This window comes from Elgaria multicarinata, chromosome 21 (genome assembly GCF_023053635.1).
Source record: "Elgaria multicarinata webbii isolate HBS135686 ecotype San Diego chromosome 21, rElgMul1.1.pri, whole genome shotgun sequence".
Classification (NCBI taxonomy): domain Eukaryota; kingdom Metazoa; phylum Chordata; class Lepidosauria; order Squamata; family Anguidae; genus Elgaria; species Elgaria multicarinata.
Genome location: NC_086191.1, coordinates 2,728,388 through 2,955,315, shown reverse-complemented (window position 1 = coordinate 2,955,315; position 226,928 = coordinate 2,728,388). Strand labels below are relative to the sequence as shown.

Genomic DNA, 226,928 nt, shown 5'->3' with positions numbered 1-226,928 from the left:
GGTGATGTACATGTTCTTTTCCCCTTCCCATTTCTCCTTAATGACAACAACCCTGCGGCTCGGGCCACGAGGGAGAGGCGGGGCAATGCCTCCCACCTCCTCCATTTTAACCTTCACAACAACCCTGTGAGATAGGCTAGAAGCCCAAAGTCTGCCATTTTGGGCTTCTTGGAGGAAAGTTGGGACAGAAATATGTAATTGCTGTTGTTCGATTTTATTGTGGTTTTAATTTTTGTGAACCGCCCAGAGAGCTTCGGCTATTGGGCGGTATAAAAATGTAATAAATAAATAAATTCTTGATGATGGTGACATCCTTTCTTTCCTCCAAGTTCATGTACATGTTCCTCCTCGCCCCCCCCCCATTTTCCCTCAGTGGGTCAGGCCAAGAGAGAGAGAGGCCAATGCCCCCCCTCCATTTTATCTCACCACAACCCTGTGAGGTAGGCTAGGCTGAGAAATGGTGCCTGGCTCAAAGTACCCAGCAATCGTCACAACTCAGTGGGGATGTTGAAAATTGGCTTCCCTGACCAGAAGAGAAAAACCCCTCGCTTAGATTTCTCCCTGAAGTCCTTAGAAGAATCAAACAGCCACGGGTCCCTTTCCGACGAGGACCAGAGGACCGCACCAGAGGACAAAACACAAGCTTGCATAAAATATGCATGTGCTAATTTATATGTATAAGTGGAAATGTAGCGACGATTACTATGATTTAATCAGAAATATACACCTTGCTCCTAGTGGGGAAGACTAGCAGGACAACCCTCTGTCAGGGATGCTTTAGGGTGGATTCCTGCATTGAGCAGGGGGTTGGACTAGATGGCCTTGTAGGACCCTTCCAACTCTGCTATTCTATGATTCTATGATTCCCCTATATACACCCAGTTGACCTGAAAGATCTTCAAGGGAGGCCTTTTGGGCCATTCTGCGACCAACAAATTGTCACTGTATAACCATGTACATTGATGGTGCTATATAAATAAATTATAATAATAATAATTGAAAGTGGCCCTTTTTAGTAGCAGCACCAAACCCGGGAACGTCCCTTTGCGGTTTAGGAGGCAGAAAATGTGGGAGGTTATAAATGCCTCCCCAAAACATACTACTTTCTGCAGGATTTTAATTTCCCGTGGCTTATAAAGATCATGAATGAATGAAATCTTTTTTGCCAAAAGAGATAAGCCATCACAATTTGACATAGTTTGAAAAATCAAATGCAAGTAAAAAGATGAGCTAAAGTAAATGGAATAAAAATAGTTTAAAATAAAATAAAAATAGTAGACAAAAATACAAGAATATAAACATACGATGCTCCACTTTGCTGTTCTTTTTATTGTGCCTCTTGAGCTTACGCTTGTTGAAAAGTGAAATGTTTTGGACACTGAACTCTATACTGTATTTCTTCGATTCTAAGACGCACTTCCCCCCCCATATAAACATCTCTAAAAACGGGGTGCATCTTAGAATCGCGGGTGCGTTTATTATTTCTTAGAATCAAAGCTTTTTTCCTGTTGGTGGTACTGAAATTAGTGTGTGTCTCACAATCGATGGCGTCTTAGAATCGAAGAAATACGGTATTTGTTTTTGTCGTTTTTAATTTTTGTATGTAAACTGCTTAGAATAGACATTTCAAGGCCTGGCTTCTGATGGTTATCTCTTACCGGGTTTCGGAGTGGGCAGTCCTTCATGGACAAGAATTCTGTCTCTAAAATAAGGCACATGGGCTTGTGATAAGTTTCTCTAAAGAAAACAGTGGAATAGTAACAAAGGCAAGGGAGGAAACAGGCCCAAAGTGCTCAAATAAACCCCACATTAAGTTGACCAAAGGGCCTCATTGAACGAATGCCCGAGATCTGTCTTTGATGCATATCTCAGCATAAAATCTTCCTTGACTGGAATGCTGTTTTTATGCTCATTCGGACCTATTTTTCAGTGCCAACGGACACCTATTTGGCAGTAGCCCCTCACACCAAGCTGGTTTACTGGAGCGTGTTCAGAGGAGGGCAACCAGGATGATCAGGGGGTCTGGAAACAAAGCCCTACGAGGAGAGACTGAAAGAGATGGGCACGTTTAGCCTGGAAGAGGAGATTGAGGGGAGACATGAGAGCACTCTTCAAGTACTTCAAAGGTTGTCACACAGAGGAGGGCCAGGATCTCTTCTCAATCATCCCAGAGCACAGGACACAGAATAATGGGCTCAAGTTACAGGAAAAACTTGACATCAGGAAAAACATCCTAATGGTTAGAGCAGCACGACAATGGAACCCATGACCTAGGGAGGTTGTGGGCTCTCCCACACTAGAGGCCTTCAAGAGGCAGCTGGACAACCCTCTATCAGGGATGCTTCAAGGTGGATTCCTGCACTGAGCAGGGGGTTGGACTTGATGGCCTCAGAGGGCCCTTCCAGCTCTGCGATTCTATGATTCTATGCTCTTCTTTGGCCCCTCCCCAGCCTTCTTTAAAACCTGCTCCAGCTCACCAGGCAGAAGTGACAGAAGTCCTTTTCTTCTTCTTTCCCTTTGTTTTTGTGCTTGGGCGCAAAGCACCTGCCATCTTCAATTCCGAAAAGTATCACTGAGCCCCACGTGTAGCCTGTTCTTGTGTGTGGCCAGGACCCCCACCCCGTGGTGGGGCTCAGGACAGTTTCTCACATGGTCAAATGGCCCCCAAAGCATCGGCCAGTGATATCTTGCCCCAGGACCCCTCAGATTCCCACGATTCAACTGTGCACCTGTCCCAGGTAATCCAGACCAATATTGGCAGGTGATCTTGAGCTAAACACGGGATTGCTCCATCTGCACACCTGGGGGCCTGAGATGTGCTGGTGGTGGAGCTCTTTCCTCCCCAAGACATGTCACTCATCTCTCCAAAACCTTTTGGGCTTCTCTCAGAATTCTTCAGATGTTGCAGCCAAGGACATTTCCAAAATATCTTTGGCTGTCGCTTAAACGCTGCTCCCAGATCTTCAGGCCTTCCTTAGAGAACCAGCGCGCCCAAGTGAAACCATCCACCTGTCCCTAGTGGGGCTACTTCATTCTTTGGAAACATCCCCGGAAGCAGCTGTAATTTCCGTGCACCAAGTTTATCCCGGGCCTGGGTCAGAGGGTGGCTTCTGGAGTGACGTTTTGGCTTCCCAGCCAAAGAAGCTAGAGCCACGGCAAGAAGAGTGCGTAGGATGCGTTCGGAAGCTCCCAGTTCAAACCTGAGCACAGACAAGAACTTCCTTCAGCCACGAGTGGCAGCCATTTCATCAAGCTACCTCAGGGATGGGGAACCGGCCACTCCCCCTGGCCCTACCCACGGGGAAGGCTGAAACAGAGCATGTAAGGGGGGTTGGCCCGCAACCTGAGGTTGTTGGACTACAGCCACCATCATTCCTGATCATTCTCTACACTGGCTGGGGTGGATGACAGCTGGGAGTCCAACAACATTCTGGAGCTCCAGGGAGCACAACCGTCCGTGCGTTACACACACAGAGACATAAGAACGTAAGAGGAGCCCTGAGGCTGGAGCAGACCAAGGGTCCATCTAGTCCAGCACTCTGTTCACGCAGGGGCCGACCAGCCATCGGCCAGGGATGAACAAGCAGGACATGGTGCAACAGCACCCTCCCGCCCATGTTCCCCAGCAACTGGTGCACACAGGCTTACTGCCTCGGATACTGGAGATAGCACACAACCATCAGGGCTAGGAGCCATGGATAGCCTCCTTCTCCAGGAATTTATCCACCCCCTTTTCAAGCCATCCAAATCGGTGGCCATCGCTACATCCTGTGGTAGTGAGTTCCATAGTTTAACTCTGTGCTGTGTGAAGAAGTCCTTCCTTTTATTTGTCCTGAATCTCCCACCCGTCAGCTTCATGGGAATGACCCCATGGGGTTCTAGTATTTTGAGATGGGTTCTTTTGAGACCCACATTGTGGACTTAACAATTTTATGGTGGGGCCACCCTAGAGCGCGACAGGAAGCGGTGTCAGCACATCCTGACAAGTCTATATTCACTACTCTATGACCCATTGGGGGTCAGAAAGTAGTCTCAGGTTTGTGAAGAGTTCTGATTCGGAAGAAGGTGGGACAAGATGCCGTGCATTTTAGGACAACCCCTTCACACACACACACACACACACACACACACTCCTTTCCGTAAAGACTCCCACTAGACCAAGTCAATCAGCATCCTTTTATTTGCTGTGAAAGTATGAAAATCAGACAAAAATAGAGTTGCAAATACTGACTGAAATGCTCTTCCCCAGATGGAGAGACGGAGCCTGGGAGGGAAGAGAGAGAGAGAGAGGGAGGGGAGGGAGACCCCGGAGGCTACGAAGGCAGGAAGACGGTCAATACTTGATGGTGCTGTTGATGTAGGATTCCAAAATGAAGATGGTTTCATCAACCTGGATTTCGGTGGCATCAATCCTTGGATAAGGGAGGAGGGGGGTGAAGGGGAATATAACGTTAGATCAGGGCTGCATTATTTAGCTGACTGATTGGATTGGTCGATCACCTGAGACGTTTTTAAGTAGACTCAAAACGGCTCCCAATTCAACTTAATCAAACAACTACAACCTTTAGAAATACAGGTTCTTTGAAAAGGACACCTTAGAAGAGGTTTACCATCCCGTGGGAGAGAGACGGGGGAAGGCGCCCCGATTCCAAGCCCTCCTACCAAAATGTGAGGCCACAAGGATATTTGTTGTACAATCCACAGGGCCTCCATTGAGTAAAAAGAACAATAGCCCACCTCTCCACACCTGAAGCGACCGTAATGGCTAAGGAGTGATCCTCTAAGCCGGTGGTTCCCAAGGTGGGCGGTGGGATTGCATAGGGGGGCGGCTAAGAGGCGAAGGGGCGGCAGGGGGGCGCCCCAGGTGGTCTTTTCCGAGAAGCGCCTCTCCAGAAGGTCTTAAAACCCAGGGACATTTTTATGGGAGAAGGTCGTTTGGTCCCAAGCCGTATAGGGGAAGAACCCACACATGTATTAATACCGTTTGAGAAGTGTCCTTTTAACGGTGAATTGAAATGTTTCAAAAGCACCAAAACGCTAATGAAGAGACATACCCTGCGTGGTGTGCCCCGCTATCCTGCACTATGGAGAGTGGTTCAGAAACTCCTGGTTGCATTTCCAACATCATATTTCATAGAATAGCAGAGTTGGAAGGGGCCTACAAGGCCATCTAGTCCAACCCCCTGCTCAATGCAGGAATCCACCCTAAAGCATCCCTGACAGGTGGTTGTCCAGCTGCCTCTTTGGTGGAATATGGTGTTAGTGTGGTTTGCCTACTTCTTTCAAGCAAAGAAATCCACTCCAGATTACTAAACGTGGTGATTCAAGACTCATGTTAAATGACTTTAAACCAGACGTTGGGAAATGAGTATCACTTCATCAAGCCCAGTTTCTGCAGCTGAAACTCTCCCCACGGCCTGAGTTCGATCCCAGCGGAAGCTGGTTTCAGGCAGCCGGCTCGGGTCGACTCAGCCTTCCATCCTCCCGAGGTCGGTAAAATGAGTACCCAGTTAGCTGGGGGAAAGGGAATAATGGCCGGGGAAGGCAACAGCAAACCACCCCGCTATAAGGCCTGCCAAGAAAACGTCAGCGAAAGCTGGTGTCCCTCCACGAGTCAGTAATGACTCGGTGCTTACACAAGAGGAGGTACTCTACCCTAGTTACTAAATGTGGTATCTAATATTCTTGCTAAATGACTATCAGACTTTGAAAACATGATATCACTGGATCAAGTTTAATTGAATAAACTAAACAAAATGAAATTGGATTTTGAATAAATATTCCATTAATTGCTACTGTTTTGAATGTTATTGTGATTATCTTCCTTAGCGAGTCGTTGAAAACCGCTATTCTGAATAATGATTTTTATAGGGTAGGGTCGGGGGCACTGGGCATGAGTTTGTGGAACCAAGGGGGCGGTGACCTGAAAAAGTTTGGGAACCACTGCTCTAAGCTTAAATAGCCAAACAAAACATCATCTAAACCATGAGAGGGTCCCACGTTGCTGGTTGGGAATCCAAGGTGGGCCTCAGTCCTGGACCAGTTGAAGACCACTGATTTAAATGGTTGATTTCAGGCCATGATTGTTGCTGTTATTATTTACATTTGTATACCGCCCCATAGCCAAGGCTCTCTGGGCGGTTTACATAGGTTGAAAACACTTAAAAACAATATCCAAAAATGTTAAATCAGAAAACCATACAATTCAAAATCACAAAACCATACAAAAACAAACCCAGACTAATGACATATTGGTAAATGCCTGGGAGAAAAGAAAAGTCTTGACCTGGTGCCAAAACGAGAACAATGTCGGGGCCTGGCGGGCCTCGTCGGAGGGATTGTTACACAATTGGGGGGCCACTACAGAAAAGGCCCTCTCTCGTGTTGCCGGACTCCTCCTTCAGGGAGGGTCCTTTTGACCCAACTTCTGATGTACAGCTAGTCTGGCGGACCGCCTTCCTCCCCCTCTTGACTTCGCCTGCTTGAGCGGTCAGTTCTAATGCTCCCTCCTCCTCTGACAAAGGCTAAGTTCCCAGGGGTGGGGGGAGACGATCGCTGAGCCTGAGCCTCCTGTTGGAAAAGCTCCTGGGAAGACGCCTCCTTGACTCCTGGAGAGTCTTGGGGAATCTCCTCCCGTGCTTCCTGTCTTGGCCATCCTTCTTCTCGTTCTACCTCCGAGTCTGACTCAACATCTGAAACCCGACCGGGGAGCCCGTGCCCCATCCTGACAGGAGGCCTCCTCCATGGGCATGCCTGCAGTGACCCATGCTTCTACCATATATTAAGGTTAAAGTCATCCCTCCATATCAGCCTTCTAGAGCCTGATACCCTCGAGCACCGCGTTTTGGTGCTTTTGAAACATTTCAATTCGCCGTTAAAAGGACTCTTCTCAAACGGTATTAATACCTGTGTGGATTCTTCCCCTCTATGGCTTGGGACCAAACTACCTTCTCCCATAGAAATGTCCCTGGGTTTTAAGACCTTCTGGAGAGGCGCTTCTCGGAAAAGACCACCTGGAGCGCCCCCCTGCCTCTTAGTGCCCCCCTATGCAATCCCACCCGCCCCACCCCAAGCTTGGGAACCACTGGTTTAGAAGGCAAGGGCTTGGGGAGGGCCTCACCCTGATCCCTCCCTCCCTCCGAGCATCATCCCTGCTCACTTGTTGACGTTGTGCTTGAGGCTCTCCAGCTGCTGCCGTTCAGGGGCGGTGATCATTTCCTCAACCTCCTGCAGCTGCGCCTCCTCTGCGCCCGTGGCCTGCATCGATGCGAGGATGGCTTCCACCCGCTGGGACTTCTCCAGCAAACGCCTGGGGCAGGAGAAAGGCCGCAGGTCACACGGACCCCTGACTTCAGGGTAAGGACCAGGGCTGGCCGAAGACACTGCCAGGCCTGAGCTGGAAAGAGCAGGCTCCCTCAGGGGAAAGCCACGGGGAAGTTCTCCTGCACCTCGCTGGAATTAATTCACACAGGAGAGCCCCTTGGGGACGGACCTCGCCACATCCCATTTTGAGTTAGCGCCGTGCCGAATCCTGGCCCCTATTTTCGGGATTTTATTGCTCTCTTTGCAAAAGAGGCTTTGGTGGGGTGGGGTAGGGTGGGCTCTTTTGCGGGGGGGGGGGGGGAGAGAATTGTCTCCTTGAGGAGATGGAGAGGGTTTCCACAGGCCTTTTTAAGGTTGGGAGGTGGCTGAAGGATCTTGGTTCTATTTTATTTTTCTTGAAAAATGCCCCCCCCCCCCTTTTGCAGGAGACTCTTTACTGAGAGGCTTCAGCAGCCCAGCAGCAGTTCTTGAACTCCCATGAGAACATGTGACCTCGGCCCTCTCCTACAGGCGTTGAGGAAGAATTCCTGGGCTGCAGAAGCTTTGCAAAGAGTGCAAAGCAAGAACAAATGGGAATTTCTGACCTTTAAAAAAAACCACCCTCTTGTGAAGGACAAGGGGTCTGAAATGGTTTCTGTTCTGATTTAATGCTGCTTTTTGTGTCTGCCAGAATGTGTATTTCATTGTGCTTCAAGCTTTGCTGTCCCAGGCTCGGGTGGGAGGGAAGGAAGGAGTTGGGAGTGCCTGCCAAGGTCATCTCTGCCTGGCACCTTCCACCTCCCACCGTAGCACCCGGGGGTTATCAGAGGTGCTTAGAAGTCAACTCGTTTCAGCTGTGGGAAAGAATGTTGCCGAGATGGGGGTCTCGCTCCTGTTGGGAGGGGTCGCCAGAAGCCCGGGAAGGGTTGGGGTGGATCATGGGGCCAGGTGGCCGAAAAGGGATAAAGTGTTCAGTGTTGAGGAGTCTCCATCTTCCTTTGCAGGACGACACGCGTGTCAAGCGGAAGATCAGCACGTTAGAGCAGTACGACAATGGAACCAGTGACTTAGGGAGGTGGTGGGCTCTCCCACCCTAGAGGCCTTCAAGAGGCAGCTGGACAACCCTCTGTCAGGGATGCTTTAGGGTGGATTCCTGCACTGAGCAGGGGGTTGGACTCGATGGCCTTGTAGGCCCCTTCCAACTCTGCTATTCTATGATTCTATGATCAGGTCTGGGCAGTCAAAGGGGGCTGCTTGGAGTTAGATAGGCTTTTCTTACGTTTTAATGTGTTGCGCTGCGGCTGGGTGGTGGAATGACTGATGGTTTTATTGGGGCCATTGCTAGCTTTTCCCCTCAATCTCTTTCCTCACTCCTTTCCCCTCCCCTCCTCCCCCATCCCTTCCCTTTCCCTAACGCTTAGTTTTTACCGACCACGGCCTGACGTGTTAGTCTTAGTGGTGTTAATAAACCTGCTTTGGTCCCTAATGCGTGTTTGTGCTTTGTTCTTGGAAGGTCTGGCTCGTCCCGGTTGTGGACAGGGCTAGGGAGGCGGGCTGCCTGGGAGTCTAGGACGTTTGGTCCAGGAGCCTCCCTTGCAAGGACGTACCCTGACTTCCATTACACCTCTTATCTTGCTTGCTCTGTGTTGCTGCAGGGAGGAAGAAACTGTTTCCAACGCTCTAAAATCCTGTTTGTTCTTGCTTTCCAGAGCTTCCGAAGCCTGGGAGACCTTCCTCAATGCCCAAATGCAGAGGGCGCGGGGCCTCCGGGGAATTCAGATAGAGCTGCTGGACTGGGGAAGGGTCTTGGGCTCCTCCAAGTGGGGGGGGAGGGGGTTAAAGTAAATAAAAACAACAAGAGAAAGACTCTTAGCCACCATCTACACTTAAAAAGGTACGGGGGAATCCTGTCTTCTTCCCCAAGGAGAAAAATTACTCTGAATTCTCACTTCCCCAGCCTCTTTCGCCAGAGTTTTCGTTTTGATCCCACTCGCCAGGAAATGCCAAAAATGGAAGAAGCAACGTTTTCAGCACAGTGCAACTTTTAAAGCACTTGTGAAACTTCCAGACTGAAAACTTGCAAGGGTTTTTAGCCTCACACAAATCTGTGACATTGGCACTACCTGCACGGTGACCGATCCCGTGACCCATCCTGCGAAGGTGAACCTGGGCCACTGCCAGTTTCGTCCTTGCCACCGCCCCCGCCCCCGGCCTGCCCCACTCACCGATTCTCCTTGGTCTCGTGCTGCCTCCTTTCCATCAGATTGGCCACGCTCTGGAACGGAGGGGGAAGAAGAGTTCTCGCAACCGTATTACCACAGGCAGGAGGCGGATTAAAAGGGGAGGCAAGGAAGGGGCAGCCTGGCTACGGGGGCAAAGACGCGGGACGTGGGACACACCTTGTAGCAGCGGTGGAGCACCATCCGAGCGGACGAGAGGGTGTTGACGGCGTACAGGTAGAAGGTACGGGAAGGAGCATGATCAGGGGTCTTTGGGATTTCCTATTTTTGCAAGAGAGCACAGGAGAATATCCACAATGTTAATTAGCTTAAATAATAATAATAATAATAATAATAATAATAATAATAATAGCTGCAAAGTTGGTTAGATAATAGTCCTCTTTATTCTCTATATACAGTGGTGGCCAAAATTGTGGACACTTTTTGAAATTTTCATGTTTTGCAGCTCTGCACGCTTATAGAAAATAATTTAACTTGAGCCCGTTATTCCGTGTCCTGCACTCTGGGAGGATCGAGAAGAGATCCTGGCCTTCCTCTGTGTGACAACCTTTTAAGTATTTGAAGAGTGCTCTCATGTCTCCCCTCAGTCTTCTCTTCTCCAGGCTAAACATGCCCAGTTCTTTCAGTCTCTCTTCTAAGGGCTTTGTTTCCAGACCCCTGATCATTCTGGATGCCCTCCTCTGAACACGCTCCAGCTTGTCTGCCTCCTTCTTGAATTGTGGAGCCCAGAACTAGAAGCAGAACTAGACGCAATACTCTAGAGGCAGCCTAACCAGGGCCGAATAGAGAGGAACCAGTACCTCCCGTGATTTGGAAGCTATACTTCCAAAACCCCACTCAACAAACTTCCATCCTATTCAGTTTTGCTCAGATGGAAGTCGTACTGTCCACATGGAATCATAGAATAGCAGAGTTGGAAGGGGCCTCTAAGGCCATCGAGTCCAACCCCCTGCTCAATGCAGGAATCCACCCTAAAGCATCCCTGACAGGTGGTTGTCCAGCTGCCTCTTGAAGGCCTCTAGTGTGGGAGAGCCCACAACCTCCCTAGGTAACTGGTTCCATTGTCGTACTGCTCTAACAGTCAGGAAGTTTTTCCTGATGTCCTGCCGGAATCTGGCTTCCTGTCACTTGAGCCCGTTATTCCGTGTCCTGCACTCTGGGAGGATCGAGAAGAGATCCTGGCCCTCCTCTGTGTGACAACCTTTTAAGTCTTTGAAGAGTGCTCTCATGTCTCCCCTCAATCTTCTCTTCTCCGGGCTAAACAGGCCCAGTTCTTTCAGTCTCTCTTCATAGGGCTTTGTTTCCAGACCCCTGATCCTCCTGGTTGCCCTACGACCATGTCCGCTATGACACGTGGGTAAGCTCAGGTCTTGCAAGGAGGCCTACTTTGCTGTAACAGCTCAGGTTTTGCACAATGCACTTGGGATACTCACGACAGCAGGAATAAAGGCCGTACCTGCAGGGCTACAAAGTTAGTTGACAACATCTTGTACATCATTTCCTTCGCTTCTTTGGCGGGGATCATGGCGAAGTCTTCGATTTGCTTTTGTTCCAGATGCTTCTTCCTCAGAAGCAGGCGGAAAATCCGGGCACAACGGGATCCGAACCTAGACAAGGAGGGAAAATAAAGCGGTGAAACACATCCCCCCAAACATGCATGTCCCCCACATTACTTTATTTCCCTCTCTGTAAGCGCCAAGTCGTGCAACAATAAGCCCTACGAATACAGAATTTGCCAAAGAGGGAGTCTCAGCTTCGATTTCAGTTTCTGGATCCATAGTGATGATGGAAAAATATATCCCAAAACGTTCAGCAAAGCTAGACCTAGAGATGTGAGGGCCCAGGAAAAAACTGGAAAAATTGGGGGGGGAACCCCGTTTTTCCCCCCAAAGCCTCTTTTGTTTTCCCCCCGAAAAATTTGAAAAATTGAAAAAAAATTAAGCTTTTTGAGCTTTTATATTGTATTTTATATTATGGTTTTATACTGTTGTTTTATACTTTGAATGGTTTTAATTTTTGTGAACCGCCCAGAGAGCTCCGGCTATTGAGCGGTATAGAAATGTAATAAATAAATAAATAAATAATAAAAAAAATGAAGAAAAAACGGATTATGGGATGTTTTATTTTAGCATGATGAATAAAATGTTTAAGACAAGGTGTTCAGATATTTACTTCTCCAAATGATGTCTAAAAACTGTACAGTATCAGATTATTACAACGTCTGTGCACCAAGGACAAGCAAGTCCTAGGTTGCAAACTGAGACTACAATGCTCAACTGCAAGAGCAAGATGCATTTCTGCCTCTAGGGGGCAGCACTGCCACGGAAGCAGAGACTGAAACTAATACTGATAGCTATAGGTCAGAAAATGAGTCTGATTAAATTCCATGCATATTCATTGAATCTCGGTTCCCCCCCCTTTTTTTTCTCAGTTCTTTTTATGGGAATGAGGGCTTTATGTCTTGACACTGGAGGACTAGCGGAGACATAAATAATTTTCTTTGTTACGAATGTTGGTGGTTTCTTCTGTTGTTTTTGTTACCAAAAAAGGGGGGGAAGGAAAAAAGTTAATTAAATATGTAATAATTGTTTGAATACACTGTACTTTTAAAATGCCAAATGTAATAATTTTATGCCAAACCAACTTGTACATAATTATATTTTATGTTACTAAAGTAACAAAGTGACTTTCAATCTGTAAAAAGTGCGAATATTGCATTATTTCAATTTTTCCGAAAGTTTCACTTTCTTTCCCATGGCTCCAAAATTTCCAGAAATTTTACATCTCTAGCTCTACCTAGGGAAGGATTCAGAAATGAATAGGAGGTGCTTCGGCAGGGTGGTGTGCCTTCTGTCTAAACAGCGCAGGGCGGCGGAGAGGCAAAAAGGAGTCATGACATGTATTTTTCTATTAACTTTGTCCAGCTTGTTCTGTTGCACAGCATAATAGGAAGTACTTACAAGGTATTGTTGAGATGCCAAGGGCTCAAACAGTATGTCTTAACGAGAAAACAACTGAGTAGCTTATTTATTGATTTACAATATTTAGATATCGCTCCATAACTAAAATACATTCCAGAACAGTGAACGTAGGAATAAAACAGTAAAAACATTAAAACAGCAAATTAAACAGAATACCAATGAAACTGATGGCTGGGCAGTTGAGGAAGGCTTCCCGGAATAGAGTTGTTTTCACAGGTGCAGGAAGCAGCCTAATGTTGGTGCCTGCCTGACCTCCAAGGGCAAGGAGTTCCACAGAGAAAGGGCCACCACACTCAAGGCTCTGCTCTTGGTGGACTCCAACCAGGCCACAGGTCCACATGGAACCACCAGAAGCATGTCCTCCAAAAACCTCAGTGACTGGGCAGGTTGGTAAGGGAGAAGACGTTCCCTCTCTCAGGTATCCTGGTCTCAAGTTGTTTAGGGCTTTGTACACTAATAGCAAAACCTTAAATCTGGCCTGGTAGCCAATAGGTAGCTTGTGCAATTCCCTCAGCAAAGGAGTTATATGCTGAAAAGAGGCAGCTCCTGACAACAGCCCAGCTGCTGCGTTCTGCTCTAGCTCCAGCTTCTGGTGCAGTCTTAAGGGCAGCCCCACGTAGAGCGCATTGCAGTAATCCAGCCTTGAGGTTGCTAATGCCTGTACCACCATGGCCAAGCTGTCCCCGGTTCAGAACAGGCTGTAGTTGGCAATATTTAAAGATTATGTTCCCCCTATATGCATGTGTTTGTTTCCCCAATTGCTTCATATTGGCTTGCTGTTTAATTTGCACCTTGCAGAGCTACCGTTTACTAACAGGGACTGGCCGGTAAGACCACATCACGCCAGTCCTTTTACAACTTCATTGGCTGCCAGTCCAGGTCCGGGCCCAATTCAAAGTGCTGGTATTGACATTTAAAGCCCTAAACGGTTTGGGGCCAGGTTATTTGAAGGAACGCCTCCTCCCATATGTACCTGCCCGGACCTTAAGATCATCCACAGGGGCCCTTCTCCGTGAGCCCCTGCCAAAGGAAGTGAGGCAGGTGGCTACTAGGAGGAGGGCTTTCTCCGCTGTGGCACCCCGGCTGTGGAATGAGCTCCCCAGAGAGGTCCGCCTGGCGCCTACACTGTACTCCTTTCGTCGCCAGCTGAAGACCTTTTTATTCTCTCAATATTTTAACACTTAGTTTTAACTTAAATTTAAATTTTACTGTTTTAACTCTGTATTTTAATTTTATATCAATTTTCCTGCGTGGTTTTTATCCTGGTTGCGCTTTTTATACTGTATTTTGTATTTGTGCTTTTAACCTGTTGGTTGTTTTTATTATGGTTTAATTTTTGTGAACCGCCCAGAGAGCTTCAGCTATTGGGCGGTATAAAAATGAAATAAATAAATAAATAAATAAACCAAAAACAAATACTGGTGAAGAGTTTGCACCCTGAAGAATCATTGGAGAAGACAACCTTTTGTTTGCATCCCACTGAATGCACGGTGCTCAAGATGGACTAGGAGTTTTTGAAAAGAAAAGCTAAAATGAACCCCTCCGCGGGCGGCTCAGAATTTAAATGGGCAAAAAACAGCCTTTGGGAAGGGGAGAAAAATAAGGAGCAGAAGAGTATCCCAAGCGTATCGGGAAGAACGGAAAGGCACAAGGAATCTAAGACCTAAGGAAAAAAGAAGAAAAGCAAAGTGCACCAGCTGAAACACGGCGAGAGATCAGCAAGCACAGAGCGGACGGGGCAATGTTCTGGTTGCATCCTGGTGATGGGACGAAATAGCAGGCCAGAGGGGCTGAAAAGGTCTTTTGACTCCAGTAAGTACTAGAAGCAGGGAATACGCACGGTTCCGTAAGGTCTTTTCCACCTGGAGGCAAATTAATTCTCTTTGATGGAGGTGGGGCTTGATCACTGCGATCACATTAAACCCATCAGGCGTTGACACGGCTGCCCTGTAACACGGGAGCAAAAATTCCAGAGCCCAGCGGGACACGAATCCAGTTCAGCAAGGAAAATAAAGAAGTGAGCCCTGTACGTCCACAATACAACATGATCAGTTAGGGAGGGTTTTTACCTTTCCTGAACTATCGATTCCAGCGTCGCGGTAGCCTGAGAAGCCAGGGCCTTGTGAAGATCTGTCAAGGGGGGGGAAGTTAGGGAAAAACGGAAGAAAAGGCTGGCGGAGGATTGAAGGTTTGTGAATTCAGGCCTCATGTTAAACCACAGCCCAGCTTCATAGAATCATAGAATAGCAGAGTTGGAAGGGGCCTGCAAGGCCATCAAGTCCAACCCCCTGCTCAGTGCAGGAATCCACCCTAAAGCATCCCTGACAGATGGCTGTCCAGCTGCCTCTTGAAGGCCTCTAGTGTGGGAGAGCCCACAACCTCCCTAGGTCACTGGTTCCATTGTTGTACTTCTTGAAGCTTGCTTTGGGAGGGGCATCTAAACGGAGCTGAAGAGTCCCACGCCTGCTTCTAGTTTAATGATCGGCGCGTGAGATGGGCTGGAGAACCCGGAGAGCTCCTTTGCTCTTTCTGATGCTGTGAAGACGTGCCAGGACCTCTTGCAAACCTGCCCTCAGGGTGTAAGTCATTGGTGGGCAACACATGGCCTCCGCAGCCAATTCTGCAAGCCCCACTGAAATTCAGCAGCACAGTGGTACGTGTGTGCGGAGGAAAGGCTGAAAATCAGACTCCCAGAAGTATTCAAGAAGCACAGCACAGCATTAGAACGGGGTGGGCACTCCCTGCACGCCTGGTTTTAAAGGAACGTTGGTCTTTTCTCCTGCGCTGCCGGATTCCAGCAGGACGTACAGTGGGATGGCGGCAATTCCGAGGAGTGCTGGCCACACTGGCTTCTCACGGGGCGGTGTGTGCGCGCATGCGTGGATTCACAGTGCGACTTTCCAGTTATGTTCACACAACACGTCATTCTAGTGGAACCCAGGCTACACCTGCAGCCACTTGCTTGATCTCCTGGGGCAACTCAAACCGTCTCTAGGGGACCAGGCAAGGAAACGTTGGTAAAGGGGAAGAGAATCGCGTGCGTGTGGTTCTTTTACGCTAGTCGGTTTCAACTTTTTCAAACTCTGGACCTGTCATGTCTAGCTCTGCTCCCCCTGGGTTGGAAGAAGGTGCCAGAATCAGACTCTGAAGTAGAGAAGCCGGCGCCAGACACAGGCCAGCCTGTACCAGTGGGGGAGAGAGCTCTCACGGGCTCTTCACTAGCTGGGAGTGAACCCTCTCCAGAGCTTATCTCCTCAAGGGCAAACAATACACATTCAGTGGGAAGCCAACATTCCTCTGAATGAGAGAGCAACGACAGGTTAGACGATCCTAGAGTATGCTGCAGACTAAAATGGGCGGAGCTAAAGGAAGGTGAGAGAAAGTCAGCCCAGCTGGCGTCCCGTCAGAAGCCACCTCAGAACTAGTCTCTCTGATGCTAACACATCTTGGGAAAGGGCTTTCCGTTCTCCTTGAGCGGACAATTGTCTCACTTAGTTTGCATAGTTTTGCCATGGGGAAAGTTCCAAGAGATTAGACTCTCTTCAGGTGGGAAGAGACGTTTATTGCTTGAATAAAGTTTTGCGGATGACTTAGCAGGTCTCATTGTCTCCCAAGAAGGCGGGAGGTTTTTTGAGAAACACGACAGGACCCGCCTTCAACTACAACCCGCAACGTGGGATCCAGTTTTAATTTTTTTTTGACCCCACAGAGCTACCGTCCTGCTTTTCTCTCTAAACTGACCATGGGACAGTAGGAAACCCTCTACTGGATGAGACCCAGGAGCTATTTGGTCTTGCACTGCTTCCCACCGTGGCTGGCCAAATGCTTCTGGCAAATGTGCAAGCGGGGCAGGAAGAAGGAAGCCCCCCCTCCCCTGTCCGTTCGTTGGCTGCATCCGAAGATCCACTGCCTCTGAATGTGGAGGCTCCATTTAGCTATCTGAAGCCAGGAGTCCACTGTGACCTTCAATCTGTCTCCTTCCCTTTTAAAGCCATCTAAGGCAGCGGCCGCCACCCGCCCTCCAGCTGCGTCGTACTATGAAGACCAAATGAAAGCGACGACGGGGCTCCTGTGCCTTTAAACGCTGCACAGAGGAGGGAATTTTGGTAGGCACAGCTTCTCATGTAGGAGCGAGAGAAGTGTTGCCTGCTGAACTTCCTTTCCACAGCTGTGAAGTATACAGGGGTTCGCTTCTGCCACGGGCCACCTTCTCTCAATCTCTTCCCAGGAAAACCGAAGCCCAAACCGGTGGTGATGAGACTGCTTCGACTCTCCAGTCAAGATCAATGTTTCAGGTCTTAACATTCACGAGATGTGAATAGAAATGCCCCACTTTAAGCGGCAGCGCCTTACAGCTGTGGGGACGGGGATGGAGGGCGGCTATGCGGGACCCCAGGACTGCTGTTCTCCCATGGGTGCTGCAGCTCCCTGGCCTTTCCGCTACAATGAAAGTGACGGCACACCTTTGGGAATAACCAACGCGGCTTGCTTTTAAGAGACCGGTCCTCATCGTAGAGTGGAACCGAAAAGGATACTGATAACGTACATTCCTCCGCCACTGTCGCCTGATTTCCCAACGAACTCCAGCTATTGGGGGGGGGGGAAATGGGGGGGGGTACAACATACAATGTCTATTAGGTCTGAGAGAAAGGGAATTAAAAGGACATAATGTTCAAGAGACATTTTTCAAAATAATAATAATAATAATAATAATAATAATAATAATAATTCATAAAGTTAATTTCATACCGGATCATCTGCTAATAGAGTAAGATACTGATCAAGAATCTGCTTGGAGATGTTGTAACCAGCTGGAAGTGACCGGAATATCTGTGTGTGGTTTTTTTTAAAAGACAAATGATAGATTATAGATTTCCTGTAAAGCAAAATAGTTATAACACAAAATTTAAGACTAAAAAATTTCTGCATCTAGATACTAACTTCAGGAGGAGGAACATAGAAACTGCAAAGTTGAAATTCACTGGTAAAAAAGAATTTTTTATCAGCATACATCTTATTTTAACAAGCAAACATCACACCAGGTATTTTTAACACTATGCATTTTTTGCTTTGCAGATTCCATTCTGAAAAATCTAAACTCATGTATTGTTTGTTGTACTGAGGGCTATGATTACGGGTTATATATTATTTTTCCCTACTGATGAAGACCAAACGTGTTTGGGTTTGGGATATTATACATTCGTATAACTTTTTTTTTGAAACCAGTATTGTTACTCTGCGTGAAAACGGTTGGACTGCTAATTCATTGTCTTTAATATTCTTTTTAAATTTTGTAAGATAGCTATTTCATTAAAATTTGTAATGCCGTTGTTATATATTCTTCCTCTGTTAAGTATATAGACATAAATTTTCCTTATGCCTGTTTTGCTTCACTGCTTTGAGTGTAGTTAAGGACAGAAGAACTATTGGAAATTATAGATTTCTTGTGACTATCTACAGCCTTTCTTTAAGCACTACTAAAGATAATCAGAGAGTAGGTGGCTGACAAGAGATTCTTTGCACAGCAAATACAAAATACATAAATTTAGTTATTCATGTATTATGTGAACTATTCTAATTACAGCTAGTAATAAGTTATCACTTATATTGGATAATGACACAAAATTGGGTGGGATAGCTAATACCCTGGAAGACAGAAACAAACTTCAAAGTGATCCTGATAGGCTGGAGTGCTGGGCTGAAAACAACAGGATGAAATTTAATAGGGATAAATGCCAAGTTCTACATCTAGGAAATAGAAACCAAAGGCACAGTTACAAGATGGGGGATACTTGGCTCAGCAATACTACAAACGAGAAGGATCTTGGAACTGTTGTAGATCACAAGCTGAATATGAGCCAACAGTGCGATACGGCTGCAAGAAAGGCAAATGCTATTTTGGGCTGCATTAATAGAAGTAGAGCTTCCAAATCACGTGAGGTACTGGTTCCTCTCTATTCGGCCCGTATTGCATCCAGTTCTGGGCTCCACAATTCAAGAAGGACGCAGACAAGCTGGAGCGTGTTCAGAGGAGGGCAACCAGGATGATCAGGGGTCTGGAAACAAAGCCCTATGAAGAGAGACTGAAAGAACTGGGCATGTTTAGCCTGGAGAAGAGAAGATTGAGGGGAGACATGATAGCACTCTTCAAATACTTGAAAGGTTGTCACACAGAGGAGGGCCAGGATCTCTTCTCGATCCTCCCAGAGTGCAGGACACGGAATAACGGGCTCAAGTTAAAGGAAGCCAGATTCCAGCTGGACATCAGGAAAAACTTCCTGACTGTTAGAGCAGTACGACAATGGGACCAGCGACCTAGGGAGGTTGTGGGCTCTCCCACACTAGAGGCCTTCAAGAGGCAGCTGGACAACCATCTGTCAGGGATGCTTGAAGGTGGATTCCTGTATTGAGCAGGGGGTTGGACTGGATGGCCTTGTAGGCCCCTTCCAACTCTGCTATTCTACGAGTCTATGAAAAGAAGAAATTCCAAAGGACAAGCAAATGTCTCAGGCGAAGACCGCCCCTCACTCTTGCATCCCCCCACAGGACCCTTTCTGAACCCTCAGACTTGGTAGACAAACGGACCCTGAGAATGAGCCCATTTGCTGGATTCAGGCCAGTGAGAACTGGGTTCATTGTTCAGCCATGAAGCCACCTGGGTGCTGTTCAGTTTCCTTCTCACCCTGATCTTGGTCACAGGGTCGTTCTGAAGATAAAAATGGGATGCCCTCCCTGCCCTGAGCTCCTCGGAGCAAGAGACGTGTGGGGTGGAGAAATGCACGGACAAGTCACCCTGATTGAAATTAAAAAAGCAACAGGCAAAAGTCCTAGCCAGGATTCAAAACGGTACTAGAAAGGGACGGGAGTCCTGGACGTGCCCAATACATTTTTAAACTTTTCTCTGTTAAACAAGACGGCAGTCCTTCTCCACGCCACAAACTGCGTTAAGACCAATTTCAAAAGTGGTTTGTCACATATCTGCCTGCCCGAGACCTGCGCTCTGTTGGAGGAGCCCTTCTCTGTGCCCCACCAACGCGAGAGATACGTCATGATGGGACATGGGAGAGGGCTTTCTCTGTGGTGACACCCCGGCTGTGGAACGCCCTCCCCCTAGAGGCCCAACTGGCGCCGACACTGGATTCGTTTCGGCGCCAGGTTAAGACATGGCTTTTCAACAGAGCCTTTGATGGCTAAATCCACCAGCCTGCACACTGTCTTGGATTTTTTGTTTTAAAAATTCATATTGGTTTTAACACAGTTTCATTTGTTTTAGGATTATATATTCTATTTTACATAAGAACATCAGAAGTGCCCTGATGCTGGATCAGACCCAGAAGTGCCCTGATGCTGGATCAGACCCAGGGTCCATCTTGTCCAGGACTCTGTTCACACAACCAGCCATCGGCCAGGGAGGAACAAGCAGGACATGGTGCAACAGCACCCTCCCACCCATGTTCCCCAGCAATGGGTGCACACAGGCTTACTGCCTCGGATACTGGAGGGAGCAGACAACCATCAGGGCTAATAGCCATGGATATAGCCTTTGCCTCCAGGAATTTATCCAACCCCCTTTTCAAGCCATCCAGACTGGTGCCCATCACTACATCTTGTGGCAGTGAGTTTCATAATTTAACTCTGCGCTGTGTGAAGAAGCCCTTCCTTTTGTGATTTTATCTGTATGCCGCCCTGAGATCCTTGTGATATAGGGCGGGACATAAATGTTTTAATAAATAAATAAATAGCATACGAGGGGAGGGGGCAGAGTTGACGCTGATGGAGCAAACCCCTGTCCAAAGCCCTCTGTTAAACCTGAGCTGCTCAAACACTCTGATTAACGCCTCTCTGGCCACATGGGTTTCACAGAAACATTTCTCAACTGACGCGTTTGCTTTTGGACCTCTTTTGTCAACAAGGCGATCTGGAAGTGACTAGGCTACGCAGAACTCGTCACCTGGCTCCAGCCGGGATCCAGACTAGCCGCAGCCCTGGCTTCGTCTGCCTGCTCCCGACCCTGGACACAGACCTGAAACCAGCCACCAGACGTCCACAACTGGAAGCTCACCTCATTGGACGACAGCGGCTGGGTGTAGGGCGCGTTGGAAGAGGTGGTGACTTCGCTCATTCGCAGCATTGTCCGCACAATTTCACTGCTGGTCTGCCGGAGCGGGAAGAAGGGAAATGTACTTATTCATGTATAATTAACCTTTATATGTCACCTTATCTGCTCAGTATTTGCCTCTTGAAGGCATAGTTGTTTTCGCAGGTTTTCTATGACTTGCGATGGATTATGACGCGGCTTTGCTTTAGAATTTTCCCGTAGTAACATTTAATGGTATTTATTATTTTTATTGTTCTTTCACTGTTTTTGTATTGGTTTTAGAGGGAGCAAAACTATTATATGACCGTGAGACACTGACTTTGGAGGATTATGGTCGTCCTACGCAGAGCGGGTAGCCTGGCCTCTCTCACCGACCTCGCATCTGGGAATCCAAACTATTCTGTGTCTCCTCAGATGCTGTCTAAGGGCCACAAGATTACTCCCATGCTGTATTTTACATTTATTTATTATTGCATTTATATCCTGCCTTTTTTTTCCTCCCAAGGAACCCAAGGCAGCATACATAATCCTCTTCCTCTCCATTTTATTCTCACAACAATCCTGTGAGGTAGGCTGGACTGAGCGACTGTGACGGGCCCAAAGTCACTAAGAGGGTTTCCATGGCTGAGTGGGGACTAGAACTCGGATCTCCCGACTCCCAGTCCAACGCTCTAACCACTACACCACACTGGCTCACCACACTACAATATATGTATTGGAAATCACTTAGAGATCTTAGAATATTAAGCGGCAGAAAAGTAGTATAAAGAAAGTAAATAAACACTAAAAAGCCGCCCATGTGGCACACAGCATTTTAACATAATAAAACCGTGAAAGAATAAAAATAAGATCGTTGGAAACATTATAATGTAAACACTGTATAATTTAAAAGGCCAGATCGAATGCGTCTTCACACTTTTTCTAAAAGCCAAGTGAGTAAGGCCCAATTGTAGTTCTTGTGGGAGCACATTCCAGTTTTGGAGTGATGCAGGAGAAAGCTGTTCTATGTGTGTCTGACAAATAAGCCCCTGGGGGTAACAGTGACCTCAAAAGGGCCTCCCCTGAAGATCCTAATAAACAGACAAGTTTATAACAGGAGAAGTGGTCCCTTAGCGAAGTCCTAAGCCAAATTACGGCACAATCCTTTGCATGCTGAGACGGAAAAACAACCCAACAACTCTCAGCGTTCCACTGCTGGGAATGCTGGGAGTTGTAGGACTTTTTTTTCCTGTCAAAACATGTATAGGGTTACATCTTTAGGATTTTAAAGGTTAAGCCGCCTTGAATTGAGCTTGGAAAGCAACTGGCAACCAGTGCAGGTCTTTCAGGACAGATGTACGAGGGTCTCAACACTGTGCCCTGCTTAGCCGCCTTTCCGCTGCTTTTCGCACCAACTGTAGCTTCCAGACACTCTTCAAGGGCAGCTCCACATAGAGAGCGTTGCAGTAGTCTAAATGTGAAGCAACCAAAGCATGGGTCACCGTTGTGACGTCAGACCCGGCTCAGGAATGGCTGCAGCTGGCGTGCAAAGCATAATTGTGCAAACGCACTCCCTGCCCTCACCGCTACCTGAAGACGCACGGACTGCAGATGAATGAAGTGCACTCCTGAGCTACGAACCCACTCCTTTGGTGGGAGTTCAGCCCCTTCCGGAATGGGATGAATCCTGACCCCCAAGTTAGCAACAACGAAGGCATAGTTTTCTCAGATGTCATCAGCCTGTGCCTGGGCTGTACTGCATTCAAGTGTGTGTGTGTGTGTGTGTGTGTCACATGACTGAGCGCCCTTCCATACAAAAAACAGCATGTCAGGGAAAGAGCTCGGCTAAAACGCTTCTAGGAAAAAGTGGCAGCCAGCCTTCAACGGCACGGGTCCCGGGGCAAATCGACGCACCTGGTCCATTCTGTTGGCGACGGCGCTGACGATCGCTTGATCCCGGAAGTGCTGGTGGAAACGGTCAATGTTGACCTGCCAGTAGATTCCGTCATCCGGTGGAGGCTGAAGAGCCGCGGACAGGAGGAAATGGAAGGCAAAGGGTCAGGTTGTGTGCCAAAGTGCACACGGCAGGGGAATGCGGATACCCCAAGACACCCCCAAATCAAAATTCTACGAGAACTGAATTCTGCAATTCACATACAGTACACTAATAGAGCGAGTCTGCAGGAAGTGGACCTGCAACGTTTGCTCTGCCATTTTTGTTTTCGCATTCGTTTTGCGCCGTTCCGTTCGCTTCTGCTTGTCATGGGACGGGAAAGGCGGCTCTGTCCACATCCCCCTCTGCCTTCAGGAGCAGAAGCCTCCAAACCCTCAAGCTGATCTGTGCAGCTCTGTGGGCTGCCGAGACACAGCTGGGAAAGGGAAATAAAAGCAAGCAAAGCAGCTCAGATCCTTCTAAGGCAGCCTTGCTCAACCTGGGGCGCTCCAGATGTGTTGGACTACAACTCCCAGAATGCCCAGTCCAACACATCTGGAGCGCCCCAGGTTGAGGAAGGCTGTTCTAAGGCGTTTGGGGGCCTGGGGTAGAAAAACTAAATGACGTAACAGCACAATCCTAGACATCTCTACTCAGACATTTATTTATTTAGTTTGTTTGTTATTGCATTTATATCCCACCTTTTTTCCTCCAAGGAACCCAAGGCGGCGTACATAACCCCCCCTCCTCTCCATTTTATCCTCCCAACAACAACCCTGCGAGGTAGGCTGGGCTGAGAGTCCGTGACTGGCCCAAAGTCACCCAGTGAGCTTCTATGGCTGAGTGGGGACAAGAACCCGGATCTCCTGACTCACAGTCCAACACTTTAGCCACTACGCCTCACTGGGTTCCAGGGGACTTACTCCCCGGTAAGCGGATATAGGATTGCAGGCTGAATTAATATGGGGCAACAGCTAACATGCAACCAAGACTTCTCACACCCTAACCCTGCGTCAGATCCATCCAGCCCCTGCTCTGGCACCCCAAATCCACCCCCGCCCCCCTGTTTTGCCTCATGGCAAGAGTTGTTTCTGAGAAACAAGTTGACTAACGCACCCCTTACAGCTCAGTCATTCTAAGGCATTACAGCACCTGGGATCTCTGCTATTCCTTTCAGGCCTAGAGAGGGATTGCATTTATCCTGTCCGTCCACGGAGGGGGGGCACACCCTCCCCAACTCAATGGCTTCAGTACCTCCTTGCTGTCCACGTCCTGCTTCTGCCGTTTCGCTTTACGCTCCCCATCTTCGTCAGGGTTATCCGAGTGCCTCCTCTTCCCCTTCCCTGTTGGCCAAAAGACAGAGGTCGCCTTTCGGGGAGCAAGAGGGATGTGGTCCTACGCCCAGCTTGTGACAGGCGCGCATGCGCTCTACCCACCCGAAAGCTTTGTCGGTACAGCACATGCCACCCGTTCCTCCCAGGGCCAATCCACGCAACAGGTTTGACAGGTCGGGGTGGGAACATTCCAAGCTTGTGGGTTCTACTTGTTTTTTGTACCAGAGCTCCAAGATGTACCAACCACAGCCAGGTGCAGAAGATAAGCCCTAAGAATTAACCAAGCAGCCCGCTGCCTAGTACCCAGCTCCAAACTATTTTTTTAAAAAAAGAATTTCATTTGTTAACACTTGTGACACAGGAGAGTGACATAAACTACCAATCCATTTTTTTTAAAAAAAAATATCCTGTAGAATTCCAATTTTTTCCAAGGGCACAAACATAAACTGCTGATATTTCTTCGATTCTAAGACGCACTTTTTCCCATATAAACATCCCTAAAAATGGGGTGTGTCTTAGAATTGTGGGCGTGTCTTAGGGTTTTTTTTTCTGTTGGTGGTACTGAAATTAGTGCGCGTCTTACAATCGAAGAAATATGGTAATGCGCCAATGGCTCTCTCCGCGTCAAGTAAAACAATCCCTGCCAAATCTGTACTTTTGGATTCCAAAGCAATCCGATTTACTGCAAACCTGAAAGCATCTGCTCCGTCCCTCGCGAATAAATCCCACTTGAACAAACGCATGCAATCTATTAGCCGAAGCTGCCGTTAATATTTTAGCATCCACGTTAATTAAGGAAATTGGCCTCCCGTTTGCAGAACCGGTATGGTCTTTGCCAGGTTTAGGGATAACCGATATATAAGTTTTAAGAAACTGCTTGCCAGCTGCCAGGCACAGCTGTATGTTGACGACCCCGGTTTGACTTCATTGGGTTTAATGAAACCACCGAGGGATGCCTGTCTCCTCACCTATGAGATTCAGCTTTGGAACTGTGTACATGTCGTTCTCGTTAAACACCAACACGGGTGCGGGCGGAGTTGTGGCGTCCGAAGGTTCCGGACCTTCAGGGGCCGCTGGGCATCTCTGAACAAAGTGCGTGTCCGCCAGGCGTACAAAGGTGTTGGAGACTTCGCCGTAATCCATCGTTTTACCATCTGAAGAAAAGGAAATAAACTCTGGCCCGCTTGCATTGGCTGCCTGTACGTTTCCGAGCCCAATTCAAGGTGCTGGTTTTAAACTATAAAGGCTTACATGGCTTGGGACCACAATACCTGACGGAACGCCTCTCCCGACATGAACCTACCCGTACACTGCGCTCAACATCTAAGGTCCTCCTCCGAGTGCCTACTCCGAGGGAAGCTCGGAAGGTGGCGACAAGGGAGACGGGGCCTTTTCAGTGGTGGCCCCTAAATTATGGAATGATCTCCCCGACGAGGCTCGCCTGGTGCCAACTTTGTTATCTTTTCGGCGCCCGGTCAAGACTTTTCTCTTTTCCCGGGCAGTTAACACCATATACTGAGTTTGTTTTGTTTTTTAATTGACCCCAGAATCATTGCTTTAAAAGGATATTGTTGTTTTTATGTCCTTGATGGTTTTAAATTTTGTATTCTTGTTTTTAATGTTCACTGTTTTTAAATTCTGTAAACCGCCCAGAGAGCTTCGGCTATGGGGCGGTATATAAATGTAATAAAATGTGTAAATAAATAAAACTCTTCAGGGCCTGAATTTTGGGATACCCGGAGGGGTTCTCTGCCAAGGCTGAACGCCACGGGAGCAGCTCACCTTCCATTGTCTCCGTCAGCCGGTCGGCCACTTTCTTCACGGCAGCGCTCATGGTCATCTTCCCGTTCAGCAGCAGCTCTTCCACAATCAGCTCACCTGTGTCGCTGTAGAGGGTCTTGGCGGTGTAGATGTACCTGGGGAAGCGGAGGACCCGCAACACTCGGCTGCACTGGGCTTCGTACTCCACCAGCCCGCGCTTCTGCAGCTGGTACGTCACCAGGTTGTGCTGGATGAGGACGCAGAGGGCCTTCCGGACCTGCAGGAGCAGGAGGAAAGTGTGGATGGCGTACGGATCGTCTACAGGCTCCACCCCTGACCAGCACAGTATTCGGTTCCGAGCAAACGGGTTTAAGGAGGGAAGACCGGAATTGTTAGGATGAACCTCACAGATCATTAAGAACGACTGACGGCCTGTGGTAACAGTATTTCCATTGCATTCCCCCACCCACCCACCCAAAGAGCTTTTGGTCTATCATGACTGTACCTCATAGAATCATAGAACAGTAAAGTTGGAAGTAAATTGCAACATATCGAGTCCAACCCCCAGCTCAATACAGGAATCCACCCTAAAGCATCCCTAACAGATGGCTGTCCAGCTGCCTCTTGAAGGCCTCTAGTGTGGGAGAGCCCACCACCTCCCTAGGTAACTGATTCCATTGTCGTACTGCTCTAACAGTCAGGAAGTTTTTCCTGATGTCCAGCTGGAATCTGGCCTCCTGTAACTTGAGCCCGTTATTCTGTGTCCTGCACTCTGGGAGGATTGAGAAGAGATCCTGGCCCTCCTGTGTGTGACAACCTTTTAAGTATTTGAAGAGTGCTATCATGTCTCCCCTCCATCTTCTCTTCTCCAGGCTAAACAGGCCCAGTTCTTTCAGTCTCTCTTCACAGGGCTTTGTTTCCAGACCCCAGATCATCCTGGTTGCCCTCCTCTGAACACGCTCCAGCTTGTCTGCATCCTTCTTTATGTGTGGTGCCCAGAACTGGACGCAATACTCTGTACACAGTAGACTAAAAGGATTTTGTGTACATTATCTCAGTGATCCTTAAGGTAGGCTGGTATTATGACCATACTGAATGGGTGAGAGAAGCTATGGCCCTGTTCGGACGACACTCTAAACCACGGTGGTTAAGCATTTTGAGCTGAACATGATGGCTTAGCGTGTCATGTGAAACATGACTTTTGTGAACCGCCCAGAGAGCTCCGGCTATTGGGCGGTATAGAAATGTAATAAATAAATAAATAAATAAATGACTTAGCACGTCATGTGAACCATCCCTAGCCATGGTGGCGACATAACACAGTTTAATCACGCTCACTCACTATTTGCTGCAAAAGGGTTAGTGGCTTAACCATGGCTTAATGTGTTGTTTGAACACGCCCAGTGACTTACGTAAGCTGCGTTGCCTGCATGCATCCAGACGTTGTCTCTCCTAAGCATTCACTTTCAATGAACTTTGACTTACGTCACTCAGGTCTGGGCTGCTGGGGATTTCAGGGCTGAATGTCATGTCTAGTCCTGTTCCCCTAGGTTGGAAGAAGGCGTTTCAGGGGATCAATCAGAATCAGACTCTGAAGTAGAGGAGTCGGCCCCAGACACAGGCCAGCCTGTACCAGTGGGGGAGAGAGCTCTCACGGACTCTTCACCAGCTGGGAGTGAACCCTCTCCAAAGCTTATCTCCTCAAGGCCAAACAATACACAGTCAGTGGGAAGCCAACATTCCTCTGAGGAGGAGAGCATGGAGAGGTTAGCTGATCCTAGAGTACACCGCAGACTAAAAGGGGTGGAGCTAAAGGAAGGTGAGAGGAAGTCTGCCCGGCTGGCATCCCACCAGAAGCCGCCTCAGAACGAGAAGCTGCATCACAACCAGTCTCTCTAAAGTTAACACGTCTTGGGAAAGGGCTTTCCATTCTTCTTGAAAGGACAATTGTCTCGTTTAGTTTGCATAATTTTGCCTAGAGGAAAGTTCCTAGAGATTAGATTCCCTTCAGGTGGGAAGAGACGTTTATTGCTTGAATAAAGCTTTGTGGATTACTTAGCAGGCCTCGTTATTGTCTCCAGAGAAGGCAGGAGGGTTTTGAGAAACACAACAGCGAGGACCAATTTCAGTCAGGGATTTCCTCACTCGTCTCTCACACTTGCAGGCATTTCTATCACCACACTTTTGTCTTCCAATGAACAGGAAAGGCTACAGCAGCCTTCTCCAACATGGAGCCCTCTAGATATGTTCTGGTCGCCAGGCTGGAAAAGGCCTCCAAGGGAATCCTGCCCTGCCCTATTTTTGTTGCAAGCGCCCCAAGCTGCAGTTTGGGGTGGGGTACGAAGAGACAAGGCCATTTATTTATTCTCCTGCCCTTCACTCCCCCCCCCCCCCACAACTTCTTGTGAGGAGGATGAGGTCGACAGGCCCGAATTTATCTAGTGATCTTCATGGCCCAATGGGGATTTGAACCCGGATCTCCTGCTCCAAAACTAACATTCTCAGCACTGCAACACTGGCCTCTCCCACACTAGAGGCCTTTAAGAGGCATCTGTCAGGGATGCTTTAGGGTGGATTCCTGCATTGAGCAGGGAGTTGGACTCAATGGCCTTCCAGCTCTACTATTCTAGGACTCTAGGATTCTAGCCCATCAGTGCAGAGCCATCATTAATAGATTGGTCCCGATCCGCATTCCCACCCATAGCCTCTGTTTAATGTAAGATAGGATACCCTGGAGAAGAGGCTGATGCTAGGGAAAGTGGAAGGCAAAAGGAAGAGGGCAAGATGGATGGAGGATATTCTGGAGGGGACAGACTTGACCTTGGGGATGCTGGGGGTGGCAACGGCCGACAGAAAGCTCTGGCGTGGGCTGGTCCACGAAGTCACGAAGAGTCGGAAGCGACTGAACGAATAAACAACAAAATTCAGCGTACCTGGTCGAGTGACATCCCCGTGTCGTGGGCAATCATGCGCAACGGCTGTCCCCCCATACGGATGAGGTGTGTCCCAATCTTTTCCACAATCTCTCCGAAATGTTCATGGAGCAGGAGGGAAGAGAGCTTGATCTCTGCCTGGGTCATCTTGCTGGGGAACGTATCGTGGTTACAGGCGACTGCAACGGAGGGTCACATACATACAGGTCAGCTGCACCGAGAAGGAGAACTCATCAGGATCGGAGTCTAGACAAATTTGCTTTGGATGCCCCAATTGTAAATTGCAATGTATCATAGAATCATAGAACAGCAGAGTTAGAACAAGGCCATCGAGTCCAACTCCCTGCTCACTGCAGGAATCCACCTAAAAGCATCCGTGACAGATGGTTGTCCAGCTGCCTCTTGAAGGCCTCTAGCGTGGGAGAGCCCACAACCTCCCTAGGTCACTGGTTCCATTGTCGTACTGCATCTGCCAGGAACTTTTTCCTGATGTCCAGTTGGAATCTGGCTTCTTGTCACTTGACCCCATTATTCCGTGTCACTCTGTGAGGATCGAGAAGAGATCCTGGCCCTCCTCTGTGTGACAACCTTTTAAGTATTTGAAGAGGGCTATCATGTCTCCCCTCAATCTTCTCTTCTCCAGGCTAAACAGGCCCAGTTCTTTCAGTCTCTCCTCCCAGGGCTTTGTTCCCAGACCCCTGATCATCCTCGTTGCCCTCCTCTGCACACGGAGTCTTGATTTGGAGAGAGCATGCTTATTATTATTATTAGTAGTAGTACTTTAGAAGACAGAAACAAACTTCAAAGTGATCTTGATAGGCTGGAGTGCTGGGCTGAAAACAACAGAATGAAATTCAATAGGGATAAATGCCAAGTTCTACATTTAGGAAATAGAAACCAAATGCACAGTTACAAGATGGGAGATACTTGGCTCAGCAATACTACAAACGAGAAGGATCTTGGAATTGTTGTAGATCGCAAGCTGAATATGAGCCAACAGTGAGATACGGCTGCAAGAAAGGCCAATGCTATTTTGGGCTGCATTAATGGAAGTATAGTTTCCAAATCACGTGAGGTACTGGTTCTTCTCTATTCGGCCCTGGTTAGGCCTCATCTAGAGTATTGCGTCCTGTTTTGGGCACCACACTTCAAGAAGGACGCAGACAAGCTGGAGCGTGTTCAGAGGAGGGCAACCAGGATGATCAGAGGTCTGGGCATGTTTAGCCTGGAGAAGAGAAGATTGAGGGGAGACATGATAGCACTCTTCAAAGACTTAAAAGGTCATCACACAGAGGAGGGCCAGGATCTCTTCTCGATCCTCCCAGAGTGCAGGACACGGAATAATGGGCTCAAGTTAAAGGAAGCCAGATTCCGGCTGGACATCAGGAAAAACTTCCTGACTGTTAGAGCAGTACGACAATGGAACCAGTTACCTAGGGAGGTTGTGGGCTCTCCCACACTAGAGGCCTTCAAGAGGCAGCTGGACAACCATCTGTCAGGGATGCTTTAGGGTGGATTCCTGCAATGAGCAGGAGGTTGAACTTGATGGCCTTGTAGGCCCCTTCCATTATTCTATGATTCTGTGCCTTGCATTTCCCAGAGTAGCCACAAATGCCAGTCCTGAGAAATCTACAATAAGACATTTGACAGGAGACAGAAATCAACGACATGCATTCAGCTCAATTTCAAATAATGACTTAATTTCTAATTATAACAATATCTAATATGATTTCTCCCGTTATCAAAAATATGACCCTGGAGTTGTAGCCTACCCTGATGAACTCAGGAGTCCTGGCTCCGAGCAATCCCATATATTGTCTTCCCCGCTAACAAGCCTCCCCTTTCCTGGAAGGGAAAAAGGATCCAGGAGTCCTGCCTGCCTCTCTCCCCTCCCAATAACAACAATCCTGGGTCATCCAGCGGCCAGAGAAGGAACAGCTACAGTGAGCTCACATCCCATTCCAGCCAGAAAGTGTACAGGGTGCCAACTGACGGATGCCCTGCTGGGACTGCAAATAAAGGGGCAAGAATGCTCTGGACGAGGGGGACCTGAGTTCGAGTCCCCACTCGGCCATGAAGCTCATTGGGTGACTTTGGGCCAGTTGCTGACTCTCAGCCTCACGTACCTCACAGGGTTGTTGTGAGGATAAAACGGAGAGGAGGATCATGCGCTCCGCCTTGGACTCCTTGGAGAAAAGGTGGGATATAAACATTTTATTATCATTATTAAGATTAATGATACTAATAATATTTAACTTTCCCTCCAAGTTAGGGTGACCCTATGGAAAGGAGGACAGGGCTCCTGTGTCTTTAACAGCTGCATAGAAAAGGGAATATCAGCAAGTGTCATTTGTAGGCATGCAGAACCTGGTGAAATTCCCTCTTCTTCATCACAACAGTTGAAGCTGCAGGAGCCCTGCCCTCTTTTGTATCGGGTGGCTCTAGTATAGCTCCTGCAGCTTTAACTGTTGTGATGAAGAGTTTCGCACATCAATGACACCTGCTGAAATTCCCTTTTCTGTGCCGCGGTTAAAGATGCAGGAGCCCTGTCCTGCTTTCCACAGGGTCCTCCTACTCCAACTGATCTGTTCCTTTTTATTCACCATTTTTTCCTTAGTGACAACAACAACCCTGTGGCTCAGGCCAAGAGAGAGAAAGAGAGAGACAGGCCAATGCCTCCCCCCCCCCCACATTTTAACCTTCACAACAACCCTGTGAGGTAGGACGGGAGCCCAAAGTATGCCACCTTGGGCTCCTTGGAGGAAAGAAGGTGGGCTACAAATGTAAGAAGCAAGTAAAAAGGAGCCACTAATTGCCTTTCAAGCAAGGGGAGACCAGTCTTGCCTGGGGTGCATTTAAATGCTCGTCCCCCCCCTCCCCATTTTCCTGGTGTCTCTTGTCATTTTAGTCTGTCAACTAAATGGCAACAGGACGCGTGTCTCTCTCTCTCTCTCTCTCTCTTTTAAATTATATATTGATAGGAACCGATTTGGGAGACAACCATTGCCTGAAAGGCATGACAACAACGCAGTAAATAATAATAATAATAATAATAATAATAATAATAATAATAATAAACACAACCAAATCATTCCTCGCCCCGAGGCCATTTCACCCACCTACCCCAGTTCACTCTCCTGGCGCTCCTAAGCCGCGGCCCCCTTGTTTTTCCTCCCCACACATGTCCTACGAGTAGGCCTCAAGCCTGGCAACCATAGCAACCGCGCTCCGCCGGAAGTCTCGCTCGGCTCAGGAACCACTTCCGGTCGCCTCCTTCTTGGCCGCTAAAGAGAGGAGGAGGAGGAAGAGGAAAAAAAACAGAGAGTAGAGCGGAAGTAGCGCGGCTAGAAGGTCCTCCCTCGGTGTCACTTCCGGCTCTCCGCTCTAGGCCTGAGTCTGTGGCCGGTGTCGGCTCAGCGTCGTTGTCACTTCCAGCCCGGAGGACTGACGGCGGCAACCGGCAGCAGCGGCGGCGGCGACAAGATGGCGGAGGCCTCGGCGGCAGCGGCGGCCACCGTCTCCCAGCACCGCTTCTTCTGCCACAGCTGCAAGGGGGAGGTCAACCCCAAGCTGCCGGTAAGAAGGGGGGGGGAAGGTTGTCGTCTCACTGTGTCCCCTCACCTATTAAAAGGAAGGGCCTGGGGCGAAGGTAGCTTAATTAGACAGGGGGGGAGGCATATAGGCAGTAGAGTGGGGAGCCAGGACTCCTGGGTTCATGTAGGGGGGAGGGAGGGGGGAGACAAGGGGAGCAGGACTCCTGGGTTCATCTAGGAGGAGGGGGGGAGAGAGGGGGGAGCAGGACTCCTGGGTTCATAGAGGGGGAGGGAGAGAGAGGGGGAAGCAGGACTCCTGGGTTTATAGAGGGAGGGGGAGAGAAGGGGGAGCAGGACTCCTGGGTTCATACAGGGGGAGGGGGAGAAAGGGGGAGCAGGACTCCTGGGTTTGGGGAGGGGGAGAGAGGGGGGAGCAGGACTCCTGGGTTCATCTAGGAGGAGGGGGGGAGAGAGGGGGGAGCAGGACTCCTGGGTTCATAGAGGGGGAGGGAGAGAGAGGGGGAAGCAGGACTCCTGGGTTTATAGAGGGAGGGGGAGAGAAGGGGGAGCAGGACTCCTGGGTTCATACAGGGGGAGGGGGAGAAAGGGGGAGCAGGACTCCTGGGTTTGGGGAGGGGGAGAGAGGGGGGAGCAGGACTCCTGGGTTCATCTAGGAGGAGGGGGGGAGAGAGGGGGGAGCAGGACTCCTGGGTTCATAGAGGGGGAGGGAGAGAGAGGGGGAAGCAGGACTCCTGGGTTTATAGAGGGAGGGGGAGAGAAGGGGGAGCAGGACTCCTGGGTTCATACAGGGGGAGGGGGAGAAAGGGGGAGCAGGACTCCTGGGTTTGGGGAGGGGGAGAGAGGGGGGAGCAGGACTCCTGGGTTCATCTAGGAGGAGGGGGGAGAGAGGGGGGGAGCAGGACTCCTGGGTTCATAGAGGGGGAGGGAGAGAGAGGGGGAAGCAGGACTCCTGGGTTTATAGAGGGAGGGGGAGAAAGGGGGAGCAGGACTCCTGGGTTTGGGGAGGGGGAGAGAGGGGGGGAGCAGGACTCCTGGGTTCATCTAGGAGGAGGGGGGAGAGAGGGGGGAGCAGGACTCCTGGGTTCATAGAGGGGGAGGGAGAGAGAGGGGGAAGCAGGACTCCTGGGTTTATAGAGGGAGGGGGAGAGAAGGGGGAGCAGGACTCCTGGGTTCATACAGGGGGAGGGGGAGAAAGGGGGAGCAGGACTCCTGGGTTTGGGGAGGGGGAGAGAGGGGGGAGCAGGACTCCTGGGTTCATCTAGGAGGAGGGGGGAGAGAGGGGGGGAGCAGGACTCCTGGGTTCATAGAGGGGGAGGGAGAGAGAGGGGGAAGCAGGACTCCTGGGTTTATAGAGGGAGGGGGAGAGAAGGGGGAGCAGGACTCCTGGGTTCATACAGGGGGAGGGGGAGAAAGGGGGAGCAGGACTCCTGGGTTTGGGGAGGGGGAGAGAGGGGGGAGCAGGACTCCTGGGTTCATCTAGGAGGAGGGGGGAGAGAGGGGGGAGCAGGACTCCTGGGTTCATAGAGGGGGAGGGAGAGAGAGGGGGAAGCAGGACTCCTGGGTTTATAGAGGGAGGGGGAGAAAGGGGGAGCAGGACTCCTGGGTTTGGGGAGGGGGAGAGAGGGGGGAGCAGGACTCCTGGGTTCATCTAGGAGGAGGGGGGAGAGAGGGGGGAGCAGGACTCCTGGGTTCATAGAGGGGGAGGGAGAGAGAGGGGGAAGCAGGACTCCTGGGTTTATAGAGGGAGGGGGAGAGAAGGGGGAGCAGGACTCCTGGGTTCATACAGGGGGAGGGGGAGAAAGGGGGAGCAGGACTCCTGGGTTTGGGGAGGGGGAGAGAGGGGGGAGCAGGACTCCTGGGTTCATCTAGGGGGAGCGGGGAGAGAGGGGGGAGCAGGACTCCTGGGCTCATGTAGGGGGAGGGAGGGGGGAGACAAGGGGAGCAGGACTCCTGGGTTCATCTAGGGGGAGCGGGGAGAGGGGGAGCGGGGAGAGAGGGGGAGCAGGGCTCCTGGGTTCATAGAAGGGGGGGAGAAAGGGGGGAGCAGGACTCCTGGGTTCATCTGGGGGGAGGGGGAGAGAGGGGGGAGCAGGACTCCTGGGTTCATAGAGGAGGAGGGGGAGAAAGGGGGGAGCAGGACTCCTGGGTTCATCTAGGGGGAAGGGGGAGAGAGGGTGGGTGCAGGACTCCTGGGTTCATCTAGGGGGAGGGGGGGAGAGAGGGGGGAGCAGGACTCCTGGGTTCATAGAGGAGGAGGGGGAGAAAGGGGGGAGCAGGACTCCTGGGTTCATCTAGGGGGAAGGGGGAGAGAGGGTGGGTGCAGGACTCCTGGGTTCATCTAGGGGGAGGGGGGAGCAGGACTCCTGGGTTCATCTAGGGGGAGGGGGGAGAGAGGGGGAGCAGGACTCCTGGGTTCATCTAGGGGAAGGTGGGGAAAGAGAGTTTCTTGTGTGGGGGGAGATTGGGAGCAGGACTCTTGGGTTCATCTTGTGATAGGAGAGGGGCTGAGAAAGGATCTTTAATTCTGGGAGCCCAAGGAGTGAGCAGTGACACCTTAGACAGGCTTGCTCAGAAGTCAGTTCCCATGAAGAGCCGCCATGGGACTTGCTCTCAGGTAAGGTATGTCTAGGACTGCAGCTCCAGTGTATTCTGCCTCCCACCAAATTGTGGTCGGGCAGGGGCTGTCTTGGGAGGAGGAGGGGGCAGGAGAGAAGAAGGGGCTCTTACCCCCTTTCACACACCATCAAAATATGGGGAGAAGAATAGTACGGGTTGAGCCTGGCATAAAACTTCCTTCCCTTGCCATGTAATGTCTAAACATTGTTTTTAACTGTTGATATTGTTTTAATTTTCTATGTTAATTTTTTTAGTCTGTTTTCATTATGCCTTATTTTGTATTTTTATTGATTGTTGCAAACTACCCTGAGAGCATGGGCTGTGAGGTGGTAGAGAAATGAAATGGAATAATAATAATGATGATGATGATGATGATGACATGGATATGACCATGTTTGTGATGATACTTGGTTGGGTATCAGGTGTTCCCCCAATATCCTTCTCTCCTCCAATATATTGGGGTTGGTTTTCGTTATTATTCCTACCAGAACTTGCTTCTCTAAAGTCAGGGGGTTAAGGAGGAAGGTGGTCCTGTTTTCCTTCTCAACCTTTTTAGCAATGTAAGAGTCTGGAAGAGGGGAAAGCTTATTTGGGGAAGTTAAACCCCATGCTGTGGTGGCGGGAAGAAGGGGTTAGACCAGGGGTTGACCAACTTGGAGCTCCTCCAATGTTTTGGCCTACAACTCCCATGAACCCTCACCATTGCCTGTGCTGCCCAGGGCTGATGGGAGTTGTAGGCCCAAATATCTGGAAGGTTACAAGTTGCCTCTACGTGCACTAGACCGTCCATATAAAAGACAAAGGTAAGTGTTCAAGCAACTGGAAGGGGTCTTGAGCCCCCAACCATCTTTCCCCAGGGTGATGAGATGGGTGGGGCTGGACAGCCTTCTCCCTTTTAAAGGACGTTTACTTTGGGTTGAAAGGAGAATGGGATTACATACCCCGCACACATTTTCATCCTATTGAAAGAGTGGTTGGGAAAGGTGGCAGGAAGGGTGGATGAAACAAGGCAAGAGAAAAAACCCTTTTGTGAATGTAGAGTGGGATCTGGTAGAATATAGTAAAGTGGGCTTGGCTAGGATCCACCCTAGTCAAGAAAAGGTAGGAAAGCAACCAACGTATGAAAGAGTAGAGGACAGTGGAAGGTAAATATAATTGAATCCCAGTATCCTAATCCCCTTTAAAAGACAGGTGAAGGGGTTGGGGGAGGGAAGGGAACAGAAAATTGGAATTACACCCCAGAAGAGAAAGCAAGAGAAGATTTTTATTCTCACGCATCACAAAGGCAAAAGAGAGGCAGGGCTTGAAAATCCATAGTGTCCTAAAGACGTGCGGACGTTTAGAACATTGAATTATTTTCCTCTCTTCTTCCGAGGCAGGTGCCTGGACTTAAAAGGTGTACATTTCATATAACATCCTGCAAGCTTGCTCTCCAGGCCTGAGGAGGAGGCCTTAAGGGTTCCGCTGCGATTTGCTTGGACTTCGAGGGGTGAATTTCTTAGGGTGTTTTTTGCATCCAGCAAAAACTTGATCCGTTTTGCTTGTGGTTAGTGAGGGTTGCATTCTGGCCTGGAAGTGCTACTGATGTTCTAAGGTTAGATGGAAGGCGAGGAAACCAAGCGTGCAACCATGGTTAATCTAGGATTGAAGACTGCTCGCTAGTGGTCTTCCTTCCTTCCTTCCTGGAAGAGGGAAGGTAACACTGTCATGTATTCCACCTTCAGGATGCAGTGCTGTCTAGACCGACATGGGGCTGCTTCCCTTTCACCTGGAAATTTGCAAACTCCAACCTGGAGTCAAGAGGTCCTCGCTTTCTAGGTGTAACGTAGAGAACAGCTGCCATGTGGTAATGGTGGTTGCTTATCCTGGCTTATTGGGAGGTGATGGAACTGGACATGCTTGTGCATCTCTGCACAGTTGAGACGTTTTGCTTGAGAGTGTACCAAGAGCTCCTCTTTCCACATTGAGATGGTGCTACGGGTGCGTTGGAGGTGAGGAAAGGGAGTCTAACTTCAATCTTTACGGCTAAACCTGAAAGAAGTTGGACTTCTGCTTGTTTGCACATATTTGTTTGCTTCATATTTCTTGCACCTGCCTAGGACAGTAATAAAATAAAATAATAATAATGGGGGATGGTCAACCTACATTGTGTTTGGCTTGGTGAGTCATGAGTTGTGAAGTCCTGCTGTTATGCTGTCAATAAGCTCATCATGTTGTCTAAATTGCAGAGGGCAATGGAGAATGTGAGATGTTTGTGTGAGATACAGGACACCTGAGAGAGTGCCTTCTCCCTTACCAATCTGCCCGGTCACTGAGGTTATCAGAGGCCAGGCTCCTGGTGGTTCCACATGGACCTTTGGCCTGTTTGGAGTCCACCAGGAGAAGAGCCTTGAGTGTGGTGGCCCCTTCACTTTGCAACTCCCTGCCCCTGGAGGTCAGGCAGGCACCAACACTAGGCTGCTTTCCGGCGCCTCCTAAAAACAACTCAGTAGCTTTCCTCAACAGACCAGCCATTGTTTTTATTGGTCCTTGAACCATTTCAATTTGCAGTTTTTAAATCTTCTGTCTTTTTATTGTTTTATTTCTGTGTGCACTGCTCTGAAATCTATTCTAGATGCAGAGTGGTATTGTAAATAAACAACAGCTTCGGCTGTTGGGCGGTATAAAAATGCAATAAATAAATAAATAAAATAAGATGAATATGGTGCTGATGGATACAAGCCTCTATGGATGCATTGTAAGCAGGGTGGGTGGGTAAGAAACACCCTTCTTGCTCAGCGCCTTGATCATAGAATCATAGAATAGCAGAGTTGGAAGGGGCCTACAAGGCCATCGAGTCCAACCCCCTGCTCAATGCAGGAATCCACCCTAAAGCATCCCTGACAGGTGGTTGTCCAGCTGCCTCTTGAAGGCCTCTAGTGTGGGAGAGCCCACCACCTCCCTAGGTCTAACAGTCATAGAATCATAGAACAGTAGAGATGGAAGGGGCCTACAAGGCCATCAAGTCCAACCCCCTGCTCAATGCAGGAATCCACCCTAAAGCATCCCTGACAGATGGTTGTCTAGTTACCTTCCTTGCTTTGATGGGCTTGGCAGGGGAGTCTCCTCTGTCTTCTACTGCTAGGATGTGCTATTTGCAAAATGGAATGAGTGACCAGACCTGGAAAAGAAGCTTTGGTGCCCACATATTTGCTGCTTGGGTTTGAAAGATGAAATGTCTTCTTTTTTTCCTTCCCAAGTATGGCTGGCTCCTGAAAACTTGGTTGTTTAGCGCCTGCCCCAATGGGCTGCTGAAATGCGGCGTATGACCTCTTCTCTGTGGATCTCCTGAGTGGATACCTTGCAAAATTGCACCCATGTTTCTCACTAAAAACTCCACACTGACTCCCAGAAAGTGGGTGCGTTTTTAGAAAACTAGGCACCCCAGAACTTGATCCTGGCTCCTAATAGAATAGCAGAGTTGGAAGGGGCCTTTAAGGCCATCGAGTCCAACCCCCTGCTCAATGCAGGAATCCACCCTAAAGCATCCCTGACAGATGGTTGTCCATCTGCCTCTTGAAGGCCTCCAGTGTGGGAGAGCCCACAACCTCCCTAGGTCACTGGTTCCATTGTCATACTGCTCTAACAATCAGGAAGTAGTGATTGCTGGTGACTTAGATTGGGAACGGTTTTGTAGCCCAGCGTGATGTGGGTAGTCATTTTCTTTTTCTCTAGCTAGCTGTTCTTTTGACACCTGGGAAATGATGGCCTTGTGTCTCCGGAAATTTCTTGGCGGGGTTCTTTTGCGTTTCCAGAAGGTGTTTCAATTTGCTGAAATTATGTTGGTGTAGTGGGTTTAATACTGTACTTGCTGCTTTCTGGATCTCTATGCAGTCAAGGGAGATGAGGCTTTAAGGGTTTCTTTAAAAGACTAGCGTAGGTGTTTCCTCCGTCCACTTGCTCTTGTCGCAAATCTTGGCGCCGAAAGACTCTTATCTGTAAACGAAAAGCTGACTGCATGAATAGTTCCCTGCTTGCATTTCTGGCGACACTTCAGACGATAGTGCTTATGGCAATTAAAGACCAGAGCTGGGCAGAAGGTAGATCTGGATCTGCTGGTAGATCTCTGAGTCATTTGCAGTAGATCAGTAAGGATTTCTGACTCCCAGCTGTTTCACAGAAGCCACGAAATGACTCCATCCTCCCCTAAATTAAACTGCCAAAATGAAAGGGGGCGGGGGAGATGTTATAGAGCTAGAAAAGGTGGAGCATCACCCCTGTGAGGGAAGGTTACAACAGCTAGGATTGTTTAGCTTGGAGAAAAGGAGGCTGAGAGGAGACAGGATAGAGATGCAAATATACAAATCTATGGTGCAACCACACTTAGAATACTGTGTACAGTTCTGGTCATCACACCTAAAAAGGATATTATAGAGCTTGGAGAAGTGCAGAAAAAGGCAACTCAAATGATCCAGGGTCTGGAGCATCTCCCTGTGAGGGAAGGTGACAACAGCTGGGATTGTTCAGCTTGGAGAAAAGGAGGCTGAGAGGAGACAGGATAGAGATGTGCAAAATTATTGCTGGTGTGGAGAATGTGGAAGGGGAGATATTTTTCTCTCCTCTCTCAAAATACTAGAACCGAATGGGGTCACCCCATGAAGCTGATGGGTGCAAGATTCATCGGGCAATCCTGAACTGATCCAGCAGGGCTCTTCTGATGTTCTTGCATGTAGAAAATCTATGCGCTCCAGTCCCTTCTGGTACTCAAAACAAATTCCTCCGTTCAGAAATCTTTAATTCCAAGCGTCGTTTTTCGCACCAGGCTGCCGTTGATGGATTTTGACATTCTCATTAAAAAACCCAAAGTATTATCCTGCAAGTCTTAATTTCTTTCCACCTCATTCTAGCATTTTTGTCTGGCTTCCCCCCCACCTCCTAGCAGTACATTCTCTCTTCTATTTGTGCTTAGCTCCCTTTTCTACTGCTGACCTCGGCAGTTTTCCTGTGCTGTGTTTCGGCTGTCTTTTTGTTTCAGCAAATACGCCACCCCAAACCCCCTCACGGCCTTTCGCTTCCCGTAGCTGCAGTTCAGGATTGCCCGATGTCGCTGATGCTTTTTCTGTAGTAGGCCAAGAATCTAAGCTAGTCATATACAAACGCCGATCCGGTATGCGCGCAATGCCAGCCGAAAAATGTGGCGTCGGGTGCATCGCTGAACATCTTAATGTTCATTCTTTTCCTTTAAAGAAAAATAAAGTTGCGAGCCTTTAAGGTCGTCATGTTATGGGACGTGGCCGATGTTTTTGTAATGACTTGGAAGTTGTCCGGTACAGCCAAGCAGTATTTCCAGGTGGAGATTTGAGGGGTTTTTTGCTTCCTTTAATGATGTTGAATAAACTGTGCCAGTAAATAAATACATGAAATCCTGCATAATTGATGCAGATTTCATAATATGCGTAAGCTTCCCCAAGAACTTTGTCCTGTAGTTGATCTGTTGGCCTACACATGCACTGAGCTGAAACTAGCCACATACTTTTGCTTTCTGTTTGTTGTTTCTGAGAAGTGCTTACGCTTCTTGACAACTCTCTCTGCCTTATCACCAGTGGGGTAATGTTTGTATCCACAATCAAAACGGTTCAGAATTCTGTATAATCCTCCTCCTTTCGCTTCCTGTACCCAAATGCCAGCCATTGTTTCAGGACGGGGCTCGTCAAACTGCAAAAGCTACTGCTAATTTAGGAATAAAAGAACAATAGATGCTGGAATCCAGGACTGTGAAGTACTTATATTTTGGAAGCCAGGAGTGTGAGAAAGCGAGGTCTGCCTCTCTGGGGCGATTCCTTCAACCGCCTTAGGCAAATTCCTCTTGGTGTGAATGTGTTTGACCAAATGAGATAATCACTTCCTCCATCTGGTTTTGTTACAGGCTCCCATCTAGCACTTGGGTGAGTCGCTTTGCTTCCGGGGCCTCTGTTTCCTTATCTGTTGCAATGGGAATAATCCCAAATTTATCATTCGGGTGAAGGGCCAGATTGCTTCGGGCACTGCGTAGCAACTGCACGTTCAAACGGAGCTAGAAAACATGTTGAGCTGCCGGCACAGAGCATGGGACAAGGCGGCGTCGGGGGCAGCATTGCACTTGCGGCTGGGGAGAGACCTGGGTTCAAATCCTGACAGTATAAGCCTTGCACACTGGGTGACTTTGGGCTAGGCACTGTCTCCCAGCCTATAATCTATAATCATGTATGGGTTTCTGAGCTCTTTGGAAGAAAGGCCGGAATAAAAGTAATACTTTTTGAGTGTCTGGAGGGCTTTGCGCGCAATAATCCTATTGAAAGATTTACAACGATCCTGCGAGGTAGGTAAGCCCATTGTAGAAAGAAAGGCTGACGGGGAAGGGGGGGAGCGTTGCCTATGGCAGTGTCACAGAACCACTTTCAGCCTGAGTCTGGTTTTAGAGAAACTCTCTGGCTCCGTTTAAGGCTCTCACTGATATTAAGCATTTGCAGAGGCGTTTCACCCTTTCAGAATGGGAGGAACTGTGCACGAAAGGGAAGGACCGCTAAATGATCCCTGGCTGGGCGCAAAGGGGCTGGAGCAAATTTGACTCAGAGGCCTGAGTTTCTACACACAGGAATAAATGGCAGCGGTGAGATTTGAGTTGTGACTTTTTGATCCCTAAGAACATCAGAAGTGCCCTGATGCTGGATCAGACCAAGGGTCCATCTTGCCCAGCACTCTGCTCACACAGTGGCCAACCAGCCATTGGCCAGGGATGAACAAGCAGGACATGGTGCAACAGCACCCTCCCACCCATGTTCCCCTAGTTTCATGTGCAATCCTATACATGTTTACACAGAAAGAAGGCCTAGGCCTCTCAGCGGGCCCCAGCTGGGAGTTCTAGGCCGTTTTCCTCTCTAAACCTGCATAGGATTGTGTCTTTAGTCTCTTAATCTCTCTGCTACATCAGCTGAGGCAGGATAGGGGACTGATGCAGGGTACTATGACTGAGGAAGTTCTCCCGCACAAAGCCCTTTGAGGTCGAGAGGAGGGCATCCCAGTGTTGTCAAGGAGGGGTGACATTTGGGCTTTCTGCTTGGGGAGGAGTTTCAGATCCATCCCTGACTCCAGCTCCGAACCCCTAGGCATTACGCTAACCGGGTGCCGGGGATTTTCCAGCCCTTCGCTGAAGCCTGCCCAACGCCTTCTCTCCCTGTGGAAGAGAAATCGGAGCAAGCCGTCATTTTAAAGAGAGGGGAAACGCCGCTGCGGCGCCCGCTTCAGCCCTCCGCTGTCCGGAGGCTTTTCACTTGCTTGTTTCATCAAGAGCCGCTTCTTCCACGGCTCTGCTGTGCGGAAGGGCTGGCCATGGGGCAGCGGGATCGTGGCGCTCACGCAGCAGGGGGGCTGCATCGCGGCATTCTCTCCGGCGTCTGTTTTGGACGTCCGTAGGTTGCAGGTGTATGCCGCCATGCCAAGGAAGAGGGGGCACTTTTGGAGGGCTTGCGTCCGTTCTGTTAAAAGATGTAGACGACGTAAGGCTGAATTTGGCCCATCCTGTCCTAGAATACGTCTCACAGTCCCCTGAGGAAAGTAGAAGCCCCCCATGGCAGATGCGTGTAGGGGTTTCTCATCAGAAAGTGGGGAGAAGGTTTTCCTCGAGAGTCGGGACATTTTCAGAACACCTGCCCTCGAATGAAGTCTATTTTCTGCAAGGCAGTAAAAGACCCAGTTTAGTTTGGCTTTTAGTGACTGCTATTTCTGCAGCGCTTTTGAATGAACGTGGTACTTTACAGAGAGAGCGAAGCAACGTGCAGTTGCAGTTTGGCTGCGCAGGAAGCAACGAATGGGAGAGAGGCGAAGGTGTCAAGGGATGGCCAGGAAGCACGCGGTTTTTAACTACCTTCCCCTACCTTGTGTCTTCCAGATATATTGGACTACAGAGACCACCATTCCCATGCTGGCTGGGGATATTGGGAGTTGTAATTCAATATCTCAATGACACCAGGCTGGGGAAGGCTGTTCTGTGTTGAGGGATTTTTCTGTTGTTGCTTTCACTTTTGCTGACAAAGATACAGGTCAAGACGCGAAACTGGAAGTAAAAGTTTCTTTGGAAGGGAAACTCCAGTGGCGTGGCCCTGTTAACCTGTTGCTGCAAAAAGGTGGGTTGTGTCAATGTTTAAGAACTATGGGATTGCAGCGTAAGTACTTATAAAACTAACAGAGCAGTTGAGAATAATTTAGGGCACAATCCTATGCCTGTTAAGACGATCTGGAATTAGGAGTGAGCAGTGAAGTGGCCAAGTTTGCCGATGACACCAGAATAGTTAAGGTTGTTAAAACACAAAGGGATTGTGAGGAGCTCCAAAGGGATCTCTCCAAGCTGGGAGGGCAGGCGTCCAAATGGCAGATGCGGTTCAATGGAAGCGAGTGTAAGGTGATGCACGTTGGGGCAATAAAACCACCCAACTTCAAGTATAAACTGATGGGATCTGAGCTGGCGGTGACCAAACAAGAAAGAGATCTTGGGGTTGTGGTGAACAGCTCGGTGAAAATGTCCACCCACTGTGCGGCTGCTGTAACGAAGGCAAACTCCATGTTAGGCATTATAAGAAAAAGAACTGAAAATAAAACGGCCAGTATCGTACTGCCCTTATACAAATCTGTGGTGCGACCACACTTAGAATACTGTGTACAGTTCTGGTCACCACACCTAAAAAGGATATTATAGAGCTGGAAAGAGTGCAGAAAAGGGCAACTCAAAGGATTAAGGGGCTGAAGCATCTCCCCTATGAGGGAAGGTTGCAAGAGCTGGGATTGTTTAGCTTGGAAAAATGGTGGCTAAGGGGAGACATGATAGAGGTGGACAAAATGATGCCTGGCGTGGAGGATGTGGCTAGGGAGACATTTTTCTCCTCTCCCATAATACTAGAACCCAAAGGGCTCATCCTATGAAGCTGATTGGTGGGACTGATCAAAGGAAGGACTTCTTCACACAACACATAATTAAACTATGGAATTCACTACCACAGGATGTGGTGATGGTCCCTAATTTGGATGGCTTTACAAGCGGGTTGGACAAATTCCAGGAGGAGAAGGCTATCCATGGCTACTAGCCCTGATAGCTATGTGCTACAACATGTGAGGCAGTAAGTGTTGAGTTATGGCTTTAGAAGCTGATTAGTTATGGCACAGACTGGGTTTCTGGCACATAACCTTTTGTGTTAAGTCTCTGTCTGGGCCTTCCAGAGACTAGCAGAGATTGCAGCGGTTCTCAGCCAAGCCAGCAAAGACGTGAATTAAGACAGAGATTTTTGTAGGTTAAAATAAACCTTTTACTGGCAAATAAATATATAATTTAGTTATGGCAGTACAGATACAAATACTTACAAAACGGTCAGTCAATACAGCTCACATCAAGTTGGGTAAGGGACATGGAAGTTATGCCTTCACATGAAAATACATTTACTTTTAAAGACAACCTGTACAATGATGCAACTCCTTGCAACCCTTAATTGAAGACAGTTAAACAATTATTCAATTATGACACTCAATGTCCAGGTGTAGAGTTGACCTTTAAGTTTCTGCTGAGTCTTCTGTTCCTCCAGATCCTCCGCAATTAACAAATCAATGGAAAACATAACCAGGATCCATTCCAGGATCCAACAGTAAGCTGGGGAACATGGGTGGGAGGGTGCTGTTGCACCATGTCCTGCTTGTGGGTCCCTGGTCGACAGCTGGTTGGCCCCTGTGTGAACAGAGTGCTGGACGAGATGGACCCTCGGTCTGATCCAGCAGGGCACTTACATTAGATAAAAGTCCTACATCTCCCAGCATGCATCAGCCAGCTTGGGCATGCTGGGAGTTGTAGGACTTTTTTCTGTCTAAGCAGGCGTAGGATTGCACCCTGAAGTTCATTTTCTAGGACACTGATCTTTTATACAAGTTTGTCAGGTATCTCAAATGGACGGAGGGGCGATGCAACGTAGGCTTCCATAATGCGTTTGACGCTTCTTATGTTTATAAAGAATTAAATGTGTGAGAGCGGGAGTTCCTTTTTTGCAAGTCAGGCCTAAACATACATCTGAAAGGGCTGGAGACTAACATTCATAGAACTCCCTGTCAATTCATGTAGGGTCAGACCAACCTCTCTTACAAACAGAGTGTGTAGACCACTTCCCTGTGGTCCTTCGGCAGAGGGGAAAGATAGACAGTTAGAGAACGACTGCCATAAAGCGTTGGCGTATTATGGGATGGGCCCAAAGTGGTGGCGGTTTTCCATCCCTTTTGGCCGCTGAGAGTCACCAGGCGCCATTGAAACAGGTGTTGCGTGTCTCTGAGAAGTTGGCTGGGTTTTGGTAAGAGAATAGGCGATCTCCATGTATTATGTATGTCAGTGTTGCTGGCGTTGTGCAGCCTGAACAGTGGTGTGCATCGAGAGGTGTGAATAAAACTGACTAAGCGGCATAACAGCTGGCGGGTTGAGGCTGCGATGCAATCGCTTTGATGCAATTGAAATGTATGAAGGGGATAGAGCACGTATTGAAGTTTAAACGTTGGTGCTCATGCTACTTTTTTATGGGATTCAGATTATTGAGTATTGCGTCCAGTTCTGGGCACCGCACTTCAAGAAGGATGCAGACAAGCTGGAGCGTGTTCAGAGGAGGGCAACGAGGATGATCAGGGATCTGGAAACAAAGCCCTATGAGGAGAGACTGAAAGAACTGGGTATGTTTAGCCTGGAGAAGAGAAGATTGAAGGGAGACATGATAGCACTCTTCAAGTCCTTGAAAGGTGGTCACACAGAGGAGGGCCAGGATCTCTTCTCGATCCTCCCAGAGCGCAGGACACGGAATAACGGGCTCAAGTTACAGGAAGCCAGATTCCAGCAGGACATCAGGAAAAACTTCCTGATTGTTCGAGCAGTACGACAATGGAACCAATTGCCTAGGGAGATCGTGGGCTCTCCCACACTAGAGGCATTTGAGAGGCAGCTGGACAGCCATCTGTCTGGGATGCTTTAAAGTAGATTCCTGCAATGAGCAGGGAGTTGGACTCGATGGCCTTATAGGCCCCTTCCAACTCAGCTATACTATGATTGTACTTGTAGAATGCAAAAAAGCACATCACTATTAGCAGATGGTAGTTTTGAACAAGCTACCCGCAACTAGGCATTCAGGGAGTTCCATGTTTACTTGGCACTTCATGGATCAAATGTTTGTTTCCGTGATTGCTTCAAGCTTGCAAGCACTCGGGTTCTGGCTGTGGCGGTTCTGCTGCACCTGGCTGGGTAACTGTTAGAAGGGAAGCCTACTGTTAATTTTATTTGCTCCCTCATTCTGGAGCAAACATCACAAAAACAGCCCAGCAAATACGCCTAGAGGACGTTCTCGATTTAGTCTCTTCTCCTTCTACCAGTGACAGCTTTAATTGATCAATCTGCTCATTAAAGCTGGCAACTGCACTTTGCAACGTCTCTGCTGAGTTGCCTGGGCAGATCTCCACCACAAAGGCAGTTGTGCCATTAGCTCGGTTCAAACAACACGCTAACCCACATGGACTGGGTTCAGACAACACGATAACTAATGGCGGTTTAAAGAGTTGATGGTTGGTTATTTAACCCACCGTGGGTTATCGTCTTGTGTGAAGGGAGTTTTTTAACCAATGGCTGGCTATTTGGCCACCAACGCAAATAGCCAACACTGTGCAGACTTGGCTATTTGAACCACCATTGGTTATCGTGTTGTCTGAAGGGCACCGTTGGTTATTTCCTTGGCCACTGTTGGTTATTCTGTTAGCCACAGAGTCACAAGGTAAGAGCAGTCGAAGCGGTGGCTGCCGCTCTAGTCTAGCTGGCAGGATAGATTTTTGGCAGCAGTGGCTGATGGGATACTAGAGGGAGGACTGAGGGGGAGAACAAGCGTGGGGGATGAGTGAGTCAACTCAGCATGGACTAATAGTCAACGCTGATCCTAATCCACACCACAATTGATTATTACCATGTGTGGGGACTCCCCCCTAGATAAACAACTGTTGAGTTGATTATTACCCCACTGTTGACTATCGTGTTGTCTGAATGCAGCCGTTCAGTGGTTGAGTGTGGGTTGTTGAAGTATAGGTTAGTGTGTTGTCCAAACCTAGGAGATGTTTAGCAGGGTGGCTTGTTAACCATGCAGGGTGGCTTATTTTTCTTGAACAAGCCACCTTGAGGACCTTGTTGTTGTGTTGTTTGGGGAGGGTAACAAGCCACCCTGCAGAAAATGTCCTCAGTTTGGACAACACGCCAACCCACAGTTCAGTAAACAACCTGCACTTCAACAACGACCCACACTCAACCACTGAGTGTGGGTTAGCCGGTTGTGTGAACCCAGCCGCTGTGTTTCTGCCTCCCCAAATGTTAATATAAATATGATAAATAAATAAAAATAAATAAAATAAAAATTTGGCTTGTGGCTGTTGAATTCAGAAGAGCACCCTCAGTTCAACAGATCATGATGGGACCAGTGTAGCGATGGACCATTTTCTCTCCAGAGTAGAAGGAACCAGTAAGAACTCAGTCTTCTAAAACACGAAGGAACTCCCATCATCTCCAACGATTCCCCGTTGTAGTCCAAAACATCGGGAAGGCTTTGTGGATGGCTTTCCGTTGGGCGTGTCGGGGGAGAAAATCTGGTCTGGTGTGGGGAAACCGGACAGAGAATACTGTTTCTCCCTGCCTTAATTCTAGATCCCAGTTCACACGTCGCAACAACCCCTGGTTTGTTAAACCGTGGGTTGTTGTGAATGAAGCATACTGACTCCCAACCACCTGCCCAAGGGACTCAGCCTCTGGGATGCTGTCCGTAATGTCCAGACCTGGAATTGTAGGTTGTTGGGGGAGGAACAACTCACAACTTTAGCCCAAGAACAAACCTGCAATTCCAGGTTCTGACATCATAGACAACCATTCTAGGATGGAGCGTCCCTGTGCTGTTTAGTTGAGCGAGAGTTGGCGGGTGGCCAGAAGCCAGCGTGCTCGCTCACTCCACGATTACCCAGGGTTTGTTCAAACTCTGGGTAGCTGGGATGTGTAAGCCAGGTCTAGAATTTGGCAGTTGTCCAATGAAACAAATAGGCACAGAAAAAATGGGACCACCAGCAGCTATTTGTCATAATTGCGATCTGGAATTTCCCAGTTCAGAGAATAGAAAGTGTTTTGATTCCCAGTGGCTGAGGACAAAAAGAAGGGAGGGCTCTTTCCTTCATGCATCCCTTGTGGGTTTCCTGGAGAGATCTGGTTGGCCACCATGTAAAACAGGATGTTGGACTAGAATGACCCTTGATCTGATTCAGCAGGGCTTTTCCTAGTGTGGTTTTTTACACTCTTAGAACTTGCCCCTGCGTACTTAAAACCTGCCAATTAGTTCTTTAAACTTGCCCATGTGATCATGGGGGCCACAGGGCTCAGTCCTGGGCCCAGTGCTCTTCAACATTTTTATGAATGATTTGGACGAGGAGGTGCAGGGAACGCTGATCAAATTTGCAGATGACACCAAATTGGGTGGGATAGCTAATACCCTGGGAGACAGAAACAAACTTCAAAGTGATCTTGATAGGCTGGAGTGCTGGGCTGAAAACAACAGAATGAAATTGAATAGGGATAAATGCCCAAGTTCTACATCTAGGGAAAAAAAACATGCGGGCAGGTTCAGTGATAAGGAGTTTCTGGGAAAGTTTGAATTGATTCCCCCCCCCCCCCCCACTGCTCATAATCAATGGAGATTTGGTTGTTTGATTGGGGCTGTTCACACAACACATTAACCCACACTCAGTGGTTGAGAGTGGGTTGTTTTGAATCGTGAGTGGCTTGTTGATCCATGGATTAGCCTGTTGTCTGAACACAGCACACTTTCCGTAGGGTAGGTTATCGTGTTGTCTGAACGCAGTCAGCATGGCCTGATAACTATGCAGTGTGGCTTGTTAACCACCCAGAACAACCCAGCAACAAACCGTGGGTTATCAACATGGCTTGTTTGAGAAAAATAAGCCACACTGCATGGTTAACAAGCCACCCTGGCTGTGTTCAGACAACACACTCACCCGTGGTTCAACAAACAACCTACAATTTATTCATTTTATTTATTATTGGATTTATATCCCGCCTTTTTTCCTCCAAGGAACCCAAGGCGGTGTACATAATTCTCCTCCTCCTCTCCATTTTATCATCACAACAGCAACCCTGTGTGGTGGGCTGGGCTGAGAGCCTGTGACTGGCCCAAAGTCACCCAGTGGGTTTTCATTGCCGAGTGGGGACTCGAACCCAGATCTCCCGGCTCCCAGTCTGACACTTTAGCCACTACACCACACTGGCTAAACAACCTACAATGTGTTGTCTGAACACAGGATATTTTCCACAGGGTGGCTTGTTAACCATGAATGGTAGAGAGCATCCTTCTGGGTGTGTTGGACTAGAACCCAAAGCCCCAGGCTGGGAAAGTCTGCTATAGAGGAGGCAGAGAGAGAAAGGCAAGGAGACAATGGCGTTCTCTCTCTGCCCCCCACCCAAGCAGCTTTCGCCAGCCTGGGGCTTTGGGTTCTAGTCCAATACAGGCAGAAGGCTGCTCTATACCATTCATGGTTTTTAGAGTCGGAGCTGTTCACCGCAAGGTTTCCATGTCAGAGGAGAGGATGAAGGCCATTTAAGGAAGCCGTGTGCCATGAGTTTTGATGGTGTGGTAAATGACTCCCCAAGTGATAGAGGTGTACACATGCATGGTGTAGAGCAGCCTTCCTCAACCTGGGGCGCTCCAGATGTGTTGGACTGCATCTCCCAGAATGCCCCAGCCAGCTGGCTGCGGCATTCTGGGAGTTGTAGTCCAACACATCTGGAGCGCCCCAGGTTGAGGAAGGCTGCTCTACACTATGCATGTGTACACCTCTATCACTTGGGGAATACTAGAACCCAACTGGGTCGTCTCATGAAGCTGATTGGTGGGAGATTCAGGATGAAAGGAAGGACTTCTTCACCCAGGACAGAGTCAAACTATGGAATTCGCTACTGCAAGTCGTGGGGATGGCCCCCAATTTGGATGGCTTCAAAAGAGGGTTGGATAAAGAATTCCTCTAAGAGAATGCCATCCATGGCTACTAGCCCTGATGGCTAGGTGCTACCTCCAGTATCTGAGCCAGTAAGCCTATATATACACCAGTTGCTGGGGAACATGGGTGCTGCACCATGTCCTGCTTTGTTGGTCCCTGGTCTACAGCTGCTTGGCCCCCGTGTGAACAGAACGCTGGACTAGATGGACCCTGGTCTGATCCAGCCTCAGGGCTCTTCTGATGTTATGTTCTTCCTTCTCTGTTTCTTGCACTTGGGAAGATGGCTTGAACGCACAGTGGCCCTTCATGTGCCGCGGTCTGTCGATTTCCGCCCTGCGGCTTGCCTGTGGTGCCCTCCGAGGCGATGCCCGCCTGCTCTCCAGGGCTAATTCCCCCGGGGCTCTGTTGGCGCTGAGAAGCATCGCACCCCTTAATTGGCACTGAAGTAATTGGGAAGGCTTTTTGCGTCTCCCCGGGGCTGCTCTCCAGCAGTTACGAAGCCGTTATCTGAAGGCTTATTGAGAAGAGATAAAGGCTATCTTTAGACCGGGAAGTATGCCTCCGAACTTGGCAGAATTCCTGTGTTGTGGCTCCCTGGATCTCTGTCTAGCTCCTCACCTTGGCGTGCAACCCCAGGACGTCTCAGCTCGGCAAACAAGGCTCCCCAACACTGCCCTAAGAGTTGCCCTCCTGCTAGGGTGGTTGTAACATGAATGGATCATGGAGGGGCACTGTGCAAGGACCTCCTCTCTCATCTCACACTATTGCCCCGCTCGTGCTCTTCGCTCCTCTGATGCCATGTTTCTCGCCTGCCCAAGGGCCTCTACTTCCCTTGCTCGGCTTCGTCCATTTTCTTCTGCTGCCCCTTACGCCTGGAACGCTCTTCCAGAACATTTGAGAACTACAAGTTCAACCGCAGCTTTTAAAGCTCAACTAAAAACTTTTCTTTTTCCTAAAGCTTTTAAAACTTGATGTTGTGCGGACTTTCTACTGTTAGTTTTTCCCTACCCTGTGCCTGCTTACCCTACCCTGTGCCTGTTGGCATTCTCTTCCCCTCCTTATTGTTTTACTATGATTTTATTAGATTGTAAGCCTATGCGGCAGGGCCTTGCTATTTACTGTTTTACTCTGTACAGCACCATGTACATTGATGGTGCTATATAAATAAATAATAATAATAATAATAATTGGAACTCTATAGAAAAGCAGAGCTGGGGTTCGTGGTACGGGTTCTCAAGCCAAGCTCACCGGCGCGCTTGAATTCTATGTATTTCAGACATCAGCGTTGCTTGACTGGGTCAGACCTGCGTTCCATTCCCGCATGTGTCCAGAAAGCCTGCAAGCGGGACGTGAGCCCCGTGGTGCCGCTCAGAGCAGGGAAGGGTGGAATTCTAGGGCTGGAATCTTAACTTTTAATAGTAGGCGTGATACTTCTAACCCTCGGCCGGGGGTGGTGGTGGGGGTGTTTCATTGAGAGGGAATTCCAGCTTTCACTGGGTGCATCCAACCGTTTTGAGAACCCTGAGCTTTCTCAAAGAATTCAGAGGGTTGTAGTTTTCACACATGCTGAGAATTCTCTGACTGGGTTCAGAGGAGACGATAACCAATCGTGGGTTAAATAGTCAATGGTTAGTTATTGTGTCGTCTGTCGGGATCTTTTCACACCACGGTTGTTTCTTCGGCTGAAATAACACAACTCACCAACGCTGTGCAGAGTTGATTATTTGAGCCGCCGTTAGTGACCGTGTCGTAAGTTCGGGCACCGTTGACTATTTCGCCGCACACAGTTGGTTATTTTGGCGTCTGCAGAATCTCCTGGCGAGAGCGGCCTAAGTGGAGGCTGCTGTTCTCGTCCAGCCAGCGGAACTCGCAATGGCTGATGGGATACCGGCGGGAAGACTGAGGGAAGGGGAGAGAGGGCAGGGGCTGTATCAGTCAAACACACGATTGATTAATAGTCAGCTCGACGCGGGCCTGAATCCACACCACGGTTGATTATGATCACGTTTCCTCAATAATCAACTGTGGCGTTGACTATTAACCCACCATTGACCGTTGTGTTGTCCGAACGCAGCCTTTGTCAGTGGTCCTCTGCAATGTGCACACACAGGGTTGTTCGGAAGATGAGCCAACACAGCCCGTCGCACAAATGGAATTAACCTACTTACCCGCACTGTGTAGTCTGAACCTGGCACCCGGTGCGGGAGTAGTGCATTTTCACTCACCCTACCACCTCTACCGCAAGCTGTGGTTTGTAGGGTGGGTGAAAATGCACTACACCCATGTCATGCACTGGGCTCAGACGACGGAGCGGCCTGTGATGTGGTGCAAGTATAGAATCATAGAATAGCTGAGCTGGAAGGCGGCCTCTAAGGCCATTGAGTCCAACCCCCTGCTCAGTGCAGGGATCCACCTTACCCAATGCAGGGTAATTAGGGCAATCCTGGCCATGCGACCGGTCAGTGCAGGTGAAACAACATGGTGTTTTCCCCCCCAGTTGATCATCCGGACCCGGACACAGTCTCCGAACTACATTTTCCAGGATTGCCTGGGAATTGGGGATGGCTGTGAAGCTGTTAGCTGCACCGTTGGATAGTGGTGGGCAGAGAGAACATCTCCAGTTGTTTTGGACGAACTCCCATTCCTGGCCTGTTGGTGCAGGGGCTTCTGGGAGTTGAAGTCCAAACCATCTGGAGGTTTACCTTCTGACCACCCCTGACTTAAAGCTCCTGGCATCTTTCCTCCCTCTGGGGCCTCTCTTGACGCTTCGGGGCCGTCGATGGTTTTAAAGATTGAGTAAACAGCACAGAACACGTGAAACCAGAAGAGTTGCCGGTGCTCCTGTCTCTCTTCCCCAAGCTAGGAAATTCTTCAGGGGGGGGGGGAAGAAAAGGGGTCCCTTAATAAGAAGAAATTATGTGAAGCCTTTCTGTGGAGGAGGGATAAGCTTCCCTTTGGGGTGGGGTGTTGAAGGGGTCCCAGGCCGGGTCCCAGGCCTTCACCTGCCTGTTGCGGCTTGCTTTTGTGTGGCATAGTTTCCATCTGAGATTATTCCCGGCCTAAAACTACCCTCTCTCTCTCTCTCTCTCTCTCTCTCTCTCTCTCTCTCTCTCCTTTTTGCAGGAGTACACCTGTCCCAGATGTGATTCCGGCTTTATTGAAGAAGTGACAGATGATTCCAGGTATCTTTCATCGTCCAAAATGCTTCGGTAGATTGTCATGCTGCTTTTTTTTTAAAAAAAAAAATCTGAAAACTGGCCGCCGTTGTATGCAGTAGACGCCAGGCGTCGAGGCAGTAAGCCTGTGTGCACCAGTTGCTGGGGAACATGGGTAGGGAGGTGCTGTTGCACCATGTCCTGCTTGTGGGTCCCTGGTCGACAGCTGGTCGTCCGCTGTGTGAACCGAGTGCTGGACTAGATGGACCCTCGGTCTGATCCAGGATCAGGGCTATTCTGATGTTCTTATGCATGTAGTTGCACCTGTAACTACCCCCACAGGCCGGCAGCTGTGTTTGGCTAGGGAGCACGTCCATTCTCTGGGTTTTCTGCGCTTCCACAAAACGGTCCAGACGCAGAGCCCTGGCTCCAGCACAAGCCAATGGGAGAGAGCATCTGGGCTGTGTAAATGGAGGACTTTGCTGTTCACAAAGTGAGCCCTGTGCTTTAACCCGGGCAGAAGGAAGTGTCATCGGGGAGGGCTGGGGATCCTTTCAGCAGGGTGGGGGAAGCAGTGACGTTAGGAAGGAGGTGCTCATTTCTCTCTCTCTCCAAGGTCCGATCCTGCACTTGCTGCCTTTTGACTGTGACCAGAGAGGGAGGGAGCTGGCGGTTAGGAATGGAAAATTATGCCAGCAAAATACCTGGGATATATTTTGTCCTGAGCAATTGGTGACTTGCATGCTAGATTTAAAAAAACAACAACGAAGAAACTACTAGATCTGGCTGCCAAATTTGGAAACAGTCCTTGAGAGGTCTGACTCAGTGTCACCTTCTGGCTGGAAAAACTGCCACACTCCTCGCTCTTCCCCCCCCCCCCCCCCGACACCTCGTCGCTTTGGAATTTGGAAGTGTCAGTTCAGCCTTGCGCAGATTCAGTGCTGTGCGTGGGAATCTGTGGTACTGTGGTCGTCGTCGTCGTCCCCCCAGCTCTGGTCATAAGAATACCAGAGTCCTGCTAGATTGGACCAAGGTTCCCCGAGTCCAGCATTCTGTTTCCAAGAGAGGACAGCCAGATGCGTCTGGGAATCTCACAAACAAAGGACAAAGGGTAACAGCCCTTCTGGGTTTGTCCCCGGTGTCTGGTACTCGGAGGTGGACTGCTGATAGATGTAGAAAGTCCACTTTTCCATCACGGCTATTTATTTCCTCCGTTAACGTGTCGAATTTGCCTGTGTATCTGCCTTTCCTGCCACAGTGGAGGGAAGGGTGTTTGCTGTTGCGAAAGACACACATTTCGTTCTCTGAGAACGTTCTACCGAGAGCCAGGGTGTTGCGGTACTCAGGATTTGGGCCTTAAAAGGCGCAGGTTCAAATGCAACCTTTACTATGAATGTGGCAGTCATTTTCAGCCTCATTCCCTTCATCTGTGAAATGGGAATATTAAGCTGTCTTGTGTGTGTGAGTAAAGACTACTTTTTCGCCCAAAGGCCCTCCTTCACTCCTGATATAAACTGGTATCATCTTGGAACTCAATTAAGAACCTGTTGTTCTTTAGCGTGAAAGAACTATGCAAGGCATCCCTGTAGAGACTTGCATTAACATATATAACACCCTCATCAAAAACTGCAGGAGCTTGGGCCGAGGTAAATTGGCTTACATTTCTTTCTTTACATTATTTTTTTACCTGCTCTTCAGCCAATAAAGGCACACAAGAGCGCCTTGCAAAGATTAATAATGAGTCCCTGCCTGCAAGCCTACAATTTAAAAGACTCAAAAGGAAAAGACGGACCTTGCCTCAGTTATCCACGTACTAGTCACATCCAGGCTGGACTACTGTAATGCTCAGTACGTGGGGCTGCCTTTGAAGACAGTTCAGAAACTTCAGCTGGTGCAGAATGCGGCCACCCGAGTATCGGTGGGTGCATTGTGATTTGATCATATAATGCCTATACTGCACCAGCTGCACTGGTTACTGGTGTGTTTCCAAGCCCAATTCAAAGTGCTGGTTTTTTGACCTTTAAAGCTCTAAACGGTTTGGGACCAAGCTACTTGAAGGACCGCCTTCACCCATATCAGCCTGCCCTCACTTTAAGATCAGAAAGAGAGGCCCTTTTCACCTGCCCACCCATGAGAGCAATTAGGTGGGTGGCCACACATGAGAGGGCCTTCTCCATGGTGGCCCAACACCTTTGGAACAAGTTGCCATCAGAGGTCCACCATGCTCTGTCACTGCAGTCTGTTTAAGAAGGCCTTGAAAACGTTTTATTTTACCATGGTCATCTTGCTGTTGCTGTCCTTGTTATTGCTGGTTTTATTGTTGGATTTTATTGCTGTTGTATCGTGTTTATGTTTTTATTGCTTTTAATATTTATTTTATTTATTCATTTATTTATTGCATTTGTAGACCGCCCCATAGCTGAAGCTCTCTGGGCGGTTCACATAAGATAAAAACACTTAAAAGCAATATACAAAAACAATGTTTCAAGTGTTTTCATGTATTTTAATATTTCAAGTGTTTTCACGTAATCCCCTGGGAGGGGATTCGGCACTGAAAGGTGACCAAGAAATATTGTAAATAAATAAAATCAGTAAAAATGACTGGCACGCAATCAGCATTCCACATGATGGTTCCAATTGCTTGTGAATCTACGCTTTTTAACGCCCTGATTGCTGCCTGGCCAATACAGGCAGTAGAAGCCCTCAGCACAACCAGCACAGGTAATATGGAGCCTCACTAAATGAGATACTTCCTGTTTGCCGCCTGTAACATCTGGGAATCCGTGTGGGGCAGTGACTCGCTCAGCTGTCCCCAACCTGCTGTCCTCTAGCTGTCTTGGACTCCAGCATCCAGCAACCTCAGTCAGTATGCTGAGTGGGGCTGATGGGAGTTGTAGTCCAACACACCTGAAGTATGACCCTACCCAGACATTATGATCGTCATCTGAGGCCATTCTCCAAGTGCCTCCTCCGAGGGAGGTTCAGAGGAGAGGGAGAGGGCCTTCTGGAACACTCTCCCTGGTGAAGTCTGCCTGGAGCTGGCACTGCCCTCTTTCCAGTGCCAGGTTGAATTCTTATTGTTTAAATTCCTCTCTTTACGGGCATTTGACAACATATTTTAGGGATTTTATTGGGTCATGGGATTTTTTAATTGTTTGTTCTAATTATTTATATGTCTTTTTTAATATTATGCTACTATACTGTACATTTAAGGTTTTAATCTTGGTAAACCACCCAAGAGTTTTGTCTGGCGGTATACAAATGAAATGAAGGTCACCAGGTTGGAAACGGACAGGCTAGGAACTCCCAAGCTCAGCTTCCTTCTTGACTAAAAATAAGTAGTTGGTGCCATGGTCCACCTAAGCTGCTCTCAGCCTAACCTACTTCGCAGGGTTGTTGTACGGCTCTGCTGAAATCAAGCTTCTTTCGGGAAGAACTAGGATCATATGTTAATAGACAATATTGATATCACACAATTTCTTTAGCCCATGTATTTTGTGTGTGTGTGTGTGCACACACATACAGAGGTTTCATCTTGCTCCCTCCCTGAGAATGTTGCTTACGTAGCCTTCAGCCTATGTTTAGTCCCCCCTGCCCCACCCCTGCAAGGCGGGCTTTGGCTGTTATATTTCTGGAATCACACCGGTGCTCTCAAATGATTTCTCTGCTTAGTTTTCTAGAAGGCGGTGGCAGCGGAATCGACGACAGCCCGTCCACCCCGTTTGCAGAGGTGAGACCTTTTCTATGAATAATTTGACTGGGGGTTTCGGTAACAGTTGTACAATGAAGGCAAAATGAGTCAGAGGCTTTGCTTTTGCCGTCTCGCCCATTCCCACCGCTGCGCTTTCCTTGGGGACTCAATGGGAGACCATCGTGGGGCAGGGCGTACCGTGGAAGGAGAAATGTAAGAAAAAGCACGGGGTACAGAGGAAGCAAAGGCATGGGCCCTTCTGCATTAATGGAGGTTTTGTTTGGGTTACCAGGAACCAGGGGGCTAAATCGCCCAGAGAGCTTCGCCTATGGGGCGGTGTATAAATTTAATAAATAAATAAACAAATCATTTCAAGGGGAAGTTGATAACGAAAGGGGCAGTCATGGTTTAAAAGTACAGACTGGAAGCTTCAAGTTTGAGATGATTTTGTGCAAGACCTGAAGCCCCTGCTGAACTAGCAAGACACTTGGGGGGAACCTGATAGAATCATAGAATAATAGAGCTGGAAGGGGCCTACAAGGCCATCAAGTGCTCTGTTTTAAAACTCCGTAGATGAAAGGGAAGCGAGTTCTACGGGGTCCTTTCCTTTTTGTTTTGAACGACTGACCCACTGGATTTTGCAAATGCATCACAAGCAAGGTTAATTATAGCACTGGGCCGAAGCGATTATATATTTAGGCGGATGACTGTTGTGAATTCCCCTGAGATGCGGTTTTGGAGTCTGACACGGGCCCCCATGAAGGAGTGGGTGAGGTGCTAGCAGAAGGGAGGGGCAGCCAGCACCGGGAACCACCTTTGGGCCTAGACGTGCTTGTGGTGAACGCAGAGCCTGGTCTGGTTCTTGTTTCAGTGGAAGGCCTTAGAGGCCTGCCATGCTCTTACTGTCCTCTGCCCCAGCCGTAATATGGGCCAATAAGACTGACCTACCTTACAGGGTTGTTATGTGGGTTACTGATAAAATTGGAAGCACTGCACAGAACCCGATTGCCCAGAATTTGGGCCTTTGCATGACTTTGAGCGTTTGTTAGTGGGTGAACTCATTCGCTGATACGATTTGAATTCTTATTGTTGAAAATGCCCAGGGTGGCATGAATGTCACACCTGTCTACTCTGACGAGGCAGGTAGGTTATACAGAGAGCGACCAGCTGCCCGCTCAGTCAGCTGGTGGGAATTTCAACCCCGCGTTGTCAGGGCCTAGTGCAGCCCTCTTTCTGTGGTGCCATAGTGACTTGGAGCTGAAGTTGTGGGGCGGGAAAAGGAACGGGAAGTTTGAGGGCTGGCGGTTAGATGGGGAGATGCTGAGGGCGGGCTTCTTTGGGCTTCCTCTGCAATCCTTCCTCTTAAATGTATGAGTTTTTATCCCCTTTTGGTTGGAACCATTTTTATATTCCTTTCAGTCATGTCATATACCTAATGGTTATGACGACTAGCAATATGTTAAGACAGGAGACCATCAGAACATCAGAAGTGCCCTGATGCTGGATCAGACCAGGGGTCCATCTAGTCCAGCACTACATTCACACAGTGGCCAACCAGCCATCGGCCAGGGAGGAACAAGCAGGACATGGTGCAACAGCACCCTCCCACCCATGTTCCACAGCACCCTCCCACCCATGTTCCCCAGCAACTGGTGCACACAGGCTTACAGGAGATAGCACACAACCATCAGGGCTAGTAGCCATGGATGGCCTTCGCCTCCATGAATTTATCCAACCCCCTTTTAAAACCATCCAAGTTGGTGGCCATCACTACATCTTGTACCCAGTAGCTGGGAGCCAGAGAACCGCACAGTCAGCGCATGGACCCGAAGAGGATTTGGGAGCTGTGCTGCTCCCATTGCAGCCTGTCATGCCAGATGGCGCACTGCCGTTGCAGGAAGAACACCTGTCCTGTAAGGAGAAACAAACGCAGCAGTGTTGGTTGAAAGAAAAAAATCTTAAATCTGTCCGCTGTAAAAAAATAAAATAAAATTATTAAGCCTGCTCAAGGTTCAAATGTGCAAGGTTTCAGGTTCTCCAGAACTCTTCATCAGGCAAGATGGTTCAAAAAGCAGGTGGTGATGGTGGGGGAGACTAACTAGATGTTGAAGCCTGGATGCCTGCATGGTCAGAGTCTTAAGATGAGGAGGAGGAAGAGCTGCAGACATTCAACCTTGGCTCTGCCAGGTGACCTGAAAGCATAGAATCATAGAATCATAGAATAGCAGAGTTGGAAGGGGCCTACAAGGCCATCGAGTCCAACCCCCTGCTCAATGCATCCCTAAAGCATCCCTGACAGATGGTTGTCCAGCTGCCTCTTGAATGCCTCTAGCGTGGGAGAGCCCACAACCTCCCTAGGTAGCTGATTCCATTGTCGCACTGCTCTAACAGTCAGGAAGTTTTTCCTGATGTCCAGCCGGAATCTGGCTTCCTTTAACTTGAGCCCGTTATTCCGTGTCCTGCACTCTGGGAGGATCAAGAAGAGATCCTGGCCCTGTGACCTGGCATTATGTCACCTGGCTGAACCCAATTTGCATGTCCGTCCTCTTCCATATCATCTTAATATTCTGACTATGCAGACGTCCTGACTATAAGATCTGGTCAGTTTCACACACACACACCCTTCTCCAATCTGCTTTTGTAACTCGCTTGATGAAGAGATTTGGAGATCTCGAAAGCTTGCAGATTTCTTTGTGATCTTTGAGTTGGCCCAATGAAGGAGCTACACTACATGGATTTTGGAATCTTCTACAGCAGCTCTAGGTCCTAGCAAAATACCCATGGAAGCCAAACTGTGTTTAAAAAGCTTAAAATAAAAAGTTTAAAATTAGCTCCGGCTATTGGGTGTCATAGAAATGTAATAAATAAAAAAAAAAAAACTGTACAAATATCCTGTGCCGTCTTTGAGCCATCATCAAAAAGCAGCCCAGACCAGAATTTGTATAGAGTTTGTGGGAAATGCTTAAGCCTGAATTCTGACAACTATTCCAAGGAGTTAAGGGTCATAAAAAGTACAAAATTTAATACAAAGCAGTCAGCCCCACTTGATAAATGTTCTTTGCACATACAAGCCTAGATTTTGGGCCACTGAAGAGGACCTTCTGGTCAAAACATGTCTGACTATTAGAAAAAGAGCACTTTTTATCAAATCATTGGATGTTCAATTTAGAAATACAAGTGCTCTTATGCGAAAATATTGTCAATTTTAATTCATTTGCTTTGAATTAAATTTTGTACTTTTTTATGGTCCTTAACTTTGTTCGTATCAGCCGTTCACATTCTGTTAAAGCTAGTACCTTTTTGTGCATGTGTTTAAGTCCTCCAAGGAACTTAGACCATGAGGGCCAGAAACTTGACTTTTAAAAAGAAAAGAAAGTCAGATTGAGATGCCCAAGCAGTAAAGGTTTAAAAAGTCCACCTCTTTCTCAACTCATCCGAGCTTGTTCCAGAGCCTCAGTGCCACAGGAAGCTATCTTAAAAATAAAACTCCCTTCAAAATAAAGTTCCCCATCGGGCAGCTGGGATGGCTACTGGACGCCTGCTTGTTCTGGATTTAGCGTCTCTGCTCAGCGTGTCACAACCCACTGCCTTTTCAGATGGCGTCATCCTGGTTTCCCTCTCTGAGCTCAGATTCAGCTGTCATAGCCTTATTGCTGCTGCTGCTTCTGGCAGGGACACGCAAGGCTGAGGGGACCGTTTGGTCTTTCTGTTTTGAGGATCTGTGAGTTGATGTGTCGTGGAGCTGCCTATTTTTACAGAATGGCATCATCATCATCATCATGAATCATCTATTTATTTCTTACCCACCTCTCCCTCTGGATCGAGGCGGGCTACAACGCAAATACGAAACACCATAAAATACATGTAATTGATTAAAAACTTCTAAAACTGAATACATTATTAAAAGGCAGCACATTATTAAAAGGCATCTGAAAGTTCGACAGATCAGTCTTTATGGCTTTCTTAAATTCTGGAAGACTATTAACTTGACAAATCTCCCCTGGCAGGCCACTCCAGAGTCTGGAGGCAGCGGAAGAGAAGGTCCTCTGGGTAACAGTTGTCAGCCTAGTTTTGGCTGACTGGAATAAACCCTTCCCAGAGTGCAGGACACGGAATAACGGGCTCAAGTTAAAGGAAGCCAGATTCCGGCTGGACATCAGGAAAAACTTCCTGATTGTTAGAGCAGTGCGACGGTGGAATCAGTTAACTAGGGAGGTTGTGGTCTCTCCCACACTAGAGGCCCTTCAAGAGGCAGCTGGACAACCATCTGTCAGGTGTGCTTTAGGGTGGATTCCTGCATTGAGCAGGGGGTTGGACTAGATGGCCTTGGAGGCCCCTTCCAACTCTGCTATTCTATGATTCTATGACCTGAGTGTGCGGGGCGGATTGTATGGGAGAAGGTGATCCCGCAGGTAACTTGAACCCAAACCGTGTAGGGCTTTAAAGGTAATAACCAACACTTTATACTTTGCCCGGAAACTAATTGGCAGCCAGTGTAGCGATTTTAAAATTGGTGTAAAATGGATGTGATAATTTAGCATTTACTTGCTTCTGGTTTTTAAGACTGGGGCTGAATTACAAGCAGGGCCTAACTGGTTGCATAGCATACCAGCACTAAGCCCAGTTTTAGCGTCCAGTGTAGTTCTTGAAAGAAAACTTAGCAAATAGTTTCCAAAATTGCTAAATCTAAAAGAAGGATAAAGATTCCAGCTCTCTTCCTGTATGCAATTCCATCGCTTCTCTGCCTGCATGCTTCTGAAATGCATTCCCGCAATTTCTCTGCTAGAAGAATCCTGGTTTTGTGGTGGATATCCCAGAGTCTGGGAGAAGGGAGGGGGCCATTGACTTGTGCAGCAGTCCTATGATCAAGCTGAACACTTGCTGAATTCAGGCCTTCCCTTCTTCTGGTAATTTCCAGATGTTTGTGAGGCTGGTTTTAGAAGGCGCCCCAAAAGCTGGTTGTGTTTATGTTCCGGAGTTGGACTGCCGACACATTTACTGGATTTACCTCATGGTGGAACTCACAGAAACGGGCCTGGTTTGGAAGTAACAAAATCTCTTAAATCCAGAGTTCAAACTATGGTTGGTTGAAACAAACCAGGATCACAAACCACAGTTTGATCCTGGCTTGTTTCAATAACCACAGTTTAAACTAACCAGAGTTAGTTTAAAAATGGAAGCAGATACTTCCAGTTTCCTTCTCACACCTGTGCCAGGAGAGGGCAGGGCTCCCTCAGGCTTATAATTAGTGCTCAATTGTGGCTTAGCATTGCCTCTGATCCAGGACCCAGGGATCTTAGCTCTAGAATGGCCCCCACTGCTGAAATATGGTGGCAATGTAAGCAATAGAATTGGTAGTTCGTCGTCCAATTTCAGTGGCAAACTTATTATTATTATTATTTATTTATATAGCACCATCAATGTACATGGTGCTGTACAGAGTAAAACAGTAAATAGCAAGGCCCTGCCGCATAGGCTTACAATCTAAGATTACAATCTTGTTCCCCGCCTCGATCGGAATGGAGAGGCAGGTAAGAAATATTATTTTTATTTTTATTTTTAATATTATTCACACCACCTGACGTTCCACAGCATCCAAACGGTCTCTCACCTGTATGTATCCTTCGGTGCTGAACGAGTCTCACCTGCTGAGAAAAGTTCTCCCCACATTCAGTGCACGTGAACGGCTTCTCCCCAGTGTGAATCCTTTGATGGTAACTGAGCTCCGATTTCCGGATGAACCCTTTCCCGCACTGCACACATTTAAACGGTTTCTCCCCCGAGTGAGGAGGGGCAAATTTAGCTCAATTTCTGCAGCAGCTTTCCTCAACCTGATGCCCTCCAGATGTGCAACTCCCATAATTCCAATGTCCATGGTGGCTAGGAATTATGGGAGTTGTTGTCCGACACATCTGGAGACCCCCAAGCTGGGGAAGACAGTCTTACCGGCGCGTGCATCCCACAGAAACGAAGCAAGCTTTTCAAATGACACAGCCTCTTTGCCCTACGAGGGTTACAGTGCCGTCGTTTGATCCCGTGTGGGTCGCAAAGCGTCTGGCAGACTGCTGACTTGGGGAATCCTTGCAGCAGGGGCGCGTCGGGCCCAGTGAGTCACGCTCAGGATTTCTTTGAAGGGGTTGCTTTTCATGTTGGCAATAAGAGAGGCGATTTACGCGATACGAAAGGCCAGTATTAAACACAGGTACGTAGCTGGCAACTTCCAAACTGCTAGCGGCCCCCTTTCCGCCCCCAGAAAAAAAGCTTTTAAGGATTTGGTTAAAAAAAGAAAACAGTCAGCAGACTTTCAACCTTTCTCTGCACTAGTGAGGACTAGAATCTTGCTTCTAAAAACAAACAAATGTTCTCGTGCATTTTGAGCGGCCTACTGGTTTTTTCCAGCCCTATTCCCATAGCCTTTTAAGACAATCATGTTGGGGAGGAGGTACGTGGGCCGTGCTCCACATTTAAGCCCACGAAACCTGCCACGCCACACTGGGCCTTGTTTTGATAGAGCTGCCCAACCCTGGGTCTGGGCTGTACCACTTCACGCTTTCAGCCTGGGATGCTCCTTCACACACGCACCAGATAAAATCCCCTAAACAGAGGAATCAGGCATGTCGGGGCGATGAGTTCTAGCGGAGAGGTTGTAGCCCAGAGGCACAAGCACTCGCTTTGCATGGAGAAGGTCCCAGGTTCGAACCCTGCCATCTCCAGGTAGGGCTGGGGAAATTCCTTCCGCACTAGTGAGGGCTAGAACGTTGCGTCCAAAAAAAAAGCAAACGCAAATGTTCTAATGTGGAGAGCCGCTGCTGACAGCCCGTGTCGACAATACTGGGCTAGATGGGCCGAGGGGTCTGACCTAGTATACAGCAGCCTTTTATGTTCCTATTTTAAAGACAGCCCTGTATTTAGAACCATGAGGACTAGAATCTTTATTTTCAGGGAAAGGGCCATTGCTACCAATGAGAGTTGACCCAACTGGGCTACTGAATCTTTATTTTATTTTTTTAAGGGGAAAGGCTTTAAGTGAGTGCTAGAAGGTCCCCATTTTGATCCTCAGGTAGCCATCTCCAGGTAGGGCTAGGAAAAAACCCTGCCTGAAACCCTGGAGAACTGTTGCTGCCAGTCCGTGTCGACAACACTGGGTTAGATGGACCAAGGCTCTGACTCCATCCAGGGCAGCTTCCTCTGTTCCTGTGACTTGCTAGTTTCCTACGTGGAGGGCGATCACGAGGCTCCAAGCCGCGAACGGCTTAAATTTCGCCTCGCTTGCCTGAAAGCTGCTCCGGTCCATCTCTCTGTGTCAACTGATCTCGGAGGCTCTGCTTACCTGCAGATGCTCAGTGTCTGGCTGGCAGGTGGGTTTCAGGATGCCCAGGCCCCAGGTGGGGGCATCAAAGTCTCTCTAGCAACAGCAGGCAGACCCCAGGCTGGTGGGCGAGTCTCTTCCAAATGCCAGCCCCACGTGAACACCCTGATCTCCGGGGCTTGGAAGCAGGCCACTGCATGTATTTTGGCAAGGAGGCATTTTTTTTTAAAAAAAATATATATGACTGCACTCATGCATCATATTATTGTTATTATATATTTATTTATTTATATCCTGCCTTTTTCCTGATACTGGGACCCAAGACAGCTTTACAATTTAATAGACGTACAGTTAAAACATATAAATAGAGATATACAAAAATTAAAAATATAATTAAACATGCCACAATATTAAAACATTTAAAATACAAATACTGTATTTCTTCGATTGTAAGACGCCATCAATTCTAAGACGCACTCTAATTTCAGTACCACCAACAGAAAAAAAGCTTTGATTCTAAGAATAATAATTGTACCTGCGACTCTTAAGACGCACCCCGTTTTTAGAGATGTTTATATGGGGGGGAAAGTGCGCCTTAGAATCGAAGAAATACGGTAATACCTTTTTTAAAAGTTCTAGTACATAAACAACGCATAAGCAGAAGTCCAGATTATTGGCCAAAGGGCTGTCAGAACAGACGACATTTCAGAACGTGGCAAACCAGCCATGCTGCTTTTCGGGGGCCTTCTGCTCGTTCCCCTGAGTGGGGGCCCCGACCTCTGCCCCAAAGTCCTACCCCGACAGCACCACCGGTCCTGTGTTTTCCGTCCTGTGCTTCGCTCACCACTGATCCTTCATTCAGCACTGATCCTGCGCGTCATTGATCCGTCGTTGATCACTGATCAGAAGAATATCAGAAGTGCCCTGCTGGATCAGACCAAGGGTCCATCCAGTCCAGCACTCTGGCCGGCCCGCTGCCTGTAGGAAACGCGCAAGCAGGACCGGAGTGCAACAGCACCCTCCCGCCCATGTTCCCCAGCAACTCGTGTACACAGGCTTACTGCCTCTGAGACTGGAGGTGGCCCATAGCCATCAGGGCTAGTAGCCATGGATAGCCTTCTCCTCCAGGAGTCCATCCAACCCACCTTTCAAAGCCATCCAAATCCGTGCCTGTCACTGCATCTTGTGGTAGTGAATTCCTTTCATTGATCATTGATCCTTCATTCACTATTGATCCTTCATGGACCAATGGCCCTGGCGTTTCTGAGCTGCACTTTCTTCCAGCCTGTCTTGTGAGGGAGCCCAGGTGGACAGGTCTCCTTGCTAAGACGGCATGTCAGCGACGTCCCCCCCCTCACAGAGAAACCACAGTTGTAGGGTTGCCCTGCAAAGAAGCCCACCCCACTTAGGGTCCTATAAAGGGTCCTCTTGCACAATTGCTGGTTTTGTGGCACGTCGCGGGCTTGGAAGAAGTAAAAGAGCCCTTGCTTTCCCAGTATATCCACAACTTCCCTGTCTTGGCAACCTGGATGGGATTTCTCTCTGCCTGGGCTGAGTGGCTTATTTGAGAAGCCTGCTCTATGGAGGATTTGATCGCTAATGGCAGAGGCAGTGTGGTGTAGTGGTTAGAGCGCTGGATTGCGACTGGGAGGTGGGGCAGGTTCTAGTTCCCACTCGGCCATGGAAGCACACTGGGTGACTTTAGGCCGGTCACTGCCTCTACGCCTCGCCTACCTCACAGGGTTGTTGTCAAGTTAAAAACAGAGTGGAGGCGGCTCATGTATGCCTCCTTTGGTTCCTTGGAAGAGGAGAAAAGGGCAGGATACAAGTGGAATAATGAATGAATAAAATAAACTCAGTACCTCGTGCCGTGTGTGTGTGTGTGTGTGCGTGTGTGTTTCCTGTACCCTACTAAAATTGGAATTGCACAGAAGATATCCCAGAGGCCTCCAGTGCTGTTGGCTCCCATCATTCCTTGCGCCACCCTTTCCACCTCCTGCACCCTGGGAACTGTGGGTTGTTGTGTGGTTTTTGTAGTTTTTTTTAGCGCCGCTTGTGTCGGACCGCCACGTTCTTTGCCTTCACCACCGCTTTTTACACGTTGCTTCATCTCTCGCACACTTTGGCGGCTGCAGAGAGAAATTACCCGGGGTGGGGTGGGGTGGGGGACAAACTCAGCGAATGCATTTCTTCCTGGACCGTCTCCGCCACCCCCGCCTGGAGAGGGCTAAATTGAGCCAGTTGCTATGGTGGCATGGAGCAGACGTCTAGCAGGCAGTATGGCTATGATATCACACACACCCCTCTCTCTTGGGGAAGTTTGCATTCCCCTCTTCACGGCTTAGATTTGGACAACAGCTTTAAAAGCGGCTTAAAGGAGAAGGCTACTAGCCCTGATGGCTATGGGCTACCTCCAGTAAGCCTGTGTGCACCAGTTGCTGGGGAACATGGGCGGGAGGGTGCTGTTGCACCATGTCCTGCCTTATTGGTTCCTGGCCGACGGCTGGTCGGCCACTATGTGAACAGAGCTCTGGGCTAGATGGACCCTTGGTCTGATCCGGCCTCAGGGCTCTGCTCTTCTTAGAGTAAGTGTCAGAATGATTTGGCTTGTTGTTGCTGTTGTAGTAGTATTTAGGGTTCCGCTTCCTGCCACAACAGTTCCCAAAGCAGTTTAAGCTAAAGAATGGAAATTTGGAATCTTTTGGTTTTCACCCGGAGACGTATGCCCTGCCCGCTGTGTCTTGCACATCCTTTTTCAGAGTGCAAAACGAGTGTTGTGCGGCTTGATCCAGTGATGCAGCTAGGATCAAGCGGCTCCACACTTCAAGAAGGACGCAGATAAGCTGGAGGGGGTTCAGAGGAGGGCAACCAGGAGGATCAGGGGTCTGGAAACAAAGCCCTATTTATTTATTTATTTATTTATTCTATTTTTATACCGCCCAATAGCCGGAGCTCTCTGGGCAGTTCACAAAAATGAAGAGAGACTGAAAGAGCTGGGCCTGTTTAGCCTGGAGAAGAGAAGATTGAGGGGAGACATGATAGCACTCTTCACGTCCTTGAAAGGTTGTCACACAGAAGAGGGCCAGGATCTCTTCTCGATCCTCCCAGAGTGCAGGACACAGAATAACGGGCTCAAGTTACAGGAAGCCAGATTCCAGCTGGACATCAGGAAAAACTTCCTGACTGTTAGAGCAGTACGACAATGGAACCAATGACCTAGGGAGATTGTGGGCTCTCCCACGCTAGAGGCCTTCAAGAGGCAGCTGGACAACCATCTGTCAGGGATGCTTTAGGGCGGATTCCTGCATTGAGCAGGGGGTTGGACCCAATGGCCTTGTAGGCCCCTTCCAACTCTGCGATTCTATGATTCTAGGTCATTGTAGACACTGGACTTAACAAACATATGGGATACCAAGAAAGCACACAACTCCAGTTTGCCTTCTCCCTCCACAGCTGCCATTCCACGGTGTGCCATTGCGTCCACATTCCAATGGTAGTAGACTGGGGACGCTGGAAGTCATAGAAACCATGGGTGGAACACCGACTGTGAGTTATGAGGTCCGGACAGACAAGGCTATGTCAATTCCTTTTACTGCGCTGGGATTATTTTATCTGTCAGTATCCTGAGGTTCTCAACTTCCCCCTCAATACGTTTCGAGTCCCTAAGACTGTAAAAGCGGGCCCCGAAGTGCCTGGGTAAAATTCCAGAGGCCTTTGAGAGTGAGCGACTGGACATTGCTCACGGCTAGGAGCCGAGTTTCAGAGCTCTGCACCACTGTATGACAAGCTGAGGCAGAATTCGCTGCGTTACAGGTTCATGCAAAAAGAATCCCTCTCTCATGTTTTGGTGTGTTTCTAAGCGCCTGAGTTGTGCACAGCTCTGAGTGCGTTTTCAGTGCGTTTCCATTGTCATTCCTCCAGTTTTGGGACCAGCTGGACCGCTCAATGGTTTTCCCGTTCCTGAGCAGCTCTCTGGACCACGACGGCAGAGACAATGAAAGGGGCCACCAAGCCCACGCGGACCTTTGGGGGCCAAGCCGACCCCCGCGGCTGCCCATGACGCGGAGGAACAGACCCCGGTTCACCACGCGGACCGATAGATCGCCTGCCATCGAAGGGTAAGGGCGCGCCGGGGAGCAGGGAGGCTGCTGGGATCCCACATCTCCTCCGGCTAGGAAGAGTGTGTGCGGGGAAGGGGCCCCACGGCGGATGTCAAAAACGGCAGCACTTAAAACGCATAAGAACATCAGAAGAGCCCTGAGGCTGGATCAGACCCAGGCTCCATCTAGTCCAGCACTCTGTCCACACAGGGGCCCACCAGCCATTGGCCAGGGACCCACAAGCAGGACACGATGCAACGGCACCCTCCCACCCATGTTCCCCAGCAACTGGTGCACACAGGCTTACTGCCTCGGATACCGGAGGCAGCACATAGCCATGAGGCTATGAACCGCCCAGAGAGCTTTGGCTATTGGGCGGTATAAAAATGTAATATTTTATTTATTTATTTATTTATTTAAGGATTTTTATGCCGCCATTCAGCCAAAAAAGGCTCTCACGGCGGCTTACAAAAGTATTTCTTGACAGTCCCTGCCCACAGGCTTACAATCTAAAAGACATGACACAAAAGGAAAGGGGATTGGGAGGGAGGAGGAGGAAAAGGAAAGCAAATTCAGGCACTACAATCTTAGTTGCAAAGTTCGGCAGTTACAGTTGACAGCAGGAGGGAAATAAATAAATAAGTTTGAGGACTATATATTCTCCTCCAGGAATTTATCCAGCCCCCTTTTAAAGCCATCCCAACGGGTGTCCATCACTACAATCTTGTGGCGGTGAGTTCCATAGTTTCACTCTGCGCTGGGTGAAGAAGTCCTTCCTTTGATCTGTCCTGAATCTCCCCACCCGTCAGCTTCATGGGATGAGCCCCTTTTGGGTTCTAGTATTTTGAGAGAAGGAGAAACACGTCTCCCTGTCCATTTTTTCCACATTTTTTTGTACATGGAAGCACTCTCCCCATCTCCCAGGATGCCCTGCTGTTGACCTTCAGGGACTAGAGTTCATCAACAGATTTGGTTCTGTTCCGTTCGGGCTAAAGCAGAATTCTGTTTATTTTTCCCGCACAGCAGGAGTTAAATGAGCAGAGCTAGCAAAAAATAGTCTTCTCGCCATTGTGAGCTGGTCGCTTTTCTTACTTTGCTTGGGCTTTGTAGGCCTGCATCTTACATGTCATGTCTGACTGGCCCTGATGTTTACTTGTATTTTACCAACCGAGGAAAATGCTTTCAGTTTGCTGCCAGAATCAATCTGTTACCATAAGGTGTTTCTCTTTTGTTTTTGCTTCAACAGCCGAACTGCGGCTGCTGCTCTGGGTTCTGGCTCTTTCTTACATGTGGCTTCTTTCTCTCTCTCTCCCCCTCATTCCCAAATCTTCTATCTTGAACAGGATAATACAACAGTTCTTTGCGGGCTTGTTAGCGAATTCGGCGATTCCTGGTTCCCCGCCTCCCCCTTTCTCCTGGTGAGTAAGGTGTGCTCCTGGCGAGCACGTTTTGCCTTTACCTTATTGACGTAAAGAGTGGGCAAGGAGCGTGCTAAAACGTGAGCAAACGGCTGTCTGTGTTTGGGGAAGGGGAGGGGCAGGGAGAGAGGTTTTCTGCCATCCGGGCGCCATCTTACTTGAAAACCTTTTCAAATAGCTTTTTGGTTTCAGTCTACGGTGTGGAGGGGGCAGAGGTCCCTTCAAGGGGGGCCCCTGAGCCTCGAAGCTAGTTTCCACCTCTAAGCAACTTGACTGGGCTCTTTAAGGGGTTAAAGAGCACTCTTTGAATACCTGAAAGGTTGTCACGCAGAGGAGGGCCAGGATGTCTTCTCGGTCCTCCCAGAACGCAGGACACGGAATCAGGGGCTCAAGTTACAAGAAGCTGGACATCAGGAAAAATGTCCTGACTGTTAGAACAGGACCACAAAACATCAGGAAAAACTTCCTGATGGTTAGAGCAGTATGACAATGGTACCAGTTCCCTAGGGAGGTTGTGGGCTCTCCCACCCTAGAGGCCTTCAAGAGGCAGCTGGACAGCCATCTGTCAGGGATGCTTTAGGGTGGATTCCAGCATTGAGCAGGGGGTTGGACTAGATGGCCTTGTAGGCCCCTTCCAACTCTGCTACCGTATTCTATGATTCTAGGATAAGCAGACTGCCTCTGATGCTGGAGGTTGCACTTAGCCATCAGGGCTAGTAGCCGTGGATCGTCTTCTCCTCCAGGAATTGGAGAGAGTCCTAAAAGACTCTGGCAATCTCTGCTCTTCTATGATTCTGTGACTGTGTTCTGCTGCAATTCCTTCTTCTGTTCTCCCACTGCCCGCAGTTTCCCTCCCTTCCCGCGGGAAACTTTCAGGTTGGAAAACTAGTTTGGAGATGCGAACAGCTAGCAAAGGCCGTGAGTTAGGCATGGAAGGACGTAGTCCTTGCTAAAGAGGGCCTTCATAAAAACCGGAGCAGCTAAAGAGAGCGCGGGAACCCTCGGACGGCCAGCCGGACTCCCCCCTGAATCCACCCCTGACCTCCTTGGCGTCTTTGGTTAACCCTTCCTTGAGCGTCTCTCCCCTTTCCCCACCTCCAGGGGCGGCATGTTGCACTCGAGTCCCGGGGACTACGCCTGGGGACAGAGCGGCCTGGATGCTGTTGTCACACAGGTAAAGAAGAGGCCGGCGGGTGGCAGGTGCCCAGGGATGCCCCCACCCCCCACTTCCCCCCAAGTGCTGGCTGCGTCAGCATCTTCATCCTGATGCCGTCTTGCTCCACCTTCCGCTCCACGGTCTTCCCTGTTCTGGCTGGGCAGAGAAGGGGACGTCCGCGGTTTCTCTGGAGCGACAGTCGCTCTCTGCAGGCAGCGGAGGGGGAGCTAAAAGGACGCCGTCGCTCACCCAAAATAAGCTGGTTTGCTTGATATCGCACTGTAAAGTGTTCCATGGCCTTTGCCTACATCACCTTCTTGTAATTTTTACCACGACCCTATAAGGTAGGCCAGTGTTTTTAACCCCACCCCCCATTGCTGCTGTTGGAGCTGAGGCTGAGAGAGCGGCTTGCCTAAGGCCCCCTAGGGAGTTCAGGTAAAACTCGTCGGCTGCTGCTTCATCTTTCGGCTGCTGCGTTACGCTCGTTCCCAGCGGATGCGCAGAAGGTAGAGGGTTCAATTCGCCCTTGCAAAAGCTGCGGCATGAGGATGAGGATGAGGATGAGGATGAGGATTTGTATCCCACCTTTTGCCCAATGCTGGGCCTCAAGGCGGCCTTACAAAGTTTATAATATACATGGGGGGAGGGAAACAAAACCATAAACGTTTAAAATACACAACAAAATTATAAGTCATTAACATAGATGGAGGGCCGGATTATTCTCCAAAGGCCTGCTGGAAGAAAAAAGTTTTCGCCTGCTTCCGAAAGCCCATCAAGGAGGGAGCCGGCCTAGCTTCCCCGGGAAGAGAGTTCCAGAGCACCGGAGCAGCCACCGAGAAGGCCCTGTCCCATGTTCCCACCAAGCGCGCCTGTGAAGATGGTGGGACTGAAAGGAGGGCTTCCCCAGAAGATCTCAAAGCACAGGCAGGCTCATAAGGGAGAAGACGGTCTTTCAGATAACCTGGACCCAAACCATATAGGGCTTTATAGGTCATAACCAGCACTTTGAATTGTGCCCGGAAACAGACTGGAAGCCAGTGGAGCTGTTTTAACAGGGAGCTTTGAACGCAGCTAGCTGAGCAGAAGGCCAGGCCAGTTACTATAGGACCGGGGGGGGGGGGGCGGAAATTGGCTCCCCAGTGGTCCTGATCCAGTCTTCTGGGGTTTCTCCAGGTGGTCCCAACTCCCTTCCCCCAAACTGCTGATTGTCCGTTGAATATTTGGTGGTTTTCCAGATTTTTCCATTGTCCCCCCCCCCATTCTAGAAAGTTAAAATTATTATTATTATTATTATTATTATTTATTTATTTATTTATTTATTTATTTATTTATATAGCACCATCAATGCACATGGTGCTGTACAGAGTAAAACAGTAAATAGCAAGACTCTGCCGCATAGGCTTACAATCTAATAAAATCATAGTAAAACAATAAGGAGGGGAAGAGAATGCAAACAGGCACAGGGTAGGGTAAGCAGGCACAGGGTAGGGTAAAACTAACAGTATAAAGTCTGCGCAACATCAAGTTTTAAAAGCTTTAGGAAAAAGAAAAGTTTTTAGTTGAGCTTTAAAAGCTGTGATTGAGTTTGTAGTTCTCAAGTGTTCTGGAAGAGCGTTCCAGGCGTAAGGGGCAGCAGAAGAAAATGGACGAAGCCGAGCAAGGGAAGTAGAGGCCCTTGGGCAGGCGAGAAACATGGCATCAGAGGAGCGAAGAGCACAAGCGGGGCAATAGTGTGAGATGAGAGAGGAAAGATAGGAAGGAGCTAGACCGTGAAAAGCTTTGAAGGTCAACAGGAGAAGTTTATAGTGGATTCTGAAGTGAATTGGAAGCCAATGAAGAGATTTCAGAAGTGGAGTAACATGGTCAGAGCAGCGAGCCAAGAAGATGATCTTAGCAGCAGAGCGGTGAACAGAAACCAACGGACTGATGTGAGAAGAAGGAAGGCCAGAGAGAAGAAGGTTGCAGTGGTCCAACCGAGAAATAACCAATGCATGAACAAGCGTCTTGGCGGAAGAGACAGACAAAAATGATCGAATCCTGGCAATATTATAGTTACTGGCTGTAAGAGCTGTCAGTGGAAAAAATGCTTGGGGGACGTTTTATGGTTTTGGCCCCATCCTTTTTCACACACACACACACACACACACACACACAGATGGACTTCTGAAATTGAATTGGACCCTTTGGCTGGAAGAAGCTGGCCCATCCCTGCTATGGGTTCTAGTCTTCAACCAAGGGGTCCAAGCATCTCAACCGTTTTTCTTTGAGATTGGGGAGAGTCCTAAAAGTTAGAAGGGACCTCGGGCACCATCTAGTCCAGCCTCCTGCTCAAGGCAGGATGCAACTCTGGCAGAGGGCTGGACGGCGCCGTGAGGACGGAGCGCGAGACGTACGCGCGGAATTCAGTCCCAACAACCAGGGGTCATCCAACTCCGAGACTAAGAAAAGCTGAACCCTACAGCCCGTATAAACTCCAGAAATTAAGAGAAATTAGGGGGCATTTGCTGACTTGCATAATTTACTCTTGCATAAATCTTATGCGGGCACAGAGCTCCGGAGGCCACCCTCCACCCCTATTCTCACCCCTCCTCCCAATTCCGGAAGAACGGCCACATTCCTCAGCCTCTCGCTGGGTTTAAAGAAAAGGCCACGGCTACGAAGCCGGTGTGGCTTTTGAACCACGTTCCGGGGGACCCCATTGGGTTCTTTGAGATGTGTATTGGGGGGGTTTCTAATAAGAAGATGAATAATGATCCCTAAGGACAGCTTTGGGCACTGCACAGCTGCAAGGGGATGCAGGCAGATCCTGAGTCCCTGTGAGATGACGCTGAGGCCCAGCAGGCCTGGTCAGTGAACTGCATGGCTGTCTTACAACACACCCGGAACCCTGTGCTGTTGGGGAGGTGTCCGCGGCAGACCGGTTGTGGCAGACAGAGGCTTCCCCAGAAGGCAACGGCCCTGCCGACGGCCGCCTGGCCCTCTCTCCGCGGGACGAACCTTTGCGCTTTGAATCTCCTCTTTCGCCCGATGTCCGTGCCGTTCAGCGCAGCAGCGCTTTTTACGCTTGTTCCTCTCTGGTGTCCCTCCCCGCCCCAAATGTTTTGATAGCAAATACCTCTGCAGGGAAACCAACCCTCTGGCGTCACCTTTGCCTTCTCTCCCAATGTCTCTCTTTTGGCAGCTTCTGGGACAGCTGGAAAGCACGGGACCTCCCCCGGCAGACAAGGAGAAGATTTCGGCTCTCCCGACAGTGACGGTCACTCAGGATCAAGTGGGTAAGTTCCTGCCCCCTCCGGATGGTTCCGTAACCTTGGCTAGCCTGGCCTTCCCCAACCTGGCGTTCTTCGGATGCGTTGGCCAACAACTCCCATCACTTATACACAACTCCTTTGCTGAAGGAACTGCACTGGCTGCCTATTGTCTACCAGGCCAGGTTTAAGGCTTTGGTGCTAGTGTACAAAGCCCTAAAGAACTTGGGACCATGATACCTCAGAGATACAGAGAGAGAGAGAGAGCCTTCTTCCTTCCCAACCTGCCCGGTCACTGAGGTCATTGGAGGACATACTCCTGGACGTTCCATGTGGACCTGTGGCCCGATTGGAGTCCACCAGGAGCAGAGCCTTGAGCGTGGTGGCCCCTTCTCTGTGGAACTCCCTGCCCCTGGAGGTCAGGCAGGCGCCACCCCCAGGCTGCTTCCGGCACCTCCTGAAAACCACTCCATTCCACGAAGCCTTCCTCAATTGCCCAGTCACTGTTTTGATTGGTATTCTGTTTTAAATTGAACCATTTTCATTTGCTGTTTTGAATCTTCTTTCTTTTTATGGTTTATGCCTACGTTCACCGCTCTGGAATCTTATTTAGATATCGAGTGGTATAGAAATATTGTAAATAAAACTATGTCAATGGATAAACTGGATGGGGATGATGGGTGTTGCACTCTAACACAGCTGGGGGACACCAGGCTGGGGAAGGCCGAGCTTCCTTTGTATTTATCCCTTTGCCTTTCTAGCCCCCTTTTTCAGACGAAGTGGCTCCCATCGATTAAAAAGCAAAAACGCAGGTCCACCAGGGGCTTGCAAACTAAAATGACAAAATACGCCAAACGGGAAGCGGAGGGAAAAGGAGGCGGAACGAGGACATGCTCTAAGCGGGCGTTTGGATGCAGCTCAGGCTGGGCGGATCTGCCCTCGCCGTTGCGTTCCCGCGTGAGGAGCCTCCTCTGGCCGGCGGAGGGGCCCAAGGGTTCTCCCCACCCCCCCTTCCTTCTGCAGTCCCAGCAGGGCGTCTGTCCGTTGAGCCGAGGGCCCTTTCTGGCCAGGCGGGGTGAAGGGAGCGCCCTGCAGCCGCGCCCGCTCTGGAGGCTGGCGCCTCCGATGCCGGTGGGGCAGGGAATCTGCTCCGGGTTTCGGCCAGAACTCCGAAGGAGCCCTCCTAAGGGTGGAGCTGTCCGTTCCGCCGTGTCTCTCCTCTCATCGAGCAGCGAGCCTAAGGGCAGGGCCGGCACCTCTGGACGGGGCCCGGCTACTGCTAACAAGCCGGGTGTTGGCCGCCGCTGCCCTCACCGGCGTGTCTTGCAGATACAGGTTTGGAGTGCCCTGTGTGCAAAGAAGACTACACCGCCGCGGAACAGGTCCGGCAGCTCCCGTGCAATCACTACTTCCACAGCAGCTGCATCGTGCCGTGGTTAGAGCTGGTAGGTCCGCTCTTCGGCTGGCGGGGGTGGGGGGGAAGGAAGGAAGGAAGGAAAGAAGGAATCGCCCCAGCCTCCTGGCCGGTGGAACAGCCCCTCCTGCGAGGCGAGGCCTTGGCTGTCCCAGGGAGGAGACGGAGCTGCCCCATGGGACACGATCCCCGGAGAAGCTCGCTTCCGCCAGAGAACCTGGATTGCTGGAAAAGCTGCCTTGTGGATTCACGTGGGTTTACTGGGTGGGGGGCTGTTTGGGTGCTTGACGTCAGAGGGTGCTGAGCCCTCGCGTGCTTGGTCCAGAGAGTCCCTTGGCTGGCCCGGTTTACCTAGCAGAGCTGTCGACCGGCCGCCGATCCGCACGGCAAACCACGCGTGAAATCCAGGGGCGTCTCCATCGCAGCTTTGGCTCCGCGTTGGAGGGTTGGGTGGGCCGAGTCGGCTGGCAGTTCTCAGGGAGAAATTCCAGCATCCAAAGTAGCTTTCCAGATTGTGCCTCGTATTGAATTTACAATCCAGCGGAAAGGAGAACGTTGCAGCGAGGCGTCGACCGTGCTTCCCTGCAGGGGTGGGCGCCGTGGAGCCCACGGCCCCAAGCCTGGACCTCGGAGGTCTTTCCTGGCACCCACCGGGGTGCCCGCCCCCCCCCCCCCTTCCGCTTTTTCCTTTCAATAAATGCCGTCGTTCCTGACTGGGATGGCTTTAAAGCACAAAAGGCTTCCCTGCCTCTGCTTTTGGGATTGCAAATGGGTGTGGGGGGGGGGCGCGTGTGTAGTCCTTGAAGATTTATTCATCAACACAAGAGCGTGATCCCACGCTTGCAGGGCCTGCCTAGAAAACGCCGGGGTGGGAGGAGCCGGGCTTCTCCCGTGTCCAGAATACCTGCTTCCCCTGAAGGATAGAAAAGGGTCGGCTTGCTGATTTGGGGCCTTTTCAAACGGCCGTCTCCATAAGTAGAAGCCGCGTGTTGTGGGGAAGGCAGATTCCTTTCCCAGCCCTGGGCCTGCTGGACGTCCAGCTGTGGGCAGAAGGTTTGCACGAGGCTTTCCTGGCAAGAGAGGGGCCCATACGCAAGGGCGTGCCGATTCCCCGAGCGTGCGTGGGGGGGGGGGATCGAGTGCCTTTGCGTGTTAAACGTACGTTTCCTTTGCAACGTTTGCTCCTCGGCCAGCACGCCCAGCGCTCCAAAGCCCATGTGCCACGTCCAGATGGCCAGCAGGCCCAGAGGCAGGCGAGCCGGCCCGTCTGAGGGCGTGACGGGAGGGCCCAATCCCCCACCCCGACGTCCCTCCGACCCAGATCTGCAATAGGCGCTCTTTTCTACACCTGGCCTCCGCCCGAAGTATTAACTCTGGCAGGAGCGGCCGATTGGCGTTTAGCCTCCTACTCTCCGTTCACCCACGCGTGTGTTCTTTCCCTTGTCAGCACGACACGTGTCCCGTCTGCCGGAAGAGCCTAAGTGGCGAAGACTCCACTCGACAAGCAGCCAACTCGGAGGCGTCCACGAGTAACTCCTTTAGCAGCGCCGGCCTACAGGACCGATGGACATTCTGAAGCCTCTCCGGAGCAGCTGGGGCGAGGGAGGGGGCGGTTCAGGCCTGTAGTATTCCTTACTACAGTTGTAAATTGTACAATAACGAAACGACAAAACCAAGTAGCAAGAAGAAAGAGAGAGAACTGACACGGAAATGTGGAACCACATTTCCAGCCCGCCACCACGGCGAGGGTGGGTCACCTTTCCGAAACTGCTAGCATCTCCGGCTGAGTCTCCGCGGCCTCCAAACAATCTCTTTCATCCTTAAATTTCCAGTGCGACCCGTTTAGAGTTTGGGAAGGGGGTGGAGAGGGAGCGCGAGGTGGTTCCTAAACATTTGTGGGTTCTTTTTCCGAGAGCAAGCAGGGGGCCTCTGTCTGCCGACTCCTTCCTCTTCTGGGAGGGGACAAGAAAGAGGACGCCCCAAATCAACGCCTCCCGGGAAAGGGGGGTGTCTGTTTGGAACAAGGGAAGGAGCTGAGAGGGTTGGCAGCCGGGGCACAGACCTTCCCGTCATCCCACAACATGGAACCGGTTGAATGGACATTCGCCATCTTTTTTGCAGCCTAACCCCTCCCATGGCATTCTGGCTGAATTTTGGGGGGATTAGGTTGAAAGACACCCTGGCTGCCTTCCTTTCCGTTCTATTTTCCTGGAAAGGGGAGGGTGGTCAGAGAGAGAGAAAGAGGAGGAGGAGGAGGAGGAGGAGGAGGAGCAGCCCTGGAGTCGAAGCCTCTAGTGAAATGTATTTTCCCTGCTCTCATCCCATCGACTTTGGGTTTGAAACCGAATTCTATCCATTTGCTACTTAAGACCCATTTTTGCTGCCTTGTTTTTTTTCAAATGGACCATGTTTAATTTATCTTCCAGAGCAAGGACTGTGTATTCCCCACCCCGTTTTGTTCTTTTTCTTCCGTATTTAAAATGAAAATGCCATCTTTCGCTACCATAAACAATCGCTTTTTCGTTTCTGTTTTTTCCATGGAAGTGTTTCTCTTCCCCCCCCCCCTTGCAACTTTTCTACATCTGCATTATTTTCCCCCCTTGGCTTTTAACTTCTGAATCATGTCTGAGCTCAGAACATCTGTGATGCGCACGCCGGGCCCCGAAACGCCTCTCATCTGGAAATAGAAGGGTATTTGACTTCGATGGTAAAAATAAAAGAAGCCCGGGGGGGGGGGTGGAAAGAGAGAGAGAGATGTGGGCGTGTGGGAAATGGCGGAGTCATATTCCCAGGAAAAACTCAAAACACCACGCAGGGAGAAGAGAAATCCGTTGCCACTTCATCGCTGTAACGGTGTACCAGGTACACTCGATTTCAAACTTAGTGTCTTCTGTTTGCTATATATATAAAAAAATTGAATAAAAGTCTTTAATAAGAAGCTGAGCGACCCAGAGAATTCTTGACTGGGTGAGTGTGGGGAGTGGGTGGGGTGGGGTGGGGAGGAGAGACCATTTGGACACTCAGATTGCAGGCCGTACTAAGCCCTTTCGGGGTGGGAGGGTGAAACATCCAAAAGCAACAGGAGGGTAAAATATTAGGACCACTTAAAACCTGTCAAAGAACCAAATTGGGTAGTGGTCACCAGTGGCTGGAGCTATATGACACACACACACACACACAGCAAAGTTCTGTAACTAAGCAGTCGAAGGTCCCTTTCTAGGATCGTACAACTGAATTTATTATTCCCGCAACACAGAAGGAAGGAAAAATGCAAGCTAGGTGTCCATGTAAAGCTCACGGGAGGGAGGGTCCTTTTTGAAGTCCCTGGACTGTTTCCTCGGATGCTGAGGCCTCTCTTGCCTTGGCACGGACAACCCCAGCGCCAGGCAGCATTTTGTCCACCTCTGTCCTGTCTGCCCTCAGCCTCCTCTTCTCCAAGCTAAACAAGCCCAGCTCTTGTAACCTTCCCTCGCAGCGGAGGTGCTCCAGCCCCCTGAATCATTTGAGTTTCCCTTTTCTGCACTTTTCCCAGCTCCATAATATCCTTTTTTAGGTGTGACGAGAACGGTATACAATATTCTAAGTGCGGTCACACCACAGATTTGTATAACGGCAGTGTATGATACTGGCAGTTTTATTCTCAATTCTTTTTCTTATAATGCCTAACATGGGAGTTTGCCTTCTTTACAGCGTCCGCACACGGGGCGGACATTTTCATCCATCTGTCCACCACAACCCCAAGATCTCTTTCTTGTTCGGTCACCTCCAGCTCAGCTACCATCAAGGTATACTTGAAGTTGGGGTTTTTTGCCCCAACGTGCATCACCTTACACTCGCTTCCATTGAACCGCATCTGCCATTTGGACGCCCGCTCTCCCAGCTTGGAGAGATCCCTTTGGAGCTCTTCACAACCCCTTTGCATTTTAACCACCTTAAATAATTTGGTGCCGTCGGCAAACTTGACCACTTCACTGCTCACTCCTAATTCCAGATCATTTATGAACAAGTTTTTACCTGTTTGTGCCTCTTTCGCACTCCTCCTGACCATTAAAAAAAAAAAAAGACACGGGGTGGGGGGACGCCTATTGAGGTGCTGGGACTACAACTCCCATCATCCTGGCTAGGGACAATGGGCGCTGGAGTCCCAACAACATCTGGAGCTTCCCTCTCTCATCCTAATTTATATCGTAAGCCCCTTGGGGCAAAAACCCTTCTCTTTTCCATCTGTTAATCAATAGCGCTTTGTACATTGATGACTTCGTATAAATCCCATTTCCCCAAAGTACACCGAGGACGAGACCCGTCATCAAGGGCTATCGGTGGGGTACCCGGAAGACCAGGGGAGGGTGGTGGTGAGCGAACGCCTCCGTGCTGCGCTCTCCGTGAACTTCCCTGGGGGGGCATTTCGCAAGACGGGGACTTTGCCACCGTTGGACAAGCAAATTCTTATCGAGAGCTGTTGGGAGAGAATCACATATGTCAACTTTATTAATCCCTCCCCTCGGCCGCCCGGTTTTTTTACAATCCTTGTTCTGGGTGGTGTGAGCTCATTTGTGACAAAGCAGGTGCTATGGGGCAATTTGTGGAATCGGGGGGCGGAGGGGGGGCGAAGCCCCCTGTGACCTTCAACTGCATACAGTAAAGTTTCCACTGTCCTGGTGCAGTGCGGCGGTGTTCACGGTCACAGCCGGAAAACCCAACAGCCCCCTACACACCTGCATGGGGAGCGACCGAAGCGGCCCGAATCGTGGGATAGAGCTACGGAGTTAGAGCGACTCCCCTTCTTTGAGGAGGATGCCGTCAGTTCGATAGCAGGTGTCCAGGGCCATGCAAAATGGTGGTCTTGGTCCAACCCCAAAACCAGCTTTTCTGTTCAGTTAGCAGGGCTTAAAACTGCTGCATTGCAAATCATTGATTGAAACCACGTCTCTTTCTCCAGAGAAGACGGGACCTGGAACAGAGATGGGAAGCTACTTCGATTGCTTAGAAGTGCCAGATTTGGGGAAGGAGGATGGGCTTGAAAGCCATGTCCTTTGTCTGTCTGTGTTTTTGAGGGGTAACAGCTGTTGGGTTCCTCTACTGCTTCTCCTCCTCTTCTCCAACTCCTGAACCTTGCGGGCAAAGTCGGAGGTTCACCCATCAAAATCAGATTTGGTACCCGCAGGGTGGGCGTCTAGAATTGTGGCTCCAGCAGAGGGGAGGTGGCATTTTCCAGCTTTCCAAAAGAAAACGAAGATGACGGAAGTCCTCAGGAAATTGTCTTTGGGCTTCCATAGATTCAAAAGGAGTCGGAGGAGGACGGGACCAGAGCCCGTTCCGGATTTCCCCCCCCGTAGCTGCTCGTTTCTAACGAGTGAAGAGTCCTCTCTCAAAGCCCCGTAGTTATTGGTCCTCTTTCTCTTCTTCCCCAGGCTTTTTGTGGGTGAAAAATCCAAGCTGGAGCAGGATGGAAGAGGAGAGCAAGAGCTGTTATAGAGATTAATACGAGAAAAGCAACGTTTCGTTTTACAGCCGCAGAACACCTGGTCTTTTACATACCAGTTCGGGATCTAAAGTTTCAGAATCCCATTTCAACGGAAGCAAGGACTCGTTAAATGTTCTAGCGCAGCCTTCCTCAACCTGGGGCGCTCCAGATGTGTTGGACTGCATCTCCCAGAATGCCCCAGCCAGCTGGCTGGGGCATTCTGGGAAATGCAGTCCAACACATCTGGAACACCCCAGGTTGAGGAAGGCTGTTCTAGCGGCTAACTTATTAGCTGGCATGAGTTGGGTCCTTGGGCTGATTTGTACATAGAGAAAAATCAAGTGGTGCAGACTTCCTAGGACTGTACCATTTGAGAACAGGGTGGGTGGGTGGGCACTGCGTGTTCCCTTGTGTTAAAATCTCCTGGGCTTTGAGTGTGTCAGGTAGATAGAATCAGAATAGCAGAGTTGGAAGGGGCCTCTAAGGCCATCGAGTCCAACCCCCTACTCAATGCAGGAATCCCCCTTCAAGCATCCCTGACAGATGGCTGTCCAGCTGCCTCTTGAAGGCCTCTAGCATGGGAGAGGCCACCACTTCCCTAGGTCATTGATCCCATTGTTGTACTGCTCTAACCATCAGGAAGCTTTTCCTGATGTCCAGCTGGAATCTGGCTTCCTGTCACTTGAGCCCGTTATTCCGTGTCCTGCACTCTGGGAGGACCGAGAAGAGATCCTGGCCCTCCTCTGTGTGACAACCTTTCAAGTATTTGAAGAGTGCTATCATGTCTCCCCTCAGTCTTCTCCAGGCTAAACATGTTCTTTCAGTCTCTCTTCATAGGGCTTTGTTTCCAGACCCCTGATCATCCTGGTTGCCCTCCTCTGAACCCCTCCAGCTTGTCTGCATCCTATCCTATCCTTGAAGTGTCGTGCCCAGAACTGGATGCAATACTCCAGACAAGGCCTAACCAGTGCTGAATAGAGGGGAACCAGTTTCCTTGCGCGATTTGGAAGCTATACTTCTATTCATGCAGCCCCAAACGGCAAAGTTCAAACCCTCTCTCTGGCACAGGGGAGCCCTTTATCCCCCTCACCACCCATGCCACGGGGAAGTCTTTGGAAATCCTGTGATTTTTCTGCATCTGTCTCTAACGCTTTAGGAACCACCAGAAAGACGGCATAAGGTGGGAGTGGAAAGAAGACCAAATTCGGTTCTGGGGAATGTCTCGGGCCCTGCGTTCAAGTGGTGAGCAGACCCCAAAGCAAAAAGGTCAGGTCACATTGTAGCTGAAAGCCTGGAACTTGGCCTTTGTAGAGACATTTCAGCGTTTGAGATTGGGGAGAGGGGACGTACAAAAGCCAGGAACCCCCAAAAGATCAGGGGAAGGAAGGGCTCCCAGCCATCTCGGGAAACTGGAAGCCCGTATTTGGCTTCCTCTGGTTCTGAGGTTCCCGGCCCCCGGCGTGAGCTGTCCAGGGCTCTTACCTTCCACAAAAAGATGATGATCAAGGCCAGCAACAAGAGTCCGCCAATGATGCTGCCAATCAGGATCCAGAGTGAAACGGGGACCAGCGTTGACTGGATCACTTCCAAGATGGTCTGCAACAGTCGTGAGAGGAGGAACGCTGAGCATCCGGAGGCATCCGGAGGGTTAATTTTAGAGAGTCCAAAGTCCTGCACAACTACCCCCCCCCTGTAATCTGTACATCACCCCTCTAAGGTAGGCCAGTGTTCAACCAGACTGAGAGGGTTTCATTTAAGGCCGCCACCACCCCGCGAGGGCTGTTTTAGCTGAGCAGGGTTGTCCTACAACACCGGTGCTCCTCCCACTCTGGCTGGGATTGATGGAAGTTGTAGTCCAGCACATTGGAAGGAACCAGGGTGGGGAAGGATGCCCTGTATCCAATCCTGCCACTGTCGTTGGAGCCTTTTCTGCCGTGTGAATCCACCCAGCCATGGAGACAGATCTCCATCCTAGGCCTTTCACCAGGTGGTCCCTGCCCTCTGCAGTGAGGGGCTTTTCAGTGGTGGCTCCCTGGCTTTGGAATGGCCTCTCCCGTTATTTACTAATGTTATCTTACTAACGTGTTGGCTGTCTTGGAAGCGTACATTGATGCTGAAGATGCGGGTTGTAATTACATCAATAACTCCGAAGCGCAGAGTTAAACTCTGGAACTCACTTCCACAAGATGTCGTGAGATGGCCACCCATTTGGATGGCTTCAAAAGGGGGTTAGATAAATTCCTGGAGGAGAAGGCTATCCATGGCTACTAGCCCTGATGGCTATGTGCTACCTCCAGGATCAGAGGCATGAGTTGCTGGGGAACATGGGTGGGAGGGTGCTGTTGCACCGTGTCCTGCTTGTGGGTTTCTGGTTGGCCACTGTATGAACAGAGTGCTGGACTAGATGGAGCCTTAGCCTGATCCAGCAGGGCTCTTATGTTGTTGTTATTATTATTTCTTACCCGCCTCTCCCTCAAGATTGAAAATGTTCTTATGTTCCTGACTGTTAGAGCAGTATGACAATGGAACCAGTGACCTAGGGAGGTGGTGGGCTCTCCCACACTAGAGGCCTTCAAGAGGCAGCTGGACAGCCATCTGTCAAGGATGCTTTTAGGTGGATTCCTGCATTGAGCAGGGGGTTGGACTCGATGGCCTTCGAGGCCCCTTCCAACTCTACTGTTCTGTGATTCTATGCTCTGCTGCTCCTCCATCTCACCACCACCAGAGCGAGGGGCATGCAGAGAGGATGAGCAGATCGGGGGGGGGGGGTGTCTTGTCAGTGGGGACCCCATCGCGCTAAGAGGTCTCAGCACGTGCCCGACCGCACTCCCCTTGACAAAACATCAGGAAAAACGTCCTGACTGTTAGAGAAATATGACAATGGAACCAGTGACCTAGGGAGGTTGTGGGCTCTCCCACAGTAGAGGCCTTCAAGAGGCAGCTGGACAACCTCTGTCAGGGATGCTTTAGGGTGGATTCCTGCATTGAGCAGGGGGTTGGACTCGATGGCCTTGTAGGCCCCTTCCAACTCTGCGATTCTATGATTCTTTGATTCTATGTTCTTGTTTTTTTAACCAAATTATGATTGCGTTTACTTAAAAGTGTGTCGCCTGCCCTGACTTGGGGTTATGTCTGTCAAACTGAGCAGTCCTTATGGAAGAGAACAAAAGGAGGCAGAGCAGGTTTTGAAATCCGAATAAAATAAATCGTCGGCCCGTTTTCTGTGATGCGAATTCTGCAAGGTCGGGGTGGGCCGTGAAGCCACGGAACGTGGCGTCTGGTGCCGAGCTCAGCCTGCTGAAGGTTTCAGCTTTCATTTAAGAATACAGGTTTCTACAGCGGTAAACAAATATTCAGAAGAGGATGAGCAATGGACGGTGAGATTGCAGTAGCCAGACAGGGCGACGTAAGGACAAGCCGGCCATGCTGTTACACTTGATTTTTCTTTCCTGAATAGCAGCTGGAAGGGTCTGAAACCCTCTTGGAGGGGAGAGGCTTTATTGCTCTGCCTCTGTTGCAGTCCGGACCCGATTTCTCCCCCCTCCCATGACTATTTAGTGAAGGAAAAACGAGGACCAGGTTCAGTCATGCAATTGATATCATATCTAGTTTGGTATGTTTAGGAACAGGGACTCCTGTTCCCTGTTCCCATTTCCTTGCTCTCTCTCCGTCAAGCAAAACCAGGGCAAACAGCAGAAAATGCAAAATAAGAGAGTTTGCACAGTTGTTGAAGCTTTGCATAAGAGGATGCTGTCCTGTGTGTGTTTAGAGAGAAGGTAAAAAAAGAAAGGAAAACCGTTCCCAGCATATCCCAGCCAGCATGCTGCGAACCGCAGGGCTTTTCTCTCTCTCTCTAAACATGCATAGGATCTTGCCTCCTTAGGCAGACAGCAGGCTAGAGTTTTTCCGGGTGACTTAGCCCCAAAACACCAGGACACGAAGAGGCAACCCGTCCCTCTTACCTCCCGCTGATGGCCGGCCCGTGGCAGGAGAAGGAGGCTGTCGTCTTCGTGAGTGCTCAGCGTGAACCGGCTGACCACCTTCACGGTCTTGAAGTTGGCCTTTGCCCATGAAATGGAGAAAAAGGGGGAAATGAGAACGAAGGGATGCAAAGACTGTTAGAACAGGACGACAATGGAACCAGTGACCTAGGGAGGTGGTGGGCTCTCCCACCCTAGAGGCCTTCAAGAGGCAGCTGGACAGCCATCTGTCAGGGATGCTTTAGGGTGGATTCCTGCACTGAGCAGGGGGTTGGACTCAATGGCCTTGCAGGCCCCTTCCAACTCTGCTATTCTCTGATTCTAAGAGATCTCAACACTTCCCAGGGCACGTTTCCAGAGGAGCCCAGCAGGGCGGACCTGCAAGGCTGGAGAAGTTACTAACAGCTAGTAAGTTACGTTCTCTTGCTGCAGCCGTATCCTCTGGTCCCAGGTTCGATCTGCAGCAGCTTCAGCTGGGGCTGGAAATATTCCTGCCTGAAACCCTGGAGAGCAGTTGCTGCCAGCCTGTGTCGACAATACTGGGCCAGATGGACCGAAGGTCTGACTCTGTATAAGGCAGATTCTGATGTTACTTTGATCTTTTCTGGCCTGTCCCAATTTTTTCTTCCACTGGCTTACTCTGCCCCTTAGAATCATAGAGCTGCCTCTTGAAGGCCTCTAGTGTGGGAGAGCCCACAACCTCCCTAGGTCACTGGTTCCATTGTCGTACTGCTCTAACAGTCATGAACTTTTTCCTGATGTCCAGCTGGAATCTGGCTTCCTTTAACTTGAGCCCATTACTCCGTGTCCTGCACTTTGGGAGGATCGAGAAGAGATCCTGGCCCTCCTCTGTGTGACAACCTTTTAAGTCTTTGAAGAGTGCTCTCATGTCTCCCCTCAATCTTTTCTTCTCCAGGCTAAACATGCCCAGTTCTTTCAGTCTCTCCTCATAGGGCTTTGTTTCCAGACCCCTGATAATCCTGGTTGCCTCCTCTGAACACGCTCCAGCTTGTCTGCATCCTTCTTGAATTGTGGAGCCCAGAACTGGATGCAATACTCTAGATGAGACCTAACCAGGGCCGAATAGAGGGGAACCAGGACCTCACGTGATTTGGAAGCTCTACTTCTATTAATGCAGCCCCAAATAGCATTTGCCTTTCTTGCAGCCATATCGCACTGTTGGCTCATATTCAGCTTGTGATCTACAACAATTCCAAGATCCTTCTCATTTGTAGTATTGCTGAGCCAAGTATCCCCCATCTTGTAACTGTGCATTTGGTTTCTATTCCCTTGAGAAATCCTTTAGCAAAATACTTCAACAGGAAGACTATAAATTAAAGTAAATTAAACAAAATGTTAATGATTGTGCATGGTGAGGATAGGGAGACACTTTTCTCCCTCTCTCATAATACTAGAACCCAATGCAGTCATCCCATGTAGCTGAATGGTGGGCGATTCGGGACAGATAAAAGGAAGGACTTCTTCATACAGCGCAGTGTAAACTATGGAACTCACTGCCACAAGGTGTGGTGGGGGCCACCAATTTGGATGGCTTTCAAAGGGGGTTGGATAAATTCCTGCAGGAGAAGGCCATCCATGGCTACTAGACCTGATGGCTGTGTGTTACCTCCAGGATCAGAGGCAGAAAGCCTGTGTGCCCCAGTTGCTGGGGAACATGGGCGGGAGGGTGCTGTTGCACTGTGTCCTGCTTTGTTGGTCCCTGGTCGACAGCTGCCTGGCCCCCGTGTGAACAGAGTGCTGGACTAGATGGACCCTTGGTCTGTTCCAGCCTCAGGGCTCTTCTGATGTCCTGACGTTCTTGTTCCACTGCCCGCCATGCAGCCTGACTCCACCACCGTCAAGGGCGATGGTTCTCAGCTGCAGATGTAAAATGTCCGGAAGTTCTGAAGCCCCGGCGACTCTAGTCACGTATTGGGAAACTGAGCACGACTTGAAGCACCCTTAAATGCCTACCAGTAAAAGATCAATACTTCAAATAAGGAATGGAAGAAGCAACTATGCCGGGAACCTCACGGAGAAGCTTTGAAACACCCACCCACTTTTTCCCCTCCATGCTTTCAAGATTTCCACAAATTGGCCCTCTTGACTCTTACGTAAACGTCTTCCCTATTGCATGGTTTTTAGAAATCGTTTTGCGGGGGGAGTAAAGTCCAGGTAGCGATATATCAACACCGTGTGTTAAACGTTTTATTCATAATTCTAAAAGAAAAGACATTATATTGTTCTGTATAAAATATTGTATAATCTAAACTTGGCAGGGGGGAAATGGAACCCCCCCCCCATTTTTCCATTTTTCCTGTCCTTCACTGAGCCCCCACTGCTTTCATAATTCAGTCTGCCCCCTCCCCTCAAGAGGGAGGTGGGGCTATGGCTCAGTGGCAGAGAACCTGCTTCGTATGCAGAAGGTCTCAGGTCCGAGACATGAGAGCACTCTTCAAATACTTAAAAGGTTGTCACGCAGAGGAGGGCCAGGATCTCTTCTTGATCCTCCCAGAGTGCAGAACACGAATAATGGGCTCAATTTACAGGAAGCCAGATTCCAGCTGGACATCAGGAAAAACTTCCTGACTGTTAGAGCAGTACGACAATGGAACCACCAACCTAGGGAGGTGGTGGGCTCTCCCACACTAGAAGCATTCAAGAGGCAGCTGGACAACCGTCTGTCAGGGATGCTTTAGGGTGGATTCCTGCATTCGATGGCCTTGTAGGCCCCTTCCAACTCTGCTATTCTATGATTCCAGGTATCTCCAGGTAGGACAGGAAAAACACCTGCCTGGAACCCTGGAGGTAGAGGAGTTGCTGCTGCCAGTCCGAGTCAACAATATTGGGTGAGATGGACCAAGACTCAGTGTCCCTGTTCTGACGACACGCTAAGCCACAGTGGTTAAGGATTTGAGCTAAACATTATGGCTTAGCGTGTCATGTGAACCATGACTTAGTGTGTCGTGTGAACCCTCCCTAACCATGGTGGCTACATAACCAGGGTTTAAACACCCTCACGGACCATTCACTGCAAAAGGGTTAGCGGCCTCACCGTGGCTTAGTGGTGTCACCTGGGCAGGCCCAGAAGAAGGCCGCTTCCTCTGTCCCCCAATTCCTCCCCTTCCCTTTTCTCGACCGTGACGGTCCCGCTCCGTTTGGAGAGACAGACCTCTCCGCTGCAGCGACGGACACCGCGAGAGGAAGGGAAAGCCGCCCCCTTTCCCAGGCCAAGGAAGGCGGGGCGATGCCCAAACTCACCCTCCTGAAGAACTCGTTGCGGACGGCTCTCAGCAGGTGGATGGAGACTTCAGAGTTCCTCTCGAGGTGTGACAGTTCGCACCTCACCGCTTGGCACCCGGCATTGGTGCAGTTCTGCCGGGGAAGACAGAAGTTGGCCTTTTACCCGCGGGCCAGGAAAACGGGCTGCCCATCCCACCGAATCAAGGTGTGGCCAGGGTTCTGGGTGTCTGCTATCCCTCGCCCAATGTGGCTTTTTTTTTGGCTCAAAGTGTCTCCCCTGCCTCCCCCCCCCCCAGTGTCTGCCACCTGAAACATCTGCCCCAGGTTCTACGCCATCAGCAGGCGTTGCTGCCTCCACTTCCGAGCCTATGATCACAGCCATAAGACCAGTTCTTCCCAAAAACGGTCCAAGAAGGGACTTCTGCACTAGGCATTGAGTTGACAGCACCTCATCACATTTCTCTTTTAAACAGATATTTTCATGTGCGGTCAAAGTCTTGCAGTGGAAAACCAGCCAAACGCGAAGCATCCTGAACCATGGAGGGGGGAGGAGGAGGAGGAGGAGGAGGAGAAAGAGACAGGAATGGGGAAGGCCCTTGTCTGCCTCACCAATTTCTCTGTGTGTCCGAGATCTTCTGGGTGAACATGGATCTCGCCCCCAGCTGTCCTTTGCGTCGGCTCGGTCAGATTTTGCAAGCTGCAGGTCACCTGGGTATTGCAAAAAGAAGACCCCAATAACCAGGGTATCAGCAGACACACGGGCCGGCAAAAGTTTCCACTTGGAACAGGAGCCGCTTTCTCTCTGTCCCCGTATTCCTACGCAGCCTCCCGGTTTGGCACCTGCTCCTGGGTCTTTCGTCCTTAAGTCTTGCTAAACCTTTGGCTATATTGGCGGAGGATGAAGGAAGCTGTAATCCCACACGCCTGGAGGGCACCAGGTTGGGGACAGCTCAGGGCTTACCGGGGCTTCCTTTAACCACTCAAGAGTATCATCACACGGGGGGGGGGGGGGGAAATCGCGTTTGCTTACCGTCGCTTCTCCGCCCGTGCTTTTATCCCTCATTACTCCCTCTTTCGAAAGAGGAAGTAAACAATGTGCTTGTGGGCCGTTTTGATCCCGCTGTTTCTCCTGCACACAGCAGGAGTTAGCGGCAACTTCCGTCTTTGAAAATAAGTCTGACTTCCCGGGGTGGGTTTTTTGTGGCGCGAAGAAGGCTAGAAGGGGTGGGAGGAGGAGGACGACGTCGTGGGAGGGACCCGCGAAAAACCGTGAGTGCCCAGCAACGAGCGTGCAATAATACGCTCATCTGAGGGAGCTCTTATCCTAAATTAATTGCACTGCTGCTGGCATTAATTTCATAGCCCCACTACGCCTGCCTAAAAATAACCAAGATTCCAACATGCCATGAAATTAGGCAACAACAGTGAACCACACTGCAGGGTTGTCATACGCTGCTCTAATTCACACACACACACACACACACACGGGTGGGAAAGCACTCTGCAGGGCTGGGATGGCATGTACTCTCTGCCCCACCTGCACCCCGTGTAATCATGGAATAATAGAGTTGGAAGGGGCCCATAAGGCCATCTGGCTTCCTGTAACTTGAGCCCGTTATTCCGTGTCCTGCACTCTGGGAGGCTCGAGAAGAGATCCTGGCCCTCCTCTGTGGGACAACCTTTTAAGTATTTGAAGAGTGCTATCATGTCTCCCCTCAATCTTCTCTTCTCCAGGCTAAACCTGCCCAGTTCTTTCAGTCTCTCTTCATTGGGCTTTGTTTCCAGAGCCCTGATCATCCTGCTTGCCCTCCTCTGAACACGCTCCAGCTTGTCTGCGTCCTTCTTGAATTGTGGAGCCCAGAACTTGATGCAATACTCTAGGTGAGGCCTAACCAGGGCTGAATAGAGAGGAACCAGGACCTCATGTGATTTGGAAGCTCTACTTCTATTAATGCAGCCCAAAATAGCATTTGCCTTTCTTGCAGCCACATCACACTGTTGGCTCATATTCAGCTTGTGATCTATAACAACTTCAAGATCCTTCTCATTTGTAGTAAGAGCATAACAATATTGATCAGTTTTTACTTTTAATAAACCCCTAAGGTAATTATTCCCTCGACCCCAAATCTCTGTTAGAAAGCTCAAGGACTCCTATCTTTGCTGCTCCCTTCCGTTTTTAGCTCAATACAGTCCTGCCCAATCACAGCCGCATTAAAATCCTAGATTTCTGGATTGATTTCTACGGGGCAGCAATGATTTCTCAGTCAGGGCCAGGCTCTCTTCTCTATCCTCCCAGAGTGCAGGACACGGAATAACGGGCTCAAGTTACAGGAAGCCAGATTCCAGCTGGACATCAGGAAAAACTTCCTGACTGTTAGAGCAGTACAACAATGGAATCAGTTACCTAGGGAGGTGGTGGGCTCTCCCACACTCAAGGCCTTCAAGAGGCAGCTGGGGAGCCATCTGTCAGGGATGCTTTAGGGTGTGGATTCCTGCACTGAGCAGGGGGTTGGACTGGATGGCCTTATGGGCCCCTTCCAACTCTGCTATTCTAAGATTCTATGAAAAACAAATGGCCTAAACATAAGCCAAAGACGTTCCTTCTCCAGACAAAGGGGTATGTCAGTCATAGTCTGTGACTTCATCCATTGGCTGAGAACAGTGGAAGGTGTGGACATGCTGGTTTCTCACAAAACAATTGGGCAGAAGAGAGCCTGCACATTTCGCCTTGTATCGCAGACTTTTATTTTTTTAAATGAAAGATAGGAGTCTGGGGGCTGTGGCTCGTCTTGGGGACGGGACGGGTCAAGACACTCGTGTGGAAGACGGCTGAGCCACTCACGTTCTCTGCAATGATGCGTGTGACCTTGAGGAATTCACTGTTCTGATAGGCTGTGGCAGGCAGATCCATGAGGACGGAGAGGTTCCCCACTGTGAAGCAGCCGAGGTTTTGCACCTAAAAGATGAAGGGCCATGGGCAAAATAAATTATTATTATTATTATTATTATTATTATTATTATTTATTTATTTATTTATTTATTTATATAGCACCATCAATGCACATGGTGCTGTACAGAGTAAAACAGTAAATAGCAAGACCCTGCCGCATAGGCTTACATTCTAATAAAATCATAATAAAACAATAAGGAGGGGAAGAGAATGCAAACAGGCACAGGGTAGGGTAAACAGGCACTGGGTAGGGTAAAACTAACAGTATAAAGTCAGAACAAAATCAATCAATAAATAAATGGGGTAGAAACCTGGAAAATCATGCAGGAGCACCAATATTTGTATTGTTATTTTGGAAATCTGATTTTGCAGGAGATATACACCGAATTCGTCAAGCCTGCAAGAACGGTTTGCCTTATTCGTTCATTTACAGCATTTTTTGTGTCGCCCTTCAGCCAAAACGGCCTCCGAAAGCAGCTTCAAGAAATGCAAGACAGACCTAGAAAGTCTAGAAAGACATGATGCAAGAGGAAAAGGGCATGAGGAGGGAAGAGGAAAGACAAACACAGGAAACAATTCTTGGCGAATTAACTTTTTAATTAACTTAGTTAATTAACCAAGTTAAAATAGTGGTTCTTATAACGACCAGCTTGAAACAGTTCAGGGAGAGGAGACATCTGATGGAGCTGTTTTTTCAGCAGGGGATGAGATTTTTGAAGCTGTTATTTACGTTACCCCCATTTCCAAACTTTTGATGTGTATATAGGAACTGTGTAACCTCAACTGGGGATGGGGATGATGATGATATTTACAATATTTATATACCGCTCAATTATCTAACACAGATTCCAGAGCAGTGAAGATAAACAGTAAAAGAAAGAAGATTAAAAACAGCGAAATTAAAATTGTTCAGTTTAGAAACAAAGGAACCAGAAAAACAATGGCTAGTCAGTTGAGGAAGGCTTCTTGAAACAGAGTTTTTTCAACACTAAGCAACCTAGTAGTGGCGCCTGCCTGACCTCCAGGGGCAGGGAGTTCCACAGAGAAGGGGCCACCACACTCAAGGCTCTGCTCCTGGTGGACTCCAATCGGGCCAAAGGTCCACATGGAACGACCAGGAGTATGTCCTCCAATGACCTCAGTGACCGGGCAGGGTGATAAGGGAGAACTAACACTCTCTCTCTCTCTCTCTCTCTCTCTCTCTCTCTCAGGTATCCTGGTCCCAAGTTCTTTAGGGCTTTGTACACTAATAGCAAAACCTTAAACCTGACCCGGTAGCCAATAGGCAGCCAGTGCAGTTCCTTCAGCAAAGGAGTAACAGTTGTATCACTGTTGCATCACTTTTGCTGTAACCGTTGTATCACTCCAGTTATTAGGCATAGGGTGTAAACCGATGCATGTTTAGAAAGAAAAAAAGTCCTGGGAGTTGTAGGACTTTTTTCCTGCATGGGAATGTGCCCTTTGTGTCCTCAATAATATCCTCATCAGTCTGCAGGAGGGACCTTATGTGATGGAATTCTCCTTGTTAAAAAGCAATTTTAAAACTCCCTGCATATAGAAGACTAGCATGTCAGGGTGCCAGCCTTCTTTTCAGAAATGTTAGCTTTCTGTCTGTGGGGATTGTTTTTATTAATGTTTTTGGCATGGAGAAGCATGCAATCATATGAACCCCCACCTGCCCTCTGAAAGAAGGCTAGGCTAGAACTTTCTTCCTGACATCCTAGTGATGAGGGATTTGGGGGGGGGGGTATGAAGGCGTATTCCCCCACCTGAAATTTGAAATGGTACAGATGAAGGTTTATCATTAGGCATAACATGAAAGATGAGAGTCCTTCCCTGGGCGACCACTTCCCCTCCACGCCAATTACCTTGATGGTGGTCTTGAACTCAGGGCTCATGCCATCTGGAAATGTCCCAATGGGATGTACTTCGTAGCGGTTCAGTGTAGACTCACTGGGGGAGAGAAACGACAGGAGATAAGCCAAGTCAGCACTAGGGATCCTACTGGGCAGGCCATTTTTTCTATTCCTCCAAGGCAACCCTTGCCAAAAGACTAGCTGCTTGCTCAACGGAGATAGTGAAAGAGTCCAAGATATTTCATCATCTGAGGAAGACAATCCAGACATCAGACATCATCCTGTCCCCTTTCTCCCAGAGCTTCTTTGCATTAAGCCAAAAAACGCTTTCTTACCACGGCTTTCTCGTTTCTGTTTCTTTGCGGGATTACAATGAGCCCCTTTACATGGTGGATGTGTGGTTTGAATCGAGAAAGTTCCTTCCTTAGTAAGTTCTACATATTTCTGCGGTTTTCAGTTTACAGACACTAGATGGCAGCATCATTGTAGCACGTTGCCGGCGTTTCACACAGCCGGTAGATCAGAATAACATCCTTTCTTTGCGTTATCACCAATCTTTTCAAAAGCGGAATAAAGGGGTAGAACTGCAGGGGATGTCCTGGAGGTTGATAACGTCGTGTAAAGGACCAGCTAAATTCCACGAGCGTGCAATCATGAGCGTGCAATAAATCCCATGTAGAAAAGCCCAGTATAATTCCCCAGTGATGGAATTATAATGGCCATTTGTGGGCCTTTAATGGCCACTACCTCACCCTGCCAACAGACCTCTCTGTTTCTCTCTGAGCTCCTGTGTCCATTCCAAAAACAAATCAGATTGAATTAGCAAAGTGATCATATTTTATTCACCCCTCGCTTCCCATTTTCTGTATCCTTTTCCCCTGGAATGGACCCCTGTCTTTGAATCCTTGGTTCAGGGTGGGGCATGCTCTCCCCCCACAAGGAAGCCTGCTGCCAGCTACCTGGGCCAGCACACAAGGTGTTGAGCAGTTCCCGCTGCACGTTCAACCTCACCTGGTCAAGAAAAGGTCAGGCTCATAACGGACATGGGCCAGCGGTTGCACAGTGTTGTCGCTCAGCGTCTCATTCAATTCGCGGCTATCGCTGCAGGAAAGCAAAGGAATGGGTTGCTTAGATGACGTGGAGGAGAGGGTTTATTCATTTATTGCATCTCATTAATGGGGCAGGGTCATTTTTATTTGTAAAAAGTATGTTTACGGCCCCAAGTCAAGACAGAGTTGGATCTTGGAATTGTTGTAGATCACAAGCTGAATATGAGCCAACAGTGCGATATGGCTGCAAGAAAGGCCAATGCTATTTTGGGCTGCATTAATAGAACTATAGCTTCCAAATCACGTGAGGTACTGGTTCCCCTCTATTCGGCCCTGGTTAGGACTCATCTAGAGTATTGCGTCCAGTTCTGGGCTCCACAATTCAAGAAGGACGCAGACAAGCTGGAGCGTGTTCAGAGGAGGGCAACCAGGACAATCAGGGGTCTGGAAACAAAGCCCTATGAAGAGAGACTGAAAGAACTGGGCATGTTTAGCCTGGAGAAGAGAAGATTGAAGGGAGACATGATAGCCCTCTTCAAATACTTAAAAGGTTGTCACACAGAGGAGGGCCAGGATCTCTTCTCGATCCTCCCAGAGTGCAGGACATGGAATAACAGGATCAAGTTAAAGGAAGCCAGATTCCAGCTGGACATCAGGAAAATCTTCCTGACTGTTAGAGAAGCACGACAATGGAATCAGTTACCTAGGGAGGCTGTGGGCTGTCCCACACTAGAGGCATTCAAGAGGCAGCTGGACAACCATCTGTCAGGGAGGCTTTAGGGTGGATTCCTGCATTGAGCGGCGGGTTGGACTCGATGGCCTTGTAGGCCCCTTCCATCTCTGTTATTCTATGATTCTACACACAGGAAAAACCCTGCAACCTTAACAGGGCTTTTATCTTGGCAGGCTTCCCACCGCCATGATGCGCTCCTTCACACGCGACTGTGTGATTTTGAATTGAAAACTTCCCTTCTTAGAAAGCTCCATTGTGTTTAACAAGACTCCATTGTGTTTAACAAGATATCTCAGATAATACCACATTATCTTTATTTTATTTTTTTAAAAGTGAGATTCCCCAGGAATAGCACGGGAGACATCCTGGAGGTTGATAGAGTCATGTAAAGGACCCACAAACTTCCGCGAGTGGCCAATCACAACTGTGCAATAAATCGCTCGTTTAGAGAAGCTCTCTAAGTTTCCATGGCTTGTATCTATTGGTCCCACGGTCAGGAATCTGGCACCCCTGGGATCCCAATCCGGCCCTTTGGAGTTCTCCAGATGGTCACACCCCCTTCCCCTTTCCTCTACCCATTATTTGGTGCTCTCCCAGCTTTTGTGCATTTTTTACCCCATTGTAAGAGGCTGAAACTCCTCCCTGAGGCTTTGTTCCTGGCTTTAATTTAAAATAGGCTGGCATTTTTGCTGCACCCCTGTGGCCGTCGACCCTTTTAGCACTTCGTAGCAGCTACGGAGTGTTAAAAGATTGCAAATAAGCTAAATTTAACACCTTGAAGAGCTGCTTAGTGCTATAGAATTTCGACAGCAAACCAGGGGTTTTTTCATTTCATTTTATTTATTTCTAGCCCCCCACTGCAGTCCCTGGACCTCCTGCAATTGCTCACCCCTAGTTTATAGAGTACCATCAGCGTACAAGGTGCTTTATATATCACAAACCAGAATGGGGCAGGGGAGATGGAGCACTTCCCCCAAGGAGCTTTTCACTCTGAAGTTTCACAGACCAGAGAGAAGGGACAAGAGAGGCAAAGGCAACCAGGCAGGCGCACGAGTGAATGAGTTACGTCCGTGTGTTGACGCCATGCCCCCTCCTGTGCCCTGCGTTCTTTTTGCAAACTGATTAATGTGGATTGCCAAAGGCGTGCTCTCTCAGCATGCAAGTAACACAGCTGTGTATGTTTCCTGGGGGGAGAGAGAGAGAGCAGAGGCCACCAGTGAGGGAGGAAGCAGCAGCCAGGCACCTCTCCACCGTGCCTGGGTCCAGCTCCAGCTGAGAGCCCCCTCCCTCCTGCTGTCAACTGTCTCTGCAGAGGCCACCAGTGAGGGAGGAAGCAGCAGCCAGGCACCTCTCCACCGTGCCTGGGTCCAGCTCCAGCTCAGAGCCCCCTCCCTCCTGCTGTCAACTGTCTCTGCAGAGGCCACCAGTGAGGGAGGAAGTAGCAGCCAGGCACCTCTCCGTCGTGCCTGGGTCCAGCTCCAGCTGAGAGCCCCCTCCCTCCTGCTACCAACTGTCTCTGCAGAGGCCACCAGTGAGGGAGGAAGCAGCAGCCAGGCCCCTCTCCACCGTGCCTGGGTCCAGCTCCAGCTGAGAGCCCCCTCCCTCCTGCTACCTACTGTCTCTGGAGAGGCCACCAGTGAGGGAGGAAGCAGCAGCCAGGCCCCTCTCCACCGTGACTGGGTCCAGCTCCAGCTGAGAGCCCCCTCCCTCCTGCTGTCAACTGTCTCTGCAGAGGCCACCAGTGAGGGAGGAAGCAGCAGCCAGGCACCTCTCCACCGTGCCTGGGTCCAGCTCCAGCTCAGAGCCCCCTCCCTCCTGCTGTCAACTGTCTCTGCAGAGGCCACCAGGGAGGGAGGAAGTAGCAGCCAGGCACCTCTCCGTCGTGCCTGGGTCCAGCTCCAGCTGAGAGCCCCCTCCCTCCTGCTACCTACTGTCTCTGGAGAGGCCACCAGTGAGGGAGGAAGCAGCAGCCAGGCCCCTCTCCACCGTGCCTGGGTCCAGCTCCAGCTGAGAGCCCCCTCCCTCCTGCTACCTACTGTCTCTGGAGAGGCCACCAGTGAGGGAGGAAGCAGCAGCCAGGCCCCTCTCCACCGTGACTGGGTCCAGCTCCAGCTGAGAGCCCCCTCCCTCCTGCTGTCAACTGTCTCTGCAGAGGCCACCAGTGAGGGAGGAAGCAGCAGCCAGGCACCTCTCCACCGTGCCTGGGTCCAGCTCCAGCTCAGAGCCCCCTCCCTCCTGCTGTCAACTGTCTCTGCAGAGGCCACCAGGGAGGGAGGAAGTAGCAGCCAGGCACCTCTCCGTCGTGCCTGGGTCCAGCTCCAGCTGAGAGCCCCCTCCCTCCTGCTACCTACTGTCTCTGGAGAGGCCACCAGTGAGGGAGGAAGCAGCAGCCAGGCCCCTCTCCACCGTGACTGGGTCCAGCTCCAGCTGAGAGCCCCCTCCCTCCTGCTGTCACATGTCGTCTGTTCAGACGACACGCTAAGCCACGCTAACCCTTTTGTAGCAAATGGTGAGTGAGTGTGTTTAAACCGTGGTTATGCAGCCACCATGGTTAGGAATGGTTCACAGGGCACGCTAAGCTAGGGTGACCCTATGAAAAGGAGAACAGGGCTCCTGTAGCTCTAACAGTTGCATAGAAAAGGGAATTTCAGCAGGTGTCCTTTGTATATATGGGGAACCTGGTGAAATCCCCTCTTCATCACCACAGTTAAAGCTGCAGGAGCTATACAGAGTGCCCAGATTTAAAAGAGGGCAGCTTTAACTGTGGTGATGAAGAGGGAATTTCACCAGGTTCCCCATATATACAAATGACACCTGCTGAAATTCCCTTTTCAATGCAACCGTTAAAGATACAGGAGCCCTGTTCTCTTTTTCATAGGGTCACCCTAGCTAAGCCATAATGTTTAGCTCAAAATGCTTGGCCACTGTGGATTAGCGTGTCGCCTGAACAGGGACTGCCAGCCATAGTGGACAATGCTGTACTAATCTAACCGGGTATAAAGCAGCCTCTGATGTTCCTGAAGTGGAACGAGGGCCTCATGGATCTTATCCTGAGTACCTGTATTGTCTGGGACATCTTCTTCTCCCACAGCGAAGGCAGATCGCTGCCTGCTCTTTGGGGTATTCATTTCTCCTAGAACAGCTTGTCCTCCATTCGCTTCCCTTAGACGTTAGTAAGGAAAGGAAAGGAAAGGAACCTCTCGTGCAAGCACTGAGTCATTACTAACTCTTGGAGGGACGCCAGCTTTCGCTGACGTTTTCTCGGCAGGCCTTATAGCGGGGTGGTTTGCCGTTGCCTTCCCCGGCCGTTATTACCTTTCCCCCAGCGAACTGGGTACTCATTTTACCGACCTTGGGAGGATGGAAGGCTGAGTCGACCTGAGTCGGCTGCCTGAAACCAGCTTCCGCTGGGATCGAACTCAGGCCGTGGGGAGAGTTTCGGCTGCAGAAACTGCTGCTTTACTGCTCTGCGCCACACGAGGCTATATAGACGTTAGTAACCTAACCACCAAAAACTTCCAGAGGGGCTTTGTTGTGCTACAGCAAAACCAAGGGTGAGTCGTGTATCACCTTTAGAGAGGTGCAAGATGTTGCAGCTGGCCAAGACCACCAAGGTTTGCTTCAAGGGCTCTCCCACCCAACTCCAGTTCTCACCTGCTGGCTGTGAGTTTCACCTGGGCTCTATTCAGAAGGGAAGAGCAACTGAATTCAAACTCAAGGACAAAGGCCACCTGGCAAAGAAAAGAAAAAAAGGGTGGGGAGGTCTTATTTATTCGTGGAGTAAATTGCCACCCCCCTTTCCACCAACAATAGGGTGACCCTATGGAAAAGAGGACTGGGCTCCTGTATCATTAACAGTTGTATTGAAAAGGGAATTTCAGCAGGTGTCATTTGTATGCATGCAGCACCTGGTGAAGTTCCCTCTTCATCACAACCGTTAAAACTGCCCTGCCCTCTTTGGAGTGACCAGATACAAATGAGGGCAGAGCTTCTGCAGGCTTGCCTTCTTTTTGCAGCCCTGCCCTCTTTTTGATGAAGAAGGAATTTCAACCGGGGGCTGCAGGCATGCCAAGGACCCCTGCTATAATTTAAGCCTATGCGGCAGGGTCTTGCTATTTCCTGTTTTACTCTGTACAGCACCATGTACATTGATGGTGCTATATAAATAAATAAATAAATAAATAAATAAATAAAAATAATAATTCCCTTTTCAATACAACTGTCAAAGATGCAGGAGCCCGGTCCTCCTTTCCGTAGGGTCACCCTAACCAACAGTGGCATTCAATGAGGCTAAAAAGAAAAGAAAACAGAGTTGGACATAGCCAACGTTGGTCATGGATGACAGCGTCTTAATATATCCCACGCTGGGGTGTTGAGAAGACCACATTGGGGGGGGGGGGATGCTGAGGGGGGGATCCCGAAGAAGAACCACAAGCTGATATAGAGAGGCAGGAAAGGAACCATCGGGGCTGGAGAAAGTCACGTTTTCCACAAATCCTACATTAGGACTGCCTTGTCTACCAAGACCCAGCCCATCCAGAACCCTGTTTCTTCATAAGAAGTGACCTGATGCTGAATCGTAGAATCATAGAATAGCAGAGTTGGAAGGGGCCTACAAGGCCATCCAGTCCAACCCCCTGCTCAGTGGCAAAGAGCACCTTTTATCAGCTCAGGCTGATATACCAGCTGCGCCCTTATCTGGACAGAGATAGCTTAGCTACAGTGATCCATGCTCTGATAACCTCTCGTTTGGATTACTGCAATGCGTTATACGTGGGGCTGCCTTTGAAAACGCTCCGGAAACTTCAACTGGTGCAAAACTGGGCAGCACGCTTACTAACAGGGACTGGCCGACGAGACCACATTACGCCAGTCCTTTTCCAGCTTCATTGGCTGCCAGTCCAGGTCCGGGCCCAATTCAAAGTGCTGGTATTGACATTTAAAGCCCTAAATGGCTTGGGGCCAGGCTATCTGAAGGAACGCCTCCTCCCATATGTGCCTGCCTGGACCCTAAGGTCATCCTCAGGGGTCCTTCTCCGTGAGCCCCTGCCAAAGGAAGTGAGGCAGGTGGCTACCAGGAGCAGGGCCTTCTCTGCTGTGGCACCCCGGCTGTGGAATGAGCTCTCTAAGGAGGTTCGCTTGGCACCTACATTATATGCTTTTAGACACCAGGTGAAGACCTTTTTATTCTCCCAACATTTTAACAATATATAAATTTTAAATAACATGGTTTTAAATTTGTAATTTTGCATTGCTGCTGTTTTTATCTGGTTGAGCTTTTATATTGTATTTTATATTATGGTTTTATACTGTTGTTTTATACGTTGAATGGTTTTAATTTTTGTGAACCGCCCAGAGAGCTCCGGCTATTGGGCGGTATAGAAATGTAATAAATAAATAAATAAATAAATAAATAAATGCAGGAATCCACCCTAAAGCATCCCTGACAGAGGGTTGTCCAGCTGCCTCTTGAATGCCTCTAGTGTGGGAGAGCCCACAACCTCCCTAGGTCACTGGTTCCATTGTCGTACTGCTCTAACAGTCCGGAAGTTTTTCCTGATGTCCAGCCTGAATCTGGCTTCCTGTAACTTGAGCCCGTTATTCCGTGTCCTGCACTCTGGGAGGATCGAGAAGAGATCCTGGCCCTCCTCTGAGTGACAACCTTTCAAGTATTTGAAGAGTGCTATCCTGTCTCCCCTCACCCTTCTCTTCTCCAGGCTAAACATGCCCAGTTCTTTCAGTCTCTCTTCGTAGGGCTTTGTTTCCAGACCCCTGATCCTCCTGGTTGCCCTCCTCAGACTGAGGGTCTATCTAGTCCAGCACTGTGTTCACACAGTGGCCGACCAGCCATCGACCAGGGACCAACAAAGCAGGACACAAATGCAACAGCACCCTCCTGCCCATGTTCCCCAGCAACTGGTGCACTCAGGCTTACTGCCTCGAATACTGGAGATAGCACACAACCATCAGAGCTAGTAGTCACCAATAGTCTTTGCCTCGAGGAATTTATAAAAAAACCCTTTTAAAGCCATCCAAATTGGTGGCCATCACTACAACATCAGCCAACCTGTGCAGGGTTCCCCTTCTTCACCCCAAGGATCTGGTTTGGTGCCTTTGGACATGAAGGTTGGGCACCGAACTGATAGCTGTATTTCCCATGGATTGGCTTGATGGCTTTAAAGCATCGCAGGAGGGTGGCCATTGTTTGCCACGTCTCGTGGCAATGACTCCCACCAGTTACTAACATGGGTGCACACCTGTCCTGAACTAGGGTGACCATATGGGAAGGAGGACCGGGCTCCTGTATCTTTAAAAGTTACATAGAAAAGGGAATTTCAGCAGGTGTCTTTTCTATGCATGTGCACCTGGTGAAATTCCCTCTTCATCGCCACAGTTAAAGCTGCAGGAGCTATACTAGAGTGACCAGATTAATAGAGGGCAGGGCACCTGCAGCTTTAACTGCTGTGATGAAGAGGGAATTTCACCAGATTCCCCATATATACAAATGGCACCTGCTGAAATTCCCTTTTCAATACAACCGTTAAAGATACAGGAGCCCGGTCCTCCTTTTCATATGGTCACCCTACCTGAACCCAAGGACTCCATTGGGTAACGCTAAATTCCAGTATTATAGCAGAAGACAGAAACAGACCTCTGTATCTTCTTCCTCCACACCTTTCACAATTTTAGGAATTTCAACTATATCTCAATTATAGGTATTTTTTTCTAAACTAAAAAGCCCCATAGAACTAAACTACGTTCAAAGCGCAGTGTGCAGCTGAATCGCTTTTTTATTTACTTTTGTGTAAGGACTTGGGGCCCCAATCTTGATTGGAACAATGGCATGTGGACATGGGAGCTTTAGGATAACCATATGGAAATGAGGGCAGGGCTCCTGCATCTTTAACAGTTGTGTAGAAAAGGGGATTTGAGCAAATGTCCTTGGTATGCATGCAATACCTGGTGAAATTCCCTCTTCATCCCAACCTTTAAAGCTGCAGGAGCTCTGCTTATCGTGACCAGATACAAAAGAGGGCAGGGCTCCTGCAGCTTTTGGCTGTGATGAAGAGGGGATCTCACTGGGTGCTGCACGCATACAAATGACACCTGCTGGAATTCCCTTTTCACTACAACTGTTAAAGATGCAGGAGCCCTGCCCTCCTTTTCATAGGGTCACCCTAGGGAGGTTTAAACCTTCCCACCAAATGCTTCCGTTCTTTAACACACACACACACACACACACACACACACACACACACACACACACACACCCCGGGTACAGAAGCTAAAAAAAAAGAGGGGGGAAACTTTATTGGCACCAATATTCACCTTGAAAGTTTTTCAACCAACCCACCTCATTGTAAGAGAGTCTCTCTCACCTTTGCCAAGGACTTGAAGACAGGGTAGCCCACACTGCACGCACGCGTTTGAGCGCTCGGGGTGGTGCATTCTACTTTCACCGGGTTTTCTCCCTGCGGAAGAATGAAAAGACCAGAGAAAGAGCTCTCCTGATGTGATGCAAATCTCTGCCAATCATCTACACTTGCGATTGTGAAAGAATCATGGGGAAAGAGGAAAACGACAGAGTTTGGTTGGTGTCATTGTTGGGAACGTTGCGACTTAAACAGAACTTAAATATACACCTATCGTGCAGAATTATTGGGCAGAGAACCTTCCAGCTTCTAGGAGACACTCAAAGAAGAGCCATAAAATGTAGGGCCTGTTCAGATGACACGCGAAGCCATGGTTAGGCTTCTAACTCCTTTGCAGCGAATGGTTAGTGAATGTGTTTGAACCATGGTCATGTAGCCACCATGGTTAAAAACTTGCAGAATTTGGTATTGGTCACAGAAGTTTAGCATTCGCTGGCACCATTCAGTAGACAATTTCAACCACGGCTTTAACCATGGTGGTTAAGCCAGAAAGCCAGGCTGTGTTCAGAAGACACCTTAAACCATGGCTTTAACCACGGTGAATAAGGCTTTTTGCTTTAGTCACCGTAGATAAAGCCATGGTTTAAGGTGTCTTCTGAACACAGCCCAGCTTTCTGACTTAACCACCGTGGTTAAAGCCATGGTTTAAGGTGCCTTCTGAACACAGCCCGGCTTTCTGGCTTAACCACTGTGGTTAAAGCCATGGTTTAAGGTGCCTTCTGAACACAGCCCAGCTTTCTGGCTTAACCACCGTGGTTAAAGCCGTGGTTTAAGGTGCCTTCTGAACACAGCCCGGCTTTCTGGCTTAACCACTGTGGTTAAAGCCATGGTTTAAGGTGCCTTCTGAACACAGCCCGGCTTTCTGGCTTAACCACCGTGGTTAAAGCCATGGTTTAAGGTGTCTTCTGAACACAGCCCGGCTTTCTGGCTTAACCACTGTGGTTAAAGCCATGGTTTAAGGTGCCTTCTGAACACAGCCCGGCTTTCTGGCTTAACCACCGTGGTTAAAGCCATGGTTTAAGGTGTCTTCTGAACACAGCCCGGCTTTCTGGCTTAACCACCGTGGTTAAAGCCATGGTTTAAGGTGTCTTCTGAACACAGCCCGGCTTTCTGGCTTAACCACTGTGGTTAAAGCCATGGTTTAAGGTGCCTTCTGAACACAGCCCGGCTTTCTGGCTTAACCACCGTGGTTAAAGCCATGGTTTAAGGTGCCTTCTGAACACAGCCCGGCTTTCTGGCTTAACCACCGTGGTTAAAGCCATGGTTTAAGGTGTCTTCTGAACACAGCCCGGCTTTCTGGCTTAACCACTGTGGTTAAAGCCATGGTTTAAGGTGCCTTCTGAACACAGCCCGGCTTTCTGGCTTAACCACCGTGGTTAAAGCCATGGTTTAAGGTGTCTTCTGAACACAGCCTGGCTTTCTGGCTTAACCACCGTGGTTAAAGCCATGGTTTAAGGTGTCTTCTGAACACAGCCTGGCTTTCTGGCTTAACCACCGTGGTTAAAGCTGTTGTTTAAGGTGCCTTCTGAACACAGCCCGGCTTTCTGGCTTAACCACCTTGGTTAAAGCCATGGTTTAAGGTGTCTTCTGAACACAGCCTGGCTTTCTGGCTTAACCACCGTGGTTAAAGCCGTGGTTTAAGGTGTCTTCTGAACAGGGCCATTAAAAAACAAGACACCATGTGATGATGGAAAGATCCTTGCGGCAGCAAAACAGACGCTTTAATTACTGGTGAAATCTCATAGGTGCCCATTTCTGGTGTGGTGTGTGTCTCATTTTCTCTCCCCAGAATGAGAAGGAACAGAATAAAATCTGCAAAAATATGCAAATTTGTACGATTTGTACAGGACCACAGGATTTAGTTTATAGCTGGTGGCATTACAACATTTAATCCTTGGAGGGGTGACAGTGTTCTTCTGAGCCCCGCATGGTCTTCGGCCAACAGATATGAGGCCTCCTGCACCCCCCCACCATTATCCTCATTCCGCTCCAGCTCATTCCTCTGAACCACAGCAAAATCTCCGGCCCTACCTTGAGCACCAGGCTGGAGAAGTGGAGGTTCTTGGAAAACCAGAGCCCAAGGCTGGCATTGTAGGCATTCTCATTCTTGTTCTCCAGGAGGACGTCCACCACGACCTTCCGCTTCCCTTTACGGATCACGTGAGGCTTCTGCCTGGAACGAGGAGAAAAGATGAGGGAGCTTGGCTTGCAGAAAAAGGAGTTCACCTTCCTGGCAAGGTCCCGACCTGACTCAATTGCCCATATGTTTCCCAGCTAACTGCACAACCTCTGGGCGTTGTTATTATTATAGAATCATAGGGAGCTCGGAGATCAACTAGTCCACCCCCCTTGCTCAATGCAGGCAGAGCTATAGCATCCCTGACAGGTGGCCATCCAGCAAGGGAGATCCCCTCCCCTCATGAGGCAGTCTGTTCTACTGCTGAACAGCCCTCACTGTTAGAAAATTTCTCCTAAAGTTTAGCCGACATCTGCTTCCCTGCAATTTCCACCCGTTGGTTCTTGCCTTGCTCTCAGGAGCAACAGAGAACACGTCTGCTCCATCTTTAGCATCACAGCCTTCTTTTGTATCTGATCACTCTAGGCAGGGCTGCTGCAGCTTGAACTGTTGTGAGGAAGAGGGCATTTCACCAGGTGCTGCATGTATGCGGTCATTAGGGGATTTGGAGCTAAATGCCATCAATACGCTGACGACACGCAGCTCTATCTCCCTGTGACAACTGAATCAGGTGAGGCTGTGCAGGTCCTGGACCAGTGCCTAGACTCAGTAATGGGCTGGATGAGGGCCAATAAACTGAGACTGAATCCTGGCAAGACGGAAGCCCTGTGGGTGAGTGGTTCCCGAGTCCGGGAGACAGGCTCATGGGGTTGCCCTGCCTCTGAAAGAACAGGTTCGTAGTTTAGGGGTACTCTTAGACCCATCTCTGTTGCTGGAGGCTCAAGTAGCTGCCACGGCTCGGAGCACCTTTGACCATCTTCGGTTGGTTCGCCAACTACGGCCTCTCTTGGACAGGGATCGCTTGGCCACGGTGGTACAGGCATTGGTAACCTCAAGGCTGGATTACTGCAACGCGCTCTATGTGGGGCTGCCCTTGACGCTGCTCTGGAAGCTGGAGCTAGTGCAGAATGCTGCAGCTCGGCTGCTGTCTGGAGCTGCCCCTTTCCAGCATGTAACTCCTCTGCTGAGGGATCTGCACTGGCTGCCTATTCGCTACCGGGCCAGGTTTAAGGTTCTTGTACTTGTGTACAAAGCCCTAAACAACTTGGGACCAGGATACCTGAGAGAGCGCCTTCTCCCTTACCAACCTGCCCGGTCACTGAGGTCATCCGAGGGCCTGCTCCTGGTGGTTCCACCTAGATCCATCCTCCGATTGGAATCCACCAGGGGAAGAGCCTTCAGCGTGGTGGCTCCCCTCCTGTGGAACTCCCTGCCTCTGGAGGTCAGGCAGGCGCCGACCTTGTACTCCTTTCGGCGCCTCCTGAAAACATCTTTATTCCAAGAAGCCTTTCTTTAACATGCAGCCTTGAATCTTTGTTTTTGCTTCTTTTAAATTTTGTTTTAACTGTTTTATTCTGTTTTTATTTTTCATTTTATCTTGTACACCGCTCCGACATTTTTCAATGGGGAGCAGTATATAAATATTCTAAATAAATAAATAAATAAATAAATATACAAATGACACCTGCTGAAATTCCCTTTTCTATGCAACTGTTAAAGATACAGGAGCCCGGTCCTCCTTTCTGTAGGGTCACCCTACTTACCTGGTTCCGGTGATATCCATCCGAGCTTGCAGTACCAGATCCGTTATACACTCATCGTCCTCACCGCAGTCCTTGAAGAAGGGGATCTATAGAGCAAGCAACTAGATGAATGATTCTTAGAATCATAGAATAGTAGAGTTGGAAGGGGCCTCTAAGGCCATCTAGTCCAACCCGCTGCTCAATCCAGGAATCCATAGGATGCAAACCCGTTCCTTCTTTTTGATATATTCTGTTCCTTCTACTAGAAAAAGATGCGCAAGTAATACCTGCTGATACTGAGGAACAGCTTAATCATAGAATCATAGAATCGCAGAGTTGGAAGGGGCCTATGAGGCCATCGAGTCCAACCCCCTGCTCAATGCAGGAATCCACCCTAATGAGGGTACCCGAGGTTAGGAGTGGGTCTTACGCAAGTGCTTGCAGAACCAGTATAAGTTATGTGAAACAGTGGAAATGGCTTACAAAAAACATTTATTTATTAAATTTAGATCTCGCTTTCCTCCCAAAAATACCATGCAAATCAGAGTACACCCACCCTTATCTACGGAGGGAAGAGGTTGGGGAGGGTGGATGACCCCAGAGTCTTTTAAAAATACAACCTGTCAATTTTAGGCAATCCGGTCTCCTTCTCCCTTCAAGTCCTCTGTTTGCAAATTTGATTGCACACCACTTTAAGTGCTCATTGAGTGGAGGGGCAGTCCCAAAACATTCTAAATAAATAAACCCAAGGGAGGCATTTCCAACAAGGTCTGCTCACGAGACCTTTGATCTGATCACAGCAGTCTTGAACTCAGATGTTGCAAAACCGATCTTAATTTGCAAACCAGCTAAGGTCTTACAAAGCCTTTCTACTTTTTTTATTTATTTTTTTTATTTATTTAAGTATTTTTATGCCGCCATTCAGGCAAAAAAGGCTCTCATGGCGGCTTACAAAAGTATTTCTTGACAGTCCCTGCCCACAGGCTTACAATCTAAAAGACATGACACAAAAGGAAAGGGGATTGGGAGGGAGGAGGAGGAGGAGGAGGAGGGGGAAAAGGAAAGCAAACTCAGGCACTACAATCTTAGTTGGAAAGTTCAGCAGTTGCAGTTGACAGCAGGAGGGAGGGGGGCTCTCAGCTGGAGCTGGACCCAGGCACGGTGGAGAGATGCCTGGCTGCTGCTTCCTCCCTCACTGGTGGCCTCTGCAGAGACAGTTGGTAGCAGGAGGGAGGGGGCTCTCAGCTGGAGCTGGACCCAGGCACGGTGGAGAGGTGCCTGGCTGCTGCTTCCTCCCTCACGGGTGGCCTCTGCAGTGACAGTTGGCAGCAGGAGAGAGGGGGCTCCCAGCTGGAGCTGGACCCAGGCACGGCGGAGAGACGCCTGGCCGCTGCCCCCTCCCTCACTGGTGGCCTCCGCAGAGACAGCCGACAGCAGGAGGGAGGGGGCTCTGAGCTGGAGCTGGACCCAGGCACGGTGGAGAGATGCCTGGCTGCTGCTTCCTCCCTCACTGGTGGCCTCTGCAGAGACAGCTACTTTGACGCAGCAGCTCAGGTCCTGCAAGCCATGTCAGAGTCCATGAACAAAGTTTACAAATTTAAAGCAAAGCAAAGGGATTACTGATTTATTTTTGATCATGGTGATTAAATTTTTGATCATGCTCACCTTTATGCCCAAGTGCCCAGTAATAAAATAGTCACAGAATCATAGAATAGTAGAGTTGGAAGGGGCCTACAAGGCCATTGAGTCCAACCCCCTGCTCAATGCAGGAATCCACCTTAAAGCATCCCTGACAGATGGTTGTCCAGCTGCCTCTTGAAGGCCTCTAGTGTGGGAGAGCCCACAACCTCCCTAGGTCACTGATTCCATTGTCATACTGCTCTAACAGTCAGGAAGTTTTTCCTGATGTCCAGCTGGAATCTGGCTTCCTGTAACTTGAGCCCATTATTCCGTGTCCTGCACTCTGGGATGATCGAGAAGAGATTGTGGTCCTCCTCTGTGTGACAACCTTTTAAGTATTTGAAGAGTGCTCTCATGTCTCCCCTCCATCTTCTCTTCTCCAGGCTAAACATGCCCAGTTCTTTCAGTCTCTCTTCCTAGGACCTTGTTTCCAGACCCCTGATCATCCTGGTTGCCCTCCTCTGAACACGCTCCAGCTTGTCTGCGTCCTTCTTGAATTGTGGAGCCCAGAACTGGACGCAATACTCTAGATGAGGCCTAACCAGGGCTGAATAGAGGGGAACAAGTACCTCGTGTGATTTGGAAGCCATACATTAATGCATCCCAAAATAGTATTTGCTTTTTTTGCAGCCACACCACACTGTTGGCTCATATTCAACTTGTGATCTACAACAATGAACACTCAGGGCTCTGTGGAACAGAGCTGGGGCACCAGAAAATGGATCCAGGGCTCAGACCCCTCCGGCCCAGTCCTAGGAACCCCCCTGCCACACACCCGAAGACGCTGCTGCAGGATGTGCGGAACGGCCTTAGTATGGATCGTTGGGAAAGGCAGGCCTGTGACTCGCGTGATTGCTCACCAGTTTCTTCACAGCGGCGGGCGATTTCTCGTCCAGCACGGGGCCAGGCTCTGCGTCATTCAGCGCAAATTTCACCATGACCGCAACGGGCCGCAGGTAATCCGAGGTGTCCTGCATGAGAGAGGTGAATCGGGGATGGCCTCTGGAGAGGAGATCCGATGGGATGTTCCCGTGCGCGGCTTAACGGCCCACGGACCCCACCCGGAGCGCTCCTCGGATGAAGGAGGAGAGAGAGAGAGATGCCATGCTAATCAAAAAACAGGGTCAGCGATGGATCAGGGACTGGAAAATAGAGCAGAAAGGGACAGGTGCCACACAGAACGAGCAACACTGCCTTTGACGCAGCTCTTAAGTGTCCCGGTGCATCTCCAGGGACACCTGTCTGAAACCCAGGCGAACCGGTCAGAGTCGATCGCGCTGGTGAGATGAACCGAAGGGGGTCTGGTGGCTCCAATGTCAGTGGGGCGGTGAATCCGCTCCGGGGTTCAGGCAGAAATAGGCATAGCTCAAAAGGAGCTCTCTGCACCTTGGAGAACTGTTTTAAAGTTGGGCCTGAACCCCGGAGTGGATTCACAGCCCCACTGACGTTGGAGCCACCAGCCTCCGCTGGTCTGCCTCTGTATCACTCACTTCCCCAGGTTCCTATTTGAATCAACCCTGCCTTCAGAATCGTGGGGACTTGAATCTTACCTACCCCCTTTTTTTTCCTCTAGGGCAGCCTTCCTCAACCTGGGGCGCTCTAGATGTGTTGGACTACAACTCCCAGAATGCCCCGGCCAGCTCTGCTGGCCGGGGCATTCTGGGAGATGCAGTCCAACACATCTGGAGCGCCCCAGGTTGAGGAAGGCTGCTCTAGGGGAAGGCTCATAGCTCAGTGTTAGATCACCTGCTTTGCATGCAGACGGTCCCAGGTCCAACCCGCAGCAGTATCTGCAGGTCGAGAGCCAACACAACCGTTGCCAGTCAGTGAGCGTCAGGGATGTCTCACGCCTGGCTTGCAGGCCTAATCTGGCCCACGGAGGTTACCACCTGGCCTGTAGAGGCTCACTCCTTGGCCCTGCTTCCTCCCCCAAAGCCTTCCCCCTGGGAGAGGAATCTCCTAAGAAGCTAAGATGTGCCATGCTGGATCAGTCCAGCACTACATTCACACAGCGGCCAACCAGCTGTGGACCAGGGACCCACAAAGCAGGACACGGTGCAACAGCACCCTCCCGCCCCTGTTCCCCAGCAACTGATGCACACAGGCTTACAGCCTCGGATACTGGAGGTAGTCCACAGCCATCAGGACTAGTAGCCATGGAAAGCCTTCTCCTTCACCCGGCTTTTGAAGCGGTCCAAACTCACTACATCTTGCGGTAGTGAGTTCCATAATTTAACTCTGCGCTGTGTGTAGACGTAAGTGGAGATTCCCTTGTGAACTGCTCCCACTTCCAATTGGGAGAGCGAATGGTGCGGTCAGAAATAGCAGGAGGTATTCCCATTAGCACACCGCTCACCATCCCAATATGGAGGCAGAGGGGGCAAGCAGCACCTCAGTTAGGGTATCAGTCAGTGTAGACATCACTGGGTTGTTGTTGTTGTTGTTATTATTATTATTATTATTTATTTATTTATTTATTTATTTATTTATATAGCACCATCAATGTACATGGTGCTGTACAGAGTAAAACAGTAAATAATGTTATTATTATTATTACTACTACTATTACTACATTTTATCCTGCCTTTTTTTCTCCAAGGAACCCAAGGTGGCGTTCATAATCCTCCTCATAGAATCATAGAATAGCAGAGTTGGAAGAGGCCTGCAAGGCCATCGAGTCCAACCCCCTGCTCAATGCAGGAATCCACCTTAAAGCATCCCTGACAGATGGCTGTCCAGCTGCCTCTTGAACGTCTCTAGTGTGGGAGAGCCCACAACCTCCCTAGGTAGTTGGTTCCATTGTCGTACTGCTCTAACAGTCAGGAAGTTTTTCCTGATGTCCAGCCGGAATCTGGCTTCCTTTAACTTGAGCCCATTATTCCGCGTCCTGCACTCCGGGAGGATCGAGAAGAGATCCTGGCCCTCCTCTGTGTGACAACCTTTTAAGTATTTGAAGAGTGCTATCATGTCTCCCCTCAATCTTCTCTTCTCCAGGCTAAACAGGCCCAGTTCTTTCAGTCTCTCTTCATAGGGTTTTGTTTCCAGACCCCTGATCATCCTGGTTGCCCTCCTCTGAACACGCTCCAGTTTGTCTGCGTCCTTCTTGAATTGTGAAGCCCAGAACTGGACGCAATACTCTAGATGAGGCCTAACCAGGGCCGAATAGAGAGGAACCAGTACCTCGTGCGAATTGGAAGCTCTACTAATGCAGCCTAAAATAGCATTGGCCTTTCTTGCAGCCATATCGCACTGTTGGCTCATATTCAGCTTGTGATCTACAACAATTCCAAGATCCTTCTCGTTTGTAGTATCGCTGAGCCAAGTATCCCCCATCTTGGAACTGTGCATTTTATCCTCACAACAACCACCCTGTGAGTTAGGTTAGGCTGCGGGCCAGTGACTGTCCCAAAGTCACCCAGTGGGTTTCCATGACCGACTGGGGACTAGAACCCGCATCTCCTGAGTCCCGGCCCAACACTCTAGCCACTACACCACCGCTGGGTTATGGACTCCGTATACAACAGCTCCTTCCAGTTCTTTTCCCCAGGGAGAATTCTGTGGAAACATGGTCAGAGACACCACACTGCGTCAGCTTTGTGTCAGCCTTTTCTGACCGCGAGCCGGGAGCTTGGAGAAGCCGGCCACCCTTGCCACGTTCTATCAGTCAGCGGCACTCACGATGACGTGGAAGCGGGCCGTCGAGCAGGCCGTCCGGCCCACAGTGGCCCGAATCCTCTTCTGAAGCAGCTTTTTGGAGTTGCCGTCAAACACCGCCCTGGTGCCGAACTTCCTGTCGTCCAGGGAGACGTTGTATTTTATACCTAGGGAGGGGAGTTAGGGTTAGATCATGTTGTAATGTTCTTCAAAGAAGTCCTGCACGTATTAGCTAAAGTCTTAGTTAATGGTATAACATCAATTAGCATAGAATCAAACTTCAAGGTCTTCATGCCCATGGCTCAGGGGTCTGGAATATACCTCTGGGGGTATTTCAGATATGAGTCTGGGGTCTTTCAGGGGGTCTTCTTGTAAACCTCCCCCAAACCCTCACTCAAGCCACATCATTCCAGATCAAATCATCCATATTTCACTTGAAGCAGCCTTCTTCACGCAGCATAATTCAACCCTTTTAGCACCAGATTAACACATGTGACCGGTAGACAGCCAATGGCAAGGCTCGGGGCTGGCATCAAGAGTAGGCATGGTTGGGCCGTTGCCCAGGGCCCAGACCCCAGCGGGGGCCCACTAACAAAAGCCCCCTGGACCTGCTCCTCCCCTTCCCCACTGCAACCTGCTTGTTATGAGGAGGAGCAGAAAACGCTGCGGTCCGCTTGCTTGTGGCCTCCCCCTGCTTTTCAAGTAGGGTGACCCTATGAAAAGGAGGACAGCCCCCCTGTATTTTTAACTGTTGTATAGAAAAGGGAATTCCAGCAGGTGTCACTTGTATATATATGGAGAACCTGGTGAAATTCCATCTTCATCACAACAGTTAAAGCTGCAGGAGCCCTGCCCTCTTTTGTATCTGGTCAGATTACAGCTGGACATCAGGAAAAAATTCCTGACTGTTAGAGCAGTACGACAATGGAATCAGTTACCTAGGGAGGTTGTGGGCTCTCCCACACTAGAGGCATTCAAGATGGACAACCATCTGTCAGGGATGCTTTAGGGTGGATTCCTGCATTGAGCAGGGGGTTAGACTCGATGGCCTTAGAGGCCCCTTCTAACTCTACTATTCTATGATTTTATGGTCACTCTAGTATAGCTCCTGCAACTTTAACTGTTGTGATGAAGAGGGCATTTCACCAGGTGCTGCATGCAGAACAATGACACCTGCTGAAATTCCCTTTCCAAGCAAGCAAGTAGCAGGAGTGGTGGGAAAGAGGAAGAGGAGGAAGAGGAAGAGCGAGACCAACTGGCGGCCATGGTGGCGAGGAGGAAGACTCACTGAGGCTGGAGGCTGGCTGGGGGTGTCTTGCCGAAACCCCCTCCCTTCACAAAAACCTGAAGGTACTCACTAAAGTGACTGTCCCTCGGGCCCAGAGAGCGAGAAGACGTGCCGAAGCAGACGTTGGCCGTGACGCAGAGGGACTCTTTGCCGTTCCTTTGGCAGTTCTTCTGGATCACATTGATGGAGGAAGGGTTGGCAGAGATGGAGGCGTTGACCTGCACAATCCTCCTTGACCTGACCCCCTCGGCGAGAAGGGAAATACCGTATTTCTTCACTTGTAAGACGCCATCGATTGTAAGACACACACTAATTTCAGTACCATCAACAGGAAAAAAAAAACCCTAAGACGCACCCGCGATTCTAAGACGCACCCCGTTTTTAGAGATGTTTATATGGGGAGGAAAGTGCGTCTTAGAATCGAAGAAATAGGGTAGTAAACGTTCATAAATATTTTTTAAAAAAACAACAACACTCCCAATGTGGCAACAGGAAGCAAATAGCAAACTGGACACAAGGGCTCCGAGGTAAAAGGATTCCGGGCATGACGTTTGTTTAGGCCGGACGGATTCTGGGGGCCAGAATTGTATGGTCAAGAAATACTTTTGTAAGCCGCCGCGAGAGCCTTTTTTGGCTGAATGGCGGCATAAAAATGCTTAAATAAATAAATAATAAATTAATAAATTGTGAGAGAAAGACAAGTTATCAATGGGGAAATAATGTGCGCCCTCCTTTTCCCTGAAGGCTGGTAGGGTGATCCTATGAAAAGGCGTATGGGGCTCCTGTATCTTTAAGAGTTGCATAGAAAAGGGAATTTCAGCAGGTGTCCTTTGTATATATGGAGAACCTGGTGAAGTTCCCTCTTCATCACAACAGTTAAAGGTGCAGGAGCTATACTAGAGTGACCAGATTTAAAAGAGGGCAGGGCTCCTGCAGCTTTAACTGGTGTGATGAAGAGGGAATTTCACCAGGTTCTCCATATACACAAATGACACCTGCTGAAATTCCCTTTTCAATACAGCTGTTAAAGATACAGGAGCCCGGTCCTCCTTTCCATAGGGTCACCCTATCTTACCCAGGAACATGCTGAGGTCCAAAGAAGATGTGAGAAGGAGTGGTGGCCACAGCACCCCCACCCCGCCTCAGTAAAATCTACCATTTTGTCGTGAATAACGAAGAGCCTGACAGCACCTCAGAAACTAACAAGCTGCAGTGAGTTACAGGCCCTCTGGCAAGAGTCCTACTCGGGAGGAGGGTCTCGCTCTTGAGCAGTCCTCTTTTGTAACTGAGCACTCCTTCTCAGGGGAGCCCTGCCTCTTAAGGCCTCAAGGCCTTTCGGGGAACTTTGCAGAGCCGGATTCGGCCACCCGAAGGGCCAGACCCAGTTTCCAGGGCTGAGGTTCAGCACCCTGCCCTGGAATGCAATGAACTTCTTCAGACGAGTGTTTTATCGCACGCTCGGAACTGGCCACTCGTGGTTCTTCGTGGGGCATTTTAACAACGCAGCGATCTTCCCACGGGCCTCCCCGCTCCTTCTGCTCTTTTTTCCGTCACAAAATAAGACCCTGAAAATCCGGGGGTTTTTTGGGCTGTAACAATACTTGCCGCTATTTCCTGCCGTGTGCAGGAGAAGCTGCGCAATAAAAACGCCCCCTGAATAGGCCACGTGGTTATTGCTTGCTTCCTCTTTCTTCCCCGTGTGAAGAAAGAGGAAGCTGTTCATCCCTATTGTGGGACAGAAGCAGCCCTGCGTCTCCTCCCTGGGAACGTCACGTGGTGGTGGGGGAACTGGGAACTGGGGGAGCACAGCAACAGCCTGCTACAACGGCATCCAAGGCAGAGTGAGTATTTATTTATTAATTTATTACATTTATATCCCGCCCTTTTTCCTCCTAGGAACCCATAATCCTCCTCTCCATTTTTCCTCACAACAACAACCCTGCGAGGTGGGAAGGGCTGAGAGTCTGTGACTGGCCCAAAGTCACCCAGTGGGATCCCATGGCTGAGTGGAGACTAGAACCCGGATCTCCCGACTCCCAGCTCTAATGTAGTATGAGGACTGGGGGGGACCTAGGTTCAAATCCCCCCTTGGCCAAGAACCTTGCTGGTTGACCCTGGGCCAGGACTCGCTATGTCTCAGCCAACCTACCTCCCAGGGATGTTGTGAGGATTAAATAGGGATGAAATGCTGCACACTTCTGAGAGTTCCATGGTGGTGGTGGTGGGGGAAGCTGGGCTACAAATGTACAGAGAGAATGTATGCCCCGCTTTCCTATCAATTGAACTGAAACAGACTGAAACAGCTGGGCATGTTTAGCCTGGAAGAGGAGATTGAGGGGAGACATGAGAGCACTCTTCAAATACTTGAAAGGTTGTCACCCAGAGGAGAACCAAGATCTCTTCTCAATCCTCCCAGAGTGCAGGGCAGGATCTACACTACTGCTTTAAAGCACTTTAAAGCGCTTTATAACAGTTTTGACAACTGTTGGGGCCCAGGACACACTCTGTATACAGTTGTCAAAACGTTTTCAAAGTGCTTTAAAGCGCTTTAAGAGCAGTAGTGTAGATCCCCTCCAGGACACGAAATAACAGGCTCAAGTTAAAGGAAGCCAGATTCCAGCTGGCCATCAGGAAAAACTTCCTGACTGCTAGAGCAGCACTACAATGGAACCAGTTACCTAGGGAGGTTGTGGGCTCTCCCACACGAGAGGCCTTCAAGAGGTAGCTGGACAGCCATCTGTCAGGGATGCTTGAAGGTGGATTCCTGCATTGAGCAGAGGATTGGACTCAATGGCCTTATAGGCCCCTTCCAACTCTGCTATTCTATGATTCTATGATTCTATCAATTCCGATACGCAGGGCAGCGAACGGCAGGAATGATCCACTTCTCTTCCCGCCGCTTGGGTGGAGTTCCTCCCCCTCCTGTTTCCGTGGCCTGGCTTCCTGCACCGCTCACCTCAAGACTACGGCTGCACCCTGAGCCCCAACGGCAAGGTCCACCAGGCCGTCCCCGTCCAAATCGATCTGCCCGTCCAAGCTGCGGCCAAAGTAACTGAGCCCCTGGCGGAGCCCGGACGATTCAATTCGCTGTCAGAAAGAACAAATCGAAGGCTGAAGAGACATAGAAACGTTTGTTTGTTCATTTTCTTGAGCGGGGGCGGGGGGTCTTCTCTGCAAGCATCGCCACTGCATTCAGTCGAAAGGTACCTTTCCTTCTCCAGCGTCAACATCTGGAAAAACCTCACAAATATTCAGGTGGCCTTTTAAAGATATATGTAAGACCTGAAGTTGCGGGAAACTGAGCTGCTCTACGTGGGGCTGCCTTTGAAGAGTGTTCGGAAGCTGGTTCAAAGAGCTGCAGCCAGATTGTTGACTGGGGCTGGTTAGAAGGAGCAGACGACGCCCCTGTTAAAATAGCTCCACCGGCTTCCAGTCTGTTTCCGGGCACAATTCAAAGTGCCTATAAAGCCCTATATGGTTCGGGTCCAGGTTATTTGAAAGACCGTATTCTCCCTTATGAGCCTGCCCGTGCTTTGAGATCTTCTGGAGAAACCCTTCTTTCAGTCCCACCTTCTTCACAGGCGCGCCTGGTGGGAACATGGGACAGGGCCTTCTCGGTGGCTGCTCCAATGCTTTGGAACTCTCTTCCCAGGGAAGCTAGACTGGCTCCCTCCCTGATGTGGTTTTGGATGCAGGCAAAGACTTCTTTGTTCCGGCAGGCCTTTGGCGAATAATCTGGGCCTCCATCTATACTAAGGACTTGTAAAATTGACATGTATTTTAAATGTTTAATGTTTTAATGTTGTAATATATTTAATATATTTTTAACTTTTGTATATTTCTATTTCATAGGTTTTAAAATGTACATGTTTTTAATTTTGTCAGGAGGAACAGGACTGGGCAAAGGCAGGATACAAATAAATATCATCATCATCATCATCAATTCAATGACATGCATATATCAGACATTTCAGATGTGAAGAAGGCCTCCCCCCACCCGCAGTTTTCACGCGGAAGTTCTGGGCGATTACGGCTTAAATAGGGTGACCATATGAAAAGGAGGACAGGGCTCCTGTATCTTCAGTTAAAGCTGCAGGAGCTATACTGCAGCTATACTGTGACCAGATTTAAAAGAGGGCAGCTTTAACTGTTGTGATGAAGAGGGAATTTCACCAGGTGCTGCGTGCATGCCAATGACACTTGCTGGAATTCCCTTTTCAATACAGTCTGGTCCTTCTTTCCATAGGGTCACCCTAGCTTAAAGGAGCTGCACTCGCTCCTCTTCCTTTTTCTCATCATGGCAGCCACGCGCCTGCTCGACAGGCAGAGAGCCAGGGAAGAAGTAGGCCGTGGCACCTCCTCCTCCTCCTTGCTACCTGCACTGCCTGGACCAGACCGAGAGGCAGGTGAACAAGCAGGTAGCAATGCCCCCCCCCCCTGTCAGTGAGCCCTCAATAGCGGCCCAACCCTTGACTCAAGCCGCCATCACTGGTACGCCAGGGCTCACTCACCTGTTTGAAGCGCGGCAGCACGGTGGTGCGGTACCCGTGGTAGACGTAGACGGCGCCCTGGTGGTTATCCTCCAACGGTGCACCCACCACCACGTCATTAAAGCTGTCGTGGTTAAGGTCAGGCACGGCCAGGAGGGAGTAGCCGAAGCGAGCGTCTTGAGGTTTGGGGTCAGCATGGAGGGTCCCATTGAAAGACAGGAGCAACTTCAAAAGAGCATGGGGGAGGAGAGAGGGAGAGAGAATGATTGAATACGTTAAGGTGACCAACTGTCAGGATTTCCCCAGATTTGTCCTGGTTTTTGTTCTTTCCATGGTGTCAGGGGGGATTTTCTATAAGTTTCAATAATGTCCTGGAATGACACACCTTCCCCTTTAAGGCTGCCATTAGCATGGCAGGAGGGAATGACATGCTTTCTTGAGGCACGTCATTCCCCTCACCCCGAGCTCCAATTGAGGTCTTAAAGGGGAAAGTGGGTCATGCGTGGACATTATAGAAAAGGCCCCAATTGGAGTGGATGGTGGTGGTGCAGAATGAAATCCTTTCCCCTCCTCCACTCCAATCGGGTTCTTTAAGGTGGCGGGGGAATCACGTACTTTCTGCAGGACTCAGAAAGCTGCTTCCCCACACGCACACTAGGTGTCCTCTTTTTTGGTTTCCCAAATATGGTCACCCTAGAATACGTGTAACTGACGTGGTAGAGGTAGTGGGATCTCTGTTCTTATGCCGCAGCCCACCAAAACAAGGAAGAAAACCTCCGTTTCTCAGATATGAGAACTTCTGTTGGAATGGGGCAGAGGGCAGGTTTAGTTTGCACTCAGGACAGGGATGGGTGAGCGAGAGGTATTGGAGCGCGCCAGGAACCCCCCAAGATTCAGCGCGTTGCTGGTCTCCTCTTCGATTTGCGCTTGCCTTTATTGTTTGTGTTCCACCAACAGGGAAACTGCACAAAACCAACAGCTATCAAACATGAAAGCTAAGCAAAAGAGAACCCCACAATTCTGTGCAAATTTCTATATATATTTTTCAAATTTCCCCCACAGAGTGACGTGTAGGTGATTCAGACTTTGTGCATTTGGGGGAAATTGTGCATTTTGGGAAAGCGGGATTTTGAGAAATGTTTACGATTTGAGACATATTTGCAATTTGAGAAATTTTCCCACATTTCGAGAAAGTGGCATATTCAGTAAACCTTTTGCGAACCTGAACACAAGTTTGGGAGCTTGCAAACGTTTTTGGAGAAAACGTGCTCATGTTCAGGCTCGCGAACGGAGCATTTTCAAGTGATTGGCGAACTGTGAAACCAAATATTCAGACATCTCTAGAGGAACAGACAGCCAATTCTGGAGTCTGGAGGGGATGCCCAAATGCTGCAGGCGCTCAACCAATGAGTTGTAGACCTCCCCTCTTAGGCAGACATTGGGGAACAATTTCTCACAGCGCACAGGCAGGTCTCTCGTAACAGCTCTAGTTAAAATAAAAGGATCTGGTAGCAGCTGATGGAAGACGCCTTCTTCTGCCTGACTCTTTCTCCCTCTAGCGTGGTCTTGTGTATTTTGACAGGCAACAACTCTCTATGGTAGGATTGGCCTACAACTCCCATGATCCTTCATCATTGGCTATGCTGGCAAGGGCTGATGCGAGTTCTAGGCCAAAGCATCTAGAAAGACCACAAACTGCCTAGTCCTAACCTAGAGAGCTGCTATTTGTCAAAGTATTGCATCCAGTTCTGGTCACCACGCTTCAAGAAGGATGCAGACAAGCTGGAGCGCGTTCAGAGGAGAGCAACCAGGATGATCAGGGGCCTGGAAACAAAGTCCTATGAAGAGAGACTGAAATAACTGGGCATGTTTAGCCTGGAGAAGAGAAGATGGAGGGGAGACATGAGAGCACTCTTCAAATACTTAAAAGGTTGTCCCACAGAGGAAGGCCAGGATCTCTTCTCGATCCTCCCAGAGTGCAGGACACGGAATAATGGGCTCAAGTGACAGGAAGCCAGTTCAAGCTGGACATCAGGAAAAACTTTCTCACTGTTAGAGCAGTACGACAATGGAACCAGTTACCTAGTGAGGCTGCGGGCTTTCCCACACTAGAGGCCTTCAAGAGGCAGCTGGACAACCCTCTGTCAGGGATGCTTTAGGGTGGATTCCTGCATTGAGCAGGGGGTTGGACTCAATGGCCTTATAGGCCCCTTCCAACTCTACTATTCTAGGATTCTAAGTAGACAAGACTGGGCTAGCTGGAGAAAGAGTTTGGCCTGGTCTAAGACCATTTCATATGACCCTGGTGTCCTAGTTGCGCTCATAACATCACCATCATTTTTTCCCCTTAGGATTTTAATTTTTTGTGTTTTTTTGTGGGGGAAGACAGGAGAAAGATACGCAAGTATCAGGATGAAGATGGGAAAAGATGGACCCACACCGTACCCAATTGCTTGTAGGTCTTACGGAGCACATTGAGGTTCAAGGTGGGTCTTTCCACACTGTACCAATTGCTAGTAGGTCTTTCACGTTGGAAAGACTTGATGGCTTTGTCGTTCCTGTTCTCCATTTTAGGAGCAGTGGGGGGGGCGTGAATTCCCTGCTCAAATGCACTCACCTGCCCCACTCTGTAGATGTAAACTCGACCGGTCTCCTTGTTCTGAGGGCCCAGGTACATGGGGGCAGCCACCAGCAGTACGTCTGTGATTCCATCTCCGTTCACATCCACGGGACACACTTCACTGCCAAAGTATGAGCCAATCTGCAAACGTAGGCAAAACCTATGTCACAATTGGACAAATCCCTCTGCGCTAGGCACAACTCACACTCCTTATTTTGCATGAGTTTCTAAGGCTGCAACCCTAGGCATGTTTAGACAGAAGCAACGTCCTACCGTTTTTACTCTCCCGAAATTCACACCAATTTATTTGCAGGGAAATACGCACGTTTTTGCTGAGACTGGAAAATATATCGGGGCAAGGGAAGTTGAATGGAATGGGGGACCACGTGCTAAATGTGACCTATTAAAATAAACTACGTAAATCGTTGCAAAACCTATTTTGGAATTATTTGCGTATTTTTCCGCGTAACGGATATTTTTTAAAAAATTGAATTCATCTGTGAACGAACACCAGAATGAATGAAACCAAACAACCCATGAAACACACACGGAACGGATTTCACGAAATCCGGGCATCCCTAAATTCGTTTCGCATCTCACCTGGTCTCCAATCAGGGCTTGGGAGATGGTTACGCTGCTGCCGCTGTTCATCTCAAACAAGATCACCTTCCCCTTGTGTCTGAAACGGGGGGCGCCGGCCACGTACAGCCCCTTCCCGTTCCTGAGTTTGATTGAGGAGACTGTGTAGCCTGGGAAAGAGAAAGGGAGAGAGAGAATAAAGAGAAGGGGGGGAACCCTCATCCCTGCCATGTCCTGGGGCCTTGCTAGACGGAGGTTCAGCCCGGAGCTCGCCCCGGGCTCGCCTGTGCGTCCAGTTGACGCACAGGGGATCCCGGGGTCAGGCAGGGGTGAAACCTCCCTGGGCGCGGGGTAAATGAAACCCCATTTAGCCCGGTTTTTCCTGCAGTCCCAGCCTCAGGTTGAGCTGAGGCTGGGACCGCGGACGTGTGGACCATTCCGCTGCTTTTCCCGGCTACTGCACTTACGCGCGAGTAGCTGGGAAAAGCGGCGGACTGGCCACAGCGCTCCTGCCCCCTTCCCCCGATTCCCCCCCACGACCTCCCCTGGTCTCCAATCCCTCCCCTGTCCCCCCGTCCATGTCTCACCCCACCCCACCCGTCCCCACCTCCTGTGTTATGTCGCCGCTGCCGCCACTGTCCCCAGCCAACATTTCCTGTTGTCGCCATGTCCGGCCTGCAGGACATGGTGACAGCAGGCATCACAGGCCGGACATGGCGACAACAGGAAACGCCGGCTGGGGACAGTGGCGGTGGCAGCGGGACAGAGTGGCTGGGGACAGCGGCGGCAGCGGCGCAGGACACAGGAGGTGGGGACGGGGGGAGTCGCAGGCCAGGGGAGGTCATGGGGAGGGAAATCGGGGGATGGGGATGGGGGGACCCTATTTTTTTTAAAAAAACTCTTACCTTTCCGGTGGTGCGCTCCTGCGCACACCGGCCCCTTTAACAACAAAAATGGCGGACGCGACGGGGCTTTGTCGTGTCTGACATGTAGATAGGTGCAACGGCCCATGCTAATTGTAGCGCGGCCTTGCCGCGCCTGAAGCACCGATTTTCAGGTAGGTCTAGCAAGGCCTCTGGACTCACTGGTTACTGGTTAGCCTTGGGTTGGTCATTTTAACCTTCGGCCTCAGTTCTCAGGGGTTGGACTTGATGGCCTTGTAGGCCCCTTCCAACTCTACTATTCTATGATTCTATGATTCCTTCCTGTAAAATGGGAACAAACATTGACCAACCTCACCAGGTTGGTGTAGGGAAAAAGAAAAACCAAAGATGCCAAGAACTGTGGAAATTAGAAGTGCTTAACGTAGTAACATTAAACAAAAAGGAAGGAAAGGAACCTCTCGTGCAAGCACTAAGTCATTACTGACTCGTGGAGGGACGCCAGCTTTCACTGACATTTTCTTGGCAGGCCTTATAACGGGGTGGTTTGCCGTTGCCTTCCCTGGCCGTTATTACCTTTCCCCCAGGTAACTGGGTACTCATTTAACCAACCACAGGAGGATGGAAGGCTGAGTCGACCCGAGCCGGCTGCCTGAAACCAGCTTCCGCTGGGATCGAACTCATTAAACAAAATGAATATGTAAATAAAAGGAAAGGAAAGGAACCTCTTGTGCAAGCACTTGAGTCATTGCTGACTCCTAGAGGGATGCCCGCTTTCACTGACGTTTTCTTGGCAGGTCTTATAGTGGGGTGGTTTGCCGTTGCCTTCCCCAGTCGTGGTTCCCTTTCCCCCAGCTAGCTGGGTACTCATTTTACCGACCTCGGAAGGACGGAAGGCTGAGTCGACCTGAACTGGCTGCCTGAGAACCAGCTTCCGCTGGGATCGAACTCAGGCCGTGGGGAGAGTTTCGGCTGCAGTAACTGCCGCTTACCACTCTGCGCCACACGAGGCTCTTATGTAAATAAAGCAATTATGTAAATAAAGCAATACTAATTAATGAACAACGGGTTTTTCAAGACTCTTGTGAATAATGTTAAAGACTACGATTTTCCATGACTACATATGAGCTGATAACATTATGATCCATTCTGTCAGGGGTGGGGAAACTCCGGCCTGTGGGCCAATTTGGGCGGCCCCTCCCCTACGTCTCAGGACCAGTGGGGGGAGGAAAACCCACTATTACCTTTGATTGGAGATAACAGCGGGGATTCCAGTGCTGCTCGCTCTCCCAATTTAGGTGGGGGAGAAGCGGAATGCTAAGTGCTTCATCCACCCCACATACTCCCCATGCTGGCTGGGGGTGATGGCAGTTGAAGCCCAACAGATCTGAAGGGCACCAGGATGGGGGACGACACTGTAGTATGTTTTTAGTACGGTTTTTAGGAAGTCTTAACTAGAATTGTGCACTGACCTCCCCCCCCCCCAATCCTCTTCGTGGCCCGATCCTCTTTGGGCCAATCCACACATCCCCCGCTTCGCTCCACGGAATGAGATCCGGCTCCGCCGCCGTCACCGCATGGATGGCAGCGGCTGTGCCAGGTAAGCCAACCCCCCCCACCCCCTTACCTGTGTCCGTCATTGTGGGCTTCAATTTAGGCCCCAGCTTGAAGCCAGAAGAGGCCTTGGCCTTCACTTCCGGCTTCAACCGGGGCCTCAATTGAATCCCGCGACGGACTGCGATGGACACAGGTAAGCCTCCCTCCTCCCTGCCCCCTTACCTGGCTCCATCGCTGTCACCGCAGGGACTGCGGCGGCAGCGCCAAATGAGTCCTCTTCCCCCCCCTGCTTACCTGTGTCCGGAGCTCCGGATTGAGGCACTCCTCTTCGCCTCGATCCGCAGCCCCCCCCGACTCTCTTCGCCTCCGCCTTTTCCGGAGGCGACTCGGGCCGCCTCGCTATTGCTTCTCTGACCCGAAGCGAAGCACAGCCCTAGTTTTAACAATGTATGCTATGTTTTTAATCAATATTTTATGTATTTTATACTTATTGTTCCCTGCCTCGATCAGGATGAAGAGACAGGTAGGAAATAAATTGATGATGATGATGTTAAAGCGTTGCTTCCTTCCTTCCTTCCTTCCTTACCCAGATAGGCAGCGTGGTTTTTCAGCTTCAGGGGGAACTCCCTCTCAAAGGCTTCCCGCGGCGGGATGAAGCGACCCGTCCTGCCCTCCTTCAGCACGGCCCCATTCCAGTCGTAGGCCCCCACCATGCCAAAGAGGATCCCATCCTGCCAGGGAACAAGCAACGAGAGCGGTCCAGCCACACACAATGCAAGGGAGACCTCAAGAGCTTGCTCTGTGAACTTAACATTCAACGACTAATAGGGTTTTTTTTTACAGGGAAATCTCACCACGAAGTGAGAATACATAACACCTATGTATTCTCCATAAAACTAGAGTGGTGCTCCATACCAACCTCTCTTTCTGTCCTAAAGTCCTGAAACTCCTGGTTTCAGTCCAGCTAAACACAAAAAACCCTTTTTGGAAGGACGGGGCTCAGGCTGCCACTATACATTCATTGCAATTATATTCCATCATTCGTCCAGGATGCTCAGGATGGAATACATAATCACTCCCCCCACATTTTATCCTCACAACAGTCCTGTGAGGTAGGGTAGTCCCAGGGTTAAGGATGTGTCCAAGGTCACCCTATCAGCCTTGCGGGGTGGGGGTGGGGTGGAGGGAGGTTGACCCTCCACCCAGGCCTCCATGAGCCAAATGAGGGATGTGGTGCCACCCCAGAGATCACGTGGTGGTGCCCTCCCAGGCGATATTGGGTCCTGGCCAAGGTGCCATGCTTTCTATAGGAGGGGGGGCGGCCCAATAAGTCACGGGAACCCCTGCTTCTCTCCCTGATTCAGGGGGAGCGGTGCACAGGCGAACCTCTGCTTTATTCCCAACCTTTGTAAACTGCCCAGGGAGCTTCGGCTCTTGGGTGGGATAGAAATGCAATCCATGAAACAAAATGCAAACCACAGCTCGAACACAACACTGTGGATCCCTCACCCTGCATCCTGCCCAAGACCCCAATAGCCTCCAGGGCTTGAGGGGCTGGAGTGGGGGCTGCAACGTAAGGAGTGTGGAGGGGCCAAGAACCCTGCTATGCATTTTTTCAGCCACTCCAGTCTTAGTCTGATGCTCCAACCATTACACCCTGCTGCCCCACGCTCTGATCATGTCCAGATAAGATCACTGTAAAGCATTCCATGTAGGGCTGCCTTTGGAGACAGTTGGGAAACTCCAGTGGGTCCAAAAGGAAGCACCCCCATTTAGCTCCATCCCAAATTTATTTTTATTGATTGATTGATTGACTGATTACATTTTTATACTGCCCCATAGCCGAAGCTCTCTGGGCGGTTTATAAAAATTAAAAACAATAAACATTAAAAAAAAAGTACACAACATTTAAAAACTGTCAGAAACATCAAAACAACAGTATAAAAATAACGGTATTCATTTAAAAACAACAGTTCTGGGGTCCGTTAGAAAACAAACATAGCGTTGTGAAATGCTGTTAAATGCCTGGGAGAAGAGGAAAGTCTTGACCTGGTGCCTGAAAGATAACAGTGTTGGTGCCAGGCGAGCCGCATCGGAGAGTCGGGGGGCCACCACTGAAAAGGCTGAGCTCATTGACTCTGTCCTCTCTATGGCCTTCTCGAAACGAGCTCAAGGGTGGCCACTCACGGACGTTTGCACGTCATTTTGACGATGTCATGAACCTCCTGCAAATCTCCCTCTCCTTCCCCTGGTTATTCCATTTTTTTTAAAAAAAATGCCTTGGATATCACGATTCTTCTGAAATATCTCGGGATTGCCTACTGTGTGCAGGGCAAGTTGCGCTTCAGAACACCCACTAGAGGGCGCTTCCCCATTAAATCCTAGGAGCACTGAGAGGAGGGGAAGTTTTCAATTAGACCATGTGGTCGGCCCTCTCTTCCCATGTAATTCAGCTCATTGCAGTTGCACAAGAGAAGCAGGAAGCAAAGTGTCCGGTAAGCAAACACAATTTTCTTTGAATCTAAAGAAGCCCTAAGTCAATCAGAACAACTGAGAACTCAAGAAAGCAACTGACTATGTAGCCCCACCCCTCTATTTGCATATCCCCACCCAGTGATCCACTGAGCAGGGGGTTGGACTTGATGGCCTTATAGGCCCCTCCCAACTCTACTATTCTATGATTCTTTGCTTGGCCTCACTAGAGGAGCCTTCCCCCATGCTGGTGCATGCAGGGTGGGGATGATGGGGATTGTAGTCCAGCACATCAGGTGGCCACCGTTTTGGGGAAGGCGTGTGACACACAGCCGGTTCATTAGAAACCACCTGCCTGTGCCCTTCGCCCAGCCTTCAAGCTTCCTTCCCCAGTGGGCACATGGCCAGATCCAGAGGCTAGGTAGCCTTTTACTCCCAAGTCATCTTCTTACCTCGAGAAGGTGAGTGGAGAAGCCGATCTGGGACATTTCCAGCTCAAAGGAACTATATTCGCGGGTCCCTAACGGGAAATAGTAACCATTTAACCTTTGCACTTCACGTTGGGTATAATGAGTTTAAAAGCAGCCAAAAAGCCCTCCCGCACCTGCCCTCCAAGTTCTGACCTCACCACATTTTCTGGGGGCCCAGTACCACCAGATTTGCCCCCCAATGCCCCCCCCAGCATTTGGCTGCCATCTTAATTCTCCCCAATGCCCCCAATGTGGTGTTGCTCAAGGGCATTGTGGGAAATTAAAATGATAATTTATTTATTTATTTACAATATTTATATACTGCTCCGTATCTAAAATCAATTCCAGAGTAGTGAAAATAGGAATGAAACTGTAAAAAAGAAAGAAGTTTAAAAACAGCAAATTAAAATGGTTCAATTTAAAAACAAAGGAACCAGAAAAACTGGCTGGTCCGTTGCGGAGGGCTTCCTGGAACAGAGTTGTTTTCAGGAGGCACCAGAAGCAGCCTAGTGGTGGCGCCTGCCTGACCTCCAGGGGCAGGGAGTTCCACAGAGAAGGGGCCACCACACTCAAGGCTCTTCTCCTGGTGGGTTCCAATCCAGCCAAAGGTCCATGTGGAACCACCAGGAGCCTGGCCTCTGATAACCTCAGTGACCGGGCAGGTTGATAGGGGAGAAGGCGCTCTCTCAGGTCCCAAGTTCTTTAGTCACCAAGGGCACAGTTGGAGGACATCTCATACTGCTGGATATGCCCAACTCCTGTGTGTGTGTGTGTGTGTGTGTGTGTTTGTGGACGGCACTAAGCGAAGTCCCCCTACCAGACTTGGCCATGTGCCCCACTCATATCTAGACATGATTTGGTGTCTGTGACATCTTTTTGATATCCGTGTTTTGTTTTCCTCCTCCCTCCCAATCCTTTTTCTTTTTGTGCCATGTCTTTTAGATTATAAACCTGAGGACACGGACTGTCTCATTATTAATCTTTGCAGGAGGACTTTTGGCCGAAGAGCAGTGTAAAAATACTGTAAATAAATAAATGTAGCAAAGCCAGGAAACTGTAATGAGCTCCCAAATGCTTCTCATGCGCTCAATTTTGCTTAACTGTTCTAAACCACAGCGGCTCCTGTGGTACCCTCCCAGCTCCTCGTGCCAGCATGAACAATCCCAGCCTTCCGGTACCTTCGAGGCTGAATATCCTATCGCCCAAAGCATCCACAATATCATTTAAGGCTGCCTCATCGGTCACGTTGAAGAAATACTTCTCGTCGGGGTCGCTGGCGATGTATTTGATTTCGTTGATGAAAGAGTTTGGATCTTTCTGCCGCCGGATGTAGTGTCCCAACACCTGAGGGAAGAAAAGCCACAAGAGATTGGGGCACAACCTGCCTCAGAACATTATGTGTGTGGGAAAATACAAGTAATGGCGAGGGAACAGGAAGAGGAAAATACAAGGGGTCTCAAGGCACAGATCTGGGCAATCCCAGATAACTATGTCAGTTTTTAAGCTGCTTCTATCACTGTGAGCATTTCTACATTAAGGAAAAATCCCATCCCCTTTCCAGCCTTTTTTTCCTTGGTCCCTTCCACGTTCACCACGTCAGGCCTCATCTAGAGTATTGCGTCCAGTTCTGGGCTCCACAATTCAAGAAGGACGCAGACAAGTTGGAGCGTGTTCAGAGGAGGGCAACCAGGATGATCAGGGGTCTGGAAACAAAGCCCTATGAAGAGAGACTGAAAGAACTGGGCAGGTTTAGCCTGGAGAAGAGAAGATTGAGGGGAGACATGATAGCACTCTTCAAATACTTAAAAGGTTGTCCCACAGAGGAGGGCCAGGATCTCTTCTCGATCCTCCCAGAGTGCAGGACACGGAATAACAGGCTCAAGTTAAAGGAAGCCAGATTCTGGCTGCACATCAGGAAAAACTTCCTGACTGTTAGAGCAGTACGACAATGGAACCAGTTGCCTAGGGAGGTGGTGGTCTCTCCCACACTAGAGGCCTTCAAGAGGCAGCTGGACAACCATCTGTCAGGGATGCTTTAGGGTGGATTCCTGCACTGAGCAGGGGGTTGGACTCGATGGCCTTGTAGGCCCCTACCGACTCTGCTATTCTATGATTCTATGATCCTTCAGGCGCGCCCACGTAATTTGTAATTGAGACCTTCCCCTCTGGCGGAAGTTTCATAAAGCTCAATGAAACATTGCCATCTAGAGGCGGAATTAATCCTGCGATTATTTTAGATACCGTTTTATCTCTGGTTTTTCTTTTAGCGAGGTTTCCGGGGGGAAGGTGCAAGAGACGTCTAGGACATTGATGGCATCATGTAATGGACCTGCAAACTTCTGTGAGTGGCCAATCATGAGCATGCTATAAATCATAGGAAAGGGGGCGTGGCATCTAGGGTAGGGTGGCCCTATGGAAAGGAGGACAAGGCTCCTGTATATTTAACATTTTATAGAAAAGGGGAATTTCAGCAGGTGTCATTTGTATGCATGCAGCGTCTGGTAAAATGCCCTCGTCATCACAACAGTTCAAGCTGCAAGAGCCCTGTACTCTTGGCCAGATGCAAAAGAAGGCAGGGCTCCTGCAACTTGAACTGTGGTGATGAAGAGGGCATTTCACTAGGTGCTGCATGCATATCAATGACAACTGCTGAAATTCCCTAGTTGATACAACTGTTAAAGATACAGGAGCCCTGTCCTCCTTTCCATGGGGTCTCCCAAATCTAGGGAAGCCCTGAGGGCCGGTTTGGGACCCCGAGGCTGAGATCTTGATAGGCTGGAGTGCTGGGCTGAAAACAACAGAATGAAACTTAATAGGGATAAATGCCAAGTTCTACATCTAGGAAATAGAAACCAAATGCACAGTTACAAGATGGGGGATATTTGGCTCAGCAATTCTACAAACGAGAAGGATCTTGGAATTGTTGTAGATCACAAGCTGAATAGGAGCCAACAGTGCGATAAGGCTGCAAAAAAGGCAAATGCTATTTTGGGCTGCATTAATAGAAGTAGAGCTTCCAATTCGCACAAGGTACTGGTTCCTCTCTATTCGGCCCTGGTTAGGCCTCATCTAGAGTACTGCGTCCAGTTCTGGGCTCCACAATTCAAGAAGGACGCAGCCAAGCTGGAGCGTGTTCAGAGGAGGGCAACCAGGATGATCAGGGGTCTGGAAACAAAGCCCTATGAGGAGAGACTGAAAGAACTGGGCATGTTTAGCCTGGAGAAGAGAAGATGGAGGGGAGACATGAGAGCACTCTTCAAAGACTTAAAAGGTTGTCACACAGAGGAGGGCCAGGATCTCTTCTCGATCCTCCCAGGGTGCAGGACATTAGTGAGGCAGGTGGCTACCAGGAGAAGGGCCTTCTCTGCTGTGGCACGAATGAGCTCCCTAAAGAGGTTCGCTTGGCACCTACATTAGATGCTTTTAGATGCCAGGTGAAGACCTTTTTATTCTCCCAGCATTTTAACAGTCTATAAATAAATTTTAACTTGGTGTTTTAAACGTGTAATTTTGCATTGCTGCTGTTTTTATCTGGGTGAGGTTTTATATTGTATTTTATATAATGGTTTTATATTGTTGTTTTATACTTTGAATGTTTTTAATTTTTGTGAACCGCCCAGAGAGCTCCGGCTATTGGGCGGTATAGAAATGCAATAAAGAAAGAAAGAAAGAAAGAGAAGAAGAATTTACCCTCACCCCCCACCCCAAATTGAAAACTATGCAACTCATATCTGAATTTTGTAGTGCAGAGAAAAATTGAAAAAAGAACTTGCCCTGCTGGAATTAGGAATATTATAGGATCTTTGGTTTTAACAATCAGCTTTGAGGATGACCATTTAACAGATGCGGATGAATGTTTATTATAAGGCAGTTGTGTGTGAATTTTTGCACCACAAGGCGTAATTGGATTAAACCCATGCTTCTCATTTGATTTAAGTGCTTTTAATACTGCTTTTCAACTGTAAAAAATTTACAAACAGCTAACAATGAATTTCTGGCTGGGGAATGCTGGGAGTTGTAGGCCGCCTTCATACATCATTGGTACGAAATTCTGCTATCTGGAACAAAGCCTTGATCATCTGTTATGGAAATCGTGGAAAGCGGAAAGGAGCTGGGCTGAAACAGTGGTTGAAGAACTGTGCTGTGTGAATTTGCTTTTTTATAGTACATCTGTCTTCACTCGCACAAACACACACACACACACACACATACATGCAGGTTGGGTTCACACAACATGCCAACCCACACTCAGTGGCTGAGCGTGTTGTTGTACCGTGGGCTATCGTGTTGTCTGAATGCAGCGTGTTTTTCCGCAGGCTGGGTTGTTAACCGTGCAGTGTGGCTTGTTCACCTGAACAATCCCAAAACAAACCATGGGTTCTCAGGATGGCTTGTTCAAGAAAAATAAGCCGCATTGCATGGTTAACTAACCATCCTGTGGAAAATGTTCTGCGTTCTGACAAGACGCTAACCCACGGTACTACAACAACCCACAATTCAACAACAACCCACACCCAACCACTGGGGCAGGGGGGTAGCGTGTTGTGTGAACCCAGCCATTCTCTCCCTCACACACACACACACGCGTCTACACACACAAGGAGCAACTTGTAGATGCTTCCAGGTCCCAGCGCACTCACCGCAATGGCGTAGCGCGTCACATTCCGTTCCTCACACTCTTCCAGGGCGTCCTGGAGTTCTTCGCCATCATGGGACTCCCCGTCGGTCACCACGATCATCAGTTTGGTGGCCCCCTCTCTCCCGCCTCGTTCTGGACTGAAGGCCTCTGTGCTGAAAGAGAGAAATCGGGAAGGAGGCGCAGAGGAGACCGCTTGAGGGGATGCTGTCCTGCTCTACGTGCGGCGTCAGGATCTCGGCTGCTGTTAGGAGTGTCAACAGGTCTGGTTTATGGAGGACAACCTGCCAGGATGGTCTCCAGTACAAGTCCCATTGAATCCAATATAAACTTCTCCTGTTAACCTTCAAAGCTTTTCACAGTCTAGCTCCTTCCTATCTCTCCTCTCTCATCTCACACTATTGCCCCGCTCGTGCTCTTCGCTCCTCTGATGCCATGCTTCTCGCCTGCCCAAGGGCCTCTACTTCCCTTGCTCGGCTTCGTCCATTTTCGTCTGCTGCCCCTTACGCCTGGAACGCTCTTCCAGAACATTTGAGAACTCCAAGTTCAATCGCAGCTTTTAAAGCTCAACTAAAAACTTTTCTTTTTCCTAAAGCTTTTAAAACTTGATGTTGTGCGGACTTTATACTGCTAGTTTTACCCTACCCTGTGCCTGCTTACCCTACCCTGTGCCTGTTGGCATTCTCTTCCCCTCCTTATTGTTTTACTATGATTTTATTAGATTGTAAGCCTATGCGGCAGGGCCTTGCTATTTACTGTTTTACTCTGTACAGCACCATGTACATTGATGGTGCTATATAAATAAATTAATTAATTAATTAATTAATAATAATAATAATAATAATAATAATAATAAATGAATGGGGGCTGCTGTGCCTGTTTACCCTACCCTGTGCCTGTTTGCTTTCTCTTCCCCTCCTTATTGTTTTATCATGGTTTTATTAGAATGTAAGCCTATGCGGCAGGGTCTTGCTATTTACTGTTTTACTCTGTACAGCACCATGTACATTGATGGTGCTATATAAATAAATAAATATAATAATAATAATAATAATAATAATAATAATAATAATAATAATAATAATAATGCTGAGGCCCAGTTTCCATTCATTTCAATGTGAGCTTGCACAAGAGAACATCCTAAGTTTTGTGAACCATAGAATCATACAATAGCAGAGCTGGAAGTGGCCATTGAGTCCAACCCCCTGCCCAATGCAGGAATCCACCCTAAAGCATCCCTGACAGATGGTTGTCCAGCTGCCTCTTGAAGGCCTCTAGTGTGGGAGAGCCCACAACCTCCCTAGGTAACAGATTCCATTGTTGTACTGCTCTAACAGTCAGGAAGTTTTTCCTGATGTTTTGTCATACTGCCCGAATTTTTTCCTGATGTCCAGCTGGAGTCTGGCTTCCTGTGACTTGAGCCCGTTGCTCCAGCTATTGGGCTGTATAGAAATGAAATGAAATAAATAAATAAAATAGTACCATCAGTTAATTGATAATAATTAGGGATTCCCACTGGATAAACAGAGAAGAGCACAAAAGTGACAAAAAGAATTTGACACCTTCCATACAATCTGGTATACATTTATTGATTTTATTAACGAAACAAGGTCCCTGGGGAAATCACCAGCATCTCACGGGCCAATAAGGAAAGATATATTTAGGGTGCAAACCTACGCATGTTTAGACAGAAAAAAAGTCCTATAGCTTCCAGCACCCCCAGATAACGACAACTGAACCTTAAACTCCTGATGAACTTCTGGGGATGAATATCAGGTTATTCATATATTGACCCTCCTGTGATTCCTGTTACCTGCACTTAAATTTCTTATGTAATGTTCGTGTTTTGCTAGTTGAAAAGTTGTAATATTCTCTGTATGGTCATTGCTAATATTATAACTGTAATGTAAAATGCAATAAAATAAATATGGGGGGGGGGGGAAAGGGGGAATCCCCATTGAATGGTTGACTTCTGTCACCAAAATGTCCTTAGCTAACTCTAGACAAACGGACACATGCCATCACCTCAGACCCAGGTAGCCCCACGATGTGTTCATGCATAGCACTCTTCAAATACTTGAAAGGTTGTCACACAGAGGAGGGCCAGGATCTCTTCTCGATCCTCCCAGAGTGCAGGACACGGAATAACGGGCTCAAGATAAAGGAAGCCAGATTCCAGCTGGACATCAGGAAAAACTTCCTGACTGTTAGAGCAGTACGACAATGGAATCAGTGACCTAGGGAGGTGGTGGGCTCTCCTACACTAGAGACCTTCAAGAGGCAGCTGGACAACCATCTGTCAGGGATGCTTTAGGGTGGATTCCTGCACTGAGCAGGGGGTTGGACTCGATGGCCTTGTAGGCCCCTTCCAACTCTACTATTCTATGATACTATCTACTATCTGACTCCTGTTCCTCACCCCGCACCCCCAAGACACACCTACCAGGCCTTGTGGATTGCAGAAGCCGTCCTCGTTTCCAGACCCTCCTGTCGGCTAATGTTTTTGGCCGCTTCAATGACCTCCTCTGCTGTTTGGTAGTCCTTAAGAGTCCATTCGTGGATGGCAACCTCACTGTACTGCAAGACCCCAACCTACACAGAGAAAAGGAAGCAAACTGAGACAGGAGAAGCTGCCTTAGACTGAGTCAGGCTATGGGACCATCTAGTTGTTGTTGATTATTATTATTATTATTATTATTATTATTATTATTAATAATAATAATAATTTTCTCTTTTCTCACTTGTGGTGGGTAATGGGCTTTGCCAGGTCATGATGTCTTTTACTGATTCAGGAATTTCTTGACTATTGGAAATGTTTTAAGTATGACTTTCTGGATGTTGGTGTATGTTGGCAGGCCCAGTTTCTGAAGGTTTTCTGCATAATTTTTTGATGTAAGCCTGGTGACTGATGTGACTATCAGAATAATTGTGACCTTTTCCTGTTGCCATAGTTCTTTAACTTCCATTTTCCTCTTCCTTTTCTATGACATTTTTGTCATTAGGTATTGCTATGTCGATGAGGTATGTGTGTTTTTCTTTTTTGTCTACAACCATTATGTCTGGTCAGTTGCAAGGTATTGTTTTGTCTGTATGAATTGTTCTGTCCCAGTATATTTTACAATCTGCATTTTTCAAAATTGTTTCGGGTTGGTATGTATAGCATGGTGTAGGTTGTTTTGTTGAGGTTGAATTTGATGTTGGTGAATTATTTTTGCAGCTGTATTGTGTCTATCTGTATAGTCCATTCCTGCCAGGATTATTATTATTATTTCAATTTATACTCCGCCTATATACAGAATACCCTAGGCAGCATACAAAGTTAAAACAACGTAAACAAGATAAAAACAATCAATAAAGCGCCATAGGTAGCATAAAAATGTTAAAAACAATTTAAGAAGATAAAACAATCAATAAAACCATAAAATCAATCTATAACGGTCAGCAATACGATTCTTTTTGGGTTGATTTTTTATTGTAAATGTAAACAGATGAAAAGAATTGAGCAGGGGGATGGACTTGATGGCCTTGTAGGCCCCTTCCAACTCTGGTATTCTATGATTCTATAAAATCATAAAATAATAAGAAGAAAATGAGAGGGGGAAGGAAAGAAAAAAAGAACATTCTTTGTGAAGGCTTTTTCTCTCTTGAACTGCGCTACTATTTAAACATAAAGCACGCCATGATTTTGAAGTGGGCATGGCTTCAAAAGTGCACCTGAGTATGTGCTACTGGAGAAGGACCAGTGTGGCAAGTGTGACACCTGGTAAGGGGTGTGACACCTGGCAAGGGGTGTGCCAGGTGTGCCCAGGCACACCCTAATATCTCAAGCAACAAGCACCAAAATGGGGGGAGCATTGAGTCCAGATGCAGTGTGTCGTGTTTCTCAGAACACTCCTGCTTTTGATGGGAGGCAAATGATGAGGCCTGCTAAGTAATCTACAAAGCTTTTATTAAGCAACAAACGTCTCTTCTACCTGAAGAGAGTCTAACCTCTTGGGAACGTCCCCCTAGGCAAAACTATGCAAACTAAGCAAGACAATTGTCCGCTCAAGAAGAATAGGAAGCCACTTCCCAAACGCCCATAACTTCAGAGCGCCTGGTGCAGAGGCAGGTTCTGGCATAATCGAACTGACTTTCTCACGCCTTCCTTCCACGACATGCATTTGAGCTTCCAGCAGACCCTAGCATCAGCTAGTTTTTCGGGACTAGAAGAAAACTCACTTTTCACTGAGTGTGGAGGATTTGAGGAGATAAGCTCAGGAGAGAGCTGACTCCCAGCTGAGGAGTCTTCCGTGAGAGCTTCCTCCCCCACTGGTACAGGCTGGCTGGTGTCTGGCGCTGCATCTTCTAGTTCTGAATCTGATTCTGATTGATTACTTGAAACATCTTCTCCCAAAACAGGGGCAGTAGGGTTAGCCATGACACAGTGGGAACAATCCTTTGGCTGCCCTCCGGCTGCTCTGCTGATGCCATCCCCAACAGCACGCTGTTGCTCTAGGCAGCAGGACCGAAAAGTAATCGCTCTGCCAGGAGCCTCTCCCCGCGAGCCACGCTTCAAAGAAGCCAGGGAGACACCCCCCAAGCGTAATATCACCTTGTAAGCACCCCCTCCAATGGCCAGTATCACTACAAAGCCCCCCCCCAATGCTGGGGCTTGGAGGGCATCCTCTCATTCCCCCCCCCCCCCCGCAACAGCCCTCCTGCAGTCAGGCAGGCTGAAGTAGGGCATAGTATCATAGAATCATAGAATAGCAGAGTTGGAAGGGGCCTACAAGGCCATCAAGTCCAACCCCCTGCTCAATGCAGGAATCCACCCTAAAGCATACCTGACAGGTGGCTGTCCAGCTGCCTCTTGAATGCCTCTAGTGTGGGAGAGCCCACCACCTCCCTAGGTAACTGGTTCCATTGTCGTACTGCTCTAACAGTCAGGAAGTTTTTCCTGATGTCCAGCTGGAATCTGGCTTCCTGTCACTTGAGTCCGTTATTCCGTGTCCTGCACTCTGGGAGGATCGAGAAGAGATCCTGGCCCTCCTCTGTGTGACAACCTTTCAAGGCCTTGAAGAGAGTTATCATGTCTCCCCTCAGGTTTCTCTTCTCCAGGCTAAACAGGCCCAGTTCTTTCAGTCTCTCTTCATAGGGCTTTGTTTCCAGACCCCTGATCACCCTGGTTGCCCTCCTCTGAACACGCTCCAGCTTGTCTGCCTCCTTCTTGAATTGTGGAGCCCAGAACTGGACGCAATACTCTAGATGAGGCCTAACCAGGGCCTAATATAGAGAGGAACCACTCTCATGCGATTTGGAAGCTATACTTCTATTAATGCAGCCCAAAATAGCATTGGCCTTTCTTGAACCCATATCGCACTGTTGTCTCATATTCAGCTTGCGATCTACAACAATTCCAAGATCCTTCTCGTTTGTAGTATTGCTGAGCCAAGTATCCCCCATCTTGTAACTGTGCATTTGGTTTCTATTTCGTAGATGTAGAACTTGGCATTTATCCTTATTAAATTTCATTCTGTTGTTTCCAGCCCAGCACTCCAGCCCATCAAGAGCCATTAGTAGCTACAGTGTTTAATAAGTAAATGAATATAAATAATGCCCTTTATGATTGTGTATTCAATAAATGTTGGCCTTTTAAAAAAAAAAATTTTAATTACCTGGTGCACAACCTCATGAAATGGGCTGTGCACGCCTAGGAGAAGGACTCAACGTGGGTGAGGAGGGGGCTTCCTGCCACCAGGGCAAGAAATGGCAATTGCTGAAATGGCAAGAGCAAAAGGTGTGTTTCATTTGGGAACTCAGCTTCCTGCCAACGCATTTTTTCTTTTTAGCCCCGGAGAAGGAATTTTGGTTCAAACTCGCTGACTCAGCGGAGAGCCCCTCCACCGTTCACAATGAGGCTACAGAAAAACGGATCCGCTCCCCCAACCCACCCACCCCTCGCCTTGTTTTCTTTGAGTTTCCTGTTTTTCGACAGGGAGGGATTTCAAACGTCCTAAGCCTCGGCCCCGGGACAGGACAGGGAGCTGGGAAAACAGTTCAGCCCATATTCAAGCTCTCGTGAATAGACCAGGAAGGGAGAAGCTGTGATCGAAAGTGCGATCTGTCATCGAAGAGGGTCATCTTAAGCAGGGCGCCTTCCACGTTTTGGATTTGGAGAAAGAACGTAGCAGAGGGAACTGGGAACCCTCCTGTGTTATCCCTCTGATAGTGGAGGGAGCACGTAGCCATCAGGGCTAGTAGCCACTGATAGCATTCTCCTCCTGGAATTTATCCAACCCGCTTTTAAAGCCATCCCAACTGGTGGCCATCACCACATCTTGTGGTAGTGAGTTCCATAGTTTAACTCTGTGTGAAGAAGTCCTTCCTTTGATCTGTCCTGAATCTTGCACCCATCAGCTTCATGGGGTGACCCCATTCGGTTCTAGTATTTTGAGAGAGGAGAGAAAAATATCTCCCCTTCCACATTCTCCACACCAGGAATAATTTTGTACGCCTCTATCCTGTCTCCCCTCAGCCTCCTGTTTTCCAAGCTGAACAATCCCAGCTGTTGTAACCTTCCCTCACAGGGGAGATGCTCCAGACCCTGGATCATTTGAGTTGCCCTTTTCTGCACTTCTTCAAGCTCTATAATATCCTTTTTAGGTGCGATGACCAGAACTGTACACAGTATTCTAAGTGTGCTTGCACCATAGATTTGTATAAATGCAGTGTTATACTGGTAGGTTTATTCTCAATTCCTTTTCTAACAATGCCTGAAGCTGACCTTAGGGACCAGGTAGGTTGAAGTCCAAAACACCTGGAAGGCACCAGGTTGGGGAAGGCTGCAGTAGACAATACCTACCCTAAGATGTCTCTCTATCAGCTTCAGTTCACAAGTTTTTCCACCGCGATTTTGCCATGTAAATGTTGACTGAGTGATTGATTTTAACATGCAACTCACTTGGATCTGCTCTGGATCGATGAAAAATTTGCTGAGGATGTTGCTAAGGAAGTTCTGTACCTCGTACCAAGGATAGATGCTGTTGGACCCATCCAGGACAATTACGATGTCCATGTAGGTTGAGCATCCTGCAAGATGTTGAAGAAGCAAAACAGTTAAGCAGAAGCAAAGGAGGTGTGCTTAGAATCATAAAATCATAGAATAGCAGAGTTGGAAGGGGCCCACAAGGCCATCGAGTCCAACCCCCTGCTCAATGCAGGAATCCACCCTAAAGCATCCCTGACAGATGGTTGTCCAGCTGCCTCTTGAAGGCCTCTAGGGTGGGAGAGCCCACAACCTCCCTAGGTAACTGATTCCATTGTTGCACTGCTCTAACAGTCAGGAAGTTTTTCCTGATGTCCAGCTGGAATCTGGCTTCCTTTAACTTGAGTCCATTATTCCGTGTCATGCACTTTGGGAGGATCGAGAAGAGATCCTGGCCTCTCGCTTTGAGAGAAGAGAGCCGCCGGGGCAAAAATGTTTTCCTCTTAAGACCTACAGCGGTGGCCAAAAATTGTGGACCCTTTTTGAAATTTTCATGTTTTGCAACTTTGCGTGCTTATAGAAAATGTTCTGTTTCCCGAAATTCAAACGTTTATATATCAATTGAAAGACCTGATTCACGTAATACAACCACCCGGCTTCTTTTCCTGGGTGTCCAATCCACTCTTTTCTTTGGAGCCATTGCTCTGTTTATGATGTACGTACGAACACTTTTAATTTGAGAAATGCTTCAAATATTCACACAATCTCCAATTGCACTTCACTTACAGAACAAACAGCAAAACTGACTTCCCCCAACTTGAAACATGGCATATCGCAGCTACTGCCGTGTGATTGGTCCCCAGAACAAGGACTGTGATTGGCCAGTAGAGTTTGCAATTCCATACCGCTTCTTCACTCATTCACACCTGTGTTTATTTTTAAACTAAAGTAAGCATAACTTTTTTTTGTCATGCAGATATTTGCATTCTGTTTTTTTGTACTGAATTCAGCATTAAATTCTCTTTCAATTGATAAACATTTTTATAAGCATGCAAAGTTGCAAAACATGAAAATTTCAAAAAGTGTCCACAATTTTAGCCACCACTGTAGGTCTGGAAGATGGACCCCCATTATAGAATCATCATCATAATCATCATCATCATTATTATTATTATTATTATTATTATTATTATTATTCAAGACAAAACATGCATAAGATTGCACTCCAAAACATTAAACCTAGACATTTTAAAAGGTAAATTGAAAAGATATGCCTTCATATCTAGGGTGACCCTATGAAAAGGAGGACAGGGCTCCTGTATGTTTAACAGTTGTAAAGAAAAGGGAATTTCAGCAGGTGTCCCTTGTATGCCTGCAGCACCTGGTGAAATTCCCTCTTCATCACAACAGTTCAAGCTGCCCTCTTTTGGATCCGGTCACTCTAGTATAGCTCCTGCAGCTTTCACTGTTGTGTTGAAGAGGGCATTTCACCAGGTGCTGCATGCATACGAAAGATCCCTGCTGAAATTCCTTCTTCATCACAAGTGTTAAAGATACAGCAACCCTGTCCTCCTTTCCATAGGGTCACCCAACTTAATACCCATGTATATTCATAGCGAGACAGGTGTCCCCTTAACATACCCAGGGCATAAGCCATTTAGGGCTTTTAAATGTTAAAACCATCACCTTGAATTGCACCTGGGAAGCAATTCCTAGGTTTTAAAATGTGTATGTTTTTAAATTTTGTAAGGCCGCCTTGAGGCCCAGTATTGGGCAAAAGGCAGAATACAAATAAATAAATAAATAAATAAATAAATAATAACCAGCCACCACTGCAAGGTCGTTCAGGATAGTGCTGATAATGCACTATCAGGACTGGAAAATGCAGTAATAATTATTATTATTATTATTATTATTTATTTATATAGCACCATCAATGTACATGGTGCTGTACAGAGTAAAACAGTAAATAGCAAGACCCTGCCGCATAGGCTTACAATCTAATAAAATCATAGTAAAACAATAAGGAGGGGAAGAGAATGCAAACAGGCACAGGGTAGGGTAAGCAGGCACAGGGTAGGGAAAAACTAACAGTAGAAAGTAACAGTAGAAGTCTGCACAACATCAAGTTTTAAAAGCTTTAGGAAAAAGAAAAGTTTTTAGTTGAGCTTTAAAAGCTGCGATTGAACTTGTAGTTCTCAAATGTTCTGGAAGAGCGTTCCAGGCGTAAGGGGCAGCAGACGAAAATGGACGAAGCCGAGCAAGGGAAGTAGAGGCCCTTGGGCAGGCGAGAAACATGGCATCAGAGGAGCGAAGAGCACGAGCGGGGCAATAGTGTGCGATGAGAGAGGAGAGGGCGCTCCACCCCTCTCGGTTGCTACCTCAGTGCAAAGTCATTGGCACATGATACGTTCCAGAGGTCCCAGGACCACTTTCCAGAAGATTAGTCAGGCTTCATGTGGAATAACAGCGTTGAGTCCATCATGAGGCAGGGGGGCAGCAGGTCGAAGGAAGTCTCAGTCTAAACTTAACGCTTTGGGTAGAGTGGCCCTATGGAAAGGAAGACAGGGCTCCGGTATCTTTAACCATGGCATAGAAAAGGGGATTTCAGCAGGTGTCTTTGGTATGCCTGCAGCACCTGGTGAAATTCCCTGTTCTATACAACTGTTAAAGATACAGGAGCCCCGTCCTCCTTTCCGTAGGGTCACCCTACTCTTTTATATAGTCACCCTAGCTTTGGGGACCTAAACGTTCACAGCCACGGCTGCTCGTCACTTTACTAAAACACACGCTTTCAACATGGAAAGCTGCCGTATAATCTAGGCCAGGATGTTTGCTCTTCCTGCCACGTATGGCAGGGGTACGTCACCTTTTGGGATTGATGAGGTCATTCGCAGTTTTAAGAGAGTGACGTGGGCCCTCTCACAAAATGGCTGCCATGGGTGGCTTGCCCATTTATAAAATGGTGGGTCACAAAGCATTCATTTCCTCTGAGGAGGCGGGGCTTCCACACACACCCTCCTGCCCCCTCACCAGTCGCCACAGGCAGTCTCTAGAAGGGAGGCCCACCTGCGGGCGTCTTGTTGAGGGGGTCCCCTAATCCCAAACCCAACCCCGGAAACAGAAGAGGTCTTGACATGAACACATAAAGGCCTCAACACAGCTCAACCTCTTTTAAACGTGTGTTTCAGCCCCTGAAATGGAGAAACCCAGAGCACTTCTGAACATTCGGCCCTGGTTAGGCCTCATCTAGAGTATTGCATCCAGTTCTGGGCTCCACAATTCAAGAAGGACACAGAAGCTGGAGCGTGTTCAGAGGAGGGCAACCAGGATGATCAGGGGTCTGGAAACAAAGCCCTATGAAGAGAGACTGAAAGAACTGGGCATGTTTAGCCTGGAGAAGAGAAGATTGAGGGGAGACATGATAGCACTCTTCAAATACTTGAAAGGTTGTCCCACAGAGGAGGGCCAGGATCTCTTCTCGATCCTCCCAGAGTGCAGGACACGGACTAATGGGCTCAAGTTACAGGAAGCCAAATTCCGGCTGCACATCAGGAAAAACTTCCTGACTGTTAGAGCAGTACGACAATGGAACCAGTTACCTAGGGAGGTGGTGGGCTCTCCCACACCACAGGCATTCAAGAGGCAGCTGGACAGCCATCTGCCAGGGATGCTTTAGGGTAGATTCCTGCATTGAGCAGGGGTTGGACTCGATGGCCTTATAGGCCCCTTCCAACTCTGCTATTCTGTGATTCTATGCGCACCTAGGAGTGCGCAACACATTTCATTAGGGGTGTGCACCCAGGGAGGTTTTTTTCAAGGTAAACATTTATTGAATACATTAAATACATTATTTTTATTAATGTATTTATTAAACACTATAGACACTGATGCCGTACTCTGTGTCTGGCTTGCCTGACCTTGGGGGTGGGGTGGGGAATTGCAGGTGAGGGGTGGGGGAATGGGGAGACGCTCCTCAAGCCCCGGCATGGGTGGGGCTTCCTTGTTGTGTCTGGACCCCCCTCTAGATCCCTACTCAATCCCCCCCTCAATTTGGTACTTATTGCTTGAGGCATTAGGGTGTGCCTGGGCACATCCGGCACACCCCTTGTGCATGCCTATGCATGCACAGGGTGCCGCTTTCTTTTATACTGGGTCAGCACGACCATTTCTAATGCTCTTGGGGTTAGAGAGGAGGGCTCCCAGCACAGGCACCCCAACACTTGTCATTTTAGACAAGAGACCAAACCTACTCTGAGCCGTCGGGGCGATGTTTTCCATCGGCCGGAAGTTCTCGTCCACACTGGTGCAGATCCCGGTGCTAAACATGGATGTGCCGCATTCTTGGGACCACAGCGGGGCACACGCCTGCGGAAAGGAGAGTAACGGACATGATGAGCAGCCTGTCCACACTGGGAAAATAACTGACAGGAGCCCTCCCTCGTAAGGCACCATTGGACTGCAGAAGACCTTATTTAAACCTTCCCAGCCAACTACTTTGTTTCTTTCAATTCCCACGTGCACGGTGCAGGGGCTTAAGGAAAAACACCGTTGTTGGCACAAATGGATTCTCTGGTGCTGTTCACACAACCCACTAACCCCACACTAAGTGATTACAGGTAGGGTATTTTGAACCCTGGGTTGTTTGTTGAACCATGGGTTATCATGTTGTTGGATTGCAGCTGGGGTGGCTTTTTATTTATTATTTATTATTTATTTATTTAGAATATTTATATACCGCTCCCCACTGAAAAATTTCGAAGCGGTGTACAAGGTAAAATGAAAATAAAAACAGAATAAAAACAGTCAAAACAAAATTTAAAAGAAGCAATAACAGGAATCCAAGGCTGCATGTTAAAGAAAGGCTTCTTGGAATAAAGATGTTTTCAGGAGGCGCCGAAAGGAGTACAAGGTTGGAGCCTGCCTGACCTCCAGAGGCAGGGAGTTCCACAGGAGGGGGGCCACCACGCTGAAGACTCTTCCCTTGGTGGATTCCAATCGGAGGATGGATCTAGGTGAAACCACCAGGAGCAGGCCCTCGGATGACCTCAGTGACCGGGCAGGTTGGTAAGGGAGAAGGCGCTGTCTCAGGTATCCTGGTCCCAACTTGTTCAGGGCTTTGTATACAAGTACAAGAACCTTAAACCTGACCTGATAGCAAATAGGCAGCCAGTGCAGATCCCTCAGCAGAGGAGTTACATGCTGGAAAGGGGCAGCTCCAGACAGCAGCCGAGCTGCAGCCTTCTGCACTAGCTCCAGCTCCGGAGCAGCTTCAAGGGCAGCCCCACATAGACCGCGTTGCAGTAATCCAGCCTTGAGGTTCCCAATGCCTGTACCACCATGGCCAAGCGATCCCTGTCCAAGAGAGGCCGTAGTTGGCGAACCAGCCGAAGATGGTCAAAGGCACTCCGAGCCGTGGCGGCTACTTGAGCCTCCAACAACAGAAATGGGTCTAAGAGTACCCCCAAACGACGAACCTGTTCTTTCAGAGGCAGGGCAACCCCATCCAGAACAGGCCATGAGCCTGTCTCCCGGACTCGGGAACCACTCACCCACAGGGCTTCCGTCTTGCCAGGATTCAGTATCAGTTTATTGGCACTCATCCAGCCCATTACTGAGTCTAGGCACTGGTCCAGGACTTGCACAGCCTCACCTGATTCAGTTGTCACAGGGAGATAGAGCTGTGTGTCGTCAGCGTATTGATGGCATTTAGCTCCAAATCCCCTAATGACCGCTCCCAACGGCTTTTTAACCGTGCAGTGTGGCTTATGTTCTCGAACAAGCCATTGCGTGAACCCAGGGTTTGTTGTTGGGCTGTTCAGGGTGGTTAACAAGCAACCCAGAGGAAAACACAATAATTCACAATTCAGCACCAACCCACACTCCAACACTGAGCATGGGTGAGTGTGTGTTGTGAACCCAGCCTGTGCCTCTGTGAATGTGTGTGTGTGTGCAGGTGAAGACAGATGTGATATAAAAAAGAAAATCCACAGTATAGTTCTTCAGCCATGATTTGAGCCCAGCTTCCTTTCTCTTTCAGGATTTCCATGACAGATGATCAAGGCTTTATTACAGGCAACCCGGAAAACGCGCTGCACTCAGGCAGCGCGCTAACCCATGGCTCAACAAACAACCCATGGTTCAAAGCAACCCACACTCAACCATTGAGTGTGGGTTAGCGTGTTGTGTGAACAACCCCTCTGAGCCTTGCTCAGAGGAGGAACGCCTCTGTACATGGCGGTTCAGAGAACTTCGGCTATTGGGAGGTATAGAAATGCAATAAATAAATAAATAAATAAATATCCTAGCTAACAAGAGCACCAGATGAGTCCTGCTGGGCCAGACTGAGGTGGATCTACCTTGTTCAATGTCCTGTTTTCCACAGCGGCCAAGCAGATGCCCTGGGAAACCCGCACACAGGACATGGCTATGAGGCAGGTGGCTACTGGCCAGTTTGCATTGGCTGCCTATACATTTTTCCGAGCCCAATTCAAGGTGCTGGTTTTAACCTATAAAGCCCTACATGGCTTGGGACTGTAATACCTGATGGAATGCCGCTCCCGACATGAACCTCCCCGTACACTACACTCAACATCTAAGGTCCTCCTCCGAGCGCCTACTCCGAGGGAAGCTCAGAGGATGGCAACAAGGGAGAGGGCCTTTTCGGTGGTGGCCCCCTGACTGTGGAATGATCTCCCCGATGAGGCTCGCCTGGCACCAACATTGTTATCTTTCAGGCGCCAGGTCAAGACTTTCCTCTTCTCCCAGGCATTAAACGGCATTGAACACTAAGTTTGTTTTTTAATGGACCCCAGAATTGTTGTTTTAAATGGATGCTGCTGTTTTTATACTGTTGTTTTTATGTCTCTGATGGTTTTTAAATTTTGTATACTTTTAATGTTTACTGTTTTTAGCTTTTGTGAACCGCCCAGAGAGCTTCGGCTGTGGGGTGGTATATAAATGTAATAAAATAAATACATAATAATAAAAAAATACCAGGAGCGGGGCCTTCTCTGCTGTGGCACCCCGGCTATAGAATGAACTCCCTAGAGAGGTGCACCTGGCACCTACGTTATACTCTTTTCAACGCCAGGTGAAGACCTTCTTATTCTCCTAGTATTTTAACAGTTTATCATCTTACTCTTTTAACTTTGCTGTTTTAAACCTGTCTTTTGAATCTGTATAAATCTCTGCATTGCTGCTCAGTGTTATCCTGGGCCGTTTCTATACCTGTCTTCCCCCCCCCCCCCCGGGATCGTCCCGGGATCATGACACACAGGGGATCCCAGGAGCAGGCAGGGACGATCCCTCCATTTTCCTGGGATAATCCTTCGGTGTAGAAAGGACCTTGGTTGTGCTTTTAAATTGTACTTTGATATTGTGTTTTTATACTGTCGTTTGTTTTAAACTTTGAGTTGTATTTGATGGTTTTAACTTTTGTGAACCACCCGGATAGCTTCAGCTGTTGGGCGGTATAGAAATTCAATAAAATAAAATAATAAATAAATAAACGAGGGCAAACGCATCTGGAAAACAGAAGCATTTTGTCACTGGATGGTGATTTACAGGGGACAGAAAATAAAGTCTATCCCTGATAAATAGGAACAGCTGGAAGACGTATAATTCACCCAGGTTTTAGAATTCCATTTCCCCTGCATTTCCCCATTGCAGAACTTTGAAAATATGTGTCTGGGTCCCCTTTGGCAGAAGCCTGTCAGTCAATCTCTGCAGCTCCCCCAAATGTGCATCGGCTGCTTAGAAAGGGCACCCCGGCCAGGGCAGTTCCCCTCTCGGCCTCGCGCCCCACAGATGACCACGTGGTCTTCTTGAGTAAACAAGGGCTTGCCACAAAAATGCCAGGCAGGAGCGAACGCTCTTGGCTTGCAGGAAACGCCCAGCCAAGCTGGCCTAAATCTGTCTCCGTCTCGCTGGCCAGCTGTTTGGGGAAGGAACGGAGCTCTTTCTGGGTGCCACCGTCTTCAGCCTGCAGAGGTTTCCAAGCGTCTGCAGCTGGAACCAAACTTCCATGAAAGACTGTCGCCACTTTCGCTTCTTCGCGCGTCTCCTCTTGTGCCTTTGACAGCTGTGGGGCTGGCAGAAATCTAACAGGCAGAGCGTTGACCATCTCCGCTTTTCCGATGGAGAACCGTTTAAGGAAGTGTGTGTGGGCGGTTTCTACCTCTGGGACACATCTGACACGCCGTGTGATTATTCCACAGGGTTACGTGCTCCTAGGGTGGCCATATGAAAAGGAGGACTGGGCTCCTAAAGTATGAACCACATCACGCCAGTCCTTTTCCAGCTTCATTGGCTGGCAGTCCAGGTCCGGGCCCGATTCAAAGTGCTGGTATTAACATTTAAAGCCCTAAACAGCTTGGGGCCAGGTTATCTGAAGGAACACCTCCTCCTCTATGTACCTGCCCAGACCCTAAGGTCATCCTCAGGGGTCCTTCTCCGCGAGCCCCTGCCAAAGGAAGTGAGGCAGGTGGCTCCCAGGAGCAGGGCCTTCTCTGCTGTGGCTCCCCAGCTGTGGAATGAGCTCCCTAAGGAGGTTCGTTTGGCACCTACATTATATTCTTTTAGACGCCAGGTGACCTTTTTATTCTCCCAGTATTTTAACAGTCTATAAATTCATTTGAACTTGCTGTTTTAAATTTATATTTTAAATTTGTATTTTTTCATTGCTGCTGTTTTTATCTTGGTTGTGCTTTTATATTGTATTTTATATTATGGTTTTATACTGTTGTTTTATACTTGAATTGTCTTAATTTTGTAAACCGCCCAGAGAGCTTCGGCTATTGGGCAGTATATAGAAATGCAATAAATATAAAGAAGGGCATTTCAGCAGGTGTCATTGGTATGCCTGTAGCACCTGGTAAAATTACCTCTTCATCACAACAGTTAAAGTTATAGGAGCTATACTAGAGTGACCAGATACAAAAGAGGGCAGGGCTGCTGCAGCTTTAATGGTTGTCATGAAGAGGGAATTTCACAAGGTGAAATTTCACCATATATACAAATGACACCTGTTGAAATTCCCTTTTCAATACAACTCTTAAAGATACAGGAGCCCTGTCCTCCTTTTCATAGGGTCAGCCTACTGTATCTCCAACAGTTGTATTGAAAAGGCAATTTCAGCAGGGGTCATTGGTATGCCTGTAGCACCTGGAGAAATGCCCTCTTCATCACAACAATTAAAGCTACAGGAGCCCTGCTCTCTTTTGTATCTGGTCTTCTCTCTTCAAATACTTAAAAGGTTGTCACACAGAGGAGGGCCAGGATCTCTTCTCGATCCTCCCAGAGTGCAGGACACGGAATAACGGGCTCAAGTTAAAGGAAGCCAGATTCCAGCTGGACATCAGGAAAAACCTCCTGACTGTTAGAGCAGTACGACAATGGAATCATTGACCTAGGGAGGTTGTGGGCACTCCCACATTAGAGCCATTCCAGAGGCAGCTGGACAACCATCTGTCAGGGATGCTTTAGGGTGGATTCCTGCATTGAGCAGGGGGTTGGACTCGATGGCCTTGTAGGCCCCTTCCAACTCTGCTATTCTATGATTCTATGGTCACTCTAGTAAAGCTCCTGCAGCTTTAACTCTTGTGATAAAGAGGGAATTTCACCAGGTGCTGCATGCATGCCAATGATACCTGCTGAAATTCTTTTTTTTAATGAACGGTTAAAGATACAGGAGCCCTGTCCTCCTTTCCATAGGGTCACCCTAGCCTGCTCATCTTTTCCACATCGCCACTCCTACGCAATGAATCCCTGTGCCGAATCACAATTAAAAAGCTTGTCTGTTTTTCCTCTGATGAAAGAACGGGCTATCTCTATGATGAGAGACATTAAAGGAGTAACTGCAACAAGCATTCTTAAAATGCATTGCGTGGTTTTTTAAAAATAATAATAATAAAATATACCCTGTGTAGCATATATTTTTTGTGACTCTTCCCTATGCTGCTACCGAAATCTGAACTGTTGCCATCCAGGCTATGAAAAAGTCTTGCTTGTTAATTTTAGCCCTGCTGCAGAATTTCTAAAGACACAGAAGCCATGCTTGGGGGCTGGGGGTGGGTGGGGTGGGGGCCGGAGACGCTGCGAACGGCTTTTCAAACCATTATTTGCTTCCCTCACTGTGCTTTTTCAACATACATCTTGCATCCTGTTTGGAGGAGGTAAGACACTTCTTCCTTTCATAGTAACTGAATTATTCTAGGCATTTCTGGCCCGGGATTTGCTTTGAATTTGCTTTGCTAAGAATGACGCCATCTTTTTTACCCAGCCAGCACAAATTCAGAACTGTGAAGCGACAGCAACAGCCTCAACCGAGATACAGCAATAATGTGACGTGCAATGATATCCCAGGTATCTGTGAATCAATCTGCTTTAGATAGATAGACAGACAGACAGATGGCTCCTTTAAAGGAGTGATTTATTGCACGTTTGTGATTGGCTCACTCACGGAAGTTTTCAGGTCGATTTCATGACGTCATCAACAACCAGGATGTCTCCTGTGGAACCCTCTAGAAATCCCAGGATAGAAACTACCACTTTTAAAGTTGTAATAACTAGGAATCAGCAGGATCGTCTGCCACTAGATGGCGCCCTCTCAGTAGAACTCAATGGAACTGAATGGAGGGGAAGTATTCAATTCAAACTCCATGTTGCCCCTCTCCTCCCGTGTAACGCAGCCCTTAACAACTGTGCCAAAGAAACAGGAAGCACAAAAGCCTCGGGTAAACAACACAACGTCCATTAACGTAGAGACGCTCCATGTCTATTTTCTCTTCAACTAGCAGGCTGCACAAAAAAACGATTTCCTTTTCTCCAGTTTGCACAGCAAAACGTCAGAGAATTGAGCGTCCTTCCCAGTATGTGATCGATAGTAAGTGGGTTGGTGCAGCCATGCCTTAAGATTTGCTGGGCTTCCATTGCAATAATTGCAGCATGGTTCGCTTTTTATAGATCTCTGTGTGTGTTGTGTGTGTTTAATTTAAATACACCACAAAAATTGCTCACCACAAACCCGTCATCTTTGTTGGCCACAAGCGTCATTCCAAAATGCATATTTTTTATTTGCTTGGAGTTGTTCCGAAGAGCCATGTCACCTAATTTTAGTTCACAGGGGAGGCCACGGGGTGGGGTAGAGAAGAAAAAAGAGTAAGAGTAAGAAGGAGGTGGTGATGGTGGAGGAAAAACAGAAACGAAACTGTGAGCCTTGGGGCCTGCCCTGAAATGTAAAAGCGTCTTCAGGGCTGCTTTGACAGGCACAGCCATCTCGTTCAACGTGCTCCCTGTCTCCATCCCATATCCAGGAATTCTGCTCCTGCAAGTTGCAGGAGAATGCCTGAGCTCCATAAGGAATATAATAGCTGCAGAAGTGCAATAAGAGTTCAACAAGCTATTGCAGCCCTTCCCCACTCTAGTGTCCCCTAGATGTGTTGGAAAAACTTCCTGACTGTAAGAGCAGTACGACAATGGAACCAGTTACCTAGGGAGGTGGTGGGCTCTCCCACATCTAGAGGCCTTCAAGAGGCAGCTGGACAACCACCTGTCAGGGATTCTTGAAGGTAGATTCCTGCATTGGGCAGGGAGTTGATACGGTGACCCTATAGAAAGGAGGACAGGGCTCCTGTATCTTTAACTGTTGTATAGAAAAGGGCATTTCAGCAGGTGTCCTTGGTATACATGCAGCACCTGGTGAAATTCCCTCTTCATCACAACAGTTAAAGCTGCAGGAGCCCTGCCCTCTTTTGCATCTGCTCACTCTAGCATAGCTTCTGCAGCTTTAACTGTTGTGATGAAGAGGGGATTTCACCAGGTGCTGCATGCCTACCAATAACATTGCTGAAATTCCCTTGTCGATACAACAGTTAAAGATACAGGAGCCCTCTCTTCCTTTCCGTAGGGTCACACTAATTGCACCCTTAAATTGTGAACAGGAATGTGCCAAAGCGGAAGACACACAATCTGAGCTGCGTGAAGATTATGTGTGCGCATCCATAAGGGAACGACGCTTTGCACATGCTTAGGAGACCTTTTCTCTAATATTTGCCTAATTGAGCTTATGCTTTATGACTTGAAATTAGTTGGCGAAATGGCTTAGTTGGCAGTTGTGAAGGAAACACACACACCCCACCTCTCTGCAACTGGTCTTCAGAGATACCCCTGCTTCTGAATTGGGCAAGTTCTAGAGCCTAATCTTCATTACCCACCTATGTTGACTTTGGCACAAGTTGAATTATTTTTCTCTCCCACGATGCACTTGTAAACGTCGCCTTTTCGGTCGTCTTCCGTCCCATCCCAGGGGGCTCCCACCAGCATCCTATTGAGAAAAGCACAGGAATGAGAAAGTCCTAGCAAGATTAAACTATGCCATCATATTTATAGTATTTTACAGAGTACTCTTATATAATTTTAGAGAGGAACGTTCATCTCATACTGAGGGACCTAAACATGGAATTAAAAGCCCTGAGTTCAAGTCTTCACTCTGACTGATGTTGCCTTGACCAACGGTGATGAGAACAAATATCTTATAGAATCATAGAATCATAGAACAGCAGAGTTGGAAGGGGCCTACAAAGCCATCGAGTCCAACCCCCTGCTCAATGCAGGAATCCACCCTAAAGCATCCCTGACAGAGGGTTGTCCAGCTGCCTCTTGAAGGCCTCTAGTGGGGGAGAGCCCACCACCTCCCTAGGGAACCGGTTCCATTGTCGTACTGCTCTAACAGTCAGGATGTTTTTCCTGATGTCCAGCCGGAATCTGGCTTCCTTTAACTTGAGCCCGTTATTCCGTGTCCTGCACTCTGGGAGCATTGCAGAGAATTATGTTCTTATGTTCTTTCTGGCATAGTTCCTGAGCTTTTACTAATTGCAGAGAAGGCAGAAAACAATACTGCGGTACATCAGGACTGACACTTGTGTGCTTTCAGAGATGATGGGAAATATTTACCCTGGCTTTTCCCAACCGTTATCTTGTCTTAATGTCGTTGTGCTTTTATTCCGATGTATAGTTTTAGCATTTGATGTAAATTAATTCGTGGTTTGAGATTTTTTTAGAATGGGCAGCAGTATATTTAAAGCAAATAAATAAAAATAAACTGTCCTGGATCCCTCAAAGAATGCTGGGGACCGTAGTTTAGAAAGAGCGCTGAGAATTGTTTCGTAGAGATGTAAAACCTCCCCATCCCAGAACTACGTTTCCCAGAGTTCCATGGGAGTAGGGGGTAATCCTTAAATTCGTTTAAGTCTCTAGTAGAGACGTGCCCCTCGTATGCTTTTCAACAATCCGTTAAGAGTAAAAACAGAAGATGGACAAACTCTCTGAACACCACGATCTGTTTTCCGTGTCATTTTTAAACAGAATAAATCCACCCACAAACAATGCCTTCGCTCCCACCCCTACGGAGATCTGCTTTTCATGTGAAACTCCCCTGGATTCCTCATTATTGCCAAGCCCAGAGATTCCTCCCTCGTCCCTGTAACTTGATGAAAATATCTTATGGGAGAGAAAGAATGGTATTTAGGAGTAATATTCTGTTCTTGTCATCTGAGACCCAGGACAAGACGGGTCTGAAAAGCTTGAGACGGCAGAGCCTGAAGAACGCGTGGGACCCTCTGGTACTCACGTTACCCTAGCCCCCTCCAGCATCTGTAAGGAAGCTACACAGGGACCCTTCAAAAGTGGTGAGCTCTGACGAACCCATGGATGAAGGCCCTGAGGAAGGTGCCTCACCCAAGGTGTCCAAGGAGGAAGTTGAACGCCTTCTCCCTTCTCAACCTGAGGTCATTGGAGGACATGCTCTTGGAGGTTTCATGTGGACCTATGGCCTGATTAGAGTCCACCAAGAGAAGAGCCTTCGGTGTGGTGGCCCCCTTCCTATGGAACTCCCTGCCCCTAGAGGTCAGGCAGGTGCCACCACTATGCCACTTCTGGTGCCTCCTGAAAACAACTCTACTCCAGGAAGCCTTCTTCAACTGGCAGACCACTGTTTTAAATTGGACCATTTTAATTTGCTGTTTTTAAACTTCTTTCTTTTTCGTGTTTTATTCCTCTGTGCACCGCTCCGGAATCGATTTTAGATATGGAACGGTACATCAATATTGGAAATAAATAAATAAATAAATAATAGATAAACTAGACCCTGCCGCTGTGCTTTCAGCAGTAGCTTAAGGGATAGATACCAGCAGTTAAGTATTATCTCCAAGCTATCAAAAACTTTACCTGCTGTGTTTTGTTAAAAGCACAAGAGTACTCTGATCATAGAAGCATAGAATAGCAGAGCTGGAAGGGGCCTCTAAGGCCATCGAGTCCAACCCCCTGCTCAAGGCAGGAATTCACCTTCAAGCAACCCAAAGAGACGGCTGCCCAGCTGCCTCTTAATGGCCTCTTGTGTGGGAGAGCCCACAACCTCCCTAGGGAATTCCATTGTTGTACCGCTCTAACAGTCAGGACATTTTTTCCTGATGTCCAGCCGGAATCTGGCTTCCTTTCACTTGAGCCCGTGATTCCATGATTCCATGTCCTGCACTCTGGGAGGATCGAGAAGAGATCCTGGCCCTCCTCTGTGTGACAACCTTTTAAGTATTTGAAGAGTGCTATCATGTCTCCCCTCAATCTCCTCTTCTCCAGGCTAAACAGGCCCAGTTCTTTCAGTTGGAAACGTTACTGCCAGCTAGCTTATCATGCTAGATCCCAGTTTCGTATCAAGAGCCCAGGAGTCCCTGGCAATGGCTACAAGTCCAAATGGCTAAATGCCACCTCCAGCATCAGAGGCAGTAAGCCTACGTACACCAGTTGCTGGGGAACATGGGTGGGAGGGCGCTGCTGCACCCGTGTCCTGCTTGTAGGTCCCTGGTCGTCAGCTGGTTGTCCACTGTGTGAACAGGCTGTTGGGCTTTACGGACCCTCGGTCCGATCCAGCAAAGTTCTTCTGTTCTTCATCCTGTTCCTGTTAATAATCCCATGACTCATCCTCGTTCCTGCTCCCTGCCCACCAGCCTCTTGTAAAAGCCAAGGTGGCCAGACATATGGTGAAGCCATTGACCAGAGCATGTTCCATGTGGCTCTAGGCCACTATGGGATCGCAGCCCAAACCTTTGCTCCAAACACCCACCGACACCAACCGGGACCTGCGTTTCCTGTATCCGAATGATCTTCAGATCCAGTTCCTTGACGACCCCGCGTTCCTAACGTAACATTTGGATATCTGGCACTCCAACGTTTGCCTTCATCTGTGAATTATTCTCAAGCAGCAGTCGCACATGAGATGCCAATACTTCCCTTCTGTTCTGTTTATTTTTTAAATTAAATCCACGGATGTTCCATGGGGGAAATCACAGAGACCGCTCAGAAGGTCCTTCTCTGAGACAAACAGGCAGGAGTGGGGTCAGGAGGCCCCTAAAGAAAGGGGAAAGGAAAGCGAAGCAAGCCTCTCTGGACCGGGGTTGGGGGTTGGGATACTTTTTGGACTTGGAATCTTTCAATTCTTTCCCAGCGGTTCCCCTGGAGTTAGGAATTCTGAGCAGGAAGAGAAGGAAAGATGCCTTAGGCTCACCGTCCCCAATCTAGTGCCCTTCAGATCGGTTGGACTGGATGCTGGCTGGGGATAATGGGAGAGGTGATCTAACACATCTGGAAGTCGCCAGGACATGGAATAACGGGCTCAAGTGACAGGAAGCCAGATTCCGGCTGGACATCAGGAAAAACGTCCTGACTGTTAGAGCAGTACGACAAAACATCAGGAAAAACGTCCTGACTGTTAGAGCAGCACGACGATAGCATCAATGACCTAGGGGGGTCGTGGGCTCTCCCACACAAGATACAGCTGGACAACCACCTGTCAGGGATGCTTTAGGGTGGATTCCTGCATTGAGCAGGGGGTTGGACTCAATGGCATTAGAGGCCCCTTCCAACTCTGCTATTCTATGATTCTGTGATTCTATGAATGTTTTTTACTCCATTCATTAATGTATGTCAGCCTTCCTCAACCTGGGGCGCTCCAGATGTGTTGGACTGCATCTCCCAGAATGCCCCAGCCAGCTGGCTGGGGCATTCTGGGAGTTGTAGTCCAACACATCTGGAGCGCCCCAGGTTGAGGAAGGCTGATGTATGTGCATCCGTAGTGTAGCAGCAAATCGAACACTGCAGGCATTGAAAGAGAAACGTGCCCCACCCCCTTTTCTGGACCACTGAACCCATTTTTTTTGGAGAGTCAGAAGCAGTGGTTTCGAGCGCTCGCCTCCATGCCAAAGGAAAGAGGTCGTATCTGTTTCAGCGCTCACCAACTAGTTGTCACCGGCCATGTTTAGCTGGCGCTGACTTACCATTTCTGCCCCTGGGCTGTGTACTGCAAGACCTTGTATCCGAACTGTGCTTCCTGTGGGCCGCGGAAGATCTGAGGCCTCTTCACGTCAATGTTGAACGGAGAGCCAAAGCCTTGGAAGACGGAGAGAAAGAGGGAAAGAAAGGGTTTGGTTTGTTTTTAAATTACGACTAGTGGTGTGGTCGTAAATATTGAAGTCTAGAAGCTCACCTTAATAGCCCCCATAGCCCCCAAAGAGAACCCATAGACATGTACCCCATGTATGTATATTTCTATGTATCTATCAGTTACCTAGGGATAACTGATAGATCTCACACTAGAGAAATTCAAGAGGCAGCTGGACAACCATCTGTCAAGGATGCTTTTAGGTGGATTCCTGCATTGGGCAGGGGGTTGGACTCGATGGCCTTCGAGGCCCCTTCCAACTCTACTGTTCTATGATTCTATGCTCTGCTGCTCCTTCATCTCACCACCACCAGAGCGAGAAGCATGCAGAGAGGATGAGTAGATCGGGGGGGGGGGGGGCTCTTCTCAGTGGGGAACCCATCGCGCTGCAATGCCTCAGCACGTGCCCGACCGCACTCCCCTTGACAAAACGTCAGGAACTGTTAGAGCAGTACGACAATGGAACCAGTGACCTAGGGAGGTTGTGGGCTCTCCCACACTAGAGGCCTTCAAGAGGCAGCTGGACAACCATCTGTCAGGGATGCTTCAGGGTGGATTCCTGCATTGAGCAGGGGGTTGGACTCAATGGCCTTATAGGCCCCTTCCAACTCTGCTATTCTATGATTCTGTGATCTTCTTGTTTTTCTTTCATTTAAACTTAAAGAAGGTAACTTTCTGGTTAAAAACTCCATTATAACACAAGACATCCAAAACTCTAGATACCAATAAAACCGCACAATTACGTTTACAGGGGCTTGGCTGAAATCCCGTGCACAGTCACTTGGGAGTCAGCTCCATTTCACTCTGTGCTGCTTATGTCAGGCTGCAGAGGTACAGCTTGTAAAATACGGTGAACTTGAATGAAAGATCTGCAGCCAGCTAAAGGCAACCCTTCACTTTCAATCAGAAATGCAGTCGTTCCGGCAAAGAGTGAAGTAGGATCGCCATCAAAGGAAAGGAAAACAGAATCCAGCCCCCTCCCATCCTTGGCGCTTTTCCTCATTCTTTCACGTCCTCTTTGTTCATTTGCCACAGACAAGAGTGAAACTTGAAAGCCTCCTCATCACTTAATTCAGCTGAAAGAGAAAGGAGGTCCCTTCAATTACCCTGACACGCCAACGGATGACATCATTATTCCTGCACCACCACCCCCAAACGTCCGGAAGCTGTTCTTCCCTGTGCTTTCTCCTCCACCACGCCACAGTTGATATCTATGTTGCTGTATTTTAGCAGGATGTGGTTTTTATTAGAATTTCATAGTGAGACGCCTTGAACATGAAAGCGAAATAGAAACTTATTGGGTTGGATCCAGGTGGTTCGAAGATCAGGACTCCGCAAACTTGTGGGTGGGGTTCATAGGTCAGGGGGTGTTCTCAGTGGTAGACACCCCCCCTTGCTATGCATGCAGTAGGTCTTAGGTTCGATCCCTGGCAATTCAGGTAGGGCTCGGAAACCTCCTTTCTGAAAGTCGTTGCTGCCAGTCAGTGTTGGCAATATAGGGCTTGAAGGAAGGAAGGAAGGAAGGAAGGAAGGGGCAATTTTTTGCTCATCTACCTCCTCCCTGCAGCCCTTTATGCCCCCCAAATGCCCCCTAGAATGGTTGGCGGACCTCAGCCCCCTTTCTCCAATGAGGAGCTGGATCCCAGATCCCTCTGTCCAAAGTCCTTCAAACTGGCTCAAAGAACAATTGTAAAAATAAATAAAACACAGTTAATACAACAACTTAATCAAAAGAGAGAAATGTGGGGGGTTTTATGGCGGGGGAGATGTTTGAAACGCCAAACCTCCCTTAAATTGTGCCCCACACTCACAGCGTTTCTACATGAGGCTTTTAACCTGCATCTTTAACCAGGCTTCTGCTTCCACATTCTTTGCGGGATTAAGACTGGCTCCTTTACACGTGTTTTTCTTTCTCTGCCTTTCTATAAGCTACATTACACAACCACTAGGTGGCACTAGGGTGCACTGGAATTGCACAATTACACGAGAACTTTATGGCAACCTTGTCTTTGTTGTTTGGAATAACTTTGGTATTGTCCACATCAGAGAAGGAATAAATTTAGCCATGTTGACCATCATAAAAAAAAAAAACAATTCCAAAATACATACATGGCAATACTAAAGGTTACAAAATATAGTTGGGAGGGGAGCAGAGGGGTAAAAAGACACTGATTTGACATTGAAGTCCTGAAGTCTGCATGGTCACAGTCTTAAGACGAGATCTGGGGAGCAGTCATTAGGGATATGCTCCGTTTCTCCTCGGACCGGAGAAGCAGGAGCGGATCGGGGGGCTTCGCCTCCCCTTAAGGCAGAGGTGAAGAGGATCGGGGGAGCTGCGGAGCGTTGCGGAGCGGATCGAGGTGAAGGCAGATCCTTCGCCTTGATCCGGAGCTCCGCAAAAAGGGTAAGGGGGGGTTACTTGGCCCTGCCGCTGTCGCTGCTGCCCATGCGGCGACGGCGGCAGGGCCAGGTAACCCCCCCTCCTCTCCCTTACCTGCATCCGTCCACGGTCTCGCGGCTGCTTCAACTGAGCTCAGTTGAAGCAGCCACAGGACCGCAGATGGATGCAGGTAAGGGAGAGGAGGGAGGGGGGGTCTACCTGGCCCTGCCACCGCCGCCGCCACCCATGCAGTGACGGCAGCAGAGCCAGGTAAGGGGGCAAGGGGGTGGGGGGTCTTACCTGCGTCTGTCGCAGCCTATCGCCACCTTCACTAGAGCTCAACCAGGAAGTGTAGACCGCAATCGGGGCCTACAGTTCCTGGTTGAGCCGCGGGCTCTAGTGAAGCTGGGATGAGCCGGGACGGACACAGGTAAGGGGGAGGAGGGAGGGGGGCCTTACCTGGCGCCACTCCCCGCCACTGCGGAGCTCCGATTCGGAGCTGGAGCTCCGCAGCGGAGCGGAGTGGCCCCTAGGCGGATCGAGGCGGGGCGGATCGGGCACGAAGAGGATCGGGGGGTCCGTGCACACCCCTAGCAGTTATTTTTGCCTCTCTGGTTATTGGCGCTTAAACTGTAAGCTCCTTAGGCAGAGACTTGTCTTTTTGTGTGCGTGCCTGTGCTTGTATTTCTCTTTGACGTGGGATATACTCAGTATAAAAATCTGTGCGTGTGTTGGGGGGAGGCTTCTTGGGTCAAGAAGAAAAATGCGCCGCTTGCAGCTGCTAAAACAGCCCCCCTCCCTCCGCTAAAGCAGAGCTCCCACCAACCCTAAATCTCAATCCAACTTTCCTACATTCCCAACAGATTCGGTCAGTTTCAAGTTACCAGAAACCGCACGTCCTCTCTGCTAAGGCTACTCCGGAGGGAAAGGCTAACCAAGAGCTAAGGTGGACTGGCTTTTGAAGTTTGGACAGACAGTTTTATTTCATTTTATTTATTGCATTTCTGTACCGCCCAACAGCTGAAGCTCTCTGGGTTCACAAAAATTGAAACCATGAAGTACAATTCAAAGTATAAAACAAACAACAGTATAAAAACACAATATAAAAGTACAATATGAAAGCCTGACCAGGCTAAAACTGAGCAGCAATGCAGAGATTTATACAGATTCAAAATATAGATTTAAAACAGCAAAGTTAAAAGACTAAGATGATAAAAACTGTCTAAAATAGTGAGAGAATAAAAAGGTCTTCACCTGGCGTTGAAAAGAGTACAACGTAGGTGCCAGGCAAACCTCTTTAGGGAGTTTATTGCACACATCTAAGAGTATAGTGTAGGTGCCAGGCGAACCTCTCTAGCAAACTCATTCCACAACTGGGGTGCCACAGCAGAAAAGGCCCTTTACCCATCTGGGGCAGAGGGGGGCTCAAAAAGCCTTGTTGAAAATTCATAGCACCGAACAGTTAAAATATTAAAAGTAATAAAAACATAAACGCAATAAAAAATGCAGTAGAAACAAGAAAAGCCAACAATAAAACCAGCAGCAGCAACAGCAGTCACATCACAAGAACGCACGGTAAAATAATATGTGCTCGAGGCCTTCTTAAAAGCCTGCAATGGCGGACTTCCAATGGCAGCTTGTTTCGAAGGCATGGGGCCACTGCAGAGAAGGCCCTGTCACATGTGATGGATTGACCAGGTAGACGTTTGTTGGATATACTGAAAACCTAGGGGAGGTGAAGAACCTCTTTCAGCTTGAGACTCAAATTCAATTCCATAGAAGCTCTCGGGGGGGGGGGGGGTCATGTCACAGTAGTGGGCTGGGCTAAAGGCAAAAGAGATGGGCCCCCCAAATACCAGCATTTGTACTCTCAGTATGTAAGCCTTGGTTAAGGCATTGCAACCTTTTAGAATGGCGGGCTGGGGGGGTGGGATAATGCACAAAAGCCAGGAACTTTTTATTCACTCAGTATTTTAACACTTAATTTTAACTCAAATTTAAATTATACTGTTTTAACTCTGTATTTTAACCTTATATCAATTGTGCTGCTGGTTTTATCCTGGTTGTGCTTTTTATATTGTATTTTGTATTTGTATTTTTAACTTGTTGGTTGTTTTATGATGGTTTTAATTTTTGTGAACCGCCCAGAGAGCTTCGGCTATTGGGCGGTATAAAAATGTAATAAATAAATAAATAAATAAATAAATCACCAAACAATTGGTGTTTTGGGGAAAGGAGTGGAACCAAGAGAAGTGGGTGGGACCTTCTGGCTCACCCCAGTAGGCCAGATTCGGACTCTAGGAAGTCCAGCTTCGGCACCCGAATCTGATCTATATAGCTGAATTTTGGAGATGCTTAATAAAAATTGTAGAAAGCTCCCTTGCTATGAAAAAGGGAGCCTAGCACTCTGCTGATGCTAAAAAATATTTGAAAATAGTCCCAATGTCTTTGCCAGGAGCAGCCGGGAGTGCGTTTGTCAGAAACACAGGGGACTTCAGGCTCATCACCCGTGTCTGAGAGGACGCGGTTCCGAACTGAGATCATAAGCTGCCGGCCCTTCCCAGCGGCGGCTCCGAAGCTGGCAGAGAACAGCTGCAAAGAGCAACGCGTTTCCTGGCTTGCACGAGGACGTGTGAGGAAAGGGTGTAGCCCTGCGCCGTGCACAATAACTCCTCTGTCTGCCCGCGCTCCAGATCCCAAACACCGGAGGAAAACAAGCAGAGCAAAGGCGGAGGGGGGGGGTGTCGCTTGTGATTTATATGTCGTATATAAATAATTGCGGCTTCTGACCGACGTAGAAGGTGCCAACGTTCTAACGGGCGTCCACACAAGCTGGAAAGCAGACCCTGGTGTAGTCCAGCCACTGGTATTAGGGGAAATATCCAAAAACCTTCCATCGGAGTGGGGGAAACAAACCCCACGCTGAAAGCTGGGCTCGGGTCTTTTGGCTGACCCAAGCAACGGCACCACACAGCCTGAAAGTGATGCCTCAGCATCCTGTGTGAGCACTGATGCTATCAAGACAAATTAAACATGGCATGCATATTGATCTTTGCACAGCAAAGCCTCACTCTGTCTGTAACACCACCACCCCTACACGCACCCCATTTCTGGCCATAACCCTTCTTTTAAGGAACAGCTAATAAGGATAGATAGTACAAGTGGGGCTCTGCCCTGCAATAAAATGTTGCAGCATGGAGCGCTTTTGTTCAGGGTTTCAGCCGTTCCATTTCATTCTTACTCCTCTCCCTGAATTTTATAGGTCTCACTCACCTCCCAATGTCTATCCGCATTCTGTGCCTATTGGGCATACTCAGGCTCCATTAGCCTGGTTTTGGGAAACTTTGGGCTGGGTGGGTGTGGCAGGAAGAACAGGTGCCCAAACCTGTTTACGTTAAAATCTTCTAAATTTCATAGAATCATAGAATCATAGAATAGAGCAACGGTTCTCAACCTGTGGGTCGGGACCCCTTTGGGGGTCGAATGACCCTTTCACAGGGGTCGCCTAAGACCATCGGAAAACACATTTTTCCGATGGTCTTAGGAAACTGTATTGACCGAACTTTGTCATGTATCATCTTTTGTATTATTAAAGCTATTGTTATGTATTATTTTCATTAGCAAACCATCCCATGACAATTATTTATTTATTTATTTATTATTATTTATTTATATAGCACCACCAATGTACATTGATGTACATTGATGTACAACGTGCACAATGGATCGTGTAGAGAAGAACGAAAATAATTTTATGGTTGGGGGTCACCACAACATGAGGAACTGTATTAAAGGGGCGCGGCATTAGGAAGGTTGAGAACCACTGGAATAGAGCTTCGACTATTGGGCGGTATAAAAATGTAATAAATAAAAAATAAAAATAAAAATATCGAGTCCAATGCCCTGCTCAATGCAGGAATCCACCCTAAAGCATCCCTGACAGATGGTTGTCCAGCTGCCTCTTGAAGGCCTCTAGTGTAGGAGAGCCCACAACCTCCCTAGGTCACTGATTCCATTGTCGTACTGCTCTAACAGTCAGGAAGTTTTTCCTGATGTCCAGCTGGAATCTGGCTTCCTTTAACTTGAGCCCGTTATTCCGTGTCCTGCATTCTGGGCGGATCGAGGATGCAGGACACGGAATAATGAGAAATACCCAAAGAATAATTTCTTTGGGTATTTCTCATTTCCATCCCTGGGTCATTTAAAAATAGCTCCTTGTTGTGAACTAGGTTTATTACCTATTCAGACAATGAGATGGTTCTCTCTATACTTTTTTTATATCTGCGTGTCACTTCCTCCACCCTCCTTTTCCAGGATGCTCTTGGACAGCCCGTCTGAGCTCCCTACGCTAGGCTGCCGTCCTCAAGTATGGTCAGCTTTTGTAGATGAAATCAGGAGTGGAGAAGGTGGGGGAACGTCTACACCTGCCAACACAGTGGCCAATCAGACGTGTCCTGGAATTCCAGGAATAGTCCTGCCCTGCCACCTCTGTAGACTCCATTTCGATAAAGACTGTGTCTGATATGGAAGTTCCATTCTTCACTTTTGCCATTACTAGCTGCTGATAGACTTGTCCACCATGAGTAGAACAGTTTCCCCCAACCTGGTGCCCTCCAGATGTGTTGGACTACAACTCCCAGTATCCCCCAGCCAGTATCCTTTTGCCATGTAAGCCATTGGCATATCATCCCATAGTTGTCATCCTCTCCATTCAAGAGGCAGCTGGACAACCCTCTGTCAGGGATGCTTTAGGGTGGATTCCTGCATTGAGCAGGGGGTTGGACTCGATGGCCTTGTAGGCCCCTTCCAACTCTGCTATTCTAGGATTCTATGACTCTATGATCCTCACAATAACCCAGTGAGGTAGGCCATGCTGAGAACCAGTGAGTGAGTCATCCAGTGAGCTTCATGGCTAAGTGGGGACTAGAACGTAGATCTCCCCAGTCCCAGTCCAACTCTCTAACCACTGCACCATATTACCTCCATGAATGAATGAACAAATGAATGAAAGCATGCCTTAAATGAATTATGCTATTACACACACACACACACACACACACACTTTCATGCCATGTGGGCACTTCAAAATCCCCGAATACCATTCTGCAATAGTTTTGCGTGGGTTTTTTGTGTGTGGTTTTTTTTTTTTAAATTTTTTGTGTTTTTAATTTTTTGTGTGGTTGTTTTTTTTAACAATTTAAAATGAAAAACCAAACAAATCAGAGTCTCTTTCCCCTCAGGAATCCCAAACATTTGGTAAAGATTCTCTCTAGAGCAGTGGGATTGTTCCTAAATATAAAACCTCCGTTCCTTTTTCGCTTCGCAGAGGTCACACGCAAACAATCAAAAGTGCTTATTTCCCCTGCGGGAGCTGGAGCCGCAGCCAACAGAAGCACGGAAAAGCTGGCAAAAGGAGTTGAGCCCACAAGCGTATTTTAGGAAACGCCAATTAAAGAGGGCAGATCCAAGGCAATTCGCCTTTGTCTTGAAATATTGAAAGAATCCTGATATCAGCCGCTAAGAAGCCAGGCAGATGGTGGGTGGGCAGTTCAAAAACACACGTTTGCAAAATATTCCGTATGTGTGTTACCCTGGGGTTCTTTATGCCTTGTATGTGATCGTGCTGTTGTTGCTATACTGCTTTGTGAGGGCATAGCCCTGAGAAGCAGCGAAAAGAAAACACTTTAAACAAATAAAAAGATGACAATTTTACATCGCTCTTCGTTTTCTTTTAGGTTTCGGTTCTTCCATTCTGCAAATCCTTCCCCGCGGCCCACTTTTCAGCTTCGTAAAAAAAAAGAAGAAGAAATGAATTTGTGGACCTGCCGCTAGGGCTGTGCACCGCCTCGGATCCCAACCCCAAATCCGAAGCGGATCAGGGTGGTTCGGACCCTTCCGAACCGGATCCGAGGCAGTTTGGGCGAAGGTCGAGGCGGTCTGAAGCCAAAGCCAATTGTCTCTGAAGCTTGGGGCCGCCTCGGTGCTTCGGAGCCGGTCCCGCCCCTTACCCCCCACCCCACCCGTCTCCTTACCTGCTGCCTCCGTCGCCAGCTTTCTTCTGGCAGCTTCCGGCAACACCGCAGGAAGCTGCCAGAAGAATTGCGCGGCCTACTCCCTTTCATTTCTGGTGGCACCGGAAGCCGCCAGAAGAAAGATGGCGATGGAAGCAGCAGGTAAGCCCCCCTCCCCACTTACCTGCGTCTGACACTGCCGCCACTGCCAGCTTGCACCTGGCGGCTTCCACTCGAGGATGCTGAAGGCCTTCAGCGTCCTCGTGTGGAAGCCGCTGGGCGCAAGCCAGCAGCAGACGCAGGTAAGTGGGGAAGTGGGGAGGGGGGCTTACCTGGTACCTCCGTCACCGTGGCGGTGGCGGACAGTGGAAGCACCAGGTAAGTGGGAGGAGTTTTCTGGGTGCCGGCTGCGCAGCCTGTCCTTGGAGGGACCGAATTTCGCCTTGGCTTCGGCACCGAGGCAAATCGGGAACCCGGAGGCAGATCAGGGCTGTTTCGGGGACTCCAGATCAGCCTCTGAGGCGGATGGGGGGGTCCCTGCACACCTCTACCTGCCACGTTGCCCCCCCTCCCCTGTTCTTTTCAAAGGACACATGTGTGGATAGTGTGATTATAAGGTCTGGGCACTAGGTGGCACTGGACTTAGTTATATCTGTGTCAGAACGGTCATTGTGATGTTCTTTTTTCGGGAGAGACAAACATCTTATCCAGGGGGTCAGCCTGCACATGAAAGGGTTAAAAATAAGTATGGTGGGGTCAGGGTGGGTGTAGATCAGGGGTGTGCAACGTCAGGCCTGTACAACGTCAGGTCCACCTAGGGCAGGTGTCCCCAACACGGCGCCTGCAGACACCCAAATTTATTAATTTAATTTTTCCCCCATCCCATTTTTGATATACATACATGACTTTGTATGAAATGCCTACAACTTTCTACCAGCTGTACATGGGCTGCAACAATAGATTCTTATTTACAATCATGTCTGTGGTGATGCTTGTCAGCTGGGATTAAATGTTTGTCTGTTTGGATTCACACTGGTTACCCACTGGGGAGTTTCAGACCCATTTGGTGTAGGTTAGGGTGACCCTATGAAAAAGAGGACAGGGCTCCTGTATCTTTAACAGTTGTATTGAAAAGGGAATTTCAGCAGGTGTCATTTGTATATATGGAGAACCTGGTGAAGCAACAGTTAAAGCTGCAGGAGCCCTGCCCTCTTTTAAATCTGGTCACTCTAGTATAGCTCCTGCACTTTAACTCTTGTGATGAAGAGGGAATTTCACCAGGTTCTCCATGTATACAATTGACACCTGCTGAAATTCCCTTTTCTGTGTAACTGTTTAAGATACAGGAGCCGTGTCCTCCTTTTCATATGGTCACCCTAGTGTAAGTTCTGGGGTTAAAAAGGACCAAATTTACCGCAGTCCAAATATCCAAATACGTTCTCCATTTGAAGGTGACGTCTATATGCCGCTCTTTCAAATATTTGCACTGCTTTTGTTGCAGCCCATGTTTAACTGCTAGGGAGTTGGCTGCATTTCATACAAATCCATGTATGTATAGAAAGAATGGAACGGGGGGGAATAAATGGAAAGTGAATGTTTCTCCTTCCAATGCTGTAATGTCAGTCTTTTAGCTGTCAAAAGGGTGCGGAGAATCCATTCACGCTGGCCATTTGTTAATTCCCATAAAATAAATAATGTAAAAGAGCGTGTACGTCAGCGAATATTAAAGACTGTTCCAGTACATTGTTTTCCTGTGTAATAAACTCCTCCCCAAAAGAAGCAACTACGGGACATTGCCAAAACATATGTTTAAAAGAACCATTCTCTTGATCGCACCACCAGCAATTAGCTAAATTAGGCAATCGCTTTTAAAAGAGGTATTGCAGAGTCCAGTAGACGTGAAGCAAACATTTTTTGGTGAACACGACCACAGACGCGACAGGTAGGTGTCTAAGTGCCCACCCACTTTTGTGGGGTTGCCCACAGCAGCATCTCAGATCCCCAAATGTGCCCACGGGTCCGAAAAAGCAGGAGACGCCTGCCCTAAGGTCCTGATCCAGCCCCTGTCAGTGCCAATCGTTTGCTATCCTTTATTTTATTTATTTATTGCATTTATATACCACCCCATAGCCGAAGCTCTGTGGGCGGTTTACAAAACGAGCAATTTATTTCACGCTCATAATTGGCCACTCACAGAATTTCACGGGTCCATTACATGATGTTGTCAATTACCAGGACGTCTCCCACCCTGTCCCCTGGAAATTACACTTTAATAAGAACTAAAGATAATGTGGTAATATCCACAAAAAGTGGGATCTCCCAGTGTGTAAACTCAGCATTGTGCAATAATTCCTCCAGTAGATGGTACTGTATCAATGGAAGAGAATGGAGCATGCAGAAAAAAGAAGTATTCAATTAAAATCATGTGGTGGCCTGTGTAATTGAGCTAATTGCAAACCCAGAAAGAAAGTGGAAGCAGAAAGCCCTGGTAAGGACATGGCTTTTTTTTTTTTTTTAATGTAGAGGAAGTTTAACCTAACTAAATATGTCCATTTAAGAGATGGTAGACGAAAGAGTTTCTGTTTTCCATTACTTTTCATTGACCAGATACAACTTGGATATTGACAGATATAAATGTTTTTCTTTGTTATAGTCTGATCAAGAGGCAAAGTTTCCCCATTTTTAACAAACTCTTGTTTTGCCTTTTTACATGTTTAATAACACACTAGCTTAGGGTGACCACCTGAAAAGGAGGACAGAGCTCCTGTATCTTTAACAGTTGCATAGAAAAGGGAATTTTTACAAGTGTCATTTGTATATATGGAGAACCTGGTGGAATTCCATCTTCATCACAACAGTTAAAGCTGCAGGAGCTATATTAGAGTGACCAGATTTAAAAGAGGGCAGGGCACCTGCAGCTTTAACTGTTGTGATGAAGAGAGAATTTCACCAGGTTCCCCATATATACAAATGACACCTGCTGAAATTCCCTTTTCAATACAACTGTTAAAGATACAGGAGCCCTGTCCTCCTTTTCATATGGTCACCTAAGCTAATCCCAAGGCTCTAAAATGGCCAAGGTGGCGTGTGTTCGACGTGCCTGTGGTTTGCCAGGCATGCCTGCCAACTGTAGGGTGACCATATGAAAAGGAGGACCAGGCTCCTGTATCTTTAACAGTTGCATAGAAAAGGGAATTTCAGCAGGTGTCATTTGTATATATGGAGAACCTGGTGGAATCCCCTCTTCATCACAACAGTTAAAGCTGCAGGAGCTATACTAGAGTGACCAGATTTAAAAGAGGGCAGGACACCTGCAGCTTTAACTGGTGTGATGAAGAGGAAATTTCACCAGGTTCCCCATATACACCAATGACACCTGCTGAAATTCCCTTTTCAATACAACTCTAAAAGATACAGGAGCCCTGTCCTCCTCTTCAGATGGTCACCCTATATTATTTATTTAGATATTTTGCCAAATCCCAGATGCTGTTCAGGGATTTGCTGTAAACTGAATCCACACTGAGTATGAGCCTTTACACAGTAATCAAATAGAAAACTCACACTGCTGTGTGCTTTAGGCGTTTTTTTTAATGCAAACATTTTATACTTTATTTTTTTAAACACTTTTACAGGCATTCCTCCAAAATGTATTCAGAGCAGCTTACAAAATAAAACTAATGAATCATAAATAGATCAAAGTTAAAAGCAGATTATAAAGGTTTGCAAAACTGGTCTGGGAGTTGGGAGAGGAGGGTAATGGGCCTGTGATGGCACAAATAACATCAGCCGGTGTGGTATAGTGGTTAGAGCGTTGGTCTGGGAGCTGGGAGTTCCGGGTTCTAGTCTCCACTTGGCTACAGACTCTCAGTCCAACCCTACCTCACAGGGTTGTTGTTGTGAGGATAAAATGGGAGAGTAGGAGGATTATGTACGCCTCCTTGGGTTCCTTGGAGGAAAAACGGAGGGATATAAATGCAATAACAAAATAAATAAATAAAACTAACAGCTTTTTCCCATTTCAGCTCTCCTATCTTGAAATCTGGGGTTTTGGGGAGTTCTCCTCTCAACAGAAGAAAATGAGGTTGTTTACAAAGCAGTGTGAAACTGCCTCCAGCACTCCCCCAGTGGTGACAGAAGAGAACTCTGTGCATGCTCAGACGCATGCTTGTCTTGTTTCAGGGATGAGAACTGCTGGCATTGAAAAGAGGTTTGGAGGCTACGGTCTGGTGACTCATATTAAGCCCCGAATGTGAATGGGGGGAAATAAAAAAGTAAATAAAACCGAGATGACCTCCTTGTGCTGGAAGCTGCAAGGCTGTTAAATGATTATGGGGTGTTTCTAGCTGTCCAGGGGAGGCCTGGAATATCCATCCACAAGACAAGCAAACAGCATGCTGGGAGCTGGCCAGATTGAAAAGAGAGTAATGGCCAACACAGAAAAAGAGTCAGGCGTGGGAGAGAGAAAGGAAAAGCAGACCTTAGCTATAATGGTCAGGAAGAACTTGAATCAAAACTTGACATGGATAGGGTTAGGGTTCTTTAAAAGTGGTATTGAAAAAGGAATTTCAGTAGGTGCCATTGGTGTGCCTGCAGCACCGGGTGAAATCCCCTCTTCATCCCAACTGTTCAAGCTGCAGGAGCCCTGCCCTCTTCTGTATCAGCTCATTCTAGGCAGAGCTCCTGCAGCTTGAACGGTTGGGATGAAGAGGGGATTTCACCAGGTGCTGCAGGCATACCAACGGCTATGCAGCTGTTAAAGATACAGGAGCCCCGTCCTCCTTTCCATAGGGACATCCTAGACATGGACAGTGAGAGCATTGGGCTGTAGTGGCTGCAGGGCTGAAGCCTAAGGCAGGCCTGGTTGGGCACTTGTCGAGGGCTCACATCCTAGAGGGTCCCCATGGCTGGCAAGAGTCACCTGGACCTGCAGCTCCTCTTCCCCATTGCAACCTGCTCGTTCACCTGCCTCTCGCAACGGCCGGGATGAGGAGGAGCAGGAGCAGATGCCCCGGCCCACTGGCTCCCTGCCTCTCTAGCCACCGAGTGGCAGCCGTGGTGGGAAAGAGGAACGAGAGCAGCTGGGTGAAAAGGTAAGACTCACCGAGGGAGGGGGGCTGTGGAGGGGGTCTTGCCGGAAGGACCTCCAAAATGTGGGGTACTGAGGCCCAGTTCCCAGCAAGGGAGGGGGTAAACCTGTGCTTGAGTGGAGGAGCTTTCGGGGGAGTTATAGAATCAGAGAATCGTGGAGTTGGACGGGGCCTCTAAGGCCATCAAGTCCAACCCCCTGCTCAGTGCAGAAATCCACCTTCAAGCATCCCTGACAGATGGTTGTCCAGCTGCCTCTTGAAGGCCTCTAGTGTGGGAGAGCCCACACCTCCCTAGGTCCAGTCTGGAAGTTTTTCCTGATGTCCAGCCGGAATCTGGCTTCCTGTCACTTGAGCCCCTTATTCCGTGTCCTGCACTCTGGGAGGATCGAGGAGAGATCCTGGCCCTCCTCTGTGTGACAACCTTTCAAGTGTTTGAAGAGTGCTCTCATGTCTCCACTCACGTGCTCCAACGGTCCTCTACACACAAATCCCTGCACTTTAGCATGTAGCGGAGAAAGGTCTGACCCCTGCATTGGCCTTGTTTTCTATGCGCGAGAAATAGAAAACAGGGAGAGCCTTCAGGGAGGTGTGTCCCCATCTGTAATTGTGTCATGTCTAACCCTACTGCCCCTGTTTTGGGAGATGTTTCAGGTAATCAATCAGAATCAGATTCAGAACTAGAAGACGCAGCGCCAGATACCAGCTAGCCTGTACCAGTAGAGGAGGAAGCTCTCATGGGCTATTCCCCAGCTGGGAGTCAGCCCTCTCCAGAGCTTATCTCTTCAAGGCCAAATCCTACATACTCAGTGGGAAGTGAGGTTCCTTTTGGAGGTGAGAGTCCCAATGAGCTAGCTGATGATAGGGTCTGCCAGAAGCTCAAATGTATGGAGCGGAAGGAAGGCGTAAGAAAGTCAGTTTGATTATGCCAGAACCTGCCTCCGCACCAGGTGCTCTGAAGTTACCGGCATTTGGGAAGTGGCTTCCTATTCTTCTTGAGCAGACAATTTTCTTGCTTAGTTTGCATAGCTTTGCCTAGGGGGACATTCCCAAGAGGTTAGACTCTCTTCAGGTGGAAGAGATGTGTGTTGCTTAATAAAAACTTTGTGGATTACTTAGCAAGCCTCGTCATTTGCCTCCCATCGAAAGCAGGAGTGCACTGAGAAACACGACAATCGGAAGCGATACAGCCCAGACCAGATTTGCAGCCTCTGTAAGAAGCAGCCCTAAATGACCAGACTGTGATTCAAGAAGTCCCTCATTCCAATCTTGCCTCCGACATGAATTCATTACACAGCCTCTGGTAAATCACTTTTCTTTTTGCTTCAGCCATTCCCTGCCCCCAGGGAATGTGTAGTACATTATTCATTTATTCGTTACATTTACACCCTGCTGTTTTTTCCTCCAAGGAGCCCAAGGTGGTGTACAGGATCCCCCTCCTCTCCATGAGGTAGGCTGGGCTGAGAATCAGCAACTGGGCCAAAGTCACCCAGTCTCCTGTTAACCTTCAAAGCTTTTCACGGTCTAGCTCCTTCCTATCTCTCCTCTCTCATCTCACACTATTGCCCCGCTCGTGCTCTTCGCTCCTCTGATGCCATGTTTCTCGCCTGCCCAAGGGTCTCCACTTCCCTTGCTCGGCTTCGTCCATTCTCTTCTGCTGCCCCTTACGCCTGGAACGCTCTTCCAGAACATTTGAGAACTACAAGTTCAACCGCAGCTTTTAAAGCTCAACTAAAAACTTTTCTTTTCCTAAAGCTTTTAAAACTTGATGTTGTGCAGACTTCTACTGTTACTTTCTACTGTTAGTTTTACCCTACCCTGTGCCTGCTTACCCTACCCTGTACCTGTTTGCATTCTCTTCCCCTCCTTATTGTTTTACTATGATTTTATTAGATTGTAAGCCTATGCGGCAGGGTCTTGCTATTTACTGTTTTACTCTGTACAGCACCATGTACACTGATGGTGCTATATAAATAAATAAATAAATAAATAAATAAATAATAATAATAATAATAATAATAATAATAATAATAGTGAGATTCAAGTGGAGATTTGAAACCAGGTCCGAGTGGAGATTTGAAACCAGATCCTTTTGTTGCTTGCTATTATTAAACAACCAGGAATCAGAAATCCTTACAGATCTACTGTAAATTACCCAGAGATCTACCAGTAGATCTAGAACTCCTTCTGCCCACCTCTACTTTAGGAAAAGCCATGGTGAAGGTGAAAGTGACCGGAACTGTTGAAAATCACATATAACCAGCCAGAAAAAAAAAAAAAAAAGAGAGAGAGAGAGAGAGAGAGAGAGAGAGAGAGAGAGAGAGAGAGAGAGAGAGAGAGGACGGACATCAGCCCCTAAAAATGGAAAAACCAGGTACATCTGACTCAGACCTGGGGGAAGAGTTCTCCAGCGTTTTATGCGTCCGATCTCTGTTCATGGTTAATCTCCCTCCTGGTTATTTTATTCGGGTGAGTAAATTCAAGATTAAATCGGTGACGTTTTATGCTGCACTTTGGAACAATAACGCGCCAGGTTACGACATTTAAAAAGGGGCGTGTGCGTGCATGCGTGCATGTGTGTGCGCGTGTGCGCAGCTGTGAGGCAAAAGAGGGAAGAGAGAGAGAGAGATGTGGAGAAGCTGGAAAAGTTTGAGATGATGAGACACCGAAAGAGGAACTGTTTTGTGAGGGCCTGAGACTGAGCAATGGATGAGATGGTCATGAATCATGGCCAAGATGCCCAGATGTTCCCTGGTTTTGATCCTTCTTAGGAACAGAGGAAGTTCCCTTTTACTGACTCAGATCCTTGATCCATCTAGACCGCAATTGTTGGACACTGACTGGTCCCAGTGGCTCTCCAGATTTTCAGGCAGAAGGTTTCCCTGCCCTACCAGGAGAGGCCACCTGGGATTGATCTTGGGACCTTCTACATGCGAAGCAGGGGCTCTGCCCACTGAGTCCCGCTGCCTCCCATGACAGCTCTTGCCTCTGCCATGACGGTCTCCCAGCTCCTGCACCTCCATTTGCAGACCTACCATGCCACAGGCTGATGTTGCCGTATTGTTGTAAGAATGAGACTGATGATTCAGAGCCCTTCATTTAGATACTCCAGGAGCGTGTCTATACAGCACTGCTTTAGATACTGATTCCCCCCACCTTGAAAAAAACCCCGCAGCAACAACAGAGTTACATGGCAGGAGTCTAGGAATCTAGCTAGGAAAATTCGTAGCACCATTGGCAATGTGCAGCAAGAATCGAGTGACTGAAAACCTCCAAAAGCATTTTTCAGCAACTCTGCGCAACATTGTAGCACTGAAAGCCTGCAGCTGCGCCGCTGCGCCGCTCCGGTTCATTGAATTTTTGCGTTATACATGATAACTGTCCTTACTTTTGTCCCAGAATGAGACTTTCATGTCGCCATGGCAACCATTACTAAACAACTCACCTGGAGCCCGCCCCCCTGCCCTGTATTCTCACACCTACCCTGCACTGGGATCCACCCCCTAACTACGCCCACTCTCTTAATCCAACTGAAGCTACCACTGACACACACAAAACTGTGGTGACAATGGAGGAAAGTAAAAAGTCGCAGTAAAACGACACATTGAAAACGCGCAGCTTTGCGGGGAATGATACAAGGTGGCTGTGAATTGCCGACTGTGTTATATAAACCGCAGCGCGCAACTGCGCAGCCACGACAGAGTATATACAGCGTCTACAGAAGCTCCAGGTCACTGATATAACAGCAAAGCTGCAGGTCATGATTTGGCGCAAGGCAGAACTTATGGGCTGGAAGAGGGGGGACGCTAAACAGCGTGCACGCCGGTCTCTACTCGCTAAAAGAAAACCAGATTCAAACCGGCACCACGGTGGCTTCCAGACCAAGGATCTCAGGAACTAAATCCATAATAATAAAACAGGATGTGTGTCTGTCCGTCACCGTCATAGATCCAAGACTGTGAAAGCTAGGTGACTGAAACTTGGCACACTTTCTAAGAGGACTCTAGGGGTGAGCGCATCGGGGTTATTTCATTTTTAAAATGCATTAATTAGTTTTAATTAATGTAAATGTGTCCAAGTACTTGATGCCTGCAGTAAAATCTTCAGTCACTAGGGGCAGAGTTCCCTAACCGGCACATGGTTTTGCAGTCCATACAGTCTGAGGCAGGATTAATAGGTCAAAGAACACAGGCCTGTCCCCTCCCCATGATTCAGGGAATGGAGAGGGCTGACCCCTCCCTCAAGGGGCTACAGGGGTGAACTGAGCAGGGGCCCTGCCTAGGTGTGTCATCAGGTATGCCCATCTCTGACAGCTGCTTGCAGCATCCACTGTATCAATGGAGGAGCTGTTCCCACCTATGCAAAGCTGGGTCCGTTTGCTAGTCTCCAACAAAACGTCGCATTTTGCTTATTGCATTTCCACCAAATATCCTTCTTCCATGGTGGAACTCAAGAGACCAGGAAGAATCATAGAATCATAGAATAGCAGAGTTGGAAGGGGCCTCCAAGGCCATCGAGTCCAACCCCCTGCTCAGTGCAGGAATCCACCTTCAAGCATCCCTGACAGAGGGTTGTCCAGCTGCCTCTTGAAGGCCTCTAGAGTGGGAGAGCCCACAACCTCCCTAGGTCACTGGTTCCATTGTTGTACTGCTCTATGCCCCACCACCTTCCCCAAGGCAGCGGACAGACAAAATCAGCCTCGGCAACATTTAAAAGGATAACTTCCAAAGCCTTAACTCATACAATGATCTTTTAAAAGCAAAACAAAACAGAAATTAATAAACATCAACAATAACACTTTAGGAGAACCACAGGGCACCGCGAAGACTAAAAACAAAACAATGAAAAATAAACCCAAGGGTTATTAAATCTTTAAACCAGTTCCCAATATTGAAAGGACTTCTCTTGTTGTAATCCTTACAACGGCTCTGTTAGGTAGGCCAGCGGACGAACACGAGAAGAGCCCTGATGGATCTGACCGCAGGTCCATCTACCACCGCTTTTCCCGACCTGTTTCCCTCTGGATGTGTCGGACTACAACGGCCAGCAATCCGACACATCTGGAGGGAAAGCAGGTCGGGGAAAGCTGATGTAGCAGAGAGGTAGCAGATCCCTTATGATGACGATGAACAACAGTGGCGCTAAGACATCTTTTCCTGCAAGGTTTATCCCCAATTATTGCCGTGAAGTCAAAGGACGGGGCTAGGAATTTCAAAAAGTTCCCTTGAACGTTTATTACTGCAGTAGCTCTGTTGGGTCAGCTCGGCTTGTCTGCTACACCGTCGTGCCCTTAACGGCGTCCAATAAATTCCGCTGCCTCTACACTGCTGAGCCTTTTTCTCTCCCATCCTTTAGTAGTAACCTAACCTCCCCCCCACCTTTCAAAAAGGACTTAGAAATCCCCAAATTCCCCAAAGCCTACCTGGGAGCATCAGCAGCATCAGCAGGAGACGGTGGCTGTGCAAACCCATCGCCCCAGTCAGAATCCGCAGCCGAGGGACGTCCCGAGAGAAACGAGAGGCCTCCTGGACATGGCACAGGCGTCAGCAGCTGGACGTTAGCTCTCGCACTAGCAGCCTCAAAGGTTACACTGTCTTCTGCTGGCCTGTTATTCACCACCAAGCGGGTTTTTTTTTCCCTCCTTCATCTCGGAAAAAGTTTTGATTGGCTGCTAAAAATAAATTAGAAGTTCGCCCCCCCCCTCCTTTCCTCCGTCATGTGGCTACAACTTATTAAAAAAGAGAGGAAAAATGATACCGATTTTTTTAAAGATGCCAAAATGACAAAGAGGAAAGCGACCCAAATTATAAACTAGCAAATGTAGAGAAAATTGCTCATATTTTGAGGGTGAGTTGTGGTGCTAAAATGCTTCAGGAACGAGATAGCAAGCGTCACCGGCTGATATTTTAAAAGTTTTAACCCTCTCTGATCATACACAGAGTGCTGTTCATTTATCTGAATAATCTGGATAATCGCAGCTGGTTCTGGGATTTCAGGAGAGAAGACCTGGTAGTCTTGAACTTGCATGACGTTTCTCATTTTATAAATAAACCAATTTCTGAATTATTAGTATTAATAACAAATGAATTTAAACAATTCTCTGACATTTCCTAAGGTCTAATTTTGAGCCAGGTTCCAGCGTAATCTTAAAGATGAATTAGCCTCTGAACATATGCAGAGAACAATTCCCCCACTCCATATGCAGAGTACAATGTTCTTGTAATTTGAAACCACTGACAGCCAATGTGGTGTAGTGGTTAGAGTGTTGAATTGGGACTCAAGAGTCCTGCGTTCGAGTCCTCACTCAGCCATGAAGATCGCCGGGTGCCTTTGGGCCCATCCCTGACTCTCAGCCTGACCTACCTCACAGGGTTGTTGAGAAGATAAAATGGAGATGAGGGGGAAGATTAGGTAAACTGCCTTGGAGGAAAAATGTCAGGATATAAATGTAATCATCTTAATCTTTGAATACCCACAGAAAGTCCCTAAACAGCAGTGACAACCTTCCGGATCTGGGCATTTAAGTAATATTGATAATTCATTAACTATATTTATCCCCTACTTTTCAGCCAAATTCTCCCTCAAAGGAGCTTAGAATTAAACACACACAAAGGTGTAATACAAACTAGTGACGTGTTTGCTGGACTTTGCCCACCTTTTCTTGGCTCGTGGCAGCTGATGTCATCACCCAGATCCCAGACTCTTCCTTCCCGAGGGAGAGAGGAGGAGGAGGCTTGGTTAGACTCCAGGGCTGGAAGGTGGTAAAGCAGCCCTTTCATGTCTCTGTAAGGAAATCAGAGTCATATGCTGCCTTTGCACTTCTTATATTTGGTAGGTTACACGGTGTGTATGAAACAAGGATATAAAGGCAGCATGTTGGAAAGGAAGGCAGAGATCCATGGGCATTGTTTACTGGGCTATTTTCCTTTGGGGCAGGAATACGCAAGCTTCTGAGTAACACAGAAGTCTTCATCAGGCAGAACATATTCTGTGACGTTCCAAAGCCTGCATCCTCCCATGCTAAATTACTAACATTTACTCAGAGAGAGAGAGAGAGAGAGAGAGAGAGAAGAGCATCCTTTCCATTTAAAATGTTTGTACATGTTTTTGTTTTGCTGGGACGCTTCTCTGCTGCCCTGGAACTGCAAATTCCTTTGTGGTAAAAAAAAATTACAAGGTTTGTGTGGAAAGCGAGTTGGAGCCTTATGCAACTGAAACCCAGAATTAGGGACTCTTTGTCAGTACAATGGAACAAGGAGAGGACTTGGAATCGGGGCTAGTCTTTGCTGCAGAGACCCGATCTGATCAGGAGATAAATGTTTTGTTGGAGTAAAATTTTGCTTCTGAACCTTTCGACATTCAAATGAGTGCTGTGTGGATCCATCTCAACAATCCAGTTCTCGCAGTTTTCATCTTCACCAGGAGCAGGCCTTTTGCAAAGCGAATGGGTCTAAATTGCTCATCCCACGCCCAGCCATCCTAAAATACTTTTCATTGCAACAGGAATAGCTCATAAGAGTATAGGGCTTTGCTATACAGGGTTTTATCCCACAGTTTTACCGGGGCTTCTACTTCCAGGTTCTTTGCAGGATTAAGATTGGCTGTTTCCCCAGGAAAGGGTGTATGTGTCTTTCTCTGCAAGTTCTATACGTTTCAGTATACAGCCACTAGATGGTGCTGTGAAATTACAAAAGTTCACGCAGCCGTTGAAGTGGATGACAGTGCTTCTAGAGAAAATGCCACACTTTCCTCGATCTTTAAAAAGCCGGATAAAGGACATAAAGCACAGTGGAGGCCCTGAAGGTTGACGACGACGTGTAAAGGGCCCGCAAACGTCTGTGGGGGAGCAATCCCATCACGAGTGCATAATGAAAAGCCTTGTGTAGAGAAGCCTGCACTGTTTCTCTCATCACCAAGTAACCACAGCCCAGCCTCATAGTGTGCAAATGGAAGGCAGTGACTCTCCTTGTTGCTATTATCAGATTAAAAGGCCCTTTAGGTCAAAGAGAGATTGAGAGAGAGAGAGAAAGGATAGGTCTCTGCCCCACAAGGCAACAGTCTAAAAGTTTGGCAGTGAGGAAAGAAAAGACTACTAGATGGAAGTCTCTAGTTCTTAACGCAGTGAACTTCTCTACATTAAAGGAAATCCCGTTGTTCATCCGGCACTGTTGTGCTTCCTTTTTCTTTGGCAGGACTGATATGAATTGGATTACATGGGAAGAGAGGGGTGAAGGAAGGACCTGCTGCTGTTTCCCCGGGTCTCCTTTAAACAACAGGCACAGTTAAATCGAGGGTGTACCTCCTTCCATCACTGGCATGTGTTCAAAGGAAGGGGGATCTTGTCTGTTTCCTCATACACACACCCCAGGAAAGCCAGACTTCCTTCTGAGTAGAAGTAAGATTGTGCTGTAAATTCACAACTTTCATCACACTTACTTGGGAGTAAGCCCCATTGAACCCAATGGGTCTTACTTCTGAGTAGACACATGGGGATCGGATCTGCCTCCCTTTGTTGCAGGCAGGCATCTCCCTGCGTTCAAAGCCCGTCTTCCCTTCCTCGGCAGTTCATAGGGAGAGGGCCTTTTCAGTGGTGGCCCCCCGACTGTGGAATGATCTCCCTGATGAGGCTCGCCTGGCGCCAACATTGTTATCTTTCAGGCGCCAGGTCAAGACTTTTCTCTTCTCCCAGGCATTGAACGGCATTGAATGCTAAGTTTGTTTTTTAATGGACCCCAGAATTGTTGTTTTAATGGTTGCTGCTGTTTTTATACTGTTGTTTTTATGTCCCTGATGGTTTTTAAATTTTGCATACTTTTTAATGTTTACTGTTTTTAGCTTTTGTGAACCGCCCAGAGAGCTTTGGCTGTGGGGCAGTATATAAATGTAAATAAATAAATAAATAAATAGCGCAATGCCAGCTTTCCAACCCCCTGCTCAATGCAGGAATCCACCCTAAAGCCTCCCTGACAGATGGTGGTCCAGCTGCCTCTTGAAGGCCTCTAGTGTGGGAGAGCCCACAACCTCCCTAGGTAACTGATTCCACCGTCGCACTGCTCTAACAGTCAGGAAGTTTTTCCTGATGTCCAGCTGGAATCTGGCTTTCTGTAACTTGAGCCTGTTATTCCATGTCCTGCACTCTGGGATTTTATTTATTTATTTATTTATTTATTACATTTTTATACCGCCCAATAGCCGAAGCTCTCTGGGCGGTTCACAAAAATTAAAACCATCATAAAACAACCAGCAAGTTAAAAACACAAATACAAAATACAATATAAAAAGCACAACCAGGATAAAACCACATGATCGAGAAGAGATCCTGGCCCTCCTCTGTGTGACAACCTGTTAAGTATTTGAAGAGTGCTATCATGTCTCTCCTCCAACTTCTCTTCTCCAGGATAAACATGCCCAGTTCTTTCAGTCTCTCCTCACAGGGCTTTGTTTCCAGACCCCTGATCATCCTGGTTATCCTCCTCTGAACACACTCCAGCTTGTCTGCGTCCTTCTTGAGTTGTGGAGCCCAGAACTGGATGCAATACTCTAGATGAGGCCTAACCAGGGCCCGAATAGAGAGGAACCAGGACCTCACGTGATTTGGAAGCTATACTTCTATTAATGCAGCCCAAAATAGCATTTGCCTTTCTTGCAGCCATATCGCACTGTTGGCTCATATTCAGCTTGTGATCTACAACAATTCCAAGATCCTTCTTGTTTGTAGTATTGCTGAGCCAAGTATCCCCCATCTTGTAACTGTGCGTTTGGTTTCTATTCCCTAGATGCATTTATCCCGATTAAATTTCATTCGTAGAATAGTAGAGTTGGAGGGGGACTTTAACGCCATTGAGTCCAACCCCCTCGCTCAATGCAGGAATTTATCTGTGCTGAATCCCCAAAAAACAGCTTCATGGGCTGACCACAGGTTCTAGTATTTTGAGAGAGGGAGAAAAGTATCTCCCTATCCACTTCCTCCACACCAGGCATAATTTTTACACCTCCATCATGTCTCCCCTTAACTTCCATTTCCCCCCAAGCTGTTGTAACCTTCCCTCATAGGGGAGATGCTCCAGCCCCTGGATCATTTTAGTTGCCCTTTTCTGCTACGGGAGATCTCTACAGCATTGTTAAGCTTCGGCTGTGGGGCAGTATATAAATGTAATTAAATAAATAAATAAATAGCGCAATGCCAGCTTTCCAACCCCCTGCTCAATGCAGGAATCCACCCTAAAGCATCCCTGACAGATGGTTGTCCAGCTGCCCCTTGAAGGCCTCTAGTGTGGGAGAGCCCACAACCTCCCTAGGTAACTGATTCCATTGTTGTACTGCTCTAACAGTCAGGAAGTTTTTCCTGATGTCCAGCCGGAACCTCACTTCCTGTATCTTGAGCCCGTTATTCCGTGTCCTGCACTCTGGGAGGATCGAGAAGAGATCCTGGCCCTCCTCTGTGTGACAACCTTTCAAGGACTTGAAGAGTGCTCTCATGTCTCCCCTCAATCTTCTCTTCTCCAGGCTAAACATGCCCAGTTCTTTCAGTCTCTCCTCTTAGGGCTTTGCTTCCAGACCCCAGTCCATCCTCAATGATTCATATTGCGCAGTGGTGGACACAGATGGCCCACAGAGGAGGCCTGCACTGCAGAAGCCCATGATGCTGTCCTCCCATGCCAAGGCACTGAATTGTACAGAGGAAGAGGATGCACAGGGATCTGTATGTCTTCTTCCCTAGCTCAATCACGCTTCTGACAAGCCGGACAGCTGTTTTGCCAGCTGTCTGGAGCCCAACTGAACTGGGCAAGAGTCATTCTTTCATGCCCTCTTTCGCAGCACAATCCTGCTGCATCACAGCATGGGGCCTCTGTGTGTGTGTGTGTGTGTGTGTGTGTGTATACGTATGCTCACACACGTGAGCACCCCCAACCCTACTCCAGATGTGGTCCTCCAGGCTGAAATAGGTGTTCACCCTTGCCAGAGAAATCAAATCTGCATCTCTCTCCCCTCTGCCCCCAGGTAAAATTAATGTTTGGATTTTCTCAAAGCTTGGACTTGGTTAAATCCTTCATATTATCCAGCGCTGACATCTCCTGGGCATTTGCTGGTATTACATCAAGTTGCCATACGCCCACCTCACCACACAACACACCAACCTTCTAACAAAATACCTTCCTGACAGGCAGAATACCGAAGACATTCAGCATTTCAGGTTCTACACAGTTGCTGTGTCAAGGGTGGACATGGTAAAATCCCTGCCCAAGGCCGACACGCTATCAGGGGCTGGCTGACAAGAGCGCCCTGGGCTTCCTCTTCCTCTTCTTCATTGCAAGCTCCTTGTTCATCTACTTTTGCTCTGGCCCAGGCAACGTTGGTGGCAAGAAGAAGGAGCAGTAAATGCCATCACCAACTTCCTCACCGGTTCTCTAGCAGGCAGGGAGTGGGAAAGATGGAAATAGGGTGAGAAACAAGAGCAACTGGTGATGGTGGCGGTGAAAAAATCGACTCACTGAGGAAGGAGGAGGTCCATAGAGTAGGGTGACCCTATGGAAAGGAGGGCCGGGTTCCTGTACCTTTAAGTTTTATAGAAGAGGGAATTTCAGCAGGTGTCCTTTGTAGGCACGCAGCACCTGGTGCTCTTCATCACAACAGTAAAAGCTGCCGGAGTGACAAAAGAGGGCAGGGCTCCTGCAGCTTCAACTGTTGTGATGAAGAGGGCATTTCACCGGGTGCTGCATCCCTACAAAGGACCCCTGCTGAAATTCCCCTTTCCATAAAACTGTTAAAAGATACAGGAGCCCTGTCCTCCTTTCCATAGGGTCACCCTACCATCCAGGGTGGACCTGGACTGCTGCCACTGCCATTCCACACATCAAGATGCATGGCTGCTAGAGGCCACAGACACTTCTAGTTCTTGTCTCAAAACACTGCAGAAAAGCACTACAAGGCCATCGAGTCCAACCCGCTGCTCAATGCAGGAATCCACCCTAAAGCATCCCTGACAGATGGTTGTCCAGCTGCCTCTTGAAGGCCTCTAGTGTGGGAGATACCACCACCTCCCTAGGTAACTGATTCCATTGTCGTACTGCTCTAACAGTCAGGAAGTTTTTCCTGACGTCCAGCTGGAATCTGGCTTCCTTTAACTTGAGCCCGTTATTCCGTGTCCTGCACTCTGGGAGGATCAAGAAGAAATCTTGGCCCTCCTAACCTTTTAAGTATTTGAAGAGTGCTATCATGTCTCCCCTCAATCTTCTCTTCTCCAGGTTAAACATGCCCAGTTCTTTCAGTCTCTCTTCATGGGGCTTTGCTTCCAGAGCCCTGATCATCCTGGTTGCCCTCCTCTGAACACGCTCCAGCTTGTCTGCGTCCTTCTTGAATTGTAGAGCCCAGAACTGGACGCAATACTCTAGATGAGGCCTAACCAGGGCCGAATAGAGAGGAACCAGTACCTCACGTGATTTGGAAGCTCTACTTCTATTAATGCAGCCCAAAATAGCATTTGCCTTTCTTGCAGCCTTATCGCACTATTGGCTCATATTCAGCTTGCGATCTACAACAATTCCAAGATCCTTCTCATTTATAGTATTGCTGAGCCAAGTATCCCCCATCTTGTAACTGTGCCTTTGGTTTCTATTTCCTAAATGTAGAACTTGGCCTTTATCCCTATTAAATTTCATTCTGTTGTTTTCAGCCCAGCACTCCAGCCTATCAAGATCACTTTGAAGTTTGTTTCTGTCTTCCAGGGTATTAGCTATCCCACCCAATTTGGTGTCATCTGCAAATTTGATAAGCGTTCCCTGCACCTCCTCGTCCAAATCATTCATAAAAATGTTGAAGAGCACTGGGCCCAGGTCTGAGCCCTGCGGTACCCCACTCATTGCCTCTCCCCAGTTTGAGAAGGTTCCATTGATAAGTACTCAAGGCCTTGCAGATCACATTTGGAGGTACCTCTGCCTGAGTTTGAGGGTTGGACGTGGAATAGGGTAGCCCAGGTTCAAATTCCCTCAATCCTGAATTTCACTTAAGAACATCAGAACATCAGAAGAGCCCTGAGGCTGGATCAGACCAAGGGTCCATCTAGTCCAACTCTCTGTTCACACAGCAGCCAAGCAGCTGTCGACCAGGGACCAACGAAGTACGTCAGACACGTAGACCCTGTTCAAACACACGAAGCAATGATGGTTAAGCGTTTTGAGCTAAACATTATGGCTTAGCATGTCATGCGAACCATTTCTTAACCATAGCGGCTACACAACCACGGTTTAAACATGCTCACTAACCACTTGCTGCGAAAGGGTTAGCAGACTTACCATGGCTTAGTGTGTTGTCTGAACAGGCCCACTCTCTCTCTCTCTCAGCCTAACCTACCTTGTAAGGTCGTTTCAAGAGAAAATGGTGGGACCCAGCGACTTTGGGCGGAAGAAGGGAAGAAGGCACAGTGAGTTGAGCCCGAAGCTTATATTGGGGTGCTGAGCTGGCCTAGTTCCAATCTAAATCAATGGGACATTCCCAATAAGACCAGAAAAGCAGTCCACAGGCCTACCTAGGACAGCCGCCCTCATGCCTGCAGAGGCCACCCAGATGCCTCTGGGGAGGCAACAAGCAGAACCAGGCTGAGTCTTGGGGCCTTGAACCAGTAACCACACGGGCTGAGGCTAGGACACATTGTGGTGAGTTGCTGTGGGGCTCTACGGGGAAAATGAGAAAATGGACCTTTTTGACCCCAACGTTTTTGAATTCAGCCCTGCCTAATGTTGGAAGATGGCCTGCAAGAGCATATCTAAACTGGGCTAAAAACGTTCTGTGCCGCCTTGTACTGGTCCATTGCAGGGCTTACCCTTGGTCCTTTCGGTACCTGTTTGATGTTGTAAGGTGGACCCCTCTGAATTCAGGGAGGAGCTCAGTGCAGGAGTAGAGGGTGAAGTCTAGCACTGAGAGGTTTGATTCTCTCTCCTGTGGCTCGAATAGAGATAAAGGTTCTCTTTTAATCCGACGACGAGTGTTCACTTGCCCAATGCCGGGACGTTTGTGTTGGCAGCAACCGCTGTTTTGTGAATCACTAACACTGTCTGCATTTCTGCGTTTCGTTTCCTTCCGACCTCAGTGTTTACAAACCCCAGCCATGTGTGTATATATGCTTGTAACTTGCAATAACCCTTGATGTGTCTGAGGAAGCGGATTATAGTCCACAAAAGCTTATGCCATCATAAGACTCTTAGGGTGCAATCCTATACATGGTTAGGCAGAAAAAAGTCCTACAACTCCCAGCATTCGCCAAACAGCAGCCAGAAAAAAAGTCCTACAATTCCCAGAATTGTAGGACCTTTTTTTCCATGTAAACATGCATAGGGTTACGCCTTTAGTCTGTTGTTTTTGCTGTAAGAGAGTAACACAGCAGCTCTCTTGATGGATGTTGATTACCCTAACTTTCCCCACTGGATTTCAAAGGGTGCCAGAAAGAGGCATGGTCATTCCAAGTAAGTCTTTTTGTTTAAGATCTTCATAGTGTGGAAACCCCACTGAAAGTCAAGATTCAGATGAGTAGTATATGGTTTTGTTTGGTCGAGAGCAATACCTTCTACATGCTATGCCGCAGATCCGTAGTTCTAGCAACGAATAGGAGGGACGCGGGGTTGGAACTACACAAACACAGAGTGTGGAGAACACACACACACCTCACTCCACTCTGCACATATCAGGAGTGAACCAAGACTGTTTGATATGCAGTGGTTCCACAAAGACCCATCCTCTGATTGGAGTCCACCAGGGGGAAGAGCCTTCAGCGTGGTGGCCCCCGTCCTATGGAATTCCCTGCCTCTGGAGGTCAGGCACGTGCCAACTTCATATTCCTTTCAGCACCTCCTGAAACGTCATTATTCCAGGAAGCCTTTCCTTAATGACCAGCCACAGTTCACTGTACATTTTGCTTCTTTTAAAATCTATTTTAAAATGTTTATTCTGTTTTTATTTTATCTTGTGCACCGCTCCGAAATTTTGAATGGGGAGCAGTATATAAATATTGTAAATATATATCTCTATATTTATCCTGGTTGTGTTTTTATATTGTATTTCATGTTTTAGTACTGTTTGTTTTATATTTTGAATGGTTTTTAATTTGTGTGAACCACCCAGACAGCTTTGGCTATTAGGTATAAAAATGAAATAAATAAATATCTATCTATATCATATTTTGTATTTCTTCTTCCTTTAATTCATAGAATCATAGAATAGCAGAGTTGGAAGGGGTCTACAAGGCCATCAAGTCCAACCCCCTGCTCAATGCAGGAATCCACCCTAAAGCATCCCTAACAGATGCTTGTCCAGCTGCCTCTTGAAGGCCTCTAGTGTGGGAGAGTCCACCACCTCCCTAGGTCACTGGTTCCATTGTCGTGCTGCTCTAACAGTCAGGAAGATTTTCCTGATGTCCAGCTGGAATCTGGCTTCCTTTAACTTGAGCCCGTTATTCCGTGTCCTGCACTCTGGCAGGATCGAGAAGAGATCCTGGCCCTCCTCTGTGTGACAACCTTTTAAGTATTTGAAGAGTGCTATCATGTCTCCCCTCAATCTTCTCTTCTCCAGGCTCAGTTCTTTCAGTCTCTCTTCATAGGGCTTTGACCCCTGATCATCCTGGCTGCCCTCCTCTGAACACGCTCCAGCTTGTCTGCGTCCTTCTTGAATTGTGGTGCCCAGAACTGGACGCAATACTCTAGATGAGGCCTAACCAGGGCCAAATAGAGAGGAACCAGTACCTCACATGATTTGGAAGCTATACTTCTATTAATGCAGCCCAAAATAGCATTTGCCTTTCTTGCAGCCGTATCTCACTGTTGGCTCATATTCAGCTTGCGATCTACAACAATTCCAAGATCCTTCTTGTTCGTAGTATTGCTGAGCCAAGTATCCCCCATCTTGGAACTGTGCCTTTGGTTTCTATTTCCCCTCTCCCCTTCCTTTCGTATTGCTAACAAATGTCTTAGTTGATACGTGTCATAGTATGTTTTTAGACGTGGTATACCACCCCATCCTCCTTCTTGCACGGATCAATGAGCTCCATCATACCAGCGTTTTAGGCCACAGTCGCCCTGCGTTGTATGCTGGTGTCTCACAGGACGTCATTCCTGTCCTGCCCTAATATTTTTTGGCACGGGGAAAGTCCGGTTTTCCAGCAACGCGAAGCCTTCACTGTTCGTGCTCTTTTACTCTTAAAAATATTTCTTTCTATCCTATTTTGCCACATTTTAAGCTTTTTAAGTGGGGTTTCTTGCAGTAGTACGTTAAAGAGATAAATTTTGGTAATAGCATCATTTTTATAGTCATAATCCCATCACAGACCGATAACTTTATCCTTTCCCATCTGGCTATCTCATTCTTTAGTTCTTTCCACAGTTTTCCGTAATTTAGTTTCAGTACATTCTCCTGTCTTTTAGGGATCCGAATTCCTAAATATCAAAATGCTTTTGTTACTAAACGAATACCTGTCATTTCTGAAATTTCTATTTGTTCTTGGGGTCCTATATCCTAACACATCAAATCAGATTTCTTTATATTTGACCCAAGACCTTTTGGGGCTGTGGTTGGTTGGTTGAAGGAGTCCAACTGGGGCTCCCCTGGCAACGAATGTCTTTTTACAACCTCCCAAACCTGGCAGTTGTAGAGACCACCGCTCTCTCTGCCTAGTAAGCTAGAATCAGAGAATAGTAGAGTTGGAAGGGTCCTCTGAGGCCATCAAGTCCAACCCCCTGCTCAGTGCAGGAATCCACCTTAAAGCATTCCTGACAGACAGCTGTCCAGCTACCTCTTGGAGGCCTCTAGGGTGGAAGAGGCCACGATGTCCAGCCAGAATCCGGCTTCCTGGACCTCTCTCCTCTCCTCACACCCCATACACACACCTTCGCCTCCCAACTACCCAAAGCATTCAATTCAGAGACAACCGGAACTCTTACTTCATACAATTTTTACTTTCAAAGTCAACAATATGCTGTACATTTCCATTTGTGGTTATGTTCCGTTTGGAACGGTATATGCTTCTGTACACCAGTTGCTGGGGAACATGGATTGGACGGTCTTCTGTCCAACCTTTTCGGCCAGTGGGCCCTTTTGGAATTTTGAGAGACTGTTGTGGGCGCTCTCACAAAATGGCCACCACTGGGAGCACAGTCACAAAATGGCTGCCATGGTGGGCACGGCCAGTTACAAAATACTCATTTCCCAGAAGTCACACAAAATGGCCACCACGAGGAGGAGCTCAGACACAAAATGGCTGCCATGGTGGGCACGGCTGGTTACAAAACACTCATCTTCCAGAAGTCAAACTGATGAGACTAAAAGAAAAGGAACTTGAGTCAGCACCTCTGGTTAAAAAACGATCTCAGATTACAGGCGATGAGACAAAGAGACCCTTCTCCGCCTGAGCTCTTGGACAGATGTTGCCAGCCATAGTGCAGAACCTCAGGGCCAGGGGCCCAATTTGGCCCTCCAGAACGTCATGCTCCTTCCTCTGTCCCCCCCATCCCCCAAACCACAAATCTTTTGGTTATTTCCTGGCTTGTGTGCAGTTTAATGCCATTCTACAAGGATGAAATATCTTCCCTAAGGCTCCATTACTAGCACTAAGAGATTTAAGATACAAAATGGGGGGTATTTTTTGAATTCTGGCCCCGCACCTTTTTGCTTTTGGGTCCACCCCATTTGCGCCCCCCCCCCCCCCCGGGGATCCTGGGCCCCGAGCACCTCTCCGAAACGGAATTTGACCCCCTGGACCGAAAGTGGCTTTGCATCTCTGGAGTCGACAATACTGAACTGGATGGACAAACAGGCTGACTTGGTCTACAGTAGACCCCTGTGTTTCTTCTACCCGCCTCCAAAATAGCAACCTGCACCATGCAAGCCGATAACTGACCTACATTGAGCATTCCTGGGGGAGGCATTGAATACTGGACCGATTGTTGAGCTTAGATCAAACGTTGCCTAATTCCCCAGGGTCTCCACAAGTGTGTTTTCTTTATCTAGATTGTCCATCTCAAGACGACCATCAGTCAACCCATCCGACGTGCAATCCGTCTGCGGCAGATCATTCTTTGGGTCCGCATTGACCGTGTCGGCTTTCCCCAAAACAGACGTCAGCTGGACCCAGAAGAAGGCCTGCCGACTGGGTTCCACAGGCCACTCCAAATAGGTTTTCGTGCTCAGCATCTTCCGCAACTTGCAAAATTTGTTGGGCAATGCCTGCGGGTCGATGGCTTCTTTGACCACCAGCACCACGTCTTCAAAATCCAGGCCCACCGCCCGCTGGTGGGCAAAGTAGAGTTCGTAATTGCACCAGTCGCTGTCGACGAAACTGCGCGAGAGGACAAAGATGACCTTGCGGCTGTTCTCCATGTTCTCGATGATGTTGTCGATGATCCACCGCCCGGGCGTGAAGTCGCGCTCGTGGATGCACACGCGGTACGGCGGGGTCAAGGCCTCCAGCCTCTGCAGGAGCTCCTGCCTCACCCACTCGGCGTCGGCACAGCTGTAGGAGATGAAGGCGTGGTAGGCGAACGGCCGGGCCGGCTGGGAACGGCGAGCCCGGTATTTGGAGCGGACGATATGGAAGGTTGCTCTGAGATACCAAGGAACGTCAAACCTCCAACACAAAACCATGCAGACTATCACCACGGTGGCGGTGATGGAGACCGCAATGGCCACTACCACCGTGACATCACACTCCGTCACCCTGGGGGCGTAAGCAGCCACCGATGTGTGCAGCAGGGCTTCTGGGTGGTAACATGTCCAGCCGTTGGGCCAATCCAGCAGCATCAACTTCTTGTTCCTCATGGTCTCTTGAAGGAAGCTGTAGAGGTCACAGACACAATGGTAAGGGTTGTTCCCTGCCTTCAGCTGGGCAAGATGAGGCATGTTGACGAAGGAACCTTTGCTGATGACGCCAAAGGAGTTGCTGTCCACTTGCAACACCCTCAGGTTTGGGCACCTCCACTCGGTAGGAATGAACTTGATCTTGTTCCCACTCAGCAGAAGTTCTCGGAGGTCAACAGCAACCTCAAAATACTCCATATCAAGCCGTTCCAACTGAGAATAGGACATGTCCAGGTAGTGTAGCGTGGTGGGAAGGCACTTGAAGATCTCGGAAGTAGTGAATGCATTGTTAGCCAAGGCCAGCCAAACGAGACTAGAGCTCCAAGTACATGAGCCTTCCTTCAAGACCCCAATTTGGTTGCGGCTCAAATCTAATTGAGTGAGTCGGGGCCAGTTGGTGGTCAACCTGGCCACTGTGCTCAGGCGGGTTAATGCGTTATTGCTAAGGTTAAATTGTTCCAGTTTGGGCAAGTTGACTTGGTGTGGGCAGCCTTCGCTGACGATGTAGCTATCTATCAAGCGGTTGTTAGAAACGTTCAGAGCCACCACGTTCCTCATCTCGTTCCAGGCATCACAGGGCACGAAGTTAAAGTTGACATTGAGGATGGACAGGTAAGTTACACCGGAGAACCACGTGAAGGTCCAGTCGAAACGCAGGATGTCTGGATTGCTGATGTCCTTCAGCACTAAGTTGCGGAGGGTCAGGTTGGCAATGCCGGCTTCGGGGGTCTTCCACAGGGGAGACCGTGCAAAGTCAATGGCGATGAAGGAGAGGTCTTGAACACGGGACTTTTCAACATTCAACAGGGCCAAGCGCAACAGGTTCTCATTGAATTTCCCCCTGTAGAAGACCAGTTCTTTGGCCTCCACTTCAGCCAAGCCAGAGAAGAGGTCCATGTTATTGGTGTAGTACATGAACTCAAAGAGGTTGCGGAAACGGAGGCATTCCATTGGCTTCCCCCGCAAATCCTGGAGCATGAGCGGCAAGGCTTCCGCATTTTTGTCTAGCGCGATGTCACACCAGAAGATGGTAGCGTTGAGCTTAGAGAAGGCCCCTTTTTGATACTCCATCAAACTGGAGGCCGTTTTCAGGGCAAAGCTCTTCAGTGGGATTGTTTCCAGAGGAAGGAAGTCCTGACTTCCCACGGTGTAGATGGCGGGACCCCCCAAGGAGAGGTCTTCAAGGCGCTTGAAAGTGCTGAAGACGCCATCCAACGTTGAGCGGGGATACAGGTTGTTGGAGATGGACAACAGCTTCAGGTTCTTCAGCGGCTTCAAAGCCTGCGAAGGAATCTCCCTCAGCGAGTTGTTGAAGAGAATGAGCTGTTCCAAAAGGGTGTTTGAAGCAAACGAATCGTTCGCAATAGAAAAGATGTTATTGTAACCCAGATCGAGGCACTTCAGGTGGGTCAAGGCCGAGAAATCTGCTGAGGTGATCTGTTGGATCTTGTTGTAAGACAGGTCCAAAAACTCCAGGGTGTCAGGCAGATTCAGAGGGACTTGAACCAGTTTCTGACCTCGAAAAATGGCTTCATTGCGGGTGAGGCTGTGACACAGCGACCCCTCGGACGGCTTGGCCAGGCCCAGGATCACCAAATACAGAAGTCGCCACGGGGCAGCAAATAGGGGCTGATCCATTCCTCTTCACATCTTTATTGTCAACCTTAGTGGGGAAGGAAGGCAAAAAACAAGAAGCTGTACAAGTTATTTGAAGGAACGCTTCCTCCCATATGTACCTGCCCGGACCTTAAGATCATCTACAGGGGCCCTTCTCCGTGAGCCCCTGCCAAAGAAAGTGAGGCAGGTGGCTACTAGGAGGAGGGCCTTCTCCGCTGTGGCACCCCGGCTGTGGAATGAGCTCCCCAGAGAGGTCTGCCTGGCGCCTACACTGTACTCTTTTCGTCGCCAGCTGAAGACCTTTTTATTCTCTCAGTATTTTAACACTTAGTTTTAACTTAAATTTAAATTTTACTGTTCTAACTCTGTATTTTAATCTTATATCAATTTTGCTGCGTGGTTTTTATCCTGGTTGTGCTTTTTATACTGTATTTTGTATTTGTGCTTTTGTTGGTTGTTTTATTATGGTTTTAATTTTTGTGAACCGCCCAGAGAGCTTTGGCTATTGGGCGGTATAAAAATTTAATAAATAAACAAATAAATAAATAATACAGTCAAGTACTTCTTGTCTATATAGCTAGTACAGTTATATTCTGGTGTGTGTGATAGAGAGAGTGAGGGGGATAAATTATGAACAGTTACCTAGGGAGGTTGTGGGCTCTCCCACCCTAGAGGCCTTCAAGAGGCAGCTGGACAACCATCTGTCAGGGATGCTTTCGGGTGGATTCCTACATTGAGCAGGGGGTTGGACTAGATGGCCTTGTAGGCCCCTTCCAACTCTGCTATTCTATGATTCTATGAACATCCTTATGGCTAACAAACAAAATAGATTAATCCTTAACTGAACGGAGCCATCAAATCAAATCAATGTGAATAAAGATACTTTGGGTCATTTCTGAAGTAGCAAGAGATTAATATCGTCACCCACTGTTTGGGAGAACTACCTGCATTTCTGGGCTCCCCTCTCGTCAAATTTAGAGCCAACGTGGTGCAATGGTTAGAGCTTCAGATGAGGAAGAGGGAGCTCAAAGTTCAAATCCCCACTCAGCCATGAAGTTCACTCAGTGGCCTTGGGCTAACCACCGGCTCTCAGCTTAACCTACCTCACAGGGTTGTTGTGAGGATAAGATGGGACGGAGGACAACGTAAAGTGCCGGAGTTCCTTGGAAGAAAGGCAGGATGTAAATTAAATAAATAAGTAAATGCAGCAAGAAGCACAGCCACATACTTAATCAGAGCAGAAGGACGGCCGTTTCCTAGGGTGAACATCAAGTGATGGGTGGGGAAATTTGCATAGAAGGTATTTGCAGGTCTTCCAAATCCTCCATGCTGACACAGGTTAACAGTCCTGGATTAGGGGGAGAAAAAATTAGCATTAGGAGCTTTTCATTGGAAGCAGGAAGTAATGGCTCTCACATCGTAGGGCCGTGCATGACATTAATGTCTCCTCACCCCGTCCTGCCACGTTAAAATTACTCCTTACAATCTGTTAGTCGTCTGTTGCTGGCAAAAGTTGTCCTCAGGCGAGCAGGCAGTGAAACTTCACCAAAAAACAAAAAAAACAGATTCCCTTCCCCAGTCCTCACTCCTAGTTTCAAGTCATGTACGACTTGCCTGTACAATCCTGCGCATATTTACTCAAGTGTAAGCCCCACTACAGTCAATGGAGCTTGCTCTTTAGCAAATGCGTTTGCTTTCACTCTGGAGCCCTTTGATGCTATTCAGGCTTTACCACAGTTGGTTGGAAACAGAGGCCGTTTCTACACCTGCCTTTCCCCCGGGATCTTCCTGGGATCACCCCTGTGCATGCAAATGACACACAGGGGATCCCAGGAGCAGGCAGGGAGGATCCCTCCATTTGCCTGGGATAATCCTTAGGTGTAGAAAGGGCCAGAATTAAAGCAATGGTTCCATGTAACACCTAAAATAGTGCTATATTATCTGGCAATGCCCACCCCCAGGGCCAGGTTCTTTCTACAATATTTACTCACCAAGTAAGCCCTGTTCAGCAAATCTCCCTTGCAATATCAATTAAAAGCTTCCTGCTTTCAGTTTTCACCCTATTTTTCCTTTACTTTTCAGTGCAGTTAAGGAATTGAGGATGACTCGTCCCTTAATTAAGTCGGCTTCTGTTCACTGCAGGAAGGGAGGGAGATTTGTTTTGATCATTCATATATATATATATATATATATATATATATATATATATTCTCATGCCTATTATTATTATTATTATTATATTTATTTTATTTATTTATTTATTACATTTCTATACCACCCAATAGCCGGAGCTCTCTGGGCGGTTCACAAAAATTAAAAACATTCAAAGTATAAAACAACAGTATAAAACCATAATAAAACCATAATTTATTTGTATCCCGCCTTTTGCCCAATGCTGGGCCTCAAGGCGGCCTACAAAGATAAGAAATAATAATAATTATTATCATTATTATTTATTACATTGATATATGACCCCATAGCCAAAGCTCTCTGGGTGGTTTACAAAAGTTAAAAACTGAGCATTAAAAAAACAAATATACAAAATTTAAAACCATAAACAGCATAAAATACAAACAAAAACAGACAATATCCATTTAAAAACAACTATTCTGGAGTCAGTTAAAAAACTCAGCATATGAAATAAAGAAATATCTGCAGGTTTACAATTTAAAAGACGCGACACAAAAGGAAAGTGGATTGGAAGGGAGGAGGAAAAAAAGAACCGGCAGAAGTCAAGCACTAGATTCTTAGTTGCATGTTCAATAGGACATAGGCATAGTGGAAGGGCTTCTTCTTCATTTGACATCCGCAGAACTGACAATTGGTAGCGGGATGGAGGGGGTGGTCTCAGCTGGAGATGTATCCAAGCATGGGGGTGGGTACCTGTCCGCTCCGAAGTTATTCGTTTCCTTATATGTTTTTCAAGTACAAGGAACTTGGGATGTTCTACCTGGAGAAAAGGAGACTGAGGGGAGACATGTGAGGAGTGTTCAGGTGCATCAAAGGGTCCCACATGGAGGATGGTCAAGAACCATTTTCTATGGCCACAGAAATTAGGACCTGAAATAATGGGTACAAGTTCCAGCTACCTAGATTCCGATTAAATACAAGAAAACACTTCCTGACAGTAAGATCTGTGCAACGGTGAGACAGTCTCCCTACGGAGGCTGTGGATTCTCCATCTCTGGAGGTTTTTAAGAAGAGGCTGGACGGCCGCCTCTCAGGGATGCTTGAATTGGTTTTCCTGCACATTAGAATCATAGAATCATAGAATAGCAGAGTTGGAAGGGGCCTAGAAGGCCATCGAGTCCAACCCCCTGCTCAAGGCAGGAATCCACCCTAAAGCATCCCTGACAGATGGTTGTCCAGCTGCCTCTTGAAGGCCTCTAGGGTGGGAGAGCCCACAACCTCCCTGGGTCACTGGTTCCATTGTCGTACTGCTCTAACAGTTAGGAAGTTTTTCCTGATGTCCAGCCGGAATCTGGCTTCCTTTATCTTGAGCCCGTTATTCCGTGTCCTGCACTCTGGGAGGATCGAGAAGAGATCCTGGCCCTCCTCTGTGGGACAACCTTTTAAGTATTTGAAGAGTGCTATCATGTCTCCCCTCAATCTTCTCTTCTCCAGGCTAAACATGCCCAGTTCTTTAAGTCTCTCTTCATAGGGCTTTGTTTCCAGACCCCTGACCATCCTGGTTGCCCTCCTCTGAACACGCTCCAGCTTGTCTACGTCCTTCTTGAATTGTGGAGCCCAGAACTGGATGCAATACTCTAGATGAGGCCTAACCAGGGCCGAATAGAGAGGAACCAGTACCTCATGTGATTTGGAAGCTATACTTCTATTAATGCAGCCCAAAATAGCATTTGCTTTTCTTGCAGCCCTATCACACTGTTGGCTCATATTCAGCTTGCGATCTACAACAATTCTAAGATCCTTCTCATTTGTAGTATTGCTGAGCCAAGTATCCCCCATCTTGTAACTGTGCCTTTGCAGGGGGTTGGACTAGGTGACCCTTGTGGTCCCTTCCAGCTCCATATCTCTATGCTTCTTTGGCAAGACCCTGAACAGGTGTGGCTTTGCTAATGAATTCTTTCTATAGCACGTTTATAGAAAAGATTTACAGAAAGCAGAGGTCCGTTTGACCTGTAGGTCAGCGGATACTGAGTGGCAAGGAGACATTGACGACTCATTTCCAAAACAGCGCCTTATTTGCCGGTGTTTTTATACAGCTCCGTCGCAATCCGCTTTGAATCCCATTCTCCTTTCGTGCTCTGCGCCTTCGCACGTGGGACACGGCACTCGATTTGAATGCCACAGGGACACTCCTGATGGGAAGGAGGTTTGATCCTTTGCGGTTCGGGAGAAGCGGAAGACTTCAGATCCGGGGTCTTTGCTGCCCTTTGTATAGAGCATCACGAGAGGCCCTTTTGAATACGGCCGTTGACCGACCAACCAGCGAAGTTTAAACGGCTCTGTTTGCTTAGAGACGCCGATAAGGACGTGACCCTTAAAAGAGCCGTGTTTGCAGCGGGTGCGGCCAAGATTCATTCATCGATCGTGAGCAATGAGCTGGAAGGCTGCCAAGGTGATGAGCCTCCCCTAGCCCCTGCCGCCAAGGGTCCTCCTTCCAGTATCCTGCTTCCAACAGTGGACAGCCAGAGACCTCCGAGTAGCTCATAAGCAGGGTGTGAAGGCAACCGCCGTCTCCTGCAGTTAACCCACAGGCTGGGGATGATGGAAACTGCAGTCCAATCAATCTGGGAAGGCTGCACTGAGCCATCATAGCCAGTAGCCACTAGTACTTCTCCTTCAAGAATCTGCCCAGTCTCCTTTTATTTTATTTATGTATTACATTTATATCCGGCCTTTTTTCCTCCAAGGATCCCAAGGCAGCATACATAATCCTCCTCTCCATAGTATCCTCACAACAACAACCCTGTGAGGTAGGTTGGGCTGAGAGTCTGTGGCAGCGGGGACTAGAACCCAGATCTCCCAATTCCCAGTCCAACCCCTTAGCCACTACACCACACTGGCGCTCACCCAAACTTTGGTATCAAATCCCGTACACCATAATAAATATAAATCAGGGGCGTTGTGAGGCCTGGGCTGAATTGGCCTCAGCCCACAGCTTATTTTCGTGGCACCCTGATCGATCCCACAGAGCCTTGGGTGCCAATGGGAGGGGTTTTTCCTTAGCGTAATTGCCATGCAGGGGGCAATTTTGAAAGAGGGTTGCACCTGGAGAGGGAAGGAACATCCCTCTTCACTCAAGGTGCTAGTACACTCCTGGCCACAAAAATCCACTCCAGATGGCTTAGGAGAGAGGGGGGGGGGGACCATTTCTCTATTGATTTGGGATGTTTGGGACATGGTGGAAACTAACTCGAAAATTCATAGAATTGTAGAGCTGGAAGGGGCCTCTAAGGCCATCGAGTCCAACCCCATGTTCAATGCAGGAATCCACCTTAAAGCATACCTGATAGATGGTTGTCCAGCTGCCTCTTGAAGGCCTCCACTGTGGGAGAACCCACAACCTCCCTAGGTCATAGGTTCCATTGTCATACTGCTCTAGCAGTCAGGTTTTTCCTGATCATAGAATCATAGACTAGCAGAGTTGGAAGGGGCCTACAAGGCCATTGAGTCCAACTCCCTGCTCAATGCAGGAATCCACCCTAAAGCATCCCTGACAGATGGTTGTCCAGCTGCCTCTTGAAGGCCTCCAGTGTGGGAGAGCCCACAACCTCCCTAGATCATAGGTTCCATTGTCATACTGCTCTAACAGTCAGGTTTTTCCTGATCATAGAATCATAGACTAGCAGAGTTGGAAGGGGCCTCTAAGGCCATCGAGTCCAACCCCCTGCTCAATGCAGGAATCCACCCTAAAGCATCCCTGACAGATGGTTGTCCAGCTGCCTCTTGAAGGCCTCCAGTGTGGGAGAGCCCACAACCTCCCTAGGTCATAGGTTCCATTGTCATACTGCTCTAACACTCAGGACATTTTTCCTGACATCCAGCCGGAATCCGGCTTCTGGTAACTTGAAACCCACGAGCAGGACACAGGTGCAACAGCACCCTCCCACCCATATTCCCCAGCAACTTGTGTATATAGGCTAGCTGCCTCTGATTCAGGAGGTAGCACATAGCCATCAGGGCTAGTAGCCATGGAAAGCCTTCTCCTCCACAATCTATATTGTCCTATGATGTCTGACCTAAAAAAAAAGTCAGATATTCTTTGCCTCTGGTTTATTTTATATATTTATTTGTTCCCAAGCTTTGTTAATCTCCTTACAACTAATACCTCTCAAAACAACATTTGTATTTAAGTAGAGTTTGGCAGAGAGACCTGCACTCAGTTTTAAAAGTTCATGAGTGCGGACCACATTTTTGTGTCTGTATCGCAAATGTCACTTTAAAACCAGGTTTTGTTTTGTTTACAGAACACTTTATCATCAATTTTTTAAAAAATTCAAAAGTCTGACTTTTTTTTTTTAATTTCAGTTTTGTTCCTCACTCTGTTTTTCAAATGATATCAAACAGCAAGAAGCGCTGAAATTTACAAATATTAAGCCTGGAGCCATAAATGTCACATAAAAAACGGTACATATTACGATCTCCGTTGCGATTTTGCCCTCTCCCCTATTGCTGGTTTTAAAAACAAAGAAGAAGAAACCCAAATATTTGGGTAGTTGCCGGCCAACGCTTGTTAAACTTTAATAAATTTTTGGCTCGGAAAATGCATCCCTTCGCTTCCGTTTTCTCACACAGTCCTGGCGTTTTGCTCACACAGACCTCCACAACACATACTCAGCATTAGAATGAAGCAAACAGGATGTTCAAATGAGGAGCATTGGGGTGAGAATTTGGAGGCCAAGCAATTCACATTAGAAGCAGAAAATGCCACAGCGGCTGCAGAGTTCTACACAAACATGCCAAGGCTTAATTTCTAAAACTAATCATTTCGTTCTAAAATTAAGAGCGGCAGTGCAGCATTAGCAAGCAGTGTGTGGGTCTGGAAGGCCTAGGTTCGAATTCCACCTCAGCAGCAGAGACACATTTCTCTCTCAACTCAATATATCCCTCACAGGGTTGTTGTGAAGATAAAATGGAGTAGATCCCATTTATACTCACCTGTGGTCCACGGAGGCAGGCGTGTCAGAAAAGAGGTGCAAGGACTCTGCCACATGCACCTGAAAACTTTGCCCCCTAATCTCAGTTCTGCGGGTCCCCTAGAATATACCCTCTGCACATGCTCAAAGGAATTCCTTTTAGTCAAAGCAAATGCCAGGCTGGGGTGTGGGGAAACATCTTTAGAAAGAGAAACCCAAGTCTGCAGAGTCTGAAGGAGAACCAAACATTTTGCAATGAGAACTGAAAATGCTCAGCAGATATTGTCAGTTGAGGGGCAATGGAAAACGATGGGGGATATATGAGTTTCTACTGCTTTTCAGATTAAAGGACTGAGCCTTGGCATGGCTAATAGGTCCCGGAGCTAAGGTAGGGTGACCATATGAAAAGGAGGACAGGGCTCCTGTATCTTTAACAGTTGTATTAAAAAGGGAATTTCAGCAGGTGTCATTTGTATATATGGAGAACCTGGTGAAATTCCCTCTTCATCACAACAGTTAAAGCTGCAGAAGCTATACTAGAGTGATCCGATTTAAAAGAGGGCAGGGCACCTGCAGCTTTAACTGTTGAGATGAATAGGCAATTTCACCATGTTCTCCATATATTCAAATGACACCTGCTCAAATTCCCTTTTCAATGCAACTGTTAAAGATACAGGAGCCCGGTCCTCCTTTTCATAGGGTCACCCTAGCTAAGGTGGACAGAGGTGCAAGTCAAGAAGATTGAGGGGAGACACGATAGCACTCTTCAAATACTTGAAAGGTTGTCACGTAGAGGAGGGCTGGGATCTCTTCTCAATCCTCCCAGAGTGCAGGACACGGAATCATGGGCTCAAGTGACAAGAAGCCAGATTCTGGCTGGACATCAGGAAAAACTTCCTGACTGCTAGAGCAGTACAGCAATGGAACCACTTACCTAGAGAGGATGTGGGCTCTCCCACCCTAGAGGCCTTCAAGAGGCAGCTGGACATTAGGGTGGATTCCTGCACTGAGTGGGGGGTTGGACTTGATGGCCTTAGAGGACCCTTCCAACTCTACCATTCTGTGATTCTATGAAATGGTTTCCATGCCCTGCCAAACTTAGAGGTTTACCTTTTCTTCAACACATCTGCATGCACCTACAGCATACATATGGGACAGGGTAGGAAAAGTCCCAGAGAGAAATAAATTAATTTAATGTTCACATACAAAAGAGAGAAGTGGCAGATTCCTTTATCACTGGGAAAAGATCCGTGTCCCCATCTCTACATTCCATAGAAAATAGCCAGCAGAACCTCAAAAAGAGAGACTTTGACACCTGAAAGCTGTACAGATATTTTCATCTTTTGAGACGCCACATAACACGTCTTTTGTTTTTTGCTTTGCTCAGATTTATTTATCACTCGCAAGTAGTACTCACAGCACTTTGGCAGGGCTCTTGTGCCCTTAATCACAGCATGTCAGGCAGAAATCCAGCAGGCAGAGCGCCAGCCAGCACATCAGGGAGAATATCACCTGTTGAATGTTTGCCTGTTACGCCACTGGTAAATAATGTCACATGTTAATGACCAGAGCTGCTAGAGCACATATCTAGTTTCTGCCTTGGAATCACCTCTTTTTTTTTCTCAGGTGTGTGGGGGCTGATTTTGGATCGTCTGCATAGTGAGGGAATGTCACTCCGCACGTACTCAGAGGCCCTGTTATAATACAGGTTCCAGAACTTCAAAACTGGAATTAAGTTTTGGAACCCAGCTGTGGAATGAGCTCCCTAGGGAAGTTCGCCTGACAACTATGTTGTATTCCTTTCGGTGCCAATTGAAGGCCTTTTTTATTTTTATTTTTCCAGTATTTTAGCATTTTAGTCTTTAAGTTCTGCTGTTTCAAATCTGGATTTTAAATCTCTGAATTGCAAAAACATTGTAATTTCACGGCAGAGAAAAAAATTGAATTCACAGGCCAGTCTCTTAGTCAGAGACTAGTTTTAAGGACTGCTGAGATAATATGAACTTAGAGTGACCATCTGAAAAGGAGGACAGGGCTCCTGTATCTTTAACAGTTGTATTGAAATGGGAATTTCAGCAGGTGTCATTTGTATATATGGGGAATCTGGTGAAATTTCCTCTTCATCACAACAGTTAAAGCTGCAGGTGCCCTGCCCTCTTTTAAATCTGGTCACTCTATTATAGCTCCTGCAGCTTTAACTGCTGTGATGAAGAGGGAATTTCACCAGGTTCTCCATATATACAAATGACACCTGCTGAAATTCCCTTTTCTATGCAACTGTTAAAGATACAGGAGCCCTGTCCTCCTTTTCATATGGTCACCCTAACTTGGAACTTTAGAGTTGTCACTCCTTCACCCTGGAAAAGGATGACTTTCATGCTAATTTATTTATTTATTACATTTATATACAGCCCCATAGCTGAAGCTCTCTGGGTGGTTTACAAAAAATTCTAAATCTTCATCATCAGGGAAAAGCCAACCTCATGTGTTGGCTAGGGTGACCCTATGGAAAGGAGGACCGGGCTCCTGTATCTTTAACCGTTGCATAGCGAAGAGAATTCCAGCAGGTGCCATTTGTATGCATGCAGCACCAGGTGAAATTCCCTCTTCATCACAACCGTTAAAGCTGCAGGGGCCCTACCCTTTCTTGTACCTGGTCACTCTAGTATAGCTCCTGCAGCTTGAACTGTTGCGATGAAGAGGGCATTTCATCAGGTGCTGCATGCATACTAATGACACCTGCTGAAATTCCCTTTTTTAGGCAACTGTGAAAAATACAGACGCCCTGTCCTCCTTTCCATATGATGACTCTACGCTGGTGGCGTGTGCAAATATGCGCGTGTGTATGTATACCGTATTTACACGCACGCTTCACTCTGCTCTAACGTAGAGGACAGACACGCGTGGGCACACCTTGCAGACGGCCAATTGCGTGATCTCCCTCCCCACGCAAAAAGCCCGAGGCAATAATCGAAAGAAACCTTGGATCACCAATACAAAAAGTTCCCTGGAGCTGCAGGTTTGGAAGACAGAGACGAGGAAGAAGCGAACAGGTTTATTTACCTTGGGCGTCCTCCGGGACTGCAAATAGGCGGCGGGGCGGAGAGAGAGAGAGAGAGAACCGTCTCTCTTTTTCCCCACGTACGCAGATCCAAAGCGCAAAAGGGCTCGTCAGTCTTCTAGTCCTCAGTGATCATTCCCGATCGCGGCCGCAACTCCAAAGCCAGCAAAACGACCCGGGCATAAAAAGAAAGGCAATCCCTCCCCCATCTCTTTAAACTCAGTAAATAATAAAAAAAAGAAGAAGTGGGCGTGGCTTCTTCTTAAAGGGACAGCTCCTCGGAATTGGTCAATTTCTCATCGCACCGCGGGGCAGGGCTTGTTTTGGTGTCAGGGGACACCCCCCCTACAAACACCCCGCAGCCCCCATCCCACGCTTTCCGACTCCTTCTACATTCCTCAGATGCTAGAACAAGATCAACAAAGCTGTTGGCCAACAAGAAGCAGAAGATCTGAAAGTATTTTTTTTAACTCGCGTTTCTATCACAGCTGCAGCAGGACTACAGGAACCAAATGGAGTTTGGTTTCTCCTTCCCTGATGCGCTCATTGCGTCCTGCTGCTGCAGCTGCCGCCTCTCTCTCTCTCTCTCTCTCTCTCTCTCTCTCTCTCTCTCTCTCTCTCTCTCTCTCTGTGGGGAGGTCATTTGCTGTGGATCCCCAAAGTCTAGTTTTCTAACTGCATCTCTGCCTTCCCTTTCTGGTTCTGGGCAGGTGGAGTTCCAGGAGCTGTCCTCACCCAGCCTGGGAGCAACCAAATGGCCAATGCTTCTGGAATTCTGGCACCTCGGACCATTGCCAGGTTCACGGCTATGAACGATGCAGCACAACACATTGCTCACCCTCCAGGATGAATAAAATCTCCGCCTTTTCCTCTGAAGGGCTCCTTTTTTCCCTGGAACGGCCCGCGTGAGGAAGAACAGCTTGCAAAAGGCACTGGGGCTTGAGTCTGCCTCTCTGGCCTGGGAGCCCCTTTCCAAGAAGCTCAGAAAGCAGCAACAAGGCATAGGGCCGTCTCCGTGGTGGCCCCCCAATTATGGAATGACCTCCCTGACAAGTGTTGATCTCCCGCTGGGCGCCAACACTGTTATCTCTTCGGTGCCAGGTTTAACATTCAGTGCCACCTTTCCCTTTTCTCAGGCATTTGGCAGCATGCATTGAGTTCATTGAAGTCTTGGATTTGTCTTATGGCCATAGTTAATTGCTTAAAGTCATTTTAGATGTATAATAATAATAATAATAATAATAATAATAATAATAATAATAATAATTTCTTACCCGCCTCTCCGTTTGGATCAAGGCAGGGAATAACAATAAGTATAAGTACATAAAATTGATTAAAAACATAGTACACATTATTAAAACATCCTAAAATTCCCCGGTTGTCCATGTATCTACTGTTCCGTTTGTGTGTTTTTATGTAAATGGTTTTTACATTTTTTATGTTGTATTTTTAATGGTCGTAAATCTTCGTAAACTGCCTGGGGCGCTTCAGCTAAAGGCGGTATAGAAATGTAAATAATAATAATAATAATAATAATAATAATAATAATAGATGAAGAAGCGCTAGAGAGGCCCTAAATGTCTTTTCCAAGTTCTTCTTCCTCATCCTATCTGTGCGGGGCCTTCCAGGGGTAAAGGTGGCAATTTTATTCATCCTGGAAGACACCTTGATTTGGGCTTGAGAGCAAACCATATGGATTGCCCAATTCCACCACATCCCAATGGCCGGGTAATGTTAAACGCACTGCAGTGACACTGAAACATTCCAGCTTTTGGACTCCAAATTGCACACTGTCTGAGCATTTTTTATGCTAGAGAAAACTCCTGTGAAATTCACCAGGCCTCAACCAGAGACAATTCTCAGCTTCTTGCCTGCCAGAGTCCTGCCAGGGAATGACAAAAGATGCAGGTGGGTGGGTCTCTGAGCATGTCCAGGATGTGTGGCATCTGTGCCATGAAGCAAGCAAATTCGACACTCCCATTAGGACAGCCAACTTCTGAATCATCCCCTGTAGCTGCAGCTGGAACAAGTAGAATCATAGAATAGCAGAGTTGGAAGGGGCCTACAAGGCCATCCAGTCCAACCCCCTGCTCAATGCAGGAATCCACCCTAAAGCATCCCTGACAGATGGTTGTCCAGCTGCCTCTTAAAGGCCTCTAGTGTGGGAGAGCCCACAACCTCCCTAGGTCACTGATTCCATTGTCGTACTGCTCTAACAGTCAGGAAGTTTTTCCTGATGTCCAGCTGGAATCTGGCTTCCTTTAACTTGAGCCCGTTATTCCGTGTCCTGCACTCTGGGAGGATCGAGAAAAGAAAAAAAAGACCAGTACAGTGGAGGGAAGAAGAGGAAAAGAAGATTGGTGATTGGAAATGGATGGGGTAGAGAGAGAATTCCCCAAGCCAAGTGGCTCCTTTCAAAGGGGTAGCACTTCAAAGGAATTTAGAAGAAAGAAAGCTGGCTGAGGGCTTTTTATTCTTCATTTAAAACTATAAAACATAGTTAAAAGCTCCTGCATGTCCAGGATCATAATGTCACATAGTACTAACCCTCTTTTTTGTATAATTTGCTGCCTGCAGGTATATGGGCGAAATCAATTAATTTGCTGCTTGCTGTTTTAAATGTGTATTTTAAAATTGCATTTTTGCATTGCTGCTGTTTTTATCTTGGTTGCGCTTTTATATTGTATTTTATGTTATGGTTTTGTACTGTTTATTTATATTTATTTATTTATTTATTTATTACATTTTTATACCGCCCAATAGCCGAAGCTCTCTGGGCGGTTCACAAAAATTAAAACCATAATAAAACAACCAACAGGTTAAAAGCACAAATACAAAATACAGTATAAAAAGCACAACCAGGATAAAAACTACGCAGCAAAATTGATATAAAATTAAAATACAGAGTTAAAACAGTAAAATTTAAATTTAAGTTAAAATTAAGTGTTAAAATACTGAGAGAATAAAAAGGTCTTCAGCTGGCGATGAAAAGAGTACAGTGTAGGCGCCAGGCGGACCTCTCTGGGGAGCTCGTTCCACAACCGGGGTGCCACAGCCGAGAAGGCCCTGCTCCTAGTAGCCACCTGCCTCACTTCCTTTGGCAGGGGATCCAGATGCAGCAGGAATGGTCCCCTGGCTGCCTTCCAGCTGTTCCAGTGCCCCCAACCGCGTGCTGTTGCTCCTGGCAGCTGGAATGAAAAGGAATCGCTCTGCTGACAGCCTCTCTGCCGGGAGCCACCACGCTTCAAAGAGGCCAGGAGGAGGAGCCCTGAAGGCTAATATAGCCTCTTAAGCCCCTCCTCTGGCCATTGTCACCACAAAGCCCCACCGATGGTTACTCAATCTGACGTCAGAAGGGGTCTCTGTGCGGACGGATGTGCATGCGTGGAGTTCCTCCAATGAGGAGGGACCCTGATTGATTCCGCTGCCCCCTTACGCCTGGAACGCCCTTCCAGAACATTTGCGAACTACAAGTTCAATCGCAGCTTTTAAAGCTCAGCTAAAAAAAATTCTTTTTTCTAAAGCTTTTAAAACTGGATTTTGATCTGACTTTTATACTGTTAGTTTTACTCTGCCCTGTGCCTGTTTGGTGCCTTCTCTTCCCCTTCTTATTGTTTTATTGTGATTTTATTAGAATGTAAGCCTATGCGGCAGGGTCTTGCTATTTTATTGTTTTACTCTGTGCAGCACCATGTACACTGATGGTGCTATATAAATAAATAATAATAATAATAATAACATGAGCAAGCAATATTGCTGACCTCTGTGAGACACTCCACCTGCCAATTTTTGCTGTTAAAGACACAGGAGCAGGCCGGGCTGTTTCTTTGCTGGTCAGTTGGCAACCCCTGCTTGCCAGATAAAACACATAGCTCCAACTGACTGTTTGCTGGGGCTGCAGACTCTGGCCTCATCCAGCAGCCAGGGATGTAAGGGCCACTGGGAGGCTGCAACCCCTCTGGGAGCCTTTTGGGGAGTTAAAATGCTGCAAATAAATAAATAAACCAACCCTAAGGGGAACCACACTTCCTCTATCAATGTACAACTGAGGCCCACAACCCGGTCTTCCTCTTGATGTTGTTCTCGTTTGTTGGGACAGGGCCGGCCCTCCTATGAGGCACTCTGTCTGAACCACTTGACTCAGGTGGCAGACCAGGGGGCAGCAGAGCCCCGCTGCTGTCCCTGGCAACCTGCCTGCCCTCTGCCTCAATGTCAAATCGAGCCTTGTGTTTTGGGAGATTAACGATGGAAGCACAGGAGCCCTCTGCCTGGTGTTGACGATCTTGTGAGCTGTTTGTACATTTGCTTCTATGTTTCAGGTGGCCACAGGTCTCGGACTGGCCACCTTCTAAGGATGTCGGAGAAATTCATGGCAAATTCAAATCCGTTCAGATTTCTACGAATCGAGCCTGCAGGTTCCACGGACTTGCGGACCGGTTTTTCACTTTTGGGGGGAATTTGCCCTAACTTGCTAATGCGAATTAGTGCAAGTAGAATGACATTCTGGTAAAATAAAAATCCGGTTCCGTCAACGAGCGGGTGACGGGACGAAAGACGCCTGACAATCCGCAGCAGACGGGTGGAACCGATTTAACAAATCCCCGCCGTCTGCACACCCAGGAGGGGAAATGTTTTATGTGTGGCAAACCCATGCGTTCAGTTTTAATGACATCGGCAGCTGCAAAACCTGTTCAGAAGTGACCGGGGGGGGGGGGGGGCTCCAGTGTCCGAGAGCAAAACCTTTTCACCCGGGGTCACGTTCTGCAGAAGGAGCTGAGCTTTTTCTTGAAATCCTCAACGGCGAAAAGCACTTTCCCCAGCCTCCCCCACCCCTCCCCCAGGCAAGGGAAGGGAAGAATCTGGTTTACACTCAGGGCTATTTTCCAAAATTGTTCTCTCCTTCTTTAAGAGGTGCATTCTGACCTTGGAGGGTTTCCAATACCAAACATTCTTCTGGGTCCTGATTTCAGCTGTCTGAGAAAGCTTTGGCCAGGTTTGAGGGTTGTGTTTGGAAGGGAGGAGGCAGGGGTAGGGTGACCCTATGGAAAAGAGGACCGGGCTCCTGTATCTTTAACAGTTGCATAGAAAAGGGAATTTCAGCAGGTGTTGGTGGTATGCATGCAACACCTGGTGGAATTCCCTCTTCATCACAACTGTTAAAGCTGCAGGAGCCCTGCCCTCTTTTGTATCTGGTCACTCCAGGCAGGGCTCCTGCAGCTTTCACTGTTGTGATGAAGAGGGAATTTCACCAGGTGCTGCATGTATACCAATAACACCTGCTGAAATTCCCTTTTCTAGGCAAAGATACAGCAGCCCGGTCCTCCTTTCCATATGGTCATCCTAGGAAGGAGACTGCTTGGATGGGGGGAGAGAAGCCAAGCCAATGGAACAGCAATTGCATCTAAAGGGGGAGGGGAGATTAACTGTAGGGGGATGGAAATTACTAGATCTGAGCGCATTATCAGGCACCAAATGTAGCATACTTTAGGGTGCAATCTTGTACGTGTTTGGGCAGGAGAAAAAAGCCCTACACCTCCCAATAGGACTTTCTTTTCAGCTCAAACATGCACCGGATTGTGCCCTTAAAGACCAGTTTCTTTATCCAGCCCTTCCCTGAGTGAGTGAGATCTCCAGTTTGTTTGCTCGCCGCGATGCTGCCGTACTGGTTTTATCGTTTTCAGGAACGTTCTCTATAAAAGTTTTAGCAAATATTGCATCTTTTAATGCATATGACAATGCATTTGAACGTGTTCAAGCGCTTAGTGTTATATTTAAATATGCTCAGAAGTGGATAAATCTGTGAAATAAATAAAAAAACAAACTAATAAATAAAATTAAGGTTTTCCAGTAGCCTCCGCCCCCCCCGATGCCCTCCAGATATTTTTGACTACGGGCGGGTAAGACATTAGGGAGGTAGGGTAGACTGGATTAGGCCCACGCGGCCTTCGGATCTGCACTCCTGTAGAGATGGAGGCCTTAGCTAAACCTAAGGTTTATCCCGGGATCCTCCTGGGGTCGTCCCTGCCTGCTCATGGGATATCCTGTGTGTCGTTTACATGAACAGGGATGACCCCGGGACGATCCCGGGATAAACCTTAGGTCTAGCTAAGGCCACAGGTTCAGAATCTAAATCAAATTCAGTTTTAAAGGATGGTCATGCCTGCCAGTGTGTTTTTCTTTCGTTACAGGAGAGCACCTGATTCCCACTTTCCAGAAAGACGGTCCAGATTAGATCTTAGAAGCCATTGTTCCATCTGGTTATCTTTTTACACAGGGTGCCAAATACCGTAACCGGATGTTTCAAAATGAAGAAGAACCCTCCGGTCAGGACTAGGCTACCCGAGACAGCCAATCTTTGAGTTGTAGCCTGGAGAACTCCTTTAGAGTTCTGACTGGTTCAGACTGAAACCTGGAGTGGATTGGAGACCCTCTTTAGAGTTCTGACAGGAACCCGGGGTGAATTCACCACCCCACTGACATCGGAGCCACCAGCCTCCACTGCTTGCCAGAATAACTGGGACCAAGACTGGTTAGGTTTTTTTAGCAAGGAGTGCGGAACCTGGCCCACCAGATGTTGCTGGATTCTAGCTCCCATCAACTCCATGCAGTATGGTCAATGGACAGGGTTGATAGGACTTGTAGTCCAATAACTTCTGGAAGGCTACAGGTGTTGAGTTAAACAATTATTCAATTATGACACTCAATGTCCAGGTGTAGAGTTGACCTTTAAGTTTCTGCTGAGTCTTCTGTTCTTCCAGATCCTCAGCAATTAACAAATCAATGGAAAACATAACCAAGATCCATTCCAGGATCCAACACCCCTTCTTATGTTTACACATTGGTTTACAATAACACATTTTCCTCCCTGAAACCTAACGTTTCACAAATCTCCCTGTGTTTGGTGGGACCTAGTGGTTTCTTGAACATGTCTGCAAGGTTTTCTTGTGTTTCACAATAAGCTAACCTCAAAACTCCACTCTCTATGTGATTTTTCACGTTTTGATACTTTATGGCTATGTGCTTCAACTTTAACTGTCACTGGCTTCTCCACCGAGACCCTAAAGTCCTTTATTAACTGGATCAGCCAAGTAACTTCACCACACACCAGTACAATTCTTAGCCTCAAAGGAAAACGCCACAAACTCTTGCTTCCTATCTTTTCAAACGTCATCACAAACCTGCTGAGAATGGCAACAAAAACAGACAAACAAAACTGTTCACTGGGCATAACAACATTTCCTCACCACCAAATGATACAAGCCTGAAGTTGCTAAAGCTGTTTCCTTGCAGGTTGCTTCACATATCCATTTCCATGTGGCTTTTTCCCCTTTGCAATTCTGCATTCACATTGCTTAGCAAAAACTTCTGTCATCTGCTTGATCATTTTCCATACCTAGGAAAAACTCTTTTCAACAACAAGAGATTTCACATTTTGGAAGAAAATTCAATTTCAAAGTACCTCCTTAACTTTTCTGGCGACCAGTTAGAGATTTCTGCCCTGTTGGCAAACTCGCTTCTTCCTTAAAGACTCCTTTTTCTTTGAGACTATCTAGCTCCCTTTGCATGGCATGTTCCCACTGTTGTCTCTCTAAAGAACTCAATTTCTTCACATCAGAGTAGGAATTAGGCTCATAATTAACATAACAAGCATCAAAGCCATACCTTTTAGGAGGTAAGCCTTTATTTACTCTTTGAGAATGTCTAGGAACTTCTTCCTACTTCTCCTGCTCTGCTAACTCTTGAGCCTCTATACTCGGACTGGTCACTAGCAACTCAGGCTCTTGCCTGCTATCTAGTTCCACCAGGACTTCCGGGTTGTCATGCACCTCGCTCCAGTTTTGTTCACTGAATCTAGCTGATCTGGAGACCACTATCCTACCCCCTTCACACAGGAACCGCCAGCTATTGTACTCATACCCTACAAAGCGTAACCTGATCCCCTTTGGTGAACCTTGCCGTCTCTGTGAAAGTGGAACATTTACAATTGCAAAACTCCCCCAAGTTCTTAAGTGCTTTTACCGTCTTTTGCTGTAAAGCAAAGAAAAAGGAATGTTATTAATGGATTTAGACCAAGTCCTGTTGCAAAGGTAATTAGCTGCCACAAACGCTTCTCCCCACAATTGTGGCTCCGCCTTTGCATCTTTAATCAGGCATTCCATCTTCTTTAAAATTCCGATTCTTCTTTCCACATTTCCGTTCTGCCACGGACTCTTCGGATCACAATATTTATGATTTATGCCAGTCTTTTTACAAAACTGCTTGAAATCCAACGACTGAAACTCTCCTCCACGATCCGTCAAAAATTCCCGGACTTGCTTCTGCAGATTTCTCTCTATAAACTTAATCCATTCTTTCACCGTGTTTAAACATTCTGATTTGTGCTTTAACAAATACACCCACGAGAAACGGGTCTTATCATCTAAAATGATTAATGCATAGCTTATTTTCCATAGCTCTCAGGAAAAGGGCCAGCTAAGTCCATATGAATCAATCCCAAAACATTTTTATGCCGCCAGTCTCTGACACGTGGAATATTCATAACTTTAGACTTAGCAATTTTGCATATTGAGCAATCAAGATACTTCTTGCACCCCTGAACTTTTACTCCCTCTGAAAAACTCAGAGTTTTGTTCAGAACCTTAAAACTTGAATGTCCAAGTCTTCTATGAAATAAATGGATGCAATTGTTATGATTAGACTGATTTTCATTAGTTTCCAAACAACCTGCTTGTATCTCTGAAACTCCTTCCTCATTAAGATTGCCATCTATGAAATACAATCCATTTTTCAGCTTTCCCATTCCTCTTAGGAGTCCATGCTTACGAATAAAGCATTTGTTTTTTTCAAAAGACACACAGAAATCCTTTTCTGTCACATTGGAAACTCCTAGAAGGGAAAAATTCAAACTGGGAACAAACAATGCATTCTCAAAACACTCCTTCAAAAAAGGTAAGAAGCACGTTCCTTCCCCAGATGCTTGGATTTTCGTCCCATCCGCCAGCGCTACATATTTTTCAGAGGAGTCCCTGAAGTTCCGGAAAAAGTCACATCTATTAGAAATCACGGTGGAACACGCAGAATCTATGAGCCATTCCTTGTTCCCGCCTTCCACTTGCCTGCAGAGCTGACTTCTCACTTCTGCCGTGACTAGCTGCGCTAATTTACTCTTCCCTCGGGGTTTTTCTTCTTTGATGGGCTCTGATTGTAATCTGACTCTACAATCCTTTTGAATATGCCCCAACTTCTGGCACCTGAAGCACCGTAGAAACTTTTTAGGCTTGGACTTTTTCGAAGTTGAAAATGCTGACTCATCTTCCTCCTTCTTCACCAAAGCCTTAACCCCTTCATACCCAGACCATTTTGGAAATACGTCTGGTTTGTCGCCTGAACTGCTTTGGGCTTGCTTTCATAAATTTTTCTTTTGTTGCTCTTCTATCAATCTCCCAGATATTGTATTTAATGACATGTCCTGGACTCGCAGTGCTTCTAACGTTGTCACCAGCACGTCCCAAGACGGTGGTAAACTGGACAACACCACGTACACTTTCATTTCATCTGTTAAGGGTAAGCCCGCTGCACTTAAACTTTCAAAGCAGTCTCTTAATTCCTGCAAATGAACTTTTATATCTTCTCCCTCTTTCATAAGTGTACGGTAAAGCTTTCTTGTTAAGCTTATTCTAGCTCCAGCAGTCTCTCTGACATATACAAGTCTGAGTTTAGTCCAGATAACGTCAACCGTGTCTTCTCTGCTTATATAAGACAGTTGATCATTCCTCATAGACAAAACAATTTGAGCTTTTGCCCTCTCAGCGCGACGTCCCCACTCACGTAACTCGGCTGCATTCAAATCTTCTGCTGGGGCATTTATTACAACTTATAGAATCATAGAATCATAGAATCATAGAATAGCAGAGTTGGAAGGGGCCTACAAGGCCATCGAGTCCAACCCCCTGCTCAATGCAGGAATCCACCCTAAAGCATCCCTAACAGATGGTTGTCCAGCTGCCTCTTGAATGCCTCTAGTGTGGGAGAGCCCACAACCTCCCTAGGTAACTGATTCCACTGTCGCACTGCTCTAACAGTCAGGAAGTTTTTCCTGATGTCCAGCCGGAATCTGGCTTCCTTTAACTTGAGCCCGTTATTCCGTGTCCTGCACTCTGGGAGAATCGAGAAGAGATCCTGGCCCTCCTCTGTGTGACAACCTTTTAAGTATTTGAAGAGTGCTATCATGTCTCCCCTCAATCTTCTCTTCTCCAGGCTAAACATGCCCAGTTCTTTCAGTCTCTCTTCATAGGGCTTTGTTTCTAGACCTCTGATCATCCTCGTTGCCCTCTTCTGAACACGCTCCAGCTTGTCTGCGTCCTTCTTGAATTGTGGAGCCCAGAACTGGACGCAATACTCTAGATGAGGCCTAACCAGGGCCGAATAGAGAGGAACCAGTACCTCACGTGATTTGGAAGCTATACTTCTATTAATGCAGCCCAAAATAGCATTTGCCTTTCTTGCAGCCATATCGCACTGTTGGCTCATATTCAGCTTGTGATCTACAACAATTCCAAGATCTTTCTCGTTTGTAGTATTGCTGAGCCAAGTGTCCCCCATCTTGTAACTGTGCATTTGGTTTCTATTCCCTAAATGTAGAACTTGGCATTTATCCCTATTAAATTTCATTCTGTTGTTTTCAGCCCAGCACTCCAGCCTATCAAGATCACTTTGAAGTTTGTTTCTGTCTTCCAGGGTATTAGCTATCCCACCCAATTTGGTGTCATCTGCAAATTTGATCAGCGTTCCCTGCACCTCCTCGTCCAAATCATTAATAAAAATGTTGAAGAGCACTGGGCCCAGGACTGAGCCCTGCGGCACCCCACTCGTTGCCTCTCCCCAGTTTGAGAAGGTTCCATTGATAAGTACTCTTTGAGTCCGATTCTGTAGCCAACTGTGGATCCACCTAATAGTTGTTCCATCTAGCCCACTTTTAGCTAGTTTGTTAATCAGAATGTCATGTGGTACTTTGTCAAAAGCTTTGCTGAAGTCAAGATATATGACATCCACAGCATTCCCACAGTCCACAAGGGAGGTTATCCTATCAAAAAATGAGATCAAATTAGTCTGACAGGATTTGTTCCTGACAAATCCATGTTGGCTTCTAGTAATCACTGCATTGATTTCAAGGTGTTTACAGATTGACTTCTTTATAATCTGCTCCAGAATTTTCCCAGGGATGGATGTCAGACTGACTGGTCTGTAGTTCCCAGGTTCCTCCTTTTTGCCCTTTTTGAAGATAGGGACAACGTTAGCCCTCCTCCAGTCATCCGGCACCTCACCCGTCTTCCATGATTTTGCAAAGATGATAGACAAAGGTTCTGAGAGTTCTTCCGCTAGCTCCTTCATTACTCTTGGATGCACTTCATCGGGCCCTGGAGATTTGAACTCATTCAAGGAAATTAGGTGTTCTTTGACCATTTGTTTATCAATCTCAAACTGCAATCCTGCCCCCTCAACTTCTGCTTCACTTTTTCCAGGGGGGTCATAGATCCGCTTTTGGGAGAAGACCGAGGCAAAGTAGGAATTGAGCACTTCAGCCTTTTGTTTGTCGTCTGTTATCAATTTGCCATCCTCATTAAGCAGTTGAACCACCATTTCTTTCCTCTGTCTTTTACTACTCACGTATCTGAAGAAAGCCTTTTTATTGCTTTTAGCATCCCTCGCTAATCTCAGCTCATTCACAGCTTTAGCCTTCCTGACGCCATTTCGGCACTTCTGCGCCACTTGTCTGTACTCTTCTTTTGTAGCCTGGCCTTCCTTCCACTTCCTATATGTATCCCTTTTTGTTTTCAGTTCATCAATAAGCTTTTTGTGGAGCCACATTGGTTTCCTCTGTTGTCTTCTATCTTTTCTCCTTGTTGGAATTGTTTGTAACTGTGCCTTTAAAATTTCATTTTTTAGATACTCCCACCCATCCTGCACTCCTTTTCTTTTTAGGCTCCCTTGCCACGGGACCTTACTTATTATAGTTCTGAGTTTATTAAAATCAGCTTTCCTAAAATCCAGAGTACGTGTATGGCTACGCTCGACTTTTGTCTCCTTCATAATCAAGAATTCAAGTATGACGTGGTCACTTTCCCCCAGAGTTCCCGTAACTGCCACTTTATCCACTAAGTCATCCCTATTGGTCAATAACAAGTCAAGGATTGCCAATCCTCTAGTTCCTTCCACCACTTTCTGTAGGAGAAAGTTATCACCCATACATGTCAGGAATTTCTTGGAAGGGCCGCTTTTGGCAGTAATGGTCTCCCAACAGATATCAGGGTAATTGAAGTCCCCCATCACTACTACATCACACTTCCTTGAAACACTGGCAATTTGTTTCTCAAAAGTTTCGTCCTCGTCTTCTCCTTGATTGGGTGGTCGGTAGTAGACTCCGATTATCATATTCTTTTTATTCCTAGCCCCATTTATTTTAATCCAGACGCTCTCGACGGGGCTCCCAATCTCATCCGCCTGTATTTCTGTGCAGGGATAGGTATTTTTAACATATAGTGCAACTCCACCTCCCTTTCTATTTCTTCTGTTCTTTTTGAACAAGTTATATCCTTCAATTGCTATATTCCAGTCATGGGAGTCATCCCACCAAGTTTCAGTTATACCTATCAAGTCGTATTTGCCTTCATGTAATAAGAGTTCAAGTTCATTCTGTTTGTTTCCCATGCTCTGGGCATTAGTATATAGACATCGAAGACCATGTGTTTTATAGTCTGGCTTTGTTCCTACCTTGTTGCAGACACTATTTTGGGACTCTGTTGGAGCTGTTCTCTGTACTGTGGTGCATTGGCCTTCATCCATTGTTGCCTCAAAATTTACGTCTCCCACCCCCGCAAGATTCAGTTTAAAGCCCTCCTGATGAAGTTCTTCATGCTGTGGCCGAACTCATTCTTTCCAGCCCTTGTGAGGTGCAACCCATCCCTTGCCAGCAGTCCATGTTCCAAGTAGCGTAGCCCGTGGTCCCAGAATCCAAAACTCTCACGACGGCACCACTTTCGAAGCCAGTCGTTCATCCGGAGTATTTTTCTTTCCCTTTCTAATCCTCTTCCAAGAACCGGGAGGATGGATGAGAAAACTACCTGGGCCCCAAAGTTCTTCAGTTTCCTTCCCAGAACTTCAAAGTCTGAAATGATTTCTTTGTAGCTCTGCTTGGCGACATCATTTGTTCCCACATGGATGAGAAGAAAGGGGTATGTGTCCGTGGGCTTTATGAGCTTCGGTAACCCTTCAGTCACATCTCTAATCTGTGCTCCAGGGAGACAGCACACCTGGCGAGTCCATGGGTCTTCACGACATACTTGGGTTTCAATCCCACGCAGCAGGGAGTCTCCCACAACGACTACTCTTCGCTTCTTCTTGGTTGACCTACCTTCTGTCTCTTGGTCACTGTTGCATGGTGCCTCCTGTACTTCTTCCTCTGCAAACTGTCCTTCAGTCTCATTCTCCAGAAGCTGAAAGCGGTTGCTTAACTGCAATGGCTCCACCGGTGCAGAACTTCCCACAGTCCAAGATTTCTTAGGCTCATTTCTATCTTAAATGACCATGACATATAATTTTCGTCTGTAAGTAACTCAATAGGGACAGTGTTCCCAACATTTACTGCCATAATTTCAATTTAACAGGTTGTTTCTGGTTTACAACCCCTTCAGTGGTTTAATTTCTCTCAGGGCCTGACCGGCTATCCAGATTCAGATTCCTCAGTGCCCTCTTAAATTCAAACCACTCCTGCCAGTCTTTTCCGTGTGATTTTCCAGACACTGCTATCCGAAATAGCTTCTGTTGTCTGTTCCCAACGACTTTTACAAAGACGCTCAGGGATTTAATCAACCACGGCTTAATTCTTTAGTCCTACTGCACTTGCTGAGAAAAACTCGTGTGTTATGGCTCAGCTTGGAGTACTGGGCCCATAACCTGTTGAGTTAAACAATTATTCAATTATGACACTCAATGTCCAGGTGTAGAGTTGACCTTTAAGTTTCTGCTGAGTCTTCTGTTCTTCCAGATCCTCAGCAATTAACAAATCAATGGAAAACATAACCAGGATCCATTCCAGGATCCAACAACAGGTTCCAGGCTACATGGGTGGAACAGTATGGTTTAGCTTGGGATGGTTTAGCTTGGAAAAAAGGAGGCTGAAGGGAAACGTGACAGAGGTGTACAAAATCATGCCTGGTGTGGAGAAAGTGGAAGCGGAGACATTTTTCTCCCTCTCCCATAATACTAGAACCCAACGGGGTCATCCCAAGAAGCTGATGGGTGGGAGATTCAGGACTGATCAAAGGAAGGACTTCTTTACACACCGCAGAGTTAAACTATGGAACTCACTACCACAAGATGTAGTGATGGCCACCAATTTGGATTGTTTTAAAAGGGGACTGGAAACATTCCTGGAGGAGAAGGCTAGCCATGGCTACCAGCCCTGATAGCTATTTGCTACTTCCAGTATCCAAGGCAGTAAGCCTGTGTGCACCAGTTGCTGGGGAACATGGGCGGGAGGGTGTTGCTGCATTTATGTCCTGCTTTGTTGTTCCTTGGTCAGCAGCTGGTCGGCCACTGTGGGAACAGAGTGCTGGACTAGATGGACCCTTGGTTTGATCTGGACGCTCCTTTGGTTTATTTATTTTATTTATTTATTACATTTATATACCGCCCCACAGCCAAAGCTCTCTGGGCGGTTTACAACAGGTCCTTATGAGAGGCATTTCAACCTTTTAGAATGGGGGGAAACTGCAAAAGTTGGAAGGTACCAATGATCAGCGGTTGGGGGTGAAGGGGGTGGAGTCAGGGGAAGGGGCGTGGCCATCTGAGGAAGTGTGGAGGGACAGATTTGGCCCCACAGTTCTATACCCCTGATATAAGGCAAGGATGGGCAACATATCACACACAACCCGGCACAGATTTTATGGGACTGCAGTTCCCATCAGCCTTAGCCAACATAGCCAATACTGAGTGACAATGGGAGTTGTAGTCGAACAACACTCTGTAAGGCCAAGAGTTTCCCATCTGTGGTGTATTTTTTATTATTTTTATTTTTATTTTATTGCATTTGTATACAATAGCCGAAGCTCTCGGGGCGGTTCACATAAGATAAAAACGTTTAAAAACAAGCTACAAAGATTAAAAAAAACACAAGCGAAATAAACATACATTTAAAACCAGTATAACAACTTGAAAAACGATGAGCCAAAAAAACAGGCCCAGGGTCCCAGGGCCATTACATATTGCTAAATGCCTGGGGGAAGAGAAAAGTCTTGACCTGGCGTCGAAAAGATGACAATGTCAACGCCAGGCGGGCCTCGTCAGGGAGATTGTTCCACAGTCGGGGGGCCACCACAGAGAAGGCCCTCTCTCTTGTCGCCACCCTCCAAGCTTCCCTCGGAGTAGGCACCTGGAGGAGGACTTTAGATGTTGAACGAAGTGTTCGGGTAGGTTCATGTCGGGAGGGGCGTTCCGTCAGGTATTGTGGTCCCAAGCCGTGTAAGGCTTTATAGGTTAAAAAACCAGCACCTTGCATTGCGCTCAGAATCATACAGGCAGCCAATGCAATGGGTCTTATATGCAATTGAATTACTGAGACCGTGTAGTCAGGAACAACAATTCAGACCACAAAAGAGAACCGATATGACACATTTCCCCACCAGTCTGCAAACACAACGGGGGATAATTACCGAAGAAAGATGTCTCAACAGCAACCTCATTTACACCACAAGTAAAGGCCTCTGGTGAGCAAGTGGAAAAGCGACTCAGATTGTCGCTAGTCAGGCCTGGGCAGGGCTTCCCCGATAGAATAGGGCGGCCGACCAGTCCTGGAAGTTACTGGCCAAGGAAGTGCGGAGGTTTTTGAAGCCTGTGTGGTTGTGTAAGGCTGTTTTTGCTACACTTCCCCTTACGGCATTTTAACTTTGTACGACCTTTGTACCGCTCACCCGAGAGACGTGATACCTGCATCCCGTAGGTGGGGAAAGCGGAGGCCTCCATGCAATATGGAACCAAGCGGCGGTCTAGTGGTGAATTGGGAAGTATAGGCGCTCACAGTCCCCAGATCCACTTAGAGACATTACATTAAGCAATATATGAATACTGCTAAGAAAGGAAGTAAGGCAGGTGGCTACCAGGAGCAGGGCCTTCTCTGCTGTGGCACCCCGGCTGTGGAATGCGCTCCCTAAGGAGGTTCGCCTGGCACCTACACTATATTCTCTCAGCATTTTAACAGTCTATAAATTTAATTTTAACTTTGCTGTTTTAAATTTGTATTTTAAATGTGTATTTCTGCACTGTTGATGATTTTATCCTGGCTGTGCTTTTATATTGTATTTTATATCATGTTTTTATACTGTTGTTGTTGTTGTTATTATTATTATTATTATTTATTTATTTATTTATTTATTTATATAGCACCATCAATGCACATGGTGCTGTACAGAGTAAAACAGTAAATAGCAAGGCCCTGCCGCATAGGCTTACATTCTAATAAAGTCATAGTAAAGCAATAAGGAGGGGAAGAGAATGGAAACAGGCACTGGGCAGGGTAAACAGGCACAGGGTAGGGTAAAACTAACAGTATAACAGTATAATTAACAGTCTAAAGTCTGAGCAACATCAAGTTTTAAAAGCTTTAGGAAAAAGAAAAGTTTCGTTTTATACTGTTCGTTTTATATTTGAATGGTTTTAATTTTTGTGAACTGCCCAGGGAGCTTCGGCTTTTGGGCGGTATAGAAATGCAGTAAATAAATAAATATGACTAATAAATGTCTGTTCCCAACAGAAGAGTCCAAAAATCCAGACGGCTGTGTGGATCCACATCGACAAACCAGTACTGGGAGTTTTCATCTGCTGGAAGTTGGTCTTTTGTAAAGCTAGTGGGGTCTGGATTGCCTGTTTCCAACCGAGGCACTCCCAAAATAGTTTGCATTTCAAAATATTGTTGCCCAGAAAAATTCACTCCCCGCAGCTACTGTGAGCATGGCAGCGAATCAATCTCAGAGAGAACAGGGAAGTTGGGTGGAGGACCCTAACTAAGAAATGCTGATGGTTCTTCTCACTATAGTACTGGAACTGAGGTTATTTCGAGAAGCGTTTACCCAAAGGCATTCACCTCCTCCTCTCCTCTTCTTCTGGTTCCTCCTGGCTCCTCCTGAGTTTTGTCAACTCTGCAAAACCCTTTACAGTCTGCTATTTTCATTCTGCCAATGTCTGATCAAGGCAGCATCTCCTCGCTACGTGGCAAATACCGCCCCGGCCCAGCACCCGTGCCTTTTTATATGAACTGCAAGCATCCGCATAAGATGCCCCACAGATTCATGGGCGCCACGGCCTCCCTCCTGGCAGGCACAAGGAGGCCTTTGTGAGGACGGCAGCATGAGAAGCAAGCGGACTTGACCCGCCATGGGACACAGAGGCGATGAGTGGGGCGGTCTCTGGAAGCCCCACTGAAATGACGTGGGAGTTGCATAAGAAGACGCACATCACACAGGGCCGGAGTGGTGAATTTTGAAGTGCAGGCACTCCTCATTACAGTCTCCACCTGTGGAGGCTGGTGGCTCCAATGTCAGTGGGGCGATGAATCCACTCTGGGTTTCAGTCAGAACGCTAAAGCAGCCAGCCAAGGTGCAAAGCAAAGCACATTCAATAGCTCTTTTAGAGTTCTGACTGGTTCTGCCTGAAACCTGGAGTGGATTCACTGCGCCGCAGACATTGGAGCCACCAGCCTCCACTGGTGTCCATAGGCACGCACACACACACACACACACACACACACACACACACACACTGCAAACGCAGGAGGCATATGAAGAAACCAGTTCTAGAGGTTTTCATCTCCTCGGGAAGCAGGCCTTTTGTAAAGCGAATTGGTCTCAATAAGTCACCATCACTCCTCAAAATCCTGGACATCACAACAGGAAATCATATGTTCTAGTTAGGAAAGTTTGGTTTCCTACAGCTATTGTGAGAAAGGCAGCTAAGCCCAGAAGGAACAAGAAATTGTGAAGGTCATGTGTATGTGTGCACCTGGATGACGTTGGCATTCCGGCGAATGAAAAGGTGCTGGTCTTTGCCTTTGCCAGTGAGACATTTTTCTCCCTCTCTCATAATACTAGAACCCAACGGGGTCATCCCATGCAGCTGATGGGTGGGAGATTCGGGACAGATAAAAGGAAGTATTTCTTCACGCAGCACATAGTTAAATTATGGAATTCACTGCCACAAGATGAAGTGATGGCCACTGATTTGGATGGCTTTAAAAGGGGTTTGGATCAATTCCTGGACGAGAAGGCTAGCCATGGCTACTAGCCCTGATGGTTGTGTGCTATCTCCAGTATTTGAGGCAGTGAGCTTGTGTGCACCAGCAGCTGGGGAACATGGGCGGGAGAGTGCTGTTTCACCATGTCCTGCTTGATTGGACACTGTGTGGACAGAGTGCTGGACTAGATGGACCCTTGGTCTGATCCAGTAGGTCACACCACAAGATTTATGATGCTATCTGCAAAACTGGGACTACTATCTCTTTTTATGGATGCTAAATAAGAGATTAAAAAAACACCTCTTGACTTTATTTCCTGGACAGCAGCCAGGTTGTTCATAGCTGCTAACTGGAAATCAGCAAATGAACTTTCTCTTATCACACGGAAACAGAAAATGTGGAACCTTGTACTAACGGAGAAACTCACCAAACGTACCCAGGTACAAAGAGGCCAAGTAGGAATTGTCACTTTTTATGGAATACGGTATATATGGCTTGAATTTACTAATATTGAAAGAATACACCACAACCTCTTAAGACACACGGAACTCTATGGCGTGGATCTGTTAGGTGGACGAGTGATCGCGTTATCAGATAATCTGTACCAAGTAGAGAGCCCGAGTAATCAGAAAGTAAAGAAATTGACTCATGTGTGGTGCATTTGGGTTTGTTACTGTTCATTGTTATCTGGAAAAATTCGATTAAAAAAAATGAGAGGAATACCGATTTGAGTAATGTTTCTCTTCTGGAGACCTATTCTGGAAAACCACAGTAATAACATCAGGTCAATGCATGGAGAGTTGCAAAATATTATAGTAAATCACAAGATTGATTGCACAATTTGGCATCTAGTTCAGGACTGGGCATGGCTGTTAGCAACTGCCTGTGTCTCATTTCCTTCCTTCTTAAACAGGGTTGTTGTAGGTATTTTCCCCCTGCTAAAGCTAAAAGGGATACAACAGACAGAAATTCAACTGGTTTGGCCATGGCAGCTAAATGCAAACCCCAGGTTTATGTTTCCAGATGGAGAGCTCCTAGGTCTGGCCCTATTGGGGGCTTCTCTAAACAAGTGATTTATTGCACAATTGTGGCTGGCCAGGACTTCTGTTGAAACTTCTGTCATGAAAAAAAAAACACTTTTGAAGAAGTAGGAAAGGAAAGGAACCTCTCGTGCAAGCACTGAGTCATTACTGACTCTTGGGGGGACGCCCGCTTTCGCTGACGTTTTCTTGGCAGGCCTTATAGCGGGGTGGTTTGCTGTTGCCTTCCCCGGCCGTGATTCCCTTTCCCCCAGCTAACTGGGTACTCATTTTACCAATCTCAGGAGGATGGAAGGCTGAGTCGACCCGAGCCGGCTGCCTGAAACCAGCTTCCGCTGGGATCGAACTCAGGCCGTGGGGAGAGTTTCAGCTGCAGAAACTGCTGCTTTACCGCTCTGCGCCACATGAAAAAAAAAGCAGGATCTTCTACCACTAGATGGCGCTGTCTCAATGGAAGTGAACAGAGCACACTTAGAGGGGTAGTATTCAATTCCAACTACATGGTCACCCCTCTCCATCTGTGTAATGTAGCCCATAACAATAGTGCTAAAAAAACAGGAAGCACAAATGCCCCGGGTAAGCAACACAATTTTCCCTTAATGTAAAGACGCCCTTTCTCCTTTTCTGTGGTATGAAAGAAGCAGTGGGAAAACACAGGAGGGCAATGAGTAGGAATGGCTGGGAATTTTGTTTCAGTACAGTTTTGTTAAGAATTTGCCCAAAGTTCTCCATATCTGAGACAAAAAGAACTTGAGATTTTTTTTATTTTTTTAGATCAAATGCAGGAGAAACTGAAATGAACAGATTTGTCCATCCAGGACCAAGGCTTTGGAGGACACGTTCCCGGAAGTCCAGGAATGCATCCTCCAGACCCCCAGGGCTGATATCAGCCTTTTCCTGGGCCGGCACAATTGCACCAGCCCAGGAAAAGGCTAGATCAGTGCTGGGGTGGTGGTGGCGGCCTGGAGGATGTGTTCCTGGAATTCCAGGAACTTGTTGTTCTAGGCCCTTCCAGCGCCAATCTCTGCCTTCTCCTTGGCCGGCGCAATCGCATCGGCCAAGGAGAAGGCCAGATCAGTGCTGGGGCTGGGGGCTGGAGGACGCGTTCCAGGAAGTCCGGGAACTCATCCTCCAGGCCTTTTCCCCAGTAAATTGGGGCCCAGTCCTGGTTGCCCCGGAAATCCCCATTTTTCCGGAGGTCTCCGGGGTTTTCCAGGTCATCTGGTCACCCTATTTGAAAGCTTACCTCTTCAAAGTCTGGGTCTGTTTCCCTGCATATTCAACCATCTTAGAGCTGAATTAGGGCTGCCGTCTCTCTCTCTCTCTCTCTCTCTCTCTTTCTCTCTCTCTCTTTTTTTACTAGGTCCTCATCATTAACCGCTACATGTCAGGCAGGCACATCACGGTCCTTTCCAGGTTGGGAATACCTGTACCCATTGAAACTGGTTGCTGGGTGAGAATTCCATTTCTCTCTGATTTTTACAAGAATGTGCTAAAATTCTCGATGTTCTTTATGTTCAGGAGGGTCAGAACTTGAGATTTAACAAAACAAAACAAAAAATCTGACTGCAAGAGGAAGTGGAATGGATTCACCCATCCCTATCCATGATGATGACTGGACCTCTGGTAAAATCCTGTGACTAATGCAGGATGATGGGGCCGTAAAAGTCTTGCCTGGAAGCACCCCGTGCCTCTCAATGGCCCTGTTCAGACTAGGGCTGTGCATGGACACACATTTACCCCGAACCGCTTCGTGGCCCGATCCGAAACTTTTGGATTGGGCCAATCCGCTTCGGGTCGATCTGCCCCTCCCCCACTCCGCGGAGCGAGATCCGAAGGGGCGGATCGAGATTTTGCCCCCCCCTTCCCCACTTACCTGCCTCTGTCGCTGTCTTCCTCATCAACAAAGATGAAAAGAGGCAGACTGCTTTTTGCATTCCACGCTATGGTGGACACTGCAGCCTAAAATACAACAGAGCATCTAAAAGTTTAAAACGACAGTAGAAAAGTACAACCCCAAATAAAGCCTAGCAGCGAGATTGAAAATACAATCACAGATTTAAAACAACAGAACTAAAAGGCTAAAATACCCGGGAAAGGAAAAAGGTCTTCGCCTGGTGCCAGGAGGAGCACATTGTAAGCCCCAGGTGAGCTTCTCTGGGAAGCTCATTCTATAACCGGGGTGCCACAGCAGAAAAGACCTTCATGGTAGCCCTCCACCTTACTTCCTCTGGAGATGATTTTAGGGTCTGGGCATGCACATAGATATGGAAGGCGACAGTCCTTCAGTCCATCACATCAGGAGGGCATCAGGTTGGAAGGGGAGGTGGAAACACATGATTGCCCGCTCCTGCTTTAAGTGCCACTTGGGTTAGGGTGACCCTATGAAAAGGAGGACCGGGCTCCTGTATCTTCAACAGTTGCATAAAAAAGGGAATTTCAGCAGGTGGCCTTTGCAGCACCTGGTGAAATGCCCTCTTCGTCACAACAGTTAAAGCTGCAGGAGCCCGGTCCTCCTTTGCATAGGGTCATCCTAACTTTGGGATGCTTTTATTTTTTGGACACAAGGTGGCACTGTCTCTCCTTATCCTCTTTTTCAAAGTTGGAATCAAAGAAAGTGCCTTAGATCAGTGGTTCCCAACTGGGGGGTCTGCAGACCCCAGGGGGGCCACGTAACCCACCCATGGGGTCCGTGGCATCATTCACCTATTAGCTCTGCAAGGTCCGCATTTTAATAAAAGAAAATATGCTGTCTCCCATGCTCCATTTGCTTTGACAGTGACGTCATAGCAACTAGCTTGAGAGGTTACTTCCATGCACCTAATCCTGAAAACCCGTGGAGAAGGAATCCTTTTAAATGTGGTGATGTGCAACTAACAACTCTCTGCGGAAGAGCGAGATGCACTTGTTGACGTGACTTGTGATGGTTCATTGAAATCATTTTTCAAAGGATATAGACTGGACCAATTCTGGGTGAAGGTTTTTTCCTGATTAAAAGAAGTTAGGTGGAAAAGCTTTGAAACATCTCGTTCCCTTTTGTTCCACATCTCTTTGTGAACAAACATTTTTGACATTTTGCTATATGAAGAACAAGCGTAGAAATTGGCTCGATGTCGATCCAAATTTGAGATTAAAAGTAGGAAATACTGAAGGAAGGGACTGTTCGGGACAAAAAGAGGCACGATTTCTCCCATCACATTTAGGTTTAGTAGCTGCTGGACATGTCATTTGTTCAATTGTAAACTAGGCGTTGTAAAATTAAATTTGTCTTTATATTCCTAACTAAAGCATTGTCATTTTTCCGTGGTAATATCACAAATTTTATGGTCTGTTTTTTAGTATACCTAAAATCCTTTGCTTATTAGGGGCTACCTCTTATTTCCTCCAAAGCCATAGAGATAACAAAATTTTCAAAATTTTGGCTTGGCATTTGAAAAACAAGGGGTCTACTGTACTTAGCTAACTGTTTCCTTTTTTAAAAAATGTTTTAAATACAGATCAACCCAGCTGTTTGTAGTTTTGGACTCTCTTTGGGGACCATAGGTGTGCACAGCACATTTCATTAGGGTGTGCAGCCAGGGAGATGTATGTATGTATGAACATTTATTGAATATTCAGTTATTTATTAAATATTCATTTATTTATTAAACACTGTAGACACTGAAGCCCTACTCTGCGTTCGGCTTGCCTGACTGTGGGAGGGCTGTTGCAGGTGGGGGCGGGGTGAGGAGACGCTCCTCAAGACCCAGCATTGGTGGGGCTTTATGGTGACACTGGGAATTTCGTTCCTTCTGCTGGGAGCAATGGCTCTCTCTCGGAAACAGCGGTTCTTCGGTGCGGCGATGGAGCAGCCTGAGGGCTGTTCTTGCTGTGTAATGACCCCCCTCTGGATCCCTACTCAATGGCCCCTTCAATTCAGCACTTATTGCTTGAGACTTTAGGGTGTGCCTGGACACACCTGGCACACCCCTCGCGCACGCCCATGATGGGGAGGTGGGGTTGGGGACTTTTCATGGTGAGCACCTCCACTTCAACATTTACAACTCTTCAAATGTCCTCACTAAAAAGGAAGATTCTGATTTGATTCTTTTCTCAGCATCTCCCACAGCAAAGGGCAATGCAAAGGAAACTCCGGGTTTGGGCCTGTAGGGAACAGGTAAGCGGGTGGAGGATTGCAGCCGAAAGGAAATCCTTCATTTTGCCCATCCATAGATTTTCTTCCTACTCCTTGGATGGCTGTTTTCTGGCTCCTGATGTTTTTCAAGGAAAGAGGATGGAAGGGCCCCGTCTCAAATCCCTTCCTTCCTTCCTTTCGTTCTTTTCAAACTTGCCTTTGGTTTGGCAGAGTTTGTGCTTTAATAATAATAATAATAATAATAATAATAATAATAATAATAATAATAATAATAATAAAATTCTGTATTGACCCATAGCTGAAGCTCTTGTTTAATAATGATGATGGAGTTGATAATAATAATTTCACCCCATAACTGAAGCTCTCCTATTTAATAATAATAGTGATAATAATGATAATAATTTCACCCAATAACTAAAACGCTCTTATCTATATAAATAAAAATGAAAAAGACCGTTCGTTACTGTCGTTATATCTCCGAAAGTTCTTCACCGATTGCTTTGAAATTTTGACACAGCGTTGCGTTCGAATACGCGAGCGTTGTTATGTAACTATGTTCTCTATGGGGTCAAAGGTTTGTCTTAAAATCGAAGAAATAGGCCTCCTCAAAACCAGTCCTGCTGATCATTGTGACATCACCAACCAGTAGGCCAATCCACTGCCTCTGCCTCTGCCTCCTCTCCTATTTGCATGTTCTCTCACAATTGGCTAAGTGAATATAGATGTCACACCTGTGACAATTACACGTTCTGAAGAAAGGTAACTGCCAGGAGTTTCCACTAACCTCCTCACCATAAAAACATCCTTTTTAAAAAACCAAACAGTAGGCCAACCCACTGCCTCTGCCTCCTCTCCTATTTGCATGTTCTCTCCTATTTGCTCTTATAGGTCATAGAAGCAACAATCTTGACAGGACCTTTCAAAGGTGAAGATGTCCTCATTCCTCGCATTCCTATGATTCCAACAGATATGCCATTTCAATTTAAGAGATTGCAATTCCCAATTCGATTGGCGTTTGCAATCACCATCAACAAAGCTCAGGGCCAATCTTTAGAATTGTGCAGTTTAGATCTAAACACAGATTGCTTCTCACATGGACAATTATATGTTGCGTGTTCTAGAGTCGGCAAACCAGACAATCTCTATATCTACACAGACAATGGAACAACTAAAAATATTGTATATCCACAAGCATTGTGAAATTAAACATATTAGAAACATCCGCTTTGTCTTTTCTTTCTTTTCAATTTAACCAGACTGAGCCACAGCAACGCGTGGCAGGGTACAGCTAGTTTAATAATAATAATAGTAATAATAATGTCCCCTAGCTGAAGCTCTCTTATTTAAAGATGAAAACAATAATAATAATAAGAATAATAATGCCCCCTAGCTGCAGCTCTCTTATTTAATAATGATGATGAAGTTGATAATAACAATTTTACCCCATAGCTGAAGCTTTCCTATTTAATAATAATAGTGATAATAATACTATAATAATAATAATAATTTCACCCAATAACTAAAACTCTCTTTATAATAATAATAATAATAATAATAATAATAATAATGACCCCTAGTGGAAGCTCTCTTATTTAATAATTATGATGATAACACAATAATAATAATGCCCCATAGCTGAATCTCTCTTATTTAATACTAATACTAATAATACTATCGACCCCTAGCTGAAGCTCTCCTATTTAATAATGATGATGAAGTTGATAATAATAGTAATTTCACCCCATAGCTGAAGCTCTCCTATTTAATAATAATAGTGATAATAATTAGAATGTAAGCCTATGCGGCAGGGTCTTGCTATTTACTGTTTTACTCTGTACAGCACCATGTACATTGATGGTGCTATATAAATAAATAATAATAATAATAATAATAATAATTTCACCCAATAACTAAAACTCTTATTTAATAATAATGATGATGATAATGATGATAATAATAATAATAATAATAATAATGAATTTCTATATCGGCCCATAGCTGAAGCTCTCTTATTTAATAATAGTGATAATAATACAATAATAATAATGATAATAATTTCACGCAATAACTAAAACCCTCTTATTTAATAATAATAATAATAATAATAATAATGCCTCCTAGCTTAAGCTCTCTTATTTAATGATGATGAAAACACAATAATAATAATAATAATAATAATAATAATAATAATAACGACCCCTAGTGGAAGCTCTCTTATTTAATGATGATGATGATGATGATGAGGGTTGCAGCTGTTCCTCCTCCTCCTCCTCTCCCTGGGTCCAGGGATTCCTCGGGCTGGCAGCTCAGGCCAGCCGAAGGCGTGACTGCCCCGGCTAAGGCACGCGTGTAGGCGCTGCACGTCTGCGCGCGGTGTCGCGTGTCGGAGGAGGCGGCGCCTTGGCTCGGTCCGCGTCCCTCCCCCGGCAGCGGCTCCTCCTCTCCGCCATAAAAGCCCGGCCGGTGCGTGCCGTCGAGCCAGGCGGGCGCTCGCGAAAGAGGCCGGCGGAGGCGGAGGCGAAGGTGCGCTCGCTCGCTCGCTCGCTCGGGCTGCTGCCTGCCTGCCTCTCTTTCCGCCCCGGATCCCCCCGGCCAGATGCTGGTGCAACTGAGGACGGCTTTCCAGCAGGCCGGCAAGATGTCCGAAGGGAGCCTGCCCAAGCTGGAAGCCAACATCCTGGTCATCGGAGCCGAGAAAGTGGGGAAATCCGGTGAGTGGCCGGGGGGCGAGGGAGAGACGCACCTGCCTCGCCAGGTGGGGCCGCCGGAGGCACTGCCCGCCTGCGCAGCGGAGGATGGGGGGCGGCAGGTCCGCCCCGGGTTTCCCTCGGAGTCGGAACCGGACAGAACTCTAAAGGACTTCTGGCCGGTTCCGACGGAAACCTGGAGCTCCTTTAGAATTCTGACCGGTTCTGACGGAAACCTGGAGTGGATCCGGAGCTCCTTTAGAGTTCTGACCAGTTCCAATGGAAACCCGGAGTGGATCCGGAGCACCTTTAGAGTTCTGACCAGTTCCGACGGAAACCTGGAGCTCCTTTAGAGTTCTGACCGGTTCTGACGGAAACCCGAAGTGGATCCGGAGCACCTTTAGAGTTCTGACCGGTTCTGACGGAAACCCGGAGCGGATCCAGAGCTCCTTTAGAGTTCTGACCGGTTCCAATGGAAACCCAGAGCGGATCCGCCACCCCACCGACATCAAAAGCACCTTGGAGAGCTCCTTTAGAGTTCTGACCTGTTCCGATGGAAACCCGGAGCAGATCTGGAACTCCTTTAGAGATCTGACCTGTTCTGACGGAAACCCGGAGCAGATCCGGAGCTCCTTTAGAGTTCTGACCGGTTCCAATGGAAACCCAGAGCGGATCCACTGCTCCATGGACATCAGAGCCACCAGCCTCCACTGCTCCTGCCCTAAACTATTGCATGTCATTTTCAGTGGCAGCTGGTGCCCATCAGGACTGGCGGGGCGGACTCAATGTTGCACTGGGATTGTCGGAGGAGGGCAGGAGAACGTGCCATCAGCCGCCGCCGTGTGCCCTGCATTGGAGCAAGTGGTTGTGGGGCGCATGTGGTGCAGGAGAAGCAGAGGGTCGCGCAAGCCCCCACGCCCCAAATATAGATCTGCCTGGGTGTCATTTATACAGAAATCTTTATTGCTAGCGATGGTTTGAGAAATGTCATCGAAGTGCAGGCAGCTTTACAAAGAACTTTAAAACAGAACTACAGCCTAGGTCTTGAGATTTCAAGGTGCCATTCTAAATTTAAACTGGGGTGATGGGTGGAGAGGAAGGGGGTGCAAGCATTCAGGCCATCTGTGGCTTTATGCCAGCCTCCTCCAACCTGGCACCCTTCAGATGTTTGGGACTACAACACCCATCATTTCCAGCCAGCACTCCTTGCCCAGTTCTTCTGCTGGTTTGAGAGCTGTTCAATTAAGGGTGTTTTTTTCCTACCCTCTGGGTCAAATTGGATGAGAGGGCAGCCAATCCGTGCAGTTAATGTGTGGTGTAGTGTCTAGAGGGTTAGACTGGGAGGCGGGAGATCCGGGTTCTAATCCCCACTCGGCCATGGAAGCTCACTGGGTGACTTTGAGCCAGTCAGAGTCATAGAATCATAGAATAGCAGAGTTGGAAGGGGCCTACAAGGCCATCGAGCCCAACCCCCTGCTCAATGCAGGAATCCACCCTAAAGCATCCCTGACAGATGGTTGTCTAGTCTACCCAGTCTACCTCACAGGGTTGTTGTTGTGAGGATAAAAGTGGAGAGGAGGAGGATTATGTATGCAGCCTTGAGTTCCTTGGAGGAAAAAAGCCGGGATATAAATGCAATATAATAAATAAATAAATAAATAATCTCCCATAATACCAATCCAGCACTATCTGGGGATGATAGAGTGTGTAGTCCAACACATCTGGGTTGGGGAAAGCTGGGTTGATGCCACCTCTGCTCCTAGTAGATAGAAGGATCTGATTATATTGTTGCAACAAGGGTGAGTGTTAGGGTAATCCTTCCCCCTGCCTGAAGTTTACTTCCCCACAGACAGGCTTTGGGAGAAAGTGACCCAAGTGCTTTTTTCCTCCCCCTTTCACCGGATCTGCATTTCATCACCGGGATCTACTGCCACCACCTGTACTTTGACTCTCAGGCCTGGAATGTGCCATGCAGCCATTTTGGGACCATGAGAATGAGTAGCGCAGGTGAGAGGTCTCCTGGACATGTGCAGAGTACCTCTTCCCCACTGCTGATTAACTCACGCTCCGTGCCCTTCAGGAAAGGGCATTTCTAAACTTTCTAATCTTGCTGTTTCCTTCTTTGTTCTAGCTTTGACTGTTCGGTTTCTGACCCGAAGGTTTATTGGCGAATACGGGGATATTGGTAAGTGAGCTCAGAGAATGATTCTTTCATTATTTCCGCTTCAGTTTCTCTCGCTCTTCTTCTTCTTCTTCTTCTTCTCCTCTCAAGTCCTTCCTTCCTAACACATTTTCCCCACCTCCATGTCTCCCCTCCAGAATCAATTTATACCCACAAAGTGATGATTGCTGGCCGAGAGGCATGTTTCAGCATCTGGGACTCCGTCTGCCCACAGGTAAGACGTCGCGTTAGAATTTGGGAAATAACCCAAGGTGAACGCCCAAAAAAGCCACGAAGCAGCTGGCATGTCCAATGCATAGATGTGCACAAGGGGTGTGCCGGCTGTGCCCAGGCACACCCTAATGTCATAGAATCATAGAATAGTAGAGTTGGATGGTGTCTATAAGGCCATCAAGTCCAACCCCCTGCTCAGGGCAGGACAAATCCACCTCCACCTTCAGAGACCAAGCTATGTGGCATAGCTGGTCAGAGAGATGCGTGATGGGTAGAATGGAAAAGCTTTTGGGGAGGCTTAGCCACACGAGGCCTGCTGGATTTCAACACCGCTGCTACGCAACCACGCATCTCTACGGCCAACTATTGCGCATTCATAACCCGGAGGAAAAACAGCTCGATCAGGTTGGGCCTAGTTTGAGTTTGAAAGCCTGGATGTTGATTTCCTAGGTTGCCAAGGCAATCTGAGAGGGCGTTAGGGACGGCCATGTTGCTTATAACGGGTTAACGATGGGTCCCCCCTTGAATCTCTGCAGATGGCCAACCTCCAGGGGTGCATGAATGAGAAACAGCTGCGCTGGGCGGATGGTTTCATCATCGTCTACAGCATCTGCGACCGCGGCAGCTTCCATTTCGCCCGCCAACAGCTCCAGCGGATCCAGCAACTGAAGAGGCGGGGCGGGGCTGGAAAGACGCCCGTTATCCTGGTGGGCAACAAGCGTGACTTGCAACACTGCCGAACCGTCGCCAGCGAGGAAGGCCG

The 226,928-nt window shown here is 48.1% G+C and overlaps 5 protein-coding genes across 6 annotated transcripts in view; 2 read left to right on the top strand and 3 right to left on the bottom strand.

Moving 5' to 3' along the window:
- Positions 1 to 4,162: 4,162 nt before the first annotated feature.
- Positions 4,163 to 31,827, bottom strand: POLR3C (RNA polymerase III subunit C). Of its 2 annotated transcripts, none has more exons than XM_063145946.1 (15): positions 31,685 to 31,827; positions 28,562 to 28,772; positions 25,650 to 25,905; positions 24,836 to 25,021; positions 23,788 to 23,876; positions 22,515 to 22,619; positions 20,586 to 20,678; positions 17,273 to 17,353; positions 17,059 to 17,110; positions 14,593 to 14,653; positions 10,999 to 11,149; positions 9,702 to 9,803; positions 9,528 to 9,577; positions 7,160 to 7,309; positions 4,163 to 4,412 (listed from the first exon to the last, which is right to left on the bottom strand). In XM_063145946.1, exons 2-15 carry the CDS (start codon positions 28,706 to 28,708, stop codon positions 4,334 to 4,336), a joined length of 1,602 nt encoding a protein of 533 aa, XP_063002016.1. In that variant the 5' UTR covers positions 28,709 to 28,772; positions 31,685 to 31,827; the 3' UTR covers positions 4,163 to 4,333. The 2 variants fall into 2 exon arrangements, with proteins under 2 accessions (XP_063002016.1, XP_063002015.1); XM_063145945.1 differs by having other exon boundaries at positions 28,562 to 28,740.
- A 120-nt stretch (positions 31,828 to 31,947) lies between these two features.
- Positions 31,948 to 78,217, top strand: RNF115 (ring finger protein 115). The gene is made up of 9 exons (XM_063146117.1): positions 31,948 to 32,137; positions 52,912 to 52,970; positions 56,616 to 56,673; positions 67,865 to 68,061; positions 69,387 to 69,461; positions 70,563 to 70,635; positions 73,799 to 73,892; positions 75,195 to 75,310; positions 76,727 to 78,217. Exons 1-9 carry the CDS (start codon positions 32,045 to 32,047, stop codon positions 76,853 to 76,855), a joined length of 894 nt encoding a protein of 297 aa, XP_063002187.1. The 5' UTR covers positions 31,948 to 32,044; the 3' UTR covers positions 76,856 to 78,217.
- Positions 78,218 to 80,457: 2,240 nt separating this feature from the next.
- Positions 80,458 to 197,812, bottom strand: ITGA10 (integrin subunit alpha 10). Its single transcript, XM_063146102.1, has 33 exons — positions 197,628 to 197,812; positions 188,690 to 188,809; positions 173,663 to 173,790; positions 172,430 to 172,532; positions 153,369 to 153,480; positions 149,256 to 149,365; positions 148,060 to 148,148; positions 141,294 to 141,408; positions 137,017 to 137,144; positions 132,517 to 132,665; positions 130,078 to 130,228; positions 126,616 to 126,781; positions 125,420 to 125,487; positions 123,082 to 123,226; positions 120,079 to 120,227; positions 119,476 to 119,619; positions 116,880 to 117,083; positions 115,325 to 115,455; positions 112,439 to 112,605; positions 111,105 to 111,247; positions 108,287 to 108,397; positions 105,768 to 105,853; positions 104,019 to 104,160; positions 101,934 to 102,026; positions 98,209 to 98,285; positions 93,784 to 93,873; positions 92,785 to 92,869; positions 90,809 to 90,922; positions 88,576 to 88,674; positions 87,985 to 88,098; positions 84,706 to 84,804; positions 82,226 to 82,339; positions 80,458 to 80,715 (listed from the first exon to the last, which is right to left on the bottom strand). The coding sequence occupies exons 3-33, from the start codon at positions 173,690 to 173,692 to the stop codon at positions 80,662 to 80,664; spliced, it is 3,582 nt and encodes a 1,193-aa protein (XP_063002172.1). The 5' UTR covers positions 173,693 to 173,790; positions 188,690 to 188,809; positions 197,628 to 197,812; the 3' UTR covers positions 80,458 to 80,661.
- LOC134412244 (toll-like receptor 2) lies at positions 184,718 to 187,529 on the bottom strand. Its single transcript, XM_063146106.1, has one exon. It carries the CDS (start codon positions 187,480 to 187,482, stop codon positions 184,957 to 184,959), a length of 2,526 nt encoding a protein of 841 aa, XP_063002176.1. The 5' UTR covers positions 187,483 to 187,529; the 3' UTR covers positions 184,718 to 184,956.
- Positions 197,813 to 223,679: 25,867 nt separating the features above from the next.
- The window catches only part of LOC134412142 (ras-related and estrogen-regulated growth inhibitor-like protein), a 3,801-nt gene continuing 552 nt past the window's right edge, over positions 223,680 to 226,928 (top strand). Inside the window, exons 1-4 of the mRNA XM_063145950.1 lie at positions 223,680 to 223,794; positions 225,902 to 225,955; positions 226,090 to 226,166; positions 226,702 to 226,928. The exon at positions 226,702 to 226,928 is cut by the window's right edge and continues 552 nt beyond it. Coding sequence (XP_063002020.1) covers positions 223,680 to 223,794; positions 225,902 to 225,955; positions 226,090 to 226,166; positions 226,702 to 226,928 — 473 coding nt within the window. The remainder of the gene's footprint in view (positions 223,795 to 225,901; positions 225,956 to 226,089; positions 226,167 to 226,701) is intronic.

What these genes read in the sequence shown, in the direction of transcription:
- ITGA10 (XM_063146102.1), bottom strand. Translation starts at nt 173,692, where the DNA reads ATGACATCAGCTGCCACGAGCCAAGAAAAG. An exon ending in CATCGCCCCGACGGCTCAGA is followed by an intron (nt 137,145 to 141,293) that starts GTAGGTTTGGTC and finishes AACATCTTGCAG; the next exon opens with GATGCTCAACCTACATGGAC. An exon ending in TGACGCGCTACGCCATTGCG is followed by an intron (nt 126,782 to 130,077) that starts GTGAGTGCGCTG and finishes TTCTTCCCTCAG; the next exon opens with GTGTTGGGACACTACATCCG.
- POLR3C (XM_063145946.1), bottom strand. Translation starts at nt 28,708, where the DNA reads ATGACCCAGGCAGAGATCAAGCTCTCTTCCCTCCTGCTCCATGAACAT. An exon ending in TCCAAAGCTGAATCTCATAG is followed by an intron (nt 23,877 to 24,835) that starts GTGAGGAGACAG and finishes TTTGGCCAACAG; the next exon opens with GGAAGGGGAAGAGGAGGCAC. An exon ending in AGCCGCTGTCGTCCAATGAG is followed by an intron (nt 17,354 to 20,585) that starts GTGAGCTTCCAG and finishes AACCACACACAG; the next exon opens with ATATTCCGGTCACTTCCAGC.
- LOC134412244 (XM_063146106.1), bottom strand. Translation starts at nt 187,482, where the DNA reads ATGGATCAGCCCCTATTTGCTGCCCCGTGGCGACTTCTGTATTTGGTG.
- RNF115 (XM_063146117.1), top strand. Translation starts at nt 32,045, where the DNA reads ATGGCGGAGGCCTCGGCGGCAGCGGCGGCCACCGTCTCCCAGCACCGC. An exon ending in GGTCACTCAGGATCAAGTGG is followed by an intron (nt 73,893 to 75,194) that starts GTAAGTTCCTGC and finishes CGTGTCTTGCAG; the next exon opens with ATACAGGTTTGGAGTGCCCT. An exon ending in TCGTGCCGTGGTTAGAGCTG is followed by an intron (nt 75,311 to 76,726) that starts GTAGGTCCGCTC and finishes TTCCCTTGTCAG; the next exon opens with CACGACACGTGTCCCGTCTG.